The sequence below is a fragment of the Lissotriton vulgaris genome, chromosome 12 (genome assembly GCF_964263255.1).
Source record: "Lissotriton vulgaris chromosome 12, aLisVul1.2, whole genome shotgun sequence".
In the NCBI taxonomy this organism is placed as follows: Eukaryota; Metazoa; Chordata; class Amphibia; order Caudata; family Salamandridae; genus Lissotriton; species Lissotriton vulgaris.
In genome coordinates, this window is record NC_141700.1 from 22,013,291 (window position 1) to 22,301,648 (window position 288,358).

Genomic DNA, 288,358 nt, shown 5'->3' on the forward strand with positions numbered 1-288,358 from the left:
AGACACCGCTTGCAGGGCTTCAGACACCGCTTGCAGAGCTTCAGACACCGCTTGCAGTGCTTCAGACACCGCTTGCAGTGCTCCAGACACCGCTTGCAGTACTCCAGACACACCGCTTGCAGTGCTCCGGACACCGCTTGCAGTGCTCCAGACACCGCTTGCAGTGCTCCAGACACCACTTGCAGTGCTCCAGACACCGTTTGCAGTGCTCCAGACACCACTTGCAGTGCTCCAGACACCGCTTGCAGTGCTCCAGACACCGCTTGCAGTGCTCCAGACTCCGCTTGCAGTGCTCCAGACACCGCTTGCAGTGCTCCAGACACCGCTTGCAGTGTTCCAGACACCGCTTGCAGTGCGCCAGACTCCGCTTGCAGTGCTTCAGACACTGCTTGCAGTGCTCCAGACACCGCTTGCAGTGCTCCAGACACCGCTTGCAGTGCTCCAGACTCCGCTTGCAGTGCTCCAGACACCGCTTGCAGTGCTCCAGACACCGCTTGCAGTGTTCCAGACACCGCTTGCAGTGCGCCAGACTCCGCTTGCAGTGCTTCAGACACTGCTTGCAGTGCTCCAGACACCGCTTGCAGTGCTCCAGACACCGCTTGCAGTGCTTCAGACACCGCTTGCAGTGCTTCAGACACCGCTTGCAGTGCTCCAGACACCGCTTGCAGTGCTCCAGCACCGCTTGCAGTGCTTCAGACACCGCTTGCAGTGCTCCAGACACCGCTTGCAGTGCTCCAGCACCGCTTGCAGTGCTCCAGACACCGCTTGCAGTGCTCCAGCACCGCTTGCAGTGCTTCAGACACCGCTTGCAGTGCTCCAGACACCGCTTGCAGTGCTCCAGACACCGCTTGCAGTGCTTCAGACACCGCTTACAGTGCTTCAGACACCGCTTACAGTGCTTCAGACACCGCTTGCAGTGCTCCAGACACCGCTTGCAGTGCTCCAGCACCGCTTGCAGTGCTTCAGACACCGCTTGCAGTGTTCCAGACACCGCTTGCAGTGCTCCAGACACTGTTTGCAGTGCTCCAGACACCACTTGCAGTGCTCCAGACACCGCTTGCAGTGCTCCAGACACCGCTTGCAGTGCTCCAGACTCCGCTTGCAGTGCTCCAGACACCGCTTGCAGTGCTCCAGACACCGCTTGCAGTGTTCCAGACACCGCTTGCAGTGCGCCAGACTCCGCTTGCAGTGCTTCAGACACTGCTTGCAGTGCTCCAGACACCGCTTGCAGTGCTCCAGACACCGCTTGCAGTGCTCCAGACTCCGCTTGCAGTGCTCCAGACACCGCTTGCAGTGCTCCAGACACCGCTTGCAGTGTTCCAGACACCGCTTGCAGTGCGCCAGACTCCGCTTGCAGTGCTTCAGACACTGCTTGCAGTGCTCCAGACACCGCTTGCAGTGCTCCAGACACCGCTTGCAGTGCTTCAGACACCGCTTACAGTGCTTCAGACACCGCTTGCAGTGCTCCAGACACCGCTTGCAGTGCTCCAGCACCGCTTGCAGTGCTTCAGACACCGCTTGCAGTGCTCCAGACACCGCTTGCAGTGCTCCAGCACCGCTTGCAGTGCTCCAGACACCGCTTGCAGTGCTCCAGCACCGCTTGCAGTGCTTCAGACACCGCTTGCAGTGCTCCAGACACCGCTTGCAGTGCTTCAGACACCGCTTACAGTGCTTCAGACACCGCTTACAGTGCTTCAGACACCGCTTGCAGTGCTCCAGACACCGCTTGCAGTGCTCCAGCACCGCTTGCAGTGCTTCAGACACCGCTTGCAGTGCGCCAGACTCCGCTTGCAGTGCTTCAGACACTGCTTGCAGTGCTTCAGACACCGCTTGCAGTGCTCCAGACACCGCTTGCAGTGCTCCAGCACCGCTTGCAGTGCTTCAGACACCGCTTGCAGTGTTCCAGACACCGCTTGCAGTGCGCCAGACACCGCTTGCAGTGCTCCAGACACCGCTTGCAGTGCTCCAGCACCGCTTGCAGTGCTTCAGACACCGCTTGCAGTGCGCCAGACTCCGCTTGCAGTGCTTCAGACACTGCTTGCAGTGCTTCAGACACCGCTTGCAGTGCTCCAGACACCGCTTGCAGTGCTCCAGACACCGCTTGCAGTGCTCCAGCACCGCTTGCAGTGCTTCAGACACCGCTTGCAGTGCGCCAGACTCCGCTTGCAGTGCTTCAGACACTGCTTGCAGTGCTTCAGACACCGCTTGCAGTGCTCCAGACACCGCTTGCAGTGCTCCAGCACCGCTTGCAGTGCTTCAGACACCGCTTGCAGTGTTCCAGCACCGCTTGCAGTGCTTCAGACACCGCTTGCAGTGCTCACAGACCCGCTTGCAGTGCTTCAGACACCGCTTGCAGTGCTCCAGACACCGCTTGCAGTGCTCACAGACCCGCTTGCAGTGCTCCAGACACCGCTTGCAGTGCTTCAGACATCGCTTGCAGTGCTCCAGACACCGCTTGCAGTGCTGCTGACTGCGGAGGGCTCTCCCAGGCTTGGGTGCGGTACCGGCGGCTGCCGTCTGTGCACTGGGCAGCTGTCCACGGATTTACCTCCCTCAGGCAGGGCGTGGCTCGGGCTGCTGCACATGGAAGTACATATTGATTAAAAAGTATCTGTTTATATGATGAAAGCGGCGTCAGTGCGCAGTCTGCGCAGGTGTGTGCCCCGTCATCAATGACGCGCACAGCCCACCTGCTGGGGACGTGTTATGGCAGTGCAGTCTCCCGGAGCCATCCATGGGGCCGATGGCTTTTCCTAAGCTCTCGTTGAGTAGAGTTTTATCACGGCCAAGAGTCCGATTTGTGTACCGTAAAGTGGGTGCGTTTTGTTATTTTATTTTAATAGCTTGCTGTACCGCGAACGTAGTTCCATGGTTTTCCATCGCTTTACACGAGCACCTGAATTTTGTTATTATTTTTTAATGACTTAAGAATATTGAACAGTTTGCCGAGAATCACAGGATGTCGAGGAGAGGCTGGGGTTCGATCCAGATTTCCTAAATTTAAAGTCGACAGCTTTTGACTCAAGGCTATATCTCTCCATCGGCTACAAACGACGGTTGCATACAAATGAATGACGCTGTTGCGGCAGCGGCAAAGCACCCCAAAAGAACTGTTTTTGGATTCCTTTAAACATGTATGCTGGTGTGAAGCTGGCAGCCCAGCAGCCGAGCCTTCCCGGCGGACCCCGCGCGCGCGCCGAGCTCTTCCCCCATGCGTTTCCTCTTCGGAGGAGCGGTGCCAGGGATCGCCTGCCTCTGCTAATGCTATAATTGAATGACCAGCCTGTAAGCCGATATCGCAGCCATTTGGTGACACAACATTGGTTGCCAGTGGAGAGGGAGAGAGTTGTTTGTGTACTTACCAGAGACGAACAGGCCCATGGCGACAGTGGGTTGTTGCCTAGGTTACCTGCCAGGCTAGTACCTTGATACCTCACAAGTGGTGGGTAAGCGCTATATACCTACAAACCCTTCTTTCAACTCAATTTATGCCCCCTGCTGGAATGGTCTGGTGAGGATGGGGGGTGCTTGAGATGGTTGTTTCCTTGACAGCCAGCCTCACCGTAATGCCCGCACCATGTGGAGAGGGCAGGCGCGTAAGGCAGACTCCCGCAGCCCCTGCGGCTCAGCATCCCCAATCCTTGGGGGGGAGGGGTACTCCTTTGGGGGCCCCAATTCAGCTCAAGACAATTCATATCTGTGAGATGTGAGGCATTCAGGGGCCCGGGGCCTTCATCACATTTTCCCGTGGGGTCCCACCATTTTGCAGTACTCCACTGGGAGAGGGTATGTTTAAAACCTGTTGACCTGGGAAGCAGTGAGACCTGTTATTTTTTAGATATTGCAGAGGGTGGCTACTGGACCAGTGCCCTAGTGCTCGGCCCTGGACAGGGGCCATCTACACTAGAGTTGGAACAGGAAGGGAAACGCCGCAAGGCCTCTCTTCTGGGGTCAGAGCCCTGAATGAGAAGTGATGCAGGGCCGCTCAGCCATAAGTTAGTGCTGGAATGGGAGGTGGTGGAGGGCCTGCAAGAAATTTAGAGCTGCTGAGAGAGGCGCGCGGCAACGCAAGATGGCCGCCACCTGAGAAGCTCCTCTGCATCGAGCTGTGCTTGAACGAGAAGGGACAGTTTCCAGGGGCTGAAATTCCTCCCAGACGTTGGATTCCGGTGCCGGAACCTGTTTGGATAATGCTGTGAAAATCTCAGAGGATGGCACGGTCTGGATATTAATTTATTTAGACTTGTTTTCCTCTCGATTTTCCCAGTGGCTGCCATTTTAAATGCTTCTCCTCAGGCGCTGTGCATTCTCTAGCATGATGTTGCCTTTCCATCAACTATCTTCAACACTGCCTCACATTTTTATGACTTTGTGAAGCCTTTACCTGATGTGCGCAGGAAGGCTGTTTTCAGCATTTATCTTACCTTTTTCTCTTCTTTCTGACACCGAGGAACTCTGCTTTGTCTCACATAGCGCTGTGTGACTTGTGGGTCTTCACACCACCTCTAGCCCTTTTTACATGGTGACAGTTACAACTCTTACCCTGCAGTACATTTTAACACCTTCCCTCATTTTTAGGGCTCGCCTGCTGATGCGCTTCTGCGCATCGCTGGCGAAGCTCTAATGTGGCTTATCCAGTGTTTAACCACCACTGGCGATTCCACTGGCGATTTCTTGAAGTGCATGTGCTTTTTAGGTCATTGCGCAAGCGCAAGCCCTAAAAAGCGCGTGCACAATGCCACCAGCCGCCTGCCTGCCTCGCATTACCACATCAAAGGCAGCCCAGCCTCCCTCTCACAAGATTCTCAGCGTGTGCTTCTCCTCCCCTAATTTATTCACTTCACTTCCCGGTGCGAAAGCTTGTTTAACATCGCAGCAGCCTCAGCACTAAAAATAGCTGCCATGCTATTCTTTTGTAACTTGGTAATTAATCTTGTTTACATTTCTGTATTACGATGCTTCAAACATAGAGTAAAAAACTCCGCCACAACTCTGACATACTACAAACTTTCACCTCTAACTCATCTGCCTATGTACACGCGTAAAGAACTTGCATGCACGAGGTCGCAATGCGATGGTTTACACAGCATAAAATAATTAATTATTGTGTTTTCATTATCAACACTGTGTTTTCAACGGATATTGTTTTCCTAGAGAGCGTGCTGCGTTCTGCGCACTGATTTTGTTCCGTTTCTTGGATTATGTTGTTAAAAACGCCATGGTTTCACAATGTTTTCGCGGGAAATACCGATAGGAATCAGAGTAATCGTGCGTCTTTTTGGTGTACACAAACTTTCACCTCTAACTCACCTGCCTATGTACAAGCGTAAAGAACTTGCATGCACGAGGTCGCAATGCGATGGTTTACACAGCATAAAATAATTAAATATTGTGTTTTCATTATCAACACTGTACACCAGTGCCCCCATTGGAAGTTGCTCACATTTCGTTAACATGTGTTTACAGTGAATTGTGAAACTCATTGGAAGCTATGGCACACATCTCCCGCGCTAATCTGGCATCACATACCAGAGAAGGCCTTGCTTCATTTAATTACACTGCGGTTTCGGCCGAATATGTGATGCAATGTGAGGCCCGGCACTAGCAGAAACGGTAGGCTGGTCACCCATGCCACAGCCCTTCCTGGCTTCTGTCGTATGTGTGTGAAACCTTTGTGTGTGTGTGTGCGTGTGCATGTTTTCTGCATATGTTTGAGCTTCTGGTGTGTGTTTGCGTGCATGCTACCTTATGTGTTTACGCACCCGCCTGTGTGTATGTGTGTGCGTGTGTCTGTGTACATATTTGTATGCATTTGCTTGTAGCTGCTGGCACTAAAAGCTTGCGGGCAGGCAGCAGCAGTGACAGACATGATGAGGAGCAGAGCTCGTTGACAAGCCTGCGGTCCGCCAAGCCCTTTCAGGCTGCTTCAAACACGGTTTTGTAAATGCTATCTTTCGCACCATCTGGCAGCCTGTTCCTGCATACATCTGATAGCTCTTGCTTGTTTATTTTTTTTTTTATTAAGGAATTTCTTGCCAATCAGTCTGGCGATGCGATGCCCCGACTCATTCTGCTGCCCTCTGGAGGTGTTCAGTTTTTTTAAAACACGTTGTGAGAGATACTATTCTTTGCTACTTTATAGTTAATGCAGCAGGTCATCACAATTCTTCAGTCTTGTTTACATCAGCTGCTTCGCACAATTCTGTCAATAAACACCTCTCACCGCCATAGAAGGCGAGGGACTCTGGCAGCTGCTGTCTCGTCTTGGAGGTGCACATACAGACTTTCGTTTTATGCTATTACGTGCATTAGGGCACAGTTATTATGTCTTGGATCAGGTTTCCTTTCATCTGTTGACATGGTGGCCAAGCTTTTGTTCCACGGCTGTGTTGCAACTCGTTGTGCTCGGTCCACTCTCCCTGCTCTGGGTCCAATTACCTTCTAAACCTTCCTGCCTTCTGTCGTGTGTGTGTGAAACTTTTGTGTGCGTGTGCATGTTTTCTGCATATGTTTGAGCTTCTGGTGTGTGTTTGCGTGCATGTTACCTTATGTGTTTACGCACCCGCCTGTGATTTCAGCATGTATGATTTTGTAAACATAGGTTCAGTGAGTTAATTTTAGGTGCCGCTCGTAGCTCTACTAGCAAACTCGGAATTTGTGCTCATTGCTGCCTTGCCTGCTGTCCCCTGAAGCGAGGGAGTAGGATCGCTTTGTGACCACGTGTGAGGCTGCTGTTACAGGGGCCGGGACTGCGAGACCCAGGAAGCAGCGCAGGATCACCGGAGCGCACCTGGAGTCTCTTCCCGCCCCTGCTTCGCCCTGATTGGCTGACTGCATTGCTAACTGCTCGCAGCCCCCGCTTCGCGGGAGCCGCTCGTAGCTCTACTAGCAAACTCGGAATTTGTGCTCATTGCTGCCTTGCCTGCTGTCCCCTGAAGCGAGGGAGTAGGATCGCTTTGTGACCACGTGTGAGGCTGCTGTTACAGGGGCCGGGACTGCGAGACCCAGGAAGCAGCGCAGGATCACCGGAGCGCACCTGGAGTCTCTTCCCGCCCCTGCTTCGCCCTGATTGGCTGACTGCATTGCTAACTGCTCGCGGCCCCCGCTTCGCGGGGGCCGCTCGTAGCTCTACTAGCAAACTCGGAATTTGTGCTCATTGCTGCCTTGCCTGCTGTCCCCTGAAGCGAGGGAGTAGGATCGCTTTGTGACCACGTGTGAGGCTGCTGTTACAGGGGCCGGGACTGCGAGACCCAGGAAGCAGCGCAGGATCACCGGAGCGCACCTGGAGTCTCTTCCCGCCCCTGCTTCGCCCTGATTGGCTGACTGCATTGCTAACTGCTCGCGGCCCCCGCTTCGCGGGGGCCGCTCGTAGCTCTACTAGCAAACTCGGAATTTGTGCTCATTGCTGCCTTGCCTGCTGTCCCCTGAAGCGAGGGAGTAGGATCGCTTTGTGACCACGTGTGAGGCTGCTGTTACAGGGGCTGGGACTGCGAGACCCAGGAAGCAGCGCAGGATCACCGGAGCGCACCTGGAGTCTCTTCCCGCCCCTGCTTCACCCTGATTGGCTGACTGCATTGCTAACTGCTCGCGGCCCCCGCTTCGCGGGTGCCGCTCGTAGCTCTACTAGCAAACTCGGAATTTGTGCTCATTGCTGCCTTGCCTGCTGTCCCCTGAAGCGAGGGAGTAGGATCGCTTTGTGACCACGTGTGAGGCTGCTGTTACAGGGGCCGGGACTGCGAGACCCAGGAAGCAGCGCAGGATCACCGGAGCGCACCTGGAGTCTCTTCCCGCCCCTGCTTCGCCCCGATTGGCTGACTGCATTGCTAACTGCTCGCGGCCCCCGCTTCGTGGGTGCCGCTCGTAGCTCTACTAGCAAACTCGGAATTTGTGCTCATTGCTGCCTTGCCTGCTGTCCCCTGAAGCGAGGGAGTAGGATCGCTTTGTGACCACGTGTGAGGCTGCTGTTACAGGGGCCGGGACTGCGAGACCCAGGAAGCAGCGCAGGATCACCGGAGCGCACCTGGAGTCTCTTCCCGCCCCTGCTTCGCCCTGATTGGCTGACTGCATTGCTAACTGCTCGCGGCCCCCGCTTCGCGGGGGCCGCTCGTAGCTCTACTAGCAAACTCGGAATTTGTGCTCATTGCTGCCTTGCCTGCTGTCCCCTAAAGCGAGGGAGTAGAATCGCTTTGTGACCACGTGTGAGGCTGCTGTTACAGGGGCCGGGACTGCGAGACCCAGGAAGCAGCGCAGGATCACCGGAGCGCACCTGGAGTCTCTTCCCGCCCCCTGCTCCGCCTATAACAACGCTCCCCTGACGCTTAGCGGGACGCGTGCAGGACGCCGGGCTAAGCCCGGGCAAAGGGCGGGCCGTCTGTGGCCGTCCGGGGACGACCGAGGACGGGACGGGCAACCCCATTTTCATCTCATTTTGGAGTACAGATCTACAGGCTGACTTGGTAAAAGATTCGACCGAATGCTCTATCCAGCTGAGACAGTTTACTAATCTATACTTATCCTTAGGAGTTGAGCTAAACTGAGGAACCCGTTCATTTTTATCCCTCAAATCTCACCGATGACCAATTTGGATAAAAATACACATCTCTCAAATCTGATACAGAGTTAACACAAAATCTAGCTAGAATCAGTAGTAATCACTAATACCATCAATTGACCTCTAACCTCCTTATGATGGCCTTAAAAAAGCTACGCTCACAAACAATCTATATGAAGCGCATGGGTACTGACGCAGCTGTCAGAAAATCTGCTGACAAATCGATGAAACCTGGACAAATCTCCTGTACTCCGGCAATAACTAAATATTTTTCCGCCCTCTCTGCGAAAAATCACTCATTTCTTCTTACATCAGAAGAAGAAAAAAAGACACATCTTTCAATTAATAAATCTGAACATCAGTTGCTGTCTCATTCTGAACTAAGCAACTATAACCAAGGATCATCAAACATAGAAAACAAACTGGCAAAGAACTCCCTCTCGGAAGAGTATCATAATTCATTCTTAGAGATGTCTCAAATAACACCCATAAAACACCAGGATAACGATCTAGCTTTGGAGGTCTCTGCAAGTAATATCACGAAGATGGAAGAAGTAAAATTAGTAACTCCGCTAAAACAAAACCAGCCACTCACCAGTTCCCCAGAAAAATCACCCAAACTGTATATTAATCAAACTAATCTCACTGACCCTCACTTTTCTAATTTAACTCCGATAGTCACTGTTTTACCCCTGTCAAAAGCACTTTTTTCCCTACAGGACATTCTGGAATCAGTTCTCACCCACCTTGGTCAAATTCTAGCTAATTCCGATGACACCCTGGATGTCCAAATAGGTATTCTCAAATTCTTGGTGGAAGAAAAAAAGAAAAAGATCTTTCTAAAGATACATCTAACAAACCTGAAACAGCCAACCTATTACAATCTGAAAATGGCTACAAAAAAGGAAGTAGGTCTCCAAAAACGCTAGATGCAAGTACACAAACAACAGATGTGATAATAAATGAGACCAAATCTAAGGAAATAAGAAAAAAGGAAAAAACTCCTATAACCTACTCTCTCAAGAAATTGTTCAGAGAAGAAAATGAAAACATCACCGAAAAAAACATCAAACACTATCCCATTTTTTCCAACAAAGAAATCGATATAGACCCAAGTCTGATAGCTGTTGACAATAAAGTAGATTTAACGAGAGTTATCAATGTACAGGAATCAAAACAGATGGGAAAGACCATAAATAACAAAGATCAAGAAGAAAATATGGGAAAGAAAAAGAGAAGAAAACCACTGAGAAGAATTCAGAAGAAAAAAGGGAATAAACTTAAATTTCAAAAACATACTACCTCAAACTTAGTGAACTCCCCAGCAACTCAATTAACACCATTGGCGAAACCTCTGAACCCAAAAGCAGAAGAATACTGTCCGACCTTAATAAAAAGACTAACAGGGCAAAAAACCAAGGATTCAAATGAATTACAAGAACTTACAACACGGCAGAGGGATGAAAAACTATCAAAACACTTAATAATAGAAGAACTCTTTTCCACCGACAATATGCCGCTCAATCGTGGTAGAATAATTAATCTATTACAAGAAATACCATCCCTTAACTCTCTGACAAGTAAAGAAATTGACCTAGTACGCTTTCCGAAAAAAGAAAATGACAAATTAGTACAAGTGTCATTCTTTTCCCCAGTTCTCCCTGGAATACTTATAAGAGAGAAGGAAATTCTACACAAGAATGGCTACGATGTAATTTCAATACTAGAACTCAAAACTAATTCACAAAATAAAGCTGTAACTAGACAAACCCATACTACTAATAATAATTTCAGTTCAGAATGGGGAGAATCTGCATCAAACAACATGAGAAAAGATATACTAAAAATACAAGTAAGGTGTGGCGAAAGGTCAGTATGGACCCGGGACACTAATCTAAACGATAAAGAGAACACTCTAAAATCTTGGGCATGGCTATCAGAAGCCTTGAACAGTAAAAAAATGGATAAACCACAACAACATCAGGTTTAGCAAAGGTTTGAAGCTTTCGTCATGGAATCTGGCCGGGAAAACCACCAACAAAATGAAAGATGCAACTAAAGATTATCCAGACATTCTTGCCCTGCAGGAAACATGGTCAACTGCTCCCTTCACACAAAAAGGATATTATGTCTATGAAACCTCAGCAAAAAAATCTAAAAGGGGTCATGCGAAAGGAGGTATGGCAATCCTGCTGAAAGAAGATCATTCTTGGTCACAAGAAATAATTGATACATATTCAAATAATCTGCAATGTATCAAAGTACTATTTAAAACACAACCATCAGATATTCACAAGAAAACACTACTTTTTAATATTTACGCTCCACCAAGTAAAAAATATGACCCATTATTTGACCACCTATTAGAGACCATTACTAACATTCTTGAAGATCAACATCATCTGCCATACATCATTATGGGCGACTTAAACGCTAAAATTTCAAATAGTGAAATAAAGAAATGGTCTTTATTATTTAAGGAGGAATCTCTGGAAATATCACTCCCGCAATTTCCAAAAGGAGCTAAATCAGATAAAAGAGGAAAATCATTATTATCATTCCTTCCTAGTATAAATGGGGTAATACTAAATGGAAATACCAATGGAGATAAGCCAGCATCATATACCAGGCAGGGAAATGGAATTCCCTCCATTCTTGATTACTTCATATGTGGGAATGAAGAAAAGGAACAAATCACCCAACTGTCCATTAAATTTAATAAGGAAAGTGATCATGCACTCCTACATTTAACAACACTCTGGACGGCTCAAACTACTTTCCAGAACGAGCCAATATTCTATAAACCCAAAATGGAAGTAAACACAGTCCAGCGTCGGATTTACTGGGGTGCGGAAAATTTGGAATATCTGAATGTACTAATATCACAAACTCAACTGTTAACTGCTATTTACTCAGATGACCCCATAAAGAACTATGAAATTATAATGTATGAACTAAAACATGCCATACAAAGTAAATTAAAACAGGACAGACCAACACAAAGAAAATGCGTCAGCAAGAACAAACATTGTAATCAGCCAACTATAAAAAAACTCAATAGGTTGATTCGAGCCCAGTACTTGAGTTACTCTTTAGTAAATAAATTGGAAATAAACAGACTAAAGAATCAAATATGAAGACAAAGGGCTAAACAGGAAAAATTGAAACAGGATTTTAATTGGATTGACATCCAACTAGCAGCCAAGCAATGCAATCAGCGTAAATATTGGTCTTTGATAGCGAAAATGACAGGAACTAAAAAGAAGTTAGAAGCAATCCCTGTCTCAGAGGAAGACTGGGGTATATTCCTAGGTGATCTATACAAATCTAATCTGAACATAAGGGTGAGTAAGGACATTGAACGAGATATGGAAACTAAAGATACTAAACTCACCAGGAACACGGCATTGTCCATTGCCATGAACATCAAAAGGGCAAGAAGTACGGGCGCATCCGGCCCTGATCAGATTCCTATCAAGGTTTATCAAACTGACCAAAAAGCATGGGGCCAGATGCTCTCGCCACTATTTAATTATATATTTGACTCAGGGAATATTCCAAACTCCTGGAAAGGAAGCATAATAATTCCAATATATAAAAAAGGAAAAAGGAGTACTGCTGGAAACTACAGACAAATAGCTCTAATGGACGCTGGCGGTAAGATCTTTGCTGCAGAAATACTGGACCGGCTGAAATCATGGGCATTTATGCTGGGACTAATTCCCATGTTTCAGGCTGGGTTTCGACCGAATCATTCAGTTACGGACAATATAGCTATTTTTCAAACTATTTTAGACAAATACGTAACGGGAAAATCTCAACCAATATACGCAGCGTTTATAGATTACACTACTGCCTTTGACAGGGTGGATAGACCGACTCTATGGATAAAACTGAGAAAGATGGGTATCCCGGAGCCTCTATTACAACTAATTGTGAACCTGCATAGTAACACCTGGTGCCGAGTTCAAATGGGGAGTGATAGCGGCTTGTCAAAGATAATACGAACATCCAATGGCTTAAAACAAGGGTGTCTTTTGGCCCCGCTTTTATTCTCTCTATATTTAAGTGACCTGCCGTCGCATCTGCAGCAAGGGCTATGTATTCCACCGAAGATTGCCACTCAGCGCATTCATGCTTTGCTGTATGCGGACGATATAGTCATGTTCGATCTAACACCTTTTGGACTTCAAAGTCTTCTAGATATCTTATACAACTACTCTAAAGATCACTTTTTAATTCCAAATATAAGTAAAACTAAAGTAGTTGCATTTTCAAAAAAGAAAAAAGATGTGAAGTACCAATGGAAACTGGGAGGAGAGACGTTGGAACAGACAAAGGAATATACCTATCTTGGAAGAATTTTTTCGCATAATATGAGTAACAGCAAACAAATTAACCACTTAAAAAGGAAAAGTGATCTACATGCTGGGGCCATGTCACGCCTGTACACAGCCACTGGAAGTAGGCATTTTTCAGCACTAATAAAAGTCTATAGAGCTAAGATACCCCCGGTTCTATCGTACGCCTCTGAATATATACCCCTGAAACAATGGAGTTATATGGACTTAAATGAAGGTAAAATACTAAAAAAACTACTGAAAGTTTCCAACTCGACACCTGTACAGGCACTAAGACTGGAATGTACGATAACAAGTGCATATGCAACAGCAGTAGCAAGCCTTATTAGGTGGGCCTATAACCTTCTCCACTCAAAAGAGGGTACCCTACGACATTTGTTAAAAGTCGAGACTTTTAATAAGGACTCCACTTATTTTATTTTCTCTAAAAATATGAGAGAGGCTTTTCGTTTAGCAAAAATTAGTGTAGAAATGCTGTCATCATGGACACCTGTACAACTCAAACTTTTTCTAAAAAACTTATCTCCCAAATTGAGTTATGAGCTTGATCACTCCCACTGTACCAATCTATCTATGTACAAGACTTATGCTGACTCCCAAGAATATAAGCAAAAACAGCCGTATTTGGAATATACTCTCACCCACGGTGCAAGGCGCACGATCATGATGTTGCACTTGGGTATACTTCCCGTATTATCTTTTACCTCTTCTTGGAGACAAAACAGTTCCTTGCAATGTAATCTGTGTCAGGGGGGTAAACAGAATTTGGAGCATCTGTTCTTTATATGCCCAGATAAAAATGTTGTCAATGCTAGGTTATCATGCTTAGAGCCCATATATCGGTCTTGCAGGATTGTCAATGCAAATGATTTTATTTCAGTATGCGTTAAGCCACCTAATGAATATGTCTGCTATAGAATTTTTAAATTTACGAAAATTTCATTGAAAATGTATTAATTTGTATGTATAAACAAATGTATTCTCTTTTAATAATTTTGTGGTCCTCGTAAGAGTACCGAAACAAAATAAAAAACTTTGAACTTTGAGTTAATTTTAGTAACTTTATTTTATGCAGTGGCCTTGTGCAAGCAAATACTTTTTTCTTAAGTGTCTGCGATGTGGAAAACTGTGTTTTTTTTATTTGGCAGGATTTTTTTTTTAGCTGAATGCAACCACAGCATCACTCAGCACAACCACAGCATCACTTGTTTAAATATGTTCTGTCAATGTTTCAAGCTTTATTACAAATGACACAAAAAAATTTAAATAATGCTATAGGTGTCACATTTGCAAATTCTATAAATATTGCCATTTACAATAACAAAATTAATACTCAAAAAATTATTAGATTTACAAGACCAATAGCTCCAACTCTTCTAATGCGAGCCCTATTGCATTTCCAATGCTTGTTTTTCTTCTGTCACTCTTCATATATCGTTTTTGCTGCAGTCTCCCCCCTCTACATTAACTTTGCATTATCAACCACTTCAAGGCTGCTCATCATTTACATTTTTTTAACCTCTACTTTATGATGGATCTTCCACATAAATCTCAGGGGACCCCACATGGAGGGCGTAAGGATACAAATTCTGGAACAGGCAAACGCCTCAAAAGGGACACACCTTCTCCCTCCAAATCACCTCTTCCCCTCACATTGGAGGACATCATGGAGAAATTGTGCCTTATCAGGCCTTTCATGACTGATACTCCAGCCACCCTTTAACGTATCGAGGACAAATGGTCGGGTCTTGACTCCAGACTTTCCGATGTTGAGCAGAAGGTCAGCGATGCCCAAGATGTCGTAGCCAGAGTTGATAGCCTTACAAAAGAAGTAAATGAACTTAAAAAGATCACGGAGGATTTGGAAATATCGTAATAGGTGCAATAATTTGTGTATTTATGGTATTCCTGAGAATTCCTAAGGCTCCAACATGATTGCTTTCTTGAAAACCCAAGTTCATCAAATCGTTGGCCTTCCAAAACCTATGGATTCCAATATTTAAGGAGGTCATAGACTGGGGCCCCTGAGTGCGTCCTCCTCTTCCAAACCAAGAGGCATAATTGTTTATTTTCTCCTCTATTCAGACCTCATGGCTATTCTCAACGCTGTTAAACAACACAAGCAATTGCTTTGGTCTGGCCACAGAATTTTTTTCAGTCAGGTTGTCTCCAAATCAACTGCCAATTAACGGAAGGAGCTCCTCGACCTCAGACCTGCCTTGCGATCTATGAATGTGCGTTATGGAGTAATTCATCCTTGTTTTTTTAAAGTCACCTACAAAGACAGAACTGTGAGCTTTGAAGACCCAGCTGATCTGTAAATGTATTTATTCTCACAAAGGAGAACTAATGGAACTCAGCAAACCATGACTGTTTGTCACAATTTTCCTGATGTGTTTTTCCGAATGTCTGGTCAGTTGTGGTAATTGTTTAATATATGTATCCTTTTTTGTTTGTTTATTTTCTCTCTTTTTCCTAGGTTCATCCTTCCCTTTGTGACTGAAGATGTTCCTCACCCTTGTTTCTCCCATGTCTTGTTTCGTATGTGCAGTTCCACCTTGTGGCCGCGTCTTATCCAAGTATATGGTGAGGTCCTGTTATTTTATTTCATGTTGTCCTTTTTCACTGAATGCGTCTCCTATCCTTTATTTCATATCCCAAATTCTTGCTGGGTCCCATTTTTTTCTTTTTTTAACCTCATTCTTCTTGGTGTTTCTATTTTGTGTGGCTGTCTTGCCTTTCGCCGCCCCCTCTCTCACTTCAATGTCCTTTCCCATGATTGGTCTCATGGCTAAAGCCTACAGGCTTTTTGTCATCTTCTTCTTTATATCTACGTTGGGGGAGTTCTACCCTCCTCCCTTTTTTCTTGTCTTTGTTTCTTTTCTATCTTTCTTTCTCTTTCTCTGTTTTTTGGGTCCTCACATATTATTCCTCTCTTTGGACTTTTACTTCCCTTTTATTTCACACTTCATCCTTGTGTTTCTTTTTGTCTTTTACTATTTTTCTTTTCTTCCTATTAATATTCATTAGTCTTTTCTCTCCAAGCTCCCTTCTTTGCTGCTGTATGACCTTTTGGCTCCCTTATTCTTTCCCTTTTTTCCACCTTTTTGATCTTTTTCTCATACTCCTTTTCTGCCCATTGATCTTCCGCTTGCTCCCACTCATTCCTCTTCCCCAATCTCCTTTCCTTTTCAAGTATCTATCTTCCTATACCTTTTTGTCATGAAAGGACTTCGTGTTATAACCTTTAATGTTGAGGGACTGCGTAATCCTGTCAACAAGCAGCGGGCGTTATCTTACCTTGCCAGACTGAACTGCCAAGTTGCGCTGTTGCAAGAAACACACCTTAAATTACAAGACTTACCATCACTACGTAAACAGTGGGTGGGCGAAATCTTTTGTTCACCTGCTGTTAATAACAAGAATGGTGTGATAATTGTATTTCATAAATCTTTGAATGTTTTATTGTTAAATGAGTTTACTGATACTAATGGTAGATAGTTATATTTAGATGTTAATAATCACCAGCTTTCTTTTTGTAATGTTTATGGTCCTACTGGCATAGACCTATCTTTTTGGAATGATCTCTCCACTTTCCTTTCCTCAGATTCGGAAGAGCACTCGATTATGGGTGGGGATTGTAGTCAACCTATGGACCCCTTTCTTGATCGGAAATCCCTGACCAGATACACTCATAATAAGATGCAGAAAGGGTTTCTCAAAACCATTAATAATAGAGGGTTGATAGACATATGGCGTACCTCCCATCCTGATGTTCTAGAATTTTCGTTTTTTTCTCCCGTCCACAAATCACACTCACGGATTGACTATATTTTCCTCACTCAACCTGCTTCACAATTTGTGAACAAAGTCGTAATTGGATCCATCCTTATTTCCGACCATGCTCCGGTTATTCTGAACATGGACCACCCTTCACCCCCCCTTCTTCCAGACGATGGCGCTTTAATAACGCCCTTATTTTAGACTCACAATTTTCTGAACAGTTTACCTCGTTTGCTCAGGAGTTTTTTCATCATAATCTTTCTTCCGTTTCTCATTTCCACTCTGTCTGGAATGCCTTTAAAGCTTCTGCTAGGGGCTTTATCATAGATTTTTCATCTCGGAAAAAAAAAAAAAAGCCCTCTCCCATTCAATATTACTTCTACAACAAATCAAAACTTTAGAACATAAATATTTCACTACTAATTGCCCAGATACACTGTCCCTACTTATTAAAGCCAAAATGCAATATAACAAATTATCTTGGGATTCGGCCACCAATGTTCTTCTCAAATTTAATGCTAAAATGTATGGTGGTCGTAATAAAGCAGGTAGATCTCTTGCAAACTATCTCAAAATTAAGAAACAAAAATCAAAAATTGTGGACATTAAAGATGAATTAGGGAATCTCCAACTTTCAGACTCTAACATACTTGAATGCTTCACTAAATATTACTTCTCCCTTTACACCCCGGAAAATGATCCTTCTTCAGACCTCATTGATTCCTTCTTTCAAAACATTCCTAACTCAACTGATAACACCCCCGATCTCTCATCTCTTGATACCCCCATTTCGGTTAAGGAACTTATCGAGGCAATGGCCTCATTATCTAAAGATAAAACACCTGGGCTCGGACGGCTTTACCGTTCGATTTTTTTTACATTTTAAAACTATCTTGACTCCACATCTCATGTCATTGATTGACTCTTTTCTGCTTACTGGTGAGTCACAGGGTTCCTTTACGCAGGCGATGCTTTGTTTAATACCCAAGAAAAACAAAGACCCCTCTCTGACGCACAAGTTACTTACCTTCAGTAACAATATATCTGTAAGAAACAGTAGTTAGTTTTAGATTCCTTACCTTAGAACATCCCCAGGTGTCAGACTGGATCCGGAAAGTTTTGCGTAGCAGTACCCCAGCGCGTCGGTAGTCGTCGTCTGCGGCTCTGCGTCCGTCGTCGACGTCGTGGTCGCCGGGATGACGTCGTCGGAATACTTAGACGCTGCAGTTCTTGTACATAGCTTTCCGCGCCAGGAACGCAGAGCCATGACAAAGACCGACACTGGTGCCGTGAAACTAGGGCCCTGAAAGGGATGCCCTTAACCCTAGATATCTGTTTGCAGAACAGGGAGGATGGGTGGGGCGGTAAGGAATTTAACACTAACTACTGTTTCTTACAGATATATCGTTACAGAAGGTAAGTAACTTGTGCATCTGAAAGAAACAGGTTAGTGTTTGATTCCTTACCTTAGAATAGATACCCCAGCAATACCAACCCTGGTGGTGGGTCTGCGAACCAAGATCACACCAGAAAGTCCTGGAGAACGGAACGGCCGAAAAAGCCATCTCTCCGGACTTGGCTGTCCAGGCAGTAGTGTCTAGCAAACGTGTGCTGCGAGGCCCACTTAGCTGCCTGACAGATGTCCTGCAAGGGTACTCCCTGATCCAGGCCAGTAGTAGCCGCCGTGGCCAGAGTGGAATGGGCCCTCAGCCCAACAAGGGGCTCCTTTCTAGCCAAGGAGTAACAGACGTTGATGCACAACAGGACCCACCGAGAGATGGTCCATTTGTGCACCGCCCGTCCCTTCTTAGCGCCCACGTAACCAACAAAGAGCTGGTCGTCCACCCGGAACTGGCGTGTGCGATCAAGGTAGAAGGAGAGCGCACATTTTGGGTCCAGACGGTGGAGCCTCTCTTCCTCTTTTCAAGGATGCGGAGGCGGAAAAAAGGTGGGCAAGGTGATGGACTGCCCGATGTGAAATGCCGTAACCACCTTGGGCAGGAAAGAAGGAAGCGTTCTTAAAACAACTTTGTCCGGATGGACAGAAAGGAAAGGAGGCTTAGAAGATAGAGCCTGGAGCTCACTCACTCTCCCGGCGGCAACCAGGAATGCAGTCTTAAGAGTCAGAAAACGAAGACGGCAATTGTGAAGTGGCTCGAAGGGAGTGCACATCAGATAGGTTAGAACACGTTTCAAGTCCCACTGAGGAATCACGAAAGGAACAGGAGGAAACATGTGTGTGATGCCGTTCAACAATCTATTTACAGCAGGGGACTTGAAAAGAGAAGGCTGATCAGGAAGCCTCATGACGGCAGAAATGGCAGAGAGGTACCCCTTAAGAGTGCCCAGAGCAGAGCCCTGCTGGGCAAGAGAGAGAAGGAAGAGGAGAACCTCGGAAGGAGGGCATAAAGAGGATCCACTGCCTTTGCGGTGCACCATGCCACAAATTTGTTCCACCTGGAGGAGTATATCGATTTTGTGGAGGGACGCCTGGCTGCCAAAATCACATCACAGACTTCAGGAGGCAAGTCAAATGGCCTCAATTGCCGCCGCTCAATCTCCACGCATGGAGGTGGAGGCTGGACAGGTTCGGGTGGAGGACCGTCCCCTGCTGTTGCGACAGAAGGTCCTCCTGAAGAGACAGACAAATCGGGGGATCGACTGACAAGCTGAGTAGCACGGGATACCAGTATGTTCGTGCCCAGTCCGGAGCAACAAGGATGACTTAGGCCCGTTCGCACTTGATCTTCTTCAGCACTCTGGGCAGAAGTGGTATAGGCGGAAAGGCGTACACTATACTGCAGTTCCACTCGCGATGAAAAGCGTCTCCGAGCGAGTGCCGCCTTGGAAATTGCAACGCGCAGAACTGATGACATTGCGCGTTCCCTTCAGTGGTGAATAGATCTAACCAAGGCTCTCCCCACTGCTTGAAGAAGCCTTGCGCCATGTGTGATCCATCATGCACCGGCGGCTGAGTTTTTCCGCGCTGGCGTTTAGGGTACCTGCTAGGTGTTGAACCACCAAGGAAATGCCTTGATTTTCCAGCCATGTCCAGAGGCGCAGAGCCTCCTGACAAAGGGTCCACGACTCCACCTTGTTTCTTGCAGTACCACATGGCGGTGGTGTTGTCCGTGAACACCTGCACTACACTTCCCCGGACAGAGGGAAGGAATGCCTTCAGTGCAAGCCGGATCGCCCGCAGCTCCAGAAGGTTGATGTGGAGCCGGGTCTCCGCCGGAGACCAGAGGCCTCTGATCTCCCTCTCCCCCATGTGGCCCCCCATCCCAGGGGGGACGCATCCATCACCACTACGTTCTCCGGTTGGGGTAGGGAGAGAGATCTGCCGCTGACCCAATCGGGATTCTTGACCCACCACTGCAACTGTCTTGCAGTGCCCTCCGAGATCCGGACGTGGTCGGACAGATTGCTCTGGTGCTGTGCCCACTGAAACTTCAGGTCCCACTGCAGAGCCCACATCCGCCACCTGGCGTGATGCACCAGAAGGATGCCATCAGCCCCGGGAGCCGCAGCGTCATTCTGACTGAGACTAGGGATAAAGGCTGAAAGATTGGAATCAGAGCCTGAATATCCCGAACCCGCTGTTCGGGGGGATAAACCAGAAACTGCACTGAGTCCAGAACCGCTCAGATGAAGAGATGCTTCTGAGAGGGGCACATGTGTGACTTCGGCATGTTGATGGAGAACCCCAGCGAGTGCAGGAGGTAGGCCGTAGTCTGGAGGTGGCAGACGACTGTCTGGGGCGAGCCCGCCTTCAACAACCAATCGTCGAGATAGAGGAAGACTGAAACCCCTAATCTGCGCAGATGAGCTGAGACCACTGCCATCACTTTAGTGAACACCCGTGGGGCACTGGTAAGGGCAAAGGAGAGCACGGTAAAATGAAAGTGCTCGTGGCCTACCGTGAACCGCAGGTAACGCCGGTGGGCCGGCAGGACGGTGATGTGGAAATACACGTCCTGCAAGTCCAACGCTACCATCCAGTCTTCTGTGTCCAGGGCAGCTAGGACCTGAGCCAAAGTCAGCATCTTGAACTTCTCCTTCGGGAGGAAGCGTTGACGCTCCTTAGATCCAAGATAGGGCGTAGGCCCCCTTTGCCCTTCTTGGGTACCAGAAAGTAGTGGGAATAGCAACCACTTCCTACTTCTGGCCCAGGAACGCACTCGATGGCCCCCTTGGCTAAGAGGGCTGTAACTTCCTCTTGCAGAAGTTGCAAGTGATCTCCCGACATGCGGTGGTACTGCGGTGGCATGGCTGGAGGGGTCGTCTCGAAGGGGAGGGAGTAGCCCTTTCGGACGATTTGCAGCGCCCACCTGTCTGATGTGATAGAGTGCCAGTGTAGGAGGTGATGATGAACCCTGCCCTCACTGTCGTCGAATGGGCCTGAAAACTCAGACTAGGAGGATTTTGAGGCAGATGCTGCGGGATCGGTTTGGACTGACCTTGCCGGTGTCCCCCGGCACCGCCACGGTGGTTACCACGTCCGCGACCGTGTGAGGTTTGTTCTGCGGCCTGTGGCTAGCTGGATGTGTGGGGGTGCCCCCTCCTTGGCCATGAAAAGGACGAAAGGCGGTACTCTGCTGGTGTTGGCCGAGGCCCAAGGACTTGGCCGTAGCCCTGGAGTCCTTGAAATTCTCCAACGCGCTGTCCGCCTTGTGGCCAAAGAGGCGACGGCCATCAAAGAGCATGTCCATAAAAGAGGCTTGGACATCGCCTGAAAAGTTGGTGGACCTCAGCCAGGCGGGGCGGCGAACTGCCACCGTCGTTGCAATCACCCTGCCTAGCGAGTCCGTGGTATGCAGTCGACATCGAATAGAATATTGTGCTGAGTCCCTTCCCTCCACAAACGCTTGGGTAAGCTTAGCCTGGACCTCCGCCGGGCACTGCGGCAGAACTTCCGCAACCCGATCCCACAAAGAGTGGGAATAACGGCCCAAAAGGCAGGTGGTGTTGACAGACCGCAACCCCAAACTCAGTGAGGAGAACAGCTTCTTACCAAACTGGTCGTACCTTTTGGATTCCCGATCCGGAGGGGCGGCCTGGAACGCGATCTGGGAAGTGGAGGCCTGGATCACCAGGCTCTCGAAGGGTGGGGTGGACAGACAAACTGGGGTCGCCCGGAGTCGGGCGGTGGCGTCGGGCCACGTTCTGATCTACAGGGAGGCCTGTAGAGGGCTTGGACCAGGTACCCAACAGACCGTCAGTGAGGGCTTTGTTGAACGGAAGGAGAGGCTCCAAGGAGCTTGCCTGTGGTTTGAGCACCTTAGTGAGAAGGTTAGTCCACACGGCCGCGACTGAGAGCTCAAGAGCCAAGGCCTTGGCTGCCCTAGTCAACACCACGCTGTAAGCAGCCCCCTCCTCCGTAGCCACGGTAGGAGGGGAGACAAAACCAGTGTTGGGCGAAGTGTCCAGACCACTGGCCTCCCTCAGTTTGTCTGCCCAGTCATGGCTCAACTGGCACTGCAGTGCCAGAGGGTCCTCAGACCCCTCCCAATCCCCCTCATCATCCATCTCCTGAAGTTCAGGAAGAAATGATGGAGCCGGGTCGTCGGTGAAGGGTTCACAGATCGGCGTCAAAAACGGCACCGGGCAGCGCCGGTCCGATGCCGGATCTGGATTCGGGTGGGGAACGGGGACGACGCCGCCCACGGATGGCGCCGGGGGCGACACCCTTGATGACGACGTCGGCGGAGGGGTCGTAAGGTCGACTGGCGTCGTCACGGATCCAGGCCTGGATCCTGAGGAACCCTGCGGCGTCGGGATCGAAGTCGTCGACGGTGCTGGGGCCGAAGCACCCGACGGCACCGGGGGCAAAGCCGCAGGCCCAATTGGGCTCCCAGATGGCCCCGCGGGGCCCGAAGGCACCTCGGCGGGACCCGACGGAGGGAAGCGCAACCTCATGGCCATGAGGATGGCGCTGATCTCCTCTGGTGTCACGTTCAGCCCAGGGACGGGTGGGTATGGAGCCGGACGTGGTGCTTGCGGCTCCGGGGGAGCCGCGCTGGTGGTTTCGCCCAAACCCCCGGCCGCGTCGCGCGAGCGTCGGGGGGAGTCAGAAGAGCGATGTTGCTTCTTCAACTTCTTGTGCCTCGACTTACCTGAGGACTTGGAGCCCGACGAGTGGTGTAGACTCGCCGAGCTGTGATGACTGCCGGATCTCGAGGCGCTTACGGGATCGCTCCCGCCTAGCCTTCGATGTCAAGGCCTGGCAGTCGGGGCACGACTTGTCATCGTGGTCGGCCCGAGGCAATAAAGGCACCAACGGTGGGGGTCGGTAACCGACATCAGTGTGTTACAGTCATTGGAGGGTTTGAACCCGGGCATCCCTATCAGCACCGGAGTCGGGAATCGACTCGAGAAGATCAAAAATAGATTAAAAAAGTTAGTCAAAAAGTGACTAGGAGTACTGCTCTTCCCAGATCTACGCTTGCTGGTGCGGAAAAAAGAGGAACTGACGTCAGCGCGCTAGGGCGGCGTCTAAGTACTCCGGCGACATCATCCCGGCGACCACGACGCTGACGACGGCCGCAGAGCCGCAGACGACACCTACCGACGCGCAGGGGTACTGCTACGCAAAACTTTCCGGATCCAGTGTGAGGCCTGGGGATATTCTAAGGTAAGGAATCTAACACTAACCTGTTTCTTTCAGATTGTAAAATATATGCAAAACTTCTCGCCCTTCCCCAATTCAGTTAATATATATCAATCCGGTTTCGTGAAAGGTCGGCCCATCACAGACAATTCACATACTTTTCTGCATATCATTACATTTGGCCTCGAAGTCTGATTCTCCCATTGCAGCCATCACCTTAGATGCTGAAAAGGCTTTTGATAGGGTGTAACGGGGTGGGCTTGCAGACTCACCCCGATAACTGTGCTATCACTCCCTCACACTCTAGTCATTCGCAGCAGGCGGACTACCGAGGGACCGAATACGAGGTGGACACTCACATGGACGAAGAGTGTGTATGGCCCTTTAATGAAAGATCCGAGGACGAGTGGGCGGGCTTACAGGACGACGTGCCGACGTCAAATATGACAGAGCCGGAAGACACTGTGTGTTTGTACACCCGGAGGGAGAAGAGCGCGGAAAGTCGGAAGGAAGAAGAAAACACACGGAGAACTACGGAGCCGAAGCCCTGCAGATCTGAGGAAGGAGGAGAGGCCCTGGAGACGGAGGAAAAGCCTGGAAGCCACCGTTACCACGAGCCGCCCAGCCACTCACCGGGGGAGGTGTGTGGCTACTCCAGGTGCGTGATAAGATCAGGGGTTGGGTGGGACAAAAGGGCGGAGCCAGTGCAACCTAGTGGTATCCCCTTGTCCCGGTTCCCTGTTCCTGAGCACTCCAGGTCCCCGCACTTGCACTTTACATAGAGAACAAGTTACGGGTGGTTGTGCCTTCTCACTCCCTTCCCCTATCTCGATTACATGTGAGACATCGATCTCACCTAGTACTTTCTTTCCTTTCGTTTTGGGTCCAGAGTCTGGAAAGCAAAGACGGACGCAGAGGACCGCAAGCCCGGACGGAGCCCGGACGGCTATCGGAGGATTGATGACAAGCACCGGCATCCGAGGCCCTCACGGAGTCGATCACCTTGAAGACCCATCCCTGTCAGAAAGACTTGTTCCGATTTACTTTTGGCCGCAATAAAGCCTACAGTTACCAAAACCCGCCTGTTGCCCTTCACTCCTGTACCGCTTCCACCCGAACGCGCTACAGTGGTGGAGAATGCCGGCATAGGAGCCATCTGTACAACGAAGATGGAAACAGTCATTGAGCAATTGGCAAAGGGACAGGAACGGTTAGAGTGGGTTGCTGAACAACAGTTGAGTTCGGCACAGGCAGACCGGGACTTACTAAAAGAAGCTTTAGCAGCCAGAGCCCAACAACCGTGGGTGGATACTACCCCCCTGGGGAGCTGTGGAGAACGCACCATACCACATGGTTCAGCCGCGATATCCCTTCAGAAATATCAACTGGGGGAGGACCCGATCTCCTTTCTACTAAACTTTGAACGCGCTGCCCGAGCGTGTGGATGGCCCATAGCCAAGTGGCCATTCTTTCTAGCCCCTCTACTGGTGGGCGAAGCCCAAGTGGCATACCAGGTAGCGAATCCCACGGGCGTCACGCCCTATGCTGAGTCAAAAGGATAATTCTGGACCATTTAGGACTGGATGCTGAAGCCTATAGACTGAGGTTTCGTAAAAAAAGAGGGGCCCCCGGAGAGAACCCCAAAACGCTTTTTGTACGTCTAAAAATGGTCGCTGATAAATGGTTAACTCCCTCCAGTAGCACTAAGGAAGAAATAATGGACCACATCTACTTGGAGCAATACCTAGAGGCCCTCCCCTACCCCACGCAAAGATGGCTCCATCAGCACCATAATTTAACGACCACCCAGGCCATTGACATGGCCGCTACTTTCTCCCGGGCACAACCGCGAACCCCGGGGTGGGACACCGAAAAGACCAATAAACCTGCACCCAAACCGGAGAAAAGGCCAGTACGTCCCTTGGATCTCCCTAGGCCCCGTCCCTGGAGACCCGAGAATCCCGGAGCTGCTGGACCGCAGTGTTTCGACTGCGGCAACTGGGGACAAATCGCTCGACACTGTCCCAAACGACGATCCCAAGAAGAACCCATGGAGGTGGTATACTTCCCCAAGTCTGTCCTCTTCTCGGCTGAGATGGGGGGCTCCTACAGAGTAAGTGTTGGGGTAAACGGGAACAGTGTTCTGGCATTACTAGACTCAGGGTGTAGGCAGTCTGTTATACTGAGCAAACATGTAGCCCTGTCCCCATACTTACCAAAGCAAATGGTCAACATAAGATGTGTGCATGGTGATGTGCGCCCTTATCCCCTGGCGACCTTGCCAATCCAGCTTGGGAGAGGAGAGACCCAAACGGTGAGGGTGGGGGTCTTATCTACACTACCCGAAGAACTAATTATTAGAACAGATAATCCTAGGTTCTTGTCTATGTTCAAAAAAAGTGTAGAACAGACAGGGGGTCGAACACCCATGCCAGTCCTTCCCCGAGGCCCATGCTCTGCCATGCTGTCACCAGATCCATGGGTGTTAGATAGAAGTTTTTGCTTTTCCCAGGCCAACGGCTGTACACTTCTCAATGCCTGGGAACAAGCCCATCAAGGACAAGGCTTTAACCCAGATCGATATCCCAGGTTCTTGATTCAACAGGATCTCCTGTACCGACAAGGAAGACCTGAAGAGGAAGCCCAGCTGTTGGCTCCCGTATCCTTCCATAACCAAGTATTGTTTTTTGCTCATAGCCACCTAATAGCTAGTCATATTGGAGCAGAAAAAAACACACAGAACATCCTCCGACATTTCTACTGGCCGGGTATATACAAAGACACGGCAGTGTATTGTAAGGAATGCAGTGTGTGTCAGAGGAAGAATATGACCAAACCCCCAGCAGTCCCCTTACAACCTCTACCCATCATCGGGAAACCCTTCGAGAGAGTGGGGATGGACCTCATTGGACCACTACCCAAGACCCCGAAAGGATATCAACATGTTTTAGTCGTGGTGGATTACGCCACCTGTTTTCCGGAGGCCTTTCCCTTAACATCGGCCACCTCCAAACAAGTAGCGGACAGGATGATCGAATTGTTCAGCAGGGTGGGGTTCCCAAAGGAAATCCTCACCGTCCAAGGAACCCCCTTTGTCTCCAAACTCATGACAGAGGTGTGTAAAAACCTGGACATTCATCAAATACGCACCGCAGTATACCATCCACAGACGGATGGTCTCGTGGAGCGCTATAACCGCACTTTAAAAACGACCCTCCGCAAGATGTTGGAGGTCAGTGGGTCTGAATGGGATCAGATTTTACCCCTATACCTATATGTCATTAGGGGACAACGACAAAGCAGCTTAGGTGTCTCATCCTATGAATTACTATACGGTAGACAGCCACGCTCCCTGATGGAGATGACCAAAGACGCTTGGGAAAACGAAGTCCCCGAAGAGACGGCTCATACCCTGGATTACGCACAGAATCTGAAATCCCGGCTGGGTAAGCTCCGAGACCTGGCCTATACCCATCTTGAAGTAAACCAGAAGAGACAGAAGTCCTCCTATGACAAAGGCAAGAAGTGGAGACATCTGGAAATAAACGACTGGGCATTGGTCCTTCTCCCCTCATCGACCCAGAAGTTCAAGGCTGAATGGGTAGGACCACATAAAGTTATTGAGACTATCGGACGAACGAGCTATCGACTACGGATAGGCCCCACCAAAACACAAGTATACCATATTAATCTACTGAAAAAATGGTTGGGTCCCCTTCCTACTGGAGTACATGTCGCCTCTCCCGTTATAGCCACGTCAACCCGAGAGCAGTTAGTGGTCAACGACGAGTTGACACACCAGCAGAAGCAGGATCTACAGGACCTGTTACTACGACATGACAACCTATTTTCCAACATCCCTGGAAGAACAACTTTTGCGGAACATTGTATTGATACCGTCCCTGGAAAGATTGTCAAACTCCGGCCTTATCGGGTACCAGCCTCCCGACGGATGGCCATCAAGAAAAAAGTAGAGGACATGATGGAGTTGGGCGTTATCCGACCCTCTAAGAGCAATTGGTCCAGCCCCATTGTCATGATCCCTAAACCGCATGGATCAAGACGCTTTTGCATGGATTTCAGGGCGCTAAACGACATTTCGACGTTCAACGCATATCCCATACCGCGAGTGGACGAGTTAATCGAGCGTCTAGGGGACGCCCAATACATTACCACGCTGGACCTCACAAAGGGGTACTGGCAGGTGCCCCTCAGAGAGGAAGACAGGAGAAAGACCGCGTTTAGCACCAGCGAAGGACATTATGAGTTCACTGTCCTTCCTTTTGGACTACATGGGGCCCCTGCCACCTTCCAGCGACTTATGAACACGGTGTTGAAGGACGTGTTGACTTTTGCCTCAGCGTACTTGGACGACATAGTCATCCACAGTCCTACTTGGTCGGATCACATCTGTCACCTTCAAGAGGTGTTCGGCGCCCTGGAAAAAGCCGTTTTAAAGATCAATTCAAAAAAATCGAAGGTGGCCTATCAGAAGGTGAAATATCTGGGATACGTACTAGGGCATGGGCTGATAGAACCCCAGATAGAAAAAATAAGAGCTATAGCAGACACCCCATTTCCAGTAACTAGAAAAGATGTCAGAGCGTTCCTGGGGCTAGTAGGATACTATCGGCGTATCATTCCGCACTTCTCACACATAGCCGCCCCTCTCTCTGATGCCTTAAAACTGCCGGGGAAGTCCTCCTCTCCCATAGTGCCGACCGAAGCCAGACAAGCTGCCTTTCAACGCCTAAAACATGTCATCACGTCCACCCCCATCCTTACCTCCCCTGACTTCTCCAAACCCTTCACTCTGCACACAGACGCCTCGGACTATGGCATTGGGGCTGTCCTTTCCCAAGCGGGATCTGACGGGCTAGATCACCTGATCTTATACGTCAGCCGTAAGTTATTCCCCAGGGAACTTAAGTACGCAACAATAGAAAAGGAATGTCTGGCAGTTAAATGGGCCGTGGACAAACTAGCCTACTACCTAGAAGGACACCCGTTTACCCTGTATACTGACCACGCCCTCCTGCTCTGGATGGCTAGGAATAAATCGAATAACGCCAGTCATGCGGTGGTTCCTTTCCTTGCAACCCTTTACGTTCACATTGAAGCATAGGAAGGGTTCCGAGAATGTGGGTGCTGACTTCCTATCGAGACATCCGCTTCCCGAACGTGAGCGTCCTAAAGTGGAGGTGTGTAACGGGGTGGGCTCGCAGACTCACCCCGATAACTGTGCTATCACTCCCTAACACTCTTGTCATTCGCAGCAGGCGGACTACCGAGGGACCGAATACAAGGTGGACACTCACATGGACGAAGAATGTGTATGGCCCTTTAATGAAAGATCCGAGGACGAGTGGGCGGGCTTACAGGACGACGTGCCGACGTCAAATACGACAGAGCCGGAAGACACAGTGTGTTTGTACACCCGGAAGGAGAAGAGCGTGGAAAGTCGGAAGGAAGAAGAAAACACACTGAGAACTACGGAGCCGAAGCCCTGCAGATCGGAGGAAGGAGGAGAGTCCCTGGAGATGGAGGAAAAGCCTGGAGGCCACCGTTACCACAAGCCACCCAGCCACTCACCCGGGGGAGGTGTGTGGCTACTCCAGGTGCGTGATAAGATCAGGGGTTGGGTGGGACGAAAGGGCGGAGCCAGTGCAACCTAGTGGTATCCCCTTGTCCCTGTTCCCGAGCACTCCCGGTCCCCGCACTTGCACTGTACATAGAGAACAAGTCACGGGTGGTTGTGCCTTCTCACTCCCTTCCCCTATTGCGATTACATGTGAGACATCGATCTCACCTAGTGCTTTCTTTCCTTTCGTTTTGGGTCCCGAGTCTGGAAAGCAAAGACGGACGCAGAGGACTGCAAGCCCCGACAGAGCCCGGACGGCTATCGGAGGATTGATGACAAGCACCGGCATCCGAGGCCCTCACGGAGTCGATCACCTTGAAGACCCATCCCTGTCAGAAAGACTTGTTCCGATTTACTTTTGGCCGCAATAAAGCCTACAGTTACCAAAACCCGTCTATTGCCCTTCACTCCTGTACCGCTTCCACCCGAACCCGCTAATTAGGGTTAGTTGGAATTTTATATTTGGCACTTTGAAATGGCATGGCTTCAGTCCCCCTATCATTACATTTTTTAAACTTTTATATTCAGCACCAACTACGTCTGTTTGGGTCAATGGAAGCCAATCTCGATATTTCCCCCTTCTCAGGGGAACTAGACAGGGTTGCCCTCTTTCCCCCCTCCTTTTCATCCTTGCCCATGAACCCATCCTGGAAACTATTAGACGTTCACCACAGTATTCTGGATTTCAATTTCAAAACCTAGATATTAAATTCACTTCTTATGCAGACGATATTCTATTATTTATATCTAACCCCTCTGTATTTTTTACCGGCCTTTTTTCCCTATTACACAACTATTCTTGCGTTTCTGGTTACAAATTGAACGTTGAAAAATCTGAAATCTTACCTCTAAATAAATTCTGTCTATCCTCCATGTTTAATGATTCTGGCTTCAAATGGTCCTCTCACATCAAATGCCTTGGAATTCTATACTGTAACAATATCAAGGAACTCATTAAACTCAATCATACTGACATTCTTAAGAAGCTTGCGGCCCTCATTGAGGGTTGGTCACCACTTTTCCTTTCATGGTGGGGTAGATTAGCTACGATTAGGATGATGCTTCTCCCAATCATTAATTTCTACCTCTCTATGCTCCCTGTCTCCCTTCCCAACACCTTCTTTCGTACTTTTAATAGTACACTGATTAATTTTCTTTGGAAGAAACCTAAACCGGGAAATTCATTAGCTCGCCTTCAACTTTCTAAAGAATTAGGTGGGGTTAATTTTCCTAATCTTAGACGTTATCATTCAGCTTTTACCTTGAAACAAATTTGAACTTTCTTGTCTGACTCCAGCACTTCGTCATGTATGGCATGAAGTGCATTAGAGCAAGCCCAATATTCTCGTTTCTGCTATCCAGGTTACTTTACCTCCGAAGCGCATGTCCTTTCCTACTCTTATTCACTCTAAGGCTCTCGTTGTATCTTTGGTTAGTACAGATCTTTTTATGAAAGACTGCTCCCTAATCACCCCAATCTGGTATTATAAAAACTTTAAGATCAATAATCGCGCCTTATTCTGGAAGGAGTGGATTAACAAGGTTATCATTACTCTGGTCCTCTCTCTCTCTTGATACGTCATTATAGGCAGCGCACAGCTGTGAGAGCTTTTCTCAACCCACACCATGGCAGAAAACCATGGCCTCACCTTCAGTGAAGATGACGTCAGCGAAATACTCGCTGATCCATCATTCCTGGCTGATTTTAACATTTCCCACTCGATTGCCCAGACCACTGACTGGGAAACCATGACCGAGAAGAAACGCAACAGAATAAGGACTATCCTACACGGGGTAATCCTAGCTCAATACCTCAGAACTAACACAGCCCCCAGAGGCCTACTAGTGACCAACGCACCAGGGATCTTTTTGGACGATGCCACCTTCTGCAAAGATTGGGCTCAGATCGTGTGACACTGCACCAGGGACTGGATGATACTCATTATCAAGACAGCCAAACGTCTTTCTGACGCCATTGTGATTGAAATTCAAGCCACTGAGTCGCACTTTAAGACAACCTTAACTTCATACAAAAAGAAACTTGATGACCAAAACAAAGAAATGAACGAATATAAAGAATACCTCACACAAGCCAAAATTACCAAATTTCAGAAAGATCTCAAAAAATTCAACTACACGAGGGTATACCCCTATGCCGATGAGGAATACACCCCACCAACCAAAAATGATGGAACCAGTGACTCCTTGGCTGATGACAGCTCGGCCTCCAGTGACTCGAGCAACGGACCAAACAGGAGACGCAGCAGAGGACGCCGTGGGCAACAATGGCTGCAACCATGGCAGGGACACCAACAGGGACAATTCTATGGAGCCCTCCCCGAATTTCGGCCACATGCAAAACCCATTCTATGGCTACTCACTGATGTACCCACCAGGCCCTAAGCCACTATTCCCAGGCAACCCTAGACTTCCTTTTTTAGGGCAAGGCCGACGGTCACGCGGCAGGAGAAGACAGAACCAATCAAATCAACAGGTACACTGTGCCAACGAGGACAACCCAGTGAGTGCCAACACCCGCCAGAAGGCCAAGGAGGCTCCAGGAACGAGCAAACAATAAGAAAGGAACCACAAGCCTCACTTGTGTTCAACTTATCAAGCACCAACCTCACTACCGCAGAACAGGTGGTACTGGAGAAAGGACTTTCGTTCGTACCCACATCAAGACTTGATAAATTCAAACTTCATGTGGAACTTGCCGAGTTCTTCCGCAAGTTACGACTAAAAGCGTATTTTGAAAAACCCACCATTGACGATCTCATAGTCATTGATAATCCCAACATCATTGGCCTGAGACCCAAGTCCACCTTCACTCCACCCCCATCATCCGTCCCCCCAGAGATCGCGACATTCGAACTAGCAGTGTACGCCGAGATTGAGGAGTTGAATCCAAGCAACTACTTCAACAACCTATCCAAGGAAGACAGAAACACCATACAGCGCCTACAGAATGACCCTGGTCTCGTCATAAAACCGGCGGATAAAGGAGGGGGCATTGTCCTCATGGACAAAAACGACTATAATAATGAATGCAAAAGAGTCCTAAGTGACAATCGCAACTACAAAGTTCTTGAACGGGACCCCACCCCAGAACTCCAGACGACGATATACAACCTTGTAAAGAGAGCAAGTGACCATGAGTACATCTCAAAACAAGAAGCTGAATATCTTTGCCCCAAAAAAATCAAAACCCTATACTTCTATATTGTACCCAAGGTACACAAGTGAGTCACACCACCACCAGGGAGACCCATAGTATCGGGTATCAATTCTCTCCTTGAACCGCTATCACGTTACTGTGACCATTTCCTAAACACCCTTGTCCAACAGACCCCCACTTACATTAAGGACACCAAGCATTTACTCAACATCCTTCACGATGAACCATTTGATGTTAACACCCAACTACTGGTAGGGTTAGGCATAGAGAGCTTATAGACCAGCTTACCACAAGACGCCACTATTCAGGTTCTGAGAAACATCCTCATGCAGACCCCCTGGCCACACCACACACCCAGAGATTTCATCCTGGACTGTGAGACTCTGGCCCTTAAGGACAATTACTTTGAGTATGAGGGTACCTACTACCTGCAAACCAATGGTACTTCCATGGGCAGCGTTTTTGCCCCCAGCGTAACGGGACTATATGTCCACCACTTTGAGGAGACCCACATTAAGTCTGACTCCAACCCATTTACCAACAACATCAAGAAATGGCACCGCTACATCGAGAACATCCTGGTGATCTGGCAAGGCTCTGCCAAGACACTTGATGCCTTCCTCATATGGCTCAACAACAGAGACCCTTACCTGAAATTCACGAGCAAATCCGACCCCACCACTCTCGATTTCCTAGATTTAACCATCACGGCCAACCAAGGGTGCCTCACTACCACCACGTACTACAAGCCCACCTCCAGGAGCTCTCTACTCCGCTACAAGAGTTTTCACCCCAGGCCTCTCAAAGAGAACCTCCCGTACGGCCAATTCCTGAGAATATGCAGGAACTGCAGTAAAGTGTCAGACTACAAAAAACAAGCCTCCGACCTAGCCCAGAAACTTGGGGATCGGGGCTACCCCAAAGCAATCATCGCTAAATCCAATAAAAGATCCAGGAATCAAAATAGAGATGCGCTCCTTGAAACAACAATAAAAGAAACAAAGGTAACAACCAATAACCTGCGTCACCATCTACAACACGACCTCCAACCAGGTAGCGAAAATCATCCAAAAACACTGGAAGATCATCAATTCCGGAAATAGAGAATGAGACAGACCACATTTTGCGTACAAGAGACCCAACAACCTCAAGGACCAACTGGTCTCCACACGTCCCAAAACACAGACCAGAATGAAAGTGAACACTATCCACAACACCTGGGGCTCCCAAAAGTGACAGGTCACCACCCCTGCAATGATTGCAGCGTGTGCCATCTCACTAAGCACACGAAAACTCTGGAACTAGAACCAGGTAAAACCTGGACCAAACGGTCACACACCAACTGTAATTCACGAAATGTAGTTTATATATGCTGACATGTACATGTGGTCTACGCTACATCGGCATGACCACACGTAAAGTACGCACCAGATTGGTCGAACACAGGAGTACTATAAGATGCAAGAAAAATGTGAGCAAACTCACAGACCACTTCCTTCGATTTAACCACACTCCAAATGATCTTCATTGGACAGTCATCGAACATTTACCGGACAGCGGAGAAAACAATGAGAGAATACTCCTGAATAAGGAACAACGTTGGATCTATCTTTACAAAAGGATGGCCTCAATGACGCTATCCCATGGAACTCCCTTAACCCATAACACATTCTTGTGACATCCTTATCCCTCTACACCTGTTACGCCTCGGACAGTGTGCCTTCCAACGGGTCTCCCTAAACCTAAACCCAAAAAGCTAGCACAACCTGTCTTAGTGTCCCTACCCGCTCTTAATAATGCCACCTTGACGAGCTTATCGAACCAATTGCACCATGGCCCAAAGCCCTAGGCCCCTCATGCTGTGTAAATCTCACACTTTATGTCTCTGTGGACTTAAAGCTCATGCACGTGAACCTCATATACTCCCGTTCCTCAGACCATTTAATACTGCACCATATTGGGCATACTCTGACATTAGGGCACGTGGCCCACTGCGCATGCGCGAGAAATCCCGGCGTTTCCAGCCAGACGCATGCGCAGCTCGCACGCCACTCGGCGAGTCCTTTCGACTGTCTCAGTTAGACGCATGCGCAGCTCGCACGCCACTCGGTGAGTCTCTTCTCCATTGCTATCTCCCCACAGGTGCAGGCAATTAACTCACCCATAAAAGCAGACCGCAACCGCCAATCAGGTTCCGGAGTGCAAGGACAGCACACTGGTATCCCGCAGGTCCTGACCAAGACTGTTGTGAGTATGCAGCCCTACCGACACTACGCCCTGGTAAGCGTTTCTTCCCATACAAGTCCCTAACAGCCAGTGGTCCCACGTTTGTATTCCAGGGTCATTCCCTTTGCCGACCCACTTCTGGAAGCATCGCAGGCCAATCATCGGCGTGAGAACCATTGCCCTTAGGCCCACTTCTCCACATAATTTGTGTGAGCTATCCGTTTTCTAGCATCACCAAGACACCTAGAAACCGATTATTATCACTAACAGTACCACCAGTATTGTTACACCTTTGCCGCCTATAGCCTCCACACACAGCACTTACAAAAGGCAATTTTATTGATTCTTTTGACTTGTGCTACATGCTAAAAACTGTCTCTATACATGTTGTGTCCTTGTCATAAATGTTGTCTGTCCAGGTATGCTTGAGGAGGGAATCCCCCCCCCCCTTTAACATCTACAGCACCTTAGTGAGGGCGACACATAGTCTGCGACACTCACTTAATTTTATAATGTTTATATGCACCTACACTTACAAACGTTCCTGAGGAAAGTCAGAATTAACAGAAGGCACTGGCTGAAACATGTCGACCTACACCGGATGTAGGAGGTCGTAATTCGCCACAATTACATCCATCCTGCCTTGTTTTTAACCGCTGACAGGAGCCCATTTATTAAAATTTAATCTAGCCCTCGGGCACTGGGACCCCTGTCAAGACGTTTTAATCTCACTTCTCCTTTCTCACTACACTGCACTCTCAGTAAGATACCTGCTCCGCTGTAATCAGGCGTTGAGGCACATTAGGTGTCACTGGGTGGGCCCGATGATGAAGCATGCCACCAACTAGGTTGGTGAGTGAGGGCTTCATAAAGACACCCAACCGGTGCCACTGCATATGACTTTCTAGAGGTCAATATACAAGTCATAAGTAGCTAGTTCTCTTTTATACATATCATTATTCCCCAACACCTGATGAAGGATGGTTCTTTCATGTCTTTCTCTGAACTTCAATCCTTATATAGTATTTCCTCGCAACATGACTCCCACACCCGCTCAAAAAAATTATCATAGAGCTGTCTGCAAGACACGAGCTGCTTACTATGCCGAGGAGATCAGGCTGAGCTCAAATCCTTCAAAATCTATTTTTAAAATCTTGAAGGACCTTAGTGCAAAAAAGGCGTCGATACAGGCAACGGCCTTTGAAACGCACTGCGAAGAATTGGCTTCCTTCTTCGTAGAGAAAGTACGCACAATCTATAGATTCTTTTTATCTAATCCTCTGCCTACCTTTTTGAGTTCTGAGTCAATCCCTCCCAGCTCTGAGCTTACCACCAAACTTATGGGGATTCCTGAAATCTCTCACGAGGTATTTATTAAACTCTGTGGAAAAATCAAATCTGGCTCTCCTGTCGACCCTCTAAAACCTGCCCAATTTAGGGAAGCATCTGCACTTGTACTTGAACCTCTACGACAGATTATTAACTCCTCTTTTGAATCAGCCGTGATACCAGCAAGATGGAAACAGCCTTGGGTTTCACCCATTATTAAAAAACCTATGTTAGACCCCACCAAACCCGAGAATTTTAGGCCTATATCCTTGCTTCCTTGGCCGGCCAAGGTGACAGAAACCCATGTCAATAGCATTCTTACCAGCTTTCTCCAATCCAATAATATTCTGGATGCCTCACAACATGGCTTCCGAGCCGGTCACAGCACTGAGACCGCACTCCTAAACATGACGGAACACCTGCAGACCATTCTGGACTCGGGTCAAACGGCGGCACTGATCCTGTTGGATCTTAGTGCCGCCTTTGAAATGGTCTCGCATGCGATCCTGCTGCATCAACTGGAAGAAGCGGGGGTTGGAGGACGAGCTCTGGAGTGGTTCAGAGTCTTCCTAACTGGAAGATCCTTTCAGGTTTCCACCCCCGTTCCTTTCCAAAGAACAAATTATTGAGCAGGGAGTCCCTCAGGGCTCGGCACTTAGCCCTACGTTATTCAATCTTTACGTACAGCCACTAGCTGCGGTCGCCAAGCTATGGGAACATTCCATGGTCTCATATGCTGACGACACGCAGCTAGTGGTGGCCCTAACAGAGGACGCCATTCTTAGTGCAACCAGATTTAAGAGCGGCCTTGCGGCCGTGGCTGACTGGATGACGCTTAACTATCTGCAGCTTAATGCTAGCAAGACGGAGGTTTTATTAGTGGGAAAAAATGTGTCTGCTTGGGGAGAAAAATGATGGCTCAATTCCCTGGAGAATCTCCCCGATCCAAAAACAGAAGTAAAAAATCTTGGGGTCTGGATAGACTCCTCCCTCAGCTTCAGCACTCATACCAAGAAAACGGCAGCCACATGTTTTGGGATCCTACGGAATCTCAAACCTATTTTAAAATTCTTTGACCCTCCCATCCACCAGCTCATAGTGCAATCCACTGTTCTCTCCTGCTTAGATTATGCTAGCTCCTTGCTGTTAGGAGCAAGCCAGGCAGAGATTAGAAGAATGCAGCGGGTGCAAAATGCGGCAGCAAGAATCTTGGTAGGCCTCCACCGCTTTCATCCGGTGGCGACTACCTTGAATAAACTCCATTGGTTGCCAGTGGCTAAGCGGATCCAATTCAAGGCTGTTTGCTTATCATTTAAAATATTAAAACTTGAGACTCCACCCATGATCTGTCCATTACTTACCCCTTATGCTCCCCCACAAGCCTTGCGGTCGGAAGGCCAGAACCTGGTAGCTGTTCCGCGTGTGAAAAGCTCGAGGATGGGCGGACGTTCCTTCCGTTTCATGGCTGCTAAATTATGGAACGCCTTGCCGTCCCGGCTACGTGGATTAAACGATCTGCTGACCTTCAGGAAAGTCATCAAGACTTACCTTTTCCCCCTAGATTAGATCCTAGAGTCTGTTATGTTAGGGTCTGCTGTGTTGTATTGGGGCAGTTGCCTTCCTTGTTATTTTAGTAAGCGCCGGGACGCCCCTTAGCTGGGGCAGCTGAGTGCTATATAAACATTAGTAACATAACATAACATAACATAACATAACATGACAATATCATTTCCTCAAGGATGCTCTTACTTGCTATTACCTCCCTACAACCCCTAACCCTGTTGCTGTATCTGAACACTCACCTCCTTCTCCTGATCCTATTGATTTCTCCACACAATTTAAAGCTGCCACCATTTATAAGCTATTATCTCGTTCCCCTGTTGCACAAACCAAATCCTCTATGGAACTAATTTGGGAAAAAGATTTAGGCCTTGTCCTCCCCTTTCGTACATGGGATTTCCTTTGGTCCAAAATTCACACAACTTCACGCTCAGCCAGTACCACTCAGACCTTATATTATTTTTTAACAACAGATTATTTTTTACTCCTAGTTATCTTTACAGATTTAAATGACTAGACTCCCCTAAATGTTGATCCTGTCCTCACGAGCATGGGGACTTTCTTCACATGTTTTTCCACTGTCCCCTTGTTAAAGCCTTTTGGTCCCTTATTTGGTCAAAACTGAATGACATTCTATTAGCTAACATTCCTTCACATATTGAGCATGTTTTCTTGGTAATATCTCCCCTGCTTTGGCAAATTATACAAATGAAGGTAATTTCATCAATTTATTTCTTGCCATTACACTTCAGATTATCACTACCAATTTGAAAGATACCTCAAAAATTTCGTACCAAGCATGGTGGAATTTGTTATGTCACCAGTACAGAATGGACAGAGCCTATGCCACCTCCACCTCTTTACTGATTAAAAGAGACCTATTATGGTTACCTTTAATTAATTTTTTATCTAGGAAGTTAGATTAACTCATATTGTTAAATATAATCTTATTTTTATTGTTCATTATATTTTAAACATTGCCATTACTATGTTTACTGATTTTACCATTTTTAGGACTCTTCTCTTTCCTCTTTCTTTCATTTCCCTCTTCTTTTCTTCCCTTTCCTTTTCTTTTCTTTCTCTTTCCTCATCTCATCTTAAAATCTCGTAAAATGCATCTGTACTTGGTATAGTTTTGATACTATAATGATTTTGCCTGTTATTGCTCTAAATATTTTGTTCTACTTTATCATTGCTCTGTCAGCTTCAGGCTTTGTACTGATGCTTTACATTGTTTATAATATCAATAAAGCATTCTAAACTTAAAAAAAGAAATTTAGAGCTGGAACGGAAAAGGGTGAACGACCTCTCAGCTGGGAATTAGAGCTGGAATGGGAGGCAGAGCAGGGCCTCTCAGCTGGAGGTTAGATCTGGAATGGGAGGCAGAGCAGGGCCTCTCAGCTGGGAGTTAGAGCTGGAATGGGAGGCAGAGCAGGGCCTCTCAGCTGGGAGTTAGAGCTGGAATGGGAGGCAGAGCAGGGCCTCTCAGCTGGGAGTTAGAGCTGGAATGGGAGGCAGAGCACGGCCTCTCAGCTGGGAGTTAGAGCTGGAATGGGAGGCAGAGCAGGGCCTCTCAGCAGGAGGTTAGATCTGGAATGGGGGAGGGGGTTGTTGCAGGGCTTTTCATATGGGAGTTGGAGCTGGAATGGGAGGCAGTGTAGAGTTTGCAGTTTGAGATGGACCTGTAGGGGCTGCAGGCCTCTCAGCTGGGAGCTAGAGCTGAAACGGGAGGGGGATCAAAGCCTCTTAGCTGTGAAGGGGTGCACCGCAGGACCTCTCAGTTTGAAGTTAGAGCTGGAATGGGAGGTGTTGCTGGGCCTCTCAGCTGGATGTTAGAGCTAGAATTGGAGGGCGCGAAAGGCCTCTCAGCTGTGAGGGGGTGCAGGGCCTTTCAGCTGGGAGTTAGAGATGGAATCGGAGGTTTGCCTGGCCTCTCATCTGGGTGTTAGAGCTGGACTGGAAGGCGGGACAGGGTGGGACTGCAGCAGACGGGTTCTTATGGCAGAGCTCATTTCCTTCGGGTGTCAGCCTAGAGTAAATCATGTCTTCAAGTGGGGCGGGTCCTGGCAGGTCTCAGGCGCAGCAATAATAAACAAGCATTTGCAATCCAATAGGTCTTGCATTTGCGAGAGATTAGGCTATTGGCAATTGTAAATGACAATGCCTTTTATTTATAATTTAAAAACCATCACATAAAAAAAAGGCATTGCCATTTACAATGCCAATAGCTCAAACTCCCACAACTGCGAGACCTATTGCATTGCAAATGCTTGTTTCATTTATCTTTAAGCACTCCATCGAGTGCTCATGTTTTCACTCTTTCCGTCCCTTCCCACCCTCCCTTTGCTCATGTTTGCAAACATTTTTCCCACAATGTTTTTATTAAGATAACATCAAACCTCTGACCGCACATTCAAAGGTGGAACTAGTAAAGCAGGAGACACAGCACCGGTGACCTGGCTGTTATCTCACCGCTGGTAGACGCCTCTTGAATTTATGTGTGAAAAAAAGGTGACTGTAAATTAGTACCATCGAAAGGAGGTCATGCTAATTTATAGGCAATTAACTCTGCAGGTTCTCTGCGCTTCGAAGCCAGCATCGCTGGGACTCGCCCAGAAGATTAAACGTGGCCTTTCTCAACCATGAGAGACATCCAGCCTTCAAGCGGGAACACAACTGTCTTTCAACCAGTGGGGACACGACTGCCCCCCCTTATGCAATATGACATTTAAAATATTGTGAAATGCAATGGTGTGGTTATAACAATCTTTGTCTGTAACACTGACTACAAGTACACAGACATATTTTTGCTTTGCTCCTTTTACCATTCTGTTCGTTGTTTTGTCTGAATGTTGTGGGTCACGGCTGTGCCCACTTGTTATTAATGCACTCATTCTGTTTTATTAAGAGAATTGTTAAATAAATTCCTTATCCGGCTGGACAAAAGACATAACACTTATCAGGTGTGTGATTATCAGTTTAGTATACCATTGTGTCCACGAGTAGGGACCACTGTTTTTTGAAACATGATACTGCCCAAGGTCCCTATGGCATACCTTCTGGGTTCCCTTGTCTTTCTTAAACATGCTCTTTGCTGTTCGGCTTCTTGTTGGCCGGGCACTTAAACCCAGGATGTGCTGTTTTTCGGTCTCAGCTCGACAGCACATGCGCTGTCTCTGCGAGACATGGGGACAGATCTATAAGGAAGTGCAACAGCGCGGCAACGCAAGCCCTTTGGCTGCGCCATGCTGCGGCACCTGCGAAGCACGGGAACGCAACATATTTACAATAATATGTCTCATTTCTGTGCCTTTCCCTAAGCAGGCGCACAAACTGCAGCCATGCGCCGGCGCAGGCACCCGTGCACCATGGTGCAAAGATGCCTGCGTCATGGGAAGATTGTTTTTGTGCAGGAAGGGGCACCTTCCCGCACAAAAACAATCACTACATGCATTTTACTCTTTCAATGCATGCTGTAGAATGCAGCACATTTTGAAAGAGGATAAAGAGATGAAAACATTTTTTCCTCAATGCGCAGCATTGACACGCATTTCCAGATTTACGATTCCTCGTAAATCTGTAAATGTGTCTCGTTCCCTGGGTGTTGCATGGGAACACTCACAACAACAATCATGGAACGGCCCTACCACGCAAAGTGCTGTGTGTGACGGGGCCACATTTACAAGGAGAGGAAAAGTCACGCAGGGTGGCTTTTCCTCTCCTTACAAATATGGAGAAGTGAAATGTGCCTCCAGCAGGTCACAAAAAGTGACGCACTGGTGGTGCAAGGAGCTTATAAATCTGCCCCATGCTGTTTACAATCACTGGCCTACAGCACGCGTCTTCGCTAGACAGCGCATGCACTGCCTCTTGCCCCCCGAGTTCACTGTATTGTCCTGCTCCTCCTGGCGCACAAAACAGCACTACGACGTGGTCGGCACTGGCCAAGTCATATCCCTTTTTTCTGTGACTTTCAGCCATGTAAAACAGCAGATGTGCTGCTGTGTAACATGGCTAAAAGACAATCGCAATGACAATGCCAATATCACAGGCACCGCCGAGACCTTTTGGCTTTGCCAGTGCTTGTTTAACAACCTAATAGACAACTGGTTAAGCCCCTCCAGCCTATTCTTGCTCTTTGTCTCAAATACTTTCTGGTGACGTGCAGCTCTAATGACAGGGCCACCATGAGGGCTCGGCAGGGAGTGGGTCACATACCAGCAGGTGGGACTCGGAAGGAATGCAATAAGTGGTAGATGAGAGCACAAGAGAGCCAGGGGAAGTAATACCGGTTCTGCTGTCATGTCACGAGAAAATGATTCCATTGCTGCTGCTGATCATGGCTATAGCAAGCCAGCCCAGTGAAACCTCGCAACATGGCAGAGGCAATAAGAAATGTTCCTCTAAACTCAACACTGGCACTGTGGTTTTGCATCTCATGTACCCCAGAGTACTTCAGTGACACTTTGCTACACCACCCCTCAGATGTAAACACCTCTGTGGCCCCACGGTCACTGTGGGGCCTTTTTTGGCTTCCTTTCTTGCCCCCTTATTTAGGTAGGGTGCTCAAACAAGGAACATTCTGAAGGAGAAACATGAAACATAAAACACATGTTAATGTGCAAAGCAATCTGTGCCCTACTCTCAAAGTGTCTCATTTACAAGGAACTGACGCATCTGCATAGATGCGTCCGTTTCCTTGTGCCAGTCCCGAATGTCCTTGCGCCACTGTGGATGCGCTCTATTTACAATACAGTGAACCATGGCGCAAAGATTAACAGATGCGTCAGAAATTCTGATGAACCAGTTGGCACAAAAGTGATGCATTGCTGGAGTTTCTCATGAAAGTGACACAACTGCAGCAATGCTCCACAACAGAGAGGTGAGTCCCGTTCAAATAGCCCTGCGTTATTCCTTACGCCTGGTCTTAGCAGGTGTAGGGATTTTGACGCACTGAAGGCGTAGAGTGACGCAGTGAAATGTTGTAAACCTCAGTGTCCGTTCTACATGGCTTTTTGTGTGGGAACACCCACCCTTCATACATTACACCTGACGCAGGTATAATGTGGCACAGGGCTTTACAACGTGACGCATCGCCCTAGATGTGTCACGTTGTAAATGGCCGCAACGTGGCACATGGTTTACGCCGCCGCTGCATACCAAAAAGTGACTCAACGGCAGCGCAAAATTGTTGCAAGGGGCTTGTAAATCTTCCCCTAAAAGTGGCAAACTCTAAGAATACTGCATAAACTGAAACACGAAGCATAAAAACATACTTTACATTTCAAAAGCGATTGCTATGTCCGACATTGTAAAAGTGCCAAACAGCTGTAATTTTTTTGTTTCAACATAATTATTGACTTTGAAATTCAGCTCCACATGCAGATAGTCCCAGACATTTTAAAAGCCCGGCTGCACTCACCATGGTAGCAGAGGATGCTAATGTTGTTGTCCATCTTGTCCATGTGGTCTAGCTTCATAAATAGCATTGATTGGGCGAGCAAAGAAGACTAGCCCGCGGGCTTTTATTTGTAGGGAAAGAGCAGAAGCAGGCAGCAGGAAGCTCCTGACTCGTTCCAACACCTGGCAGGAAAACAACAACAGGGAGGGTTCAAAGCAATTTCCGGGGCTGGGGAGGGCTGAAACCAACATAACGTGGGCTGCTACAATGGAAAAATGAAATGTATAAGTAAAGGAAACAGACCTTGTATCACGTAATCCAGTTCTCATGCAATGCGCTCCTGTGACCTCGGCCTGATTTTGTGCGCTTCATAAAATAAATTGTGAGGAGGAGGATGGGAGAGGGGTGGGATGGGAGGAGATGGTTGTATGACGTTTTAACGCATGCTTTTACAACGCATGCCATTACGACGCAACTTTTACAACGCAAGTCGTTACAACGACTTGCGTTGGGGGGCGCTGGATAGTAAATAGTTTAATTTACTATTCCAACTCCAGTCCCCGTGGATAGTAGGGAAGGTGTTGGATAGTAATTAAACGATTCTCTATCCTAGAGCGCCCTCCAGCGCAATTCGTTGTAATGACTTGCGTTGTAAAAGTTGCATCGTAATGGTAGTGCGTTGTGAAAGTTGCGTTGTAAAGGATGTTTCCCGAGGAGATGGACTGCAAAATGCTGCACTCTTATGGAGTGCTACACTAGAAGATAAAATAAAAAATACCTCTACAAGCATGCAGCCGGTGAAAGAACACTGGCCGAGACAGGAAGCTGTACTTGGTCCATGCTCCGTGGAACGGACAAATACAGAAAGTGAAAGTGAAATCAGGAGGCCCTAAGCAATGAGCAGCAAGGAAATAGGAGTGACCCTGGAGCCAACCAAAGGTAAGTAATGGATTGGTTCTAAGCCCCTTTGAAGTCTTTTTGTTTTACAAGAGACTACCAAGCGTCAGCACATGCGTATATAGGACCATCATAGGACCATCATACCCATTGTCACTGGAGCAGTGTGCGTTGATAATGCATCTGGGGTGCTCAGATATACCTTCAACCAAGTAGGAAACTTTAAATACCAGGGCCAGCCACAACTATCCTAGCACTTTGGTAGCTGGCCTGCAAATCCCTAAATATTGCTTTGTGTTTTTGCAAAACATGTCTTTACACTGTATGATTGCCGATGGAATAGTAAAAATGACTTAATTTTGCGGAGTGCTTGATGTTGTGATTTTACATTGTTGTAATACTTTTAACATGTCTTTCTGATACTCAATTTAATCAGGTCTTTGAAAGTCAACATATTACTCTTTTTTGCCACAGATTATTCCAATCGTCTGAGTGATTCCTATAATTCATTTACGTTCTGTTGTTCGGTATAAACCAGGTCTTGGATGTGTTTCATACTGCACACGGGTCCAATGGAACTACATTTCCCAGTGGTCTCTGGTGCCCCCAATCTTGGCAGAGTCAGCACAGGCGATATATCAACAACGCACCCACAACCCCTTTTGTTGTTTGATGAAATCTTTTGTCCCTTGGTGCTGGAACAGTTTACAGAGTGGGGGCGCTGCTAGTAGTTGTAATGTTGTGTAATAATGACTCTTGGGCAGTGGTTGTTGCACTATGCTTGTTTATTTAGCATCTACGTAACTTCGTCCGAGGAGCGCCGGTCGGCGCTCTGCTCTCTAGATTGCCAGGTGCGCTAATAATGCGCGCGCACCCCGGCGCCAACATGGCCGCCCTACGTTACGTCAACATGACGTAAAACAACTAGAACGCTACATATCTCCCCCTTTTATCAAACCCAAGATCAGTCACTTACAGTTCGCCGTCTAGTTCAAAGTCTTGAAATCGGGCAGGCCTTACAATTTGTCTTCCACTCCTGGTCACCTTACCACTGTTCTCTCGAGCCCCTTGACCCTGCGTTTCCGTATCTTCTGCTCCTCCGCTCATCGCTCCCTCATCGTTCATATTTCCTCCCGGCACGTCCATCTCCGCTCTCGGAGTCTCGCTCCCTTCTTCACCTTCTTGCACTTCCACTGCACTTGCTCCGTCCCCTTGCTCACTTCCGCTGAACCTATCTTCCACATTCACGTCATCCATGTCTTCACCTTCCGAGGACCGCCGTCCCCATCTCAATATCTTGTTGCACCTGGCCATGCGGTCCTGCGACCACACGTTCCCATCGCTGAGCAGAGCCGCTCGATCGTATACTTCCTTGACCTGCATCGGCTTGCTATACTTGCTGTCTCCTTTCCTTTGTAAGGTGGCTAGCCTTACTCTTACCCACTCTCCTCTTTCTAGGTGAGTGTCCTTCGCATTCCTTCGTTTGTTGTAGTTATTGGTGTAGATGGCTTGTGCTCTTTCCAGATTGGCCCTTACTACGGCAGGAGACCACTCACTGGTCACCACCTTCTCCTTCCAGATCCTGTTGTCATGCGTGAAGGGTTCACGTCCCCTCAGTATTTGGAACGGGCTGTACCCCGTGCCTGTGGGGGTTATTCTGTAGGCCCACACCATGTTCTCCAGCGCTCTCTTCCAGTCTTTATTGTTAGAGATGGCCGCTTGTATGGCTCCCATCACTACTCTGTTAAATCGTTCAACTAGGCCGTTTCCCGCTGGATGGTAAATGGCCGTGTGCTTTGTGGAGATGCCATTTCTCTCCATGAATTGTTTCCATCTTTCCGACGTGAACTGTGGCCCATTGTCACTTAAGATGGACTTGGGAATTCCTTCTCTGGTGAACGTTTCGGATAGAAACTCTAAGATATTCTCAGTGTCCATGGATTCGCTCACTTTTATCTCTGGCCATTTGGAGTAACGGTCTATGAGGACACATACATATCTCTGTGTGCTCTGATCATCAAGCACCGGTCCTAAAATGTCTATAGACAACTCTTCCCATGGATTTAAAGGACTGTCGAACTTTCCAAGAGCTGGGCGTAGTGGCCTCAATGTTTTGTCGGCCCCTTGGCATTGGGGACACTCTCTGACATGCCTCTCTGCTCTAACGTCCATACCTGGCCACCAGTAATTTTGTTTCGATCTGGCCTTGAGTTTCCCTATGCCAAGATGGCCTTCGTGTAATAAGTCCAGCAATTTGTTGATGAGATTCCTTGGGGGAATCACCTTGTCTCCCCTGTAGATGAATATACCCTTGTCTCCAACTGACAGTTCCTCTTTTACTTCGTAAAAGGGTTTGAGGTTCGTCTTCACCTTTCTCTTATCTGGCCAACCTTGTATGATGTGCGCCCTTACATCCTTGATGTCGGTATCTTCTTCATACGCTTCAGTCCATTCTTGTATGCTAATTATCTTCTCTTGGTCTTCTATGAGAGCCACCATCTCCCCTCTGTCTGCTGGGTCTTCTTCTCCAGGCTCCATGGCCGCTGCTCGACTCAAGTAGTCCGCCACTCGATTCTTGTTCCCGGGGATGTACTCTACATCATACCTGAATTCCAACAGTTTTAAGGACATTTTAGATAACCTGGGTGTGGCGCTGGCGTGTCCACATGGTGTTAGTACTTTCACTAGCGGCTTGTGGTCCGTCTTGAGCAGGAATCGGGTACCCCATAAGAATTGCCGGAACCTCGTCGTGGCCCACACCACCGCTAGCATCTCCTTTTTGATGACGCTGTACTTGCCTTCGGTCTCCGTCAATGCCCTGGAGGCGAAGCTGATTGTCTCCATGTCCCCTCTGCCTCGGTCTTGCATAAGTACCGCGCCTAGCCCCTTGTCGCTGGCGTCGGTGATGAGCACGGTGGTGCCTTGTGGGTCGTACCCCTTGAGCGGTATAGCTCCCGAGATCTCCTTTTTGATAACTTCAAATTCTGCTTGGGCTTCCGGTGTCCACTGAAACGCCGTGCTCTCTCTGGTCAGTAACCTCATGTTGTAGGTCTTGGAAGCGAAGTGTACCACAAACTTGCTATAGTACTCCGCCATTCCCAGGAACGACCTGACTTCTTCCTTGTTCTTGGGGGGCGGTGCTTCAGCGATGGCCTTCACGTTCTCTGCCTTTGGTGTGATCCCCTGTTGTCCAATTTCATGGCCTAAGTATGTCACCGATTGCAGACCCAACCGACATTTCGACCATTCTGCCGTGAGACCTTTGACTTCCAGTGTTTGTAGTACTTTATCTAGCTTCCGGTCGTGATCTCTCCTGTCTCTCCCCATCACCAGAATATCATCCTGGAAATACTGGACGTCTTCACAGTCTCTGAATAGTTGGTGCATCATTTTCTGAAAGACTGCTGCCGCCGAGGCCAGCCCGAACGGCATGCGGCAGAATCGGTAGCACCCAAACGGGGTAATGAACGACGTTAGACTTTTGCTGTCCGGGTGCAGTGCTATCTGGTGGTAGGCCGATGTAAGGTCAATGGTGGAGTACCACTTAACTCCTCTGGTTTTGGCCAACATCTCCTCTATCCGGGGAAGGGGAAATTTCTCCACCACTATGTTTTTATTAAGTTCTCTCAGGTCCACACAGAGCCTGACCTTTCCGTTGGGTTTCATTACGACCACCAAGGGCGCCAGCCATTCGGCGCATGTGATTGGCTCTATGATGCCCTTCCTTTCCAGATCTTGGAGTTCCGTCTGGACCGCTTCCCTCACTGCGATGGGCACGGTTCTCACCTTGTGTGCCACTGGAATGGCTCCTTCCTTAAGCACTATCTTATGTTGAAATTTCTCCATTTTTCCTACAGTACCCCCGAACACCTTCGGGTAGTTCTTCTTCCATCTGTTCATGTCCGGCCATTCCTCCTGTTCTGTGAGGAGAATTTGTTCCTTCCCTCCTGGGTCGAGTTTTATGCCAAGATCGCCCTGGTCTAGCCATCCTAGGACGGAGGGTCCTTTCTCTGCGACATATAGTTTGCACCACGCTGATCGGCCTCTGAACTCAAACAATAGGTGTCGGAAGCCTAACATGGGAATGCGATCCCCGTTGTAGGTGACTGGCCGTATGTCTAGTTTCTCCAGTTCTGGGCCCAACTTGGGTTGGAACTCTTCTTCCCACACTGCTCTCTGCACGATGGTAAAAGGAGATCCAGTGTCTGCCACTACCGTGATGGTGATGCCGCCCATGGACATGTCTAGGACTGGTTTGGTTGATCTCTTGCCGTCCACGCTCAACACTTGGTCGTATATGCATAAGACAGTGACCACTTCTTCCTCCGTGACTTCCTCAAGGTCTTCTTCGCTTTGGTCAACGCATTTCACCATTCCCTTCTGCTGTTTCTTTCGACATACCTTCTCGTAGTGACCTACGATGCCGCAGTGTAGGCATTTGGCCCGGAATGCCGGACATCTTCTGTCATGGGCTTCATGGGACCAGCTTCCGCACCTGTAGCACATTTTCTTGTTCTCACTGCTCGCCTGTTTCCCTTGCCATCTGCTGGTTCCTTTGGTTACTGGTTGCCTGTTTCTTTGGTCTTTGCGGTGATCTTCTTCCTGTATCCTGTTCACCATGGTTGGGGTGGCCACCTCTTTCTTGGTTGCATTTGCGCACCTCTTTGCGAGTTCTGCCCTCTTCACTATGACCAACACTTCTTTGAGTGTGGTGTCACCGCTCGCCCACAGTTTGTCTTGTACATTTGCGCTCGTGGTGTGCATGACCACCTGGTCTTTTATGAATTCATCTTCCCACAGAGCGTACTTACACGTGGCTGCCAGTTTTCTCAATGCTGCTACGTACTCTTCGATGGTTTCTCCCGCCTTTTGTTTCCTTTGCTGGAAGTTATATCTATCCACTGACACGCAGATGGTGGGGCGATACCGTTCATCTAGGTCCTCCACTGCATGTGCATACACATCGTCGTCTGTGTCTTCTCTCTTCTTCGGTACTAGACTCTTGTATATTCTTAGTCCTTCTGGTCCTAGATTTAGTAGCAGGATGCGTTTCTTCCTCTGAGGAGTGAATTTTTCTTCATTTTCGTCTTCTAGAACCCCTATGAAATTGTCTATGTACTCCTTCCAGTCCTCCCACTTCATCAGAGGCTCTCCGGGTTTCGGTAGGAATTGTACAGGTGCGATCGCATACCCCGTCGGGGTACTCATCTTCACTTCCTTGGCGCCTGTCCCGTCGGTGGTTTTTCCTGGGGGGCTGCCTGGGGTACTGTTGTTGTACCCTGTGTGCTTGTTCCTCTGGGGGCTCTTGTTGCTAGACCCCACTTCCTCCTCTTTGGTAGCCAGCGCAGCGCTCCCTGTGCGTGGGTATGCAGGAAGGTGGCACGTGTGCTCTTGGCTACGCTGTGGTCGTGCTGCCTCTCTGGCCTATTTGCCGCCTCTGTGCTGTGCTGTGGCACTGCCACGCTCCTCGGGTTCCACAATACCTCAGTTCGTCCAGTATGACTGTCTGTGACGTTTCCCCGACCGTGCTGATCCAGGTAGACCTTCCTGTTGTCTGGATGGACCAGGAGACCTTGTGCCTGAGTCCTCCTGTGCCTTGTGGGAGCCACGTGGAGTGCTACTCCCTGCTGTGCTCCTGGCGTCGGTCTGGTCGTCTCTCCCGACCTCGTCGCCACTGTAATGTTGTGTAATAATGACTCTTGGGCAGTGGTTGTTGCACTATGCTTGTTTATTTAGCATCTACGTAACTTCGTCCGAGGAGCGCCGGCCGGCGCTCTGCTCTCTAGATTGCCAGGCGCGCTAATAATGCGCGCGCACCCCGGCGCCAACATGGCCGCCCTACGTTACGTCAACATGACGTAAAACAACTAGAACGCTACAGTAGTGTCACATCATTGATGTCACAAGTATTGTGAAAACTCGAAGCGTCATACAAACAACAAGTGAAGCAAACAAGCTCCGCCCATTAGGAAGGAGAGGGGTACGGATTTAGTATGTAGCTAGGGGGTTCATTTTGGAGCACAGCATCTTTGTGTCCACCACACTTCAAATAAAAACAATTTGCCTCATTTGTGCTTTCCTTCATGCTGATATATTTTGAGGTATTGGTACAGTTCAATTACAAGTATTTACATTTTGTTGTGTTAAAAGAAATATAACATTCTATAACCTTTCCTTTCACATTCCCTGCACCCCAGAAAGATTGTCACATGGTTCACATTACAAAATGATCTCACTTTGCAGTCAGAGAAAGGAAACTGAACACCCATATCCATGAAAAAAGCAGCCACATGCCAGAAGACATTGCCTGACATTTTACCTCGGTCCTTCCTCACACATCAAAAATGACAAAAGGGAAACAAAAATGAGAGGTCTCTGTTGTTCATTCACCTTCTGAACTCCATCGTGGTTATTTTGGGGGTGCGGCAGCAGTTCAAACACCCCTACTTCCAGTGCCTAGTGAGTATTTCTGTTCTTTGCGTCCGGGTGTCTACAAAGGGTTCATGAGTTCCTGTTATGTCTTCTCTGACTCCTTTGGGTTAATTTTGGCTTGGCATTGGGCGGATCTGTTCACTTCCTGGGGGTTAATTATTTTACATTTAATGTATTCCAACATTGCCCTTCTCCTGGTCTTGGGGACGAAATATACTGATCTGTGAGTTCCAAAGTTGTTTTGTGACTTTGGAATTCTTCAGTTTTTTTGTTTTGAATACATTTACCTAGAGGCTTATTATTTTTTTAATAGTTTTTTCTCCCTCGATTATTTTTTCGGTTTTGAGCCTCGACTTCGGATTCTTGGATGGAACTGTCACTGCTTCCAGGGGCTGGGATAAGAGCCTTCTAGACTCACACTACCCGCCTCCCTTTCTTGACGTTGCTTTTAACCTGTAGCTCCATGGCTTCCCCATCCAGGGGCGGCTTTAGGCTCAGGGCAGACCCTTGGCAGGGAGCGTAGGTAGGGTGCCCCCAGAGGAACGCAGGCGCGGAGGCCAGTGAAGAGGGGGGGGGTCAGGGTGTTTGGAAGTGCAACAGAGCCGGAGGCCGCCAAATCCCTGCCAGGGGCCACCACGCAAATATGTATGCATCGTCAGAGGATTATTATATTAAGGATATATATTGGCGTGGCGGCCCCTGGGGTTTGGCGGCCCTGTGCAGGTGCACAGCCAGGGCTCGAGTCGGTGTACCACGCGAGTGGACGGCGTCCCCCCACTTATTTTACAGGGGGACGTCATCCCCCCTGCCAAACAGCTGAACTTCACTCTTTGCCCTCTCTGGGATGAGAAGCTCAGCACCTTTCGTGACGTCACTTTCTGTTGTGACGTCACTTACGGTGACAGCGTCCCCCTACTTCTTTTTTTACGACTTGAGCCCTGTGCACAGCTTAACATGCCTAAGGCCGCCCCTGCCCCATCACTGTCCGTGTCATTCTTCAAACAGATGAGGGGTTGATGTAGCCCTTGGAAGCTGCTACTCCACCCATGAGGGTGGCAGGGGACGTTTTATCCGCCACCTTGAGGGACAAAAAGCAGCCCATTTTTAAGGTCGCCCCCTAGCGCCGGTCTCTGAGCATTGAACGTTTGATGCACCCCCGCCAGCCTCTTAAGTAGCCATGCACCAACATTTTTGTTTTTCTGTTTCTGAAAAACAAAGAAACAAGAGCCCCTCTACCCTGGTGGATGTTTCTCTCAGTGAGTGGGTACCATTTTGTTTTCTGTTTGTGACTGCAAGGTATTACCTGGCGTTGATGGACAGAAAAAAAAACAGCAGACCGTCTGCTCTAAACAGGGTGGGAGGTGAGGAGGCCTTGTTATAACAGCCCCTACTGTGCCTGCCATGTGTCACACTGCACAGTACTGTCCTATCGCGATATGCCACACTGCAGTTCTTTACCTAGCACAGGTGACACCTCAGAACTGTATCCACCATGTTATGCCACATCACAGTGCTGTGCCTACTATGGTAGTGCACACCGCCAGCCAAGGAGTGTCCCTGCCCTAGTACAGAACAGCACGGTTCTGTCCTGGCACACTGCACCTTTGGGCCTGCTTTCCAAAGACCAGGGCTGGGCTGGTACCCAGATGAGGGCCCTGGCTCTACACTTGAGCTGTGCCATGCAGTCCCCTTGAGGGGTAGGAATGCCTGCACGTGCTACCCTTCCTTCTGCCAGGCGCCCTCCATCCCAGCACTACATCTCAGCCATGAAAGGTGCCATATTTTCCCTTATCCCTACCAAGCTCCTACAGCTGAGTCGGCGCTTCCTGTTTTGCCTCTGCGTGACTGTATTCATGCCTGTATCTGCTCTCTGCGCACCAGCCACCACTTCCATGCCGTCACTTCCTGTTTGTGGAGGGCTGGGCGGGAGCAAGGAGAAATGAACTAAACTGGAAATGGCCAGTTAGGACACCACCTTCCTGACGGCATCCGCTGATAGGATGTTGGACAAACCTCTCTCTTTGCCTCCCTCCCTCCTTCCCTCTCCCCCTCCCTCCCTCCCTCCTTCTGTCTCCTTTTCTCCCTCTCTTCTACTCAATGACCCCTGGGCTGTAGAGCTCCGATATTGGGGCTGCGGGTGGGGCTGAGAGCTTCAAGATAAAAGGACGGTTTCACGAATGGCTTTGTTACGCTGGGCACGTGTCAGGGGCGTCGTGACCCCCCCCCCCCCACCCCCCGCTCTAGCAGCTTGAGCCAGGGTGGGGAGCTCCCCTAGCAATGCTCACAGCCCTCTTTCTTCGCCAGGGACACTGGTCTCCAAGCAGAGGCTGTGGGGAGGATGGCAGCATGGACAGATGGATGAATGAAAGGATGGATGGATAGATTCACAAAAGGGTGGCTAGAGGATGGATGGGAGAAGGAAGAAAGGATTAAGAAGGATAAATGGATGAATGAACAGAAAGAAAGAAGGGAAGTTAGATGGAAAAAAGGATGGCTGAAGGAAAGAATAATGGAGCAAGAAGGAAGTGAGGCTGGCGAAAGAAGGGTGGATGGATCGAGAAGAATTAGGAGATTGGAATGTTGAGAGCTCCATTGCAGACAGTGGGGTAGCTCCGAGCTTATAATGGCCGGCAGAAGCCCGGAGCATCAACATTCCAGTGATAGTCTTCATATTTCTCTCTTTTTAATGTAGACCATTCTACCCTTAGTGGGTGCAAGTTTCCGATCGCCTTACATCCCTTATGCCTGAGGCTATACCTGTTAGAGAACCTCACCCTTGGTATAGACCCTCGCCTGCGGCTCGGGCCTATGTCTCGGATTCAGGGCCTTTAACAACCGTATAGCCCTCGGCAGCGGGCTATAAGGCTATATTGAATTATGAAAAGATGGGTGTAAATAAGGAAGGAAAAGACAGGTGAGAAGAAAAAAAGAGGAAAAATACAGCAGGCTGGAGAGAAATAAAGAAAAAAAAGGGAAAAGCATGAAAGAAGGATGGAGAGAGAGAGAAGGAAGGACCTTCAGGGAGAACCAGCTGCCCAAGGAGAACTGTGCTCGCTTGCCCAGTCAAATCTGGGAGATGGTTGAAAGTAGGGCCCATTTTATGTTTCTGGCTACTCCCTTTCACCTATGTATCAAGGGAATCTGCAGGGTGAGCAGACAATGGCTGTGGCCTACCCAACTAAGAATGAATGGGTGAATGACTATTACTAAATGCGTATTCGTCAGCTGCTGCAGATTGTAACATATTCTACTGTGGCTGTTTTACAAACATATGTGTTCAGTGGTAGGCTGAAATGATGGTTTCTGGCTGCCATGTTGTCCTTTTCTTAGCAAAGAATAAATAAAAGACCCAAACATCAAACCTTAGGGACAGCTTAACCCGCCAGCGACTGCTCCTGTGAACTGGTGATGCAGATTGAAGCGCCCCAGCCTCCTAACTAGAGCAGCCATTCCCTGGTTTTGAGGTAGGAGTGGGCAGAGACTGGGTGTTATTCAGGTGGATAAACCTTATGCATAACATGGCTCTGCCCACACTTCAGATTGGGCTGTTGAATGGCTTTCCACATCACCATCATCTCATAGGGGACGAATCGATGCACAATCAGCTGGTCCTTATAGAAGCATGCGTCAAAAGTGTCAACGTTGGGCAGGGTGATGCCATATGTCCGGACGCCCACGTGGGAGTCTGGCTGGAGCCCGGCTTCCTGCAAGCACAAGCCCAGATAGGCATCGTCAATGGGAATAAGGGGGATTTTCTTGGATGCCTTGAAGATGGCATGAGACGTAAACCCAGACATCAGGATGCCTCCGCCACCGCAGTATGCTGGAAACGAGTCGTTGGCAATGATCTCCTCTGGTACATAATACTTGCTCCACGAATCCCGGACGAGCGGCATGCCAATGTTCAGCATTCCAACAAAGAGGTGAGGGTCCTGTCTCCTGGACTTCTTCACTCCCAAGAGGTACTGGACCACGTTAGAAGTATGGACGAATACATCGTCATCACCGTTGAAGACAAACTGGGCACCAGGGCAGTTGTCTTGCATCCACTCATAGAACAGGACCTGCTTGGCCGTTAGGTTGTAGAAGGTGTCGTAGAGGTTCCACTGGAGGATGTCGCTGTAGTCGCTGCTCTCTGCCTTCAGGAGATTGTTCATCTTCTCCCTTTCATGGTCTCTGGTGGAGACCCCAAGGATGAAGAGTCGTTTCACTTGAACTCCATGGTACTCTGTCTCCGTCCCCCATGTTTTGCGGATAATTTCTCGCCTCTCAAAATTATCTGGAGCTGACTTGACCACCAACAGCAAGAAGATGTTTGCAGATGCCTCGGCCCCCCCACATTTGAAGGGGGTGTCCAGAGTCCTATTAAATCTCTTGCAATGACGGTAGCGAAAGAAGTTCTGCATATTCAGAGGGAAGTGTTGGAAGCGAGTGGCGTTTACTCCGCGAACTTTTGCCTTGCACGTGGGTACTGCAAGGACAGGAGGCGGCCGGCGGACATGTTGTATTGAGGCGATGGGCAAACTGGCTATCACAGCGGAGTCTTCGTACAAGCTGTAAACAATGATTACTGTGCAGACCACAGTCAGGGCAACTGTTAAACCTCTGGGGCAGCTTCTCCTCATCTTCAGTCTTTCCAAAAGAACCTGCAAAACACAAAGGCATGCATCAGGTATGTGTCTGAGGAGTATAGTCCGTTACAGACAGGGCCTCCAAAATTCCATAATTATCTGCCTTAGACGTTAGAAAAACAACTTGTACTGAGTTTTGCAGTCTCGTAGCTCTAAAAGGCCGCCAATATAGCATTGCTTATTAGTGAACCAGTGCCCTGGAGATGATTAACACAATTCACTCCAGTTCGGCTTAGAGGGTAAAAAACAATGGCTAACAAGCACTGGCAAAGCCAATAGGTCTGACAGCCCCCCTCACCCTTTTGTCTACGTCAGTGCTTGTTTTGTTGTGTCATGGTTTTTGCCAAACATTACTGTTGAGGAAGGTGCTGGGTCCTCATCAATCTAAAAAAATGTCTTAAGCAAAAATGTTTTTGGGTCTCAAAAAGCACACCGCCATGGTAGTCCTTGGCACTGAAGGGAACTAACTTTTTTACTGATGTGTTCTCTGTGAAATGGCACAATGGGGCACTCACGGTGAGGTGAACCGATGGCTGAAGCAGGCTGATCCACTGCCGCATGCTGTGAGCTGCAGTGGGTGGAGGGCAAATGTGATGCTACAATAACAGATTGCTGACTTAAAGCCCCTATAAGTATATTTTAGATGCAATTTAAGTAAAATTAAAAGGTGTTGGCTAACACCAGACCTAAACAAGCATTTGCAATGCAACAGGTCTTGCATTAATTACGTTTGAGCTATTGGCATTGCTAAATATTGCAACACCAATTGCAACAAAAGTCTATAAATTGTAGGCCAAAAAAAAGTGTATTCATTTTTGTAGCAATGGTGGCATGGTGCGCTTTAGATGAATATGTTTAAAAGTAAAGTGCGCCATACTGCGATTGATATAATAGTTAATTGTGGATGCGTTAACAATTGATGTGTGCACTAATGGCTGGTGGTGTGTGTGTCTGTAGAAATTGTGCACTGATGGCTGGTGGTGTGTGTGTATGGTGGAAGTGTGCACTGCTGGCTGGTGGTGTGGGTGCCTGGTGGTGTGTGCACTGACGGCTGGTGGTGTGTGTGCCTGGTGGAAGCTTGCACTGACGGCTGGTGGTGTGTGTGTGCCTGGTGAAAGCGTGCACTGACGGCTGGTGGTGTGTGTACCTGATGAAAGCGGGCACTGACGATTGGTGGTGTGTGTGTGCCTGGTGAAAGTGTGCACTGACGGCTGGTAGTGTGTGCCTGGTGAAAGCGTGCACTGACGGCTGGTGGTGTGTGCCTGGTGAAAGCGTGCACTGATGGCTGGTGGTGTTTGTGCCCGATGAAAGCATGCACTGACGGCTGGTGGTGTTTGTGCCCTGTGTAAGCGTGCACTGATGGATGGTGGTGTCTGTGCCCAGTGAAAGCGCGCACTGACGACTAATGGTGTCTGTGTCTGGTGAAAGTGTGCACTGACGGTGTGGTTGTGTGTGTGTGGTTGTAGTTGTGTGTGTGGTTGTGTGTGTGGTTGTGGTTTTGTGTGTGTGTGTGGGTGTGTGTGTGTGGTTGTGTGTGTCGTTGTCTGTGTGTGGTTGTGTCTGTGTGTGGTTGTGTGTGTGGTTGTGTGTGTGGTTGTGTGTGGTTGTCTGTGTTTGGTTGTGTGTGTGTGGTTGTGTGTGGTTGTGTGTGTGGTTGTGTGTGTGTGTGTGGTTGTGTGTGTGTGGTTGTGTGTGTGGTTGTGTGTGTGGTTGTCTGTGTGTGGTTGCGTGTGTGTGTGTGGTTGTGTGTGTGGTTGTGTGTGTGGTTGTGTGTGGTTGTCTGTGTGTGGTTGTGTGTGGTTGTGTGTGTGTGGTTGTGTGTGGTTGTGTGTGTGTGTGTGTGGTTGTGTGTGTGGTTATTTGTTCGACTGTTTTAAAATAAGATGCAGGTATGTTTGCCGAAAAAGTTTAGCATTTGAAGATGCAGACAAACGTATTCAAACAAAAAGTTTTGAAGCAACTGGTTTATTTTAATTTTAAAATAAATATTGACTAGTCAACGTACATTTAGTGAAATCGCCAGTAAAACACACGTACACCCATTCAGTTTGGCTCAATGTGGTCTTCTGCCACAAAAAAAACCCTCTATTAACTTTCCAGATGTGCACGCCATCAAAACAGTTTTCAAGAGGGCCGCTGTGGGGTAAATTTAGTATTCGTCATGCTTTGGTGCATTCTTAGACATGTAAGAAGGGAGACAGGAAGCACGGCCAGATAGCGTTTAATTAAAAACAAATGACTAAGAGGGCGTGCAGTGTCGCAGAGTGCCCTCAAAGAAGGGAGAACCAGGCCCTTAATTGCCAGTAATTATTTGGAAGCAGCAGATCGAGAAACTGATTTGCATGTCTCTGCCTTGCAGGGGACCTAGACTATCTACTTTGGAAATGTAAACAGGCCTTTGAGCACCATAGGTGAAGAAAAACAAAGGAAAGCACACAAGACCGTGAGAGAGGGGTCAGGGCCCCTCGCCCCAAGAGATGAAAAACAACACTGCTTTAATTTACCCCTATTCCTTTATATAAAAAATGTTGCTCGTTAATTCTAAAGAAATTAGGAGGGGAGAGAAACACTGTTTCGGTATATAGGTGGCATACAGTGAATAAAGTTTCCAATGCGTGGGGAATATAGGAATTAATCCAACTTCATACATCCATTCTTAACCTTTTCAACGAGGAGGTGACACGTGTTATCACCACTTATCTATACAACCAAGTTCACTGTAAAACGACTTCCTAATTCTTCTTAAGGTTGCATAAACCAACATTTAAGAGGAGACATAAAAAAGGTATCATTTGCGTCAAAAAGTGATGGAAGTAGTAGCGAGTCATGGACATTCCCAGGGGGAGGTGGGTGGGATAATGGCTTAGGGTTCTTAGTTCTACAAAGTATATATCATTGCCAATTCCCATGCTGTTATATACCATAGAGATATATAGAAGACGAACATTTACTAGCTAAAGCATCACCTGAATGTGCAAAAACAAAACAAAATGGTTTGGGAAAAAGCAGTGTAAGTAACCCATTCAAATTTTGGCACTGCAACCACTTCTACGATGGTGAGCATAATTGAACTATTTTGTTAACTTTTACCAAAAGAGAGCATGAGAATGACAAGCGTTTTCCTTGAGAGAAAACAGTCTGCGCGCAAGGGTATTATAAGATATTTACACAATTTCTAATAACTAAAACAACATTCAAAATATAGTTACCAACACGGACTGCAAAAATCGAACAACGAAAGAAAAACTTGCGACTCCCTATAATGAAGGTGGTATGCAATTAAAAAATGCTTCGGATGGCAAATGGTGAGCACTTTCGCTGCCGCTTTGATGTTCTCAGTGGCCGCGCGGCTCACTGAGAACATCAAAGCGGCCGCGAAAGTGCTCCCAAAGGCTGCAGGCTGACAAATGATGCGCGCACCCTGCGCCATGCACTGTACCCGATCCGCCTGCAGACTTTGGGAGCACTTTTGAAAGTCCCTTACTTAATATCTTGCCAAAGCTAACGCGATGGCTTAGGCGAGACCTAAAAAAAATAGGATAATTCATTATTGGGGTCTCCCTAGATTATAACGCCTACTTCTGGATGGCAATGGATCACTTCATCAAGCTCAGCTTATATGGTGCCATTTCCTGGGACTTTTTGAGGCACTTGAGGTATCTAGGCACTTTTCCAGGGTGGAGACAGTACAGAGGAGCTAAGACAGTGTATGATCAGAAGAAGAGACGTTTAGGTGCATCATCTTCTCCAGTCTGTAAAAGAGTGGAAAAGGCGGATATGGGTGCAAACTTTCTGGGTTGTAAACAGAATGGAGTAGCTGAGCGTATTTTAGGAGGGGGATAGATCCAGTACCGGAGATCATGAGAGAAGACTTGTTGGGGTGTCCGGTGTGGAAGGATAGAGGTGACATAAAGGTATATTCATTTCAGAAATGGTATTACATATGTTCCACTTGAAGTGATTATGGGAAGGCACCAAAAGCCCTTATAAAACTCAGAAAGACATTGTCGAGGGCTAGGAATGTAACCATAGATCAAGAGACGGAACAATATCTACTGCGGCATTGCAACAGGAATAGAAATGGCCAGATTTCGTTGGAACCGTATAGCCAGGGCTTTAAGTGGGCCGGGTCTGATCACCAGCAGTTTTTTAAAGGAGGGCTTGAAACGGGTCTCTATTGGGCTCTGTTTTGTACCCTGGCACAGGCGGTCTGGACTGCAGTGACAGCAGGCACATCATGCTCGCTGCTCACTCTGCTCACTTCTCACTAGTGGGGAAGTTACAGCATGACGTCATGTCAGGGGAGCGTTGTGGGGGAAGGGAAGTCCTTTGCTCTCTGGATTGCCCTTCTCTTTTTGAAACTCATGAGCAGCAACATTGTCGTGGTGTCATCAGGGCTTTAACATTATATGTATATACAAGCCATAGTTGCTGCTTATTTATCTTAAGCAACTAACAACCATTGACAAAGCCAATAGTCATTTCTTGGTGTAGGTGTGATGTTACTTGTATCATATATCTGGATGCAATGACATAAATAGTGAAATACAAGTCGGGCTGCATACTATGCTAAGCACAGATTTTTAGCTTATGTTTTTAAGCCATGCCCTTAATTATATTGATTCAGAAAAGGGGGTGGTGATGGACAGAGTGGATGTACCATGTTACAACGCATACCGTTACAACTACCTACCATTACAACGCGACCATTACAACGCATACCATTACAACGCATAGCGCTTTGAGGTGCTGGATAGTGGTAAGTATAATTTACTATTCTAACTCCAGTCCCCGTGGACCCTAGGGAAGGTGTTGGATAGTAAATTATACTTATTCCCTATCCTAGAGCGCCCCCCAGCGCAATGCGTTGTAATGGTATGCGTTGTAAAAGTCGCGTTGTAATGGTAGTGCGTTGTAACAAATGCGTTGTAACAGGTGTATACCGACAGAGTATCTGAATTAAACAGAACACTCGTACCCAGTCAACAGATCAGGGCTTGATCCATCACCGTTTTTTAGCTCACTGCACCATCCCAGCTCAGAACCTGGCTACATGCAAATTAGTCTGTCCCTGGCCCAGTGCATCATGGGAACAGGGCAGACCAAACTACCAAGCCAATTCTTATACTGGAAAGGAAACAAGCTTCCGGGGACCGGTTTCTGGCATTACAGCCGTCTTCGGCCCGGCTTGCTTGAATCCTGATGGTGCAGTGAGCAAGGGACTCACATCTGAGTATACCCTTCCACGCTTATGGTGGACAAAACGATTCAGAAAAGGGGGTGGTGATGGACAGAGTATCTGAATTAAACAGAACACTCGTACCCAGTCAACAGATCAGGGCTTGAACCATCACTGTTTTTTAGCTCACTGCACCATCCCAGCTCAGAACCTGGCTACATGCAAATTAGTCTGTCCCTGGCCCAGTGCATCATGGGAACAGGGCAGTGAGATAAATAACGGTGATGGATCAAGCCCTGATCTTTGGACTGGGTAAGAGTGGTCTGCTTAATTCAGACACTCTGTTCATCACCACCCCCTTTTCTGAATCGTTTTTGGCCACTATAGGTGTGGCAGGGTATACTCAGACATGAGTCCCTTTCTCACTGCACCATCAGGATTCAAGCAAGCCGGGCCGAAGACGGCTGAAATGCCAGAAACCGGTCCCCGGTAGCTTGTCTCCTTTCTGGTGAAGAATTGGCTTGGTAGTTTAGTCTGCCCTGTTCCCATGATGCACTGGGCCAGGGACAGACTGATTTGCATATAGCCAGGTTCTGAGCTGGGATGGTGCAGTGAGATATATAACGGTGATGGATCAAGCCCTGATCTTTGGACTGGGTAAGAGTGGTCTGCTTAATTCAGACACTCTGTTCATCACCACTGTAGGAGAGTAGGGTCTGCAATCCCATGATCACCCAGATTTTTTGCTTTTGTTTCACTGGTTTACGACTTTCTCTGGCTGTGGGCCGCCAATCAGACCCACAGCCTGGCTGTTCTCTTTCTAAATTACGACATGTACCCTAGGTGCATTTACCAATTGGTACTGGGCCACCTTATCAGACCCTGTAACTCAGGGCATAGGTGTACCCAGGGCCGCCAGGGGCTGCAGCATGTATTGTGCCACCCCTGGCTGGCCTCCTAAATTTGACACAACTGGCTGCATGACAGCTGGGGGCAAAGTCGTGTAATCACCCTTTGCTTTAGGTATAGTAGCCCTATATCTAACCGTACAATGGACACCCGAGTTCCTATCAGTCACTCCTATGGCAGGCCTTGACAATCCTGAAGGCAGAGTGCGTGGACTCGTGTGAACTGGGTTCTGGCCCGAGCCGAGCCCGGTTGCAGCTTGCGGAACCAAGACCCAATGGCTGTTCCATGATAACGCGTACCATATCAGTAACTTCGGTACCGCGTTATCCAGACATGTCGAGTAAGGTGTCATACGAATCGGGACGCTGCCCCCTCACCAATCCTGGCGACGAGGTTGGCATTCCGCCCTTCTAGAGGGACGCGACATGTACGTAACTGTGAACCCCGGTTAAAGTTAACTAAAGCCTCAGCTCCACAAAATGGATGCTGCCACCACAGACACGAGTCTGACCTCCTGCTGCTGGGAGTCCTTCCAGCGAGGAGCGCTTGGACAAAGGGTTTCCTGTCGAGGGCGGTGTTCGCACCGTCCCAGACAGGGTTTGTGTATTCTGGGTAGGTAGGGCTTTTGCGAGAAGGTGACTGCGGAGTGGCACCCCGGCGCTCACTACGCATCTGCCGGTCAGAACCAGTTCCAGGGGCGCCAGCCCTGGCCTGGGGAAAGTCCGGCAGGGGAGAGGGGTGTAACTACCCCCCTTTCTGGTCCCACCCTTAGGGCAGGACCTAGTCATGTACCCACCCCTTTCTTTAGAATAAAGGCGGGAGCGGGGACCCTTCCAAATTAGATCATCTTTGAATCAAGAACTACTTTCTACGAAAGGACATTCAAGACTCTTCTCAAGATTTCTCCCTTGTGACTAAGGAGTAGTCACCCTGCATCAGCGGGCACCATCTAAGAACTCTGCGGTTTGCTGTAAGTCCTTCCTCAGGAATCCGACGGCCCAGCTCGACGAGAACCGGCTTCCCTGGCACCTCTGACCTCTACCCACGTCATCAGCTCAGCTGTGATCTGTGGGTGCGACGAGACCTCGAGGGACCGGTCATCATCAAAACCTGCACGCATTCTTAACCAGCACGACCATCGAAGTAATTCTCTGGTGAGTGCTCTGGGGTCCGAGAAGCCCCGACCCTGAGCCGCTCCAGCACCGAAGTGCAGTCTCCCAGCATCTCCACGATCTGCGTGGGGCCCTTCTGCTCGCTGCTCAACCCGTTGTCCGGTCACTAGCCGCTGGCTTGTGCCCTCCTGTGACGACATCCGACAACCAACGCTGCTGGTCTGGTTGCTCCAGACTGGCCTTTGCTCCCATCTTTGCGGGAAGCACCCCGGACCCTCCTGGTCCTCTCAAGACGCCATTTTAGGCCCACCACGTGGCCCTGAAATCTGCCAAGGCTTGTTGCCCCAATCCTGGGCCCAGCGACGCCGACAGCATCATCCTTCGTGGGACAGCTCGCACCTCCATCCTGGTCGCCGACAACGCCTCCTGGTCCGTGAGACTGCAGAGCCTAGCGTCGCCCACTCACCTAGTCGAGGTGACGGCCAACCGGTGCCCTCCTGGTACCCTCTGACTACTGGCTAGTAGTACAAACTTGGTCCCCTCTGCTTTCAGGTGTCCACGATCTCTGATCCAGGCTTGGATCTCTACGAACTATTCATCACTGGTCGCCGGCCAGCAACTCCTTTTCTTCCGGCTCCTGGCTCGTCAGCGAAGACCCCGACGCCTGTAAGACTTGTGCAGCCGCAGCCCTCGTGGCTAGGTAACTCGGCATTTCGGTGCCCGCATAGCCTCTTTACTCTAGGGTCCTGAGTCCCTCGCTTCCGACTTGCCTTATCGGGTCCGCCCGAGACCTCTAAACTTTCCGTGTCCTCGGACACTTGTTTTAATTGTGCACTTGAAGTATTTTCCTAAGAGATTTGGTTTGTGCTTAGTACCCTGTTCTCATAAAGAGTACAGGGCTGTTGTGAATCTTAATAAATATCCTGTTTATTTTCATAACACTTGTGTGGTGTCCTTTCACTTGGTGTTCAAGGGGTATATGTGGTATAACAGCTGGCTTAACACGCCCTCTCGAGTCTTTAGCCTTAGACTGCTCGTATCCACGCTACTAGGATAGCTGGTCTATAGGTTGACTTACAACCAATCACCATAAGGGTCGTTTGGAACGATACATAGCGGTCGCTAGAATAGCAAACGTTGCATATCGGGCCAACTTCTCACAACCACCCCCTTTTCTGAATCCTTAATTATATTGGCCACGCCCCTTTGAGAGCCCCCAGCCCCTTAGATTTTTCATCTCACTTAAAGCCCTGCCTATAGCTCTCCGCAGTAGACTTCCATGCCACCTTCTAGAAGGCACTGGGAATCACAACAGGAAGGGCCCCCTAGACATAACATGTTGGTAACTGGAGGAAATTGAAGACTATAATGTTGACATTTTGGCACTGAAGCTTGGAGGTCGTTCCCTAGAGCTGTTGGATTAGTGCTCTAGTTTACATTTTGTCAGGGCAGACATACAACTCTGCTGCACGGAACATTTTAACATGAGCTTATGGAAAATTACCAGGGGAAGATGGGGTCTCGAATTGTGCCCAGGTGCAAAGGTCAGCCGGAAGAGTGTTAAAGAGCAACAAAAAAATGATTAGTGTTTGCAAAATCTTTGAAGTTAGTCTGATACAGAGGAAGGCAATTAGTCAACTGTTTTCCTCTGCACTGGACTTCTATTAAGACTCAGCTCGAGATCTGGCAGCCTCGGGGAGTGTGAAGGGGGCTTTGTACCTTCTTAGGTAATCTGCTGTCCTCTGACACATCAGACCGCCTTTTAGCAGTGGCATCTCCTTCAACAGGAACCAGAAGACAAACAAGCATTGGAAATGCAATAGGCCTCGCAATAGGAAAGTTAGAGCTATTGGTGTTAAAAAAATATATATTTTTTTATTTATGTGTTGTTTTTTCTAAATAGCTAAATTATTAGCTTTCTTCTTTACAAAGCCAATAGTTATAACTTTTGTAAATGTTACACCTCTTGCATTTGTAATGCAACATGTTTTGTATTTACGTGACTTATATGTATTGTTATAAAAAAAAACAATGGCTTTAACATTTTTTAATAATTAATACGTAAATAAAATGGATTTTATTTTATATTGCTAACAGCCTAAACTTTATTAAATATATTTAGTGAATATTATGTTTTGTGTATTTTATTGTGACGAAAATCCAAGAACAGAAGTGAAATTTTAAGATTTAGTTTGACATTTTGAATAAATTTTGAAACATTGAGAAAACATATTTGAACTAGTGATGCTGTGTTGGCGCTGAGTGATGCTGTGGCGCTGAGTGATGCTGTGGCGTTGAGTGACGTTGTGGCGCTGAGTGATGCTGTGGCGCTGAGTGACAATGTGACGCTGAGTGATGCTGTTGCGCTGAATGATGCTGTGGCGCTGTGTGATGCTGTGGCGCTGAGTGACGTTGTGACGCTGAGTGTTGATGTGGTATTGAGTGGTGCTGTGGTATTTAATTGTTTTGTTGCGTTGACTGTTGCTGTGGCGTTGCGTGGTGCTGAGTGATGCTGTGTCGTTTTTTTGTGGCATTGAGTGATGCTGTGCTATTGAGTGTTGCTGTAGCATAGAGTGATGCTGTTGTATTAAGTGATGCTGTGGCATTGAGTGATGTTGTAGCAGTGAGTAATGCTGTGGCATTGTGTGGTGCAGTGTCATTTAGTGTTGCTGTGGCATTTAGAGGTGCTGTGGCATTGAGTGGTGCCGTGGCGTTAGGGTGTTGTGTTTGAGGGTGGAGGTGGAGGATGTAGTTGTTGGGGGGGGGGAGTTGAGGAAATGAGTGTTTGCGTTGTTTAGGATGTGTGAGGGTGAGTGTGCTAGAGCGTTTTTAGTGTGTGAGGGTGAGTGAGGATGTGTGAGGGTGAGGGTGAGTGTATATGGTGAGTGAGGGTGTGTGAGGATGAGGTACTGAGGGTGTGAGGGTGTGAAGGTGTGAAGGTGAGAGGGTGTGAATGTGAGTGACGGTGTGTGAGGGAGTTTGTGGGTGTGAGGGTAGGTGAGTGTGAGTGTTTGAGTGAGGATTTGAGGAAATGAGTGTTTGTGTTGTTTAGGATGTGTGAGTGCGCTAGAGGCTTTTTAGTGTGTGAGGGTGAGTGAGGATGTGTGAGCGTGAGTGAGAATGGGTGAGGGTGTAAGGCTGAGGTGTTATGAGGATGTGAGGGTGAGGTGTTGAGTGTTTGACGGTGTGTGAGTGATTGATGGTGTGTGAGGGTGAGTGGTGTGTGAGGGTGATGGTGTGAGAGTGTGATGGGGTGTTAGGCCGATGGGGTGATGGTGAGTGATGTTTTGTGTTTACGTGACTTAGATGTATTGATATTTTAAATAACAATGGATTGTAACCTTTTTAAATAATGAATACTTAAATAAAAGTGATTGTAATTTATAATGGCAATAGCTTACATTTTTGTAAATAACTTTAGTGAAGATTATGTTCAGTGTATTTTATTGTGACGAAAATCCAAGAACAGAAGTGAAATATTAACATCTTTTTTTACATTTGTAATAAATCTTGAAACATTGAGAGAACATATTTGAACCAGTGACCTGTGGTGATGCTGAGTGATGCTGTGGTTGCACTGAGTGATGCTGTGGTTGCGCTGAGTGATGCTGTGGTTGCGCTGAGTGATGCTGGCGTTGCGCTGAGTGATGCTGTGGTTGCGCTGAGTGATGCTGTTGTTGGGCTGAGTGATGCTGTGGTGGTGCTGAGTGGTGCTGTGGTGGTGCTGTTTGATGCTGTGGTGGTGCTGAGTGATGCTGTGGTGGTGCTGAGTGATGCTCTGATGGTGTTGAGTGATGCTGTGGTGGTGCTGAGTGATGCTGTGGTGGTGCTGAGTGATGCTGTGCCGTTGAGTGATGCAGTGGCATTGAGTGATGCTGTGGTGTGGAGTAATGCTGTGGCGTTGAGTGATGCTGTGGCTTTGGTTGGTTCTGTGTCGCTGAGTGATGCTGTGGCATTGTTTTTTTATGGCGTTGATGGATGCTGTGCACTGAGTGGTGCTGTGGCGTTGAGTGGTGCAGTGGCGTTGTGGGGTGCTGTGGCATTTTGTGGTTCTGTTACGTTGAGTGTTTCTGTGGTGTTGAGTGGTGCTGTGGTGTTGAGTGACGCTGTGGCATTGAGTGAGGTGTGTGAGGGTGATGGCGTGTGAGGGTGATGGGGTGTGAGGGTGATGGGGTGATGGTGAGTGATGGTGTGTGAGGGTAATTGGGTGAGGGTAAGTGAGTGTGTGTGAGGGTTATTGTGTGAGTGGTTGATGGTGTGTGAGGGTGAGTGGTGTGTGAGGGTGATGGGGTGTGAGGGTGATGGGGTGTGAGGGTGATGGGGTGATGGTGAGTGATGGTGTGTGAGGGTAATTGTGTGAGTGTGAGTGAGGGTGTGAGGGTGAGTGAGTGGGGGTGACTGTAAGTGTGTTGTAAGTGTGTGTGTTGTTGTGTTGTTGTGAGCTTGTGTGTGTGTGGCTGTGTGAGTTTGTATGTGTGTGCGTTTTGAGTCCGGATTTTGGCATAGTCTTTGAATTAGTCCCTTTTCCCTTTTTTTCTGTGTGTAAAAATGGCAGACGCTACCCTGTGCCATAACGCTACCTGTATTTTTTAGGTTAGCGTTCTAGTTTATTTTCCTGATTTACTTTGCATTTTGATTGACGTGTATTCTGTCCAATCAAATTGCAACGTTTTCCTATGTAGCGTTGCAATTGTGTCACGTTAATTGGGAAACGTCCAGATCTTCACGAACCGGCGTATGTGTAAGGCGCGTCGAGCTTCCCGCGTCGTGCTTCCGGCGTTGTAGCTGCGTCGTTTGACAGGTAAGTTGTCAATTAAAACATTTTTTTGTGTTGTTTACCTAGTGTTTCTCTCCTATATATATATTTAGTAAGTTTTGTAATGTTTAGTAATGTATTTTAAAGAATTTTGTTTGCGATCATACTTGGCTTGTGTATGTACCTATTGTACTTTTATGGAATCTTTCTAATTTTCCGTATTTAATGTTTTTTTGCTTACTTTTATGTAATGTATGTCACAAAGAAAAAGTTTTTGGATGTACTTTTCCCAAATGTTGCCATATTTGTTTAGTTGACAATGTGTTATTTAGACGGTACTTTCTTTTATTCTTCCTTGTGTTTTTGTGTTGCTTAAATTGTATTTATGTTTTTATTTTTTTTGTTATTCGTATACTTTGTGATTTTCGACCACCTTTAAATATTAGTACTTATTGTAATGGTAGGTAGAAGCTATATTTGCTGTATAGTTTGAAACCTACATGTTTTGATGCGTATGAGCAGCAATTTCTTATCTATGTTTTTTTAAGTACTATAAAATTTTAAAGCAATACTTATGGAGTGTAAGCTTATACTTTTCAAAGCATGTATTTTTTTTATCAAAAATAAATGTTATGTTTTCAATACCATTTCAATGACTATAAAGTAGTATGTATGTTAATTACTGGCAAAGTATACGTATGAAGCCACCTTTATTAATTGTTTTGATTTTTTTGGTTAGTTTGAGTGGAATACTTTATTGTAGTTCTGGAAGAATTGCAATTAGTCTGTGAAGTCTCGTGCTCTTGTGATTACGCACTTTCTTTGTTTTGTGGATTATTCCCGCCATTGTTTAATAGTTTATTTATTTTCCCTTACTTTAGTAACTGCTTTATGTTGTGAATTCGTGTCCTTTAGATGGCTTTGTCCCTTTTTAAATTGTTGTATTACTCGCTGTGTATTCATATGTTTCCCTATTTTGTTTGCATTTATTGTTTTTTTTTAAAAAAGTTTTATTTTACAATCCCTTTCTGCATTTTGATGTATTAATTGCTGCACTATCCTCGCGATGCATTAAGTTTTCATTTTTGAATACCTACAAGTGTGTAATCCGATGTTTAGTTATTGAAATAAATGTTGCCTAACGCTATTTACGTGTGGAGTTGGAGGGTAGATTAGTAGTTTGAGGGTGGAGTTGTAGTTGAAGGGTGGAGTTGTAGGGTGGTATTGTAGTTGTAGGGTGGAGTTGTAGGGTGGACTTGGACGGTGTGAGTGTGAGGGTGAGTGGATGTGAGGGTCAGGGGGTGTGAGGGTGTGTGATGGTCTGTGAGGGTGATCGAGGGTGATGGTGTGAGTATGAGTGAGGGTTGTGGGGATGAGGGTGTGTGAGGATGAGGGGGTGAGGGTAAGGAGGTGTGAGAGTGTGTGATGATATGTGTGGGTGAGTGAGGGTGAGAGTTTGAGGGTGAGTGTGTGACTGTGGGTGAGGGTGAGGGTGTGTGAGGATGAGGGTGTGTGAGGGGGTGTGAGGGTGAGGGGGTTAGGGGGTGATGTTGAGTGATGGTGTGTGAGGGTGAGTGGGTGAGGGTGAGTGAGGTTGTGTGAGGGTGTTGAGGTTGGGAGTGAGGGTGAGGGTGTGTTGGTGATTGATGGTGTGTGAGGGTGTGAGTGTTATTGAGGGTGTGAGGGTGTGTGAGGTTGTGAGAGTGTGTGAGGGTGTGAGGGAGGGTGAGGATGAGTGAGGGTGTGTGAGGCTGAGGGTGAGGGTGGGTGAGGGTGTGAGTGGGTGTGAGTGTGAGTTGTTGTGATGATGCCTTTAAGTGATCATTTTTCTCCGTGAATATTGTACACTTCAAATGTATTAATGTTGTGAAGCGTTGTTTCAGAAACTAATAGAGATCTATGTAATGTTGATTGATGCTGTTGTTAGCGCTGAGTCAAAAAACAAACACATCAGTAACTTTTTTTATATTATGCATGTAAAAAGTTATCATTTTTTTGTAAGGTACACATCAATTCGCACTGCAAAGCTTTGCTTGCATTAACATAGATGCGCAGTCATTTTGTCTGTGTTTGCTCATTAGAGACAATGTTTACCTCCTTTTAAATTTTTGACCACAGATGCGTATTAATTGTGGCAAAGTATACGTATGAAGCCACCTTTATTAATTGTTTTGTTATTTTTGGGTAGTTTGAGCGGAATACTTTATTGTACTTCTGGACGAATTGCAATTAGGCTGTGAAGTCTCGTGCTCTTGTGATTACGCACTTTCTTTGTTTTGTGGATTATTCCCGCCATTGTTTAATGGTTTATTTATTTCTCCTTACTTTAGTAACTGCTTTATGTTGTGAATTCGTGTCCTTTAGATGGCTATGTCCCCTTTTAAATTGTTGTATTACTCGCTGTGTATTCAGATGTTTCCCTATTTTGTTTTCATTTATTGTTTTTGTAAAAAAATGTTATATTTTACAATCCCTTTCTGCATTTTGATGTATTAATTGGTGCACTGTCCTCGCAATGCATTAAGTTTTCATTTTTGAATACCTATAAGTGTGCAATCCGATGTTTAGTTATTGAAATAAATGTTGCGTAACGCTATTTACGTGTGGAGTTGGAGGGTGGATTAGTAGTTGGGTGGAGTAGTAGTTGGAGGGTGGAGTTGTAGGGTGGTGTTGTAGGGTGGAGTTGGAGGGTGGACTTGGACGGTGTGAGCGTGAGGGTGAGTTGATGTGAGGGTCAGGGGGTGTGAGGGTGTGTGATGGTGTGTGAGGGTGAGTGAGGGTGACGGTGTGAGTATGAGTGAGGGTGTGAGGGTTGTGAGGGTGAGGGTGAGGGGATGAGGGTGTGTGAAGATGAGGGGGTGAGGGTAATGGGGTGTGAGAGTGTGATGATAGGTGTGGGTGAGTGAGGGTGATAGTTTGAGGGTGAGTGAGGGTGAGTGTTGTAAGGGTGTGAGGGTGTGAAGGTGAGTGAGGGTGTGCGAGTTTGAAGGTTGAGTGTGTGACTGTGGGTGAGTGTGAGGGTGTGTGAGGGTGTGTGAGGGTGAGGGTGTGTGAGGGTGAGGGGGTGAGGGGTGATGAGTGATGGTGGGTGAGTGGGCGAGGGTGTGAGGGTGAGTGAGGGTGTGTGAGGGTGAGGGTGTTGAGGTTGTTGGTGAGGGTGTGTTGGTGAGTGATGGTGCGTGAGGGTGTGAGTGTGATTGAGGGTGTGAGGTTGTGTGAGGTTGTGAGAGGGTGTGAGGGTGTGAGGGAGGGTGAGGATGAGTGAGGGTGTGTGAGGCTGAGGGTGAGGGTGTGAGTGGGTGTGAGTGTGAGTTGTTGTGATGATGCCTATAAGTGATCATTTTTTCTCCGTGAATATTGTACACTTCAAATGTATTAATGTTGTGAAGTGTTGTTTCAGAAGCTAATAGAGATCTATGTAATGTTGATTGATGCTGTGGTTAGCGCTGAGTCAAAAAACAAACACATCAGTAACTTTTTTTATATTATGCATGTAAAAAGTTATCATTTTTTTGGTAAGGTACACATCAATTCGCACTGCAAAAGCTTCGCTTGCATTAACATAGATGCGCAGTCATTTTGTCTGTGTTTGCTCATTAGAGACAATGTTTACCTCCTTTTAAATTTTCGACCACAGATGCGTATTAATTGTCGCAAAGTATACGTATGAAGCCACCTTTATTAATTGTTTTTTTTTGGGTAGTTTGAGCGGAATACTTTATAGTACTTCTGGAAGAATTGCAATTAGGTCTGTGAGACGGTGTGAGTATGAGTGAGGGTGTGAGGGTTGTGAGGGTGTGTGAAGATGAGGGGGTGAGGGTAATGGGGTGTGAGTGTGTGATGATAGGTGTGGGTGAGTGAGGGTGAGAGTTTGAGGGTGAGTGAGGGTGAGTGTTGTGAGGGTGTGAGGGTGTGAAGGTGAGTGAGGGTGTGCGAGTTTGAAGGTTGAGTGTGTGACTGTGGGTGAGGGTGTGTGAGGGGTGTGAGGGTGAGGTGGTGACGGGGTGATGTTGAGTGATGGTGTGTGAGGGTGAGTGGGTGAGGGAGTTTGAAGGTTGAGTGTGTGACTGTGGGTGAGGGTGAGGGTGTGTGAGGGTGAGGGGGTGTGAGGGTGAGGGGGTGAAGGGGTGATGTTGAGTGATGGTGTGTGAGGGTGAGTGGGTGAGGGTGAGTGAGGGTGTGTGAGGGTAAGGGTGTTGAGGTTGTGGGTGAGGGTGTGTTGGTGAGTGATGGTGTGTGAGGGTGTGAGTGTGATTGAGGGTGTGAGGGTGTGAGTGTGATTGAGGGTGTGAGGGTGTGTGAGGTTGTGAGAGTGTGTGAGGGCGGCTGGGGAGGGGGAGGAGAAATACGAGCCTGGTTGTGTGCGGGGAGAGAGAGGGAAGGTGCTGGCGGCTGGGGGGTGGGGAACAGATGGCGAAGGCTGGCGATTTTTAAAAAAAAAATAGTCTGTTTCACTGGTAAAAAAATGAGTTGTGTAGGCTGAGGCGGCGGCGCTTGGAGTCGTGGAGTTTTGCAAGTTGCAGCCCGTTCCTTTCTGCTGCTACTCGGTTTGTACCGAGTGTCGAGGCTGCATAGTTAAGAGCAGGGCTTCAAACTGCGCCTGCAAAGGGAAGCCGCATTCAAAGCCCCCTCAGTCCCCCACCCCATCAAGGCACACGAAACAGATAGAGGGCTGCCAATGTGTGTTAGTTATTACAAATTCTTTTAAGAACATGAGGCTTCCAACATCTTTTAGTATTCAATGCGAAGATCTCAAATGCGGGTTTAAGCCAAGAGACGGCCGTGAAACTGCAGGGAGATAGAGGGGAGGTGCTGGCGGCTGGGGAGGGGGAGGAGAAATGCGAGCCTGGCTGTGTGCAGGGAGACAGAGGGGAGGTGCTGGCGGCTGGGGAGGGGGAGGAGAAATGCGAGCTTGTCTATGTGCGGGGAGAGAGAGGGGAGGTGCTGGCGGCTGGGGGCTGGGGAACAGATGGCGAAGGCTGGCGATTTTTTTTTACAAAATAGTCGGTTTCACTGGGAAAAAAATTAGTTGTGCAGGCTGAGGCGGTGGCGCTTGGAGTCGTGGAGTGTTGCAAGTTGCAGCCCGTTCCTTTCTGCTAAATGAGTTGTGCAGGCTGAGGCAGTGGTTTTAGTATTCAAAGCGAAGATCTCAAATGCGGGTTTAAGACGAGACACGGCTGTGAAAGTGCAGGGAGAGAGAGGGGAGGTGCTGGCGGCTGGGGAGGGGGAGGAGAAATGCGAGCCTGGCTGTGTGCAGGGAGAGAGAGGGGAGGTGCTGGCGGCTGGGGGTGGGGATAGCCGTGGGAGGGAGCCTTGTCGCTTTCATGTGCACGCGCTTTTAATGTCAATGTGCTTGCGCATTGAGCTTAAATTTGACGGGCACTGCAAGGAATTGCCATAGTTTCGCAAGTTGGTTAAAGTCTGTTTAAGCCCCTATAGTCTCGCAAGCTCAATGCACATGCGCATTGACAGGCGAGATCTAAAAAGGAGACCTATGTCAAGTAGAAAAGAGGACGTATCTTGGGTATTAGTCCAGACACATATTTTAGTGTCATTTCCTGACACACTAGCTGAGTGTTGGTCATACAAAAGTATTGGTATCATAATTCGTAGAAGGAAGTTTTCCGTTTATTGGCAGGGAATCATGTCAAGTAACATTCTTTGCTATTTTCCATCTGGTATAGGATTGTGGTAAAGCAAGCAAAAGTCCTTCTTCAGTCTTCGGCACATTGATGGAGAACCCCAGCTGGTGCAAGAGGTCTGTCGTCATCTTGAGGTGGCTGACGACTGTCTGGGGCGAGCCCGCCTTCAACAACCAGTCGTCGAGGTAGGGGAAGACTGAAACCCCTAACCTCCGCAGATGAGCTGCGACCACCGCCATCACTTTCGTGAACACCTGTGGGGCGCTGGTAAGGCCAAAGGGGAGCCCGGTGAACTGAAAGTGCTCGCGGCCTACCGTGAACCGCAGGTAACACCGGTGGGTGGGCAGGACGGGGATGTGAAAGTAAGCGTCCTGCAAGTCCAACGCCACCATCCAGTCTTGCGGGTCTAGGGCAGCCAAGACCTGAGCCAAAGTCAACATCTTTGGGAGTTGGAGGCCTGGATAACCAAGCTCTCTGGGGTGGGGTAGTCCGACAGGAAGCAAGGGTCACCCGGAGCCAGGCGGTAGCGTCTGGCCACGTTCCTGTCCACAGGCTGTCCTGAGGCGGGCTTGAACCAAGTGCCCAGCAGAACTTCAGATAAGGCCTCATTGAATGGCAGCAGAGGCTTGACCGAGCTTGCCTGCGGTTTGAGGACCTCGGTGAGGAGATTAGTCCTCACGGCCGCTGAGGGGAGCGTAAGGTTCAAGGCCTTAGCCGCCCGCATCAACACTACACTGTACACTGCCCCCTCTTCCGTAGCCACGGTAGGAGGGGAGACAAAACCAGTGTCTGAGAGAGGTCCAGGCCACTGGCTTCCCCAAGCTCCACTGTCCAGTCCTCCTGGTCCTGACACTCCCGTGTCAGAGGGTCCTCAGACCCCTCCCAGTCCTCGTCGTCACCCAATTCCTGGTAGCCAGGATCCACAATCGGGGCCTGTTCATTAAAGTGGAATGTACCTACCGCCGTCTCATACGGCTCCCAACGGGGCCGTGTCGACGGCTGAACAGGAGCGACAGAAGGACTGGGGCCGGCGTCGACCGAAGTCGGCGCGAATGGTGACACCCTCGGGGACGGCGCCGGTGAGGTCGTAAGGTCGACCGGCGTCGACCCGGATCCGGATCCGGCCAGGGCCTGCGGCGCCGGGACCGAAGTTGCCGGCGGCGCTGGGGCCGAAGCTGCCGACACCGTCGATGCCGGATCACCCGACTCGCTATGCCTCGGAGCCGGGCCCACTGGGCCCGAAGGCGCAGTGGGGCCGATGGAGTAGAGAGCGACCTCATGGCCATGAGGTACTGCTCGATCTCCCGCGTTGCATCTTGCCCAGGGACCCGCAGGTGTAGGGCAGGATGCAGCGCTTGCGTCTTCGGCGGAGCCGCTTGAGCGGTGCCACCCAAAACCCCAGCCGCGTCGGGCGAGCGTCGGGGGCGGTTGGAGGAGCGATGACGCCGCTCCGACCTCTCATGCCTCTTACCTGAGGAGGAACCAGAGGACCGATGCCGACTTCCGGAGCTGCGAGGGCTCCGACCCCGCGACCGGTCCCTCGACCTCCCCTGGGACCTGGACCTCGAACGGCGCGGGGCCGACTGCCAGAGCTCGAGCCGCTTGAGGGACCGCTCCCGCCTAGCCTTAGACGTCAGGGCTCAACAGTCCGTACAGGCACGGTCGTCGTGGTCGAGGCCTAGACACTGCAGACACCGGCGATGGGGGTCGGTATTCAACATCAGTCGACTACACTTCGAGCAGGGTTTGAACCCGGGCATCCCTACCGGCACCTGAAGAGTCGAAAACGACTAGAAGAGGATCAAAAATGATCAAAACGTTTTAGTCAAAAAGTGACTAAGGGGTAGAGCTTCTCCGGATCTGCGCTAGCTGGCGCGGAAAAAAGAACTGACGTCAGCACGCATGGGCGGCGTCTAAGTACTCCGACGACGGACGCGGAGCCAGAGACGACGCCTAACGACGCGCATATGGTATTGCTACGCAAAAATTTCCGGATCCAGTCTGACGCCTGGGGATATTCTAAGGTAAGGAATCTAATACTAACCTGCTTCTTTCAGATACATTGTTACAGTTGGAAGGGCCCATGGTGTAACCTTGTGACGCATACAATAGGAAGGAGTTTACGATGTAAATTATCTGGCAAATCCAATAGGGAGAGCTTTTATATTGTGAACTCTGCCAGATCCAATAGGAATGGCTGTTACATTGTGAGCTCATTTACAAACACAGTAGGAAGGGGCTTTAGAAAAGGTGTTTTTTGAATGTACTAAACCCATTTAGTGATTCAGTACCATGTTACCGAATTGATAAATTGGTTTAGTGACCTTCTGACCCCAGCAGGCTATCATCCCTGTGATGGCAGCAAACTGTAGTGGCCCACCTCATTAATATTCATGAGATAGGTCCAATAGCGACCCTCTGTGATTCGGTATTTTGCGAACTGACCTATTAGTACAGAGCTTTCCAAACTGTGTGTCCCGAAACAGTACTGTGTAGCCTGCAAAGGGTGGGTGTGTCTCTGGATGACACCGCTATTAATGGGCACTTAGCACATTACTGCTGCTAATTAAGAGGCATTCCTTTGAAAGAGTGTCAGCAAACACTGCCACAGCTGCATGGACTCCCTGGCACTCTGCTCTATGGGGACCGGGAGATTCACAACAAAGCAGTAAATGGTCTTTTAAATACCTGCAAAGTACTGGGGTGCAGCTGTGTGTGTGTCCAGGAAGATGTCTCTGCCCAGGCTCCCACAAAGGCGGGGTGAAGGGACAGAGGGTGGGAGATAGAGAGAGGGAGACAGAGAGAAACAGAGAGGGAGAGAGGGAGAGAGGGAGGGAGACAGAGGGAGACAGAGGGAAACAGAGAGAGGGAGACAGGGAGAGGGAGACAGGGAGAGAGGGAAACAGATAGAGAGAGAGGGAGGGAGACAGAGGGAGGGGAACAGAGGGAGGAGGGCGACAGCGGGAGAGAGACAGAGGGAGCAAGACAGACAGAGAGAGACAGAGGGAGGTATACAGACGGAGACAGACAGAGGGAGGCAGACAGAGGGAGGGAGACCGAGAGAGAGGGAGACAGAGGGAGGGAGACAGTCAGGGGGAGACAGAGGGAAGGAGAGGGAGACAGACACAGGGAGACAGAGTGAGAGACAGAGAATGAGACAGAGGGAGACAGACAGAGGGAGAGGGAGACAGAGGAAGAGGGAGGGAGACAGTCAGGGGGAGACAGAGGGAAGGAGAGGGAGACAGACACAGGGAGACAGAGTGAGAGACAGAGAATGAGACAGAGGGAGACAGACAGAGGGTGACAGACAGAGGGAGACAGACAGAGGGCGGAGGGCAACAGGGAGCAAGACAGACCGCGAGAGACAGAAGGAGGTAGCGACCTGCTGTGATTCGGTATTTTGTGATCTGACCTATTAGTAAAGAGCTTGCCAAACTGTGTGTCCTGACACAGTACTGTGTAGCCTGCAAAGGGTGAGTGTGTCGCTGGATGACACCACTATTAATGTGCACTTATCACATTATTGCTGCTAATTACGAGGCATTCCTTTGAAAGAGAGTCAGCAAACACTGCCACAGCAGGGTGGACTCCCTGACACTCTGCTCTATGGGGGCCGGGAGATTAACAACAAAGCAGTAAATGGTCTTTTAAAGACCTGCGAAGTACTGGGGTGCGGCTGTGTGTGTGTCCAGGAAGATGTCTCTACCCAGGCTCCCACAAAGGCGGGGTGAGAGGACAGAGGGTGACAGACAGAGAGAGACAGACAGAGGGAGATAGAGGGAGGAAGACAGAGGAACTGAGACAGAGGGACGGAAACAGAGGGAGACAGAAAGAGGGAGACAGAGAGAGGGAGACAGAGAGAGGGAGACAGAGAGCGGAAGACAGAGGGAGACAGACAGAGGGAGGAGGGTGACAGGGACCGAGACAGACAGAGAGAGACAGAGGGAGGTAGACAGACAGAGGGAGACAGACAGAGGGAGACAGAGGGAAGGAGACAGAGGGAGAGAGGGAGGGAGACAGAGGGAGAGAGAGGGAGTGAGACAGAGAGAGGGAGACAGTTAGAGAGAGAGAGAGAGAGAGGGAGACAGACAGAGTCAGTGAGAACCCCCCCAAACCCTCTTTGGTGGTTCAGGCTCGCTCGCTACGATCGCTCGCTACACTGCCTTACTGTGTCCCAAAATGATGCATCTCCAAAAAGTGTGTCACCAACATGAAAAGTTTGGAAAGCTGTGTATTAGTACATAGGTCGGTCTAAAAAAACTGAGTGGGGTGTTTGTCTTGGGCCCAGGCGGAACTGCACATCAGACACCTCCCGCACTCCTTACTAGTTGAAATTCTGAACTCAGAGTGCACAAAGTGCGAAACCGATGAATGTGTTGCCGTGTACGGAATTGAACCGGAACCCATTTATCCCATTTCACTTGGGCCGGCTCAGATCAGGGTCAATCACAACAGCTGGATGGTGACCGCGGCTAGATCCCCCTCTTTTCTAGCACTATTATGAGCTATTTAATAAAAACATTGTAACCACACTAGGTAACTGTACCAAATATTCAACTGTACAACCATGTACATGTGTTTAAACTGAGCACTATTTATCTGTATCAACTAGGTATAATGCACCTACTATACAACTGTGCCAACTATGTAACGTTATTTAAACTAACAAGCAACTCAAGCAACTGGGTTACTGTACAAACTGTATAGCTTTACCATGTACCGTGCCGACTGACTGTGCGATCTATGAAATATATATACTATGTTTATCAAGCCTGCATATAACCAGCAATGTAAATACATTTATATGGGTACCACGTGTGTAATTGTGGCAACTAACTACACACACACAACTGAACTGTGTTATAGAACTGTACCAAAAATGCAACTGCGACTTCTTTAAAACTGCGCCAATGGTGCACATTTGCCCAATATGAAAGTAGACGTTGTAATAAAACCAACCATTACACTGGTCCAGCTGTTTCACAGCACTAGACATGTAACTGTACTGTGAAACTGTGCCAACAATGTAACTGTAACACTTACGTTTCTGTAGTATGTTAGTAGTGTTCAAACTATGTAACTGTAACTACTATGTGGCTACACTATGTAACTGTACTAACTATTCAATTGCACAATGTAACTGTTCCAACTATGCAACTTTCTTGACAATTATAATCCACAACCTAAGTATACAAATATAAAACGGTGTTACCAACTATGTAATTAAAATACATAACTGTGCCAAGCACGTGACTCTACTATCTCACTGAGTTAGCTAGGAAACGGTAACATCTTTGCAAATCGAACAGCTGTTGGTAATCTAAGTTGCAGTCCTGTGTCAATGAACCATGTAACAGTAGCACTACTTCAACCCTCCACTTAACTGCATCAGCGTTATAACCGTGCAACGTAACTCCACTGCGTAATTATATCAACTAAGTAACTTTTGTAACAAAGTAAGTAAACTCGTCATCGCAATATCTTACTGTACCAAGTTTGTAACGTTCCAAACAGTGTGACTAAACTACGTAGAACTCAGTTACGCTTGTATACTATGTAAGAGTACAAATTATGAAACATTTTATGGCATCAACTGCACCATGCAATAGTGTTAGGCAAGGGCATTGGAAATATCTGGCAACGCAAAAAACATGCAGCAGGCTGACAAAATGATGCCGCAAGGAAAGGCAAATTATGCAGTACAATGCAGCAAAATCTGTGATGGTAATTACTCTCAGCTATATCTGCTAACAAAATATATCCATCGGTACGATGGTATGAGGGATAAGGTGCCTGCTGGAGAGATCAACGTATAAACAGGTATCACACTGCAGCTCAGCTGGTTTAGGCACTTGGGCCATATTATCAAGAAAGGGCGATACATTATCGCCGCTTTTATCGGCCGGAAACAGCGATAATGGGCTTGATAATATGCCCTTGCGAATTCCTATAGAAGCCCAGGTTAACACCAGAACCTGGGCTTCTATGGGAATTTACAAGGGCATATTATCAAGCCCATTATCGCTTCGGAGATGTGTGAGCAGTTGCTGATAGCTTTTAGTCATCATAACATACCTTGGAGGGATAATGCGCCTGCTGCAACGCGCTGCGCGCGCAGCTTCCATGCTCGAATCCTGCTGATGCCACCCGCGGAACGGCAGTGCCACGTGCTGCGGTTTTAGCAGAACGCGCAGGACACAAGCTCCTATTCTGGTAAATAGGTCACTACATTAATCACCGGCTGCAAACCGCTGCTTGTAAACAGCTACATTCAACTAGTGTGAATCTTTGGAGGGCCAACTGAAGCCTGCATTCTTCTGAGGTTGATAACATGGTTTACATTCAGCTAGGTGCCAATTAGCACTAATGATTACGTGGCAAAACATCTCATTATAAGGCGTGTGCTGCTCCGAAATAGCCGTGGCCGATATACATCTACGCAAACATTTGCATACATAGGGTGCGGTTCATTACACACCATATGCATTAATAAGCATGTATTTAAATAGACGATGCAAACCTGTGTCCTGTCCCGCTGTCTGTCTGGTGCGTCTGCCCTCCACACAGCATCCTCTGTGTTTCTCCCAATCCTTTCATGTGGGCCTAGTTCCTGCCCCCCTCCCCTTCAGAGTCTTGGTAGAAGTAAAAGGGTGCAGTGGTGCAGACATCTGACATTTCAGGAGCCAGCTCCCCACTGCCTGCCCTTCCAGACAGAGCGGCCTGCAGTCTTTCTTCCATTTCTCGAATTATAGATGGATTGGCAGGAACCTATCAGCAGGGTTGGATTGGGATCGAAAATAGGCCTCAGCACCCAAAACAGTCATTTGCAATGCAACAGGTCTTGCATTTACGCGAGTTTGAGCTATCGGCATTGTAAAGGACAATGCCTTTTATTTATGTTTTGGTTTTTGAAGCCTAAATAAAACGCATTGTCTTTTACAATGCCAATAGCTCAAACTCGCGTGAATGCGAGACCTATTGCATTGCAAATGCTTGTTATATACTTTTAAAGCTAAAGCTGAAGGTGTGAGCAGATCATGTAGCCGGCACAAAATATAATGAGGCTGCGATGGATGGGGGTTGAAGTGGCATGTACGTAAGTCTGGTAAGTATTGCACGTAAAAAAAACACCTTTTAGCTAAATGAAAACTTTGAAACCGATTTACGGACACCACCGAGATGTTAAGCTAAAAAAGCAAGTGTTTTCCAAAATGCCTCAAAACGTAGTTGTCATTTAAAAAGCGTACAGACGTATAGCACTGTGATTGTTTTGTGAACTTAACACACGGCAAGATGTTTGAGTGAGAGTCAAAACATGCTATTCAGATACAAGAGAGGCATGGGTCGACATGCTATTCAGATACAAGAGAGGCATGGGTCGACACGCTATTCAGATACAAGAGAGGCATGGGTCGACACGCTATTCAGATACAAGAGAGGCATACAAGAGAGGCATGGGTCGACACGCTATTCAGATACAAGAGAGGCATGGGTCGACATGCTATTCAGATACAAGAGAGGCATGGGTCGACTTGCTATTCAGATACAAGAGAGGCATGGGTCGACATGCTATTCAGATACAAGAGAGGCATGGGTCGACTTGCTATTCAGATACAAGAGAGGCATGGGTCGACACGCTATTCAGATACAAGAGAGGCATGGGTCGACATGCTATTCAGATACAAGAGAGGCATGGGTCGACATGCCATTCAGATACAAGAGAGGCATGGGTCGACATGCCATTCAGATACAAGAGAGGCAACTCGACATGCCATTCAGATACAAGAGAGGCATGGGTTGACACGCTATTCAGATACAAGAGAGGCATGGGTCGACACGCTATTCAGATACAAGAGAGGCATGGGTCGACACGCTATTCAGATACAAGAGAGGCATGGGTCGACACGCTATTCAGATACAAGAGAGGCACGGGTCGACATGCTATTCAGATACAAGAGAGGCATGGGTCGACACGCTATTCAGATACAAGAGAGGCATGGGTCGACACGCTATTCAGATACAAGAGAGGCATGGGTCGACACGCTATTCAGAAATAAGAGAGGCACGGGTCGACATGCCATTCAGATACAAGAGAGGCATGGGTCGACATGCCATTCAGATACAAGAGAGGCATGGGTCCACACGCTATTCAGATACAAGAGAGGCATGGGTCGACATGCTATTCAGATACAAGAGAGGCATGGGTCGACACGCTATTCAGATACAAAAGAGGCATGGGTCGACATGCTATTCAGATACAAGAGAGGCATGGGTCGACACGCTATTCAGAAACAAGAGAGGCACGGGTCGACATGCTATTCAGATACAAGAGAGGCACGGGTCGACATGCCATTCAGATACAAGAGAGGCATGGGTCGACATGCCATTCAGATACAAGAGAGGCATGGGTCGACACGCTATTCAGATACAAGAGAGGCATGGGTCGACATGCTATTCAGATACAAGAGAGGCATGGGTCGACACGCTATTCAGATACAAAAGAGGCATGGGTCGACACGCTATTCAGATACAAGAGAGGCATGGGTAGACACGCTATTCAGAAACAAGAGAGGCACGGGTCGACATGCTATTCAGATACAAGAGAGGCACGGGTCGACATGCCATTCAGATACAAGAGAGGCATGGGTCGACATGCCATTCAGATACAAGAGAGGCACGGGTCGACACGCTATTCAGAAACAAGAGAGGCACGGGTCGACATGCCATTCAGATACAAGAGAGGCACGGGTCGACACGCTATTTAGAAACAAGAGAGGCACGGGTCGACATGCCATTCAGATACAAGAGAGGCATGGGTCGACATGCCATTCAGATACAAGAGAGGCATGGGTCGACACGCTATTCAGATACAAGAGAGGCATGGGTCGACATGCTATTCAGATACAAGAGAGGCATGGTCGACACGCTATTCAGATACAAAAGAGGCATGGGTCGAAACGCTATTCAGATACAAGAGAGGCATGGGTCGACACGCTATTCAGAAACAAGAGAGGACGGGTCGACATGCTATTCAGATACAAGAGAGGCACGGGTCGACATGCCATTCAGATAAAAGAGAGGCATGGGTCGACATGCCATTCAGATACAAGAGAGGCATGGGTCGACATGCCATTCAGATACAAGAGAGGCATGGGTCGACATGCCATTCAGATACAAGAGAGGCATGGGTCGACACGCTAATCAGATGCAAGAGGGGCATGGGTCGACACGCTATTCAGATACAAGAGAGGCATGGGTCGACATGCCATTCAGATACAAGAGAGGCATTGGTCGACATGCCATTCAGATACAAGAGAGGCATGGGTCGACATGCCATTCAGATACAAGAGAGGCATGGGTCGACATGCTATTCAGATACAAGAGAGGCATGGTGTGAGAAGTTGGCCCGATATGCAACGTTCGCTATTCTAGCGACCGCTATGTATCGTTCCAACGACCCTTATGATGTTTGGTTGTAAGTCAACCTTATAGACCAGCTATCCTAGTAGCGTGGATACGAGCAGTCTAAGGCTAAAGACTCGAGAGGGCGCGTTAAGCCAGCTGTTTACCACACATGTACCCCTCGAACCCATCTGTCTGCCTTCTTTCCCAATTCTTGGGGAGAGGTCAGATCCGAGTCGACAAGATGCTGATGCAGCAACTGGTTCTGACAATTGTTTAAAATTTGTTCTCTCATCATCAAATTATACAATCCTTCGTAATCAGTAACCTTACTGCCCAGTAACCAGCCCTCAAAAGCCTTAGTGGCACAATCGACAAAATCAGACCAATCTTGAGACTGCGTTTTCTGGGTATCCCTGAACAGCACCCTGTACTGCTCAGTGGTTAGGCCGAACCCTTCAACGAGTGTATTTTTCAAGACTTGGTAATCGTTCGCATCCTCCACCCTTGTGGTGAGGAGCTTGTCTCTTCCTTTTCCTTCAAAGGAGAGCCACAAGATAGCTGCCCACTGACTCTGGGGAACGCCCTGCACAGTGCAGGCCCTCTCCAAAGCAGTAACCCATTTGTGGATGTCGTCCCCTTGTTTAAAGGGGGGCACTATCTTCCCAAGGTGTTTCGTATCGAAACTCTTTTCCCTATTGCTAGGTACATTGCTGCCACCAGTGGGGACTACCCCACTTAACTGTTGCCCTCTTGCAAAGGCAAGCCTCTCTTTGGCCAGGGCAAGTTCTTCCCTTTCGATCCTTAGATTAGCTGCCCTTTCCTTAGCTTCGTACACTCTCCTCTGAGGGGATGTCATCCCTCTCTGAGACGAGTTGTGAGAGCCATTGGTTTGAAGGGATCTGCCAGAGCCTCTCGACAGAGATCTGGCTCGTCCATTCCCAATGTTAAGCTGACCTGATAGTGGCCCCAGGGGTCCCCCAGTACCGCTATCATGTTTGCTTAAGTTGGACCTGCTTAGTCTGACGACTTCTACCTGTCCCTTATCTGCCTCATCCCCAGAGAGATCCTCATCCTCATCTTCCTCCCCATCTTCGTTCTCAGTTGCGAGGTGGATGAGGTCAGGATCGTCTCGGGTTCCCTCGAGGGGAGGCATGTCTCCTTCTGGATTAGAATGGCTAAGAAGCTTCTCAGCCTTTCTGGCATCATAAGTCTCGAGGAGACCAATCAGAAAGGAGGTGGTGGGGTTAGCCCCTTGCTTAATCTTCCTAGAGGTACATACTTGTCGTAACTCATGGAAGTTAAGCGCAGTATATCTTGAAGGGATGACCTGTGGAGGGTCAACTGACACAAGGGGAGACTCAGAGTTTCCTCCTTTGTCCGACATACTGTTTCTAGTGTGGTGTAAGTGATGCACCTACCTACACTATGTGTTTCCCTACTGTTCCCTTGCTAAGAGTTGCAGCCAAGGTGTGCTAAGCCTTGAGGAGCTACAACAGCTGGTTCAGTAGAACTCAGAGTATTCTAAGCTTTAGTTATATGTACTAACAGTACTTATGCGATCTTTCAACAAGATATTCTTAGGATACGTGTGGTAAAACAACAGCAAGCTCAAATCCCACCGCTGCCACCAATGTGAGAAGTTGGCCCGATATGCAACGTTCGCTATTCTAGCGACCGCTATGTATCGTTCCAACGACCCTTATGGTGTTTGGTTGTAAGTCAACCTTATAGACCAGCTATCCTAGTAGCGTGGATACGAGCAGTCTAAGGCTAAAGACTCGAGAGGGCGCGTTAAGCCAGCTGTTTACCACACATGTACCCCTCGAACACCAAGTGAAAGGACACCACACAAGTGTTATGAAAATAAACAGGATATTTATTAAGAATCACAACAGCCCTGTACTCTTTATGAGGACAGGGTACTAAGCACAAACCAAATCTCTTAGGAAAATACTTCAAGTGCACAATTAAAACAAGTGTCCGAGGACACGGAAAGTTTAAGGTCTCGGGCGGACCCGATAAGGCAAGTCGGAAGCGAGGGACTCGGGACCCTAGAGTAAGGAGGCTATGCAGGCACCGAAATGCCAAGTTACCTAGCCACGCGGGCTGCGGCTGCACAAGTCTTACAGGCGTCGGGGTCTTCGCTGACGAGCCAGGAGCCGGAAGAAAGGAGTTGCTGGCCGGCGACCAGTGCTGAATAGTTCGTAGAGATCCAAGCCTGGATCGGAGATTGATGAAACCTGAAAGCAGAGGGGACCAAGTTCGTACTACTAGCCAGTAGTCAGAGGGTACCAGGAAGGCACCAGTTGGCCGTCACCTCGACCAGGTGAGTGGGCGACGCTAGGCTCTGCAGTCTCACGGACCAGGAGGCGTTGTCGGCGACCACGGTGGAGGTGCGAGCTGTCCCACGAAGGATGATGCTGTCGGCGTCGCTGGGCCCAGGATGGGGCAACAAGCCTTGGCAGATCTCAGGGCCACGTGGTGGGCCTAAGATGGCGTCTTGAGTGGACCAGGAGGGTCCGGGGTGCTTCTCGCAAGGATGGAAGCAAGGGCCAGTCTGGAGCAACCAGACCAGCAGTGATGATTCTCGGATGTCGTCACAGAAGGGCACAAGCCAGCGGCTAGTGACCAGACAACGCGCTGAGCAGCGAGCAGAAGGGCCCCACGCAGATCGTGGAGATGCTGGGAGACTGCACTTCGGTGCTAGAGCGGCTCAGGGTCGGGGCTTCTCGGACCCCAGAGCACTCACCAGGGAATTGCTTCGATGGTCGTGCTGGTTTAAGAGCGTGCAGGTTCTGATGATGGCCGGTCCCTCGAGGTCTCGTCGCACCCACAGATCACAGCTGAGCTGATGACGTGGGTAGAGGTCAGAGGTGCCAGGGAAGCCGGTTCTCGTCGAGCTGGGCCGTCGGATCCTTGAGGAAGGACTTGCAGCAAACCGCAGAGTTCTTAGTTGGTGCCCGCTGATGCAGGGTGACTACTCCTTAGTCACAAGGGAGAAATCTTGAGAAGAGTCTTGAAGTCCTTTCGTAGAAAGTATTCTTGATTCAAAGATGATCTAATTTGGAAGGGTCCCCGCTCCGGCCTTTATCCTAAAGAAAGGGGTGGGTACATGACTAGGTCCTGCCCTAAGGGTGGGACCAGGAAGGGGGTAGTTACGCCCCTCTCCCCTGCCGGACTTTCCCCAGGCCAGGGCTGTCGCCCCTGGAACTGGTTCTAACCGGCAGATGCGTAGTGAGCACCGGGGTGCCACTCCGCAGTCACCTTCTCGCCAAAGCCCTACCTACCCAGAATACACAAACCCTGTCTGGGACGGTGCGAACAGCGCCCTCGACAGGAAACCCTTTGTCCAAGTGCTCCTCGCTGGAAGGACTCCCAGCAGCAGGAGGTCAGACTTGTGTCTGTGGTGGCAGCATCCATTTTGTGGAGCTGAGGCTTTAGTTAACTTTAACCGGGGTTCACAGTTACGTACATGTCGTGTCCCTCTAGAAGGGCGGAATGCTAACCTCGTCGCCAGGGTTGGTGAGAGGGCAGCATCCCGATTCGTATGACACCTTACTCGACATGCCTTGATAACGCGATACCGGAGTTACCGATATGGTACGCGTTATCATGGAACAGCTATTGGGCCTTGACCCCGCAAGCTGCAGCCGGGCTCGGCTCGGGCCTGAACCTAACTCACACGAGCCCACGCACTCTGCCTTCAGGATTGATAAGGCCTGCCATAGGAGTGACTGATAGGGACTCGGGTGTCCAGTGTATGGTTAGATATAGGGCTACTATACCTAAAGCGAAGGGTGGTTACACGTCTTCGCCCCAGCTGTCGTGCAGCCAGTTGTGTCAAATTTGAGAGGCCAGCCAGGGGTGGCATAATACCTGCTGCAGCTCCTGGCGGCCCTGGGTACACCTATGCCCTGCGTTACGGGGTCTGATAAGGTGGCCCAGTACCAATTGGTAAATGCACCTAGGGTACATATCGTAATTTAGAAAGAGAACAGCCAGGCTGTGGGTCTGATTAGCAGGCCCACAGCCAGAGAAAGTCGTAAACCAGTGAAACAAAAGCAAAAAATCTGGGTGATCATAGGATTGCAGACCCTACTCTCCTACATGACCCCCCCCCCAAACGTCGGAACAATAAGCTAACCTTGACCAGGTGAGTCTTCTTGTTCTAAGTGGAAATATCTGGAGAGCCCATCGGCATTGCCATGATCAGTACCAGGTCTATGTTCCACTGTAAAGTCCATCCCCTGTAGGGAAATGGACCACCTTAGCAGTTTGGGGTTTTCACCCTTCATCTGATTTAGCCACAAGAGGGGCTTATGGTCGGTCTGAATCTTGAAGTGAGTGCCAAACAAGTATGGCCTCAGCTTCTTCAGGGCCCAAACCACAGCAAAGGCCTCCCTCTCAATAGCTGACCAATTCTTCTCTCTAGGGGTCAGCCTTCTACTTATAAAAGCAATGGGCTGGTCTTGACCATCAAAATTCAGTTGAGAAAGAACAGCTCCCACACCCAACTCAGAAGCATCTGTTTGGACAATGAATGGTTTGGAGTAGTCCGGACTCTTGAGGATAGGCGCCGTGCACATGGCCTGCTTTAGGTCATCGAATGCTTTTTGACAGCTCGCTGTCCACTGAACCTTTTGTGGCATTTTCTTGCTTGTCAGTTCGTTTAATGGTGTCACGATGGAACCATAGTTCCTGACAAACTTCCGGTAGTATCCAGTCAGGCCCAAGAAAGCTCGAACCTGAGTCTGGGTGGTTGGAGGAGCCCAGTCCCTGATTGACTGTATCTTGCTCTCCAGTGGCTGAACCTGGCCTCCACCTACAAGGTGGCCCAGGTATACAACCTGTGTCTGCCCTATCTGGCACTTGGTGGCCTTGATAGTGAGACCTGCGGCTTGCAGTGCCTCTAACGTCTTCCGCAGGTGGACCAGGTGATCCTCCCAGGTGGAGCTAAAGACAGCGATATCGTCAAGATACGCCGCACAGAAGTCATCCAGCCCAGTAAGGACTTGATTCACCAACCGTTGGAAGGTGGCAGGTGCATTTTTCAGACCAAAGGGCATCACCACGAACTGATAATGCCCACCAGGGGTTGAAAATGCGGTTTTAGGCTTGGCGTCCTCAGCTAACCTGATTTGCCAATACCCCGCTGTCAGGTCAAACGTACTTAGGTAGTTGGCCGAAGCCAATCTATCGATAAGCTCGTCTGCCCTTGGTATTGGGTGGGCGTCAGTCTTAGTGACTGCATTGAGACCCCTGTAGTCTACGCAAAACCTCATCTCTCTCTTACCACCCTGGGTGTGAGGTTTCGGCACTAGAACTACGGGACTAGCCCAAGGGCTATCCGAGGGCTCGATGACTCCCAGCTCCAACATTTTCTGCACTTCACTCTTGATGCAGTCTCTAACGTGATCAGGCTGCCGGTAGATTTTACTCTTCACGGGCAAGCTGTCACCAGTGTCAACCTCATGGGTACACCAATCGGTCTGGCTGGGTGTTAGAGAAAACATATGTCTGAACGACTGAAGAACCTGTTTACAGTCGCTCTGTTGATGTTCGGAGAGGCTGCCACAAAAGACAACACCATCCACCGATCCATCGTCAGGATTCTGAGTGAGCAGGTCGGGGAGAGGGTCACTCTCCTCCTCCTGTCCCTCATCTAGGGCCATGAGCAAACTCATGTCCTTCCTGTCGACATATGCCTTGAGCCTGTTGACATGAAGCACCCTGTGGGGGCTCCGGGGAGTTCCCAGGTCGACCAGGTAGGTGACCTCTCCCTTTTTCTCCAGGATGGTGTAGGGCCCGGACCATTTGTCCTTGAGTGCTGCTGGGGCCACTGGCTCCAACACCCACACCTTCTGTCCGGGCTGGTAAACAGTCAAGACAGCCTTTTGGTCATGCCAAGCTTTTTGGAGTTCTTGGCTGGCCTTAAGGTTTTCAGATGCCTTCTCCATGTATTCAGCCATCCGCGAGCGGAGGCCGAGCACATAGTCCACTATGTTGGTTGCAGGCTTTTTGAGAGGTCTCTCCCATCCTTCCTTCACCAAACACAGGGGTCCTCTTACAGGATGCCCGTACAAAAGTTCAAAAGGGCTGTAGCCAACCCCCTTCTGTGGGACTTCTCTGTAGGCGAACAAGAGGCAGGGGATCAGGACGTCCCATCTACGCCGAAGCTTTTCAGGTAGTCCATGGATCATCCCTTTAAGGGTCCTGTTGAATCTCTCAACAAGCCCATTGCATTGTGGATGATAGGGTGTAGTGAACTTGTAGTTGACACCACATTCCTTCCACATAGCAGTTAAGTAGCTCGACATAAAGTTTGCACCTCTGTCGGAGACGACCTCCTTAGGGAAGCCCACTCTGGAGAATACTCCAACTAGGGCTCTTGCCACAACAGGTGCTGTAGTGGTCCTAAGGGGAATAGCTTCAGGATACCTGGTGGCATGATCCACTACCACCAGTATAAACTTGTGCCCTGATGCTGTAGGTGGTTCCATGGGACCGACGATGTCGATCCCCACCCGTTCAAAGGGTACCCCCACCACAGGCAGTGGTATAAGGGGGGCCTTCGTCGTGCCACCTGACTTACCACTGGCTTGGCAAGTGACACAGGAGCGGCAAAACTCCTTGGTATCTTCGTTCATGTGTGGCCAGTGAAAGTGCGAGACAAGCCTGTCCCACGTTTTCGTCTGGCCCAAGTGACCTGCTAAGGGAATCTCGTGGGCCAAGGTAAGTAGGAAACCACGCTGAGACAAGGGTACAACCAGCCTCCTGGTCATGCCAGGCTTGGGGTCTCTTGACTCAGTGTACAGGAGTCCATCTTCCCAGTATACCTTGTGGGTACCTGTGGCGTTCCCAGCAGCCTCAGCAGCAGCCTGCTGTCTGAGGGGTTCAAGAGAAGGGCAGTCTAACTGGTCCTTCCCCAGGTCTTCCCTTGAGGGTCCCCCTGAACCCAAGAATTCAACTTGATCAAGTTCGAATTCGCTAGGCTCAGTTTCCCGCAATTCCTGTAGGTCAGCCTCCTCTGAGACTTGATCCTCGACCTGGGGCAAGGGGGAAGGCGCAGCCTTAACCCTACTGCTCTTTTTCTTGGGAGGTGTCTGGTCCGTTGTTCCAGGATCCAGCACCTGTTCAGTGGGGCATTTCCTGACCTGTGACCTGGTCACAGCGAACACATGTGCTGGCAAGCCTAACATTTCCATGTGAGTCCGGTGCTCCACTTCTGACCATTGTGACGACTCCAAATCATTGCCCAACAAACAATCCACTGGGAGGTCTGGACTAACTACAACCTTCTTTTGGCCAGTTACCCCTCCCCAGGAGAAAGCTACAATTGCCATACTGTGATTGGTAGTGACATTGCTTGCATTGGTCACCAGGAATTCTGTACCTGGCATGATCTGTCCAGGGTCCACAAAGTTAGGCGTCACCATGGTGACGCTGGCACAAGTGTCCCTATAGGCCTGAGCCATCTTTCCATTTATGAAAGGCGTCTGTCGGTATTTGCCCAAAGAATTGGGGCTTACGTCAGGGGATACGTCTGCGTCCCCTGTACTGACAAGGACAGCCTGAGTGAGTGTGCCAACTAGGTTGTCACGCCCCTCAGAACCCAGGGTTAACCCTACTAAACCCTTGGGAGGCGCACTACCACTGCTGACTGTACTAGGGGGCACAGGTGCCTTAGGGGCTGCAGTGGCAGGAGTCTGCCCTCCTCCTTTCTTGGTGCACTCACTAAACCAGTGAGATTTACTTTTACAGTACTGGCACCATCTTTTGGATTGGCCTTCTTTCTTCTTTTGGGGAGCCTGACCTCCACCCTCTTTGGGTTGTTGGGGACCTGTCGAAGACTTCTGGTCATTTTGTTCCCCCTTAGAATCTTTACCCTTCTGGTCTGCTTTCTTCTGACCACCTTGATTCTGGCCCTGGTTCTGTTTAACTCTCGTACGAACCCATCTGTCTGCCTTCTTTCCCAATTCTTGGGGAGAGGTCAGATCCGAGTCGACAAGATGCTGATGCAGCAACTGGTTCTGACAATTGTTTAAAATTTGTTCTCTCATCATCAAATTATACAATCCTTCGTAATCAGTAACCTTACTGCCCAGTAACCAGCCCTCAAAAGCCTTAGTGGCACAATCGACAAAATCAGACCAATCTTGAGACTGCGTTTTCTGGGTATCCCTGAACAGCACCCTGTACTGCTCAGTGGTTAGGCCGAACCCTTCAACGAGTGTATTTTTCAAGACTTGGTAATCGTTCGCATCCTCCACCCTTGTGGTGAGGAGCTTGTCTCTTCCTTTTCCTTCAAAGGAGAGCCACAAGATAGCTGCCCACTGACTCTGGGGAACGCCCTGCACAGTGCAGGCCCTCTCCAAAGCAGTAACCCATTTGTGGATGTCGTCCCCTTGTTTAAAGGGGGGCACTATCTTCCCAAGGTGTTTCGTATCGAAACTCTTTTCCCTATTGCTAGGTACATTGCTGCCACCAGTGGGGACTACCCCACTTAACTGTTGCCCTCTTGCAAAGGCAAGCCTCTCTTTGGCCAGGGCAAGTTCTTCCCTTTCGATCCTTAGATTAGCTGCCCTTTCCTTAGCTTCGTACACTCTCCTCTGAGGGGATGTCATCCCTCTCTGAGACGAGTTGTGAGAGCCATTGGTTTGAAGGGATCTGCCAGAGCCTCTCGACAGAGATCTGGCTCGTCCATTCCCAATGTTAAGCTGACCTGATAGTGGCCCCAGGGGTCCCCCAGTACCGCTATCATGTTTGCTTAAGTTGGACCTGCTTAGTCTGACGACTTCTACCTGTCCCTTATCTGCCTCATCCCCAGAGAGATCCTCATCCTCATCTTCCTCCCCATCTTCGTTCTCAGTTGCGAGGTGGATGAGGTCAGGATCGTCTCGGGTTCCCTCGAGGGGAGGCATGTCTCCTTCTGGATTAGAATGGCTAAGAAGCTTCTCAGCCTTTCTGGCATCATAAGTCTCGAGGAGACCAATCAGAAAGGAGGTGGTGGGGTTAGCCCCTTGCTTAATCTTCCTAGAGGTACATACTTGTCGTAACTCATGGAAGTTAAGCGCAGTATATCTTGAAGGGATGACCTGTGGAGGGTCAACTGACACAAGGGGAGACTCAGAGTTTCCTCCTTTGTCCGACATACTGTTTCTAGTGTGGTGTAAGTGATGCACCTACCTACACTATGTGTTTCCCTACTGTTCCCTTGCTAAGAGTTGCAGCCAAGGTGTGCTAAGCCTTGAGGAGCTACAACAGCTGGTTCAGTAGAACTCAGAGTATTCTAAGCTTTAGTTATATGTACTAACAGTACTTATGCGATCTTTCAACAAGATATTCTTAGGATACGTGTGGTAAAACAACAGCAAGCTCAAATCCCACCGCTGCCACCAATGTGAGAAGTTGGCCCGATATGCAACGTTCGCTATTCTAGCGACCGCTATGTATCGTTCCAACGACCCTTATGGTGTTTGGTTGTAAGTCAACCTTATAGACCAGCTATCCTAGTAGCGTGGATACGAGCAGTCTAAGGCTAAAGACTCGAGAGGGCGCGTTAAGCCAGCTGTTTACCACACATGTACCCCTCGAACACCAAGTGAAAGGACACCACACAAGTGTTATGAAAATAAACAGGATATTTATTAAGAATCACAACAGCCCTGTACTCTTTATGAGGACAGGGTACTAAGCACAAACCAAATCTCTTAGGAAAATACTTCAAGTGCACAATTAAAACAAGTGTCCGAGGACACGGAAAGTTTAAGGTCTCGGGCGGACCCGATAAGGCAAGTTGGAAGCGAGGGACTCGGGACCCTAGAGTAAGGAGGCTATGCAGGCACCGAAATGCCAAGTTACCTAGCCACGCGGGCTGCGGCTGCACAAGTCTTACAGGCGTCGGGGTCTTCGCTGACGAGCCAGGAGCCGGAAGAAAGGAGTTGCTGGCCGGCGACCAGTGCTGAATAGTTCGTAGAGATCCAAGCCTGGATCGGAGATTGATGAAACCTGAAAGCAGAGGGGACCAAGTTCGTACTACTAGCCAGTAGTCAGAGGGTACCAGGAAGGCACCAGTTGGCCGTCACCTCGACCAGGTGAGTGGGCGACGCTAGGCTCTGCAGTCTCACGGACCAGGAGGCGTTGTCGGCGACCACGGTGGAGGTGCGAGCTGTCCCACGAAGGATGATGCTGTCGGCGTCGCTGGGCCCAGGATGGGGCAACAAGCCTTGGCAGATCTCAGGGCCACGTGGTGGGCCTAAGATGGCGTCTTGAGTGGACCAGGAGGGTCCGGGGTGCTTCTCGCAAGGATGGAAGCAAGGGCCAGTCTGGAGCAACCAGACCAGCAGTGATGATTCTCGGATGTCGTCACAGAAGGGCACAAGCCAGCGGCTAGTGACCAGACAACGCGCTGAGCAGCGAGCAGAAGGGCCCCACGCAGATCGTGGAGATGCTGGGAGACTGCACTTCGGTGCTAGAGCGGCTCAGGGTCGGGGCTTCTCGGACCCCAGAGCACTCACCAGGGAATTGCTTCGATGGTCGTGCTGGTTTAAGAGCGTGCAGGTTCTGATGATGGCCGGTCCCTCGAGGTCTCGTCGCACCCACAGATCACAGCTGAGCTGATGACGTGGGTAGAGGTCAGAGGTGCCAGGGAAGCCGGTTCTCGTCGAGCTGGGCCGTCGGATCCTTGAGGAAGGACTTGCAGCAAACCGCAGAGTTCTTAGTTGGTGCCCGCTGATGCAGGGTGACTACTCCTTAGTCACAAGGGAGAAATCTTGAGAAGAGTCTTGAAGTCCTTTCGTAGAAAGTATTCTTGATTCAAAGATGATCTAAGTTGGAAGGGTCCCCGCTCCGGCCTTTATCCTAAAGAAAGGGGTGGGTACATGACTAGGTCCTGCCCTAAGGGTGGGACCAGGAAGGGGGTAGTTACGCCCCTCTCCCCTGCCGGACTTTCCCCAGGCCAGGGCTGTCGCCCCTGGAACTGGTTCTAACCGGCAGATGCGTAGTGAGCACCGGGGTGCCACTCCGCAGTCACCTTCTCGCCAAAGCCCTACCTACCCAGAATACACAAACCCTGTCTGGGACGGTGCGAACAGCGCCCTCGACAGGAAACCCTTTGTCCAAGTGCTCCTCGCTGGAAGGACTCCCAGCAGCAGGAGGTCAGACTTGTGTCTGTGGTGGCAGCATCCATTTTGTGGAGCTGAGGCTTTAGTTAACTTTAACCGGGGTTCACAGTTACGTACATGTCGTGTCCCTCTAGAAGGGCGGAAGGCTAACCTCGTCGCCAGGGTTGGTGAGAGGGCAGCATCCCGATTCGTATGACACCTTACTCGACATGCCTTGATAACGCGATACCGGAGTTACCGATATGGTACGCGTTATCATGGAACAGCTATTGGGCCTTGACCCCGCAAGCTGCAGCCGGGCTCGGCTCGGGCCTGAACCTAACTCACACGAGCCCACGCACTCTGCCTTCAGGATTGATAAGGCCTGCCATAGGAGTGACTGATAGGGACTCGGGTGTCCAGTGTATGGTTAGATATAGGGCTACTATACCTAAAGCGAAGGGTGGTTACACGTCTTCGCCCCAGCTGTCGTGCAGCCAGTTGTGTCAAATTTGAGAGGCCAGCCAGGGGTGGCATAATACCTGCTGCAGCTCCTGGCGGCCCTGGGTACACCTATGCCCTGCGTTACGGGGTCTGATAAGGTGGCCCAGTACCAATTGGTAAATGCACCTAGGGTACATATCGTAATTTAGAAAGAGAACAGCCAGGCTGTGGGTCTGATTAGCAGGCCCACAGCCAGAGAAAGTCGTAAACCAGTGAAACAAAAGCAAAAAATCTGGGTGATCATAGGATTGCAGACCCTACTCTCCTACACATGGGTCGACATGCTATTCAGATACAAGAGAGGCATGGGTCGACACGCTATTCAGATACAAGAGCGGCATGGGTCGACATGCTATTCAGATACAAGAGAGGCATGGGTCGACACGCTATTCAGATACAAGAGAGGCATGGGTCGACACGCTATTCAGATACAAGAGAGGCACGGGTCGACACGCTATTCAGAAACAAGAGAGGCACGGGTCGACACGCTATTCAGATACAAGAGAGGCACGGGTCGACATGCCATTCAGATACAAGAGAGGCATGGGTCGACATGCCATTCAGATACAAGAGAGGCACGGGTCCACATGCCATTCAGATACAAGAGAGGCATGGGTCGACATGCTATTCAGATACAAGAGAGGCATGGGTCGACACGCTATTCAAATACAAGAGAGGCATGGGTCGACATGCCATTCAGATACAAGAGAGGCATGGGTCGACATGCCATTCAGATACAAGAGAGGCATGGGTCGACATGCTATTCAGATACAAGAGAGGCATGGGTCGACACGCTATTCAGATACAAGAGAGGCATGGGTCGACACGCTATTCAGAAACAAGAGAGGCACGGGTCGACATGCTATTCAGATACAAGAGAGGCACGGGTCCACATGCCATTCAGATACAAGAGAGGCATGGGTCGACATGCTATTCAGATACAAGAGAGGCATGGGTCGACACGCTATTCAGATACAAGAGAGGCATGGGTCGACACGCTATTCAGATACAAGAGAGGCATGGGTCGACACGCTATTCAGAAACAAGAGAGGCACGGGTCGACATGCTATTCAGATACAAGAGAGGCACGGGTCGACATGCCATTCAGATACAAGAGAGTCATGGGTCGACATGCCATTCAGATACAAGAGAGGCATGGGTCGACATGCCATTCAGATACAAGAGAGGCATGGGTCGACACGCTATTCAGATGCAAGAGAGGCATGGGTCGACACGCTATTCAAATACAAGAGAGGCATGGGTCGACATGCCATTCAGATACAAGAGAGGCATGGGTCGACATGCCATTCAGATACAAGAGAGGCATGGGTCGACATGCTATTCAGATACAAGAGAGGCATGGGTCGACATGCTATTCAGATACAAGAGAGGCATGGGTCGACACGCTATTCAGATACAAGAGAGGCATGGGTCGACATGCTATTCAGATACAAGAGAGGCATGGGTCGACACGCTATTCAGATACAAGAGAGGCATGGGTCGACATGCCATTCAGATACAAGAGAGGCATGGGTCGACACGCTATTCGGAAACAAGAGAGGCATGGGTCGACATGCTATTCAGATACAAGAGAGGCACGGGTCGACATGCTATTCAGATACAAGAGAGGCTTGGGTCGACATGCTATTCAGAAACAAGAGAGGCACGGGTCGACATGCCATTCAGGTACAAGAGAGGCATGGGTCGACACGCTATTCAGATACAAGAGAGGCATGGGTCGACACGCTATACAGATACAAGAGAGGCATGGGTTGACATGCCATTCAGATACAAGAGAGGCATGGGTCGGCATGCCATTCAGATACAAGAGAGGCATGGGTCGACATGCTATTCAGAAACAAGAGAGGCATGGGTCGACATGCCATTCAGATACAAGAGAGGCATGGGTCGACGCGCTATTCAGATACAAGAGAGGCATGGGTCGACACGCTATTCAGATACAAGAGAGGCATGGGTCGACATGCTATTCAGATACAAGAGAGGCATGGGTCGACACGCTATTCAGATACAAAAGAGGCATGGGTCGACACGCTATCCAGATACAAGAGAGGCATGGGTCGACATGCTATTCAGAAACAAGAGAGGCACGGGTCGACACGCTATTCAGATACAAGAGAGGCATGGGTCGACATGCCATTCAGATACAAGAGAGGCACGGGTCGACATGCTATTCAGATACAAGAGAGGCACGGGTCGACATGATATTCAGATACAAGAGAGGCATGGGTCGACATGCTATTCACATACAAGAGAGGCACGGGTTGACATGCTATTCAGATACAAGAGAGGCATGGGTCGACACGCTATTCAGATACAAGAGAGGCATGGGTCGGTCGTCTTTATCGCTATCAAAAGGAAAACATCCTGTTTATTCACAGTCTTGTGAAGGCCTGGTGCATTCTCAAACAATAAGAAATTTCTTACAGGCAGGTTCTTATGCCACGGAGGTGTGACAAGCTGATACAGTACATATGAAGGGGGTTTTAAAATAAAAAAGCAACTGGATTGGGGGTGACACCCCTGTTCAGACACCTCATTGTGGTCTGCAGCCAGGACAGGTGACGGGGGCTTTTAAGTATTGGGAAAAGGATCAGACGGAAACACAAAAGGACAGAAGCCAGGATCCACCTATCCACCAATTAGAAGTCTGCTGTCCTGCCTTCTGATTGGTGGGTTCCGTCTCAGCCTTGAAAGTCTGGGACGGGCTGGGCTTAAAACTCGTTTAGTTCTTAACAGAACAGATCATATTTCAAGCTAAATCGACCTGAGTGAGAGCTTTACACGAGCACCAGTTACATAACACAGGGACGCATTCATATTGTGAACAAGGAAAGGTGAAGCGATTTTCCTGGAATCACAGGGTGCTGAGCTGGCGCCGGGACTCCAGTCTGATTGCCTTGTTCCAAAGTCAGCAGCTCTGTAATGACCCATCCTCTCCCAGCCAATAACACTGAGGGCTTCTAGGCACTGAGTCCCACTTGTTTGGTAAAATAATGAATTAAATACACACACGTGTCAGAAGTGGACCGCGCTTGTGTGATTACATAATTAATGAAATACACGAGCGCAGCTGAATCGTACGGCGCTGCTGAGATTAAATAATTAATTAAATACACGTGCTGCAGAGATGAAATAATTAAATAAATACACAAACGCGGCCGAAACAGACTGCGCTTGTGCGATTAAATAATATAACAACGAGGGGTGGGGGGCTGAAGCAGGAGAGGCTGTCCTAGCGAGTGAAGTAGTGTGTGCTCGCTGGTTAGAGGCGGCAGACCCGAGAGCAGAGGACGGCCCGGGACCAGGGTTCGAATCCCGGCGCGGCAGGTTTCTGGACCAGGGTCAGGGGACTCGATAATTCTCTCGCCTCGGTGCCCACTCTGATCAGCGATCACTCTCGGCAACTCTGGGCATTAGCTTGCCTCATCTTCACTAACGGCCCCACCAGACCGCCGGGGATGCCTGGTCTCACCCTGGAGATACCCATTAAGGGACCATCTCTCAGGGAAGCCAGGAAGGGTTTCGCAGCGGTCGAAGCGCCTTGGGACCCTCCAGGTAAGTAGTGCGCTATATAAATGCCTGTACATTTACATTTACATTTACATTCCTAGCGGCCAATACAAGCGTGTGGACGGTGCTGCAAATAAAAATACAAGTGCTTACTTTCCTTTAAAGGAAAGAGTGTAAATCTGCCCATAAAAGGGGCCAAAGGCGGACAGGGTAGTAACCAGGAGGGACTAAAAAGCCTCCTGGACAATCAGTACACCCCGTTTAGCATAATTGGTGACGTCAAATGATGCACACCAATGAAAATTACGTCCGGAACCGAAAGCGAACTTCGCAAACCATATCGATTCCAAAAAGTCCTCGCATGGTGAGAGCAGCGCATGCGCTGCTAACGCCCGGCGAGACCTAAAAAGTGGCTCGCATTTGCGGATTGCGCCTTTATTCGCAAACACTGCTTCAGTGTTTTAGGTATTGTGAAAGAAGGAGGGGTTCTCTAAAAGATTAAAAGATGCCTGTTTTCGTAACTTTTTTTTTTTTACAGAGTTTTATATAGCGCAAACTAGACCCGAATCGGGTATCAGAGCGCTTTACATAGCACCAGTTACATTACATTATGACACACATTCATTTTTGTTAAGCTTGGGGAGATTAAGTGATTTGCCCAGAATCACAGGATGTTCAGCGTCATTGCTGAGACTCAAACCCAGTTCCCCAGATTCAAGGTCGACCACCCTAGCCGTTAGGCCAACTCCTGAAAATAATTCAAATGCTGTGAGGCCTCTTTGTGCATGGATTTTATTTATGTTTTAGTTTTAAATATAAATAAAAAGCATTTTAATTTACCATGCCAGAAGCTTTAACTCTTGCAAATGCAAGACCTATTGCATTCCAAATGATTGAAGGCATCGCTGAGTTGCCCACTTCTATCTCCCATGGCCCCTGAAGAGCTCCCATTTTGCTCTGAGTTAAGTAAACAAGCCGGTGGTCACAATTGTGCACAAGAGACCCTCCTGCCCTGCTTCAGTTAGAGAAACTCATTAAAGAAAATAGGGGCATATTATCAAGGAGGGCGATAAGAGATTATCGCCACTTTCGCTGCCGTTTTCAGCCGCTAAGCGGTGATAATTCTATCGCCCTATTAGCAAGCTGTCGCTAACAGCAGTTAGCGACAGCTTGTAGGCGATAGAGAGCGGTTTGGGGCCCGCTTTGCATGTCAGCGATATTTATCGCTAATGACATGCAAAGTGGGCGTACCCAACCTGTTAGCGACTAAAAACAGTGGCTAACATCGCTATAGCCTATTATCAACGCAGGCGTAGCGATGGAAATATTTACGCTAAGCGCGAATATCTCCAAAAGCTAACGCCTGCTCAGACCAGTTCTTAGCCATTATAACCAATGGGAGGTGGATATTATGGCTAAGACCCTATTGGCGTTAATGCGTGAATATCGCTGTATTCTCAGCGATATTCACGCATTTCGCCGCTATCGCCGGATATTTTATCGCTTTAGATGCTTGGCGAAAAAAAAAAAACTCGCTAAGCCCATTTAGCGATAAATATTGCTAGTTGTTGGTAATATGCCCCATAGTGTTTAGAGAAGACATTTTGTGTAACAACCAAAGTAAAAAGGCTAGTCCTCATGGGAGGTTGTAAATGAAGACAGGTTGGTACTAAGGAGGGACTAACAAGCCTAATAACGAATCAGAAGCCAACATTTACGAAGGACAATGACCCAAGCCAATGACAAATTTGGCCGGAGAGTGAGCAGGGCTTCAAGAACATACTCCGTTGCCTCGTAGAGCAGCGCACGCATTGGCCAGGCTCGACCTAAAAACAACCCACAGCTGCTACTCAGATACCAGCCGCCTTACCAATCCGACCCTGCCTATCAGCTTCCCTGTCACAGATCCCAGCCTACCCTGCACCCATCTCTCACTTCCTCGCTCCAGAGCCCCAAAACCACCACTCCTCACCCCCTTACCAAAAGAAAGTTCAGCAGAGCCTTATCCTGACTCCTACACCCCGTGCACAACATCACACCTTAGTTTCCCTCATGACACCCCATGGATGGTGATCAATAACCATTATCCCCTACACCTTCACACCAACCACTCCTTCTCCGCGACCAGGGATCTCGGCCTCTTTGTTCCTTGAAGACGACAGCATTGACAAAGTCAATAGGTCTTGCCTATGAAACCTATTGGCTTTGCCCATGATATTTAACCATGCGATGCAGCATAGTTAATATTTTGTTTTAAAGTAAAAAATAGTGGCCGGATGCCCTTGCTGCATCGTTTTGTAGGCATGTGTCAACATGCATGCTGACAAAATGAGGCAAGAATTCTTTTTCCTTTTCTATATACCGATACGAGATGGACTGCTGACCACAAAGTTACTAAATAGCACTACGGCAAGCCCACCGCGTCATTTTGTAGGAGCGCACAAAATGCAGCAAGACAGTTTTTTGTTTACCAACCCGAGATGGATGGGTAAATAAAAAGGTTATAGCAAAAGAGATTTGTTTTTAATTATTGTGCAAAAACACTTGAACAAAAAAGAACAGTTTTCTGGTGGGTGGAAGATGGGGGCCAAAGCAGCGCGGAGGATGGGTGGGTGGGGGTCAACGGGCACTTGCAAGGAAGGACAACCTGGAGCACAGGAGGGGGAAGGACACCACCAGAAAGGACAAAGTGGAACACTGGGGGCACGGAGAGAAGCACTTCAGGACGACAGCTAGAAAATATATGCGCTCTCTTGGCAGGGGCGGCTGGTGACATTTGAAAGTGGTGAGGCGTAAACTAATTTGCATATTGCACCGCAGCGATCGAGCGCAGTGAGCGAGCCCTAACCACCTTGCATCCATCCATACATCATTCATGCATCCACCCATCCATCCACCCACCCACCCTGCATACATCATTCATTCATGCATCCACCCATCCATCCATCAATCATCCGCCCATCATGCATGCATGCATCCATACATCATTCATGCATCCACTCATCCATCCATCCACCCAACCATCCTGCATCCATACATCATTCATTCATGCACCCATCCATCCATCCATCCATCATGCATCCACCCATCATGCATGCATCCATCCATACATCATTCATGCACCCACCCATCCATCCATCATGCATCCACCCATCATGCATGCATCCATGCATCCATCCATACATCATTCATGCATCCATCCATCCACCCATCCATCATGCATCCACCCATCATGCATGCATCCACCCATCCATCCTGCATCCATACATCATTCATTCATGCATCCACCCATCCACCCACCCATCCATCCTGCATCCATCATTCATGCATCCATCCACCCATCATGCATGCATCCATCCATGCACCCATCCACCCACCCATCCACCGAAAAATCATTAATGCACCCACCCTGCATCCATCCATCATTCATGTATTTACACATTTCTGCAGCAGATGCTTTAACACACTGAACTATCGCAAGTCATTTGTGCAAGCTAAACACCGAAAAACACACTCTTACCTTGCTGCCGGTCCCGCACACGTCACAGGCTCACAGCGCCCCTGGCCAATCCTGGCGCCAGGGGCACAGGTACCCTCTCGCCCGCAGCACGCCCATTAGGGCTCCTGATGGGCATGCGCAACGCCGCCAAAACACAAGTGCGCATGCGTGGGCACGGGTAAAAATTCACCCTCCGTCCCCACGCATGCGTACTTGTGTTGCCGTCTGTACATTATCATGTCAATGAATCAACATGACGCCCGCCCGGCGGTCTGACGTCATGTTGATTCATTGACATGATTGTCATGAGGGAGCTGCGGGTGGCGTTGGGCGGGGGGGCTACGCCCTCACGCCCCAATGGACGAACCGCGCCTGTCTCTTGGACTCCTTACAAAGAACAAATAAAAGTGTTCCCGAAAATTGAACACTCATGGAAGAATGGAAGGAGCCAATCAGAGAAGTGGTAAACAGGCTATGCTCCCTGGGAGGGACAAAGGTATGCTTGAAGGACTAAAACAATAAAGCCAGCAAATAGAAAGGAAACACATGTGAGTGACAAAACTCATAGTCAATGGTAAGCAATGGGAGGAATGCTTTCCTAGGTAAGCTTTCAGCATGTACTAAATATGTCTTTGCAACCAGACAGCTGAACTGTCTGATAGGATTTGACCTACAAATTCGGACGCTTGCCTGCAAATGGTGAAAATCAAAACCTACCACCCGCAGCCATTCTCTTTTTCAGGGTCCTCTGCCCGACTTTACACTTCCACCCGCAGCCATTCTCTTATCAGGGTCCTCTGCCCGACTCTACACTTCCACCTGCAGCCATTCTCTTATCAGGGTCCTCTCCTCGACTCTAACTCACCAGGTCCTCCCATGTCCCTAACCTTCTCCTTCATAGTATATTTGTCCTATAAAATCACTATCAGATCATAGCCGCCTAGACTCGCTCTTGGTAGGATCACACATCAGACTCCCCACCTCTTACTCCCTCTGACATCATCAAACTAACTCCTGTCCCTCTGGCATCTCCAGCTGAAGGCCCTCCAGCACCCATGGACTCTTCCAGCCATTAACCCTCTAGGCGTCTCATTGCACACCCTCACCCGTCTGACATCACTTGTTCACCGTTCTTTGACTTACCGTAGTCTCCTGCTATGGTTCAAATCAGCTCCTGTCCTATCCTTTCTCAAGAAACACAATCCTGATCCCTCCAGACCTCCAAACCATGGTCCTATTTCACAATCGCCTGCTCTGAAGCACCTCATAACATTTCTTACTTCCTGTAACCAAACTCCTTCCCCTCAGGCTTAAGAACACTACACTCCATTGAAACCGTTCTTCGATAATGTCCAACTTCATTACATTACATTTTATTTTATTTATTTTATTTATATAATTTATAAAGCGCCTGAATCACCCTAAATGGGGTATCCCCCGCTAGGGACAACTGTTGGTATGAAGAGCATAGTTAAAAAAGTAATGTTTTGATTTTTTTCCTAAAACCTAAGTAATTTGTAGTGAGATGAATCTCACAAAGTAGTTGATTCCACAGTTTGGGAGCCAGGTAGGAGAAGATTTACCTCCCAATCTGGCTTGTTTTATGCGAGGGATGAGAAGCAGGCCTTTCCCTTCAGAACGAAGGGAGCGAGGGGGTACATATTTCACTAGCTTATCAGCTAGGTAGGCAGGACCCATCTGGTTTATACCTTTGAAAACAATACAACAGATTTTGACATGTATTCTTTTGCGAACAGGCAGCCAGTGGAGTTTGTGCAACAGGGGACATGAGGGGGCAATGTATGGAGCACTGGTTACTAGATGGGCAGCTGTATTCTGAACCACCTGAAGACATTGCAAAGTGGAATCCTTAGCGGAGATCAGCAAAGCATTGCTGAAGTCCAAGCGACCAGGTGCCAAAGCATGAACCAAGGTTTTACGTGTAGATACGGGTAAGAAATGAAAAACCTTGCGAAGGAGGCTTAGGGCATGAAAGCAGGCTCTTTTTGTGGCAGCTATCTGTTCATCCATGTTGAGATCTTTATCAATTAACACCCGTAGGTTTTTAACAACTGTCTTGGGCAGAGGTGCTGACCCTAAATCCTCAGGCCACCAACTAGGTGGCCAGCTGGTTATCGCATCCTTGAAGAGTATTATTTCTGTCTTCCCAGAGTTCACCTACAAGAAGTTACTGCTCATCCATGATGTTATGGTTCTCATGCCTTCCTTAAACAAACTTTGAATGTCGGTGGTATGATTCTTGTAAGATAAAATAAGTTGTGTGTTTTCCGCGTAGGAGATCGGGATAAACCCGATCTTCCTAAGCAATGCTGAGAAGGGAGCGACAAACACATTAAACAAGGAAGGGCTCAGACAAGACCCCTGCGGTACCCCTCTGGTGGCTGCGGTGGTCTTGGAAGTGAAAGGTCCCAGATTCACGGTTTGGGTTCTGTCTTTAAGGAAATCCTGAAGCCAGTCCAGGGCAGAATCCTGGATACCCATAGAGCGCAGTCTATCCAGCAGGATTTGATGAGAGAGCTTATGAAAATATCACTAGTACAAGTCCTTCTTCACCTCCTGGCGGCATTGAGCTAGACCTGGGTGAAATTCCAATTATTCTAGCAAAATCTGAGAATTTTGTATATAACAAAAATTGTGAAATTTCCTAGAAATGTTCCTTTTTTTTACTGAAGAGAGTGGTTCAAGCAAAACACATCTCACTCCAGAGACATTTTCTGCTCGATCCAGTGGCTACATAGTTTCTGGCGTGACCTTATGGCAGGCCATGTTTCATCTAATGTCAAGTCATTTTGCTTCATTTTCCAGAAATTTCTAAAACAAAACACATATGTGATTTTACTCACCCCTATGTTTAACCTCATTATTCTCCTTAATGGACATTATTTGATAGACCAAATGTGCTCTAAGTGGTGTTCCTAAAAGCTCAGATCTTGGTCTCCTGTTCTACTTTCTTAACACTGCATATTTACTAGATATTACCTCACCATGTGGCTTCTCCTATCACCTGTATGCTGCTTATACAGAAATTCTGTTCTTCTCTACACTCAGCCATGACTTCCAATCCAAAGCCTCTGACTGCCTCACAGACATTTGCCACTGGATGACTGGCCCATGTGGGACTTGTTGGCCATCCTGTACACTGTACCGCTCCATCCCTTTCAAAAACATACTTCCAATTTTCCTTAACATACCCCAAGTCAAGACTACATCAGTGGACTATCTTCAACAACAAAGCACCAACCTGGGCTTTAAACTCTCTTAATGTCCTCCCGCAATTACCCATCTCAAAGGCGCACTCCCAGGCTTTACTCGGCTATCCTAAATCATCTAGTTATCCTTACACCTTTCTGTAATGCAAGTCCATTATTTTGAATTACCCAGATCATACCTTTAGTCAGTGCTTAATTTGTAAAAAACATACATTTTTGTCAGGAGGCCACTGCAGCTGGTACCACACATTGCCCTGCTAAGCTGCCAATAATTGTAACAACACAACTACTAACCCTGGTGCTGAGTCCCAGAAACCACCAGCTCAAATTGAGCACTGCCTTTAGTATCCATGTAGAGTTGACAGACATTTCACCTCCTCTGTTCCAGCTTTCGAAACTGCTTGCAAGACTTACCTACTCATTCTTGAAGGTGGTCCCAACTGACTTATACTTAGACTCTCTTGAACTCCTGTGACCCTCATTGCCACTTGAATAGAAGTAACTACCTAGGGGTCTATTCACTAGCTGCATTTAGTAGTAATTTTTGTAGTTCCACAAATACAACTACAAAGGTACCACAAAAGGCTATTCACAAACTTATGTGTGGAGTCTCTGCACATGTGAGAGGGAACTGTTATGACTAAAAGGAAGTGGGTGGCTTAGAGATGAGTTAAGAGGGGATTAGGGAGGGTTAGGATGGACATGCACCCAACCACAAAAGAGTAAGCCCAGATCCAAAATGGTAGTAAATTACTCCGGCTCAGGGCTGGAGTAAGTCCAGAACCACCCACAGTCACTCACAGGTACTTCAACACCCCCCATAGAAAATAATGGAGTTAGTAACTTCAAATTAAACCCCATAGGCAATCATGTTAAATTACATTATTTAACATAGTAAAAAATATAAATAGATATAATTTTATGTTACTTTCTACAAATATGAATACATAATATTGAATATTCAACTATGATATTTTATTAACCTATTTGAATTGTTATTAAAATATAATTCAATTGCTTCTAATTAATTCTGTACTTCACTTTTATTGATTACTAATACATAATAAAACGTGTTTTTGTTTTACTTTAGGTTAGAATGTATTTTTTCATTTAAACTGCAGCAAACTAATTTTAATTTAATTGAATGAATTTATATTTATTGAAGATTTTATTGAAAAATAAGTTGATAGTGCCAAGCTGGAATGACAAACTTCATATGTTCTTGGCGAAGAAGCGGACTGACATGACATGCAAGGTGAGCTAAGTTATTAGGGTGACTGTGGGGTAGCTTCTGTCGGCAGATGGCTGAGAGTTGCACTTTGCCCCCACACACTGCGGCGAGAGAAGGCCCAGCTCCTCGGTAGCCTTGGCATCTCTGACGTGTGGCAGATTCAGATGAGTGGACTAAGACACTCTGGGGAAACTGCCTGGTCATCCAACGTTCTGAGATCCTCTCTCCCTGCCCCTATCTTTACTTAAAATGCCCAGCTCTCAATTGGCTCAACCTCTTCGGTCCTTTCTCCTACACCCTCATCTTTTGTATGAAATGGTACTTCATGCTTCACCTTTCACAAGGATGGTTGACCGGCGGGAGCCAGCTGTAACTTCTTGTTGCTGTTCGCTGGATATCCAGGTATGGCAAGAGTCAATCGCAGGTCCCAGCTCGTGTGTTGTAACTATCCACTGTAATCCAGAAAGCACTCCGCCTCACCACTCATGCTGAGACTTATCCATTAACAACTTACTGTAGGAACCGGTGGAGCGAACTACTAGAGTTCCCTGTGACGTTTGTAATGACATTCAAGCCCTCTTGATCTCTTATCACCAGTTTAATTCAATCCTTAGCTTTCTTCAATTCATCATTGGTATATCCCTCCCTTTGGAATTGTTTGATCTTTTCGTCCTCTCTTCTTTATCACTTCAGCTGGCAGATTTGTAGTATTGTAAATTCAGCAAAAAGGGCTAATTTGATTGAAACTCTCTGTGCTGAGTAATCGATAAACGTGATGCAAATGCACACAGTTCTTCTGTCCTTCCCTTCTATATCGCCAACAGATAAGTTATAAACATCTACCACTCTTTGTTCTTCTTCGCCTATTGCTGATGTGTTAATGTATTCAAAATAATGCGTGTAAATATTCTGAGATACAAATGACTCTCTTTAGCCATTCCAATCATTTGTAGATCAAATGTGCATGTGAAATTGAAAGAATTATTATATAAGATCAATTGTGAAAATGTTGTTACCAGTTCCACCAGTGTCTGAATTTGTGGAAGTTCAGACTTTATTTAATAGGCTCTTTTGAACCGTCAGAAGAGGTATTGAGCCTTACCGGCTAGTGACATCATACATAAATAGTATCTCATTGGACATTAAGGGGTCGATTCCGATTCGGGAAAAACCACTCCGAATAGCCGTTCGGAGCGTTTTTCCTGTACGAATCGTACCCTGCAATGTCCCCCGTACGTACGATGTAGTACGATTCCCTCCCAATGCAGCTCCCTGTACGAATCGTACCAGGAACCGTACGACTCGTATTCCCGTACGAATCGCCGCCGGAATACACAGCAAGAGACGTTTGTATGTTTCGACGCAGGTTTTCCCGACCCAGCAAGTACGATCCATGTCGGGTACGCACCGTACGACCCTTTTTCTACGGGAGCTGAAAACTGCCGGAAAAGCAGAGTTCGCCTCAAAACAGGTACGGAACGGTCCTCCCGGGTACGGTGTGTACACCCTATGATCGCAGGGGTACAGTGCATACCCCTGCGATCATGGGGTGTTCGCACCGTACCCCACGATCATGGGGTGTACGCACCGTACCCCATGTTTGCTGGGTGTATGGCGTGTACACCCTGCGATCGCAGGGGTACGGGCGTACACCCCATGATCGCGGGGGTACGCACCGTACCCCTGCGATCATGGGGTGTACACACCATATGGTGGGTATGTGATTGTGTGCTTTTCCGTACAAATCGTCCTTACCTGACGTGGACCGTACGAATCGCGTCCTCATCCCCCGGTCCAGATCGTACTCGTCGGGTCGAACAGCATGTTTACGGATCGTACGGTTCACTGTGCGGATCCGTGTCGTACGGTTTCAGCATTGCAATTTGTACGGTTCACGGCGATTCGGACGGATTGACGGGAAACGTATCGTACTACGCAATTCGGACGGACGTGTACGATTCGTGCGGTGAGCGCTCTAGATACGATTCGGATGGGCGCTTTTTTCCCCGAATCGGAATCAACCCCTAAATGTATTTCTTACCAGCAGTATAATAGTTCAGTTGTCCACAAAAATAACAAATTTCCCCCATGGTCAAATCTTAGTTTCTTTTATGGCATTGCTCTCAACAATTCTACAAATAGCCTTCAATTTAGTCCAGGGACACCAGTGTGTTTCTTCTCATTAATTATATTTTATTGCTTTTTTTTGGAGATAAGTTTATCAAAGTGTTATTAAAACAATTTTTTCTTTTTTTGAATCTTTTTTGAGGTTGAACATCAATTCATCAACATAGATATTAATACAATTCATATAAATAAGTGCAAAGATTAATACTGAAATTATAGCAGTCTATACAGTGTATACTCTGTGATTTTAGCAAATTAAATAAAAGACTAACAATTACCCTGTCTCACACACCAACTTTCATTCACACCACTCATTCATCCAGTGTCCCAGTCATACACGTTCTGAAACAATTTCTAAGGTTGAGGTAACCCGGATTGTCAGTGTTTTTGTTACACGCCAGGTCTGTTACACGCCAGGTCTACGCGCGTTTCGGTGGCATGTTTACGGATCGTACGGTTCACTGTGCGGATCTGTGTCGTACGGTTTCAGCCTTGCAATTCGTACGGTTCGCGGCGATTCGGACGGATTGACGGGAAACGTATCGTACTACGCAATTCGGACGGACGTGTACGATTCGTACGGTGAGCGCTCTAGATACGATTCGGATGGGCGCTTTTTTCCCCGAATCGGAATCGACCCCTAAATGTCTTTCTTACCAGCAGTTTAATAGTTCAGTTGTCTCCTTGAGTATGGTAGGCATAGAACCCACATTTACATTTTTTTTTTAATGATCAAGGTATTTACATAGATTCTCGAGTAACGAATCTTTTGCTGAAGTAATCAACCTCAAGGGTGGATCTATTTGGCTTAGTAAATATCAAAACCTTTTGCAATACTTTGATCATTTTTGTGTCGTTTATCATAAATGAAATATGGAAGACTAGGTGGCATATTATCAAGAACAGGAGATAAAATTATCGCGGCTTTATCGACAGGAAACTGCTGCTAAAACGGCGATAATGGGCTTCATAATATGCCCTTGTGAATTCCCATAGAAGCCCAGGTTAACACCAGAACCTGGGCTGCTATGGGAATTCCCAAGGACATATTATCAAGCCTATTATCGCCGTTTTAGCAGTAGTTTCCTGCCGCTAAAGCGGCGATAATTATATCGCAGGTCTTGATAAAATGCCCCTAGGTTCTCCTGTTGTTCTGGTTAATTGTTTGTGTTTGTAAATTCGGATTGGTGTCACTTCCACCCACTTCTGATTGTACTAGGGGGTCGTTCCATTAAAAAATTATTTCTTTTCTGGCAGGACTGAGTACCTCATACACCCACTGGTTCCCTATCCCTTTCTGTTTCTTTAAAACACTAAACTCAGCTAGAAACAAACAGTGCTGGTGTTTGGAATTCCTTATTGAATGAGATTTGGAGAGAACTATAGCAGTAAAAAAACCTACTCTCCCTCAAATATTTAATTGGGTAAAACTCCCATAATATATACATATAACATTATAGAAAGCCAAGATCCTTAGAATCAAACATTATTTATTTTTTATTTCATCCTTAATAAAGTGAGTAAAAGATAATAGTTGAATCGAACAATCATAATATGTCAAATTACATTACTTTAGTTTTCAAATATGCAGTACATGACTTAATATATACAAATGACCCCACCCGAACATCACTCATGCTAAAATGACATATGCATATGAATCAGTCACACCTTATTCAATCTCATACACAAAACAGCAGAGATTTGGAGAGAGCCATTCTGCAATTCTCTTTTGGTTTGTGGACTTTCTTGTGAGGGGAAAACTGTGAAAAGGCGTTTTTATGAGAGATACCCCCAGATTCATCATGCCCATGTTTTGGGAGTCCTTAATAGCGAATTTTAAGGATTCGCTATTAAAGACTCGTAAACGGGATGCATGTAGAAATCGCAATATTTTATGCGATTTCTACTGCTTCCTTATTTGCGATGCGCTAATTGCTAATCGTAGCGAATCGCAAATAAGGAAGCAATTTCAAGGGTGCCAGGGTGTCCAAAGGACACCCTGTAGCACCCCTGAAATGGTAATGTACACTGGTGTTGCGCACATACATGTCCAAAGGACATGTGTGTGTGTAACATACAACTTAGAAAAATGCACTAAAGTGCATTTTTCTAAGTTTTTGCTATTTACCACGTAGTTAGACTTCGCGGTAAAAAACGTCCCCAGATTGCGAATTCGCAATTTTAAAATGGTTCATGAATTGCATTTAAGGAATCTCAAATTGAGATTCCTTAAATGCAATTAATCGCAATTTAGCAATTTCTAAAATTGCGATTTTTGCATTTGGGATGATGAATCCCAAATGCAAAAATAGCGCTCGCAAAGGGCCAGATTCTCAGAATCTGGCCCTTTGCGAGCCGATTTCGGTTTGATGAATCTGGCTGTAAGTGTCTGATATGGGGTCTGCTGAGTGTCCCGTTGTCTGTCAGAGTGGTAGAGGACATAACGTCTGCCACCCTTACTTACTAACTCCAGCCAAATTTTGAAATCAGAGCCGGCCTAGTGGTAATCTCTTTGTTTTTATAGAAACAGCCGTAATGGGGGTTCCTCTATGGTATCAAAATTCTGTAGTATTGCCACCTTTGTTGTTGACGTCCAACTAGCAAAGTTTTTGTTTTTCAAAAACAAACTTCCAAAGCAGGAGCTTGCCTTTAAACACCAAATAACTAATAACTCGCACACCCAAGGAGTTTTTTCTATATGTGTGGGGGTCATTATTTAAGTTTTTCTGTTTGTCGCAGCCAAATAATCCCTGGTGGTGACACACAGAAAACATGCATTGGCATAGCTAATAGGTCTCGCCCTTTGGATCTTATGAGTTTGTAGCCATGCAATTATATTATAACACATAATAAATACACTAATATACAGACACGTAAGCAATTGTTGGCAATGTTGCCCCCTCTGATTTGAAACTCGGGAGCAGCAACATTGTCGTGGTGTCACCAGGGCTTTCAGTGGAAGCTTTTTCAATATTGTATAATAGCCATAGCTGCTGCTTATCTATCTTATGCAACTAACAACCACTGACAAAGCCAATAGTTCTGGCTTGTTGTAGGTAGGATGTTACTTGTTGTGTCATATATCTGGATGACAGAAACAGCAAAATACAAGTCGGGCGGCACACTACACAAAGCACAGATTTTTAGCTTACTGGTTTTTAAGCCACGCCCTTATTTACATTGGCTACGCCCCTTTGAGACACCCCCCCAGTTTTTTCATCCCACTTAAAGCCCAGTGTAGGATTAATCCCGCCTTTTCAACTGGAAGGTAGTTAGCAGTTGTCTTGTTAGAGGGATAAAGAAACGCTAATTCGGCTGAAACCTGTTGTGACTGTGACCTCTTTGATTCCGTCGCAGTTTTTACAGTCGATGCCTGTCACAAGAAGTCGAGCGGGTTTACAACGAAGCGCGAAGACAGTCGGGACCGATTAGGATCCCCGGATAAAGATGGTTTTTGGAAAGGATGGAGATAAAGGCAGTAAAAATAAACATAAATCGTCTATTCTGAAGTTACGTCCAGAGAGAAGGACAATGCCTTTAGTCTCAATCACAGACCCTTCATCAACACATGCAGAACATTTACAAGAGAAGTCCATAAAAGGCTGAGTGCCGCATCTTCAAGTTACTATCAGCTTGACCTGTCAGTCGATGAAAGGCAGCTGCTGTCTCAACCTGGCAGCCATTAGACATACTGTAGCCCTGGATCCAAGGCCTGAACAATTCGTCAAAACCCTCGCCTTCAAAGTACGTTAAGCGCATGGCAGTTATTAGCGTAAATCAATTGTGAAGCTGCGTATTTGAACTGGCCTGCGTGTACGCGCTTAGAGAGACGTAATCTGGTCCTAAAAGTTTCTAATCCGTCCAAGTTTAGACCAGTGGTAAAATATCTTCAAGGGCGTTCCAGTTTTTTTTTTAAATGAGGAAATAGGGTTTATTTTCTTGCTGTTTCAGCATACAGACCAGGAGACAAAATGTTATATTAAGCCAGGGTTTAAGTGGGATAGAAAAACTGGAGGGGGTGGGGGGGTCTCTCAAAGGGACCTGGTCGTGGCAGTTAAGGGCATTGCTTAAAACACATAAACAACAAGAAAGAGTGAAATAAAAAATGAACACAGTGGGCATAAAGTAAACCAGGGAAAGTGAAAGCGACCACACAGCCGAGACACGAGAACTAGCGAAAGTGAAAGCGACCGTGTGGCCACGCTAATTGGAAACAGATGGCCCCTGCGAGTCACTGCTCGTTCCCGCAAGGTGGATGCCGCCACAAGCACGAGTGCTTGAAAAGTGCAGACCGATTCCAAAAGGTCATCTCCTAGAGCAGCGGATGCGTGCAGCACTAGGCTCGACCTACAAAGGACATTAGAATGTCAGCTCTAAATAGGGTATGAGGTGCGATGCCCTTACTCTGACAGACAGCACTTTGTCAGGCCGTCAGAGCCAACTTTCTGTCTACAGAGTAAACAGGCGCACAGCCGACGGAAAACTGATGTTCCACCCAACTTGAAATAGCATGGGAAGACCGAAGTTTTACAGTATGGAGTACTTTGTCATGGATGTGACGGAACACCTTGTCCGTCAAACTGTAACTCAGGCCCCAAATTCTTAAAGTGAAAGTGGGTGACATTAGCTAGAGACAGTGTAGTCGTAAAAGTAGAGATCGAAGAAATCTGGTAGCTTTTGTTTATTTTTTAATAATTTTAAATCAATTATTAGATCAATTTGGTTAGGCAAATATGAACAACTTTTTGTAATACTTTGATCATTTTTGTGCGGTTTATCATGGTTCTCCTGTTTTTCTGACATTTTTGTGTGTATGTAAATTTGGATTGGTGTCACTTCCGTCCATTTCTGATTGGTTTGGGGATGGGGGGGGGGGGGGGGGGGGGCGTTCCATTAAAAGAAAAAGAAAATTCTGTCAGGACTGAGCCCACTTGTTCCACATCTTGGTTTGTTCTTTAAAACACGAAACTCAGCTAGAAACAGCTAGATGTTTTGTGACCTTCCAGTTTTGAGGTAGGGTTTTAGCTGTATCAGATAGTAGTGACTTCGAATTTCACCTTTGCAATGAGTGGGGCTGGTGCAGGGTGCCACTTTCTTCCCACCAGGTTCTGCATTCTTCAAATTACTATATGTCCTCACATCTAATGTCAGGCGCCCTAACTTCACTCATAGGTCATGCATCTCGAGCAGAAGTCACTTCAAGGTTTTTTTCTTGTTAAAAAAATGTAACTATACTTGAAGGACTGAATATTTTCTGAACCAGGATTCCAAAAATGAAAGGTGATTGTCCTTGCGTAGGCTTAGCCTTCCTCTGAAAGGGAGTGTCCATGTTCTTGTGCATCGGGTTTACTCGTATGCATGAATGGAGAGGTCCTTGTGAAACACTCTTTAACACAAGTGACGGACATTTCAATCAGACTGTCAAGCTCCGAGACCAACCTACGACCATTCCTTTAATCATCTAGAGCACACTACTTAGTGCCCCTGCGTAACTCGCAGGTCGCAGCATACCCCGTTCTGCATCGGAGGAGGAGGATCCCTATGATGAAGCATGCCACCAACAGCAACCCTAGTGGGTGAGGGTTATATAAAAAAACAAGAGCTTTCTCTCTATCCAGTAGAGGGTTAGCACACCGAGTATGGGTGGGTTCTTTTGTCTTTGGAGGTATACATTAGTAGGATGACAAGTCCCTCTCGTTTATTCCTCTTATCTCCACCTTTCATTTGAAGAGAGCACATTTCAACCAGACTGCCAAGCTCTGAGACCAACCTAGGTTTGAGACCAATCTAAGAGCACCCTTGAAAAAAGTTTTCTAACCCTGGACTAATCCACTATATATCTTATTTTGTGTTTGAGGAAGAAGGACTGTTAAGGTGTGTGGGTCAAAGTCTCAAAGTGTGTTAAGGTTGGACATCTTTGCTCAGTTTTTTACAGCAAAGTCAGCAACATATTAAAAATTGTTTGTGAATTGAGGGACTGGTTTAGAGTTTGGCTGATGAGATACTTCATCCCACCGGTGGCGCCATATTACAAATGTTATAGGATGCAATGCAGCAGATGGGACATCTGTCATGTTTGTGATGGGGTATCAATCTCCCAAACTCTAAATCAGGCCCTGTTTCTATTTTTGGACACTTTTTTGTTTAAAGATTTGTTTGTTTAGTCAAATATGTGACAAATTTGGGGAAAAAATGTGGGTATGGAAATGGCTAAATAAAGGGTAATAAAGTGATTTTTTGGGGAGATGAATCCTATTGGTATTTCAGTGGAAATGGTAATTAGGAAACGTTTTTGAGAAAATTGTTTTGTGCTCCGAAGGGCTCATAACTTTTTTAAATGCAAAATAATGCCTCTCATGCCAAGTGTTCATCCCACAGACCCTCGGTATGTTGGGTCTGGCGGTCAGTGAATTATTAATTGATGAGCAACAACCACAACATAAATCTAACTACAACTGGTAATCATGTCTTTGCTGCTTTTTCAGTCCAAAGCTAGCAAAGAATGAGAAACTCAATCAATCAATCAGAGTACTTGTAGAGCGCGCTACTTACCCGTGAGGGCCCCAAGGCGCTGGAGGGAGGGGGGGGGGGTGTGCCGCTACAGCTCGAAGAGCCAGGTCTTGAGGAGTCTTCTGAAGGTGAGTAGGTCTTGGGTCTGCCGTATGTGGGTAGGGAAGGTGTTCCAGGTCTTGGCGGCGAGGTAGGAGAAGGATCTTCCACCGGAGGTCGTTCATTGGATGCGGGGGACAGTGGCGAGGGCAAGGCTGGCGGAGTGGAGCTGGCGGGGGGGGTGTGGAAGCTGAGTCTGCTGTTCAGGTAGGCTGGTCCGGTGTTGTGGAGTGCTTTGTGTGCGTGGGTGAGGAGCTTGAAGGTGATCCTCTTGTCGAAGGGGAGCCAGTGTAGGTCTCTCAGGTGGGGGGTGATGTGGCTCCGGCGGGGGATGTTGACGATCAGTCGGGCGGAGGCGTTTTGGATGCGTTGTAGTCGTTGTAGGTGTTTGGCTGGGTTTCCTGGGCAGAGTGCGTTTCCATAGTCCAGTCTGCTGCTGACGAGGGCCTGTGTCACCGTTCTTCTTGTTTCGGTCGGGACCCACCTGTAGATCCTGCGGAGCATGCGGAGGGTGTTGTAGCAGGAGGAGGAGACAGTGTTGACCTGCTTAGACATGGAGAGGGAGAAGTCGAGGATGAATGCTAGATTGCGTGCGTGGTCGGTGGGTGTTGGTGCTGTTCCCAGTGTGGTCGGCCACCAGGAGCCGTCCCAGGCTGAGCGGGTGGATCCGAGGATGAGGACTTCCGTCTTGTCCGAGTTCAGTTTCAGACAGCTGCTCCTCATCGAGTTGGCAACGGGCTTCATTCCTTCGTGGAGGCTGGTTTTGGCAGTGTGTGGGTCCTTGGTGAGGGAGAGGATGAGCTGGGTGTTGTCGGCATAGGAGATAAAGTTGAGGTCGTGATGGTGGGCCACTAGTGGAGGGGGGCCATGTAGACGTTGAACAGCGTCGGGCTGAGCCCTGGGGGACGCCGCAGATGATGTCGGTGGCTTTGGATCAGAAGGGTGGGAGTCGGACGCTCTGGGATCTGCCGGTGAGGAAGGACGTGGTCTAGTCAAGGGCCTTCTCTTGGATTCCGGCTTCTAGAAGGCGTGTCTTTAGAGTGCGATGGCAGACCGTGACGAAGGCGGCTGACAGGTCCAGGAGGATGAGGGCTGATGTTTCGCCGTTGTCTAGTTGGCACCTGATGTCGTCTGTGGTGGCGATGAGGGCTGTCTCTGTGCTGTAGTTTCATCTGAATCCGGACTGGGACGGGTCCAAGATGTTGTTGTCTTCCAGGTGGCGGGTCAGTTGCATGTTGATGATTTTCTTGATGAATTTAGCCGGGAATGGGAGCAGGGAGATGGGCCGGAAGTTCTTGAGTTCCTTGGGGTCTGCTTTGGGCTTCTTGTGGAGGGCGTTGATTTTGGCATGCTTCCAGCTTTCCGGGAATGTTGCTGTTTCGAAGGAGATGTTGATGACCTTCTGTAGTTGGGGTGCGATGGCTGCGTCTGCTTTATTGAATACGTGATGTGGGCACGGGTCCGACGGAGATCCTGAGTGGATGGACTTCATGACCTTGCGTGTCTCGTTGTCATTGACGTTGGACCAGGAGGTCAGGCAGTTGGCGCTGGTGGTGTTCATAGGGGAGATGGAGTCTAGCGTAGTCGGGCGGTGGTGGTGTTGAAGCTGTCGTGAATGTCAGCGATCTTGCGGTGGAGGAAGATGGCCAGTGAGTTGCACAGTTCTTGTGAGGGTGGGATGTCGTTGGCGCTGGGGTTGGAGAGTTCCTTTACGATGCTGAAGAGCTCCTTGCTGTCGTGTGCATTGTTATCCAAGCGGTCTTTGAAGGAGGATCTCTTGGCTAATCTGATGAGGTGGTGATGTCTGCGGGTAGCGTCCTTGTGGGCTGCGTGGTTGTCTGGTGTGCATTCGTGGAGCCATGTCTTCTCCAGCTTTCGGCAGTTTGGAGGCCTGGAGCTCGTTAGTGAACCATGTGGCTCTCTTGCTGGTGTGGCTGTTGGAGGGTTTCTTGAGCGGGGCGAGGGTGTTGGCGCAGTTGTCGATCCACTGTCTGAGGTTGAGGGTTGCAGCGTCAGAGTTGTTGGGGTCCGTGGGTGGGTTCTTGGCGAGGGAGGTGAGTAGCTGATCTTCGGTGACTTTGGTCCAGCAGCGGCGAGGCAGCTGTTGGGTGCGATGGTGCGTGGTTGCTTTCTTGAAGGTGAAGTGGATGCAGCGGTGGTCGGTCCAGTGGAGTTTGGTGGTGTGATTGAAGGCGACGTGGGAGCCTGTGGAGAAGATGGGATCAAGCGTGAGGCTGGTGGTGTGGGTGGGTGTGGTGACAAGTTGTCTGAGGCCGAGGTTGGCGAGGTTGTCGATCAGGGTGGCGGAGTTGGTGTCGTTGTTGTTCTCGAGGTGGAAGTTCAGGTCCCCAAGAAGGATGTAGTCTGTGGAGGCGAGTGCGTGGGTGCTGGCGAGGTCGGCGATGGAGTCGCTGAACTGAGCCCGGGGTCCGGGGGGTCTGTAGATGAGTGTTCCCCTGAGGGTGGTGTTGGGGTCGGTGTGTATCCGGAAGTGCAAGTGTTCGGCGGTCTTGAGGGTGTCTTCTGCATGGGTGGTGACTTTGAGGGTTGACTTGTGGATGATGGCAATTCCTCCTCTGATTCTGTTGGCATGATCCCTGCGGCTGATCTTGTAGCCGCCCAAGATGGATATGGTGATCTCGGGCACCGAGGAGTTGTTCCACCAGGTCTCGGTCAGGAAGGCCACGTCTGGGGCAGAGGTGTCGAGCAGATCCCAAAGCTCGACAGCGTGTTTGCGCGCGGAGCGGGTGTTGAGGAGTATGCAGCGCAGGTGGTTGGTTCCGGTCTTTGGAGGTTTGGTGGTTCTGTCGCAGGTGAAGCTGCAGGTGTGGCAGGAGAAGGGTTTGTGGGTCCATTTCGGGGCGGCCTGGAACCAGGTGTGGTTTTGGCCGGCGTTGAGTGTGTGGAGGCTGCTGGCGACGTAGTGGAGTCTGATGTTGTGGCATTCGTAGGGTCCATGGGTTCTGGCGGTGGGCGCGGTCCAGGCGCGGACAGGTGCAGACGGGCTTGCCTTAGGCGCACCCGCTGCAAGCGTCCGCTGAGCGGCCACTTCTCGGCCTGCATATGAAGAGGCCTGGGAGGGCGGTGCAGCTGGGAGGCGGGAGCGGGGAGGCCAATGGGTGTGCTGAGGGGCGGGGCCGCAGGGAGGCAGCGGCAGGAAGGCCGGTTAGGGAGCGGTGGGGGGCGTGGGGGAAGACGGCGGCAGAAGGGGCACGAGGAATGGGCAAACGCAAGCGGGTCAGCAGGTGACGAGTGGCGGTGTGGGGGCGACCTGCCTGCAAGCAAAATTCGACATTGAACAACAAAACGTGATCATTGCATAGAAGTTTTCAAGAATTTGGGACCCAGTTAAAAAATCAGGGTATAGCATAAAAAAACTGCATCGAAAATCATCTTCATACACATTAGAAGGGAGACAGAATGTCTTTCGTTCAGAAACGTTGGAGTATGTTGAGGAATGTACTGCTAGTAAGGTCAAGAGCATTGTAGTTTTGGCCTTTAGCTTTCTCATTTCGTATCCGTAACTCTGCTACTTAAGTGAGTGAGGGGATTTGTATAGTACTAGAACGCAAACTGAATGACTTCTAGGCATTTTAAGTCTGAACATGTTTTCAGTTTTTTTAACGATACTCTACAAGTTGGTTCAACCAAGTTTTAAGAGTTGATGAATTTAGGGCCTGATTTCGGTCTCACCAGACGGGTTAATCCATCACAACGGTGATGGTATCCTGCCTGCTGGAATGTAAATCCCTTAGGGTATAATGTGATTTATACTTCGGCGGATGGGTTATCTGTCGCCGCTGTGATGGAGTAACCTGTTCGCCAAGATCTAAATCAGGCGCCCTGTCTGAAAATAGCATTGGGCACTTACTGAGAGGGCACTCAACCAAAAACACAGCACAGCCCCCTTTCAACCGCACCCATGGTCCACATACTTTATTCAGAGATGGGCAAGCTGACATATTCTGCCATCGGAGACCCTGCTGGTTCTGCAGGTGGAAACCTTCTACCAATGGCCTCACAGACATCTGACCATCAGTCTAAGTAGCTCAGACACTCCACCCAATTTAGGGATAATGGTCTGCCATACGTTTTGTTCTGGTTTAGGGCCACCAGAGAAAGGTAGGGGGTCCAGAACAGAAAAAAAGTGATCCCCACCTTTCAGGAGAAAACTCATAGGGTGTCAAGGGCGATTCGTTTTTTTGTTTTTCAAAAACTCCAGCTTTGGGTTTTGAAAAGCAAAGAAGTTTCCTGGAGAGCTGCACGAACATGGAGGCTGCTCAGCCGATCGGCCATAGCGCCTTTGAAGGCAGAGAGATCTCCTCAGGCCTTGCTGCTGTCCACCAGGGCGGTGGACTACACCATTATACTCCCCTGGCAGATTGGAAGACAGACAGCCAGACCCTAAATGACCCCTGTTAGTTGTTTCATAAAGCACAATCAAGGTCTACACAAGAAAAGTGAATAAAATAGAGTTATTAAAACATCAAGAGTTGTATCAACAAAGTTTACAAAAGCATGGAAGGACCAGAGATTCGCAGTAGAGGTCACACATTTTTCGGCCACTCCGGAAGCCCAATTAGGATTGAGATGTTCTGGCACAGAGTGGTCAGAGCCTAGCTCATATCTTTCCCACTTTAGGTAAAGCACTTGTATTAGGCAGTGCCTAATTTGAGCCGGTGTTTTCCAGTGCTCTCCACCGGTACTCAATTGTCAACACTAGCACTTATGACAGCTACCACATAGTGGTGCTGTTTGTGTAATTTAGAAATGAGTAGAACAGACGGTGAATAATGTACTATGCATTAAAACAACTAATATCTGACGCCCAAGCCATTCTTATGGCTTTTGGGGGCCTCAAACTGTTTGAATTGTCACACTTGTGGCAGTGTGATGGTTGATAGTTGTGCTGGTACTGTCATTGTCAATGCTGGCAGGGGCAATGGCCGGAGCAAGCTGAAGTGGCCTCCTGACGAGCGCCCTAGCTCTTATCTTTTTACAATTTAACCACTAGTATTAGGTAATCAGTCCACTCCACAGATATCCTCTGAGCATCTATGATTTCCCACATCTGGGCGATTATATATTTGGGAGGCCAACGATTTGAACAGTTTGGTGTAAATCTATTCACAAGAAGGCTCTGATCGTGATAAACACCCTTACAGGTTAGGTTTTAGAAAGGAGCTCTTTTGTGGTCCACCTCTTCATTATTTTTGCTTACTGTAAGCCTGAGATGTAGTTCATTTGATAAACCTTACTTGGTGAGCATGTCTCTTATATTTAATCCTCAGGGGCTTCTCAGCGTACATATGCAGATTTTGAGGCGCCAGTAATTATTAGAGTCCTGTCAAAGTAGTTCATACTAGTAGGAAAGAACAACATTGCTACATGAAGTCCCTGTCTGTACTGGAACTAACTATGAAGAAATAAAAAAATTATGGACTGCAATGACGCCAAGAGTAATTGCTAGCGAATCAGGGCAATTTAAGCCTTCTGACCTTCACTTTTTGGTTTTTCTCTGTCTGACACCTCGAGGCACAGACTCTCTTACTGAGTGTGAGCCTAACCTACAGGAGCACAGTCCCACTTCTTGGGACAGAGCCCCACGTGTTGTAAGTCTCAATTCTTGGAGCAGAGCCCACGTATTGAATGGTTTCAGCGCTCTGTCCATCATCTCCTTGTGTTTGCTTTATTCGCCCTAAGTTGGCAGAGTATATCCAAACCTGGGTCCCTGCTCACTGTGCCACTGGATTCAAGCTATCCTGGCTGATGAGGGGTCCTAGGATGCTTGTTTCTGGTCCAGGGAAGACCTGGCTTGGTAGTTCAGGTTGGACTGTTCCCATGAAGAAAAGGGTCAAGACTGATTTGCATATGGCTGGGTCTGAACAGGGGTAGCAAAGTGAGCTAAAGAACAATGATGGATTCAACCCGCCCTCTGCCTGCCTCCCTCTGTCTGTCTCCCTCTATCTGTCTCCCTCCCTGGCTCTCTGTCTCCGTCCCTCTGTCTCTGTCTCTCTGTCTCCCTCTCTGTCTCCCTCTCTCTGTCTCCCTCTCTCTGTTTCCCCCTCTCTGTCTCCCTCTCTCTCTGTCTCCCTCTCTCTCTGTCTTCCTCTCTCTCTGTCTTCCTCTCTCTCTGTCTTCCTCCCTCTATCTCCCTCTGTCTCCCTTCCTCTGCCTATCTCCCTCTGTCTGTCACCCTCTGTCTGTCACCCTATGTCACCCTCTGTCACCTCACCCCAGCTTACAGGGCACACACACAGCCGCACCTCACACACACAGCCGCACCTGAGTACTTCGCAGGTCTTTGAAAGACCATTTACTTGTTAATGGTGCTTTGTTGTGAATCGCCAGCCCCCAGTGCAGAGTGTCTCAGAGTCCGCGCTGCTGCGGCAGACTCTGAGACACACTTTCAAAGAAAAGCCTCTTAGTTAGCGTCAGTTATGCGCTAAGTGCCCTTAATACCAGTGTCATCCTGTGACACACCCACCATTTGCAGGCGACACAGTACTGTGTCGGGACACACAGTTTGGAAAGCTCTGGTAAAGGGTCACACATGAGCGCTCTTAACCTGTCACACCTTGACGGACTGAGGCCACGAGCTCCAATTACAGCCGGTGACAGCAGAGCTCCGCTGAGCTTCTTTCAGCAGCATCCCATCTCTCGGCTTGTCTTTTCTTACATCCATGCTATGTTTATAAATGCTTGCCTTGTTTTTTAAATGTGGGTTTGTGTATTGCCTCAGACACTCACTGCTTTGCAATGACAGGTGGGCAGGCGTGAACGTGTGGGTTATTTATGGGAAATACCATATTTGTACACGCGTAATGAAAATATAGGGGCCTATTTATGAGCCCCTGAGTTACTTTTGCGCCACCATTGCGTCACTTTTTGTGACACGGCGGCGTAAATAATGCAGCACCTTGCGCCATATTTACGAAGTGACCCATTTGGGTAGATGCATCACGGCATAAACCCCTGCGCTATCTTATACTTGCGCCAGTTGTAAGGCATGCAGGGCGGGCCTTCCCTCGCGTCAAAGCCTCATAGAAGTGCGCATTGAAGTCTAGAAGACGCCATTGCATCAAAGCCTCACGCCAGCCTCGTGGCAGGCGTACGGGTGCTCACGCCGGCCTCGTGGCAGGCGTACGGGTGACCCAAGCCCTTTCACATGGGGCTCGCCCCAGGTAAAATTACACATTACTGCAGTTATGTCTGTTTTCAGACACACCCCAGCAATGAGTCACTTTTGCGCCTACCGATACGTCAGTCATACTGACTTATCTGTAAGTCCTTGCGATATGATGCGCCATACTGTACATAGGGCGTATCTATGGTTTAGCAAGAAGTGTGCACTGAGAAGAGCAGCATCGCTGTTTGGTTGCAGCGATGTAAAACTTCTCATAAATAAGGGCCATACATTGGTCAATGTATATCTCAGCTATAACTTCAATGCAAGACTTTCTCAGGACTCCTTACCATAGAGGAACAGCTTTATAGTTACATGTAGGTGGGCATGACCATTTGGTTTATATATATAAAAGAGTACAATATAAATATATTATATTTAGATGCACATAAAAAAGTGCATTGCTGAGCGTAGATGTCGACTATAACTTCAATGCGGGAAACAACCTTTACATAGCAGTCATTACATCACAACATCCTTTACATCACGTCATTACAACGCAGCCATTACATTGCATGTCACTACAATGCATGTCATTACAATGCATGTCACTACAACACAGGCATTACATTGCAAGTCTTTACAACGCTTACCATTACAACGTATAGTACCCTTTACACTATCCGACACTTACCCTACTGTTGCACTCACTGGAGTTAGAATAGTAATTGTTACCCCTATACTATCCAACATTTACCTTAAATGCAATGTAATGGTATGCTTTGTAATGGTATGCGTTGTAAAGGTATAATGCGATGTAATGGAATGCGTTGTGAGGTAGTTTCTGAAAATGCGTTGTAATGGCATGCCATGTAAAAGAATGCGTTGTAAAGGATGTTGCGATGTAAAAACTGTGTTAAGACATGCATTGTAAATGTGTGCGTTGTAACATCATACATTTCTTCAATGCAAGGCATGAGAAGGCTTTGACAGGCCTCCCTGTAATGGAGTGAGAACACTGATTATGCTAATTAGGCCGCGGCCTAACTTCGACAAATTTTTCCCCTCTTTCGACTTTCATGGATAGGCAGCCTGGATGTCTGACTCTGCTTAGGCAGTGCTGGACAAACACTCTTCACAAATGAGTGGTCTGTCCATTGTCCTGCGGTCATTCCCAGGTCTCTTCCATGGGAGTTTGGGAATCAAGCATGTGACCCATGCCTGGCGTCTTGCTGCTAGGAAGCAGCTCCTGTGTCCAGTACCAGCCGCTACTAACCACCGGTGGTGGGGTGGGGGAGCTGAGTGGTGAATGAAAAAATAATGTAAAAAAACTCACTTTTCTGAATGTCGCCGGGTGCTGCCGCCTCTACTCCGTTTCCTTGCCGCAAGAGTAAGCTCCCAGCCTCCCAGAAGTCCCTGTCCAAATACAACGATGCCTTAAGCAGCGTTGAGATTGGTCTGAGTGCTGTGGTTTGGCGCTCAGACAGGGGCTTGGAGGCTTTGCATGTTCTTCACCAGGCTCTGTAATGCAGCCGGATGGGGAAGATGCGAAGTGCGCATGACTGCTTGACCAGCGCACTTTACACTCGTCCCCTGCACCGGTTAGTCCTGCCCACCTGCCCTGTACCTGAGCAGGAAGAAAAACGATAATATAGTTAGTTATTATCGTTTTTGTTTTTACACTGCTCACAGAGCAGTGGGGCGACGCTCCTCCACCTTAGCAGAGGAGCCGCCACTCCCTGTGTCCCGCTCATACGAGCGGCATTCTCTGCACAGTCAGATCACAGGCTGTGATGGGCACAGGGTAAACATTTTGGAGCACCTTCTCACACAAGAAGGCTATCGACCTTGGAAGGTTGAAGGCCCGGGTGGATCTGCCGGGATTCAAACATGTGATTTACAAGCTGCACACAAATCTCTAAGGGAGACACATAAGCTAGGGGTGTGCAAAATTTGCATAATTTACTTTTTTGTAATTACGTGAAATTATGGTAAAATTTCATGAAATTACCCATAAGTACGCAAAATGTAAATCTGCCATTTTGCACTATATTTTAGTGTGAAATCAATTTTTGGCACCAGGGCGTACTTAAACAAAGCACTGTGAATAACAGCCACTCACATTCTGTTGTTTGTGAGCGTTTTCTGTCCATTTTTACCATGAACGGTGCAAATTTTTTACTGCGAATGTGCATAATTATGCAAAGTGGCGTATTGGCTTCATTTCAGGAATTTTGTGTAACAAGAGTAAAATGAAATTTGCAGAATTATGCGAATAACACTGGTGTAACTTGGATTTCTCCCAGCCCTAGTATAGGCCCACTGGCTTACACCGACTGTTCACACAAAAAAGAGTGTGCTTAGAAAGAGGTGGAATACATGCACACCTTTTGTTAGATTTTTTATTTGTGTCGTTTTCAAGTACGTCCAGTTGATTAGGGTTGGCTGACTGGTTCTGCAAGGCACCCCTGCCCCCCTGAGGGTGAATGACAGGTGCGCTGCTCACCAGTTTCCGTGAACAATTAACATTCTTATTGCGCTCGTGTCAAGGCCGCGTGACGTCGATGCCTACAGCTCCGGGCGTCGACTCCTGTCCATCCCACGCAGCTTCTGTTTGTCACACAGCTCTGCTTGGCTGTTCTTAACATTTTGACTTCTGTGGACCCCCACTGAATCATTCCTGGAAGCCAGGGACCCAGCCCAAGCTGAACCCAGTGCTTTAAATGGGCCGGTACTCACCGGTACTGAGTACCGGCACTTCTCAGATTTATCACTCTGAGTACCGGCACTTTTTCTTCTGCTGAGTAGAGTACCGGTACTCACGAAAAGTAATGCTCATTGCCTGTGCTGGTGAGCCGGAGTGGAAGGTGTGTCTGGCAGCCGAGGCGCCGCTTCTGCAGCCCCGATCTGAGCCCCAGCTGAGCTATTCAGCCGGGCCCATTAGAATGATTTCCGAGTGCTCAACATCACGCTGTGTTTGACAGAGCAGGGTCCGTTCAGGCCCTCTGCTGTCAGTCACAGCCACTCTATCCTGCGCATTTGTGCCAACAAGTGTCAGATGACGGAGATTTCCGAGCGAGTGGTCAAAAAGAGACTGATACGAGTCACAACTTTCATGGAGATCCTGATGAGGCAATAAACGTTGTATCAATAGTGTAAATGTTAAACAAGAGCCAGAGGTGCCTCACAGAGAAACGGTTCTTATGCAGAACAATTTTGATTGCATTAAATATTGAGACAATTCCTGAACGTTTGCGAAGATTCTAAATATGACACAGACATTCGTGTAAGCTGCAAAAAGGTTTTACACACACATAGAAATAATGAGACATTAGCCCAATGTTATGAATGACTCATAAGTGAAAGTCACTGATCAATGCACAGGTTATGTAGCTGAAAGGTTTTCAATTCTTAACGCCTTCACTTCTGCAGCAAGCACTTTCGAAAACTCCCAAGAATGGCAGACAGCAGAACGGAAATGAAATGTTAAAAAATACAACAGGATTGGTATTTTTGACTCTGAGTGGAGAACCTGTGCCTGTAGAAGCTAGTTTACTGCACTCCTGTGCGGCATCACTTGCAAGCATTGACATGGGCTGTGATCTGGAGGCCCTGGACGGGGTGCAAACACACCGCATTGCAGACCCCACTTCCTCCGTCACTCACAGGGGTCCATCTCTTGCATGATAGATGGATGAGTGAAAGCAAGGATTGCTGGGTGAAAGAGGGTGGATGATTGGATAAAAGGGCGGATAAGTAAAATATTGGATGGATGAATGAAAGGAAGGGTAGATGAATGAAAGGGAGGGAGGTTGGATGAGTGAAAGGAGGGATTGAGTGAAAGGGTGGATGGAATGAAAGGGCAGATGCAATAAAGGAGTGAAAGGGTTGATGGACAGATAAGTGAAAGTATTGATGAATGAGCGAAAGGGTGATAAAGAGATGGATGAGTGAAAGGATGAATGGATAGGTTTTGAGTTGGATGGATGGATAGGTTTGGATATGAAGGGTGGACAGACGGAATGGTGAAAAACTGAATGATGGATGAAAGACAGAATAGACGACAGAATGTAAAGGGTAAATGGTTGACATCAGCAGGTACATGGAGGGATGAAAGGATGAATGGATAGATCTATGGAAGAGACAAGAGATATCTTCTGAGGAGGGTCATGATGACTTGCTTCATTTGCTTGGAGCCATAAGAGCTTTGGTGCGACGTGGGAGTATTTTCAGTTTCTTCCTACTCATGTGCTGAAAAATATATGGTTTTGTGCCAAATAACAGCAATTAACAGTATGGCATTAAGAAGGTGCAACTATTGCGAAAAAAGGAAATGTTAACATATCGCATTTCTCTTTCATTTTGTGTAATGAGTTAACTTGCTTTGTTTATATACACACATTTTTCATGTGTTTTGGTGTGTGCTGCAACTAATATGGAAGTCATGAAGTATCATCGTGTTTTGCCTTTAGCCCCGCCCCTCACTACACCCCTAGCTCATTTTAATGAGTACCTGCACTTATTTTTTCCCATTTAAAGCACTGGCTGAACCTCAAAACAATGGGCAAGAATACATATGCCCCTTTCTCTTTTTTGCCCCTGATGCATTCCGCCGTTTTGTCAGCGCCTATCAGCGCTGGGATTGTCGCCCCACTCGTCCTCACTGGATTCAGTTTGCTGTACTTGCTCGTCTTCTACAAATTAAGCAAGGGACATCAACATAATGTTATCATATCAGTTCAGATTCTTTCACATTTAGCGAACGTTAGCACATTTCCAAATTTACATTTTTATTTTTTATGTATATACACCATATTATTCTGTCAATATGATGTCATTTTCTAACTTGTCGCCGACCCCCTGAGTGGGTGTTGCGGACCCCCCAGGAGGCCGCAGACCCCTGGAGGGGCCGCCATCTTGCTGTTGTTTTACAAGCTGGCCTCAGGCTGGAAACATATGGAGGAAAGCAGCACGATTCTTCGGAAACATCAAAAACATAAGAATTGTTAAGCAGCGCTTGGGAGCTGCATATATGATTGCAGAAGGGTTATCAGAGCAAGCAGAGGGGGGAGTGACATCTGACAAAGGATCCGACAATCGTGCGCCCAATCTCTTTCATCTCCCAGCTCCTGGCTGTTCCACAACAGCAAAACCGAAACAAATGGCTGGTAACTTTGGCAACACTAAGTCCCCAGGTTAAGAACTGCTGCATTAGAACGCCAAAACGGGCACCGACACGCAAGAAGAGGAATCTAATAATAAACTATGAAGTGAAATGTTAGGTATTTAGATGAAGCAAAATTGTTGAAAACAAAAAGGTACGCAGTGCAAACGTGCTCTCGACAGTACATTTCAATGCTAAGGAAAATAATCCGTTTTTCTATGCATAGAAAGTAAATCATTCCCCCGTAGCAAACGGCATATACGTGTCGGTCTGTTTGCAAGGCTGCGCGAGTGCGCGGGGCTTCTGCAGGTACAGAGGAGTTACATGCTCATGAACCGCTCCCACCTCTTTTTGACCTTGAGTTCCCGATAGACTGCCAGCGACAGAGCCTCTCTCTCCTCCAGCGTCCTCTCACTGCACTAGTCACAGAGTAGGCTGAGTGCGCCTCTGCTCCTATCCAAAGAGTACACCTGGGTGTGACTAATTACAATTTACAGCATTGGTGTGACCTGAGTGTTGAGATCATGAGTAGCCGCGCCTCAAATGATTGTGCTTTTACTGAGGATTAAATCTGGTCCAACAGACATAGTTTGACTAAGGTGGGGCTCTCTGTCTCTTTATCATAAATGCATTATTTAAAGGTCTGAAGAAGGGCAATTGTAGGTTATGCTGTATACTGACTTGATTTATGGGCCCTGCCTGAAGAAAGCTCTGGTGTGACTATAGATTTTAAGATTAGAAAGACCTAGGAGGAAGCTTCACCGAAACATGTTCAATGATGGAGAGAGACATGGTTCAGATTCTTGGGTCTCGCCTGCGTGAGCACGCACGAGCGCATGGGCGCTTGCAGGCGAGACTCTTGTGTGCACTGCCCACTGCTTACTATTCATTGGCATCATTGTCACTCTTCTTTGCTGCCCTCTCATTGGCCAGTGCTTGCCATGCGTCCTTTCCTTTTCTTTCTGCGGTGCACGGACCAAGTACACATTTGATTAGTGTCTCTCTTCTGGGCATCTGCTGCTCGTGCTGTGATTCAGGTACAATTTCTGAGCTATGACGCGATAAGCACTGTCTGCATCATACCACTTTTTTTTAACCTATTCCCACCCCTTCCCCATTTATTCCCACCTATTACTTGCCCCCGTCCTTGTTTCTTATCACTCTCGTCCCTGTTACTTCTTTCCCCTACAGACAGAAGGAAAACAAGCATTTACAATGCAACGGTCTCGCCTTTGCAAAAGTTAGAGCTATTGGCATGGTAAATGTCAAACTTTTTATTTATGTGTTGGTTTTGAAAACAGATAAATAAATGGCGTTGTCATTTACAATGCCAATAGCTTAATCTCTTGCAAAATGCGAGACCTATTGCATTGCATTTAGCTGCCTGTGCAACAAAAGTGTGAGGTGCAGGACGAGATACAACAGGATGCATGCATATTCCTCTAACAAGAAAAGCAATAGCAATCAATCATAGCATTTGTATGGCGCACTACTCACCCGGAAGGGTCTCAAGGCGCTGGGGGGAAGGGGGTCTGCTATTGCTCGAACAGCTAGGTCTTGAGTAGTCTTCTGAAGGCGAGATGGTCCTGAATCAGCCGAAGGTGGATGGGGAGGGAGTTCCATGTCTTGGCCGCCAGGTACGAGAAGGATGTGCCTCCGGCGGTGGCTCTTCGGATGCGTGGTACGGTGGCGAGGGCGAGGCTAGTAGAGCATAGCTGGCGGGTGGGCATGTAGAAGGTCAGGCGGTCATTGAGGTACTTAGGGCCCAGGTCGTGGAGAGACTTGTGTGCGTGGGTGAGGAGCCTGAACGTGATCCTCTTGCTGACGGGGAGCCAGTGCAGGTCCCTCAGGTGGCCGGAGATGTGGTTGCGTCGGGGTATGTCCAGGATGAGTCGGGCGGAGGCGTTCTGGATGCGTTGGAGTCTTTTCTGTAGCTTGGCTGTGGTTCCGGCGTAGAGGGTGTTTCCGTAATCCAGTCTGCTGGTGACGAGTGCCTGGGTGACCGTCTTCCTGGGTTCGGTCGGGATCCAGCGGAAGAGCTTGCGGAGCATGCAAAGGGTGTTGAAGCACGATGAGGAGACAGCGTTGACTTGTCTGGACATCGAGACGGAGGAGTCCAGGATGAAGCCCAGGTTGTGTGCATGGTCTGTGGACTTGGGAGTGGTGCCCAGGGCGGGGGGCCACCAGGAGTCGTCCCAGGCAGAGGGCGAAGATCCCAGGATGAGGACTTCTGTCTTGTCTGAGTTAAGTTTCAGGCGGCTGTTCTTCATCCATTCGGCGACATCTTTCATCCCTTCGTGTAGGTTGGTTCTGGCGGTGTCGGGGTCTCTGGTGAGGGAGAGGATCAGCTGTGTGTCGTCGGCGTAGGAGATGATGTTGAGGTTGTGCTGGCGTGCGATGGCTGCAAGAGGTCTCATGTAGATGTTGAAGAGGGTGGGGCTGAGTGATGATCCTTGCGGGACGCCGCAGATGACTTCGGTGGCCTCGGATCGGAACGGGGCGAGGCGGACTCTCTGTGTTCTTCCGGCGAGGAAATAGGTGATCCATTCCAGTGCCTTCTCCTGGACACCGATGTTGCTTAGGCGTTGAGCTAGGGTGCGGTGGCAGACAGTGTCGAACGCTGCAGAGAGGTCCAGGAGGATGAGTGCCGCTGTTTCCCCGTTGTCGAGCAGTGCTCGGATGTCGTCGGTGGCTGCGATGAGGGCGGTCTCGGTGCTGTGGTTGCCTCTGAAGCCGGACTGCGAGGGGTCGAGGGATCCGTTCGTCTCGAGGAAGGCGGCAAGCTGTCTGTTGACGGTCTTCTCGATGACTTTGGCAGGAAAAGGGAGGAGCGAGATGGGGCGGAAGTTCTTGAGGTCGGTGGAGTCCGCTGTTGGTTTCTTTAGAAGGGTGCTGAGTTCGGCATGCTTCCAGCTCTCTGGGAAGGTGGCGGTGTTGAAGGAGGTGTTGATGATGTCCCGGAGTTGGGGTGCGATGGTGGATTCGGCCTTGTTGAAGACGTGGTGGGGGCAGGGGTCCGTTGGAGATCCGGAGCTGATGGTGCTCATTGTGCGGGCTGTGTCTTCGGTGGTCACGGTGATAACGGTGCAGAGGGTGGTGGTGGGGGGCGTTGGTTTGACGGTGGGGTGCGTGGATGGTGTGTCGAAGCTGTTGTGGATATCGGCGATCTTGCGGTGGAAGAACGAGGCGAGAGAGTCGCAGAGATCCTGTGAAGGAGTGATGTCGTTGTTGCCGGTGCTGGGGTTGGAGAACCCCTTGACCATGTTGAAGAGTTCCTTGCTGTTGTGGGTGTTGTTGTCCAGTCATTCCTTTAGTAATTTCTTCTTGGTGGTGCGGATGAGCTGGTGGTGCTTGCGGGTGGCGTGTTTGAGGGCGGTCATGTTCTCTGTGGTCTGGTCGTGGAGCCAGGCTTTCTCGAGGGTGCAGCAGTTCTTCTTGGAGTCCTTGAGTTCGTCGGTGAACCAGGAGGCCTTCTTGCTTCTGGGTCTGCTGGGAGGGTTCTTTAGTGGCGCGAGGTCATCGGCGCAGGCGGTCAGCCACTGCGTGAAGTTGCGGGCTGCTTCGTTGGGGTCCGTTGTGCTGGCGGGTGGGTTCTGGCTGAGGGAGGTGGTGAGCTGCTCAGTGGTGATCTTGCTCCAGCTCCTGTGAGGGACCTGTTGCGGGTGGTGGTGGGTCGTTGTGCTGGGATTTGACTTCACTAAGTGTGAGAGGGAAGAGGAAGAGGTGTGGGGATGCTCCACGAAGTAGGGTGGAGGGGGTAATTGCGCAGTTATCCGTTTCTGGACCTCTGGGATATATGCCATTCTAAAGGAGGCCCAGATGCTTAAATGTGACCACTATGCGCTCTCTTAGAGACATTCTAGATACGCAAACAGTTGTATTCTTTGGTTTGTAAAATCTGCACTTTGACCAGAGTTAGTAGAGTTGTAGAGAGTATTAGATAGTAGAGAGTGATTGGTTGAGTCTGAGTAGAGTAGAGAGTACTATAAAGTGAGTAGTAGAGAGTAAGTAGTAGAGTGAGTAATAGTGAGTAGTAGAGAGTGAGTAGTAGAGAGTGCGTAGTAGAGGAGTAGAGAGTGTGTAATAGAGTAGTTTAGTGAGTACTAGAGAGTAATAGAGTGCTTAATACAGGGTGAGTAGTAGTGAGTAGTAGAGTTGTAGAGAGTACTAGAGTGAGTAGTAGTGAGTGTAGTGAGTAGTAAAGAGTGAGTAGAGAGTAGTAGAGTGAGTAGGGAGTCTGTCAGACACATGGAATGCCAGACACACAGACCAGGACTTCCAGACACACGTGTAGCCAAACATAGACTGTCATATATACAGACAGACAAACATGGACTGCCAGATATACAGACAAACATGGACTGCCAGATATACCTACACCCAGACCTGGATTGTCAGAAACACAGACATGGATTATCAGACACCTAGACTGGAGTGTCAGACAAACACCCAGGCAGACATGGACTGTCTGGCACCCAGACCTGGACTGCCAGACACACAGACAACCAGGCATAAACTGTCCCACATCCAGACCTGGACTGCCAGACACACAGCCAGACATAGACTGTCAGACACCTAGACGTGGACAGCCAGACACACACCACCCAGGCAGCTGACATGTATTATCAGACACATAGACCTGGACAGTTAGACACGCTCAGAGCCGGACCTGGACTGTCAGACACACGTACACCCACACACCCACGCGCTCACCCGATGCAAATGGTGCTGATCCCATGCGCGTGACGCTTGACAGACCCTAATGAGAAACACTAATTGTTTTATAAGGTCAGCGCGCGGCTCGCGAGCATCTGCTAATCAAGAGAGAGTTTAGCAGAGAGGCGCAAACTTGCATTGCCTCATTAGGGCCGACAGGCCGCCGAGCCCGCGCCGGCCGCACGCTTTGTGCGGTAATTTGCGGGACGGAGGGAGCGGGGAAGGCCGGGAAAGAGGACAAGAAAGGGAGGAAAGCGCCAGGCCCTGGGGGAGGCTGCGGAGTGGTTAGCGCGCAGAGAGGGCCCTGATTGGAAGCGCTGGGCATTATCAACCCAGGATTCCCTGCCCGGGACGAGCGCCACTTGAGAGCGTAAAGGGCCATTAGAAGAAACACTTTTAATTGGAGGCGCGCGCTGTGGGCCCAGGTGAGGCGAGGAGGCCTCGCTCCTTGCGCCCTGAACACGGGATTCCTGACTTTATTTTCAGGAGCCTTTTAAAAAGTGGGTGGGAGACCCCACGACCTCCGGACCGTGGGGCTGGAACAGCGGGCAGAGTGGGGTGCTACACTGCAGCGATCAGTGTTACATCACTGAAGGCATGGGGTTATTAAACACCCAGTGCGACACAATTAGGTAAGCGCTATATAAATACAATGAGAAAGCGCAGGTGTCCCCGTGAGCCACGCCCATTCACAGGAGAGAGCTACGGGTGACGTATGCAGCCGAGCTGCACTTTGCAGCGCAGGGTCACAAACATATCATCACCAAAGCAAAGGTAAGCGCTATATAAATACAATTAGAAAGCGCAGGTGTCCCCGTGAGCCACGCCCATTCCACAGGAGAGAGCTACGGGTGACGTATGCAGCCGAGCTGCACTTTGCAGCGCAGGGTCACAAACATATCATCACCAAAGCAAAGGTAAGCGCTATATAAATACAATTAGAAAGCGCAGGTGTCCCCGTGAGCCACGCCCATTCCACAGGAGAGAGCTACGGGTGACGTATGCAGCCGAGCTGCACTTTGCAGCGCAGGGTCACAAACATATCATCACCAAAGCAGAGGTAAGCGCTATATAAATACAATTAGAAAGCGCAGGTGTCCCCGTGACGTATGCAGCCGAGCTGCACTTTGCAGCGCAGGGTCACAAACATATCACCACCAAAGCAAAGGTAAGCGCTATATAAATACAATTAGAAAGCGCAGGTGTCCCCGTGAGCCACGCCCATTCCACAGGAGAGAGCTACGGGTGACGTATGCAGCCGAGCTGCACTTTGCAGCGCAGGGTCACAAACATATCATCACCAAAGCAGAGGTAAGCGCTATATAAATACAATTAGAAAGCGCAGGTGTCCCCGTGACGTATGCAGCCGAGCTGCACTTTGCAGCGCAGGGTCACAAACATATCATCACCAAAGCAAAGGTAAGCGCTATATAAATACAATTAGAAAGCGCAGGTGTCCCCGTGAGCCACGCCCATTCCACAGGAGAGAGCTACGGGTGACGTATGCAGCCGAGCTGCACTTTGCAGCGCAGGGTCACAAACATATCATCACCAAAGCAAAGGTAAGCGCTATATAAATACAATTAGAAAGCGCAGGTGTCCCCGTGAGCCACGCCCATTCCACAGGAGAGAGCTACGGGTGACGTATGCAGCCGAGCTGCACTTTGCAGCGCAGGGTCACAAACATATCATCACCAAAGCAAAGGTAAGCGCTATATAAATACAATTAGAAAGCGCAGGTGTCCCCGTGAGCCACGCCCATTCACAGGAGAGAGCTACGGGTGACGTATGAGCCGTGCTGCACTTTGAAGCGCAGGTTCACAAACATATCCCCAAAGCAAAGGTAAGCGCTATATAAATACAATTAGAAAGCGCAAGTGGCTTGCAGGGCCACAAACATATCATCACCAAAGCAAAGGTAAGCGCTATAAAAATACAAATAGAAAGCGTAAGTGTCCCCGTGAGCCACGCGCATTCCACGGGAGAGAGCTACGGGTGACGTATGCAGCCGTGCTGCACTTTGGCAGCAGCCTCGGCAAAGGAGCAGAGGGCGAGCAGGCGGCACATCTTATTTTAATTTACCTTCCCTTTGCAACGCCCTCCCTCTTGCAAAATTGGGTTTCTAGTGTTTCCTTAATGGAACATGAGTTTGGTGTATTCGCGCTCGAGCCACCCAGTATAAACCGCCGGTTCTTTGTCAACATGTTTCATGTCAGCATTTTTAAATCTGTTTGTGTGAACCAGATTGAGAATAACTTTCGGTCATAAGAGTACGTATGTATTCCTAATTAGCGTCACAAACAACACAGCGCTATCTGTGCAGAGTGTGTTGTCTATTTCTCTACACACTAGAGGTAGAGCCACAAGGCATTCTAAACACACCTTCGAGATCCTGCTGCGTGTTAGCGTGTTAAAGGTAGACTATCATGACACCCCGTTGCAACTTCTTTAAAACAAGCATTTGCAATGCAATAGGTCTCGCATTAGGAAAGTTTGAGCTATTGGTATTGTAAATGACACATTTTTTATTTATGTGTTGGTTTTGAAAGTCGCAAAATTAATAACTTTGTCATTTACAATGCCAATATTTTTAACTTTCGCAAATATGACACCTATAGCATTTGTAATGCAACATGTGTAGTATTTGCGTGACTTAGATATATTGATATTACAAATAGCAATGGTTTTTAATTTTTTAAAATAATTAGGGGCAGATTTATGAGGCCGTTGCGCCTCTTTGCGCCGTAATTGCGTCACTTTATTTGACGCAACTGCGGCGCAAACAATGCGCCCTATTTACAAAGTGACGCATCTAGGAGATGCGTCACGTTGTAAAGCACTGCGCCATAAGGAGGCGTTCCTGCGCAGGGGGGGGGGCGTTCCTGCGCAGGAACACCTCCTGAAAGTGGCTGAGTGAAATCTATGAGATTTCACTCAGTCACTTTCAGGGCAATGCTGCGTCAAAACCCTGCGCCTGCTTGAAGCAGGCGCAGGTCTTGATGCAGCATTGTGCACATGGTGTACCCCCGAGCCTTGCTGGAGCTGCGTCGCGCTTGCAATGCAACTCCTGCAATGCGCCACATTTCCGGCACAGATGCGTCACGCATCTGTGCCGTTTTTGCACCATGGTGCGCCGCATTATAAATGCGGCGCACCATGGGTGGCGGAGCTGTGGCTCACTGTGGCGCACGTTAACTGGCGCATCCCTCGGGATGCGCCAGTTAACATAAATCTGCCCCTTAATACTTAAATAAAAGTAGAGTGAGGGTGATAGATAGAGTGAGGGCGATAGAGTGAGTGAGGGCGATAGATAGATAGAGTGAGTGAGGGCGATAGAGTGAGTGAGGGCGATAGAGTGAGTGAGGGCGATAGATAGAGTGAGGGCGATAGAGTGAGTGAGGGCGATAGATAGAGTGAGTGAGGGCGATAGATAGAGTGAGTGAGGGCGATAGATAGAGTGAGGGCAGAGACCTTTGACCTATTTAAGGTCAAGTTCCCGTGGCCTCAACCTCTTTTCCCTCTGCCGCACCAGCCGGCTGATCTCGCGCCATGCGCTTCCCTCCCCTCCTTAGAGCCCCTTTTAAACTGGTCCCTTTCGACTGGATAGCGGAGGCGGAGGTCGGAAGATTCCGAGTGCGGCGGCGAGACATCACAGCCGAGTCCGGGGAAGAGGCGACAAAGATGAGCGCGTCGACGACGTACAAGGTAAGGGTCTGCTCCGGTGGTCTGCGGCTGCCGGCGGGGCTCCGGGGTGTGCAGGCTCCTTCAAGGGCGACGTGGGTGGCGCTTCGAGGGTACTGGGTGTGGGGAGAATTAGCGGCAAGCGTGTCCACGAGCACTTGGATAGCGTGTAGGAGAAGCAGCAGATAGGCGCGAGGACAAGTCAGGCTGGGAACACGTGGCAGGCTGTAAATCAGGAGCCGTGGTGAAGCGTCAGAGCGCGCGGTCGTTAGCACGCCACAGTGTGAATCATCACGCCGGGGGTTTCTGCAGCATCAGTGTCTGGAGGCTAATTAGCGTCAGCAACTCCACGAGTTAGACAGGGGAAATCGCCCAAGATGGCCCAGGCCAAGAGAAAACAACAACACCACTTTGTAGCAAAAAAGGCCACTTTTATTAAATAAGATCAGGCAATTAAATTTCATTTTCCATAACTCAAAATAAAACCTTTATAACTTTTTCCCAAACCATATAATTTAGAAAATCATGCCAAAACCAACAATTTCATTTTTGAACATATTTCCTTAAATGTTTATAACCAAAACCTTTATATATTTCATCATATTAATTCACCCAAAATTTCATAAAACATTTCACTTTCTTTCTTTTCATGAAGGACGATCAATGTCCGCTCTAGACAATGACCTCCCCCTTTTTCGCCTCAGAGTCATGGAATAGTACAATTGCCTGTCCTATCGTGGCAATCTATCGGAAAGTTAGCTTTCTCCATCTTATACATAGGTATGCATATATGTATACATTTTTCATATTATTATTATTATTTATGTATTTAGTTAGTATTTATTTATTTAATTATTTATTTTTTTTTTTTTTTTACAGGGTGGGTGGGTGGGCCTCACGAAAAGGCTTCTCAGCTCTCTTCACTACGCACTGGAAAATTCCCCTCGTTTGTCCGATGACGTCACCCCCCTCGCGCTGCTTCCCAACCCTCCAATCTGCGCCTCCGGCCTGTCCCACCGGGCGAAAATCCCCGGGGGGAGAAACGCTAACGCTTTCACTCCCCCCGAGGACCCCATAGTGCAACAACGGCACCCAAGAAAGTGAGCCATAAAAGGAAGGACAAACACCCAGAAATTGCCCAGTTACGTAAATTAGTACTGGCTAAACTAGGCAATGACCGGGATGAGAGCAGCGAAGAAAGCGAATCTTCCCAAGAGGAGCAGGCGCAGGGAGGCATGGGAGACCGTCCACGCAGGGAGGGGGTGCCGCCCAGAGCTGCCTTCCCCCCATTGATAAAGAAGCCTAGGGTACAACGCAAAGGGAAAGGGGGGGCTAAGCAAAAGAGAAGCTGAGCCGCTCAGGGTTCAGGAGAAGAAGACGCGGGATCAGTAGGTCCCGTTCTCCCTCCAGCGCAGGATGTGGCAGCCCCCCCACCCACACCTGCTTTACCACAGTCAGGGGCGGAGAGTGTAGGTTCCCCCCTGGGGACAGGACAAGTGAGAGCTCCGGTACCAGTGGATCCTGTAGGATCAGTCCAGGCAGAGATCAGGGAAGCGTTGAGGGCGTTAGCACCTACAACGGGGCGACCGCGATAGTTGACTCACCGCCCCCCCCCCCCCCCTGTAACAACCTGCGGTTTTAGCGGGGGTGCACAGGACCCTACGGCTGGCTTGTTGGCGTCAGTAGCTTCCCTGGTGGGGCAGGTGGCGTCCCCGGAAGTGAACACTAAAACCAGTGCCTCAGCAGCGGCCCCTTGGGCCCCTGAACAGTCAGCTGAGCAGGGCGCACTCAATGAAATTCAGAAACAGTTGACTCTCTTGGTAGAGACGCGTAGTGCGAACTCCAGCATGGCGTCAGGAGCGAATACCCCACGCCAGCGGTAGCTACAATACCTGTAGGAGGTAAGGCGTGGGAGGCGGGGGTAATTGCAGGGGGGGGTTCACGGGACCGTGTTGTCCCAGCCAGGAATGTTAGCCACTAATGTTACCTTAGAGATGAGGGAAAAAATCTGGAAGGGGGCTTATGTGGATATATTTGCGCTAATCAGACCCGAGAGAAGGGACTTTGAGTACAAGGAGAAGGAAGGGAAAGATGGCTCCTTCAGGGATAGGAAGCAGAGAGTGGAGGAATCTTTGACAAATTGGCTGTTTGGCTTTCATGTGTTTACAACGGTGTTGTTGGGGAAGAAACCTGAGTTGGCAATATCATTGGTGTTTTACACAAATAAGATTGTGAAGGCGCATGCAACGCATGGGGGGACAGCATGGTTAGACTATGATAGGGAATTCCGGTGGGCTAAAGAGGAGAACCCTAACATCGGGTGGGACCAGGAGGAAATTAATGCATGGTTGGAGAATGTTAACGGCAGGGAGCATCACACAAAGGAGCCCTTTCGGACCTCTCAAATGGGCCCAGGTGAATAGAAGGGATCATGCTGGGCATTTAATAAAAAAGTGTGCACTTGGCCCGCGGGGCAGTGCAGGTTTAGACACGTGTGCTCATTTTGTGGCCACTCCACCCACCCTGAGTTCAAATGTAATAAGAAATCCAAGGAGCGAGGGGGGGCGGGAGGCAGAGACATCAAGCCAGCGCAGCCATAAGCTGCCCACGCCAGTGGACATTGGGAAACTGATTTATTGGCTCAATCAGTATCCAGACAGGGCAGCGGCCAAGGTACTCTATGAAGGTTTTTCTGTTGGATTTCGCATTCCCGCCCAGGGCGTCCCTCCTGTTGATCAGTGCAACAATCTCCTTTCATCTAGAATGCACACCTCAGTTGTGGCCCACAAGGTAGAGAAAGAACGGGCTTTGGGCCGGGTTGCCGGCCCTTTCCCAGCCCCACCACTGGTGGGCTATGTGTGTTCCCCCCTAGGAGTGGTACCTAAGAAAGAACCCGGGCAGTTCAGAATGATACATAACCTCTCAGCACCCAAGGGGGCGTCAGTTAACGAATCCATTGATCCTTCGTTGTGTTCAGTCACTTACTCCTCTTTTGATGCCGCTGTGCAGGTTAGTGACTAACAGGTACATGCATCATTGTTGCCGTTTGCGATTCCTTAATTGCGAAAATTAAGGAATCGCAATTAAGGAATCGCAAACGACAATGCATCAAAAAATCGCAATTTCTACAGCGATTCCTTATTTTTCCTTAATTGCGATTCACAATTTGCGAATCGCAATTAAGGAATCCCTTCCCATTGATTCCTATGGGCCAAAAGGCCCATAGGAATGAATGGGAAGACAATCTCAATTTGCGATTCGCAATTAGCGAATCACAAATTGAGATTGCGATTTCAAGGGTGCAGGGGTGTCCAAAGGACACCCTGTTGCACCCCTGAAATCAATCTATGCACATATGTTGTGCACCCACATGCCCTAAGGGCATGTGTGTGCACAACATGACAGTTTGAAAAATGCACAAAATTGCATTTTTCTGATTTTTCGCAAATTACCATGAGGTCCTACCTCATGGTAATTTTTTCCTCCTAATTGCGAAATCGCAATTTTTTTAAGTGTCATGCATTGCATTTAAGGAATCGCAAATTGCGATTCCTTAACTGCAATCGCATTATCCGAAATCGCAAAAAATTGCGATTTCTTGTAATTTTTTGTTGATGCATCCCAAATAGTTATTTACGAATCGCAAATGGCCGAATGTTGCGATTCGCACCGTTTGCGATTCCTAAATCCTTTGATGCATGTACCTGTTAGGGCCTGGAGCGATGTTAGCTAAAACGGATATTGAGTCAGCCTTTCGTCTGTTACCTGTGCACCCTGAGGATTACCACCTTTTGGGTTTTCAGCTGCGCCTCCAATTCTACTATGACAGGGGCATGCCTATGGGATGTGCAGTTTCTTGCAAATATTTTGAGACCTTCAGTTCCATGCTGCAATGGGTGTTTTCTCACAGGACAGGTTGTAAAGAGGTGGTGCACTATTTAGACGATTTCATGGTAATGGGCCCTGCGGCTTCTGAGGCGTGCGCCCGGGCCCTTGGCGATCTGGTGACAATGTTCCAGGAGTTTGGAGCGCCCTTTGCACCAAATAAGACAGTGGGCCCAGATACATGCATGTCTTTCTATACATTGAAATTGACACAGTAGCAGGGGCGTGCAGGCTGCCACTGGACAAGGTGCAGGCTTTTTCCCAAGCGATTGACTCAGCCCTTGCACCAGTTGCAAGTACTAATAGATCAGCTCAACTTTGCCCTGAGAATCATCCCCATAGGGCGCCAATTTTCTAGGTCTATAGCCAGGGCGATGGTGGGCCTAACTTACAAGCACCACCGTGTGCGCCTGAGGGCAGAGGTGAAGGATGACCTCAGGGTTTGGCGCAGCTTTCTGAGTGATTTCAACGGAAAGGTAGTGTGGCCTGCGCCTCAAGTGTCCAGCACAGAGCTCGGCCTGTTTACTGACTCGGCCGGCAGCATTGGCTTTGGCGCGATTTTGGGGCCCTCCTGGTGTGGGGTGGAATGGCCAGCAGAGTGACATGAGACGGGCTTGACTAGGAACATAGCCTTCCTGGAACTCTTTCCTTTTGTAGTGGCAGTATCAGTGTAGGCGGACCGATTCAGGGACAGGTCTGTGGTATTCTGGTCTGACAACATGGCGGTAGTGGAGGCAATCAACAGGCAGGGGGCTACTTGCAAACATGTGTTGAGATTGTTGAAGCACTTGGTGCTGGCTTGCTTGAGACTGAACTTAACCTTCAAGGCAGCACATATTCCAGGGGTTGATAATCATGCTGCTGATGCTTCGTCTCGTTCTAAGTTGCAGGATTTCCGGAGGTTCCACCCGCAGGCAGAGAAGCGGATGACAGGGTTCCCTACATCACTGTGGACAATTGGAGCCCCGTGCTAGCGGGGCTGGTAGGTGCTTCTCTGAGCGATCGCACCAAGAGATCGTACCAAAAGCAGTTTAATTCCTACAGGTTATTCATGCAGGAGGCTGGGATAGCTCAGTTGTTTTCACCTGAGGCAATTCATGGGTCCTTGCAGGCACTAAGGGATCAGGGCAGGGCTGTTTCCTATGCTAAGGCACACGTGACGGCAATAAGCTTCTTCGCAACGCTGGCAGGGGAGCGTGACCCGGGATCCTCCTTTGTGGTCAGGAAGGCTCTGGCAGGGTGGGCCAAATTTGAGGGACCTAGGCGGGACCGCAGGAGGCCGTTAGACATTTCAACCATGGCTAACATCTTGGAGTCCCTGCCCACTATCTGTAGTTCACCTTTTGAGTGTGCATTGTTGGGGGCAGCGTTTACATTGGTCTTCAATGGTGCCTTCCGACTGGGTGAAGTAGTAGGGGCCTCCAGATCTGATCATGGGGGCGGCTTACAATTCAGGGATACAATCTTATTCCCGGGAGGCCTGGAGGTGATTCTGAGAAGATCCGAAACTGACCAAGGGGGAAAAGGGGCCAACATTCGACTAAGTCCTGCGCCCGGGGAGACGGCCTGCCCAGTAGCCCGAATGCGTGCGTACCTGGCCCTGCGCCCAGCTAGGGGGGGGGGGGGGCAGGCCTTGTTCATTCATGAGAATGGGGACTGCTTGTCACAATATCAATTTAAAGCAGTCTTTAGGCTGGCCCTAGAAGGGCTTGGGTTAGGGGCATCTGGGTACTCTTCACATTCGTTTAGGATTGGGGCAGCCACTTTAGCGGCGGGGGCAGGCTTCCAGAACAGCGCTGTAAATAGGGTTGGGCGCTGGTCGTCTGACTGTTTCAGGAGATATGTGAGGCCCGAATTGCTAAGACTGAATATTGATAACTCGATGCGGATTGTGCTTGACTTTTCCATTTCTCTCCTCTTCATTAGTATGCCCGTGAAGGTGGTGTGGGTATTGGGGCACTCGTTCGTGCGTCACGCTACAGTGCGGTTACAGCAGCGGCAAGTGGTGAAGCCGGCAGGCTTGAGTGGGACGGAATTCCTGTGGCGAGGCGTCGGGGGCATGTGAATTCGGCACCTAAGGCGGATCGTGGAGGAGATAAGGGAGCAGGAGGGGCATAGATCTCCAAATTGGATTATCATTCACATGGGTGGAACGACATGGTTGACCCCGGACGCCTGGCAGTCAAAGAAGCATTGCTGACAGAATTGGCTTGGTTAGGGCAAATCTTTCCGTTGGCCAGGATTGCTTGGTCTGGCATGATACCACGCAGAACATGGGGCCCTGGAGTGCGGGCTAGATCCTTGATTGTGTCAGTGAGGCGGCTCAATGGGGAGATGGCAAAGTTGCGCTCAGTGAAGGGCCGCTTGTGTCATTTCCCGCACAGGATGATCTCAGGAGACGCTATGTATCACCATGATGGAGTGCATTTATCGGACTTGGGCACGGATACTTGGATCAAGGGACTTTGGTCTTTTGTGCAAAACGCAGGTGGGGAGGGTGTCAGACCTGAGGGCCTGGGCCACCCTTGTGGCGGTAAAGAGACCTGCGAACAGTGACATTGACTAACACAATGGACGGGTGTCCGCCTTGCGTACTCCCTAGGCCAGCACTGAGGGGGGAGACGGTAAGCTCTCCTCTGGGAAAAAGTGACCACCGGCTGCGGAGGCTAGGGCGACAGATTACGAGCCTCCTGGGTTCCTGGGCAGCCTGGTGGTCGGGGGGTGGGCCCTGGAAATGGCAGACAAGGATCAGAGGTTGGGGCCCACCACTCAAGGGCGCAGGTGCGGTGCACCTTGCGTGGGATGCTCAGTTTGAGGGATGCGAGCCAGAGGGCCCCCTTGGTGCTGGGGAGATAGGAATTTTACAATCATGAAAGTCAATATTAAAAGTGTGTTGTGGATATTAATTATAAAGATAAAACAATGTCTCCTTTTTCTGATCCATGTAATGCCTGGTGCATACAATATAAATTGTCCTTACACCTATACCTTTTGGGATATTGTTTTATCTTTATACCTAGCACCCTAATCCCGATTGGTTTATGGGTCACACTCCTATTTTTCTTAGTGGATATTAATTATGCATGTGATTTGCTTTTGTCATGTTTATGAATTGTTGAGATTAAACATGGCCGTTTTTAACCCACTCAAATCTCTCTTGGTGATTTAAATGTGGGGATGCATGACAGGTTAGGGTGAGGCGGGGACTATACTGGGGGTCCGGGTTCTAATAGATAGAGTGAGGGCGTTATATAGATAGAGTGAGGGCGTTATATAGATAGATAGATAGAGTGAGGGCGTTAGATAGATACATAGATAGATAGATAGATAGATAGATAGATAGATAGATAGATAGATAGAGTGAGGGCAATAGATAGAGCGAGGACGATAGATGTAGTTTTAACCCATTTTGAGAGATGGAAAATGATTTATTTTTAAATATTAAAAAAATGGAAGATGAACCTTCTTTTGAGTGTTTCTCGATGCTTCCACTCATGACTGCCAGGCCAATAGCTGTGTAAACTGATGGAGAAGGGCGTTAATGAGTGAACTCCATTTGAGCGATGCATTATCTGGCATTATCCTAGTACTAAAATCCACCAGGCATCCAAATCTGAGTGCATATTTATTGATTAAATAAATGTGGAAAGATACTAGTCATAGCTTCATCTAACAAAAAAAGCCAATATAAATATGGACCAGTGGAGCCTAATGGTTTAGTGGACTAATGCGTCCACTGGGGGGCCTGTGTTCAAATACCGACAGGTCCACTCACCTTTCATGCTTCTGAGGTCGATAAAATGTGTACCATTGATTTGGGTAACAAACATCTGTTATTTAGCGCAAAGATACCCTTAGGTGAACATGCGCTCTACAAATACACATTATGATTAATACTGAAAGGGAGTGAAAAATAAATATATAGATTCATGCAGCTAATAATATCAATATCTAAGAAAAGATAACACCATAAAAATGAGAGTCCCAATTATAATCCATGGGATAGAGACAGGCTGGAGGAAATTTTTACCAGCAAGGTAACATTTGCAGCAGACTTCTATCCCCCACAATGACCCGGGATTGCTTTCCAGGGTCACCCTCAGAGAATCTAGTAAATTCCTAACTTGCACTCCACCACAGAATCAAACAATACAGAATGAGATCGATTCTGTTGTCTCTGGAGTAAGAAAACATTAACCATCTTCTGCGAACCAACGAAGTGTGAGAAAACACTAACTGCAGAATGTCCCAGGCGTGTTTCAAGGCCAAAAACCTTCAGATTGTAGTAACGACAACATTCCCAAGGATAGTAGCATGAGACAGAACCGAAAAAACCCCAGCTCCGATAGAAATGTTAAGAAGCGAGGAGAGCAGATGCCACCGATACAGCGTAAGCGCTCCTCTTTGGCCCTCATGCCTATGGACTAGTAATTAATAGGGCATGCCAGGAACCAGACGGCAAACCAGGTGTTTATCACCCTATTGAGCGGCACCGCTCAGAGAGCACGAAACGAGCCCACGCGCTATGAGCACCCGGTTAGCATCTGAACATGGAACGTGCCGTGCCCTGGAGGGCATCACGACCGTTCCTGTTTGAGCAAAGGCTTCCACATCAAAGAGCAGGTGTCAAGGGGGCACCATGACGAAGAGGAGGAGAGTGTGAGTGGGGACCCCAGTCGGCGATGCGCACTGACCCGTGGATGTCATATAGTGCAGCATGCGTGTGCTCTCGGGTGACTGAAATCTAAGGGGCGGTGTGTGTTCCACCAGTGATGGGGCCCTAAGGGGACAAAAGCGTGTGTTCTCGGGTGACTCAGATGTAAAGGGTGATAGATGCCCAGAAAAGTGGCACAGAGTGAATGAGAAATGCTTAAAATGCAGCAAAGAATGAGTGAGAAAGAATGAGAAAAGCACAGAAAAGGGACTGAGAGAAAATGAGAAAAGCACAAAAAAGCGGCAAGGAGTGAATGCTAGGGAATAAGAGACGCACAAAAAACAGCAAAGAAAGGTTGAGAAATACTCAAAAAAGAAGCAGAGAATAAAAGAGAAACGAAAGAGAATGAAAGAGAAAAATGCATAAAAAAGCTAGTCTAACAGAGGGCAGAAGGGCAGAAAAACGGGAAAAAACAAGTCTAATAGGGGCAGAAATGCACAAAAAACGGGCAGAAAAAACGCAGCCGCGCAATGAAAGTAAATAAACGCTGCCGCGAAATGAAAGCCTTTGATGCAGCAGGGGGCGGAGCGGTTCCCTTTGAAGTGAAGCTGCTGGCAGCACCACGCTGGGGAAGCAACAGATGGCTGGCTTTGATGTGGTGATGCGAGGCAGGCAGGCGGATAGAAGCGCGTGCACGGGACACATGCACTTCTGCAAACCTGCATTTTTGAGAGCTTAGTTTAGCTCTTAGTTTCGCCCCAATAGTCTTGTCCTATTCATTCCTTGCGGAATGGAATAGGACGAGACCTAAAAAAGGGCAGGAGCAAAGCAAGTTGACTGCCTCAACATCTACCCTCTAAGTTTAGCTGAAGTACAGATTTTGCAACATCTTAGTTACAAATCGCAAACTGGATACAGCCTGGCCGATCAGTGTTCACCCCTCTTCCAATGATCAGTGTCATGACTTCTTCACTTGCCTTTGTCTATGTCCCTGGGGTCACGAATCTACTTTCATGTACCATGGTTTACCTTCCTCTGGTAAAGTGTGTGCGCCTCTGTGGTCTTCTGCCTGTCGTTCGGCTGCCTGCTTTATTATGCCGCGGTCCGGTGCCTGTGTTCCGCTGCTACATTTATGCCTGTGTTCACATGCCTTTGTTAGCTTCTGTTCTCCATCTTACGCTTATGTAAGTTTGTTCACATGCCTAGTGTCTGAAGTTTTCGCTTGCATACCTTTTTTCCGCAGTGATTAGTGTAACCGGTTGCTATGACAACAATAAATCAGACTCCCTCTTTGGCAGTATGAGAATGACCAATCAGGTACCCGAAGATTAGAAAACGTGGGCCACCACTTATTTGAAGGATGTCAATGAATCAGCCCTTTGGAGTCGCATGTGAGGAGACTTGTGGTCACATTAATACATTGGTACATGCACTGGCCGTGGAGCCACAGTTCATTGCTTTACACCGGGCTGTAACAACAAAGAAAGGTACGCCGTTCCCTGAGAAGTTGTGCTCTAAGAGAATAAACTAAGGGAAGGAACCCAGGTAACAATCTAAGAGAGGAAAATGAAAGGGGAGTGGGGGGATCCTCCCTTTCGGGACTAAAACCCTCACACCCCCAGCAAGCTAGGTGTCATGCTTCATCATATGGGTTTTTGCTCCTCGTCAAGCTGCAATGCATGACGGGCACCCAGATGGGGCTCTTTGTCGGAGATATTTTGTCCCTGCCAGTTGGTGCATGCGGGTATGAGGGCCTAGTGTGAAAGGGTGTAGGTGTGTGAGTGATGGTGGTGCAAAATTGCAAAATTAAAAAAGGTTAGATAACCCACAAGGTTTTTTTATTAACGTGGTTGTCTACCTTAATAAAAACAAAGTGGAGAGCTATCATTCCTGGTTAGAGGATCCAGGGGGGGTGTGCTCTACCAAGTGGTCAATTAGTGATTGGTCGACATGTTTCATGCAGTAGTTCATAGGGATACAGCGCAATTCTTCAGGACCTAGAAGCTAATATAAAAGCACTATCTACACAGAGTGGACGGCGGAACAATTACCTACTCCACTTGAGGTCAGATGGTAGGCTGTGGGTCCTACCACTTCTTAGTGAAAGCCTAATGTCTGTTGTGTGCCGCTTCAATGGTCTCCTCCAGTCGCAAAATTATAATACAATCATTGTGGTCAAGTCTCGTCGTGTGTTGCATCAGTCAACCTACCCGGACGAGCAGCTGAGTGGAGGAGCCGGGCTGTGCCATCAGCAAACACATACTCAAATAATTCAGTGGCTTCTACTATGTAGGTACGTACCGCATGTGCTAAATAACTCCAGCTCTGCTCTGTCGTACGATTTGATAAAATCAGAAAAAGAATCTTCGTGGAAAATGTCATTTGTAGCAGACAACAAATTACTTAAGTGCTCCATAGTTTTGATGGACAGGTGGAAGAAAGGAAATAATGCATCCAACATTGAGCAATTCCGCATTTGGAAAACATGCTTTTATTACTAGAGCATACAAATAAGGCGTTAGAATATTTTAAAGGGTGCCCATCAAAGACTCGGGCAGGGAATTAGAATTTAAAGCCGTATTTCATCTCAACAGAAAGGCTCAGCACAATATATTTCTCTCCAGTCTGGTGCTGTTACCCACCATATTCACCACCAGCAGGAAGCACATGATGCCGAACTGCTGTTGGAAGCTGCACTTACAACCCGTTTTAGAACTGGCCTGACAGCACGGCTGTCACTAGACATTGGAGAAATGAAAGCGAGCCTAGCAGGGGCAGAAAAAATGCGGCCCGAAATGAAAGTAAATAAACGCGGCCGGGAAATGAAAGCCTTTGATGCAGCAGGGGGCAGAGCGGATCCCTTTGAAGTGAAGCTGCTGGTGGCACCACGCTGGGGAAGCAACAGATGGCTGGCTTTGATGTGGTGATGCAAGGCAGGCAGGCAGGCAGGCGGATAGAAGCGTGTGCACGGGACACATGCACTTCTGGAAATCCGCATTTTTGAGAGCTTGGTTTAGCTCAGGGGTCTCCAAACTGGTCCTGGAGGGCCGGATCCATGCCAGATTTTTTGGATATCCCCATTGAGATACATGTAGTAATTTTAAAAATCTGGCATGGATCCGGCCCTCCAGGACCGGTTTGGAGACCCCTGGTTTAGCTCTTAGTTTCGCCCCAATAGTCTCGTCCTATTCATTCCTTGCGGAATGGAATAGGACAAGACCTAAAAAAATGAAGATGGACGCCTTCCTACCGAGACAGCAATGTTCTATAACCCCCTGAGCGCTGCTGTGCAAACCCAGAGCCGAGCTTAAACTTCAGAATGTAGAGTAAACTTCGCCTTAAGATACTCGCAGGGGCTAAAAGAGAAAGAAGAACGTCACTAGGACCTCTTCTCCAATGGCTGGCCACCCTTTAGGAGGCCAGTCAATGGAGAAGAGGGGTGGGGCTTAACCCTCGCTAGTGAAGTACACGCTAAAACACGGGTACTCATAGTACGGCCCGCGGGCCGGTGGCGGCCCGGCAAGCCTTCCGTGGCGGCCCGCGGACCATGAGGCATCCTAGCCTGTTTTGAAAGACTGTCTGCAAACACTCTGCTGCTCTGTGGGGGTCCGCCGATTCAATCGAGCGAGGCCAGAGTGGAGCTGCTGGGGCGCTAAGAGGAGGAGAATTCACATGTAAAGGGTCTTTTTGAAGACCTGTGAAATGCTGTTAAGTGCTCGGGTGGGGGCTGTGTGTCTGTGCGCGCTGGGGAAGCTGTCTCAGCCCGTGACAGAGACAGAGGGAGAGGGAGGGAAAGGGAGACCGAGAAATGGAGACAGAGAAGGGAGGAGGGCGACCGTGGGAGATGGAGTGAGCGAAGGGTATCCTAACCACGGAGAGGCCTGCGTCCTAGCTGCATTGCTCTCTCCTCCATAATACATAACAGAACATGGGACTGATGCAGTCCTCTGCAGTGCAGCCACAGTCTCAGAGGCCTACACCTCAAGACACATTAGAAAAATAAGGATGCCAAATAGAGGTGGATATTTAAAAATAATGTCACATGTACGAGTAAAACCTAAAAGTTATTTCCCCCAAAATATAGTGTATCAATGTATTAGTCCTCTTGCTGCAGAAGGCAGGGTTATTAATTTATTTCTACTGTCATCACCAGTCATGCTCACACACAATCCCCACACTTCATATTTTTTCATATTGCCTGTTAACACAGTTTTCCCTTTTCTTCCTTGCGTTGTTAATAAAAGGTGATCTATTCGTGGACTTCAGAGCGACGATATTAGGCCCAGTGACCCGTAGTCCACAGCACGTGTTAGCAGGGAGAGCTTAACTCACTGAGCTACACAGCTAAGCAATGACAATGTGGACTGCCTTTTCGAATTATTCTCTTCATACCTACCCTAGGGAGAATGAAGGAAAGCAGCAGTAAGAGGTAAAATGTAGTCTCAACAACGTGACCTAACCGAATCATCTAACCAAATCATTATAATGCACAGATAAAGCTATAGAAATAAGTTGGGCAGTCCAGCAATAAAGGACATTAACAGAGGAAACACCAAACTCAGTGTGTTATTGCTTTAGAAATGCTGCTTTGATCAGAAAAACAAAACAATCACTGATGGTGGTGGGCCTTCAAGATAATATGCTCAAACCACGCCATTCAATGTCACCAAAGATCAAGAGGTGGCTATGTTATGTTCATTTAAGCTGTAGGGCACTTGCATCACCCCAGAAGGGGTATCTCAGTGCCAGAGTGAACATGGACAAGGCAGAGTTAATATGACCTGTTAAGTGCTGTGAAGTGCTCGGGTGGGGCTGTGTGTCTGTGCGCGCTGGGGAAGCTGTCTCAGCCTGTGACACACAGGCAGGGTGAGATGACAGAGGGTGACAGAGGGAGGTAGAGGGACAGAGACAGAGGGAGTGAGGGAAGGGGAGTGAGGGAAGGGGAGTGAGGGAGGGGAGTGAGGGAAGGGGAGTGAGGGAAGGGGAGGGAAGGGAGTGAGGGAAGGGGAGTGAGGGAAGGGGAGTGAGGGGGAGTGAGGGAAGGGGAGTGAGGGAAGGGGAGTGAGGGGGGAGTGAGGGAAGGGGAGTGCGGGAAGGGGAGGGAGTGAGGGAAGGGAAGGGAGTGAGGGAAGGGGAGGGAGTGAGGGAAGGGAAGGGCGTGAGGGAATGGGAGTGAGGGAGGAAAGGGAGTGAGGGAAGGGGAGGGAGGGAAGGGGAGTGAGGGAAGGGGAGTGAGGGAGGGAAGGGCAGTGAGGGAGGGGGTGAGGGAAGGGGAGTGAGGGAAGGGAGTGAGGGAAGGGAAGGGAGTGAGGGAAGGGGAGTGATGGAAGGGGAGTGAGGGAAGGGGAGTGAGGGAGGGGAGGGATGGAAGGGGAGTGAGGGAAGGGGAGTGAGGGAGGGGAGGAAGGGAAGGGGAGTGAGGGAAGGGGAGTGAGGGAGGGGAGTGAGGGAAGGGGAGTGAGGGCGGGGAGGGAGGGAAGGGGAGTGAGGGAAGGGGAGTGAGGGAAGGGAAGGGAGTGAGGGAAGGGGAGGGAGTGAGGGAAGGGGAGTGAGGGAGGGAAGGGAAGTGAGGGAGGGGAGTGAGGGAAGGGGAGGGAGGGAAAGGGAGGGAGGAAGGGAAGTGAGTGAGGGAAGGGAGTGAGGGGAGGGAGTGAGGGAAGGGGAGGGAGGGAAGGGGAGGGAGGGGAGGGGAGGGAGTAAGGGAAGGGAGGGAAGGGGAGGGAGGGAAGGGGAGGGAGTGAGGGAAGGGAAGGGAGTGAGGGAAAGGAGTGAGGGAAGGGAAGTGAGGGAGGGAAGGGAGTGAGGGAAGGGGAGTGAGGGAAGGGGAGTGAGGGAAGGGGAGTGAGGGAAGGGGAGTGAGGGAAGGGGAGTAAGGGAAGGGGAGTGAGGGGAGGGGAGTGAGGGAAGGGGGGTGAGAGAAGTGGAGTGAGGGAAGGGGAGTGAGGGAGGGGAGTGAGGGAAGTGGAGTGAGGGAGGGGAGTGAGGGAGGGGAGTGGGGGAAGGGGAGGAAGTGAGGGAAGGGAAGGGAAGGGAAGTGAGGGAAGGGGAGAGAGGGAAGGGAGTGTGGGAAGGGAGTGAGGGGAGAGACTGAGGGGAGGGAGTGAGGGGAGGGAGTGAGGGGAGGGGAGGGGAGTGAGGGGAGGGGAGGGAGGGAAGGGGAGTGGGGGAAGGGGAGGGAGTGAGGGAAGGGGAGTGAGGGAAGGGGAGTGAGGGAGGGAAGGGGAGTGAGGGAAGGGAGTGAGTTAAGGGGAGGGAGGGAAGGGGAGGGAGGGAAGGGGAGTGAGGGAGGGAGAGAGGGGAGGGAGTGAGGGTGAGGGAAGGGGAGTGAGAGAGAATAGGGGGAAGGGGAGTGAGGGTGAGGGAGAGGGAGATAGAGGGCGGTAGAGGAAAGGAGAGAGGGAGAGGGAGTGATACAGTCAGAGTGAGTGAGACAGAGGGAGACCGGGGAGGGAGAGAGGGAGATAGAGGGATAGAGGGAGGGAGGCAGAGAGAGAGAGAGAGAGAGAGAGATAGATAGAGGGAGGGAGAGGGGAGAGAGAGAGAGGTGTGTATGCCGGGTCTGGTAGCTCAGTGGACGAAGGCGTCTGCTGCAGAGACCTGTGTTCAACCTCATGGTCACAGTTATTTTTGTTGCTCTAGCTCCGCCCCCTCCCCCACGGACCCCGCCCCCACCGGTACGGCCCTCGGACACAAACCACACTGTAAATTTGGCCCCCGAGAGAAAGTTTGTGAGTACCCATGCTCTAAAACATAAAATCTCAGGAGCTCGACTGTACATGTGCGCAGTATGCCACGCAAGACCTAAAAAATGCTATGAAGCGGACAGAGCTGGCTCGTGTTTTCTAATGATCCTCTAATCCATCCCTAACCGCTTCCTTGTTACCCACTTGATTGCCAAAGCTAGTAGCCCACCCATAGCTGAGACCTATCACCTTTGGCAATGCTTGTTTTTTTAGGCACAGTTCCATGTTCAGCCACTAGAGGCCCTGCAAAACTTTGATGACTTTGAGATAAACATTCTATTTTATAGCCATGGGAAGTAATCTCCTCTGCTTGTTTACCAACAATTGTGGTCGGAGGCATCCTTTGGTATTTACGATTATAGGGCTAAATATTCCATATATTTCCATGCAACCTTGTTTAGCTTCGCATCCAAAGTTACTTTGTAGCAAAGATCATATTTCCCCTCTGGAAGGCAAGTGGAAAATTGGCTTGTGTGGGAGGATGATAGTCTGGAAAATAGAGGCTTTTGAGGAGCATTGGAAACTCTGTTTCTGTATTCAAAAGTATTTCTCTTTGTAGAAGGTGGGCAGAGGCTGTTTTCAGAAATTGCAATGCAACCCAAGAATTCTGAGTTGCCTTGTTTCAGCAGTGACATACTGTTATCCTGCCTGCTTTTCGTGGGAGGTTTTTTTTTCCGGCTGTATTTTCTGCGGGTTGCTGACTGCCAGTTGTGGTTTTATTCGTCCAAAAATGGTCTATATCCAGTCCCAGTGTCAGAATATTCCCTGTATTTGTGCACATGTGTGTACCCTGTCCAACAATTGTCTTTTTCCTGTTCCACTGTCAGTAGTTGGTCTATGTTCTGTCTCACTGTAAATATATTCCCTGTATTTGTTCCCAGCGTCAGTTTATTCCTTGTGTATGTGTACATGTGTGTACCCTGTCCAACAGTTGTCTATTTCCTGCCACACTGTCAGTATATGGTCTATTTCCTGTCCCAGCATCAGTATGTTCCCTGTATCTGTGTACGTGTGTGTACCCTGTCCAGCAATGGTCTATTTCTTGTCCCGGCGTCAGTATATTCCCTGTATCTGTGTAAGTGTCTGTTCCTTGTCCAGCAATGATCTTTTTCCTGTCCCGGCGCCACTATATTCCTTGTATCTGTGCACTTGTGTGTACCCTGTCCAGCAATGGTCTATTTCCCATCCCAGCATCAGTATATTCCCTGTATCTATGTACATATGTGTACCCTATCCTGCAATCGTCTATTTCCTGTCCTGGCGTCTGTATATTCCCAGTATCTGTGTACATGTCTGTTCCCTCTCCAGCAATAGTCTATTTCCTGTCCCAGTGTTAGTAAATGGTCCAGTTTCTGTCCCAGTGTTAGTATATTCCCTGTATTTGTGTACATGTGTACCCTGTCCAGCAATGGTCTATTTCCTGTCCTAGTGTCAGTATATGGTCTATTTCTGGTCCCAGTGTCAGTATGTTGCTTGTATCTAGTAAAACGTTCTGATACCTCTGGGTCTAGCCAGCGCTATAAAAAACTTTTCAAATTAATAAATCTGTGTACATGTGTGTACCCTATCCAGCAATGATTTATTTACTCTCCTAGTGTCAGTATATGGTCTATTTCCTGTCCTGTGTGTTTACTGTTTACCCTGTCCAGCAATGGTCTATTTACTGTCCCACTGTCAGTGTATTCCCTGTATTTTTAGGTCTCGCCTGGCGTTGTTCTCGCCATGCGAGGGCTTCTTGGAATCAATACGGTTTCAGAAGTCGTGTCGCTGCTTTGCCTGTATTTTTGATTCGTGCGCGTCATTTTGCGTCATGGAATATGCAAAACAGTGTAATGATTGCACCGGAGGCAATCATTACACTGATGGTTGCCACCCTGTCCACTTTTGGCCCCGCCCACCGGGATTGGATCTTTTACTTGCGGAGGGACACAGCCCCCTTCAATTACTCAGTAAGCACCATATTTGACCCCTAAAAGAATTCACTTTGAAATGCATGTTTCACTTTCTCATTGATTTGCAGCTGGCTGGCCGCTTTCACCATTCTTGTTTGATTATATAATTAAGTTGGAGTGCGGTCCGGTAGGCTGACTTTAGCGGCCGCGCTTGGTTTATTTATTTAATTGTTTGGGGAGCGCGGTCCACTGACTTTAGCGGCCGCGCTTGGTTTACTTATTTAATATTTTTAGGAGCGCGGTCCACTGACTTTAGCGGCCGCGCTTGGTTTATTTATTTAATTTTTTTGGAAGAATGGTTCACTGACTTTAGCGGCCGCGCTTGGTTTATTTATTTAATTGTTTTTGGGAGCGCGGTCCACTGACTTTAGCGGCCGCGCTTGGTTTATTTATTTAATTTTTTTGGGAGCGCGGTCCACTGACTTTAGCGGCCGCGCTTAGTTTATTTATTTTTTTTTTTTTAGGCTGGAGACCCAGTTTCTTTTTATGCTTTTACATATATACCAAGCCCTGTAATTTATTTTACACACTTACGGTGCCATGCCCGGTAATTTGCTTTTTTTCCCTCTTTCCTGACATTTTCACAAGGTCGTGTGATCTGTTTCACTCACTCCGTTTGTGATACAGGAAGGAACCCTTTTTGTTATTGTTTTTAAGCTTTAGAAAAGTTTTTACTGCATACTGTGATACGTTTGCACACTCATGATGACAATATATTGTTTTCTTTGGGTATACAACGGTTAGCACGCATTTTTTACAACGCGGTGCTGTTACCACGCTACTTTTACCACGCAAGTCGTTACAACGACTTGCGCTGGATGGCGCTCCAGGATAATAAATAGTTTAATTTACTATCCAACTCCTTCCCTAGAGTCCACGGGGACTGGAGTTGGAATAATAAATTAATAAATTTACTATCCAGCGCCCCTCCACGCAAGTCGCTGTAACGACTTGCGTGGTAAAAGTAGCGTTGTAACGGTACGCGTTGTAAAAGTACGCGTGGTACCGTCATACATCCTTTTCTTTGTTTTTTTAGCGTTTTTCGGAAGTTGTTACCGGAATGTCACTAAACTCTGCTAACAAGGAAACTTTCTAAACAGAAGTTAGGCCTAATTGTAGCTGAGGTATGCGTTCTGTGATTGGAAAAAGGCGTATACAGTCAATAGTTACCCTCAATGAATGCTTGAATTTCCTACCTGCTCATCTACTTTACCAAGCTACGCGACCCTGGACTTGTCACTACATCATCTTTTTCTGGCTCGGTTTCCATTCTGCTGATGTCAGGAAAGTTTAGAACTAGGTTGTACCCGCACTTGCCCCCGCCCCCTCCAGTCTGTGGGTAGCAGTTACAATTGTGCCTCGGACGCTTAACGTGCAAGCTACTTGCCGGGTCGTCACACCAGGTATGCCTGGCGGCCTGAAGCAAGACCCAGGAGGAGAAGGCGCTAGTTGTAGCTCTTGTAACACCGCAGGAAAACAGGTTGGCACCGGTCGCTTTCTGAGTTTAGGGAATGTTTGATTAAGGCCAAAAAGGCCCTGCTGGCGGGAGCCTGCCGTGAGGCGCGCGCACCTCTGCGGGTCTCTGTGTGGTTCCCCCGCACTTGGGTGTTAAAGGGTGGCAGTCAACCCGTAAAAACAAAAGCCCTTTGTCTTTGCTGATATTTACATGCTCTGTTTTAATGATAATTTGTGGCTCGCTCGGTCCCTTCCTTATCGCATTTGCATAATTGCTTTTGCCTGGAGGCGCGAGCTTCGGCACACGGCCCTTGTGTTGACGCACTGACGTGAGGGAGCTGCTGCTGGAGCCTCGACAGGAAGAGGAGTTATGCAATTTGACTTTTAGCAGACAGCCAGCGGGGGGTGGGGGGGGTCACACACGTGATGACCTATACCGCTTCTTCCTGTTTGGCATCAAACGTTTGGAGGGCAGGACCCAAGAAGTGAGCGTGACATCCCTACGTGCTTTCGGGTGTAGATGACCCATTAATGGTGCTTTTTGGAGCAACTATTGAATGCGCCATCTTGCTATGGTCAGGACGAGCTGCTAGTGCTTTCACACTTGGGTCCATGTGTGGGGGGGGGGCATTTTGGGCTAAACACGTATGCCAGCACTTGCTGTGCAGCAGCTTTACGTGGATTTTGCTCTGAGAGGTGCATAATAATTGGTCGTGCTTAAGGGTAGGATGGGGCCGTTACCCATGTTGAAACTGGATTTGATCATTATCGCAAAGACTTTCTAGGGATCCGGCCCTGTGGAGTTGCCAGTACGAATCAAAGTCTATTTATTACCCAGGCAACCGAATACCCCCACCTCTGTTTTTTTTTCATTCAATTACTGTGCCACTCTGGACACAGCAGCTCTTATTTAGTTTGGTGTTCAAGCTTCACTAAGCATTGGCCTTTAACCCTATCCATGCTGATGACGGAACCGCTCCGTCATCAGCCGCGGTGGCGCTGTGCTGATGACGGAGCGGTTCCGTCATGGCCCGGCCGCTGCGGCGCTGATTTCGCGCCTGCGCAGCGCGTTCTATTGAGCGGGTGGGGCCATGACGGAACCGCTCCATCATGAGCACAGCTCAACCGCGGCTGGTGACGGAGCGGTTCCATCACCAGCATGCGCCCGCCGCGCGGCCGCCCCGCCCCCTTAGCACTGCGGCAGAATAGCCGCCGCAGGGAAGGGGTTAACATGATGTTCAGAGGTTACTTTCTCATGCAGTGCTCAGATTGTAAGCAATATAATAATCACTGTACGTTCCTTTAAGAAATGAACAGTTTGGGAATACTGTAGATACCAGCCAGAGTCACTCAAAGAAGTTTGATTTAATAACATGTGATGAACATCGCCCTGCCCACCCAATCTTCTTCCGTCCCAAAGACCAACCAGTTAGCAGGAGCCCGAACAAACTAACTGCCGAGGCCCCATGGGAGAGGTCTGGCACCTCGCTGACACCAGGCAGACCCAGCAGCATATGGGACAGGAGTGAGGATGGCAGATATATTCTCTTTGACCTTACTTTTCACCACCCCAGCTCTCTGTCTCGTGTTTGCTGTGCTCACAATACATGTTTACTCTCCTACCATGTCTTTTTTAACGTTTCCCTACCAACTCTCTGCAGTTTCCTCCTTCCTGTGGGTGTTTTCATACCATCTCGCATGAGTGTGCTTAGAAATGTAATTCTTAACAGTAGGCACAATTATGCATGCCAACCATTGTGCAAATTGAGACATGATTTGTGCAATTTTTCTCTCAGGGCATTTTATTAATATTGCGGGACTGAAATAGACTATGTTCAGCCTTTATCCTACAGTTCCTTGCCAGGGTTTGTCCACAAATCCTTCGCAGTGGTTCTTACCGGTCGGCTATCGTAACGCTTTTATCAAGTCCGCACAGCTTTCTTTAACAATTACATTAATGCGCGATCAATTTGTGCATTTATATTCCGATGTGCACTGCTTACTAAAGGAAGCACATTTGATATATGTTCTGGGCAGGGAGTCACGTTTGATATATGTTCTGGCAAGATCCGCTTATTGTTGACGCTTATGTATTTATGTAGTTATACATGTATACATTTCCTTAATTGTGGGTTTGTTTCCACAGCTTTGTACCTCTGCGATGCATTTACATTGTTTCTCCTGTTGCCAAAGAAAGCTTGTACTTCAATGACAACTTATTAGCCATTTTAATTCTTTACTTCTCTATGACATAACTTACAAACATTGCAAAGCCAATACATCTACTTAAACACTTATAAGGTCCTAAAGGTGAGATCTATTGGCTATGCCAATGCTTGCTCGATGTAGGTTTGTAAGTGTGTATTCCCTGCCCATCAATGGTCCATTTACTGTCCTAGTGTCAGCATATATCCTGTATTTATGTACATATGTTCCTTGTGCCAAAGTTAATATATTTTCTGGGCTGTGCAGGTGTTTCCACGTTCCAGTGTCAGTGGTTTTTTTTAACTCTTTTTATTAACATTGCTCATATCAGTCAAAACCACAGTACAATGTTCAAATGGCAACAGGTTAACAGTGTACCACCCAAAGTAGGACCAGCCTGACCCACCCTCAAAACATTCACGTTGAAAGGCCCCCCCCTGGTCCTCTCCCCATCTCCCTGAATTTCCTCCAAGGTCCCCAGATCTTCCTCCATTTTTTATCACATCCTCTACTTTTGTAGATGGTTTCCTCCGCTCTCTGACGCCAGTCGAGAATCCGCACCCATTGATCCCACTGCGGAGGAGCCTGCGCCCCCAGGCCCTGGCAATATTCCTTTTTGCGACACCAGCTGCCAACACCAGCCAGAGTTCCCCACATCTAGTCCAGTCAGTGGCCCCCTTGATCATTAGTAGTAGCAACCTGGGTTCCCTTGGTACCGGAGAGCCCACCACCTCAGCCATCGTATCCATGACCCTGGCCCAGAAGGGCACTATCTCAGGGCACTCCCACAAAATATGATAGAAGGAGCCCTTCCCTTGGCATCCCCTCACGCATAGGCTGACTGACACCTACCCCATGTATACAAGTGGGTGCGCGGGTAGTACACACGGTGTAAGATTTTGAGCTGTACCAGCCGGATTCGGACGCAAATCGCAATTTCTCTAGGGTTCTGCAGGGCGTCCTGCCAATCTTCGTCTTCCAATCCACCTAAGTCCTGCTCCCACTGCGCTCTCAACGACCCTAGAGTGTCGGGTATATTATTTATGAGCTTACGATAGATCGTTGAAGTAGGCTTCTCAGAGATGGGATCAAGGAGAAGGCGATCCTCCATGGGGGAGTACTCAGGGATGGAGCTGCCTCCTCTAATGTGGGTGCGCAGGGCGTGTGTGAGGCGCAGGTAGTGATACCTCTGCGAGCCGTGCATGTCTTATTCTTTTTTCAAATATTCAAATGAGCGGGGGGCATCCCCCTTCCACACGGCTCCCAGATATTCAATGCCTATGAGCCTCCAACCCCTGAAGCCCACCAAGCGGGACACCTCTGCCAACTGCTCGCCCAGCCACAGGGGGGTCCTACCAGTCAAGGAATCTGACCACCCCAGAAATTTGTTTGCCTCCCTCCAGCACTGTACCACCACCCCTGTATGTGAGGGCCAGTCTGCACGCGGCCTGCGGGCATTTAACAACGGTTCACAGTTCCCTCCCGGCATCACCAGCCAGTCCACCCTATATGCCGGCTCCGATCTGTCTTAGTATACCCAGTCATTGACCACCTACAGCTGGGAGGCCCAATAGTAGAGCTGCACGTCCGGGAGGGCCAGCCCCCATCGTACACCCCCCACGTAAGCTTGTGAAGCGCTATCCGGGGGCTGCCACCACCGCCTGTGAAATCCGTTTAAAGACCCCTTGCTGAATTGGATACGTCGTATTTTGCAAGATATACAGGAGGCGAGGCCGCGCAAGCATCTTGAACTTCGCTGCACGCCCGCAAAGGAGAGAGGCAGCGTACGCCAGTGACCCACATCCGTTGTCAGGGGTTTTAACTGGGGCTCCAGGTTCCTCGAGAGGAACTCCACCCTATTGCTGGTGATGTACACCCCTCGATACTTGAAACCGTCCGCTGCAACCACCGCAGGGCACCTGGTCGGTATCCGCGGAGGAGGACCAGAGAGCGGGAAGATTACTGATTTCCACCAGTTTATTCTGTACCCTGAGTAGCTCAGTGTCAGTGTTTTTAAAGTGTCAGTTTCAAATTGTGACCTGTCCCATTGCTGGTATATTCTTTGGACTGGGTAAGAGTGGTCTGCTTAATTCAGACACTCTGTTCATCACCACCCCCTTTTCTGAATTGTTTTTGGCAACTATAGGTGTGGCAGGGTATACTCAGACATGAGTCCCTTTCTCACTGCACCATCAGGATTCAAGCAAGCCGGGCCGACGACGGCTGAAATGCCAGAAACCGGTCCCCGGTAGCTTGTCTCCTTTCTGGTGAAGAATTGGCTTGGTAGTTTAGTCTGCCCTGTTCCCATGATGCACTGGGCCAGGGACAGACTGATTTGCATATAGCCAGGTTCTGAACTGGGATGGTGCAGTGAGATAAATAACGGTGATGGATCAAGCCCTGATCTTTGGACTGGGTAAGAGCGGTCTGCTTAATTCAGACACTCTGTTCATCACCACCCCCTTTTCTGAATCGTTTTTGGCCACTATAGGTGTGGCAGGGTATACTCAGACATGAGTCCCTTTCTCACTGCACCATCAGGATTCAAGCAAGCCGGGCCGACGACGGCTGAAATGCCAGAAACCGGTCCCCGGTAGCTTGTCTCCTTTCTGGTGAAGAATTGGCTTGGTAGTTTAGTCTGCCCTGTTCCCATGATGCACTGGGCCAGGGACAGACTGATTTGCATATAGCCAGGTTCTGAACTGGGATGGTGCAGTGAGATAAATAACGGTGATGGATCAAGCCCTGATCTTTGGACTGGGTAAGAGCGGTCTGCTTAATTCAGACACTCTGTTCATCACCACCCCCTTTTGTAAATCGATTTTGGCCACTATAGGTGTGGCAGGGTATACTCAGACATGAGTTCCTTTCTCACTGCACCATCAGGATTCAAGCAAGCTGGATTGTATTGTATTGCATTGTATTATATTTTATTGCATTTTTTATTTGATTGTATTGTGTTGCATTGTGTTATATTGCACTGTGTTATAATGTATTCCAGTGTATTGTATCACACTGTATTATATTGTATTGTAATGCCTTGTATTGTGTTGCACTGAACTGTGTTGCATTGTATTGCACTGCATTATATTGTATTGTATTGAATTGTATTTTATTGCATTGCTTTATATTGTATTGATTTGTAGTATATTGTATTGTATAGTATTGCATTCATTGTATTGTACTGTATTGCATTGTATAGTATTGCACTGTATTGTATTGTATCACATTGTATTCTATTTTATGCCATTTTTAACTGGATTATATTGCATTGTATTGTGTTGCATTGTATTACATTGTATTGTAATGCCTTGTATTGTGTTGCATTGTATTGTATTTCACTGTATTAAATTGTATTGTAATGCCTTGTATTGTGGTGCACTGTATAGTGTTGCATTGTTTTGTTGCACTGCATTATATTGTATTGTATTGAATTGCATTATTTTGTATTGTATTGAATTGCATTTTATCGTATTGCATTCGATAGTATTGTACAGAATTGTATTGCATTGTATTGCATTGTATTGCATTGCACTGTACTGTATTGCATTACATTGTATTGTACTGCATTGCATTGCACTATAATGCATTGCATTGTATTGTACTGTAATGTAATATACTGCATTGCACTGTACTGTATTGCATTACATTGTATTGTACTGCATTGCATTGCACTATAATGCATTGCATTGTATTGTACTGTAATGTAATATACTGCATTGCACTGTACTGTATTGTACTGCATTGCATTGCATTGTATTGCATTGCATTGTATTGTATTACATTTGATTGTCTTGTATTATATTTTATTTTATTGTATTGCATTCATTTTATTGTACTCTATTCCATTGCGTTGTATAGTATTGCACTGTATTGTATTGTCTCACATTGTATTATATTTTATTGGATTTTTCTATTGGATTGTATTCCATTGTATTGTGTTGCATTGTACTGTAGTGCTATATTGCACTGTTATAATGTATTCCAGTGTACTGTATTGCACTGTATTATTGTATTGTGATGCCTTGTATTTTACTGCATCGTATTGTATTGCCTTGTATTGTATTGCATTGTATTGTATTATATTGCACTGCATTATATTGTATTGTATTGAATTGCATTTTATCGTAATGCACTGGGTTGTATTGTATTGTACTGGATAGTATTGTATTGTATCGTATTATATTTTATTTTATTGTATTGTATTGCATTGTATTGTATTGTGTTGTATTACACTGGATTGCATTGGATTGCCAGTCCTTCCTGTAATGTCAAAAGGTCAGCAAAGGACATCAAGGTAGAGATCCGGATAAATGTTGACAACCCCAAGTACCAGAAAGCTCTGGGTCTGGGAAAGTCAGGTCTCCGGACGGTTGAAGGATTACAGGGCACACACAGTAGAAGCTCTTAGAGTGTGTCCTCGCAGTCCAGGAATAATCTAATTCCCTGGATGAAAAGCACCAGTAAGGGCAGTCCCCATGGAAGCCCAGCCTGCCTGAGTGACAGTCATGGCACACTCTCTAGCCACTATCTCTGCACACTCATCCAAAAACTGCTCTGATGTTCTCGTAACATGTTCTTTGTTACTAAAAGCCCCCAAAGTCACCTCCAAATTAAAAGCCAGACCCAAAATGGGGGGATGGTTTAACCCCCAACTACTCTTGTTAAAGAAAAACTGCAAAACAATAAAACATAGATTGGAGGAAAAACTATGACTCACAACTTAAGACCGTGTACAAGTCTGCCATTAGACTCTACTACAACAGCATCAAAGAAATGCAGGCAAAATTATTTGAGGAGAAAATCAGCCAGGCACAGAATTACTCAAAGGAACTGTTTGCAGTAGTCAAGGCTTTGACCTCCCAAGCCCAGGATTCCCACCCAACAGAGACCTCGGAGGAGAGGTGCAATGACTTAGCCACCTACTTCCTCTCAATTTATTTATTTTATTTTTTAGAGTTTTCTATAGTGCGAACAAGATCCAGAGTAGGGTATCAGAGCACTTTACGAAATAAAACAGAGTAAGTATAAAACATTTCGCAAAAGCAGAGCAGAGAAAAAAAATCACATTTTTTTTAACAAGGTTCGGCAGGTAGCAGAAGCGATAATAGCGATGATTTATTTGGGGTAGTAGGAACAATTTTGGGTGTGAGTAAATCCTAGAGGCAAGGGTGTCATTAAAGGGAGTGTTGAAACCAGTTTGAAGTAGTAGACTGTTTAGTGCCTTGCAAGTCAGTGAAATAACTGTTGTGATAGTAGGGCCCCATACAGTGAGGCATGTGCGGCATTAAGGGAGGAATTTGCTCACCAGGAATGATTTTGCTTCCCTTTTGAATAGTGGTGTAGAAGAGATTTTTCTGATGCAAGGAGGTAGCAAGTTCCATATTCTTGGTGCCGCTCCAGAGAATGCTCTGTCAGAAGTTTTCTTCTTGCTGAAGCAAGAGGGTTTCAGGAGAAGATTGTCAGAGTTCATAGAGTGTCTGTTACCTCCAGATAAAGCAAGTTTCTGGGATAGGTACTGGGGGATATTGTGTGGTGCTGAGCTTTATGAGTGATGCAGGCCATCTTTAGGTGGGTTCTAGCTTTATAGTGTAGCCAGTTGAGCGCCTTCAGGTGTGGCGATATGTGGTCAAATGTTCTAGATCCTGTAAGGAGTCTTGCTGATGCGTTGAGACAGGCTTTTAAAGGTGTTGTTGAGATTTTGGGAAGCCCCAAGAGGGTAGTACATCCATACTCCAACCTCGAGATGACTAAAGCCTGAACTGCAGTTTTGAGGTCCGGGTTCTCAATGAATTGTTTCATTTTTCTGAGATAGCTGAGGGGAAAGTGGACATTTGCAGCGAAAAGGTTGATGTGTGTTTGCACGTTAAGGTTCTTATTCAGTGTAACTACAAGCGATTTGGTGGAGTCCCCCAGAATCGGCGTGTAATTTAGAGCAGTGATCATCTTGGGCCATTCCTTTATCTCCAGAGAGTTTTTAGGGGGGGTTAAGAGAAATTCTGTTTTTTGTGAGTTTAGCTTGAGGAAATTGTTGGTTAGCCAGTGGACGGTCTTTTCGAGAGCTTGATTCATCATCTTTATCTCTTCAATGGAAGTGATCTTGATGTAATGTCTAATGCCGTCCGCATACATGTGGTAGGAGATATTCACCTGCTGTAGTAGTTTGGTTAATGGTGTGATATAAAAGTTGAATAGCATGGGGTATAGGGTGGAGCCTTGTGGTACTCCTAGTAAGTTGGGTGAGGAGGGAAGGAGATTTTTTTTCAGAAAGGATTTGAACGACTGCTACAGCTTCTTTATGGCGGGCGGGGAAACAACTACAAGGTGGGAAGAGGATCAGGCGATAACTCCCCCCCGCCCCTAAAAACTATCACCAATCTCCCTTTAGTGGAGGCTGAGGAAGTAGAATCTCTGATGGGCAAAGTGAGGTCTGGCTCACCACTAAACCCAGCCCGGTGCATATCCTCAAAACAGTTACACCTGCCGTCCTTCCCACGCTAGTTCAGATCATGAACCAGTCTCTGGAGATGGGCGTGGTTCTAGTGGCATGGAAGCATGCCATAATTAAACCCCTGCTTCAAAAATCCAATGCAGATCTAGCGCAGCTAGGGAATTACTGCCCCTTTTCGATGCTGCCATTTGTCTGTAAGCTACTGGAAAACAGGTTAACAGATCATTGGTTGAGTTCTTGGAAAAACCACTGTCTTCACTCCACCCAGTTGGGATTCCGCGCACAGCACAGCACTGAGGGGCATATTACCAACGATTAGCGATATTTATCGCTAACTAGGCTTAGCAACGATTTTTTTATCGCTAAGCATCGCCGGAAATTATCGCTGAGATAACGTGCTATTAGCTACGTTTATCTCCAAAGCGATAATGTTTCCGGCGATAGCGTGAATATCGCTGAGAATACAGCGATATTCACGCATTAGCGACTAAATGTTCTTAGCCATGTTATCCACCTCCCATTGGATAACATGGCTAAGAACTGGTCTGGGCAGGTGTTATTTTTTGGCGATATTCACGCTTAGCGCGAATATTGCAATCGCTAAGCCTGCCTTGCTAATAGGCGTTAGCGACGTTAGCGACTGATTTTAGTCGCTAACGGGTTGGGAACGCCCACTGTGCATGTCATTAGCGATAATTATCGCTAACATGCAAAGCGGGCCCCAAACCACTAACTATCGCCTCAAAGCTGTCGCTAACATCAGTTAGCGACAGCTTGCTAATTGGGCGATAGTATTATCGCCGCTTAGTGGCCGACAACGGCCGCTAAAGCGGCAAAAATAGCATATCCCCAGCATTGATAATATGCCCCTGAGTTTGCTCTGTTGACTGTGGTGGAGGAACTCAGAATGTCATTAGATCGGGGACGCTCAGCAGCTTTACTACTTTTGGACCTGAGTTCAGCCTTCGACACGGTGGACCACCATATTCTGAGAAGCAGACTCTTGGCCATCGGTATACAAGGCTCCATGCTACAGTGGCTGACCGCGTTCTTGGAGGGAAGAACTTTCCAAGTTATGGAAAACACCCTCTCTAATGCGAGGTCCCTAACGTGCTGGGTGGCACAGGTTTCCTTGCTGAGTCCCACACTGTTCAATATTTATATGGAGCCATTATCTCAGATTGTCCAAGATTTCAACATCTCTATGACATCCTAAGCTGACGATACGCAGCTGGTGATTTCTTTAGACAGTAGAACTAACGGGGACTCTGACAGATTATCGCTGTGTATGGAGAAAGTCATGGAATGGATGATCAACAGCTGCTTAAAACTAAACAGGGACAAAACGGAGTTAATGATCCTCAGGAATAAGACAATTCCTAGGCCATCTATAAGTTGGCCTAATTGCCTCGGCATCCCACCCATGCCTAAAGAATCCATCAAGAACCTGGGCTTCTGGCTCGAAAAGGACCTATCAATGACAACTCAAGCCCAGAAAGTAGTAGGCACCTGTTTCGGACTACTCGGAATTCTCCGAAAAATCCTATATCGGATTCCCACACAGCTTAGAAAGACTTTAGTCCATTCTATGGTCACATCACCTCTGGACTATGGAAACTCACTATTCCTAAGGGCACCGAAATACATAACCAACATTAAGGCATTAAGGCTGCTGTGTAAGGCCCTAGCTCAGGAGTCAGCCAAAAAGCACCTCAAAGAACTTCATTGGCTCCCGGTGGAGGCTAGAATCAAATTCAAGGCGCTGGTTATAACGCACAGAGCATTACACAAACAGGAGGCCTAGAAACATTAGAAATTGGTGTCCCCCCATATGTTCCAAATAGGATTCTGAGATCAAGCTCTGAAGGACTTTTAAAAACAACAGGTGTCAGGAAAGCGAGGTAGGGTGGCAGATCTTCTTCCACCTAACACCCAAACTCAGGAACTCTTTACCACGTGAATCACGGATCATGAACAAAGAATTAGAATTTCGAAAGTCAGTAAAAACGTGGCTGTTCAAGCAGTACTTCTAACTTCCGTCCAGTCTCAGCTTGCATCCTTTCTCTTAGCACTGGTAAGCCCCAGGGCAGCTCTGCGCTCTACACATCCTAAATAATTATAATATTAGTATCTACATAGTTTCTTTTAAAAAAAGCTCTAATAAAAAAAATGTAACTTGTGGCACAAGAATTGTGGTTGGGCTTGGTCTGAGTGGCAATGCGAAGATGTTGGCTTATTGTGTCGAAGCGTCCTGCACCCTTTTTGAGTAAGGACGAATGCGGATCACTGAAAGAATATCGATGACACAAATATAGACTTACCAAAATATCGAGTAAAAAATATCCAATGCAAAAATATCGAATCCCTTATCTCCAAACAGGTAAGTACAAAAAAATTGAATCAAAAATATCGTTGTAAAAAATATAGTTAGTCAAAATATCGATTTTTTTTTAATGTCTTAAAAGTAATTGAAAATTATTGAAATAATAAATATAATTAACTTAAACATACTTAAATAACCTTAAAAGTAATAAATAATTAATGTAACTTAAAAAATGTAAAAAAAAATTAATACATATATATATATATAAACATAATATTAATAAAAAAGATACAATATTTTTACTGTAGGATAGTGGGAAGGTTCAATTTACTATTACCACTCCAGTGAGTACAACAGTAGAGAAAACATTGGATAGCGTAGCAGTAAAAATTACTATTCCCACTCCAGTGAGTGCAACAGTAGGGAAAGCGTTGGATAGCGGGAGGGTAAAAATTACTATTCCCACTCCAGAGAGTGCAACAATAGGGAAAGCGTTGGATAGCGTAGGGGTAAAAATTACTATTCCCACTCCAGTGAGTGCAACAGTAGGGAAATCATTGGATAGCGTAGGGGTAAAAATTACTATTCCCACTCCAGTGAGTGCAACAGTAGGGAAATCGTTGGATAGCGTAGGGGTAAAAATTACTATTCCCACTCCAGAGAGTGCAACAGTAGGGAAAGCGTTGGATAGCGGGAGGGTAAAAACTACTATTCCCACTCCAGAGAGTGCAACAGTAGGAAAAGCGTTGGATAGCGTAGGGGTAAAAATTACTATTCCCACTCCAGTGAGTGCAACAATAGGGAAAGCGTTGGATAGCGGGAGGGTAAAAATTACTATTCCCACTCCAGAGAGTGCAACAGTAGGGAAAGCATTGGATAGCGTAGTAGTAAAAATTACTATTCCCACTCCAGAGAGTTCAACAGTAGGGAAAGTGTTGGATAGCGTAAGAGTAAAAACTTACTATTCCCACTCCAGTGAGTGCAACAGTAGGGAAAACATTGGATAGCGTAGGAGTAAAAATTACTATTCCCACTCCAGAGAGTGCAACAGTAGGGAAAGTGTTGGATAGCGTAGGAGTAAAAATTACTATTCCCACTCCAGAGAATGCAACAGTAGGGAAAGTGTTGGATAGCGTAGGAGTACAAATTACTATTACCACGCCAGTGAGTACAACAGAAGGGAAAGCATTGGATAGCATAGGGGTAAAAATTACTATTCCCACTCCAGTGAGTGCAACAGTAGGGAAAGCGTTGGATAGCGTAGGGGTAAAAATTACTATTTCCACTCCAGAGAGTGCAACAGTAGGGAAAGTAAATACTTCATGTATGAATAAAAATAAATTAAATATTAATACCAATTACAAATTAATTAAAAGTAATTAACAATGTTATATGATATAATAATTAATTAATTAAAAATACAAATAAAACTAATTATTAAAAATAATTAGCTATTAATACAAATTATTTACCAATTAACAATTAATTAATTAACACTTAAAAAATAATAAAAATTAAAACATAAAAAACCCAATAAATAAATTAAAAAATGTAATTAATTACAATTAAATTACCTCCCACCCTATTCCCCTATAAACCCACAACCCGCAACAGAAAATAAATTAATAAAATTAGCATAATTATCAATTAATCAATATTAATTACCAATGATATTTTAATTAATTACCAATGAAAAATTTAATTAACAATTCATTCAAAATAAATACCAATAAATAAATTAAAATATTTAATTAATTATAATTAAATTACTTCCCACCCCATTCCCCTATCAACCCACAACCCACTACAGAAAATAAATTATTAAAATTAACATAATTATCAATTAATCAATTAATTAAAATTAATTACAAATTATATTTTAATTAATTACCAATTAAAAATGTAATTAACAATTAATTCAACATAAATACCAATAAATACATTAAAATATTTAATTAATTATAATTAAATTACTTCCTACCCTATTCCCCTATAAACCCACAACCAGCTACAGAAAATAAATTAATAACATTAACATAATTATCAATTAATCAATTAATTAAAATTAATTACCAATTATATTTTAATTAATTACCAATTAATTCAAAATAAATACCAATAAATAAATTTAAATATTTTATTAATTATAATTAAATTACTTCCCACCCTAATCCCCTATAAACCCACAACCCGCTACAGAATTATATTACGCAAAAATTAAATACCATAATATTAATTAATTAAAATACGTTATAAAATAAATATACACTTTTCACACATATACTAACATAAAAAACACTTTAAAAAATTGGATATTATTAAAAAATTGATATTAACTTACTTACCTCAAATTCGATATTTTTGTTGTCTATATTCTGTCCATTCAATATTTTTGTTGTCTATATTCTGTCCATTCAATATTTTTGTTGTCTATATTCTGTCCATTCGATATTTTGTCCATTCTATACTTTGAATTTGATATTACTGCTATTCTATTCGATATTTTTGTAGTCTATATTCTGTCCATTCGATATTGTGTCCATTCTATATTTTTAATTCGATATTAATGCAAATTGATATTTTAAACTCAATATTTTGACTGTATACCGCCGAATGCAACTACTGTGAGCTTACCAGGTAATACAGAGGGCCCGGAGCTTCACCTTCTTGTCTATATAATGAAACTCAGAACCCTGCGGTGCTGACTCTTGTGACTAGGCCTGCATTCTTGGAAATTAAAGTTCAAACAGAATAATTAGGAGTCAAGGAAATTAAGGGCCAAATGTAGGTAATCTCTGTTTACCGATTCTTACACACTGAATTTTACCGATTCGGTATTTCAGAATCGGTAAATTGTATGTAGGTAAAAATATGGTACATTTTACCGATTCGGTACTATTCGGTATTACTGAATCGGTATTTACCGATTCGGTAATTCCCATTCATTCCTATGGGCCTGGAGGCCCATAGGAATGAATGGGAAGCCATTCACTATTACTGATTTGGTAAATACCGAATCGGTAATAGGGGGAACATATTCAAGGATGGCAGGGTGTCACATTGACACCCTGTTGTACCCCTGAATCTTGCATGTGTGCACATGTGGCGCACATACATGCCCTAAGGGCATATATGTCTGCCACATGGCACTGAAAAAAAGCATAAAATTGCTTTTTCAAAGGTATTCGGTATTTACCACCAACTTATAGTTGGTGGTAAATAACGAATCCTTAAGGCTAAAATGCACTCACTTGAGTGCTACCTACATAGGCTTTAAGGAATCGGTAATTTACTGATTCCTTAAAATAAGGAATCAGTATTTTACCGATTCCTTAAAATAACGAACCAGTAAATTACCGATTCCTTATTTGCAGCCTCCTACATCTCAAATCCCTAAATACCGGTCGGTAACAGTGAAATTTACAGAATTTCACCGTTACCGACCGATATTGCCCCACCTACATATGGACCAATGACTCTTCTTTGAATGCTGGAGAAGACAAATAAAACCCAGAACATGGCTGCCCTTCAGGTCTGTTCTCCTCTAATACCGTTTCCCTGAAGTCCGTTGTCAAAATATCTATCTCAGACCAAAGTAGATGAGCATCCGAGAAGGCTGGCGGATGAAAGGGCATCAGGAAAAAAAATAGCCTCCCTCTGCGGTGAATCCTCCACCCGTGTGGATCCATCTCCACCCATCAGGAAGGCCGTGGATGAGCCCCTCCTTTCGGCAGTCTGATCTCTCTTCCATTCACCCCAAGCTACTCCAACCCCTCCATGTCTCCTCAATGCCTGCCACCTGCAGGATTGTGGGACATTGCACAGGTGTTGGCTTTGCATCTGTGAGGTGTGTACTGTATGTCGGAAAAGGCTGCACAAGTGTCTACAACTCCTTCTGTAATACTAAAGTACGCCGTGGCACCCTTTTCACCCACCCTACAATTTGATAGCCGGCTGTCAGACAGCCTGGTTTACAGGGAAATCACACCTTTTGCCCACTAATAAACATGTTTGCCTGTTCTGCCAGGAGACCTTCTAAACATTTAACAAGGTGTCACATGGGCAACGCCAATATTGATTTATTTTCTGGCCTTTACCTGTTCCTCCATAAAAAATATATATATTGCTCCTTGCAAATGTGTTATAGCAGCAGATGGCATGAGCTGTGGTGCCCAAGTTTCAAGGCAGAGCCCATTTCAAAAAAAGCTTCTGTCATAGATGGTTTGCAGTGAAGTTTTGCTTACTTAAAACTGAATTGGGTGGACACTATAGAGTCTTGTGACTTTCATCACGTGACGTTGACATGCTTTGTCATTGAAAACTTTTTAACACATGTTTAAAGAGAAATACCAGAATTAATGGCATTTGTGCTGTGAAATGTTGATGTATTAAAGTCTTGTTTTAAAGCGCTTTGCAAAAAAGCTTAAAATCTCCCTGGGAAAGCCCATTTACATGAGCTCTGTTCACGATTTCTATTGTTTTGTCTTAGATGTGGTGCTGATTCTGAACACCCCTGTGAACAGTGTCCGGAAGAAACCTGGGGCCATAGTATCAATAAAGGGAGATGCATTATCGCTGCTTTCATCGGCAGGAAACAGCCGCTAAAGCGGCGATAATGGGCTTGGTAATATGCCCTTGTGAATTCCCATAGCAGCCCAGGTTAACACCAGAACCTGGGCTTCTATGGGAATTCACAAGGGCCTATTATCAAGCCCATCGCCACTTTAGCGGCAGTTTCCTGCCGATAAAAGCGGCAATAATGTATCGCCCTTTCTTGATAATATGGCCCCTGGTTTTCACCCAAGCAACACCAGACACGTGCGATTTTCAGCAATTGTTACCACAATAAGTCATTGGCTTGTTAACCTACCAGCCACCGTCATGATCCTGATCCAATAAATCAATCCCACCTGCTTCAATAAACCACTGAACAAACAAAAACAAGCAATACTTTGCCAAGAACACACCTGAAAAAGATCCCATGACCTTGTGACTGACTTCACTCAACTCAAAAAACAACAAAGAAAGCCAGTCCTATTAGCCTTACAGTCGCTCCCAGGGGTGGGGTGTGATGAGCGCTCTGACTAGGTGTCGTTTTGTAAGGCAAGGAGCAGTACACTATTGCTAACTTGAAGGCACGCCAGCTGGCATGTGCCCAGCATTTACATTCTGCCAGGTAATGGTGGTCTGGGTGTAGTTACACCTTCAACTGGACTTGCTTTTCCTGCCCAGCATCCGACGTGCCACCAGACAAGAGTCACCAGGATATATCCGGTGATCCAGGCCGGGATATTTAGTGACCTCAACACTTGCGCAAGTTACTTTTAAAAAAAAATTTTTATTAGGGTTTTTTACATGTCTTGCGCAAGTTAAGATGCCATTGGCAGGAGGGTAGTCCCAGGAGGTACTACAGTGATTTTAATTTGCTACCAAGAGCAGAAGCTGGCACACACAACTTGTTGTCTAGGAGACGAGGAGTTCGATGCCAGGCCTCTCCCCCATCTCCAACGCAGTCTTAAGCATACATAGTATGGATCTGTGATCACTGGTAACCAAGAGGTCTAAGAAAATGGGCATGGCAGGTCGGCCCTTATGCCTACAGCCTTTCCTCTTTCCCTAAACTGCCTCTCAGCCCCAGCCCTCCAAGTGCATTCTGGTAGCTGCAGTCCTCAATAGTGTTTATACTCACAATAAACCAAGTGTTGGCCCTACAGTGTTGGCCCGGCAGGCACTGGATATCCTTGGATAAGTGCTTCATGCTCCTTGTCAGTCATCTGCAAGGAGCATCCATTAGGGGTGCTCGGGGCACGCTTGTGATTGACTGGACTTTGGGCCAGATGTACATAGGTTTGAGTTTGCGATTACCTAACAGTACATTTTTGCAGTTCACTAATAGGTAATCTCAAACAGTAATGTACTAATGTGTCTTTTTGACACATTTTGTTGTTCCCAGGGGGTTGCAAATAGACCTGCCTCATTAATATTCATGAGGTAGGTCTTGATTTGCGACACATTGGGAATCGCTAAAATCACAGGGATGGTAACCTGGTCAGCAGACCACAATGTCTGTAATTGCTTTTAAATAACGTAATGTTTTTTTATTTAAATGCTGATTATTTTTTTAAAGGAAAACGGGAGGCATTTCAAAAATAGAAAGTTTCTTTTCATTTTTTAAGGTTAGGCAGTGGTCCGTGGGAGAATTACCTCCTCTTAAAAACGTTTTTGCAACATTCACAAGGGAAAGGGATCCCTTGGGGAACCCTTCTCGGTTGCATATGGGTTACCACCTACTTGAAGTAGGCAGTAAAATACTAATGCTTTGTGACCACATTTCGGAAGGGAAGCCTTTAACATGCCCCATCCTAATACCGAAATGCAAACCCATTTTGTTATTCTGTATAGATTACTGGATCGCAAAATAGGCATTTGTACATTAAAAAAATGTTTTTTCCGTCACAAATGGCCCGATTCCTCGATCCGGCCATTTGAGAGCTCAAAAAAGCTATGTCCATCTGGCCCTATGCTCTTTCATTACAGAGAGCAAGGACAGCCAGTTTAATGAAGATGTAATGAGCGAGGAAAGTGGGTTTAAGGATTACTGAAGCTGGGTCGAAGGTACTGCAGCTCGGATGAGTTCGATTTGTACTTTACCCATGTCCGGTTAGGGACATGGAGAGGTTGCCGCAGGCGAGGGTGTGAAACTAATAACTGAGATATGAAAGGTGCAGGGAGTGTAGAGGGAAGTTTCGTGGCTTTGCTCATGGAGTACACTTTCTTGGAATTGCCAAATGCTTTTCATAATTACAGGTTCTCGGAGGACACCTCGCACTGCTGTGATGCACACCCCATTTGTAGCAGATACCTGGCACCCTCCCTGCCCAGTAATTAGTTAATTTTTCATCAATGTCACATTGTTAGAGTGCACCTCATGGGGGGGGGGGGGGGGCAGCAGTCTTTCCTTGCTCCACTCTCATTTCTTCACCTCATATTTGCATCTGTTTGAGATCTTGCCCCCTCCTGACCCCCAGACCCAACTGAAGGAGTAAGGCTGGGTCAGGGAGGTGTATGGGAGGCAGCAGCAGCTTTAAAGCCGGGGTGCTGGGAACATCAGCTATTCAAAGTTGTTTATTTATGTACTTTTTATGCCTGAAACAGGGCACAGTTATAAAAGTTCCCAGTTCAAACAGACATTTAGGGCCTGATTTCCTTCCCCACATTCGCAAGGCTAGGATGGGAGGTCGTTCCTTCAGATTTTTAGCAAGTAAGCACTGGAATAAACTTCCACTTGACCTACGCATGGAACCCTCTGAAACTAGATTCAGATTGAAACTGAAAACCCATCTTTTTCCACGTGAATAAAGCTTTCAGGTTCCTTTGACCTAGGCCATTCGCTTCCGTACCTCTGTCTCTCGGGGAGCAGTAATTTTAGCGCAGGGACACACTGTCTTGAGTGTAACCAGGCGCTCTAAAAATGGTTTTATTATTATTATTATCATTATTTAGATCTCGGTGGAGAGGTTACTCCATCACAGCGGTGACGGATATTCTGTCCGCAGAAATGATAACTCCCATAGGATATAATGGGACTTATAGTTCAGCGGACGTGATATCCATCACCGTTGTGACAGAGTAACCCGTCCGCTGGGATCTGAATCAGGCCCTCAGTTTCGACACAGATCACATACCAAGGGTGCAGGTGCATGAAGCTGGGGCCTGGTCTACAGTTTGGCGGACGGGTAACTGCATCACAAATATGTCGGCTGTCACCTCCGGCACTTGTAAAGCTGCCAGTGGGACACGCACCAAATTATTGACAGAGTAACTTGTCACCAAACTCTAAATGAGGTCCTATGTCACAGGTTCTGCCCGTTTGCACAATCTCGGGACTTTGTTTCCTTTTTAGATGCAGTTTACATCATTCATGTGACCGCAAATGTGTGAGAAGGTGATGGTAAAATATGGTATATGACGCTACACAATAAACCCCTCACTTCTCATAAACCTTGATAGAGAGAATAATAAAAAGAGCTTGAAAGTCGACTTCAGAACAGGAAGGACTTGGAGCAGTTTTCAAACCGAGGCTGTTCTTGAGACGTTCCAAACAATTCTTCAATGACCTAGAGTGGTTACTAAAGAGAAGCTAGTGAAGGGATTGGCTTTCGAGATAGTTTGAACAATGGACTTTGATCCTGAGTGAGAAAAAAAGGAGAAAAGAAAGAGAACGAGAAAGACGGATAAACAGCGACAAAGGGCGGACGTTGGGATGAGAAAGAACCTGCGAGAGTGAGAGGGAGGGTCGGGCGTGTCTGGCAATTATTGAAAGAGCCGTGAGCTGAAATGAAGACTGCACAGCCTTGGTATCTGGCAAACCTGACATTTGTCAGCACGGCTGCCGGCTTCTGAGAAAACTTTTGGGCACAGGCACTTAGTATTTTACAAATTTAGCACAAGACAACTGCCCAGTTTCCAGTTACTGTACTAGAGGAGCAACACAAAGACGCACAAAGGAGATGTTTACACGAAATGAACGTGTGGCCCTGGACCGGTAGCGGTGCTTGCTGCCTCCCTACTACGCGCTTCGACTCCAGAAGTCTGCGTTATTCTTTCAGGGATCTCTGGATGTTTTCTGGGCTTGGGTTGTGGGAAAAGGTTTTACAATTGGGAGGAGAGTTAGGATACACCCTCTGGAATCTTCCTAGTAGGGAGGACCACGCGGGCACCCACCTAGTCGTACCCAACAAGTGTGAGAGATCGAAGCATGGCTGCCTTGTCAAGTGCTGTGTGGAAGCCAGTGGTGTACCACAGAATGATGGGGCCTCCCTGCAGAATGTAAGTAGGGGTCCCTGAGTCCCACCTATATTACAGATATTCATTGACCTTGGCTTGAATGGAGCCCACCTGAATGGTTGAGGGCCCCCTGAAGGGGTGGCGACCCCCTGCACAGCAGGGACTGCATGGCTTGTGTTACGCCCCTGGTGGAAGCCGCAGGCTCTTGGAGGGGTGACTTAGGGAAGGCCAATTTTAGTGACACTGGGAGGAAGGGAGAGAAAAGGCGGGGTAGGTCTGCCTCAAAAGGATGAAGGTCAGAGAGACATTACAGAGTCAGAGCGGTGGTCGGTCTGTAAGATGCAACAAGCACAGGCTAAAGAAGCCGGGATTCGAACCCGGACCCCATGTGGCGGAGTTACCAGCTGTGGCCAGTGGGACACATCATATCGTGAGTCAGCTTGCTGACTTGGGGTTCCACAAGGGCCTCGAGCTGAGCCCCCGCCTCACATCCGGATGGAGCCTGGCTCCCACCTCTGCACTTGTTACATTTCTTCTGCTTGTTGGTGCTGGTTGTGCATGCACTTTAAAGTTGCCTTCACTTTTTAGTTACAAAAACACCCTTTGGGATGTAGTTGAAAGCTTGGTGGGCCTCAGGCCAGTATATTATAGATTTTTGCGCTGCTAATACGACACCCCTCACAGCAAAGTCCTTCTTTTTCTCAGACCACGGCTCTGCTCTTATTTCAAACTCCTTCAGCAAACATGAAGTGGGATTTTTTTAAATGTCAACTTGTTTTATCCCTCAATCAATATTAAGGCCTCCAATATATCCATGTGAATATATGGAGGTAAAGAGAACTCGTTTTACAAACCTTTTTGTGAGCAACATTTCAACTGCAAACCTTCTTGCCTGGAGCACACGTCACTAAAGCAGGAAGACAAGCCAGGAATGTTCCAAGAAACTTCGAGTCCTTGAACAAAGGCCTATGACAACTTGTACTTTTTGCTCTTTTTATTTTAAAAATTGTGCTCGAAAATGCCATAATTTCAGCCATTTTCTTTTCAAGATCTGCATGGGGAACCTTCCCTGAACTCAACAGTGCTGTGTCCTGTGAAGAAGGGTGGGGCTGCAGCCACTGGTCAAACCAGGAGGGGGCAGTGGTGAGATGGCAGGTGCATGGTTGGAAAGGGAAGGGCTGGGAGGTGGATGGAGGGGCTCAGGCGGGCTTTGCATCTCTGCTGGGGAGTGAGGTACGGGCAGCTCCCTCACCCCATGAATGCGGCAGAGAGAGGCGGCCTCGGCCTTCGTTCCCGCTGTGGGATGACGCAGTCGAAAGCGAGCTGACATGTCAGTGTCACGGCGCAATAATTATCTCCATGAGGGCCCTGAGTAAAACTGAAGACGCGACACCATCTGCCTCTGGTGATCTCTTGCTCCAGACCCGGCAATTACCCATCCCGTCCCTGTCTGACGGCACCGCCCACAGCCTCCCTCTCGAACCCTCCGCAGGTGCAGCTTTCGACGACACAGCATGATCTGTGCCCAGGGTCGGAGCAGGGCAGGAGTAGGCCGGGGCAACCCATTAAAAGAGACCCCATGAGTAAATCACTCAGCTAAAAAATGTGCAGCCCTCATTTGAACCAGGGCAGGTTTCCACTTGTACAGGCAGATGTGTACGTGCTTTGCAAGGTGCGTGTATGTGTGCGTGCTGCAGCCAATGCTTGTGATATTATCAGGAAAATCAACAGCAAAAACCAGCCTAGCAGGACAAGAACAGGCCCACAAGCAGCCAGAAACCCGACCCGCACACGACCGTTGGGCACTGACCTATAGCCCAGTCCAAGCCGAGAACGGGTGTTTCCGGTCACTGGGAACGGCCAAAAGAAGCCAAGACCAGGCCATGCACCAGCTCCAAGGGGCGCGGTTACAAACACTCGCCTTCATGACTTTTATTTATTTCAAGCCATTTTATACAGCGCAACCTGTACCCAAAGGTGCCAGAGCGCTTTACAATAGAACCAAGTAAGTTACAAAAGGTACACATGATGGGATTAAACACTAACAAGTTAAATATACAATCAGGATTATAAAAATTAAAGAATGGGATTTACACACTAACAGGTTACATATACAATCAGGATTATAAAAATTAAAGAATGGAATTTACACATTAACAGGTTACATATACAATCAGGATTATATAAATTAAAGAATGGAATTTACACACTAACAGGTTACATATACAATCAGGATTATACAAATTAAAGAATGGCATTTACACACTAACAAGTTCCATATACAATCAGGATTATATAAATTAAAGAATGGAATTTACACACTAACAGGTTACATATACAATCAGGATTATAAAAATTAAAGAATGGCATTTACACACTAACAGGTTACATATACAATCAGGATTATGAAAATGAAAGGTGGCGACATTAGATTAATACAGGTACAGAATACATATTTACAAAGTGGAGCTCATGTGAATGCCGGGTGGCTGTGGGGGTCATGAAATGAGTTGAATTATTCCTGGAAGTGTCTTTGGAAGAGAAGAGTTTTAAGATCTCTTTTGAAAATCCAGATCGAGGCGGTGGTTCGAATGATTGGAGGTAGCGAGTTCCAAATTCTAGCTGCGTTGCCTGAGAAGGATTCAGCCATGAATCTTTGTCTTATTAAAGCACAAGGTTTGAACAATAAGTTTTCCGCATTGCGTGAAGGCCTAGAGCTGCCTCAGATTTTGAGTTTATTTGCCAGATGGCGAGGGGTGGAAGTCTGCAAGGCTTTATGGGTGATACAGGCATTCTTGTAAATTGACCTTGCTTCTATCGGAAGCCAGCGAAGAGGCAACAGTAAGGGTGTGATGTGATCATTTCTTTTGGCCCCATATATGAAACGAAGCGTTGAATGGAGGATGGATTTTAGAGGGGAAAGGTGGGTTTTGGGGAGACCATCAAGGAAAGAGTTTTAGTAGTCCAATCTGTGAAGAACCAATGATTGGACCAAAGTTTTTAGGTCTTGCTCAGGAAAGAAACGCTGAACTCCCCAGCTAAGGTGCAGCTGGTAACGTGCATTCTTGCAATGGCACTGATATGGGAATGTAGGTCGAGCCTTTTATCTAAGATGAAGCCTAGTGATTTGGCACTGTCAATAATGATAGGTTTGTATTTAAGTATGTTCAGATTGGCCATTAATGATTAAACAGGATGAGGAGAGAGTGAGGTAGAGAGAAGAAGGAATGCAGTTTTGGAAGGATTCGGAATTAGGTGACGAGCTGACATCGAAACTTGGATGGAGCTGAGAGGGTGTTGAGGATTAAAATGTCATGTGCAGAAGACACCTTTAGGTAGATTTGGGTGTCATCAGCATAGAGGTGATAATGGATCCCAGATTTTTTTAGGAGATTTTCCAGCGGTTCTATGTAAAGAAGGAACGCCTTGTCCTAAAGCCATTGATGTAGAGAGACAATTAGCTATTTTGTTCATCTGGGGTCTTCCCGAGAGGAATGATTCGGACCATTTGAACCCTGCGCCTTCAAAACCCATTCTTAAATTTAAAGTGTTTAGAAGAGTGCTGCGATTAACAGTGTCGAAGGCTGCGAATAGGTCAAGAAAGATCAGGAGAAATGATTCACCAGAGTCAAGTACTCACAAGGCATTGTCGATCACTTGTAGCAGGGTTGTTTCAGTGCTGCACCCTTGAGTGAAACCAGATTGGAATTCGTCAAGAAGGTTGTTGTCCTTGATATGTTGGGAAAGTTGCTTAGCTACACAACTTACAGTAATTTTAGCAAGAAAAGGGAGGTTGGTGATAGGGCGGAAATTGTTAAGATCATTCACACCAGCAGAGGGTTTCTTAACCACATCGCTGCTGTGCATTTTCCCCTCCTGTGCTGATCCTTAGTGAGCCCCATTGTTCATGACGAGCTGAGCTCGTCATCAGCACAGCTCCACTGTGCCTCATGACGAGCTGAGCTCGTCATGAGCATGGAAGGGGTTAAGAAGGGGGGTAACCTGTCCCGAGCCTTGGTTGAGGTAGAGGTTTACCAGACTGGTCCAGTAGGAGAGCGTGTGGGTGTGGAATTCAATGGCAGTGTCACGAGAGATGGGGCCGACAGAATGGTTAGAAGGTTTTATTTATAGAATGCTTTTGAGGAGGGCATCTTCAGTGATGATTTCAAAGTTCTGCCATGGGACAGTGGATATGAGGTCCTTAGGTGGTGTTGGATGAGTGACCCGATCCACGATCATGTTCACTTTTTGATCGAAGAATTGTTCAAATTCTGCTGCTTTTTTGGGAGCGTCATCAAATTTGATGGTTGAGGGTGACATGTTGGTACTTTTGATTAGATCAAATAACTTTTTCAGTCTGTTCTAGGCGAAGTCGAGGAAGTCGAGGAGAGTTCTGAAGTGCATCGCTTTTTCACAGAAGATCTGTGTGTGGTAGCACGATCTTGCGTAGGTAGCGGAGACTGGAGAGATTAATGGTGGAAGGAGATTGTCTCCATTGTTTCTCCAGGTACCTCAAGTTCTTTATTTCGTCATAGAAGGATTTATTGAACAATGGTGCAGAAGGAGTGGGCCATTTCTTTTTACTTTTTAGTGGAGCAACATTTTTAATTATAACTGAAAGTCTGGTGAGACATTGCGTGGTAAGACTGGGAGTGACCTCATAAGCTGTGTTGCACAAAATGCCATGATCGATGTTTATGGTGTTACGGAACCAGGTAGTAGTCCTTTTGGGTTGGCCAGGGGTTACATAATGAGATGAGAAGGGTATGAGGAAGTGGTCAGACCAATCTACTGGTATAGGAACTACAGCAGTTAGCAGCATTTCTACTTTGGAGATAACCAGGTCATGAATGGAGCCCTTAGAGAGTGTCGGTTTTGTGCTTTGTTGAACAAAATATTCTCCTAAGAGAAATGTGGCAAGCCTGTTGGCAGCTGAATCTTACAGAGTGCCCCAGTGCACATTAAATTCTCAAAGAAGAATCTGTCTGTCACTTTGTGAGTAGTGGTCACTGGTAAAGTCGGTGAATTCCTCCATCAAGGCAGAGCAGTCACCAGGCGGGTGATAAATGGCATGAAACCTGCAAGAGGATTTGTGCTGTGATTGAAGCTCTAAAGAAAGGCATTCGAAGGAGAGGAAAGAGCTGCTTGGAAAAGCCTTGAATTGAAGGGAGTTTCTGAAGATAACTGCCACGCATCCCCCAACTTTATCCTCTGTCATTTCTGATAATGGAACAGTCGGTGGGGAGCAGAAGATCGAAAGAAGTATGCAAGACATTGAACCTTTCTCTACCCCTTGCCGCCCCCATCCCCACACATACACACACTACCCAGCACCACCGGCTTTTACACAAAGATCTGCTCTCAAGTGCAATTTACTCCTGTGTACATTAGGCTCCGAGCATTTTCTGGTTTGCAGACCACCTCTAGGTGCAGGGACTTGTTCCAAAAGTTCTCTAGCAAAATGTAGGCAGGTGAGTACTCCGGTGCCCCACCTACTCTACCTTCTCAATGCGCTGCGATGTCACAGGCTGCGGGTGGAAATGTTGTGCAACAAAAAGTTATTCCTTTTACAGGTTACACTGGAACCCGGCTTCACACACGTGGGTGCAGGCATGCTATAAAGGCTTCATGTAGTGTATTGTCAGGCGTGAGCCGTGTACTCACGGCTAGCTTCTGGAGCTGCACAAGTTTACAGTATGAAAAGCAAAGTAGAAAATAAATTAACACACAGAAACTACCACATTTGGATGAGACCTGATATGATGGGGCAGCCTGAGACCTCAGGTCTGTGAGCTATTCACGCCTGAGATGAGACACCCTGAGACCTTTGGTCTGGGAACTACTCACGCCTGAGACGTGACACCCTGAGACCTCTGGTCTGTGAGCTACTCACACCTGAGATGACACACCCCAGAGATATCTGGTCTGTGAGCTACTCACACCTGAGATGAGACACCCTGAGATCTCTGGTCTGGGAACTACTCAAGCCTGAGACGAGGCACCCTAAGACCGCTGGTCTGAGAGCTGCTCACGTCTGAGATGAGACACCCAGAGACCTCTGGTCTGTGAGCTACTCAGACCTGAGATGACACACCCCAGAGATATCTGGTCTGTGAGCTACTCCCGCCTGAGACGAGACATCCTGAGACGACTGGTCTGTGCGCTATTCACACCTGAGACGAGACACCCTGAGATCTCAAGTGTGTGAGCTACTCTCGCCTGAAACAAGACAACCTGAGATCTCCGGTCTGTGAGCTACTCACGTCTGAGACGAGGCACCCTAAGACCGCCGGTCTGAGAGCTGCTCACGTCTGAGACGAGACAGCTTGAGACCTCTGGTCTGTGAGCTATCCAAGTCTGAGATGAGATGCCCTGAGATCCCTGGTCTGTGAGCTATTCACACGTGATATGAGACACCCTGAGATCTCTGGTCTGGGAACTACTCTCACCTGAGACGAGACACCCTGGGATCTCCGGTCTTGGAGCGACTCAGTCTGAGACGAGACACCCTGAGACCTCTGGTCTGTGAGCTACTCACGTCTGAGATGAGACACCCTAAGACCGCTGGTCTGAGAGCTGCTCACGTCTGGGACACCCTGAGACCTCTGGTCCGTGAGCTACTAACATCTGAGACGAGACGCCCTAAGACCGCTGGTCTGAGAGCAGCTCACATCTGAGACACCCTGAGACCTCTGGTCCGTGAGCTACTAACATCTGAGACGAGACGCCCTAAGACCGCTGGTCTGAGAGCAGCTCACATCTGACACACCCTGAGATATCTGGTCTGTGAGCTACTCACACCTGGGACCTCTGATCTGTGAGCTGCTCACGTCTGAGACGAGAAACCCTGAGACCTCTGGTCTGTGAGCTGCTCACGTCTGAGACGAGACACCCTGGGAACTCTGGGCTGTGAGCTACATGTGACATCTGGAGGTATCTGGTCTCAGAGCTACTCACATCTGAAATAGGCCGGCTCCCCACTCACATCTGTAATGAGGCAGCTTGAGGAGTGTCTGGTCTGTGAGGTACTCACATCTGAGATGATGCAGCATGAGAGATGTCTGGTTTGTGAACTACTCACACTTTAAATGAGACAGCCGGAGAGGTGTCTGGCCTGTGAGTTACTCACACCTAAGATGAGGCAGCTTGAGGAGTGTCCGGTCGGTGAGCTACTCGCATCTGAGATAAGGCAGCATGAGAGATGTGTGGTCTGTGAGCTACTCACACTTTAAATGAGACATCCTGAGAGGTGTCTGGTCTGTGAGTTATTCACTTCTTAAATGAGGCAAGTTGAGATCTGTGTGGTATGTGACCTACTCACATCTGAGATGAGGCAGACTGAGAGGTGTATGGTCGGTGACCTACTCACATCTGAGATGAGGCAGCATGAGTGGTGTGTGGTCTGTCAGCTACTCACATCTGAGATGAGTCAGTTTGAGAGGTGTGTAGTCTGCGAGGCACTCTCATCTGATATGAGGCAGATTGAGAGGTGTGTGGTCTGTGAGCTACTCACACCTGAGATGAGGCAGATTGAGAGGTGTGTGGTCTGTGAGCTACTCACACCTGAGATGAGGCAGCGTGAGATCTCTGGTCTTGCTGTCAGTCAGTACCGTCGGCGAGGTGTGTGGTCTGTGAGCTACTCACACCTGAGATGAGGCAGCGTGAGATCTCTGGTCTTGCTGTCAGTCAGTACCGTCGGCGAGGGTTCAGTCTGTCAGTACCTTTCTCTGTGCCCCTCCTCTCTGTCAGTACCTCCTGTCTCTGTGCCCCTCCTCTCTGTCAATACCTGTCTCTGTGTACCTTCTCTCTGTCAGTACCTGTCTCTGTGCCCCTCCTCTCTGTCAGTACCTGTCTTGATGTACCACCTGCCTGTACATGCCTCTGTGCCCCTCCTCTCTGTCAGTACCTGTCTCTGTGTCCCTCCTCTCAGTCGGTACCTGTCTCTATGCCCCTCCTCTCTCTCAGTACAAGTCTCTGTGCCCCTCCTCTCTGTCAGTACCTGTCTCTGTGCCCCTCCTCTCTGTCGGTACCTGTCTCTGTGCCCCTCCTTATTTGTCAGTACCTGTCTCTGTGCCCCTCCTCTCTGTCGGTACCTGTATCTGTGCCCATCCTCTCTGTCAGTACAAGTCTCTGTGCCCCTTCTCTCTGTCGGTACCTGTCTCTGTGCCTCTCCTCTCTGTAAGTACCTGTCTCTGTGCCCCTCCTCTCTGTCGGTACTTGTCTCTGTGCTCCTCCTCTCAGTCGGTACCTGTCTCTATGCCCCTCCTCTCTCTCAGTACAAGTCTCTGTGCCCCTCCTCTCTGTCTGTACCTGTCTCTGTGCCCCTCCTATCTGACAGTACCTGTCTCAGTGCCCCTCCTCTCTGTCAGTACTTGTCCCAGTGCCCCTCCTCTCTGTCGGTACCTGTCTCTGTGACCCTCCTCTCTGTCAGGACCTGTCTATGTGCCCCTCCTCTCTGTCAGTACTTGTCTCTGTGCCCCTCCTCTCTGTCGGTGCCTGTCTCTGTGCCCCTCCTCTCTGTCAGTACCTGTCTCTGTGCCCCTCCTCTCTGTAAGTACTTGTCTCTATGCCCCTCCTCTCAGTCAGTACCTGTCTCTGTGCCCCTCCTCTCTGTCAGTACCTGTTTCCGTGCCCCTCCTCTCTGTCAGTACAAGTCTCTATGCCCCTCCTCTCTGTCGGTACCTGTCTCTGTGCCCATCCTCTCTGTCGGTACCTGTTTCTGGGCCCCTCCTCTCTATCAGTACCTGTCTATGTGCCCCTCCTCTCTGTCAATACAAGTCTCTGCGCCGCTCCTCTCTGTCGGTACCCGTCTCTGTGCCCCTCCTCTCTGTCAGTCCTTGTCTCTGTATCCCTCCTCTCAGTCGGTACCTGTCTCAGTGCCTCTCCTCTCTGTCAGTACCTGTCTCTGTGCCCCTCGTCTCTGTCAGTACCTGTCTCTGTGCCCCTCCTCTCTGTCAGTACCTGTCTCTGTGCCCCTCCTCTCTGTCAGTACTTGTCTCTGTATCCCTCCTCTCAGTCGGTACCTGTCTTAGTGCCCCTCCTCTCTGTCGGTACCTGTCTCTGTGCCCCTCCTCTCTGTCGGTACTTGTCTCTTTATCCCTCCTCTCAGTCGTGTCATATGGATACTTCATTACATATATTGCGTTAAGTTAGCATGAGTGTATTACATGTTTAAACAGCCGGTTTGCCTTCGGCTTCAGTTTTGCACACGACACATACTTGTTGTTGTAGCTTTCACCCTAGAAGCGATGAGGTGGTTTATTTGAGAATAATATGTTATTTCCATGCTATCAGCTTTGCCTGGTACACTTGGTACAACTGTCTGCACACTGAGAGCTGCACACTCTAAGATTAACCTAACACAAGGTTGCTGGGAGGCCTGATCCTCGCACCACATTAGACATAACACAAATAATGTTGATGCCAACATTTTGGGCTCTACGCGGGCTTAAGATAGAGTTACACGGAATGAACGTAGACACTTGGTGCTGCGCATGAAGAGAGCTGGTAGCTGTTGATGTGAACTGCTCCTACTGACATTGAGAGGTATGGGGCCGCCCTGCTAAAGCCCGAATGAGACCTTCTTAGATATAAAATAATATGCTAGATAGGGTGCGCGAAATATAGGTGATATAGATTTCTATAGGTTTTGCATTATAACATGCTAGCACCTTTTGCTTACTATGGATTAGTGACTATGCTGCTGACTCTGATTTTTATAATCTGCATTTTGGTATTATACAAGATACTGCGTTTGAGAACTTTGCATTGAATAATAAATATTTCAAACTTGCACTTGTGTTCTTTGACTCTCAGTTTTGGTTTGAAATGATTATATAACGAAAGAGTGTTCATGTGTTCCACGATTCCTGAGGTATTCTAAAGATCATGTTCTGGTTTGTCTAAGACATGGTTCATTCCATAATGATCCATGAGACACTGTAGCTAGCTAGGTAAGGAGATTTCTGACACTGAGATGAGTTTTGGATCATCCTAACTCACTGAGGTTCTAGATCTCTATGCACAGTTCTGTGGGAGAACGGAAACCCTGCTACATGGCGCCCAACGGTTTGGTTGGCCTTAAAACATGACACTCGAGTAGTATATCATTCATACCTTGACACCTTCATTCCCGTTTCCGGTAAACGGTGGTGTCGGAAAACCTACCTGTTTTTGAAATAGGTCTTTTCAAGCTTGAATTCTACTTTAAACGGTTTCTTTGAATTACTACCCAGTTGTGCTACAAAGGGTTCTTTGTCTTTTTTCACTTCCTGTGCTACCATGGCAGTGGACATTGCGCAGCATAGCCGCGTCGCGGTTCGCGACCACTTGCGGGCATATAATGTCCCTGCGGAAGGTTTGGCTGTGGTTCTAGTGGTGAGTGCGGAACATGCGTACCCGTACGAATTGTTTTATTCCTGGGTGACGTTTCCGGAAGTAAACGCTAATTCGGGCGTCTACCACTCATACACTGCCTCGGCTGTTCCGGCGGCTTATGCTCCGTACAGAGCACTGGAAGTACCTATAGATGTTTGGCAGCACGGAGTTTGGTTTGGTGGCGCCCTACCCCATTCTTTAACGGCTCCGAGGTTAGGTCCGTTGTCCATTGCGGGCACGGCCTGGCCCGCCTTGGGTGGATTTACTCCACATCCTAATCGCGCCACTTGTAATGTGGGTGATCTGCGGCGACTGCATGATGTCGCGGTTGACGTGATTAGAGCGCTTGTTCATTACATTGGTCGTAATATACATGGCGCAGCCCCCGCAGGTGCGCAGCTTCGAGCGGAACAGGCTGGTTTGAAAATCAGTCCTGTCTTGGTGAATTCCGTAATGGGCAGAAAGCCAGAAAATAAGGATGATTTTCCTTACTGGCTTGCCGAGAAATTCGACCAGCTGGAGGCTGTGTTTCCTAATACGACTCCGGGTGAAAAGCACCGGATTCTTACGCTTAGTTTACCGAAGGATTTAGCCCCTGAACTTGCTGACTGTGAAACATGGGGTAAGACTTTTGCAGCGGTTTACTCGAGGTGCTTTGGTACCCCGTCAGTGTCGAACCTGTCTGCGGTCCTAAAACGTGTTCAGGATGATCACGGACCGGAGTCGGCGGTTGAGTTGGGTATGCGCCTGAGCGGTTCATTTGAGACGGTTTGCGGTATTATCCTTGCTAATGTAAAAGGGGATGCAGTGAACTTTCAGGTGGCCAATGGTCTGGCGTTAGTTCCCGATGCCGAGAAACCCCGTCAGCTGGCAAGAATTATTGTGGCGGCTTATAAAACGGTTGGCCGCAATTCTAAGGGTGTAAAGGTTTTTCTTGAAAAGGAAAAGAAGCAGCCCCAGGGACAGTCTTCGGAAACGGGTGGACAACCCAAGTCCAAAAAACAAAATTGGCCTAAAAAACAGAATCAGGGTAAGCAACAACAACAACAGACACAGGTTTCTAGTCCGGCGCCTTCACAACCTGCGCAGTCGGATCGAGTTTATGAATTGCGCGATCGCGCTACGATTAAATCGCCTGACAGATATCAGGCATCTGACCAACGCTCTCCTCGTTCCTTTCAGGACTCATCGGCTCCGTCAACCGGTGGTGGAGGGGGCGGCAGGGGCAGGGGTGGCCAGCAAGGACGTGGCCAGCCCCGCACGCGAAGTGAAGGGGATCAGCGGGACGACTCTACGCCAAAGAGACCGCAGTTTGCCAAGAAGAAAGTCGCTGCCTTAACGGCGCATCGATATGCCCCAGATAGTGAGAACGCGGCTTCGGAATCTGACGTGGGCTCTGACCTTGCTGGACAGCGCGGCGGAGATTACCATAGTGAGAGAGGCCCTCCGTCCACTGTTGAAGGTGACAGCGACTGAGACTTTTATTGTGATTGAAACAGCAGATACACATGTTGCTCCCCCTGAAAGACTTTTTGAAATTGTCCTGTTAATTGAAGGTGACATGCAGCGAACTGTAAAAGGGGTATTTTGGGAGAATCTTTCGGATACGTATGACATTTTGCTTTCGGAGGCTGACTGGCCCCCACCTTTTGTTCTCGCAGCTCCGCGAGGGGAGGAGGTAATCCTCCCCAGTTTCGCGCACACTGTATCGAGAGTGGAAGCGCTGCATTTTGCAGAAGAGTGGGCTCTGGCGCTTGCGCCGGCTGTGTACCGAAATCAGTGTGGCTGGGATAAATTATCCCCTAGCCATGAGATTCCTTTACGGTCACAGCCGCAGCCACAACCCCAGTATCCCATACGGCGTGAAGCTAAAGCTTCGGTCGCGGCTATCCTTGAACAATTGGAGTATCAAGGTGTAATTGAAACGTGTGTGTCACCAATGAATAATCCCCTTTTTACTGTTAACAAGCCGGACGGCTCATATCGTCTGGTTTTGGATTACCGGCATTTGAACTCGCATTGCCGTAACTGTGCAGTACAGAATACTCACGGCTCTGCCCTAGTGAATAGTCTTGAGCGTAAAAGGTTCAAAACCACGCTTGACATTTCCAATGGTTTTTATGCACATAGATTAGATGGTCTAAGTTCCCAATGGACCAGTTTTACGTGCGGCGGCGTACAAAAAAAGTTTAATAGACTCCCAATGGGATATAAAAATAGTCCTGGAGTGTTTTCCGCCCGCATAGTCTCTCTTTTAGAGAGTTTCGATCCAGTTGCATGTTCGTATGTGGATGACATTTATCTCACAGACGACGAACTTTGGGTGCATCTGTGTCGAGTAAACAGCATAATTTGTAACTTTGCAGACATGGGTTACAAGTTTAACTTTGCAGAATCACACATTGCGGAGTATACAGTGTTGTTTCTAGGTTATGAACTTAACCATGAAGGAAAGGGATTGGCTCCTCAGTTCCTGGAGAAGTGCGCGCAGTTGCGCTCTCCGACAACGCTGAAAAAATTACAATCTTTACTGGGTTTTTTAAATTTCGGGAGGACATACATTCCGGAATATGCCCAGCGTATCAAGCCTTTATATGCCTTGGTACAACCATCTTTTTCCAAATCATGCTGGCTGCCTGAGCATTCAGCCATTCTGCAGTCCTTGCAGGCTGATATGCTAGCTTCTGACTACTTACAGACTCGTGATAACCAGACCAACCTGGTGATAAGAATTATCCCTGGGACGGTGGGTTTCACATACCTGACTTTTAATGAAGGGGATACTGTACCTATTGCTTACAAGTCACACTTGTACACTTCGGCTGAACTGCGTTTTTCCACTGTGGAGAAAGTTTTAACGGCTGTGCAGATGGCAATTCTTAAGGAACGTACCCTGTCGCAGGGAAAGCGCATGTTGGTTGTCACCCCGTGTCCAGCCTTGGAGGCGGTCACGAAAGCCAGTGTACCGAATTCTAAAGCTTTGCACCCTCGGTGGATTCAGTGGGCTACATCCTTGACATCTCAGGATGTCACGTTTATTTTTGACGCCGCTTTACGGTCGCAGGAGTATTTACAGTATGAATTTGTTCATCCTGCTCCTTTAGCAATGCGGCCGTTGGAGGATTTCCATTGTATCATTTACACGGATGGTTCGGCGCAGGTTGCGCATGGCTCTAAACACGCCTACGTTTCCGCTTGCGCCATTGTAGTCGGTGCCATGGTGAACGATGAGTTCAAGTCCAGTGTTGTGCACACGCAAACGCTAGGGGACTGCACCGCACAATTGGCAGAGCTTCGTGCTCTTATGCTCGCATTGGAGTACGCTGATCCTTGTGTGACGACTTTAATCGTAAGTGATTCTTACTACTGTGTCCAGACTTACAATGAGAACTTGTTCTTTTGGATTCAGAATGATTTTCGTGATTCCAAGGGTAGCACAATAAAACATAAAATGATCTGGGTCCGAGTGGCGGAACTTAAAGAGAAACTGCCGCTCGTGTTTGTGATTCATACTCTCGGCCACCAGCGCGTGGGGGTCCACGCTGTTGGCAACTCGCTTGCTGATGAAGCAGCGAAGTCGGCGGTATCAAAATACTTAGTTGCAGCAGTCACGAGGTCCAAAAGCAAAATAGATGATGACATCTTGGCGGCTGTTGCTGCCACGGAGAAGGGAGGTAAATATCCTGCGGGGTTCCCTTCGAAGTACACATACCACTTAAGTCCCGATAAGGTTCCTTATGTGAAAATTCCTGAAGTCGGAGAGCGTCTAGTTCCCAACTCGGATCGCAGAGCTTCTCTGATTACAGCGGCTCATGAAGGTGTGGCGTCTGCGCATGCGGGCGTCTCAGCCACTGTATCTCAGCTACAACAGAGGTTCTGGTGGCGGGGACTGTACAAACAGACGCGCGATTATGTCCTTATGTGTGACATTTGTCAGCAGATCAAGCCTTCTACTGCTGCGCGTCCGCCTCAGACACAGTTGTACATCTCTAATAAACCACTTGGTTGTGTTTATTTGGATCACTGCGGTCCTTTTTCTTCTGATACTGCGTATAAATACATCTTAGTAGCAGTTGACTCATGCACACGCTTTGTATGGGTATGGCCGCATCGAAGCGCTGATTCGCGAACTGTCTTTAAGGATTTGCGTGTCTTTGTGGGAATCTTTGCTTGTGGTACTTTCCATTCGGACCAGGGTCCGGCTTTCGCCTCTAAGGCGTATAAGGATGCTATGGTTTCGTTGGGAGTACAGGTGAAGTTTTCAAGCCCCTACAGGCCTGAGGGCAATTCTGTAGTAGAAAGAATGAACCGCGACTTAAAGCAATCTTTGACAGCCCGTGTTATAGGCACTGGTAGAAACTGGCTGACCCACCTCTATGGCGTGCAGCGTGCGCTTAATAATCTCCCTAGAAGGTCTCTGGGTGGGCGGACCCCATACGAAATGCTCTTTGGTATCAAGATGTACGTACCTGACCTTGATGGTGCAGACTGCCAGGCCCAGGCCGCGGCCTTTGACGTAGATGAACATTGCAATGTTTTACAGGATCTACAAAAGACCAGAGACAGTCTTGCAAAGGAACACTTGCCCTCCACGTCGGATGATGCGTTGCAGATCCCGGTAGTTGGCTGGCTACCCCAAGTTGGAGAACTGGTTCGAGAGAAGATCGATAACAAGAAAGAGTTTGGTCCCTCATATCGAGCACCAGTCCGAGTACTTGGAGTGAAGGGCACAAGAACAGTCATTTTACCACCACTTCCAGGTCGTAAAGAAAACAGATTTATTTCTATTGACAATGTCAAGACACACAGGGTGGCCGATTCTTCATAGCATGACACCGGCTGTATCCTGTCCTTCCATGGTGAGGCACTCTGTGCTGGCTATTACATCTGGTGCAGATCAGGAGGTGTCCCTCGAGATGCCTGCCATATCCAGACCTTTATTAAATACTATTCCTGTTACTAACATTGATGAGGTGACCTATGCAGATCCTGCTGATTTATCCATGTCCGATTTACAAGCTCGTTTGGCTAACCAATCCAGATTCTCTTTTGACTCTGATTCGGAACTTTCAAAGAAACCATCGACTATTGCAAAATATGCCACGTTGTTTAAAAAACATTTTTTAATTCCACCTTGGACATACATTTGGCTGATACTATTTTTATTTCATCTTTTTATGTCGATTGGTTTTGTGTTTTATTTTTTCCGACTGATCGATGGCCATTATGTGAAAGAAAGAACAGGAATTCGGTACCTTAATGGAACATTGGCCCCTCTATCCTCCTCACATTCAGTACACAGACTAAAGAGAGACTTACATTCAGTACAGATTACTGCTTGGCCAGTCCTTGATGGGATTGTGTGGGATGCGGTTAGGTTTCAGATACATGGCCCCACAGAAGTTATTAATGTTCCTAATGTGCTTAGAGTAAACATGGGAGATGTGATTAAGCAAAATGTTCGTTCTGATGATTGGGATCTTCAGGCCGTAGAAGCATTGTTCTCTGATTTGAAATATTATGCGGCCTTTGATGCTGAGGATTTGTACTTAGATTCTGTCAATTATGGTGATTTGTTTTGTTATCAACATTATGGGAATCATTTCTTACACAAGACAAGTTCCAGGAGGGTTCCTGTGAATTACACTCAGTGGGAACATTGCCCTACTCCCTTACAGGGGAGCTCAAGTACATTTCTGGGAAAATACTCTTATTTTACAGATTTTAATCAATCGAATCCTGAGTCGTTTTATTTTAAAGTGAACCAGAAATTCATGCCCAAAGTTAGACTTACTGATACAAAATTGCTGTATTCAAAGTCCTTTTTAGAAAGGTTATCTGTGGATGGCTATGAGTTATGGAAGGATGCTATTGACCTTAAATCGGTTTGGGGTACCAAAGATTGGCAGGTACAAGGCACTGAGGCTTTGCATCGTGCATGTCTCATCCCGAATCACATGTTGTTTTTAAATTCTACTGTTTCTCAAACAACATGTTTTGGATTGGCTACATCTAAAAAATTAAATACCCCTACTATCCCTGACTTGGAAGAGTATTCAGGTTGGAGTAATTTCACTACAATATCCATCAGTGGGATACAAGCGCTTTTGCAGAATTCCTCCTTTAATATTTCCCGTTTTGATCCGGAGGGTTGGCTTTTGTGGCAAAGAAGCACTGATGCTTGCCAACGTAGGTTTTTGGGTTTATCTGAAGGTTTTACGCACATCAGGCCAGATCCCAGGTTTGAAACAGATCACACTGTTACCACTTATTCAGTAGGTAAATTGTGTCAGAACTGGTTACAACATTCCACTTTGGCTGCAGTTAAACTGCATCTGTCCCAGTTGAATGAGAATATAGAGCTAAATGATTTTATAAAAGGCCCGACTAGGGGTAGATCTAAACGCTTTCTTTATGCTGTATACAATGAAATTTGGAAATTTTCACAGGTTGAGGCAGCTAAACGCCTGAGAGCGATTGATCAAGCTAATTTGGAAAAAGTGCTAGCAGTAGTAGATAACAGTATTAACATGCTTTCTTCCAGGATTTACACATTGGATAATATTGTTTCTTCTGTTGTTGATATTGTACATGATGAAGTGTCCACGTTATACCATGGTCAAAATCAATTGCGTTCTGTAATGCAGTTTGCCTGGACTCTACAGACAATTAAGGCAGGTCGAGTTCCCTGGAACTCATTGAACGTTTCATCCCTTTTCGCCCCTTTTAATCTTACTGAAAAACAGCGCATGCTTTCAATGCGTGATGCATCATTTTCTATGTTACATATTGAGAAGCTAGAATCCTTGCCTTTCTCTGTTGCTGAAACCACTACTGCCACGTGGCTGATTCATAGTTTGATTACATTACCATTTCCTTTATATAAATTTACTAACTGTATGCGGTATATTGCTATAGGACGATATGAACCACTAGGCAATGCATTCTTACACGAGGCATGGTCATTACCATACACATACAGATGTCTGAAGGATGGAAAAGAAGTGAATCTTAATGGTGAGGATTGCACACAGTCACCTGACCAGTCATTAATATGCAGACACATTCAGTTACACGGTTCTTGTAATCAGGACCGCCCAAATTTAGCATGTGTTTTAAAAGGCACGCCAGTTCCAGCAGTAGTTCCCACGTTTACATTATTAGCTAATGGTAGTTATTTACTTTTAAACAACGAATTATGTTGTGGTTTATTAATTGGTGTGGCTTATGTGGTAACTGTATCAGAGCGTGTGGTGTGCTGCAAGAATGTTCTATACCCACCCACGCATGGGTCTTCAGATGTCTCCATCTGGCCACGGATTCCAACCTTGGAAGCAAAATTCAATGGTTTAAGCAGAATAAGGGCCCTTTTGGCTCAAAAACAAGTGACCCTGAGTTTGGCCCGGGAAACTTATGTCCTTCACATAGCTAACACCCGCACAGAGGTGCAGGCGCTTTTAAATACTGATTTGCCGTTTCATTTCTGTGAACTGGTGCACCGGATTTTTAACGCTTCTTCAACGACTGGGCTTGCACATTTTTTTAAATTAGTAAGCAGTGGCCTCGTGACTACATTTGAAAAAGTTTTTGGAATCATTCCCACGTTTTTCCACACTATTTTTTCGAGTTTGTTTGGTGGACTACCTGTGTTGCTGGCTGTAGCCGCAGGAATTCTGTTGGTGTTTTTCTTCATAAAACATGGATGCCCGTCCTGCGCAAGACGCCGTTCAACGCCTCCTGACACTGTGCCGTAATCGGATGCTCAATTACTATGGAACATTGCCGCTTGCAGCATTAAGCACGGCCTATAGATTGTCATTTCGGTTCACCGACTTCACGTGTGTCCAACCTGTGTTTCACTGCCTGAGCTGCGAGTTCGATTGGGCCATTGATTTGTGCCTATGCTTGAGGACTGCTCCTGACGTCGATTTTGATCAGCTAATGCGTCCCGTGGTGGCTCACGAGCTGATCTGTTCTGGCGAGAGAGTTATGGCCTTGGCAGCGATAAATGGAATTCTGGGCCATTGGGAGATCTCTGCAGCGGCGGATGCCTTTCTGACACACAGCGATTTGGTGAACCCACCGAGTTGTCCTCTGACGTTACAGGAGGATCCGATGCTGGAGGAGCACGTATGTTCTTTCCCATTGCTAAATTGGATTGCTGAACTATTTTCGGATGATGGCAGTGATTTCATGCTGGAGGCTGTGGCAACTTTCTTTGCATATACTTTCCAATAGTGAGATGCCTGGGAGGAATGCTTTGTTGTGAAATATGACTTTCCCCTCGCTGGAATGGAGGGATGAACTATGTTCAGCTGACGGAGAGTACAATCATGTGATGTCACTGGGGATAACGTCAATGTGGCACATGACTTTGGAAATCGGATACGTGCCTTGTTTTTTCTCTTACAAACATTTGAATTGATGAAACCTGGTCCTACGTTTCATATTTTTGAGACCTGATGGATGACTTTTGGTTCAAAAGTTTTGTTTTTATTTTTTAGATTTGAGGCCACTGTAGGCATTCATACATATTCATTCATACATATTTTTAGCTTATTTTAGCTCAAGATTATTGAACTTTGCTTTCAATTGTTGTGTCTGATTTAGTATTGCCTTTTCCCTTTGTGTGACGGTGCTCGGACCAATGGGGGGGTGTCATATGGATACTTCATTACATATATTGCGTTAAGTTAGCATGAGTGTATTACATGTTTAAACAGCCGGTTTGCCTTCGGCTTCAGTTTTGCACACGACACATACTTGTTGTTGTAGCTTTCACCCTAGAAGCGATGAGGTGGTTTATTTGAGAATAATATGTTATTTCCATGCTATCAGCTTTGCCTGGTACACTTGGTACAACTGTCTGCACACTGAGAGCTGCACACTCTAAGATTAACCTAACACAAGGTTGCTGGGAGGCCTGATCCTCGCACCACATTAGACATAACACAAATAATGTTGATGCCAACATTTTGGGCTCTACGCGGGCTTAAGATAGAGTTACACGGAATGAACGTAGACACTTGGTGCTGCGCATGAAGAGAGCTGGTAGCTGTTGATGTGAACTGCTCCTACTGACATTGAGAGGTATGGGGCCGCCCTGCTAAAGCCCGAATGAGACCTTCTTAGATATAAAATAATATGCTAGATAGGGTGCGCAAAATATAGGTGATATAGATTTCTATAGGTTTTGCATTATAACATGCTAGCACCTTTTGCTTACTATGGATTAGTGACTATGCTGCTGACTCTGATTTTTATAATCTGCATTTTGGTATTATACAAGATACTGCGTTTGAGAACTTTGCATTGAATAATAAATATTTCAAACTTGCACTTGTGTTCTTTGACTCTCAGTTTTGGTTTGAAATGATTATATAGCGAAAGAGTGTTCATGTGTTCCACGATTCCTGAGGTATTCTAAAGATCATGTTCTGGTTTGTCTAAGACATGGTTCATTCCATAATGATCCATGAGACACTGTAGCTAGCTAGGTAAGGAGATTTCTGACACTGAGATGAGTTTTGGATCATCCTAACTCACTGAGGTTCTAGATCTCTATGCACAGTTCTGTGGGAGAACGGAAACCCTGCTACAGTCGGTTCCTGTCTCAGTGCCCCTCCTCTCTGTCAGTACCTGTCTCTGTGCCCCTCCTCTCTGTCAGTACCTGTCTCTGTGCCCCTCCTCTCTGTCGGGACCTGTCTCAGTGCCCCTCCTCTCTGTCACTACCTGACTCTGTGCCCCTCCTCTCTGTCAGTACCTGTATCTGTGCCCCTCCTCTCTGTCGGTACCTGTCTCAGTGCCCCTCCTCTCTGTCAGTGCCTGTCTCTGTGCCCCTCCTCTCTGATAGTACCTGTCTCTGCGCCCCTCCTCTCTGTCAGTACCTGTCTCTATGCCACTCCACTCTGTTGGTACCTGTCTCAATGCCCCTCCTCTCTGTCGGTACCTGTCTCAGTGCCCCTCCTCTCTGTCACTACCTGTCTCTGTGCCCCTCCTTTCTGTCAAGTACCTCTCTCTGTGCCCCTCCTCTCTGTCGGTACCTGTCTCAGTGCCCCTCCTCTCAGTCAGTACCTGTCTCTGTACCCCTCCTCTCTGTCAGTACTTGTCTATGTGCCCCTCCTCTCTGTCAGCACCTGTCTCTGTGCCCCTCCTCTCTGTCAGTACAAGTATCTGTGCCCCTCCTCTCTGTCGGTACTAGTCTCTGTATCCCTCCTCTCAGTCGGTACCTGTCTCAGTTCCCCTCCTCTCTGTCAGTACCTGTCTCTGTGCCCCTCCTCTCTGTCAGTACAAGTCTCTATGCCCCTCCTCTCTGACAGTACTTGTCTCTGGGCCCCTCCTCTCTGTCGGTACCTGTCTCTGTGCCCCTCCTCTCTGTCGGGACCTGTCTCAGTGCCCCTCCTCTCTGTCACTACCTGACTCTGTGCCCCTCCTCTCTGTCAGTACCTGTCTCTGTGCCCCTCCTCTCTGTCGGTACCTGTCTCAGTGCCCCTCCTCTCAGTCAGTACCTGTCTCTGTGCCCCTCCTCTCTGATAGTACCTGTCTCTGTGCCCCTCCTCTCTGTCAGTACCTGTCTCTGTGCCACTCCTCTCTGTCGGTACCTGTCTCAATGCCCCTCCTCTCTGTCGGTACCTTTCTCTGTGCCCCTCCTCTCTGTCACTACTTGTCTCTGTGCCCCTCCTTTCTAACAAGTACCTCTCTCTGTTCCCCTCCTCTCAGTCAGTACCTGTCTCTGTACCCCTCCTCTCTGTCAGTACTTGTCTATGTGCCCCTCCTCTCTGTCAGCACCTGTCTCTGTGCCCCTCCTCTCTGTCAGTACCTGTCTCTGTGCTCCTCCTCTCTGTCAGTACTTGTCTCTGTATCCCTTCTCTCAGTCGGTACCTGTCTCTGTGCCCCTCCTCCCTGTCAGTACCTGTCTTTGTGCCCCTCCTCTCTGTCAGTACCTATCTCTGTGCCCCTCCTCTCTGTCAGTACTTGTCTCTGTGCCCCTCCTCTCTTTCGGTACCTGTCTCTGTGCCCCTTCTCTCTGTCAGTACAAGTCTCTGTGCCCCTCCTCTCTGTCGGTACCTGTCTCTGTGCCCCTCCTCTCTGTCAGTACTTGTCTCTGTGTCCCTCCTCTCAGTCGGTACCTGTATCTGTACCCCTCCTCTCTGTCAGTACCTGTCTATGTGCCCCTCCTCTCTGTCAATACATGTCTCTGCACCCCTCCGCTCTGTCGGTACCTGCCTCTGTGCCCTTCCTCTCTGTCAGTACAAGTCTATGTGCCCTTCCTCTCTGTCAGTCCAAGTCTCTGTGCCCCTCCTCTCTTTCGGTACCTGTCTCTGTGCCCCTCCTCTCTGCCAGTACTTGTCTCTGTGCCCCTCCTCTCTGTCGGTACCTGTTTCTGGGCCCCTCCTCTCTATCAGTACCTGTCTATGTGCCCCTCCTCTCTGTCAATACAAGTCTCTGCGCCCCTCCTCTCTGTCAGTACAAGTCTCTGTGCCCCTCCTCTCTGTCAGTACACGTATCTGTGCCCCTCCTCTCTGTCGGTACTTGTCTCTGTATCCCTCCTCTCAGTCGGTACCTGTCTCTGTGCCCCTCCTCTCTGACAGTACTTGTCTCTGGGCCCCTCTTCTCTGTCGGTACCTGTCTCTGTGCCCCTCCTCTCTGTCGGTACCTGCCTCTGTGCCCCTCCTCTCTGTCACTACCTGTCTCTATGCCCCTCCTCTCTGTCGGTACTTGTCTCTGTATCCCTCCTCTCAGTCGGTACCTGTCTCATTGCCCCTCCTCTCTGTCGGTACCTGTCTCTGTATCCCTCCTCTCAGTCGGTACCTGCCTCAGTGCCTCTCCTGTCTGTCAGAACCTGTCTCTGTGCCCCTCCTCTCTGTCAGTACCTGCCTCAGTGCCCCTCCTCTCTGTCAGTGCCTGTCTCAGTGCCCCTCTTCTCTGTGGGTACCTGTCTCTGTACCCCTCCTCTCTGTCAGTACTTGTCTCTGTGCCCCTCCTCTGTCAGCACCTGTCTCTGTGCCCCTCCTCTCTGTCGGTACCTGTCTCTGTGCCCCTCCTCTCTGTCAGTACTTGTCTATGTCCCCCTCCTCTCTGTCAGCACCTGTCTCAGTGTCCTGTCCGTAGTGGCCTCTCGGATGTCATCTCAGCCTTTCCTCGGTCAGGTGTGAGCAGCCCTCCCCTCCGCCATGAGATCTCAGCCTGTCCCTGCCCAGGTGTGAGCAGCCCCCCAGAGATCTCAGCCTGGACCTGCCCAGGTGTGAGCAGCCCCCCTGAAATCTCAGCCTGGACCTGGTCAGGTGTGAGCAGCCCCCCCCCCCACCCCTGAGATCTTAGCCTCTCCCAGGTCAGGTGTGAGCAGCCCCCCACCCATGAGAACTCGGCCTGTCCCTGCACAGATGTGAGCAGCCCCCCGAGATCTCAGCCTGGACCTGGTGTGAGCAGTCCACCCCCCACCAGTGAGATCTCAGCCTGTCCCTGGTCAGGTGTGAGCAGCCCCCCCCCACCCCCCACCTACCCATGAGATCGCAGCCTGTCCCAGATGTGTCTGGGTGCGAGCAGCCCCTCATGATCTCAGCCTGTCCCTGCCCAGGTGTGAGCAGCACCCCCCCACCCAACCCGTGAGATATTAGCCTGTCCCTGGTGGGGTGTGAGTAGCCCCCCCCCCCCCCCCACCCCCACCCAGGAGATCTCAGCCTGTCCCTGATGTAATTGGGTGTGAGCAGCCCCCCATGGTCTCAACCTGGACCTGGTCTGGTGTTAGCAGCACCCCACCCATGAGAACTCGGCCTGTTCCTGCCCAGATGTGAGCTGCCCCCCCCCCCACCCATGATATCAGCCTGGACCTGCCCAGGTGTGAGCAGCCCCCCTGAAATCTCAGCCTGGACCTGGTCAGGTGTGAGCAGCCCCCCCCCCCCCCACCCCTGAGATCTTAGCCTCTCCCAGGTCAGGTGTGAGCAGCCCCCCACCCATGAGAACTCGGCCTGTCCCTGCACAGATGTGAGCAGCCCCCCGAGATCTCAGCCTGGACCTGGTGTGAGCAGTCCACCCCCCACCAGTGAGATCTCAGCCTGTCCCTGGTCAGGTGTGAGCAGCCCCCCCACCCCCCCACCTACCCATGAGATCGCAGCCTGTCCCAGATGTGTCTGGGTGCGAGCAGCCCCTCATGATCTCAGTCTGTCCCTGCCCAGGTGTGAGCAGCACCCCCCCCACCCAACCCGTGAGATATTAGCCTGTCCCTGGCGGGGTGTGAGTAGCCCCCCCCCCCCCCACCTCCACCCAGGAGATCTCAGCCTGTCCCTGGTGTAATTGGGTGTGAGCAGCCCCCCATGGTCTCAACCTGGACCTGGTCTGGTGTTAGCAGCACCCCACCCATGAGAACTCGGCCTGTCCCTGCCCAGATGTGAGCTGCCCCCCCACCCATGATATCAGCCTGGACCTGTTCAGGTGTGAGCAGCCCCCCTCCCCACCCCTGAGATCTTAGCTTGTCCCTGGTAAAGTGTGATCTGCCCCCCCCCTTGAGATTTCAGCCTGACCCTGTTCAAGTGTGAGCAGCCCCTCCACCCAGGAGACCTCAGCCTGTCCCAGATCAGGAGTGTACAGCCCCCCCCCACCTCTGAGATTTCAGCCTGTCCCAGGTCAGGTGTGAGCACCCCCGATGATCTCAGCCTGTCCCAGGTCAGGAGTGAACAGTCCCCCCCCACCTCTGAGATCTCAGCCTGTCCATGGTCAGGTGTGAGCAGCCCCCACACATGAGATCTCAGCCTGTCTCGGGTCAGGCGTGAGCAGCCCCCCCACCCATAAGATCTCAGCCTGTCCCTGGTGAGGTGTGAGCAGCCCCCCTCCCCACCTCTGAGATCTTAGCCTGTCCCAGGTCAAGTGTGATCTGCCCCCCCCTTTGAGATTTCAGCCTGTCCCTGCTCAGTGTGAGCACCCCCCCCCCCCCCACACCCAGGAGACCTCAGCCTGTCCCTGGTCAGGTGTGAGCAGCCCCCCCTCCCCCCCACCCAGGAGACCTCAGCCTGTCCTTGGTCAGGTGTGAGCAGCCCACCCATGAAACCTCAGGTTTTCACATATCAAATGTGAACAGTGCACCTATCCCTGAGATATCAGGCTGTCCCGGGTCAAAGGTGAACAGTGCACCTATCCCTGAGATCTCAGGCTGTCCCAGGTCAAAGGTGAACAGTGCACTTATCCCTGAGATCTCAGGCTGTCCCGGGTCAAAGGTGAACAGGGCACCTATCCCTGATATCTCAGGTGTGCCAAGTCAGAAATTAGCAGCCTCCCTAGCCCTAAGAATGATCTCACGCTGTCCCAGGCTGGGTTTGTGCTTTAGGAGTTCTAAATGCATGCATCCATACACCCCAAGATGAACTGGGTTTGTTTTTCCAGTGACGACAGTACTAAGAACTTGTATGATCACAATCTGTGATTTCTCAATGGTTCGTCCACTATATACAGTACCTCATCTCACAATGCCATCAATGTGATCGGCAGAGTATTGCCCACGTCTCAGCAGAGAGGTCAAGGATGAAATGGGCCCTGGGCTTGGATTACGTCTCTCTATCCAGATTCCTGAGATGTCTTCCTACACTCGTGGGCGGTGTGATCAGAGTATAGTCTCCTTTATCAAGGAAATGCAATGACATAATGTCCAGCACAGGGTAGGACAGGGCTTTAAGTGGGCCGGGTCTGAACACCGGCAGTTTTTTAAAGGAGTTTCTATCAGATTCTGTTTTGTGCCCTGGCACAGTTGGTCTGTGCAGTGACAGCGGACACATCGATGTGCGCTGCCCACACTGCTCACTTCTCACTAGTGGAGAAGTTACGGCATGACCTCATGCCAGGTGAGCGTTGGGGGAGAAGGGAAATCCTTGCATCTTACATCTCCCATGTGTCTGCTTTTTAGGTCTCGTAGAGGCGTGGGATGAGCAGCAAAGCTGCGGACAATGATTAAAAACAAGAAGGAGGTACCCTTTTCAACTGGAAAAGGGAGAGAGTATATAATGCTACAAAAATTAAAGAGCTTCCTTTCCCTGCTTTTTTACAAAGTGAGGCTAAGTGCCTCTTACAATTCTTAATGTGAGATATTTACCATTCTATTTCTTATTTAGGCGGTCTAAAGTAGGTTACCAAAACGGAATTTATTCTGTATTTCAAAACAACATTAATAACAATTAAAACAGGAAAAACTCGGACATTTAGAGTCTATTCGTTATCTATTTTATTTGTTAAAAAGCATGAATTCATTGCATATAACACATCATTACAACCATATCATTTTTCATATAATAAAAATAAATCAATTACAATAAAATACAAAATTGTTTAAAAAGTTCTGTTGACGCGGCGTTTCGGTGTTCAGATGAAGATCGTCACCTTCTTCAGGACTATACTTTCAACTTAAAACATCTTATTAGACCGGGTGTAGAAACTTGTTGGTATACAAGAATCTGAGCGCCGTTGCGAGTGAGGGGGCCCAATTGAATAGCGCACACTGCAAATTGTCACTTCTCTTTTTGAAAACCAGGAGCAGCTGAGCTTTTTGAAACGTAGGAGCAGCAACATTGTCGTGGTCTCACCAGGGCTTTAAGTGGAAGCTTTTTCAATATTATATACAAGCCACAGTTGCTGCTTATTTATCTTATGCAACTATCAACCATTGACAAAACCAATAGTCCTGGCTTGTTGTAGGTATGATGTGACCTGTTGTTTCATATATCTGGATGCAATGACAGAAACAGCAAAATACAAGTCGGGCGGCACACTATGCTAAGCACAGATTTTTAGCTTATGTGTTTTAAGCCACGCCCTTAATTACATTGGCCACGCCCCTTTGAGAGACCCCACCAGTTTTTTTTATCCCACTTAAACTCCACTCCCTTATTTTTTCTTTCTTTTTATCTCTTTTTTCACTCTGTAAATATGTGATATATACTTTTCCAAGCCTAATCGCTGGTAAAATGTAATCCTGAGCAAATCTATCTGTATATATATGTAGATCCTTGTACTCACTACCATTCCTATGTGATTCTTAGAGTTTATCCATTTGTATCTCTTCCTCAAGTGACTTTACAACTTGTACATTTGCAATTTTTCTGTTTGTATCTCTTCCTCGAGTGACTTTACAACTTGTACATTTGCAATTTTTCTGTTTGTATCTCTTCCTCGAGTGACTTTACAACTTGTACATTTGCAATTTTTCTGTTTGTATCTCTTCCTCGAGTGACTTTACAACTTGTACATTTACAATTTTTCTGTTTGTATCTCTTCCTTGTGTGACTTTACAACTTATACATTTGCAATTTTTCTGTTTGTATCTCTTCCTCGAGTGACTTTACAACTTGTACATTTGCAATTTTTTCTGTTTGTATCTTTTATGTAACTCATGTAATCCTAAATCCTTCTGTATCGCAACTGGTTCTTCTGTAAAGCGCTCTGACACCTTCGGGTAATGTTTGCGCTATATAAAATCGCATTAAATAAAAAAATGAAAAGCCCTGGGGTAGGGTGATATTTCCTGTTCTTCCTCTGACTTATAGGCGATGTGGTGGGTAAGTCCGTGTCATGACGGTCATACTGTGCGATAGTAAGGGAGTACCGCGTGGACAACTTGCCCCACTGCCAAGGGTTCACCTACCCAGCACCAAACTCCCATGCATCTCACCTGAGTTTCCATCGAACCCCCGCCCACACCGGCGCCCAGAGGCGCTGCCCTCTTTAGTTGGCGCTCTTGGCAAGACTATCCCTGTATTCACCCAAAGATGAACTTTCGACCTGGAGATTTACAGAGAGCGACGGTGAATGAGCTCGGTGGGTTGTGCACCTGCGGCAGAGCTCGAGTGGAACGGAACCCACGGGTCCTATAACAACTTAGACTTTCATCCTTCGGAGGGGCATGCAATCTATACAATTGGTGTGCTTTCTACATCACAATTACGACACAAAGAGACACTGTTTGCATGCGCTCTTTCGTTGCGCAGAGGTCCGCGGGGTTCAGAATGCCCAAGTGGTGCCCGCAGTCGGCATTTCACGCACCTGACCATGAACATCACTTTGATTCAAGCATCAGAGGTAGGAACGGGTCGGATTTGGACACTCTGCACGTTTCACTTGTTTTACTGTCCGTCCGTCGGTCTGTCTGTCTGTGTTTTGTTGTTGTTTTTAGTTGTGCATTTGTCTTTATTTATGGGACTCTCCCTCTACGCGTGTGTCCCTGCCCATCCACAGTTATGGGGGTGAGTTTCTATACATCTTTCATCCGCGTCAGCCCCTCTCTTAATCCGCAAAGCTCCTTCCTCAGCCAGTCTGAGGTCCTCGTGTCCGATCTTTAAAACACGCTCCGAGCACATTCATTACCAGGGTCAAGGGTTAATGAAACCCAGCACAAAATGCAGACATATATGCCACAATTTAGGGTCCCTCTTCTTTAAAGGTTGGAGGACGGTAAACCGCCAACATGTTACGGAAATCAATTACAAGAGGCACGGGCGACAACGCACGTATGTGACATACATGTGCCGCCTTCAAACTCGAAAGAAGGCGTCCAATCCTAACTTCAGAGCCATTCTCGGCGAGTATGTAACATGCATCTATCATGTGTCCCGTCTCACTGTCCCCCCACGCTGCCAGCATCGCGGGTTGTCCGGTCCAGGCTGCGGGGGCTCCCCGCACAGCCCCTGTCCCTCGAGTGAATTGAACCGAGAGACACCCCCTGTCTGGGGGCCGAAGCGCCGACACGACCCGGCATCAGGACCACGGCGCCACGCCTGGAAAAATACCTGCTATTTTACTAAAAACGTACAACACAAAAGGGGTTTGTGAAAAGATTTTAGGGGTGTCAATAACATTGATCCTGCGGACAATAACATGTAAAAAGAAAGCTGTATTAATGTAGGTGTTTTCTAAAGCGCTGCTCCCTGCCTTTTAACTTCGGAGCGCTGAGAATTGCAGCAGATAAGAAGTGCGAGAAAGAAGCAGGTGAGTGCAGAATCCAGTGTGTGGACACAGGGTCGGACCGGGCACCGAAATAACCCCCCCCCCCCCCACCCCCCTTTGGTGAATTAGAAAGCTGTTAAATGGGCCCATGTTTGAATTCGGGCAGATTTGAACGTGTACAGACAGGCTGTTTAAATGTTTTACAAGGTATGGAGAAGTGCATGGATTTCAGCTTGCTGCAGGCAATGCTTGTTTTCATATCAGGGATATCAACACTAAAAACCAGCCCAACAGGCCCACAAGCCCCCCACACTGACCTGTCAGCCCAGCCGGCCAGGCTGCCTGCCCCACAACCCGGTCTGAGCCTGGGTCACCGGGCGCACGGATCCCGCATTATTCAATCCAAACCCTTGGAATCAGCTTCAACCAACGGTCTCATGAAATCTCAGTTTTAAGACAGATGTGTTGGACTTACCAGATGTGGGTCTAATCGCAGAGTGCTGTGTGTCCCAGTCTGGTCCTGGCCTCTGGCTGCCGCTTGCTCAGGTGAGTTCCTGCTCCCAGTGCGTGCAGTGCTGCTGCTTCCAACAGACTGTCCCGGCTTGGCTGAGATTCAGGTGAAGTATGTTCCTGCCTCAACCCAGCCCTGGCCTCCAGCTGTCACTTGCGCAGGTGTGCTCCAGCTTCCAGTGACCAGTGGATGCTGTGTGCACTGCTGCTGCTTCCACTGCACCAGGCTCTCCCAGGCTTGGGCGAGGGTCAGGTGGGGGATGCTGTTGCCTCAGCCTTAGCCCTGGTCTCTGGCTGTCTCTTGCTCAGGTGTGCCTCTTCTTGCAGTGCTCCACACACTGCCTGCAGTGCTGCTGGCTGTACCGGGCTCTCCCAGGCTTGGGCGAGGGTCAGGTGGGGGATGCTGTTGCCTCAGCTCTGGTCCTGGTCTCTGGCTGTCTCTTGCTCAGGTGTGCCTCTTCTTGCAGTGCTCCACACACTGCCTGCAGTGCTGCTGGCTGTACCGGGCTCTCCCAGGCTTGGGCGAGGGTCAGGTGGGGGATGCTGTTGCCTCAGCTCTGGTCTGTCTGTCTCTTGCTCAGGTGTGCTTCTTCTTGCAGTGCTCCACACACTGCCTGCAGTGCTGCTGGCTGTACCGGGCTCTCCCAGGCTTGGGCGAGGGTCAGGTGGGGGATGCTGTTGCCTCAGCTCTGGTCTGTCTGTCTCTTGCTCAGGTGTGCTTCTTCTTGCAGTGCTCACAGACACTGCTTGCAGTGCTGCTGGCTGCACCGGGCTCTCCCAGGCTTGGGCGAGGGTCAGGTGGGGGATGCTGTTGCCTCAGCTCTGGTCCTGGTCTCTGTCTGTCTCTTGCTCAGGTGTGCTTCTTCTTGCAGTGCTCCAGACACGGCTTGCAGTGCTCCAGACACGGCTTGCAGTGCTCCAGACACCGCTTGCAGTGCTCCAGACACCGCTTGCAGTGCTCCAGACACCGCTTGCAGTGCTCCGGACACCGCTTGCAGTGCTCCAGACACTGCTTGCAGTGCTCCGGACACCGCTTGCAGTGCTCCAGACACCGCTTGCAGTGCTCCAGACACCGCTTGCAGTGTTCCAGACACTGCTTGCAGTGCTCCAGACACCGCTTGCAGTGCTTCAGACACCGCTTGCAGTGCTCCAGACACCGCTTGCAGTGCTTCAGACACCGCTTGCAGTGCTTCAGACACCGCTTGCAGTGCTCTAGACACTGCTTGCAGTGCTCCAGACACCGCTTGCAGTGCTCCAGACACCGCTTGCAGTGCTCCAGACACCGCTTGCAGTGCTTCAGACACCGCTTGCAATGCTCCAGACACCGCTTGCAGTGCTTCAGACACCGCTTGCAGTGCTCCAGACACCGCTTGCCATGCTTCAGACACCGCTTACAGTGCTTCAGACACCGCTTGCAGTGCTCTAGACACCGCTTGCAGTGCTCCAGACACCGCTTGCAGTGCTTCAGACACCGCTTGCAGTGCTCCAGACCCCGCTTGCAGTGCTCCAGACACCGCTTGCAGTGCTTCAGACACCGCTTGCAGTGCTTCAGACACCGCTTGCCGTGCTTCAGACACCGCTTACAGTGCTCCAGACACCGCTTGCAGTGCTCCAGACACCGCTTGCAGTGCTCCAGACACCGCTTGCAGTGCTTCAGACACCGCTTGCAGTGTTCCAGACACCGCTTGCAGTGCTCCAGACACTGCTTGCAGTGCTCCAGACACCGCTTGCAGTGCTCCAGACACCGCTTGCAGTGTTCCAGACACCGCTTGCAGTGCTTCAGACACCGCTTGCAGTGTTCCAGACACCACTTGCAGTGCTGCTGACTGCGGAGGGCTCTCCCAGACTTGGGTGCGGTACCGGCGGCTGCCGTCTGTGCACTGGGCAGCTGTCCACGGATTTACCTCCCACAGGCAGGGCGTGGCTCGGGCTGCTGCACATGGATGTACATATTGATTAAAAAGTATCTGTTTATATGATGAAAGTTGTCGTCAGTGCGCAGTCTGCGCAGGTGTGTGCCCCGTCATCAATGACGCGCACAGCCCACCTGCTGGGGCCGTTTCATGGCAGTGCAGTCTCCCGGAGCTGCCTGGGTTCCATTGTCCTCTTATGCCACGATTGCCTCTACGTTGATGCCTATCTTGGGGGCATTTTCACGGTGTGCCGTGTAATGTCAATATGATTTCCAGTTTCTTTTTAAAGATGTATTCTTGCTTGTGTGTTCTCTTTGTGGTGCACGAACAGCCACGTTTGAGCGCTCTGACGCGAAGACAGGCCGTACAATGACCTTTTAAATATCCGGCGGCATCAACGAACCTCCGCACAGTGACCTTTCACCCCGAGGGGGCACGGGGTCCGCTCAAGGGTCGATGCAAAGATAAGGTCCAGTGTCATCCTATTATATTGCATCATCTTAACCTTGTTTCTGAATAAAGCAATTCAACGTTCACTGCCGTTATTTGCGCGAGGCGAGCCTGAGAAATCCTGGAGGCTTGGGGGGAGGGGGGGGGGGGGGGTTGTAGGGCAAGCAGTGGGAACGCCGCATCCATGGGGCCGATGGCTTTCGCTAAGCTCTCGTTGAGTAGAGTTTTATCACGGCCAAGACACCCTGCCTGCGAGGTCTCCACTGACCCCAGAGAGAGCCCCACCACCCCTCGTGCAAGAGCCGGCACCACGGAGACGTGAGGAGGGAACCGAGCGGGGCCGAGGGGCTTCTTACATTCACTCCCTTGGGAATAGTAACTGCATTTCGGCAGTTCTATGTACCCTTCAACTAGTGACCAAAGCACAGTAGCTAGTAGCGCTTTATACCCATGAATGGGTCCCCAAAGCGCATTAGCAAACGGGTAGTAGTGCTTTATATCCATGAATGGGTCGCCAATGCGCATTAGCGAACAGGTAGTAGCAATTTATACCCATGAATGGGTCGCCAAAGGGCACTAGCGAACGGGTAGTTGCGGTTTATACCCATGAATGGGTCGCCAAAGGGCAGTAGCGAACAGGTAGTAGTGCTTTATATCCATGAATGGGTCGCCAAAGGGCAGTAGCAAACGGGTAGTAGCATTTTATAACCATGAATGGGTCGCCAAAGGGCAGTAGCGAACCGGTAGTAGCGCTTTATACCCATGAATAGGTCGCCAAAGCGCAGTAGCGAACAGATAGTAGCGCATTATACACATGAATGGGTCGCCAAAGCGCAGTAGCAAACGGGTAGTAGCATTTTATAACCATGAGTCACCAAAGGGCAGTAGCGAACCGGTAGTAGCGCTTTATACCCATGAATGGGTCGCCAAAGGGCATTAGCAAAGGGGTAGTAGCGATTTATACCCATGAATGGGTCGCCAAAGCGCAGTAGCGAACGTGTAGTAGCATTTTATAACCATGAATGGGTCGCCAAAGCGCAGTAGCGAACAGGTAGTAGCGCTTTATACCCATAAATGGGTCGCCAAAGCGCAGTAGGAAACAGGTAGTGGCATTATATAACCATGAATGGGTCGACAAAGGGCAGTAGCGAACCGGTAGTAGCGCTTTATACCCATGAATGGGTCGCCAAAGCGCAGTAGCAAACGGGTAGTAGCATTTTATAACCATGAATGGGTCGCCAAAGGGCAGTAGCGAACCAGTAGTAGCGCTTTATACCCATGAATAGGTCGCCAAAGCGCAGTAGCGAACAGATAGTAGCGCTTTATACACATGAATGGGTCGCCAAAGCGCAGTAGCAAACGGGTAGTAGCATTTTAAAACCATGAGTCACCAAAGGGCAGTAGCGAACCGGTAGTAGCGCTTTATACCCATGAATGGGTCGCCAAAGGGCATTAGCAAAGGGGTAGTAGCGATTTATACCCATGAATGGGTCGCCAAAGCGCAGTAGCGAACGTGTAGTAGCATTTTATAACCATGAATGGGTCGCCAAAGCGCAGTAGCGAACAGGTAGTAGCGCTTTATACCCATAAATGGGTCGCCAAAGCGCAGTAGGAAACAGGTAGTGGCATTATATAACCATGAATGGGTCGACTAAGGGCAGTAGCGAACCGGTAGTAGCGCTTTATACCCATGAATGGGTCGCCAACTGGCAATAGCGAACAGGTAGTAGCGGTTTATACCCATGAATGGGTCACCAAAGGGCAGTGGCGAACGGGTAGTAGCGCTTTATATCCATGAATGGGTTGCCAACGCACATTAGCGAACAGGTAGTAGCGATTTATACCCATGAATGGGTCGCCAAAGGGCACTAGCGAATGGGTAGTAGAACTTTATACCCATGAATGGGTCGCCAAAGGGCACTAGCGAACGGATAGTGGCGCTTTATATCCATGAATGGGTAGCCAAACGGCAGTAGCGAATGGGTAGTAGCGTTTTATAACCATGAATGGGTCTCCAAAGGGCACTAGTGAACAGGTAGTAGCGTTTTATACCCATGAATGGGTCACCAAAGCGCAGTAGCGAACGGGTAGTAGCGCTTTATATCCATGAATGGGTCGCCAAAGGGCATTAGCGAACGCGTAGTAGCGTTTTATACCCATGAATGTGTCACCAAAGAGCATTAGCGAATGGGTAGAAGAGCTTTATACCCTGAATGGGTCGCCAAAGGGCATTAGCGAACGGGTAGGAGTGTTTTACAACCATGAATGGGTCGCCAAAGGGCATTAGCGAACGGGTAGTAGCGTTTTATACCCATGAATGGGTCGCCAAAGGGCATTAGCGAACGGGTAATAGCGCTTTATATCCATGAATGGGTCGCTAAAGGGCATTAGCGAACCGGTAGGTGCGTTTTATACCCATGAACGGGTTGCCAAAGAGCATTAGCGAACAGGTAGTAGTGCTTTCTAGCCATGAATGGGTCACCAAAGGGCATTAGCGAACGGGAAGTAGCGTTTGATACCCATGAATGGATCGCCAAAGAGCATTAGCGAACGGGTAGTAGCGCTTTATATCCATGAATGGGTCGCCAAAGGGCATTAGCAAACGTGTAGTAGCATTTTATACCCATGAATGGGTCGCCAAAGGGCATTAGCCAATGGGTAGTAGCGTTTTATACCCATGGATGAGTCTTGCCAAAGGGTATTAGCAAATGAGTAGCATGATACACAGTGAGGGGTGCTTGGTTCGGAAGGTGCCTTCCTTCCTTCCTTCCTTCCTTCCTTCCTTCCTTCCTTCCTTCCTTCCTTCCTTCCTTCCTTCCTTCCTTCCTTCCTTCCTTCCTTCCTTCCTTCCTTCCTTCCTTCCTTCCCCCCTCATAAATACTTTTATTTGATTTGTTAAAATCGTAAAAGGGTGGAACTTACCACCATGTGATAAACATCAACATATTGAATCAGCGTAAAACAGCATAAAACATGTCTCGTGTCCTGGGCGACTTTGCACAGATATACATGATAAGTAATAACAGGGAGAGCGTTTTTAAATATACAAAGATAAAAGGAAACAGGGGTAGCACTTTTATAAGGCGGTGGCCCTCTCATTAAACATGTATTTGCAATGCAATAGGGCTCGCATTAGGAAAGTTTGAGCTATTGGTACTGTAAATGACACATTTTTTATTTATGTGTTGGTTTTGAAAGTAGCGAAATTAATAGCTTTGTAATTAATTTTTTTAGTTATTTATTTTAATTTTAAAAGTTTTATATAGCGCTAGCTTGACTTGTAGGTATCAGAGCGCTTTACATACATACAGTAAACAAGTAAACATTATGTACAAACGAACAACCCTATTAAAAGAAAATTAATATATACACTGTCTTCAAGTTTGTCTTTCCTGTTGCTGAGATAATGCTATGCTGATGCTCAGGTGATGCCGAGTTATACTGACATGGTGCTGAGGTGGTGGTGTGCTTGTGCAGAAGTGGTGCTGAGTGATGCGCTAATGCTGAAGTTGTGCTGAGGTGGTGCAACGCTGATGCTGTGATGGGGCTGCGCTGGTCAAGGCCGGACTGGGAACCAAAACCGGCCCTGGCAAAGGGCCGGCCCCCCTCCCCACTCGGGGGGGTTTGGAGGTGCCGCCGAGCGCTTTGCTAGGGCCGGTTTTCGGCCGATTTTGTTGCAGGGCCGATTTTGCAGCTATGCTGCTAAAACGGCCCTCTAACAAAATCGGCCCCCACCCTTGCGGCGCACCGGGGGATTGCCCGGTGCCTGCTATGGCCAGTCCGGGCCTAGGGCTGGTACTGAGTTGGTGCTTTGCTGGTGGTGCACTGATGGGGAGGTGGTGCTGTGCTGATACGGAGGTGGTGCTGTGGTGGGGAGTGATGCTGAGGAGAATCTCTGCTGGTGCTGAGTGATGCTGTGCTGGTGCTACGCTGATGCAGAGGTGGCAGGGCTGCACTAATGCCAAGGTAGTGCTGTGCTGGTGCTCAGATCATGAACAGTTAAACTGAAGTAGTGCTTAGGTGGTGGTGTGCTTGAGCGGAGGTGGTGCTTATGTGGTGCTGAGTGATACTGAAGTGTTGCTTAATGATGCTGAGGTGGTGCAGAGTGATGGTGAGGTGGTGGTGTTGAGTGATGCTAAGGAGATGCTGGTGCTGAGTGATGCAGTGCTGGTGCTGCATTAATGTTGAGGTTGTGCTGTGTTACTAGTCAGGTGGTGCTGAGGTGGTGTTGTGCTAGTGCTGAGGTAGTGCTGCGCTGGTGCTAAGATGGTGCTGCGCTGGGGCTTAATAATGTTGAGGTGGTGTTGTGCTGATGGTTGTAGTAGTGCTCAGCTGCTGCTGAGTGACGTTCAGGTGGTGCTGCTGAAGTGGTCCTGAGCGACCGTGACTGGTGTTGAAGTGGTGCTGCGCAGATGCAGAAACGGTGCTGAAGTATTGCTGCACTGATGCATTGGTGTTGCGGTGGTGCTCAGGTGGTGCTGTTCTGGTGCTGAGTGATACGGAGGTGGCACTGTGCTGGGGTGGTGCTGCGCTGGGCCTGAGTGATGCTGAGGTGGTGCTGTGTATGTGGTCGTGCCCAGGTGCTGGTGAGTGAAGCTCAGGTGGTGTTGCTGCAGTGGTGATGAGTGACGCTGACTGGTGCTGAAGTGATACGTGCAGATGCCGGGGAGGTGCAGCGATAGTGTTGTACTGATGCGGAGGTGGCGCTGTGTTGATGCTGTGGTGTTAAAATGGTACCGTGATCAGTGATGCTGAGGTGTTGCTGAGTCAAGCTGAGATGGTGGTGCTGTGCTGGTCTGGTGTATGACATTTATTTTCTGAAATTCCGTCTGCTTACAGTGTCTTAAAACCTCTGCTGCGGATAAAGTGCAACACGTTGGCAGTCAAAACAATTACATAAACATACATATAAACCATTCAGGCAATATTTCTTCTAATGGTGGAGGTTGCAAAAAAATGAAATTTCGCGCAGTTTACTCCCGCGATTTGTGGCAGATTTTCTTGCAGCAAATCCTGGGAGCAAATATTTAAGATGTGATTTGCACCCTAAATTGTGAGAGCAGTAGCGTAGCCAGAGTGTCATGGGCCTAGTGCAAGTAATGGGCCACCCTGGTTGCTGTTTGAATTATAAAATACAGCAATAATCAGGGCTCAACAGGCCCCTCAGGGCTCTGGGTCCCGGTGTCACTGCACCTGCTGTACGAATGGAAGTCACGCTGCTGAGAGGGAGGAGGGGAGGGGTTTGGGAGTTTGCATCTGAAACAGAATTAGCATCACAGTTGTAACTAAAAACTTGGACCTGAGAAATGTACAACTGAAACATAAAAGTGCGGTAGGGCGAGGGAATGGACTTTAAAATAAAACTCAGAGCTTGTGTAAAATAGCGTGGTGGGCTAGGCCCCTGCTGTGGTGATCTTGTACAACCTGCAAGTTATCAGTTTGGAGCGCAGCAGACCCTCGCTTCCTTCCGATTATGAGATAGTAATTGTGATTAGTCTGGTGCAATAGTAATCAAGTACAATCAGCATTTGTTATTCCTGTTTTGAGAGCGCAGAGATTCCTGGGATATGTGTTACAGTTTGAAGGAAAAGACAAAAAGTAAAAGGGAAGAAATAAAGATTAGTAGATAGTAAGGGGGAGAAACGGAGATTGTGGGAAGGAAAAGTGGAAGCAAGAGAGCAGGGAGAGAAAAAAGGTGAAAAGAAATAGAGTTAGGCATTGTGAAAAGAAGTAAGAAATGTGAACAAGCCTAAGCCAGCAGCAAATGTACTTATAGGTGCAGCAGTAATAAGAACCAATCAGCGCCCGCGCTGCCCTTGGCCACATTTGAAGGCACAAAAACGAGAAACTCGGAAGCCAAGCCATTGCCTCGTAACATTATCCTCTTTCTATTGGTGATGACGGTTGGGTAACTGACGCAGGGACTGAAACTTCTACTATTGGGATTTCTAGGTCACACACACACGTGTACACAGTCGCCATGTTGGGATGGTATCTACCGGAAGGGCCTGGGTGGCGAGTGAAAGGTAAATATTGAGTTAGTGAACTCTCGCCACTGTGGGTTAGTTACCGACTGACCTCAAGCTGCCTGCGAGTGAGAAAGCTTGTGAAAACCATGTGGGGCTTGTCAGGTTTTGGCGCCCTTGAATGCTGCAGGGATGTCCCAGGGACTGCTATGAAGTGGTAGCAAATTATGTCAACGTGGCTGCAGCCTGGCAAGTACGGTTGTGATGTTGCATGCTACGGTTTTCTGGTGTGTTGTCCCATATCTATCGCATGCTTGGCGCAGACCAAGCACTCTAATCCTGTTTACCTCTCACACTTTAAATAGTAATTTGTATATAGCGTGTGCCTTTTGCTGTGCTTTCATTCTGTTTCAGGAGACCACACGAACACTTTCGCACACATTTGTCAAGCGAGGAGGATACGTGAGGGAAGCAGTGCTGCTGGTATTAATAAATTGCCACACCGGTTCCGCTACTATTAAAGTGGTCTGGGGGGGGCGGCGGGTAGCAAGCATCACCGCGAGTGGGAGGGGAGGGTCGGAAGGAGCCACGTTACCCTCATCTCTTAAGCACCCTTTTATGCACCCCTTGTCATTGCATATACCTGCAGCGCCTGCCACATATCCCAGTTTCCCTTGCACACAGGCCCACCTTTCTTGTTCCTCAACTTGCTGTTTACCCCTGAGTGTCTTAGCCGCACATTCTCTCTGCTCTGGTGTCTCAGGGAGAGGAGGGGGATGATGTTTAAAAGGAGCGAAGGTATTGAGGCATATGAGGTGGAAGGAGGGGCGCATGCGAGATTTGCGTTTGGAATCGTGCCTGTGTGAGCTGTGAGGCGATGGGATGCTTCCTCTGCGAGGTGGGGGCATAGTGCATTAAAAGTGAACAAGCACGCGAAAAGAAAAAAAAAAAGATGCGAGCACAGTGAAGGTGTGTGTGGAATCCTGCCTGTGTGAGCTGTGAGGTAATGGAATGCTTCCTCTGCGAGATGGGGGCATAGTGCATTATAAGTGAACACGCACTCGAAAAAAAAAAAGACGCGAGCACAGTGAAGGTGCGTGTGGAATCGTGCCTGTGTGAGCTGTGAGGCAATGGGATGCTTCCTCTACGAGGTGGGGGCATAGTTCATTAAAAGTGAACACGCACGCGAAAAGAAAGTGAGCACAGTGAAGGTGCGTGTGGAATCGTGCCTGTGTGAGCTGTGAGGCGATGGAATGCTTCCTCTGTGAGGTGGGGGCATAGTGCATTAAAAGTGAACACACGCGAAAAGAAAAAAAGACGCAAGCACAGTGAAGGTGCGTGTGGAATCGTGCCTGTGTGAGCTGTGAGGCGATGGGATGCTTCCTCTGCGAGGTGGGGTCATAGTGCATTAAAGGTGAACACGCACGCGAAAAGAAGAAAAAAAAGATTCGAGCACAGTAAAGGTGCGTGTGGAATCGTGCCTGTGTGAGCTATGAGGCGATGGGATGCCTCCTCTGCGAGGTGGGGGCATAGTGCATTAAAAGTGAACACGCACGTGAAAAGAAAAAAGATGCAAGCACAGTGAAGGTGCGTGTGGAATCGTGCCTGTGTGAGCTGTGAGGCGATGGAATGCTTCCTCTGTGAGGTGGGGGCATAGTGCATTAAAAGTGAACACACGCGAAAAGAAAAAAAGACGCAAGCACAGTGAAGGTGCGTGTGGAATCGTGCCTGTGTGAGCTGTGAGGCGATGGGATGCTTCCTCTGCGAGGTGGGGTCATAGTGCATTAAAGGTGAACACGCACGCGAAAAGAAGAAAAAAAAGATGCGAGCACAGTAAAGGTGCGTGTGGAATCGTGCCTGTGTGAGCTATGAGGCGATGGGATGCCTCCTCTGCGAGGTGGGGGCATAGTGCATTAAAAGTGAACACGCACGTGAAAAGAAAAAAGATGCAAGCACAGTGAAGGTGCGTGTGGAATCGTGCCCGTGTGAGCTGTGAGGCGATGGGATGCTTCCACTGCGAGGTGGGGGCATAGTGCATTAAAAGTGAACAAGCATGCAAAAAGAAAAAAAAAGACACGAGCACAGTGAAGGTGCGTGTGGAATCGTGCTGTGTGAGCCATGCAGTGGTGGTAAACAGAGCTCCGGTGGGGCAGGGCGATACATGTGAGGAGCGTAGAACTGGGGGCGATGTTGGGCACCGGTTGAAGCTGAGCAGCAAAAGAGATGACAAAAAAATGCATGTGCCACTCTAGGTTTTAGTAAGACGTATTGGAAACCATAAAATGGCAGAGGAAAGGCAGCGCTGGGAGGGGGGGGGCTGGGCAACCGTGCCAGCATTCCGATTTACGAGCAGATGGTCCTGTTTATGACCTGCGGAGCGCGTGAAGTGGCTGGTGGCAAATGGAATCAGAGCGACCGCAGTCGCTTTGATGTTTTTGTCTTGTCTTGTCTTGCTTTGTGGGAGGGGTAGGGGGAACGGATTCCTGTGCACGCGCCTGGCTCACATGAACTGTACATGATCCGCAGTTGGGTAGACTTTTCGAAAGCCTTACTATAAATCTCACCCACCATCCCTACGGGATGGAATAGACAAGACCTAAAAATTGGGGCCAGCAAATGACAGTTATAACAAGGAGTGCTGCACACATAAGGGCTTGTATTTGATTGGATGTAACTGTCCCCTCTTGTCTCAAATAAAATGCTTGTAGTGTCTTAAAATAAAGAGAAGAAGAGGGGGGGAGGGTGACTGTAGAGAGAATGAAAGAGGATCTGGGTCCGGCTGCAAGGTGTCCATATGTCCCAGTTCCTCTTTTGCTCCTTCCTTTTTTTCGAGCTCCTGAGCAGCAAATGTCAGGAATTTTATCGTTTTGCAAGAAAGTTGTATTGTTGACCCACTGAAGCATTTTATCACAGCAGCCCTGCAGGTCCTGACTTGTGCTTCTCTTAGGAGTGGCCTCGGGAGGATCTTCCTTTGATTTTGTAAGGCAGGGCAGATACATAATAGATGCAATAACGACTCTACTCCTTTATCACAGAAGCGACAATCCAGAGTTTGCCAGGTCCGTAACCATTTTGGGGCGAGGTCTTTACGCGGAAACCACCCCAACCTCAATAAGCTTAATTTCTTCTTATAATGATCCCTGAAACATTCTTGTAAATAGAATTTTTGTTTCAGTTGTTTATATGTTGGCATCACGATCCAGGCATGACTTTTGCCAGCCACTAATGCTTTGTCTATTAGCAACAATGCTTGTTTGACGGCTTTGTTGGTGGTTTGTTATGTCAAGATATGACATTGGTGAATGCCAAGCTTCTTCCAGATTTTGAGATAGAAGCGCTTGCCTAAGAGACTTGCATGTGGAATTGGTCTGCCTAGCCTGTTTTTTTACCTCTTCCCAACAGAGATGGACAAGCGTGTTATCTTCAGCATCCCCTCATGCGCCAGTAATATTTGGCCAGGACCCCTTGTCTGGCCAGTATCTGATTTGCTAATCGTATTCTAAGCGTATTTGCGCTTGGGAAATATGGTGCGGAATTGAGAAGAGTTTTTTAAATAATCTTGATTGGACAAGCTTTAGCGTTCTAGAGTCCTTGGTGGCCATCATTTCCGAGCCATATGTGATTGAAGGCAGAAGTTCTGCTGCTACAACCTTTAGCAGGTGACCGGTTGACCTTCCGCTTAGTTTTTTTTGTATGGTTTTGAAAGCGAATTGAAGTTGTTTTGATTTTGCATTCCCACGGTCTAAATGATGTTTGTAGTTTAATTGCCAATCTAGTAGGATGCCCACATATTTGTATTCATCCACCTGGGTTAGAATACCAGAATTTATCCTCCAAATACATTTTGGTTGTTTTTTATGAGTGCTGGCGAAACATAGGACATTCGATTTTTTTAGGTTTATTGTTAATTGTGCGTTTGAGATGTACAGCGCAAGTTGTGAGATCAGTCGTCGTAGACGAGTGGAGTTTTAAAGAGGAGCACGATATCATCCACGTATTGCAGACTCGCTATGGGTGTTTGTCCCAATTTCGGTGGGTTAGCCAGGAATGTGCATAGGTCGCTCTCTAGGTCAGCGGTATAGATGTTAAATAGGCTAGGGGCCAGCACACATCCTTGCTTTAGCCCGTTTATTGTTGGAAATTTCTTTGTTAGGCGCCGACCGCCCCTTTTTTTATTTGGACCCAGGTATGCGAATGTAAGTTGATGATTGCTCCCAATAAGTTGGGAGGGGCGCCCTAAACTTTCATTTTAACCCATAGTTTAGATCTTGACACTTTATCAAAGGCAGCTTTGAGGTCTAGAAAGCATGTATATCGGATGTTAGAGTTATCAATTGCTTTCTTAGCTAGGAGAGTTAATGCTGATAAGTTTGTTAGGGTGCCCATGCCGGCCCGGAATCCTGTTTGTGTCATTGGGATCAAGTTTTTGCTTCTGACCCAAGTCTATAGATCTGCCAAAAAGTTGGATGTGTAGATTTTGGCCTCAACGTCTATGAGGGCTATTAACCTGTAGTTGTTGGGGTCTGAGCGAGTCCCCGATTTATGAATCGGTTGAAGGATGCTGCCCCTCCAGGAGTCAGGAACATTCCCGGTCTTAAAGCTGTTACAAACAAGGGGGATAAGAGGCTAGACCAAAACGTAGGATCTTGCCTTAATAGAGCGTTGGGTAGGCCATTTGGTCCGGGAGCCCCGTCTGCTCTTAGGCGATTTATAGTCTTCAGAACCTGCTTTGGAGTTATCTGCTCTGTTTCTCCTTTATGCTCCAGAAAGGCTGGCTTACTTCTTTCTTTGATTTGGAATGACTTTATTGGGGCCAGAGCTGAAGCTTTCACCAGTTCCTTCCTTCCTTTCTTCCTACTGTTTCCATTGAAATATAACACCCTTAACCCCTTCCATGCTGATGACGGCCCCCATCCGTCATGCATTACAGTGCTCGTGTGCTGATGACGGCTGGGGGCCGTCATAAAGCCATTGATTCTTTAAAAGCCTAGCACACGAGGAAAATCGGCCCAGCATGGAAGGGGTTAACCTGTAACTGAATGGCTGGAGTCTGCGAACCGAATACTCCGTTTTACTGACACACGCTTTGCAGTCATTTGCCTGTCAGAGGTGGCTCTCTGCTCCTGGTTAATATGCACAGAATGTGCCATGTCCTGGTTCCTCTTTGGGGAGGTTATGCTGTTCTCCAGCCCTGGGCCTGATGCTTCTGTTTCCGCCTCTCCCTGGGTTGGGAGCCAGCTGCCGCCTCAGCTGCTGTGTGCCCCAGCCCTTTAATTGTGAAGTGGTGACTTTTGCCAATGTGTGCCCTGCATTAGTACAACACGAAATCTGGGTAGCAAAGGAGACTTCCAGCGCCTACACCTTGCCAACCCTTCTGCATGTGCAATGACAAGACGTTTGTTCGGGCCCAATCAATTGAAATGTATTTTAACAAAAATACAGAGCAGCCGCGCACCGGCTACAGAGCAGAATGTCCTCTTCAGAATATCATCCAAGATAAATGTTATGTACTAAGTATCATTTACAAAAATGTCACCCCACTAAAGGTAACATTTGAAAATCTATACCCAGTAGGATGACATCTTAGTGGAAAATATTAAAAACACTGTTTTGGTGTCAGGCAATGTTCTGGCGAGCCATATTTTGACACACGACCCTGGCTATTGCTAAAGGATTTCTAAAGCTGCTGAAATTGAAAACTTTGCATTTCAAAAAGCTCTCAGAGTTGAAATAAATTACAAACACTTACATGTTGCAAGCCATCCGATTTCAAAATTCCATCAGCCCTAATTCATAGGTGCGCACGCGCTCAAACCGACCCAATATCATTCTTTGAAAGGCAGCTTTTTACTACATCTATCACAATAATATTGTAATTTCACAGCTTGGGGGGGGGGCTTCTAATGGATGAGGGAGGCACATTTTTTGAACCTTATTTTCCATTTACAGATTTGCTGCTGAAAGAAACTGTGTGCTGGTGAGCTGATGAGAAGGACCCAGGAAGAAAGGTGAATTTAGGACATCAACTGACATTACAACATCAGTGTGCAAATTGCCAAAACCATTGACAGCGTTGCCAAGTCAAGTCAAGTCAAGTCAAGTCAGAAATTTATATAGCGCGCTACATACCCATAGGGTCTCAAGGCGCTTGAGGAAGGGGAGGAAATTACTTGTCGAATATCCAAGTTTTAAGTTGCTTTCTGAATGCTAGGTGGTTCTGAGTAAGGCGAAGGTGAGTGGGAAGAGAGTTCCAGGTTTTGGCTGCCAGGTAGGAGAAGGATCTACCTCCCATGGTGGTTTTGTTGATGCGAGGAACAGTGGCAAGGGCTTGGTTGGAGGATCGTAGCTGACGGGACGGGGTGTAGAAGGACAGTCGTGTGTTGAGGCATTCTGGTCCAAGTTCGTAAAGTGCTTTGTATGCGTGGGTTAAGAGGCGGAAGGTAATCCTCTTATTTACGGGGAGCCAGTGGAGGTTTTTCAGGTGACCAGAGATGTGTTCTTTACGCGGGATATCAAGTATGAGCCTGGCTGAGGCGTTCTGGATGCGTTGGAGTTTTTTCTGGAGTTTTGCGGTGGAGCCGGCGTATAGGGTGTTTCCGTAGTCCAGGCGACTCGTAACCAGTGCGTGAGTGACCGTTTTTCTAGTTTCGGTGGGGATCCAGCGAAATGTTTTTTTGAGCATGCGAAGAATGTTGAAGCAGGATGATGAGACAGCGTTGACTTGTCTGGTTATTGAGAGTGAGGAGTCCAGGATGACGCCCAGGTTCCGTGCGTGGTCCGTCGGGATGGGTGCTTTTCCAAGGGCCTCTGGCCACCAAGAGTCGTCCCAGGCGGAGGGGGAGGTACCTAAGATTAGGACTTCTGTTTTGTCTGAATTCAGTTTCAGACGGCTGTGCTTCATCCACTCGGCTACTTCTTTCATTCCTTCGTGTAAGTTGTTTTTGGCGGTGTTGGGGTTCTTGGTGAGTGAGAGGATCAGTTGGGTGTCGTCAGCGTAGGAGATGATGTTGAGATTGTGTTGGCGAACGATGGCCGCGAGGGGGCTCATGTACACGTTGAAGAGGGTGGGGCTGAGGGACGATCCTTGCGGCACGCCGCAGATGACTTCAGAGGCCTCTGATTTGAATGGAGGGAGCCGGACTCTTTGAGTTCTTCCGGTGAGGAACGAGGTGATCCATTCCAGTGCTTTTCCTTGGATTCCGATGTTACTGAGGCGCTGTAATAGGGTGCTATGGCAGACTGTGTCGAAGGCTGCGGAGAGGTCAAGGAGGATGAGGGCGACTGTTTCTCCATTGTCCAGTAAGGTTCGAATGTCATCTGTTGCTGCGATGAGTGCGGTCTCAGTACTGTGTTTGGCTCGGAATCCGGACTGTGAGGGGTCGAGGGATTTGTTGCTTTCGAGAAAGGCGGCAAGCTGGTTGTTGACAGCTTTCTCGATGACTTTGGCCGGGAAAGGAAGGAGCGAGATGGGGCGGTAGTTTTTGAGTTCGGTGGGGTCAGCTGTGGGTTTTTTCAGAAGGGCGCTGAGTTCTGCGTGTTTCCAGCTCTCCGGGAAGGTGGCGGAGTTGAGGGAGCAGTTGATGACTTCTCGGAGGCGTGGTGCTATGATGGAGTCTGCTTTGTTGAAGATGTGGTGAGGGCATGGGTCAGTTGGGGATCCTGAGTGGATGGAGTTCATCAGGCGGATGGTGTCCTCAGTGGAGATTGGGTTCCAGTCGTTAAGGATGTTCAATGGGGGAGAAGGTCCTGCAGAAGGTTGGGTGGGGAGGTCTTCGGGTCGGTTGTCGAAGCTGTTGTGGATGTCTGCAATTTTGTTGTGGAAGAAGGAGGCTAGGGAGTCGCAGAGGGTTTGAGAGGGGGTGATGTCGTTGGAGTTGGCTGATGGGTTGGTAAATTCTTTGACGATGTTAAATAACTCCTTGCTGTTGTGGGCGTTGTTATCTAGTCGGTCTTTGAAGGCGGCTTTCTTGGCAGACCGGATTAGTTGGTGGTGTATACGGGTGGCGTTTTTGAAGGCGTCTCTGGTGTTGGAGTTTTGGTCTTTTTTCCATGCTTTCTCGAGGGAGCGACAGAGTTTCTTGGAATTCTTAAGATCATCGTTGAACCAGGAGGGCTTCTTGCTGCTTAGTTTGTTTTGATGTTTTTTCAACGGTGCTAGGATGTCGGCGCTTTTGGATAGCCATTGGGTGAAGTTAATGGCTGCTTGGTCGGGGTTTGAGGAGTGGACAGGAGGGATTTGGAGGAGCGATGAGGAGATCTGGTCGATGGTGAGTTTGTTCCAATTTCTACGCAGGGTGGGCTGAGGGTGGTAGTGGATTGTGGGCTTATTGTAGAAAAAGTGAACGCAGCTGTGGTCCGTCCAATGAAGAGCTGTGGTGTGGCTGAATGAGACGTATTTGCTGGAGGTGAAGATAGGGTCGAGTGTGTGACCTGCAATGTGGGTGGGGGAAGTGACAAGTTGTTTGAGTCCGAGGTTTGCGAGGTTGTCCAGAAGGGTGGTGGCGCTGTTGTCATTGCTCTTTTCCAGGTGAAAATTGAGGTCTCCCAATAGGATGTAGTCCTCGGAGGGGAGGGCGTGTGGGGTGATGAAGTCAGCGATGTCGTCATTGTAATCAACATTATTTTATCGCAGAGATAACTTACTATGTCAAGTCAAGTCAAGTCAAATAATTTATATAGCGCGCTACATACCCAGAGGGTCTCAAGGCCCTTGAGGAGGGGTGGGGAATTACTTGTCGAATATCCAGGTTTTAAGTTGCTTTCTGAAGGCTAGGTGGTTTTGAGTAAGGCGGAGGTGAATGGGAAGGGAGTTCCAGGTTTTAGCCGCTAGGTAGGAGAAGGATCTTCCTCCTATGGTGGTTTTGTTGATGCGTGGGACCGCAGTGAGGGCTTGGTTGGAAGAGCGTAGTTGGCGGGAGGGGGTGTAGAAGGAAAGTCGCGTGTTGAGGCATTCGGGTCCAAGTTCATAGAGTGCTTTGTGTGCGTGGGTGAGGAGACGGAATGTTATCCTCTTATTGACAGGGAGCCAGTGGAGGTCTTTCAGGTGACTGGAAATGTGGTTTTTGCGTGGGATGTCTAGTATGAGTCTTGCTGCAGCGTTTTGGATGCGTTGGAGTTTTTTCTGAAGTTTTGCGGTGGTACCGGCGTATAGGGTGTTTCCGTAGTCCAGGCGGCTTGTAACCAATGCGTGGGTGACCATTTTCCTAGTTTCGGTGGGGATCCAGCGAAATGTTTTTTTGAGCATGCGAAGAATGTTGAAGCATGATGATGAAACGGCGTTGACTTGTCTGGTCATCGAGAGGGAGGAGTCCAGGATGACGCCCAGGTTCCGTGCGTGGTCCGTTGGGGTGGGTGCTTTTCCAAGGGCCGCTGGCCACCAAGAGTCGTCCCAGGCGGAGGGGAAAGTACCTAAAATGAGGACTTCTGTTTTGTCTGAATTTAGTTTAAGACGGCTGTGATTCATCCACTCAGCTACTTCTTTCATTCCTTCATGTAGGTTGTTTTTGGCGGTGTTAGGGTCTTTGGTGAGTGAGAGGATCAGTTGAGTGTCATCAGCGTAGGAGATGATGTTGAGGTTATGTTGGCGTGCGATGGTCGCGAGGGGGCTCATGTATACGTTGAAGAGGGTGGGGCTGAGTGAAGATCCTTGTGGCACGCCGCAGATGACTTCAGTGGCTTCTGACTTAAACGGTGGAAGGCGGACTCTCTGAGTTCTTCCTGCCAGGAACGAGGTGATCCAGTCCAGTGCTTTTCCTTAGATTCTGATGTTGTTGAGGCGTTGTATAAGGGTGCTGTGGCAGACTGTGTCGAAGGCTGCGGAGAGGTCGAGGAGGATGAGGGCGACTTTGTCTCCATTGTCCAGTAGTGTTCGAATGTCATCTGTTGCTGCGATGAGTGCGGTCTCAGTACTGTGTTTGGCTCGGAAGCCGGACTGTGAGGAGTCGAGGGATTTGTGGGTTTCGAGGAAGGTGGCGAGCTGGTTGTTGACGGCTTTCTCGATGACTTTGGCCGGGAAAGGTAGGAGCGAGATGGGGCGGTAGTTTTTGAGATCGGTGGGGTCTGCTGTGGGTTTTTTCAGAAGGGCGCTGAGTTCCGCGTGTTTCCAGCTTTCCGGGAAGGTGGCAGAGTTGAGGGAGCAGTTGATGACGTCTCGGAGGTGGGGTGCTATGATGGAGTCAGCTTTGTTGAAGATGTGGTGGGGACATGGGTCTGTGGGGGATCCAGAGTGGATGGAGTTCATCAGGCGAATGGTGTCCTCAGTGGAGATTGGGTTCCAGTGGTAAAGGATGTTCCATGGGGGTTTATGTTCAGAAGTAGGTTGGGTGGGTTGGTTTCCGGATTGGTTGTCGAAGCTGTTGTGGATGTTTGCGATTTTGTCGTGGAAGAATGAAGCTAGGGAGTCGCAAAGGATTTGAGAGGGAGTGATGTCGTTGGAGATGGCGGTGGGGTTGGTAAACTCTTTGACGATGTTGAATAGTTCCTTGCTGTTGTGGGCGTTGTTGTCTAGTCTGTCTTTGAATGCGGATTTCTTGGCAGTCCGGATCAGTTGGTGGTGTAAACGGGTGGCGTTTTTGAAGGCGTCCCTGGTGCTAGTGTTTGGGTCTTTTTTCCAGGCTTTCTCAAGGGAACGACAGAGTTTCTTGGAATTCTTAAGGTCATCGTTGAACCAGGGGGCGTTTTTGCTGCCTAGCTTGATTTTACGTTTTTTCAGGGGTGCTAGGTTGTCGGCACTGTTGGTTAGCCATTGTGTGAGGTTAATGGCTGCTTGGTTAGGGTTCGACGTATAGGCAGGGGGGTTTTGAAGAAGCGATGTGGAGATCTGGTCGATGGTGATTTTGTTCCAGTTTCTTCGCAGAGTAGGTTGAGGGTGGTTATGGATTGTGGTCTTTTTGTAAGTAAAGTGAACGCAGCTGTGGTCCGTCCAATGGAGAGCTGTGGTGTGATTGAATGAGATGTGTTTGATGGAGGTGAAGATAGGGTCGAGTGTATGTCCAGCGTTGTGGGTGGGGGTGTTTACTAGCTGTTTGAGTCCGAGGTTGGCTAGATTGTTCAGAAGGGTGGTGGTGTTGCTGTCGTTGCTCTTTTCCAGGTGGAAATTGAGGTCTCCCAGTAGAATGTAGTCCTCGGAGGGGAGGGCGTGTGGGGTGATGAAGTCAGTGATGTCTTCACTGAATTGTGCACAGGGTCCTGGTGGCCTGTAGAGGAGTGTGCCTCTGAGTGTGGTCTTGGGGTCGGTGTGGATCTGGAAGTGGAGGTGTTCGGCTATAGCAAGGTTGACGTCTGAGTAGGTTGAGATGCGGATGGAGTTCTTGTGGACGATGGCGATGCCTCCTCCTGTTTGGTTGGTGCGGTCTTTTCGGATGATCTTGTAGCCTTCCGGGATGGCTATGGTGATGTCTGGAGCTGACGAGGCATTCATCCAGGTTTCTGTCAGGAAGACGACGTCCGGAGCAATGGTGTCTACTAGATTCCAAACGTCGATGGCGTGTCTGTGGACCGAGCGGGGGTTGAGCAGGATGCAATTTAGGTGGTTAGTGTCGGATCTCTGTTTGGTGTTTGTGGATGTGGTGTGTGTCTTGGTGCAGTCGAACTTGCAGGAGTGGCATGTGAAGGGTCCATGGACGTGTCCTGGTGCGGCATGGTGGCAGTTTGGTGGACGGCCGGGGTTGAGGGCAGTGAGGGTTGCGGCGTCGTATGTTATGCGGGGGAGCTGGGAATTGCGGGGGCCAGGGGCTCTGGCGCTGGGCGCGGACGGGCGTAGACGGGCTTACCTTTGGCGCACCTTCGGCGCGGCCGCAGCGCTTGGACGCTGCGCGTTGGGACATCTGTCATGAATGGATAGTGGAGGGGGGCGGAGCGTGGGCGGGTCAGCTGGGATGCGGGATCTGGGAGGAGGCACGGTCTCACAGAGGTAAACAAAGTCCCAAAATGGCAGCCCGGTCCCTGAAACGAGACTGGGGCACAGCCGGAGTACAACACAAGTCACAAACACTCTCAAGACACTTCTCTTTTCCCCACACAGCAAAGTCCACAGTGCGCAGCAATAACCAAATAAATTAAATCAGGCAAATTAATTCAGGCGCCGAGTGCGCAACCACTGTACTCAATTAAATGTTTAAAGTGGGCAAAAGCGATACCAGGCGCTACGAGCGATCTCTTTCCGTGCAGGCAGGCAGCAGCGCGATGTTCCCTTCTGAGAGGCTCAGGCTGCGGGGAGCACAAGCGTCCGTAGGGAAGCAGAGGGCGAGGGGAGCGACCGTAGAGGAAAGCGTCCACACGGTCACAAATGGCCAGGGGATGGAGCGCCATAGCTGTACTCGTGGGTGGGCGGGTCAGCTGGGAGGCGGGATCTGGGAGGAGGCACGGGCTCACGGAGGTAAACAAAGTCCCAAAATGGCACCCCGTCCCTGAAACGAGACTGGGGCACAGCCGGAGTACAACACAAGTCACAAACACTCTCAAGACACTTCTCTTTTCCCCACACAGCAAAGTCCACAGTGCGCAGCAATAACCAAATAAATTAAATCAGGTAAATTAATTCAGGCGCCGAGTGCGCAACCACTGTACTCAATTAACTGTTTAAAGTGGGCAAAAGCGATACCAGGCGCTGCGAGCAATCTCTTTCCGTGCAGGCAGGCAGCAGCGCGATGTTCCCTTCTGAGAGGCTCAGGCTGCGGGGAGCACACGGTGAAATGCGTGAATATCGCTGGAAATCCAGCGATATTCAGTCATTATCGCTAATAGGGTCTTAACCTGAATATCCACCTCCCATTGGATATACAGGTTAAGAAGTGGTCTGAGCAGGCGTTAGGTTTTGGCGATATTCGCGCTTAGCGCACATTTTTTTATCGCTTCGCCTGCGTTGATAATAGGCAATAGCGATGTTAGCAACTGATTTCAGTCGCTAACAGGTTGGGTACGCCCACTTTGCATGTCATTAGCGATAAATATCGCTGACATGCAAAGCGGGCCCCAAACCGGTCGGTATCGCCTACAAGCCTGCTGGAGACATCGTCCCAGTTACCCTGCCGGCCTGGGGGGTGGGAGCGGAGGAAGGGGCACTATCAACTATACGTGGCCTCCCTGCCCGCGGAGTGTGGGATCGAAGACCTGTGGGAAAACCCTTCCTGCTGTGTCCGGCATTGGCAGCTTGGCGATGCCCCATCGCGCAATAACCACTCCACGCTGTATGTTAGCATAAAAGACCACTTTATTAGGACAAGGTTGACAACAATAATTTAATCCAAACATCAATAACATATAACAATCCCCAAACTCAGATCTTTCATCTATCAGCCATTCACACACGCCAGTTACTCTCTCCCAATTCACTCAGCAACCTCTTCCCTCCTTCCATTCGCTTCCTCACTTATCTTTCCCCGGAGGGCTGAGTATGCCTGTCATAGACTCCCCCACCCCTCCAAAGCACTGCTAGCACCATTCTCAACCTGTTCTAAACTGGCACACTATTCCGGGTAAATACCCGTTCCCACACCTTAAATCATGTAGGGTGGGAGGGTGGTCCAAACTAACCTAGACCCTTCCTTAATAGCGCTGAGGGCAGGAAGAGGCTGGAACTTCCCCTCCTGCCCTCTATAAACCCTAACTGTAACCCCCACCCCTAAACTAACCCCCTAACTACACCTTGTCCCTGGTCTCGCGCGAACACCACGAGGGAAGACTGGTCTGCCGACCCTACTTCCCCCAGGGGCCGCATTGCGGCATCTAGGACCTGAGGGGGCAGTCTGCCCACTTCGACGTGTGGGGCTTCAGCAGTGGGCCTCCTGCAGCCTACCTTCAATGGTGGGCCCCTGGCAGCAGAGATACAGAGGAGGGGCAGCTGCAGCGATGGGACTCAGCGGAGCGATACCAGTGAATTGGGACCGAGGAGGAAATAATGCCCTGACGGTCTGGACCTGGGGACTGCGGCAGGGAGCCTGGGCCTGTGTGCTGCCTGCAAACCTGGATGGTGCAGGGAGATGCCTGCTGTTGCACTGAGTTCAAAACATGAGTTCCTGGGAACAAGCTGTATGCCTTCTTTGTCATAGAGAGAGCACACCGCCCTCTGAAGCCGAAGCCCCCACCTGGAGCTCCACCTCGGCCTGTGATCCTTCGTCTTCTTAACTTTAAGGATCGGGACATGATTTTGCAGGAGGCCCGCTCCCGGCCGGATATGCAGTTCTCCGACTCTAAAGTGCTTATTTTCCCTGACTATAACAAGGCGGTGCAGCAGCATTGATGCTCATTTGCTGAGGTGAAACAAAAGCTATGTGCACTAAATTTGCGCTACATGCTTCTCTTCCCACATCAAAGTTATTTTTCAATACTGTGCTTTGACATTCCGGATCAGGCCTGGGAATGGGTAACGGAATGGGAGCTGTTGTGGTGGCCGTTCCGTGAACTGATCTGCTCCGATGGCCCACTGGGGCGGTCTCAGGCGATGTCCCGCCGGCAGTGGAGGGGAAGCCAGTCCCTCTTTGGGAAGTTCTGTGTTGAGCCGGGGTTTACTGCCGGGGGCCCTTGCTCAGCTCCAGGGGAGACTGTCTCGCCACCACCCTCACCGACAGTGAACTTTGACCTGTCCAATACTCCTATGATTTTCCACTCCGTTGAGGCGGACCTGGGTACTTCTCAGTTTTCCACATAGAAAACAAGTTACTTACCTGTACTCTGTGGTTCTCCAGTATTGATAACTTTCATAGATTCACATGCTTGAATCTTTCCCGTCGTCATGGTAGGAGTCTCACGGTATTAGAAATATAGCAGTATAAAAGAAAAATTTCATGTAAATCAATACAAAGGGATTATACTGTGGTAACCCATCACCATCATTATATTGTCCAAAAGTCAGCTAATGAGATGCCAGCCCTGAGATCACAATCCCCTGCAGAGCCACCATACCTCAGATTTCCAGCACCAGTGTGAGCCAACGATAGTTATCGTGAGGTAAAAGTGGTCTACCTTAAAAACGCATGTGAAAGATATCAATACTGAAGAGAACCACAGTGTACAGGTAAGTAACTTGTTTTTTCTCCAGCATTGAATCTTTCATAGATTCACATGCTTGAATCAGAATAGAAAGCAGTAGCTCACCCCTGAAAAGCGTTTTAAAGCTAAGACCCTTTTTCATTAAGTTCAAAATAGTGCACTTCCAAACTCTACTAGACCTTTTAGACTACGTAGTGGTTTGTGTGTCTCAGAATGTTAAAAATAACAAAGACTACATATCTAAATATCAATTATCATGAAGAAAACAATCATATAATGCATTACTTAATATACCAGTATATTCTTTTAAAATAAAAAGTACCTTAAAGAAAAAGTCTGAGGAGTACAGCCTGTCCCACCACTGAATCTCCTTTTCATGCTGTGTCCAGAAAGTAGTGTAGGGTGAATGTATGGACATTTGACCATGTTGCAGCTCGGCAAATATCTGGGAGCGATATTCCCGCAAATAATGCGGCAGAAGTAGCCATCTTCCTTGTTGAATGTGCTTTATCCTATGAAGTCAGAGACCTACCAGCCTTCTTGTGACAGAAGCAATTGCTGATTATATCCACCTGGAAATACTATTTCTAGATAATGCCAAACCCTTCCTGGTTGTGGCGAAGGTGATTAACAGTGGATTTGATTTTCTAAAAGACTTTGTTCTCTCAATATAAAATCGTAAGCATCCTCTGACATCCAACATGTGAAGGGATCTTTTCGCTATAGAAGTTGGATCTTTGAAGTATGTAGGTAGGACAATAGGCTTGTTTAGGTGGAATGACGTCGGAACATTTGGAATGAATTTTAGATTTGTTCTCAGCACTACTTTGCCTTTCTTGACCTGCATAAAAGTTTCAGATATTGAAAAAGCTTCTATCTTACTGACGTTTCTGGCTGATGTCAGAGCCAGAAGTAGAGCTACTTTCCATGACACAAACTTCAAATCAGCTTTATGAATGGGTTCGAAAGGTGGCTTCATCCTCTGTGCAAGGACTGTGTTATGCTGCCAATGCACTGCTGGGCATTTTATTGGAGGGAAAACCCTAAAAAGACCCTTCATAAACTCTTTTATTACTCTGTCAGACCAGAGAGAAGGTTGCCCCGGCTTTCTGCGATATCTTGAGATCGCTGCAAAATGTACCTTCAGAGATGAATGGGCTAATCCTGCTTTGGTTAATTACAGTAAATACGGTAGGATTTGATCTGGAGTTGAAAGCAGGGATTGGAATTTGTGGTCATGAGGTTCCAAGTTGATAAATTTACCAAGCTTATTTGAGGATGCACTACTTGTCCCTTGTTCATCGATATTAGATTGTGCACCGGCGGAAATTGAACATGAGGGAATACAGACATTTGTAGAAGCTCCGTGAACCAGAACTGTCTCGGCCATGCCAGAGCTATGAGTTTCAGGTGACACGCTTCCAATTTCATTTTCCTCAGCACCTTAATAATAAGAGGCAATGTGGGAAATGCATAAGCAAACATTCCCGTCCATTATAGCAGAAGAGCATTCCCCCATGAGCCTTTTTGAGGGAATCTGCTCGCAAACCTTTTGCATTTCTTGTTGTTTCGAGTGGCAAAAAGATCCAACCATGGAGTTCCCCATAGGTGGTATATCTAGAGAGGCTGATGTTGGTCTAACTCCCATTCGTGGCACAGGCTTGCTGATCTGCTTAATGAATCTGTCCACGTGTCGTTGATTCCTGGGACATGCTGAACCTGTAGAGTGATATTGTGTTTTAGAAGCCACTGCCAGACTTCTTGCGCTTGTGCTTATAAAGTTTTTCGCCCTTGTTCCCCCTTGCTTTAGAAAATAAAACATAGTGGTCGTGTTGTCCGTTCTCACAAGGACTGGCGAATTGTGAATTCTGGGGAGAAAAGCCTGTAGACCTAAAAACACTGCTTTTCTTTCCAACCAATTGATATGCATCCTTGCTTCCTGCAAGTTTCAGTGACCTTGTATTTCCTGGTCCTGCAGATGTGCTCCCCATCCCTGAAAGGATGCATTTTTGTCATTATGTAACTGGGAGGGTGAGGTCCGAAAAGTAGGCCTGCAGAAAGATTTTTCTTATCCCCCACCTTGACACAGCTTTCTTTATTAGTGGATTGACAAGGACTAGATCTTTAAAAGATCCTTGAGCCTGAACCCATTTTAGGTCGAGAAGTTCCTGAAGTGGCCTCATGTGAAGTCAACAGTTTGGAATTAATGGAATGCAGGATGAGAGCATTCCCAGCATGGACTTGTACATCCTCACTGAAACTGTAGTAGCAAGCTTCAGCCGGGCCTACTAGTGCAAGGGATTCACCCTTCTCTGCTCAGAGTCCTAGACCAATAGTAAGAAGTTGGCACAGAAACTGGAATAGAAAAGACAGAGTTTATTAAACCTCATGAGGTGGAACTACATTCACACAACACCCTTCGGTATAGTATGAGGTAGCAAACTGACTAGAAGGAGCTTGGTCCTTTATACCCACACAGGGGCTGAAATGAAGGCGGTACAAGGCACAGAGTATTGGTTTCAGACACATATAAGGTCATACAGATAGTGTGCTAGCAACAAGTGGGAAGGGCTGACAGTTAGCTAATTTTGGTGGGCACGTTTTGACAGTTACAAGTTGGAGACAGCTGTATGCTCTTCTGAGCATGTGCAAAGTAGAGGAGACTAAACATATCTTGTCTCTAGGCAGATTTTAAGAGCAGTTGACAGAAAGGTAGGACAGAGCACATGGCATACAAAATGGCCGACAGAAATACAAAATGGATTCCTAAAAAACAGGCAAGATAGTCTCGAAATACCGAATGTCTTCTGCTAATGCTTAACCTAATTATTGCTAAACTACCACAGACGACCCTTTCAGCATTTGCTGAAGACATTTGTCTGTCTAGGGTAATCTAGATGCATCCTGTACATTGATGTTCATCATATCAGTAATTTTATTGCTTAACATTTGCTGTTCTTTTGTAACACTTCTCTTGGCTGGTGTACAAGCAGTAATGCACAAGGAGCAAATCATGGGACTACATTGTATACAAGTACAGCATGTAAATAGTATCACCAGTAGTATACATAGAAAAGTCAGTAGTTTCCAGCCCCAAGTAACAAAGAGTGCCCATATCCAGTTTGAAAATGTCCATGTACCAGTCTCTTGGTGAATGTCTGCAGCAATCTTATGCAGTTTAGAGATTGAGTTATAAACTGAAGGTGAGTGGTCAGGTATAAAGACGCAGCAGCTGCTTCCGATGATGCGGCATGCACCACCACGATCAGCCAAGGTCACATCAAGCACCATCCGATTTTGGAGTGTTACAATTCTTGCAATTTGCAGTTCTTCTGTAATGTTCCCAAATGCCATAGCTGTCTGATTGGTGACAGCTTCCACTACACGAGTCAATCGTCTGATCTTTCTACTATTTAATGCAGCACCCACGAAGAAAAACAAACCCAAATGGAAATCAACATATTGTTGCAGAGCGGTGTCCGTTTGATCAATCTCATCAGTACTTGTTGTCCATTTATATCTATTCCTTGAAATATCATCATACAGTTTCAAGTCATGATGCAGGTGCTAAAAACACAGGGGGTAACAAAAATGATATGTAGCAAACCCCTGACCATCCAACAGGTAATTGGTAATACTCTTTGTTACCACACACAAAATAGGTGTTATGTGACAATATGAAGCTGCTATTATTAACACCCTCAACGTTTAATACAGTAGTACATTCACTTCGTCCTACAGGAATTCTCCCAACACTGCCAATACATAAATCTGCTTTTTGCTCTGGTTACAGAAATCACAAAGGGCCCAATGTTCTTCATATTCCTCACATTTGTGAAGACATATGGTGTCGAAATATTGTCCGGCTGGTATTCATCCCATTCCCATTTAGTCCCTTTAGCTTGAGGATACCCATTTTTATCTTGGTAACATTCTTGATCTAATTGAACAATGATTCCACCTACTGAAGGCTTTCCATAAGCAAATAAAAGGGCATACCAAGCTTGAGATGAACCATTATGAGAAAACGGTAGAGGAATAAAAGGTGTTCTTCCTTTCTTCTGGTGTGCAGGTATCATCCCACACACCCAACAATTGGTAGTATTTGTAGCATTATGGGTATGATGCAACATCTGAATTAATGTGTTATTCAGATAGGACTGTCGATGTTTCTGCTCATGATAAGGAAGAGTGTAGTAGTGATGCTCCAGTGGAGGTGGAGTGGTTGCAACAAAAAGCTGTCGAGCAGGAACTGCTTTCTCAATGAACCAAGTGGTTATTGCCAAAACCACCAGGGCAACAACAAACCCTACAGCACAAATTATTTTCTTATTCATTTCAATTGACAGCGATGTTCGATCTTTCTAAGAACCCGTTGAAAACAATCGTTGGAGCTCTTATCCCTTGGGTAGCCGCTGATTTCTTCACCACGGGCCAAGACGGGTGTCACTACACTAATGCAGGGCTGATCCCCTCCTTGCCTCATTGGCTCTCCGTTTCACAAACCCAGGGCGGTAGCTCAACCAGTCTTGTTCCAAACTGCAGATTCTTTCCTCAGTCTCAAATTATATCGCGCTGTTCCAGAAATCGTGTGGTCCGGGAAGACTTCCGTAGACTCGTCAGATGAGATAGCTTGACCCTTCTCCGTTTCCAGAATCTCTCGATGGCTGATCAGCACAGCAGGTTCCACCAAGGCGGGCGATACACGCTTGCAGTGTGTGGTATGGAGCCAGTTCTTTCTGTTCGTCACTCGAACTGCTGTCCTTGTAGCCAACAGCACCTGCATCGGACCTCGCCACCTCGGCTCCAGGCTGTTCAACCTGTCGAAGGCTTTGATCATCACCTGGACACCGGGACCGAGGTCATGGGTCTCACCTGTAGATCTGTCTGGAAGAGCTTCTCGAACCTGCTGATGAATAGAGGTCAAACTGTCAGTTAATTGTGCCAAATAATCATTCAATAGAACACAAGGTACATCATGTATAGGGTATGGCTGAGGAACTCCCCAAATGTTCATTGGTCTTCCAAATACCACCTTGTAAGGTGTAAGACGTGATCGTGAGTTTGGTACTGATTTCATGGATAACAGTGGCAAAGGCAATGCATCCGGCCACTTTAGGCACGTAGAAGCCACTATTTTCGCCAGCTTCAATTTTAAGGTAGCATTATACCTTTCCACCAATCCTGCTGATTGTGGGTGGAAGACTGCATGGAACTTCTGTTTGATCCCTAATCCTTTCATGACATAATCAACAACTTGTCCAATAAAATGAGGTCCGTTGTCACTCACAAAATTTTAGAAACACCATACCTAGGAAAAAATTCCTTCAGAAGCACCTTTGCTGTGGTAAGAGCAGTATTATCCTTTGTAGGGTATGCCTCTATCGATTAACTGAAGGCACATACCACCACTAGGACATATTTTAGATTATTACAGCGTTCAAGCTGGATGTAATTCATCTGCAAAACTTCAAAAGGTGCGGTTGGTGTAGCAAACCCTCCTGTAGGAGTTTGTGTCCCTTTTCCAGGATTGTACTGCCAACAGATCAAACAGGACTGTACTACTCTCTTAGCTGTGCTGGCAATCTCAGGATGCTCCCAGACTCGTGTAAGTAGTTTCGTTATCGCTAGAGCTCCAACATGTGCCAGCCCATACGCCATTTGAACCATAGGTTGTAAATAGGCTGCAGGTAACTTCCACTTATCCATGTCTTTGTTGAGCCAACAACCCTCATCGTCCAATATTCCTTCTTTGGACCATTGCTCAAGTTCTGCTACAGAGGCAGATGTCTGTACATCTAGTACCTCCTCTCTAACATCATGCCATCGTTCAGCTTGAGATTTCACTACGTACATGGAAGTAGTGCTTCGTTGCATCGCAGTTTCACAAGCTACACGATCTGTAAAGGCATTTCCTTGTCCTATTTTGTCAGTGATCTTCTTGTGTGCGCTAAACTTTACAATCGCTATCTTTTTTGTATATGTCAGTGCAGTCAAAAGGTTATGTACTAGTTCTCCATGCATTATCTGCATCCCGTGGGAAGTAAGAAAGCCTCTTTCCTTCCAAAGTAGGCCAAAATCATGGGCCACTCCAAAAGCATAGCGACTGTCCATGTAAATGTTCACACATAAGTCAGTACTAAGTTCACACGCTCGTGTCGATGCTATTAGTTCATCTGCTTGAGCCGACTTCTGAGGTATGCGAGCTGTTTCCACTACTGTCTCAAGCGTGGTGATTGCATATGCGGCTGAGGTCCTGCCATCTGGTTACTTCAAACAAGACCCATGAACCCACAGTTCCCCATCTACATCTGGAAGGGGCGTATCTTGCAAATCGATCAACCCTTTGTCTGTTCCTCAGTAAGGAATATACAATCATGAGGTTCCTTTGACTGGGACTGAGTCACAGGATATGGCAACAAAGTGGCTGGGTTTAGTGTAGCATACCTCTTCAATGTAATATGAAGTGCTAACAGTGTCAATTCATATCCTGTCAAGCGAGCACTAGTTAAATGTTGTGTTCTAGTCTGATTCAAAAGGCCATCTTCTGCATGGGGTACTAGCACCAACAGTTTGTGTGACAAAACTATCCCTTCACTCTGACGTACAGACACAGCTGTCGCTGCAACTGAACGAAAACATCCAGGCAACGCACGAGCAACAGGATTAAGAACTACAGAAAAATATGCACAGGGGCGCTGCTTGTCACTGTGTGTCTGTACTAAAACTGACAATGCACATCCATCTTTCTCGTGTACATAGAGTGTAAAAACTTTAGTGTAATCTTAAGTGCCTAACACTGGTGCAGAGCAAAGAGCTTGTCTTAACTGACGAAAAGCATTTTGGCATTCTTCTGTCCATGGAAGAGGGATCGGAGTGTTCTTAGTCAAAAGCGCTAGCAGAGGTTTAACAATGTGTGAAAAGCCCAATATCCATTGCCTACAAAATGAAATCAAACCAATAAATGCACGGACATCTTTCTGTGTGGAAGGTACTGGAGTGTCTAAAATTGCTTGAATGCGATCTGATGTCAATGCACATCCCTCCTTAGACAGAAGATGACCTAAATAGGTCACCTTCGGTCTACAATATTGCAATTTCTTCTGTGATACTTTATGGTTGTGTGTAGCAAGGAAAGAAAGTAAAGACAGAGTACATTTTTCACACTGCTCAGGTGTATCGGCTGCCAACAATATGTCATCGACATATTGTATGAGAGCCACTCCTTCAGACAAAGTAAAGGAATCGAGTTGTCTTTTCAATGCTTGACTATAGATACTCGGACTCTCAGTGTACCCTTGAGGAACTCTAAAAAATCTGTATGATCTGTTATTTAAAGTGAAACCGAACAAATATCGGCTATCAGGATGAATAGGAATCAAGAAGAAGGCGTTCTTCAAAACCACTACTGAAAATGTAGTTGCTGTTGGAGGGACCAGGGTAAGCAATGTAGTTATGTAAGACACCACAGGGTACTGTGGTACTACAATCTTGTTGACTTCTCTCAAATCAATGATAAATCTATAAATCTTAGTGTCAGTATCTTTTTTCAAAATGGGGAGAATCAGGTCTTGCACAATGTGTGTAAGTGCTTCTTCTCCTTCTCGAGAAAATTTTATACTGAGGCAATCTCGGCAATATAGCACCCTCCTTGACACTAAAATGCACTTGTGGAATAACCATTTGTCCTACATAGGCATCTGAAGTAGCCCACAAATTACTAGGAAGTGAAGCTAGGGCAATGTCCACTTTAACAATACAAGATCTCTCATCATGGGGTGGTTGTCATTTAAAATAACCCGTACTCCTTCCGGAGAACATCGTATTGTGGCCCTGAAATATTTGAGCATGTCAAGACCCAAAATATTGTCTGGTGTATTTGGAGAAAGCAAAAATGGACATGGAGCAGTAAACTTATCATCATGGAGTGCAAGTGGTTGTGACAATGGGCTAAGGGTGGATGTTCCATCGAAACCTATCGATGTAATAGTTAAGCCAGACAGGGAGCCCTTGGATCAAGTGTTTAGACAAGGCGCTACGAGTAGCTCCTGTATCAACCAGAAACTGATCAGTAGAACCCAAAACATGTGCTGTAACATAGGTTCCCTTCTGATCTACTGGAACTTCAACTGATTCCTTACCCCATCCTAGGCAATCCTATGCATAAGCAGAATCTTGCAAATTAGACGGTTCATAGTCGGACATTTGATATTGATTACCTCTGTCAAAAGTATTAGCCCCCTCTTGTCCACGTGTATTAGTGTCAAACCTAGCACAATCATTTGTGTTTCCTCTAGGCCCTGAATATCCTGCCCGATTTCACATTTGTCCCCGACCACGTGAACCCTGCTGAGCACTTAGCGCTGGACAATTAGAAATCCAATGTCCGAATTGTCTACAATACGCACACTGATCAACAGACAAATCTACACGAGGATAGGGAGGAAAAGACGAACCATAAGATCCACGTCCACCTCTATAATTAACTCTGGAAGGTGGGCCATAAGCTTGAGCCATCATAACCTTTGCTTTGAACTCTTTAGATTTTTTATCCTCCTTACTTTTCACTTCTAATTCTTGTCGTTCATAATACTGAGCCATAGTTAGGAGAGAAGCCAGAGAGGAGGTAGTCCATGAACTTTCGCTGGCCTTTAGGCGACAAGCTATTTCTGGCAAAATGTTTGTGACATATTTATTGACAAACAGATGCCTAACCGTGTCATCTTTCAATGACTGGCCACTACAATCGTGGAATGCTTCTTAAAGCGTGTGAAAAAATCTGAAACTGATTCATCTCGTTTTTGCTTGCAAGACGCTAACATAGTCCAATCTATCTTTTAAGGGGGAATAATTGTCTTTAATTTAACCAAGATAGCTGCTGGAAGATCTAAAATTTGCGGACACAGTTTTTGTGCAGGTTCTCTATCTTTATCTGATTGTTCTATATCTGACCACAATGTTCCAAATACCGCACGATCATCAACTTTACGCACAGTTCTCCACATATCAGGCGGTAATATTAATCCAAAAAACAAATCAATGTCAGACAAAGTCATAGTACAAGAGCTAATGGCATCCTCAATTTCTTCATTAAAAGCTGTCGGATTCTTTTGTGGATCAGGCAATACATTTTTAAAAACCATGACATCTGCTCTATTCCAAGGAGTGTAATCCAATTATAAATAAAAAACCCTATTGCGTCAATAGAAGTCTTATCATCAATTGTACCTGTTCCTTTAGGAGGAACATATAAAGGCGTGGCTTCCCGCATGGGTTTCACATTTAGAACATTTTTATCTGTGTCGGGCGTCGGAGCTCGTGCCATGTTGATTCGAGATGTTTGTGCAGCTGCATCTGTTACCTTTTTCTCCTCCCGCAAACGGACTGCTTCATCACGTAGTTTAAGCAAGCGTCTGATTGTGTCAGCCACCTGGGAGAAAACAAAAGAACCTTCACGTAATTGCTTACAATCAGCTGCTATAACATCTGGCTCTACTTCCACCGAATATTTCCTAAATCGCTCAAGAACCTCTCCAGCAAATATCTCGGTGAAATATTTTTGTTCCCTTTCCGACCAATTCTTAATAGTATCTAGAAGTTCAGAAGCAATGATAGTACTACGATCGGCTTTCCGCGCCCCGGATCTAAACTCAGAAGAACGGTAGTTAACATCAAGCGAGTGTCTTAGGCTTTATCCTGATCTGTAGGAGAGTCCTCATCTGACTCATCAGGAGCAGAGGGAAGAGTATATGGAGGTGGACAACGATCTAATAAGAAAGAATCATCTTGGGGTTTATTAAGAATAGGATAGAGAGGCCTACGAATAGCATACTGGCCATTTACCTGTAACTGACGCTCCCTATCTTCCCTTTCTTTAGTTTCTCTCATCAATTTATTTTTCATTTCTAAAGCTTTCGCATGCACACTTTTACGCTGTTCTTTTTCAATCAAAGCCAGTTCACGCTTCATTCGCTCACGCACTTCTTTCTCCCACTTTCACACACAGTCAAAGATATCTTGCCTAGCCTTTCGCTTGAACATCCGTTGCTCCACATACTGAATCTTTTGCAAATCAAATGACCCGTGCATAGGTCAACGCAACTCAGGATCTTTGTGGGTGTATTTATTCCACAATGTGCTGCACATTATGGACGAAATACCATATTTAATATATATATCCCTATTAGGCGTCCCATCCGGGGGGCTGGTTGTGCTTCATCAAGTCTCAAATTGGAACCATTACAAAAGCAACACATCTTACGAAGTGTGCTGGAAACAGGCATGCCGAAAATAGTGCAAAATATGCAGTATTATAAAAAAGTAGCACTTAAAGTACTCTTCGTACGTTGCGTCGTTCAAATATTCTTAGGACTAGAGAAAAATCTCCTCATTACCTTCCTATATGTATTGCAACATGTATATAATTTTCATATTCATAGGACTAACTCAATATTTGGCCAATACATATCAAAAATGCCACAGTAAGTATTTCTAAAACTACCTTACCAATCCAAGGCTTCAAACTTACAGCAAGTGGCGCAAAACAGCTCTTACCAATCAAATGGTGTCCAGGTTCCTACTGCCAAGTTCTCAAAATCGACCAAATGGTCACTGCACGGCGAATAAAACAGAAGAGATCTCAGTTGAGGACTGGCACCACCTGGATGGTCAGATCAGAAAGAAAGGTAAAACGCCGTGGATGCCAAGACTCGGGTCTCCTCCGGTAGTGATCACGTCCAAAGCGAGATTCCAATCCTTCGTCTCGACCAGTCCTTCGGGCATCCGAGTCGCCGATGAGCCCCACGTTGGAAGCGCCAATTTGTAGTAGCAAGCTTCTGCCAGGCATACTAGTGCAAGGGATTCGCCCTTCTCTGCTCAGAGTCCTTAGACCAATAGTAAGAAGTTGGCACAGAAACTGGAATAGAAAAGACAGAGTTTATTAAACCTCAGGAGGTGGAACTACATTCACACAACACCCTTCGGTATAGTATGAGGTAGCACACTGACTAGAAGGAGCTTGGTCCTTTTATACCCACACAGGGACTGAAATGAAGGCGGTACAAAGCACAGAGTATTGGTTTCAGACACATATAAGATCATACAGAGAGCTAGCAACAAGTGGGAAGGGTTGACAGTTAGCTAATTTTGGTGGGCACATCTTGACAGTTGCAGGTTAGAGACAGCTGTATGCTCTTCTGAGCATGTGCAAAGTAGAGGAGACTAAACATATCTTGTCTCTAGGCAGATTTCAAGAGCAGTTGACAGAAAGGTAGGACAGAGCACATGGCATACAAAATGGCCGACAGAAATACAAAATGGATTCCGTAAAACAGGCAAGATAGTCTCGAAATACCGAATGTCTTCTTCTAATGCTTAACCTAATTATTGCTAAACTACTACAAAACTGACTCTCTTTTTTGAATTCGAGAATTCAGCTTTAACATTTTCTGAATGCGATCTTCTGACAGATACACCTTTGCTTCTCTTGTGTTCAACACTGCCCCTAAAAACTGTAGAGGCGGTGACGATATCAGAGAGGATTTTTCCACATTTATTTTTAGACCTAGGGTCACGAATACCCTGCGGCAAGCTTTTAATGAGTTCTGAGCAGGGCACCAGAGGTAAAAAAAGAAGTAGGGGGACACTGTCACCGGAAGTGACGTCACAACAGGAAGTGACGTAACGAAAGGTGCCGAGCTCCTCGTCCCAGAGAGGCCAAAGAGTGAATTCCAGCTGTTTGGCAGGGGGGACGGCGTCCCCCCGGTAAAATAAGTGGGGGGACGCCGTCCACCCGCGTGGTACCCCGACTCGAGCCCTGGTTCTGAGTGCAATGATACGTCGGACCTTTTATCTTCTAGATAAAGGTAGACCTGGTGTCCTTGTAGTCTCAAATATGCTGCCACTGGCGCCATGCACTTCGTGAATACTCTTGGTGCGGAACGAAGACCAAAGGGCACACTTTAAATTGGTAGTGGCCCCGCCACCTCGAATCTCATTTACCGTTTGTGTTTGACATGTATTGGAACATGGAAGTACGCATCTAATAGATCTAAAGATGTCATATAATATCCTCTGTTCAGCATTAGAAGACTCTTGCAGCGATAACATTCTGAAGAGTTGCTTTCTGATATACTTATTTAAACCTCTTAGATCCATCACCTGCCTCCATTTGGTACTTTGTTTTTTCTTTATTAGGAAAAAAATGTGAGTGGAATCCTTTCCCTCGATGATTTAGAGGAACCTCCTCTATTGACCCTTTTATAAGGAGATTCAAAATCTCTTTCTTTAGTAAGTGTAGGTGTTAATGTTTCTTGGGAATGGGAGGTCGGGCCGGTGGTTTTTGAATGAATTCTAGGGTGTGACCATGATGTATAATGCCCAACACCCATTTGTCTTATGTTATTGACAGCCGTTGGTAAAACTGTTTAGAGGTAGTGGTTCTGATGGGGTTTGTTTTCTGACAAGATGTTTGGCGCCCTGAGAATGTCACTGTTGCCTACCACTGTCCTGTGATTTTCCTCTTGCTGGTGTCTTTCTTCTATTTGCCTGTTGATGGTAAGGCGCATTGGTCAATCGAAACTGTTGTTAATTAGGATATTGTCAATACCCTTGTTGTTGGTAGGAGTGGTACCTGTGTGATTGAAACAACTGCATTTATTGGTAATGGCCTCTTGCTCCTCTTCCACGAAAGGACTGAAGCCGTTGTTGTTGAAGGATCCCTAAAGCACGTGCTGTGTCTGTATCAGTCGTAATTCCATGAAGAGCATCATCACGTGTTTACCAAAAAGATTTTCACCATTGAATGGCATATCAATAATTTTTGCTTGAATTTCCAGACGGAAAGAGGTGGCTTTGAGCCAGCCCTGTCTGCGAAGAGCGACCGCCCCTACCATCTGCCTAAAAGCCACTGATGAAATGTCCATGGCTATGTCAATCATTTCAGAGGCTGCCCTAGGCCTATCTTGAAGAATTTGTGTCGCCTCTTCCTTTTTATCCTCAGGAAAATGAGAGCTAAATCAGACCACATTTGTCTGTCATACCAGCTTACTATGGCTAAAGTATTTGATGCTTTGATAGACGCAGCTGCCATAACCGCAAATCCTTTACCTGTGCTATCTAGTTTTCTACCTTCCTTGTCTGGAGGAGCGGAACATGTAGCAGCCGGGTTTCTAGAGCGTCTCTGTGCTGCTTGCATAACCACTGATTCCGGTCTGGGATGACCTATCAGACATGCCGGAGACGATTCTGGGGCTATATGTTTCTTCTCCATTCTCAGGACTGATGGCGAAACAAGCGCTGGATTTCTCATAATTTTTAGGCCTTACTCCCATATAAATAACTCACCAATGGGATGGTCCGAATTGACTTTCAAGCCGAATCATTGAAATCGTAGAAGAAACAGTCTGCCTGTTTCACTGGAAGAGAAAGATCAAACCTTTTTGAGGCTCGCTCCATTAACTCATGGAATCCTCCAATATCCTCCAGTGGAGAATTTGCTGGTGAAGGTGAAGGAGATGACGGAGCGATATACGGATCCCATTTGTCACCCACAGGCACTTCCTTGTGAGTCAACTCTCTTTCTTCCGGTTGATCTTCAACATCGCTCTCTATATAGTCATCCCTGATTGCTATCACTGTTGGGGGACACGTCTTCTGTGAGGCTTGTGGTGGTGCTGCCTTCTCAGCGGAGGGTGCACTCTGCATCTTACTTGGGGTGTTAGGTAAAGGAGCATTTGCTTCCGGAAAACGTTTATAATAGTCCTTAATCATGAGCCTCAGATCTGTGACCAATAAAATTGGCACTGACATAGTATCTTCTCTGGGCATTGGAGGATTATCCTCCTCTTCCTCGTACTCATAAGTGTCCAGAAAAGATTTGTACCTCTGTGATCTTAATGGAGAACGATCTTTAAAAGAGAAATCCTCTTGTAAATATTCAGTTTTATCATGATAGTCTTGGTATTTCACCTTGAGCTGAGAGGGACTATACACAGGTCCAAAAGAATCTTCCTCCTCTGATTCCAGCATTTCCAACAGATGCGATGGTGGAAGCGGCGAGACTTTGCTACAGGATGCCAATCTTCCTGAATCAAATATGACTGAGGACCTTTTTCTTTCCGTCGACAAGCCCGTCAACGGTGGAAATCTTTGTAGTGAGATAGTCTTCGACGAGCTTTGTATATTTTGCGACTTGAATACCACTGTCGACAAGGAAGTCTTTGACGATGGTTGTCGTCGAGATCATCGATGGAGCTGTCGTCGACGATGCCGTCGTCGTGACAGCCGTCGACGAGGCTGTCGTCAGGGTCAAAGCTCCTTTAATCGACGACACTGTCGTCGTCGTAGTAACCGTTGTTGACATCGTCACTCTCATCGACGAGGCTGCCGTCGACTGGGTCTTTTTCTCCACAGATTTCTTATGAGGAGTGTGAGGCACTGATGAAGAAGACTTTTCAGGAACACCTACAGGAGGCAGTATTACTGGCACCTTGTCCTTAGTTTTACTGACCTTTTGTTTTTTAGAGTCAGTTTTTGAAACAGCAGGCTCTAGTTTCCTCTTTGGAGTAGAGTGAGCCTCTTCATCCTCTGAACCAGACTCTTTTCTGGATTTCTTCTTCTGTAGCCACAGAAGCAAATGTGCCTCTCTATCTTTGAGAGTGTTGCAAGAGAAAGTCCTGCAATGCTTACAATCCTTAGGAACATGCTTTGGATATAAGCAATATAAACAATCTTTGTGGGGGTCCTCAGAGAACAATCTAGCCTTCCCACAAGATCTGCAGGGTCTAAATAACCTCTTCTTAGAACCCTCAGACATCTTCCAAAATGAATAAAGTAACAATAACTCTTTTCCAGAGAAATACTGAGATGAATAGCAAGGTCAAAAGTTCACCACAGAGAGAAAAACTGAGCAAAGCTCAGGAAGACTCCTTTTCACACGATGTGTGGTTAGAAATCTGAGGCAAGGTGGCTCTGCAGGTGAGTGTGATCTCAGGGCTGGCACCTCTTGGCTGACTTTTGGACCATATAATGATGGTGATGGGTTACCAAAGAATAATTCCTTTGTATTTGTTTACATGGAATTTTTCTTTTATACTGCTATATTTCTAATACCGTGAGACTCCCACCATGATGACGGGGAAGATTCAATTATGTGAATCTATGAAAGATTCAACGCTGGAGAACCCTGACTCTTCCGCCATCACATTACTTCATCCTTGCTCTCTCCGGTTATAAGATGGTAACTGAATGAAGCCGGGTAAGGCGGTGGCCAGTTTTGCCTTCCCCCCACAGGACTGGCAGTTTATGGGGTTCATCAGTGGCTGTCAGTGCTCATTCTGTTGTGTACCCTCTAAGGACTGTACTTATCAATGCTGTTGCATGTTGTCAGGCATATTATCCTTTAACATGGGCACCTAAATGCCACATACGTTCCCCCAGAGTTAGCTTGTTGTGGGTATTTGTTTTGGGCAACAGATGCTTCCTGGGGTGAAGTGTGGGGTGGGAGATGTTGCGGGGTAGCTGTTTCAATTGGCCCCTCTGGCCTTGTTCACTGTTTTCAATGTGTTTTTTCCTTTGCAGGTTGTTAATGGCAGGCACAAACACAATTATTTTTAAACCTGTATGGCTTCATACTGTATGCCCTCAGGTTGTCACATTAGTTTCTGCTCTTCGGCATGGACCACCTACTGTTCTCTGCGCATGCCATGCCCCCGACAAATTAATGGTTCTCTCCTGGAACTTTAACGGCCTGCTGGACCAGATTAAGCGTTCAGCAGTCCTAGGGTATATTAGGCGGCATAAGCCGGTGGCCGTTCTCTTACCGGAGACTCACTTATTGGGTAGGCGCTCTTCTTTCTTAAGCCATTTTGGATACAGCAGGATTTACCATACTGGCTTTGTCCGTGGCTTGAGAGGGGTTGCTGTCCTGATACACAAGTCCTTCCCCTTGGCAAATACTGGGCAGCACATGGACTCAAAAGGGTGCTACATGGGTGTCGAAGGCTGCATGGAGGCTTGGCAAGAGAACTTTGTATCATGCTACGTACCTCTGCCCCTGTTGCAAAACTCTCCAAACTGCAGTCCTTTCTTTTGACTCTCCCTCAAGGGGTATCGGTGGTTGGAGGTGACTTCAATACAGTCCCCAACGCTGAGTTTGATGTTTCCACCGCCTCATACCCTGGCAGATGCACTTAGTCGGTCTGTCTCTCTTCTTGGACTGATTCTGTTGGCCTCTGTGATGGGTGGTGCTCTTGGCATCCTACTCTGCACGATTACACTCACCGCTCAGCGGCGCATGCCACAAATTCCTGCATAGACCTGCTGTGGCTGTAGGCGGCGGTCCTCCTTTCGGTGCAATTTGTGCGCATTCTCCCACATGGAATTTCCGATCATGGTCCACATGTGTTGTCTTGGGGGCTCCAGCCGGATGTCCTGCACCCGCTTGGAGATTTAGTGCTTGGCATTTACAATGTACTGAGTGTGCTGCTTTGTGGAGGAGGAACTAGGGTTGTTTTTTTAACTTAATTTAGGCTTAGTTTCTTCAGCAGCGATGCTGTGGGCAGCCCGTAACCCTTTGTTGTGAGGCCACCTTAGGGGGTACGTCCTCCAAGCCGAGGTGCGCCTGTTGCCGGTGACCGAGCTTGAAGATCAATACTTCACCTGGAGGGTTCTCTGCATTCCTGTAACACTGATGACGCTCATCATCGTTTGGCCATAGCTCACACGGAACTGCAGCAGGTCTCCCTTGAGGAGGCCAAGCAATGCTGGTTGGCTTCCCTGCAGAATGTAAACGCATCCATTGACAAATCGGACAAATTACTATACTGGTTGGCTAGGAAGCTGGGTTTCTGTTGCAGTAACCCCCCCCCACACTTTTTGCCAGATTTCTGACTTTGACTTGATTTGCCCTGGGTCCCTGCCAATCAGGTTCCCCGTGCCTGTGTTCTTTCCCAAAACCGTACCTTTTGTACCCCCAATTGGCACCTCTCTGGCCACATGTAAATCCCTTGTAAAAGGTACCATGGGTACCAAAGGCACTGTGACCAGGTTAAGGCCTCTAAGGGCTGCAGCACATATTGTGCCTCCCTTAGAGGTCCTGTATCTTAACACACACACACACTGCCATTGCAGTCTGCGTGTTTTGATGCACAAAAAAGAGAAGAGTCGACATGGCACACATTCCTGTGTGCCATGCCTGCAACCCACTGCCTACTTACGGCGAGAGGAGTTGGACCAATTTTGGCCGATCTATGCGAAAGAAGCAAACTCGGGCAGTCTAGCTGTGCATTGAGATGATGATTAGCTTTGAATCCGACAGATTTTCTTTAAAATCGACAAACTACTGTTTGAAGCGTAATTCCGTGCTCATAATCAGGATAAAACATCCAGATAACTGAGGAATACATTCCTTCATATCCTCAGATTTCTACAATCTTGAATCTACGGGATCCTCAAACCTGAAATAGATAACCATTATATGGTATCGTGGACAAATCATGAAGGCCTAAGGTCCCTGTTCGAACCGCCAAGAGATGGCTTATATTATTAGTGAGAATTGATTTTTAATCCTGAAGAAGGTGTTGGCTTTAAAAATAAGTGCCAAACCGAAACGCGTCGATGCAATCCTGAGTTGTGACACATTAAGTCGTTGGAATCAACTACTCCAATAACGATATTAATATATGATTTGTAGTTTGATTATGTTCTTTGGCTAATGTACTCCCCTCATTTTAATTGGAACTATTTTCCTTGTTTTTGTCCCACTGTGTGAGGAAGAATTATGTGTATAATTGTACTTTTATTGATATATTATTGCATATTATGTTTTTTAATATATTGAAATAAACTGTACACTTTTTATGAACTTATTATTATCATTATCATTTTTGCTCCGTATTTGCTGCTCAATTTAATGTTGTATGGAATAATGTGGATATAAGTGTTGGCTATTTGTAAGTTCGCCCAAAGGGGAAAACTTTCTTTGACAATCTGCCTTTTGGTACCCTACCCCTTTAGATTTTGAGTCCCTCTCTTTTGTTAGAGTTACCTGTAAACAAAGCAGTTGCACCCAACTGCTTTTCAATTGTATTTCAACTGCAATATACCTGCAAAATATTCTTTCACTTACTGCACCAGGCCTGGCTTGGTTCTAAAAATAAAATAACAAAATCATATTTTTATACAAACACATTGTTCTGAATTCATTCTTTTAGGGTGTGACATCATTCCTTGCCATAGTGTGTACAATAAATGCTTAACACTATGCTTTGATAAAGACTTTCTGCTTGCTCACACTACCTTAAAAAGGTATTATCTACTTTTACCTCTGCCTACCTTTGGGGTTCCACTGGACTCTGTGCACACAGTACCTTACTTGGGTATAGTATATACAGAGCCAGGTTCCTACATTGGTGCCCCTTGGCATCTCCGATAGGGTCATCCTGGTGATTCGGGACTCATTGGGATGCCTCCTGGAGGAATCACCTGCTATAGCCGAGACCTTTGCTGATTTCTATCAGGGTTTGCATTTACTACACCCACAGCCACCCAGAGAAGTATCGAATCCGCTTCTGAATGACATACTGCTGCCGTCTATACCGAGCGCCTTAGCCCAGGAACTAGATCAAGACCTACAGCTTCAGGAGGTGCATTGTGCTGTGATATCACTGCAATCCGGGAAGACAGCCAACCCGACAGGTATCCAGTTAAGTATTATAAGTGCTTCCAGGAAATTCTATGCCCCCATCTTTTGAATCTCTATACAGCCGCTATGAGGTGTGGGTCCTTTCCACCAAATCTAGACTGTGCCACAATCATAGTCCTACCAAAGGAGGGCCTTCCTCAGGAACGATGTTCGACTTACCATCCGATCTTCCTCATTAACAATGATATTAAGATTTTAGCATAAGTTCTAGCGACGCGGCTGGCGCAGGCCTTACCACACCTGATTCATCCAGATCAATGCAGATTCATGCTGGGTCACAGTACGAGTAGCTGTGTCAGAAGGGCCAATGACACTTTCTTTTGTTCGCAAGACATTGAGGGCTCAATGGCTCTCCAGTTATTCGACATTGCTAAGGCCCTTGACACCGTATTATGGGATTTTCTGGACGTAGTCCTACGGCGGGCTGGATTGGGGGCAGTGTTCCGCCACATGGTGCGGCTTCAACACCCCAGCCGCTCGGGTCTGCGTAAACGGTGTCTTTTCTTCCTTATTTCCCATTGAACCCGGCACACGCCAGAGCTGTCCGCTTCTCAACTGCTAGTAGCCCTGGTGATTGAACCTCTGGAACAACTTATCCGCTGCAATGCGCAAATCTGGAGTTGGCATTGGGAGAGTGGCTTTGAGGACCGCATGCCGTTATACGCAGATTATATTTTTTTGCTTTTGAAGGATAAGCAGTGTTCTGGTCCCCAATGCCTGTCACTCCTTTGGTTATACGGCGAGGCATCAAGCATCCGAATTAACAAATTCAAGTCCTGCCTAGTGGAGGTGAGGGGAGATGCCCAGGGTCAGATCTGGTTCCTCAACATTCCCATCTGGCACAATTCATTTAAATATTTAGGCATTTACATGTCTACCCTCCTAGACCTGGCTTGGAAACTTAACTTTCGTTGGCTGGCCCACATGTTCGCGTGTGACCTGTACCACTAGGTGGCTCTTCCATTGAATCCTATGGGGCTTACCACCCTCTTTAAGATGGTGTGTCTACTGCACTCCTTATATGTCCTAAGTAACTACCCGTATCCCATCCCTCGCAAATGGTTTCACTCTCTGAATTTCAGAATCACCAAGTTTGTGTGCGTGGGTGGTAGGCATAGAGTGGCATTCCAGACACTTCGCAACTCCCCCTTAGATGAGGGTCTAGGTTTATCGGACATATACCTTTATTATCTTGCAGCCGACTTGGTACGATAAATGAATGGTTCACGGGTGGGTGGGACAAACCATCCTATCGGTTGGAGATGCATTCGCTGAGCTTGGATGGTCTGCTCGATTTCATGTATGGGGCTTGTCTGCCCGCCACACTGACCTCCTATACGCAGGTGTCTCTTATCCACTAGAAACCGTCTGACTCATCGGCTGGGACCGACGAATCACTAAAATTACCCCTTTTTGGTAAGGAACATGGCTGTGTCAGCTCTCAACTCTGGAGGGCTTTAGACAGGATTGGGATCTCCTACCTGGGAGATGGCTATAGAGGGGCCACCTCGAGACGTTTCAGGATCTGAAGTCCTGGTACTCCCTTTATAACTCTCAGCTTTTTCGTTATCTTCAACTTTGCCCCGCCCTGAACCCCACTCTCTCCCAGGCACATGACTACCTGAATATAGTCTGCTCGAGGCAACGATTTCCTTTGGGAGTCTGGGTAAGAGCCATCTCAAAGATTTATCAATCGCTGGTCATCCATGCCCCTGAATGCCTTGAATGCACTAAGCAGGGATTGGAGGTTTGGGTGGGGGACCTGGATGATGATAAATGGAGGGCGGCCTGTATGGCACCCTGGGAGCTGGCAATTTCAGTGCATCTGCATATGGTTCAATTCAATTAGCTACACGCAACATACTTCACCCCCCCCCCCCCCCCCCAGCGTTTGCAGCGCTCATCTACCAATGCTCTAGTCGCGGGCGCAACATGTGCGCTCCGGCCGCAGATTTCTTCCATATGTCCAGTGTTGAGGCCCTACTGGGAGATAGTAGGTCGAATGCTTTCTTCTGTCTTGGCCGCACTGAGGAACTCACCGCCGTAATGTACTGGTGGAGGACTTTGGGGACCCACGGCAGAGTGGGCCTGCTTGGGGTGGCCTGTTTGGTCACCAAGAGGGTTTTAGCTTGTGTCTGGAAACAGCGGGCACCACTGACCACCGGTTGCTGGTGTAAGGGGGTGGACTGGTGTGCGCATCAGGAAAAGCCAGTTTTTGTGGATCATGGCTGTCCTCAGAAGCATTACGGAATATGGGGGAAATTGTGTAATCATTATGGACTGTCAATGTGATTTCGATGCTGTGCTACTATACTGATGTCGGTTCCTGCAATGTTACTGCTCACACGCAGTTTTCGCTTTGGGATACTATGTGTCTTGCTGCAAAACTTGCAATAAAATTGATTATAAAAAAAGCTGTATTTATCTTGCCACATTTGCTGCACTTCAAAGACAAAGGTCAAATGTCAGGCTCTGTCTTTTGACAAATTGCTGCTGTTTTCACATGGGGTGGTGTATACAAACACCTCTCACTTTGAGCCCAGAGAAAGAAAAGAAAAGAGAATGATGTGACAATCTGTTTTGTAACACAGAAAAATGTATATACCTGTAAATGGACTGTACAGATTCAACAGTTAGAAAAAGCAAAAATTCAAGCACATTTGTTTGTAATTCTGAAATGTGCTGGAAACAAAGATTTTAACATGACCAAAACAAATCAAGATACTTCACTTGGTGATAAACAAATGATAACTATTCATTGAAACTCGATTTCCACACATTATCATGTGCGTATATAGTTGTATCAGTAAAACTGCATGTCTATGCAAATTTAGTGGCCATTTCAATGGAAAAGGAACTGTCTGTAAATGACAGTGCGCTACCACATCATGCTTGAGTTACATTAAAGAAATCGCTCGCCTCATGTCCATTAAAGCCAGGTGGGTCGCAAACGTTTGTTGTTCTAAAAAGTGAGTTGTGTTTCTACAAAATTTGGGACCCACTCACCTATGAGACAAAGTAATCAGAGAGTAAATTACAAGGCTATTGTACATCACCAAGAGTTCTGGGATAATTTAGACTCTGGTGTAAAGTCTGTGAATTAACCGGAGCTGATGGCACCAGACTACCATATTTAAGGAAAGACGTTTTTTGTCGATAGCGAGTCGGCCCACACAGCAGTTGCAATTTGGGTGAGATGATAGGGCTGGAAGGGGCACTGTGTCATGGTGGCAATCTTCACAACTTATTGGCATGTATAAAGAAACCTCCAAAGCACGGAATTGTTTGGGAAATTGTAAAAGTCAGTTTTGTGGATTTATATTAAGGCTCCCTGTTTTCCGTTTTTACTGGTTTTTACAGATAAACACAGACTGAAAAGCATTTCTTTTCCTGTCTGTATTTACTTTTAAATGTGGATAAAAACGGAAATTGGGTTGTTTTTTGAGTGATTAAAAATACTCTCTAAGCAACAAAACAAAAGCCAGTACTGCAACTTCTATTTAAAGACCAACTTGAGTTTCTACGCGCAAAGAAACTAAGTGCGAGTTTGGACTATTTGTCAGAATAACTCGCACTTAGTTTAACTCTTTGCGCGTAGAAACTCAAGTTGGTCTTTAAATAGAAGTTGCAGTACTGACTTTTGTTTTGTTGCTTAGTGATAAAGAGGCTTGGCCTTACTATGGGAAGCCTACACCCAGTGTTGTTTTTTTCATCAAAATACTCTCTGGCATGACTGCCAGGCCAATCAATAGCTGTGTGGATTGATGGGTAAGTGGTTAAAAAAGAAAGGAATTGTTGTAAAGAAGCCTAAACAGCAGTAGATATGCACATGGTTGATACTAAAATTTGCATATTTTCATATAAGTGCATTGATTTATCTTCTGGGCTGTTCAATATCACTGAAACTTGGCAGGCATTCAATCATGAGTACATATAGATCAATTAAATAAATGTGGAAATATACCAATTTCACCTTTATTTTTTCACAAAACCCAAAATAAATATGGATAAATACAGATAAAATGAGCAAAAAAGAAATATGGATAAATACAGACGGAAATGTCAAAAAATAAATACCATAAAACCGGGAGCCCTAATTAAAATGTGTGGTTTGCCACTGATAGACGCCTGCACTTTGCGATGGAAAAGCATACTGCCACCAATGTCTTCTTATCATCAGGTGTGAAAGTTCCAGGAAAACGAAGCCGGACAACTAATCATATCTGTGATTGTTTGCGTGGCAGCTGGCGTCCTCGACAGCCTGGGGCTGATGTCGGCTAGAGACGTCTCAGGTCCACTGTAATAAGGAAACTACTGGCGGCTTTTCATCCAGGGGCTGCAAGCTCTCATACATATCAAGTCCTTATTGATGACATAACTAGACTGTGTTTAGATAGTGTGACACAGCCTTTGTGAGGAATTGGGTTTTTAGTTGAGGTTTCTGAGTGCACACCTCAGATAACAACCGCAGCCCTTGTCAGGATGAGTGTGGAGGAGTGTGGCTCAATGGTTAGAGCGGCAGACCCTGATGCAGAGTTCTGGCCAGGGACCAGGGTTCGATTCCCACCTCAGCGGGGTCTCGGGCTCAGTTTCCTTGGACCTGTTAATTCTCGCCTTGGTGCCTATTCTAATCACGGGCCCCACGCTGCAACTCTGGGCAAAGCTTGCTTAGCCTCCACACCGACCCCAACAGTGCTAAGGATGCCTGGCTTCACCCTGGGGGTGCCCAGGAGTGGACACTTCACAGGGAAAGTCAGGAGGGGTTCCATGAAGGTTTGAGTATCAGCGTCAGGAAGCTGCATAGGCGACACCGCAAGGTGACCGTCTGGTGACAGTGCGCTCTATAAGTACCATGACATTTACATTTACATTTAGGATGACCCACTAAAGCCACTAAATAAACCTGGGCTCAACCTCCTGGTACCTAAGACCCAGAGCACACGGGCTTCACATAGAGGCAGTATGCCAAGTGTTCATGCAGCTCTAAAGCAGTAATGAAGTCGAAATGCAAAATAAACATCTCAAAATTAATTTGAAAAAAAGAGTCACATTTAATAAACACATTGACACCAAAAATGCAAAAAATCCATTAGGTGGAACCGGATATATAAATTTAAAAATGTTTAAATACAAATAGCATCAGGAAGCACAAAGTGCCAATGATAGCGAGTGGTCGTGGTAGAACAGGACCCAGGCACGATTCGATGCGGACTGCCACGGAGCGTGTGTCAGATACACAAACTAGGTTTGTCCCGGTCAAAGATTTTACCTTCTGACTTTAGTGCTTTACGGCCCAATCCACCACAGAAGTACACTACTAAAGCCACCCAGGAGGAAGGGGAGGCAATTAGAGAGTCATAGGGGGCTAAATGCTCCCTGTAGGCAAAACATAAACATTTATCATCTACAAGTCATGCAGATGTTGTAGGGGAGAATAGGGTCAGAAGAAGGTGTCTGTTTAATTAACTTCAGCCATTTAATGAGAAGTAACTTACAAAGAAACGCTGAACTGGCTTGGGAGCGATTTGCGACCCATGACGAAATGGCCATTTATATTGTGAGGAAAGGGAAATTAATGTTTTTCTACTGAAAATTGAGCTCACAGGGGTTATTTTAACTACAATAAACAAATGAGAAAAAGAGAGTTAAGGAAGTAAAATCACATCAAAACATTGGTGCAAAATCAAGGATTTATTAATATTGTGCTAAGACTACATTGAGCAGCAGTGGACTGGAGAGATTGTATATTATTGTGCAACATCCATTCCTGAGTAGCACAAATAACAAAAAACACATAAGTAGAACTGTGCATGCATCTTCAAACAAGACAGCATGTCCAACAAACCTAAGCAGGAGCAAAATAACCCATGCTAGCCTTGCCATCATCACCGCATCCTGGCTATGTGCTCAATAGTGGGGTGCTTTCTGGGACTTGTAGTCCCGTCTTTACAATGGGATGCGTTAAACTACAAGTTTCAGGGCCCAATTCACAAAGGGATTTGCGACTCAAACAATTAGTATCTATCCTCTATCATGACCATGTTATTGGTATTCCATGCTCTCCCTGGTAGGCGTGCAGGTGTTTCTTATACTTTATTCCATGGAATTTTTAATCATGCACATGCCATGGTCAGACCACCCAGGCCAGGCAGTACCACAAATGATCTACTAAGGCATACAGTTAAACGACTGGAAGTTGATCTTCACAGCCTGAGCACAAGTCTATTGGAGAGCATGGAATACCGATAACATGTTCATGATAGAGGATAGATACTAATTGTTTGTTTTTGCCTTCTCTTCATGTGTGTTATTGTCCTTTTCCTTTGCAGGTGTAACTGGTTCCACTAAATCCGAGGCAACCTTGAAAAGGAGTCTTTTTTCCTTGCACTTTTTACACTCTTTTTCACTCACACGCCCTCTGGTCAGGGTGGGCCTTAGCGCGCCCATACCACCGAGGTTTAGTTCATTTTTGGTCCTGACGAATGCCAGGTAAATTTACACCACAATTGGCAGAAACATGTTGACCTGACCTCACCTAAAAGGAAGTAGCCAAACTATTTATTTGGCCCGCTTCCGACATTTTGTTTTTAATATGACTCATTAATCACCAAATTTAATTCTTTTAGTGATACAATCTAGACATTTTTAATTCTGAAAAACACTTCCACAACTTCACTTGTCACTTTACAAAAAACCAGCTCTGAAGTAAATCTGGCGTTGAAGCACACTGGGGAGGCACTCGGCCTCTCCCAGTGGGGCCCAATGATGAGGCATGTCACCGACCGGGTCGGTGAGTGAGGGCCTTCTATATAAATCTAAAAAAGATTTATATCCCTATTCCTATGCTCTCTCTGTTGTAATTACAATAATTACACTCTTTTGCAGTTTAAACTATATTGCTGGGGACTAAGAGTGTAGTCGCTACATTTTCCCTCCCTCGCCCTTTGATGCTTGATAATTAGCAGCGTACAGCTGTGCGAGTACAATTGAGCCAGAGAAATACTTTTTATTCTGTCCTTTCTCTTGTTTTTGGAAAAGTACCTTTCCTGTTTTCACAAAACACCTTTGCCCTCACACCATGGCAAACCTTGGGCTTACATACTCAGAATCAGAGGTCGACGCTATTTTCGGTGACCCCTCCCTGTTTGCTGACCCGGCCATCTCACAGGCCATTGCCCATACTACTGAATGGGATCAATTAACTGAACAAAAGCGTGATAGGTTCCGGACTAATTTTCGTGGGACCATACTAAAAGAATACCTCCGCACCAACACTGCGCCTAGAGATCTCCTGATGACTAATGCTCTCCGAATCTTCATAAATGACGCAACTTTCCGTAGAGAATGGGCCATGATAGCATGGCATTGCACACGCGACGGGCTAGTGCTGATAATAAAAACTGCACTACGCCTATCAGAAGCCTGATGGTTGAAATTCAACAAACCGAAACACACTACAAAACCACACTGACAGGATACAAAAAAAACTGGAAGAAATTAATAAAGAATTAACAGAATACAAAGACAATTTGATGCAGTCCAAAGTGATAAAATTTCAGAAAGATTTAAAGAAATTTGAATTCAATAAAGTCCATCCATATGCTGACCCGAGCTCCACACTACCTAGCAGGAATGCCAATAATTCTGATCATTCAGATGGCAATTCGTCAAATAGCAGTGGGTCAAGCGAAGGAAGCTACAGACAAAGACGACGAAGAGGTACCAGGGGCAGATCTGGATATAACAACCAAAACCCAAGGTGGCCCCCTTTCCCTACACCAGGAGGTGGCCCCCAACCACTACATTTTCAACATCCACCGTTTCCACTGATGGGCTGGAATCCAGCATATATGCAACCCCATCACTTCCAAAACCAATATCAGCCGCCTTTTTTAGAGAGAGGCCGGAAAGGAAGAGGGAAAAGAAAAGGAGCCAACCAAGTATCCTGGGAAACAGAGGACTCAGTGGGCAACCATACACACAGCAAGACACCGCTACTAGGCACCAGTGAACAGGGAGTTTAGTAACCAACCTTTCAGACAAAGAACTGACCCCTGTAGAAATACAAGTCCTTGAAAAGGGTCTTGGTTTCGTCCCAACAGCCAAACCAGACACATTTAAATTGCACTGTGAGCTATCAGACTTCTTCAGAAAATTGAAACTAAAGGCTTTTTTTGAAGGCAAAGATGACACCACCTCAGATAGTCAGAAAGGCGATACTGGCTTAAGACTTAAATCAGGCTTCACAGCCCCACCCTACACAGTGCCTGCGGCAATAACAGCCTTTGAGCAGGCCATTTTCTTAGATATGGAAACCTGCCAGGAACCCTCCACCTTCAAAAATGTCAGGTCACTAGAATGCAAAGCCCTGCAAGATCTCCAAAACAACAACATTACACTGAAGCCAGCCGACAAAGGAGGGGACATAGTCATCCAAAATACAAAAGACTATGAGAAAATCTGCCTAAACCTTCTGAATGACAGAAAGAACTACACCCCTCTGATGAAAGACCCAACACCTGAGCTCAAGGCACGCATTGACAACCTGGTCAAATGAGCTGAAGACAAGGGATATATCTCTAAACACGAAGCCGAATTCCTGACTGCAGGGGATAGTGTGATACCATAACATGAGTGTTCAAATCCCCCTTTACCAGTAGTTATGAAATACCAATAGACACTAACCTTAGAATTATACCTCCTTGATTAATACAACATGTACTTGTCATGTAACACTTCTCCGAGTAACGGAATTGCATTTAATAAAGTTTTGCAATTGCCTTCGGAAGTTTCAGACAGGGTCAGCGTTCTAGTGTCTATATTTCATGAGCGCTCGTCCTCACCACTACACGCTCAGCGATTGGCTGGGGAGACGCATGTTTACGCTTCTACGTGGATAGCCACGCCCACCACCGAGACCAAGCGGCGCGTACTCTACCGCACTCCGCCCTTATATACAGCATCCCCTCTGGTACTGGCTATCTCTGTGGTCCGGTTCCAGAGGGTTTGAGACAGGTGGCGAGCGGGTGCCTGGTGACGCGGGCGTGAGTGGTTTTCTTCCACCATCAGCTAAGTACCTTGTTCTAATCGCTTCATTTCTCTATTTACGCAAAGGCATTTCCTCTGTTTTTCCTCCGTAGGGTGTGCCAATTTCACCACCACCCCCCTCCCGTGACCCATGGTGTGAGACTTTCTCACCCTACAATTGGTAATTACTAATTCAGCGAATGTGCATGTGGTGTTTTTATTGTCACAGCTTTTGGCTCACTGGCTATTTCCGGTCCATTGATCGATAGTCCACCACTAAGAGTACCTCTAAACGCCCTAGTAGGCGTGCAGGTGTTTCTTATACTTTATTCCATGGAATTTTTAATCATGCACATGCCATGGTCAGACCACCCAGGCCAGGCAGAACCACAAATTATCTACTAAGGCATACAGTTAAACGACTGGAAGTTGATCTTCACGGCCTGAGCACAAATCTATTGGAGAGCATGGGATACCGATCACATGCTCTTGATAGAGGATAGATAGTAATTGTTTGTTTTTGTCTTCTCTTCAAGTGTGTTATTGTCCTTTTCCTTTGCAGGTGCAACTTGTTCCTCTAAATTTGAGGCAACCTTGAAAAGGAGTCTTTTTTCCTTGCACTTTTTACACTCTTTTTCACTCACACGCCCTCTGGTCAGGGTGGGCCTTAGCGCACCCATACCGCCAAGGTTTAGTTCATTTTTTGTCCTGACGAATGCCAGGTAAATTTACACCACAATTGGCAGAAACATGTTGACCTGACCTCACCTAAAAGGAAGTAGCCAAACAATTTATTTGGCCCCCTTCCGACATTTTGCTCTTAATATGCCTCATTAATCAACTAATTAAATTATTTTAGTGATACAATGTAGACATTTTTAATTCTAAAAAAAACTTCCACAACTTCACTTGTCACTTCACAGAAAACCAGCTCTGCAGTAAATCTGGCGTTGAAGCACACTGGGGAGGCACTCGGCCTCTCCCAGTGGGGCCCAATGATGAAGCATGTCACCGACCTGGTCGGTCAGTGAGGGCCTTCTATATAAATCTAAAAAGATTGATATCCCTATTCCTATGCTCTCTCTGTTGTAATTACAGTAATTACACTCTTTTGCTGTTTGTCAACAAACAGAACAATGCGCTCGGACTGTTCCAGTGAGACACAAGTGTGCGCCCATGACAGCTTCCTGTGAGAAGAGGCAGAGATCAGCAGATCCAGGACGCTGCATACAGCCAGGTGGGCAGTCGAGTCTCTTCTGGTTCCCTGGTAGAGGAAGAGACACAACATTTCTGGGCTCTTTTGTATATCCATGTGCCTGTTGCTAGTTTATTGCCAGCGTTCACATGGCAGGTGCGGGCTGTTAGTCTGTGGCTTTCATCACCTGCTGCACAGCGCACCCCGGGGAAATGCATTTTGAGTCACTAGAACATCCCCTAATTCAAATATTTGCCCAAAAATGACTGCCGGTAGCATCTGCCATAAAAGAAAAGCAGGAATAAGGCAGACCCCACAGGATATAGCGGCATGGATTAGCAAATTTAGCGGCACAAAAATGGAAATTTAGCGGCACAAATATGGAAATTTAGTGGCAATTTTGCGGCATTTTATTTGGCCATTTTTCCTACAACAAACACAGATATCTTCGTTTTTTTAGTTACTTAACAACATGAAGCTATGTATGTATACTAATGTAAGCATTCCTCCATAGAAACACTCTTGATTGTGGGTTTAAGAAATTCCCTTTTCCTACAGCTTGAGGCCCGCATAAGGCTCGAGTGCCCCCTTCTACATGGGCATGCCATCAATATTTATATATAGGTACACACCCTCATGTGCCCGCGCTCGTCAAACCGGGCGCCTTGGAGTACAGTACTCGAGGTGCTACAAAGCAAAAATACTTTATGGCCGCGACACGTCGCACATCTTTACAGGCGCACGGATGGGCTCGGGTGTCATAACTTTCCTTCCGGTCCGTTTCCGATGAAATTCGGAGTTTTCTGTGTTTTGGCTTGCCTGGAAACATGGAGCCACGTTTGCCCTCGCAGTTTCTCGTGAGCAGTGCACCCGAGCATCACGCGGGCTCTGGCCTCTCTAGGGCAGAGGCCAAGACTCGCCTCCAGGGTGGGCACACTCTGCCCATTCTCACACCCGGAGCGCACGGCCCAGGATATGCTGCCAGGCTCCGCGCAAAGCAACGCCCCAGACCAGATGTGCGGAGAGCGTGGGGCCAGCCTTTATGGAATGGATTAATAAGAGTTCACAATACTTAATCTTCTTTTTTTGTACCAAGATGCTCATTTCGCACTCCTGCTGTTCCCAGGCTCTGAAAATAACCACCCCTATTACGGAATGTTTACTAACATTGCACGGGTGAAAGGCCGAGTCTGTGAGTTACTCCTCCCCCCTTTCAGAGTATAAATAACACCCATCTCAAGAGATGTGCTGAGCAGAGGGACATTCACTAAATTGGAAATCGCCCTTTCTTTCGACCCTCGGCTCCAGGGGAGAGGGCGGGGCCTCATCCCAGTCACCGGGAGGGTCTCCAGCGGGGAGCCAGACGCGGGATGGGCACTTCAAAGCCCGTCGCAGTGAGCTGCTAATGCCCCATTAAGCCTTGAAAGTTATTCTTTCGTGCTTCTGTGTCCTTCCCGCCCGCCCCAATAAACAACGTAAGTCAGACCCCCTCAGGATATAGGAGGCTTTTGTAAAAATGCCGCGATTCCTACAAAAGTGCCGATTTCGCGGGCACTTCTGTAAAAATCGTCGCATTTTTACTAAAGTGCCGATTTCGCGGCAAATCGCGAAATCGTGAAATCGCGTTATCCTGGAGGGTCTGACAAGGGGGCTTAGGGTTTCAGATCTGCGCTCTACCACAAGTGACCCACATGCTAATGTGAGATCATTACAGGTGGTGGAAAACTCCTTCATGAAATATCTTTTAACTGTTCCAGAAAGCGTATCTACATATGTTTGCCATACTGAACTTGGAGAACCATATTTAGAAGATACAATAAAGGTTGCTCCAGTTCTGTTATGGCATAGGGCCTGGACCACCGAAGAATGTAAATTAAACCGCTCCATCTTGAACGATGTGATGAGGCTAGACAACAGTGGTAGGTTTGGTTGGTTAAGTTATGTAAGGAAGTTTCTCACTGATCTAGGTCTGGAAAATCCTTTTACTGAACCTCTATCTATGTGTGACATTTCCAGAAGAGCTCTCAAGGAAAAGTACATGAGTCATTTAGAAAAGTGTAGAACAACCAACGAGATGGTGAAACAAACGGTGGTTGCTCATCAGTTGACAATAATCACATTAAAAATGCAGCCATATCTAAAATTGCAAATGAGCGATTATGAGAGATTTTTCTAACTCGTTTTAGATTAAACCTAATATTCAGGTCGCTTAGCTTTTCCAACATGAATGATTGCACACAAATTTTACCTAAATGCCCGTGTGACGAAATTTCTGAACAATCAGACATCCATATCCCTTTCTTTTGTAAATTGTATTCGATTCCAAGACGAAGATGGATTGTTCCGTTGTTGAAGACTATGGAAATTAATTTTTGTCATCCTGCCTTTTTGGCTGTTCAAAGTTTGAATAATATTTTAACTGTCGCATCTATTTCAACATTTTTTAAAAATATTTTTAGATCAAGAAAGTCTATTATATCCTGATTGGCGATGAAGTATTTGTATTTTATGATGAGATTTTGTAAATTGTGATTTTATTGTACTTTTATGGTTGTTCTATTTTAATAACCGAATAAAGATTTGATGATGGCACACCATGTGATCTGACACACGGTGTGATCTTAGGCACAAAAGGAGATTTGTCTTGACTATGAAGTGGGAGTCGCTGTAGCTGTTTGTTGAGAAGGAGAACAATGGCCTGCGACCAGGGCTTTAAGTGGGATGAAATAACTGGGGGGGTCTCTCAAAGGGGCGTGACCAATGTTATTAAGGGCGTGACTTAAAAACACGCAAGCTAAAAATCTGTTCTTAGCATAATGTGCTGCCGGCTTGTATTTTGCTGTTTCTGTCATTGCATCCAGATATATGATACAACAAGCAACATCATACCTACAACAAGCCAGGACTATTGGCTTTGTCACTGGTTGTTAGTTGCATAAGATAAATACCCAGACCGCCCTCCTCGCTGCCACCGACGACAAACGCATGCTACTCGATCAGGGCCACACTGTGGCCCTCATCCTACTAGACCTCTCCGCAGCCTTCAACGCCATCTCCCACTACACTCTTGCCGCCAAACTCCACGACGCTGGCATATGGGGAACCGCCCTCGACGAGATCCGCTCCTTCCTCACCGGCAGAACCCAAAGGACCAGACTCCCACCCTTCCTCTCCGAACCCACAGAGATCAACTGCGGAGTACCCAAGAATCATCGCTCAGCCCCGCACTCTTCAATATCTACATGGCCCCCCTCGCCGCCATCGTTAGACAGCATGGGCTCAGCATAGTTTCCTATGCCAACAACACCCAGCTCATCCTCTCCCTCACAAAGAACCCTGAAGACACCAGACTCAGCTTCCAGGAAGGAATGAAAGACTTTGCAGCCTGGATGAACAACAGCCTTAAGCTCAACTTGGAGAAGACCGAGGTCCTCAAATCGCTCGGTCTACAAATCGCTCCACGACATCGGACCCAAATACCTCAACGAAAGAGTCTCCTTCCACGTACTCAAAAGTTACCTCCGCTCCGCTGACCTCATCCTAGCAGAGACCCCACTAATCCGCAGAACCAGAGCAGGCAGAAGAGCCTTCCCCTACGTCACAGCAAAGACCTGGAACGAGCTCCCAGTCGACATCAGACGCTCACCCACTCTGCATACTTTCAGGAAGAGCCTCAAGACCTGCCTCTTTGACTGATCCAGAGCTGCACCCTCCTCACAGTGCATTGAGACCCTCACGGGTTAGTAGCGTGCTTCATAAACCCCCTTATTGATTGATTGATAAATAAGCAGCAACAATGGCTTGTATATAATATAAAAGCTTCCGCTTAAAGCCCTGGTGTCACCACTATAATGTTGCTGCTTCTGAGTTTCAAAAAGGAAAGGAAATCCAGAGAGAAAATTACTCTCTTTAAAGGATTTCCCTTCCCCTACAACGCTCACCTCGCATGACCTCATGGTGTAACTTCTCCTTTACTGAAAAGTGAGCAGTGTGAGCAGTGCTGTCACTGCAGTCCGATAAAAAACAGACTGCCTGTGCCAGGGCACAAAACAGAGCCCGATAGAGACCCATTTCAAGGCCCCCTTTAAAAAACTGCCGGTGCTCAGCACCGGTGAGACCCGGCCCACTTAAAACCATACCTGTGACGCTTCCAATTTGTGAAAACCGTGGTGCCTAATATTGCTTTAAAAGACAACATGGAGGGACACATACAGAAAGAGGAAGACACCACCAAATAAGAAGTAAGCAATGGGAGTGACAAGAAAACCAACCAATGGAAAGCTGTGGGCGGGCTCCAGCCCACTGCACGCTTTTGGCATAGTCCACAGGAGGTCTTTTGACAACAGGCAGCTGGAAGCGGTCTGTAGGCGAGACCAAGCAAGTGTAGAGGAAAAGAAAACCGTTTAATAAATAACCCTGCTGGGAAATCACTCAGTAAAGACGCAGATAGCCGGAGATAGCAGAGTAGGAAGTATAAAGTTTAATGTAGACCATTGCAAACCACTTAGAATACGAGGCGGTGCGCGTGGCTCTGACCTCGGGTCATTAAACACGGAAAGTCCCGAATGTTACCCGCAGGATAGGAAAGTAATAAAATGAGTGTGAACAGAAATAAAGTGACACAGGGAAAGGCTGATAAGAGCTATAGACATAAAAGCTTTGATAGGGCTGTAAGGTGGATAGACTCTCGGAAAGTGCATCGCTCGGTATGAAAAAACCGCACAGATTATTATTAGTTATTTTTAACTTTCTATAAACCAAAATTCAACCCGAAAATATGTACATGCACAATTACATATAAAGCAGTAGGGAATATGAAAGTCCCTCTTTAGGTCTCGCACCTGCGATACAGGGCGAAAGCCCTGTCGCAGCGTGAGGCCTATAGCTGTCGGCTCTGCTTACAAGGAGCCAAAAGGGAGACAAGAGATGGGCACGCACAGCCTGCCGGAATCGATCAGGTCGCGTGCGCGTTCACCATCTCCTGTTTTCCTTGTGAGCCTCATGCACTTCTCGCATACACACACAGCCACATCCCCCCTGCTTTCGTTACGCACAGACAGGAGCGCACGCACAAAGAGACACACTCACGCACACACACAAGAGCACATACACGCACGTACACACACACACCACTCCTGCTGGCACCATACACGTGCACATCTCCTGTCTGTGCCCGCCGCACGTAAGTGAACCTGTGTGGCCAGCGTGTAATTAAATCTACAATCCCCAGCTCTCCTTGCACCCCCTCCAGTGTCAGCCAGCCATGCTCCATCTGCCAACAGCTACTCTCTCCTTGCATTCCTTGCCGTCGTTCCGCCATGCTTCAGCGTGATGCCCTGCAGCGTGTCCCCAGAGCTCACAGGGTGCTCGGTGTACCTCTCAGCCCAGGCGCTGGCCGTGCTGCCTTAGGAGCGGGCTAGGCTCAAGCAGAGTTCAGCCTCCGATTCAGACTCGAGGCCTCAGCGCAGATAGACGGCGTGTCTTCTCCAGCGATCCTCAGTGTGCGCCGGGACAGCCAATGTGTATGCTCACAGCATCTCGTGCGCTCCTACCGCGCTTTCAGTTTCGCGCACTGAGAGAATGCCCCCGCTGCACTCCCGACGACTCCGTGGGCTGAATATTTTTCTTTCTTCGCTTTTGTGTACATAGTCAAACAAAGTCCTTCGTGTGCTGGTAGCTGCTTTGAAATGGGAAGACACACAACGGAAAGAATCATGAATTACATATTCAATTCAGGTAGTCCAATTGATATGAATTATTACATGATTATTCCATTTCTGCAAATGCCAGGCTTGGATTTAGACTCCAAGAACATTACAGACATTGGTAATGGTTTGTTGTAACTATGGCGCCTTCTTCCTGTGAGCCGGAAAAGCTGAATTCAACATTCATTAAATGTATGCGTGAGTTCTGCATGTACTAAAGCACACAGACGTCAGCACTAGACGTCAGCCTAGCCTTTCCTTCTACCATCAACCAGCGTTAAATCCCTGAAAAGGCACCCTCGCCTCTGAAGCAGACACGTACCCACACTTTATTATAGATTCAAGCAATACATCCTACTTGAGTGGCCTGTTTTTTTTTTATTTTGCATTGGGAAGATTTTTCTTAACATCCGCTTAACAGTAACGCGCTTTTAACCCCTAATATGTAAAATTTTAATGCTTCTCGTCCTCTCCCTCAAGCCCCCGCGTTACTTTGCCGTTTGCCCAGTAATGTCTCCCTTGTTGGTCTGATGTTCCCACCACCTTCCATAATGATGCTTCCGCTCCCTGTGTCTTAAAGACATGCTTTTGCTCGGTTTCTTTTCTTTTTAGTTACAAATTCAACTCGGATTAGAAGGTAAAAAGAAAAAAAGCGCCTCTAACATATTCTAGGTACGCATGCGTGGTGTGGGCATCAAATGCTTTTTTGTGTTTAACTTTAGTCACCCGTGGTGGATGCTGTGCAACTTGTTATTGTTAGTCTTTCACAGACGCAGTTCACATGTTAGACATTCAGAAATGGGATGCACATTCATGGTGAGAGACTTACACTGATGGTGCTACACATAAGTGCACATTCATGGTGAGAGACTTACAATGATGGTGCTACACATAAGTGCACATTCATGGGATAGACTTGTCATAGACGGAGCTGCACATTTAAGGTGAGTGCATGCTCATGGTGATAAACTTTCACAGATGGTGCTGCACAAGTGCACATTCATGGTGAGAGACTTACACTGATGGTGTTACACATAAGTGCACATTCATGGGATAGACTTGTCACAGATGGAGCTGCACATTTAAGGTGAGTGCATGCTCATGGTGATAAACTTTCACAGATGGTGCTGCACAAGTGCACATTCATGGTGAGAGACTTACAATGATGGTGCTACACATAAGTGCACATTCATGGGATAGACTTGTCATAGACGGAGCTGCACATTTGAGGTGAATGCATGTTCATGGTGATAAACCTTCACAGATGGTGCTGCATGAGTGCACATTCATGGTGAGAGACTTACACTGATGGTGCTACACATAAGTGCACATTCATGGTGAGAGACTTACACTGATGGTGTTACACATAAGTGCACATTCATGGGATAGACGTGTCACAGACGGAGCTGCACATTTAAGGTGAGTGCATGCTCATGGTGATAAACTTTCACAGATGGTGCTGCACAAGTGCACATTCATGGTGAGAGACTTACAATTATGGTGCTACACATAAGTGCACATTCATGGGATAGACTTGTCATAGACGGAGCTGCACATTTGAGGTGAATGCATGTTCATGGTGATAAACCTTCACAGATGGTGCTGCATGAGTGCACATTCATGGTGAGAGACTTACACTGATGGTGCTACACATAAGTGCACATTCATGGTGAGAGACTTACACTGATGGTGCTACACATAAGTGCACATTCATGGTGAGAGACTTACACTGATGGTGTTACACATAAGTGCACATTCATGGGATAGACTTGTCACAGACGGAGCTGCACATTTAAGGCGAGTGCATGCTCATGGTGATAAACTTTCACAGATGGTGCTGCATGAGTGCACATGCATGGTGAGAGACTTACACTGATGGTGCTACACATAAGTGCACATTCATGGTGATAGACGTTCTCAGACGGAGCTGCACATTTAAGGGGAGTGCATGTTCATGGTGAAAAACCTTCACAGATGGTGCTGCACGAGGGCACATTCATGGTGAGAGACTTACACTGATGGTGCTCCACATAAGTGCACATTCATGGGATAGACTTACACTGATGGTGCTACACATAAGTGCACATTCATGGTGAGAGACTTACACTGATGGTGTTACACATAAGTGCACATTCATGGTGATAGACGTTCTCAGACGGAGCTGCACATTTGAGGTGAGTGCATGTTCATGGTGATAAACTTTCACAGATGGTGTTGCACGAGATTTGAGCTATTGGCGTTGCATTATTATTTGCAACGCCAATAGCTCAAACTTATTGCATTGCAAATGCTTTCCCTTTTTTGGCAGGGAAAAAACTGTCTTTTGTCACTTTAGTACCGTTTGGACAAAAAGGAAGAAATACTGGGCTGCACACCAAGCACAGATTCAAATGTGAAATTTCACAGCAAAAGCCGCCTGCCCTTACCAGCTTTCCCCTGGGCTGCTCAAGGCTCACAGAAGGTGGGGGCACCTAATGGAGATGGCTTTCTTGGATTCCTTTACCAAATGGAGCTGTGCTAGGAGGGAGCGGAGGAGGAAAGCCTGGTCAGGTTACTCTGGGCCCATGCCCAATCAGTTAACCTGAAACTGGTGTTCAGAGGGGCGCGGACGGTGCTGCCCAGCTCGCACTCTCCTTGGTTGCAAACTGGCCCAATACAGACTTTTCAGTTCCTGCTCCATGCTGCAGGCAAAGCCCAATTTAAAGCCTCAAAGATGCTATCACAAGCTTTAAAATCCTTCTCTTACCACTCCGAATTCCAGTGTTTTAGCTGCCCTCGAGTACAGGAGTACAGTGGCAGGGGTAATGTAGGCACAGCTTAAAGTATTTCGTATTTCTGTTTTGGAAGTAGGGGAAGGTGGCACAATGGTTTGTACAATTACCTGTGTAATTGGCATCTTACTGGCAGTCCAGTAACCAGGCCGCCACTCGTCTTCAAACAGGAGTTCTGCTCATGTCAACGGTATCCACGCTGTATAATACTGGGTATATGGGGAATTGAATTGAAATTGGGTCCCAGTATTTCCCTCCACCAAAGATGTGCTTGGCTTACACCATTAAAGAACATTTGGTGGAAAAAAATACCTGCCTGTTTTTAAGTTGTCTGTGTTTAGCAGATTCAAAGGCACTACTAGTGTCGTGCAGCATGTGACGTGAGCCACAAAATTGCTGACCACATGGAACACCTTGGCCCACGTGTGGGGAAAGGAACACAACAATATCATTCCACCATGAACTTCTGTGTCCACCGCGAACAATCCCCGGAGATCCAGCACAAGGTGTTCTCCGGCGCCTCAAGGACCCGACAGCCTTTTGTTGCTTGGCACTTGCAGGCATTGGAAACAAGCATCTACGGTCAGATAAGACACGTGTAGCCGAACTGTGGATTAGGGGGCAGTTGCATTCAGTAAAATAAAGATGATGGATCCTCGTTGTAATGTTCAAGTAGTATATTTAATCTTGGGATTAGATGGTCAGGTACAGGGTAGGGTGTTAAAATATCGATAACAAAAATATAGCTGACATAAATATCGTTGCAAAAATATCGTTTACAAAAATATCGACACCCTATACTTAAACAGGTAAGTACATAAATATCGACTCCAAAATATCGTTGTAATTAATATAGATGTAAAAAATATCGACTTTTTAAAATAATTAAAATTACATTAAATAATAAATAAATATAAGTACTATTAACAAAATACATTACATTACTTTTATTTTATAACTATTTCAAACAAATTTACTACACTTTTTAATTATAAACTTAATAAATGTGGACATATAAATTAATTTTACACATTACTTTATATAACAACAATAATACATATATATAATTAAAATACCCCTTTACCCAAAAACCCAAAACTGACCCTGAACCCTAAAAATACCCCTTTACCCAAAAACATTTTCACTAAAAAAATCCTGTACACACACCTAAAATTAATTAAAAAATTAACATAATTAATGACATAATTATTATTCAATTAACTAATTAAAATTAATTAACTATTATTTATTACACTATTTATATTTATTTAAAACATTAATTAATCTATTATTTCATTATATTTAAAAACCCCTTTACCCAAAAACTGAAAACTGACCCTGAACCCAAAAAATACCCCTTTACCCAAAAACCTAAAAACTGACCCTGAACCCTAAACATACTCCTTTACCCAAAAACTAAAAACTGACCCTGAACCCTAAAAATACCCCTTTACCCAAAAACTGAAAACTGACCCTGAACCCTAAAAATACCCCTTTACCCAAAAACTGAAAACTGACCCTGAACCCTAAAAATACCCCTTTACCCAAAAACTGAAAACTGACCCTGAACCCTAAAAATACCCCTTTACCCAAAAACTGAAAACTGACCCTGAACCCTAAAAATACCCCTTTACCCAAAAACTGAAAACTGACCCTGAACCCTAAAAATACCCCTTTACCCAAAAACTGAAAACTGACCCTGAACCCTAAAAATACCCCTTTACCCAAAAACATTTTCACTAAAAAAATCCTGTACACACACCTAAAAATAATTAAAAAATTAACATAATTAATTACATATTTATTATTCAATTAACTAATTGAAATTAATTAACTATTATTTATTACACTATTTATATTCATTTAAAACATTAATTAATGTATTATTTCATTATATTTAAATTACTTCCCACCCTACTCCCCTATAAACCCACAACCCGCTACGGAACTATTAATACTAAATTCAACTGAAAATACATTATTAAATAATAATATACTACTAAAAATACTACTTTGACTAAAAATAATCATTAAAAACACTACATTACTTATAATTATTTAAAAAACGATATTATTGTAAACTATGTTTTTGTAAACGATATTTATTACAACTATATTAATGTTAACGATATTACTTACCTGTCTGTCGATATTTTGGTCAGACGATATTTTTGTCATCGATATTTCTTCCTGTAGATATTTTTGCGGCGATATTTATGTTAGGCGATATTTTTGCGGCGATATTCCTGCTCTGTACCCAGGTACAGCATTAAAGTAGAAATGTAGTCAGGTAAGAAATCCCACCGGGAGCAGATAACCTCCTGCTCAGCCTCCAGGTAACTGATAAATCCCTTGAACAGCAACAGGTAGAATCATGGATGACATCACAGAGACATGACATAGACAAGCAGACACTAACACTAAGGAGGGACAAAGAGGGAGGAAGAGCAGGATGTAACAGGGGCCTAGGTCAAAAATATCTTGTTTCTTTCAGATCAGATGTAAGTTCAGGACAGAATACTAGTCCTAGTCAGCCAACCCTAGAGTTCTGCTACCTTTTGTATGTCAATTTGCTTGATAAGATTAAGAGGTGCTTTTTGTGAAGGCATTGGTGGGCTAAACAGGTGTGTTTGAATATAACCATCTGAGAAACTATCTGGCCGAAGAAGGTGTTATTGTTCACAAGGGGGGCATTGATGCCCATGGAATGCCACAGGCAGTCCCCGACCTTTCTGTACAAACCCATCAACCCCGCTCCGATTTCCTCCAGCCCTTTAATGCTTGCATCTTTACCTCTCCTGCTCGCTTAAGGCTAGCTACTTGCATTGCAGCACTGCTCCATCCAGCGACATGCTTGCATTTTTTTAAAAAGCATGTTTTATATTTCCCTCCTACTTATCCCCTAATGTCCCCTCTATTGGTGCCTCTTTTGCATCTCCCTTGATTCCTAAAATATAAAGCATTGTGTAAAACACCAAGTAAAATGACGTCGAGAGGTGTATTTTCAGATTACTGCTTGTGCAATTCTGCAGTATTTCGGGGTGTGTTTCCTGAAGCCACCTGAGGCTGTGAAATTCCCGTTCCTCTTGTTCAACGTGATCTGCAGCCAACAAGGAATGCAGGTAGCAGCACCGGAGTGGAACACCTCAGAAACAAGCATTTACAATGCAATAGGTCTCGCATTACTGATCCCATTAACTACCGTCCCATCGCCAGACTACCGCTACCTGCCAAATTAATAGAAACAACCATGAACACTCAGCTCAGCGCATTTTTAGGGGCCACACAAGCCCTAGATCCTTCGCAACATGGCTTCAGAGCAGGTCGTAGTACCGAATCTGCCTTAATTAAATCGTCTGAGGAGATCAGAAAAGTGATGGACGACGGGGGTAGAGCAGCCCTGATCCTGCTGGATCGGTCGGCGGCCTTCGACACGGTCCACCACACGATCTTGGTGGACCGTTTGGAGGCCTGCGGGATACAAGGGAAGGCCCTTAAGATCCTGAAAGCTTTCCTTACTAACAGGATCCATGTGGTGGCACTGGGGGAGTTCGAGTCTAAACCATTCGTGCTGCCCTGCGGGGTTCCCCAGGGATCCTCCCTAAGTCCCATCCTTTTCAATATTTATGTTTCCTCTTTGGCCACAGTCATTCGATCGTATGGGTTTGAGCTTACATCCAATGCGGATGAAACGCAGATTGTGGTATCACTGCAGCTAGGGAGAGAGGAAGGCACAGCCAGTAAATTCCAAGAGTGTATGTCAGCAGTTAGCAACTGGATGGCCAGGAACTGCTTAAAGTTAAACTCGGCCAAAACCGAAGTCTTACTTTTTGGCTCCAGGGATAACTTTTGCAGCCCAAGCTGGTGGCCTGAAGGGACGGGTGTACCCCCCCCCCCCACTCCAGTCACCAAGGTCAAGAACCTAGGGGTTCTGATTGATGATCAGCTCACCTTCAGGCCTCGAATCAATGCAATGACATCTTCCATTCATTTCACACTGAAAATAATCCGGAAGATCCTTCCTTCTTTACCTGATGAGTGTAAGAAAACAGTGGTGACCGCCCTGGTTTTATCTCGCCTTGATTACTGCAACAGGCTTTTTCCTAATGCCCAACAGGGGCTTCTTAACAAACTACAGGCCTTTCAAAACGCAGCAGCTCGTCTCCTTACAGGCGTTCCAAAGTTTGCATCCATTTCCCAGGAATTGGTGAAGCTGCACTGGCTCCCAGTGTGGGAACGGATCTCATTTAAAACCATGTGTATATGTTTTCAAGGCCCTTCATTGTCTTGTCCTATCGTTTCTGACACAGCACTTTCATTGGTACCTACCGGGCAGATATCTTAGGTCAACCAACCTGGGGCTGATTGTGACCCCCTCGGATAAGAAAAGCATGCTGGGGTGGCAGAAGCTTTGTCTTGGGGGCAGCCAGGCCTTGGAATGCTCTCCCTTTGGCTCTCAGACAGATTACAAATTTGATGACCTTCCGCAAAACTCTGAAAACCTTAAGTTTCAGGCCAGGCGAGGGGAGCTTTCATTGTAGCGCCAGGACCCTGTTCAGGTAAAAGTGCGCTCTATAAACGTTATAAATAAATAAATAAATAAATAAATAAGTAAAATTAATAAAGTTTGAGCTAATGGCATTGTAAATGACAATGCCTTTTATTCATTTGCATCGGAGCGTTAGCAAGCACTTTGTACTTATAGTCCATGCTTATGAGAAGCAAGGCTGTCAGTCTCTTTTGCTGCCAGCCTTGCTCATCGGTAGCATGGACTATACGCTCAAAGTGCGTGTTTATGCACCGATTGCAGGTTTTAAACAAATGAATAAAAGGCATTGTCATTTACAATGCCAAGAGCTCAAACTTCGATAATGCGAGACCTATCGCATTGCAAATGCTTGTTTCCTTGGATGATGAGGCATTGCTAGTGTTTTTTTATGTTTAGAATCCGATACTAAAAGAAAAAAGAAGTTTATAAGCCCCTCTTCTTACCTGCCCATAAGCTGTTCTTCAAACTCCGAGATTCTTGGAACTGAAAAACATTGATACAAGAAAGGGGGCTCTGCGGCTGGGCGGATGGACCCCGGTGTAGAGTTGGACGGACAGGTGTAACCAGAAGGACAGGATATATGTTGCGTGTGTGATGGAGTACATGTCCACCAAACTCTGAATCAGGCTGCTTGAGTCTGATATCCTTTCTGTAAATACTCGTCCAATGTAGCTTTGGGGAGGCCTCCTTTATTTGCATTGATTAAAGACAGTTTTGGAAGGTGCTCCTAACGTTTTTATGAGGCAGAGGACATGAAGCCTGTTTAAGGGGATTCACAAAAGGATTTTGCTTACTCTTACTCCTGGCCCTACTTCATACTCTTACCCTACATACTGTAGGACGCTGGCTCTGTATCTACTGTACCAAAGTAAGGTATAGTGTACACAGAGTCCGGGGATTACCCAGAGGTATAGCAGAGACTATATTAGGTAAGTCCTTTCAGCTCTCTTTGTGGTGGTGTGGGCCAGCAGGTAGGCTTATACAGAAGCTGAGTTAAGCATTTATTGTATTCACTCAATCAAGACTGGTACACACACTCGGAGACAGAATCTAGACCAGTTAGGTAAGTATAAAAAAGATATACTTATGTTTTATTTTAGAACCAAGCAGGACTTGGCATAGGTGAGTGAATTGTACTTTCAATTGTAAAACTTTACAAGGAAATGCAATTGGAAATGGATTTGCAATCTTTACAGGTTTGTATCTGCTTTTAAAACCGTTTCCATTACATGGAATTTATTTTTGATTACTTTTGCATTACTTTTGGATTACATTGACTACTCGGGGTGATATGCCTAGATATCACTCCGTGGATCCTACAATTCAAATCTTTTTCACGTTTCAAATACAGTTACTTTCCTTCCATACAAAAACAGTTCAACACTTAGAGAACATTTTAGGAACAAAAACTGGTACACAGGTTCCTTGACATCTTCATGCACAAAATCAATCAATTCAGGCAATTTCCTATTTCTATGTGTGCTGTATTTGTATAGTTCCTAACAATCTGTAGGGTCTGTACATTGTTTGGACAACAAAAACTAAGGGCTTTGTGTTAAGACTGAATCCGGTCACTCCCGCAGGATATGTTGGCCTAGAGACCAGCAAGCTCACAGCGCCACCGTAAGCCCCCCTAACCATACCATGGAATCAATGGTTTTCTGGAAACCAATGAAAAAGACAACCCAACCCATCAGGGATCGTGGAAACAGTACAGAACCTTTCTTTCAGTCACTCGTGCTCACTTATTCTCAGAGAAATATACAGAGAATACACAGTGGGATGTTTTTATTAATATTTATTGAACCAACGTTGTTCTTGCATAAAATACGTGCGTTGCAATGATTAGTAGACAGATGCAGATAAAAGTGATCACAAGCACCAAAAGTGTAAATAGTAGATATAGTTCTACCATGGTGCTGAAACAAGGTATATATTATAGGGAAGAGGTGTGGCGCTGAGGCCAGGGCGACTGACACCGGACGCTGGGGCTCATGGTTCTATCCCCGGCTCCGGCGGCAGGGGTCTGCCCAGCACCATGTGTCTATGGGCAATAGTTCGCTTAATCTTCGCAATGGCCCCCAGTGCTGGGATGCCTCCAGGTAGGAATGCGCTGCTTTACAAATACTGGATTTACATTGAACACTGGGCAAAGCACTAGTCAAGTCAAGTCATAAAATTTGTATAGCGCACTACATACCCAGAGGGTTTCAAGGCGCTTAGGAAGGGGAGGAGGATTATTTGTCAAATATCCACGTTTTAAGCTGCTTTCTGAACGCTAGGTGATTCTGGGTGAGGCGAAGGTAAGCGGGGAGTGAGTTCCATGTTTTGGCAGCCAGGTATGAAAAGGATCTGCCTCCCATGGTGGCCTTGTTGATGCGAGGTACAGTGGCGAAGGCTTGGCTGGAAGAGCGAAGTTGGCGGGAGGGGGTGTAGAAGGACAGTCGAGAGTTGAGGCAATTTGGTCCGATGTCGTAGAGTGATTTGTGTGCGTGGGTAAGCAGTCAGAAAGTGATCCTCTTATTGACGGGTAGCCAGTGGAGGTCTTTAAGGTGACCAGAGATGTGTTCGTTGCGTGGGATGTCTAATATGAGCCTGGCTGAGGCGTTTTGGATTCGTTGTAGTTTCTTCTGGAGTTTAGCGGTGGTACCTGCGTAGAGGGTGTTTCCGTAGTCCAGTCGGCTCGTGACTAGAGCGTGGGTGACTGTTTTCCTTGTTTCGGAGGGGATCCAGCGAAATGTTTTTCTGAGCATGCGAAGAATGTTAAAGCAGGAAGAGGATACGGCGCTGACTTGTCTGTTCATTGAGAGTGAAGAATCCAGGATGACGCCGAGGTTCCGTGCGTGGTCTGTCGGGATGGGTGCTTTTCCGAGGGCTTCCGGCCACCAGGAGTCGTCCCATGCAGAGGGGGATGTACCTAAGATGAGGACTTCTGTTTTGTCTGAGTTCAGTTTCAGACGGCTTTGTTTCATCCATTCGGCGACTTCTTTCATTCCTTCGTGTAGGTTAGTTTTGGCGGTGCTGGGGTCCTTGGTGAGAGAAAGGATCAGTTGAGTGTCATCCGCGTAGGAGATGATGTTGAGGTTGTGTTGGCGGGCAATGGCCGCGAGGGGGCTCATGTATACGTTGAAGAGGGTGGGACTGAGTGAGGATCCTTGAGGTACGCCGCAGATGATTTCAGAGGCCTCGGACTTGAATGGTGGGAGGCGGACTCTCTGGGTTCTTCCGGTGAGGAACGAGGTGATCCATTCCAGTGCTTTTCCTTGGATTCCGATGTTTCTGAGGCGTTGTAAAAGGGTGCTGTGGCAGACTGTGTCGAAGGCTGCAGAGAGGTCGAGGAGGATGAGGGCGACTGTGTCTCCATTGTCCAGTAGAGTTCGAATGTCGTCTGTTGCTGCGATGAGGGCGGTCTCAGTGCTGTGTTTGGCTCGGAAGCCAGATTGTGAGGGGTCAAGTGATTTGTTGGCTTCGAGGAAGGCGGCGAGCTGGTTGTTGACAGCTTTCTCGATGACTTTGGCCGGGAATGGAAGAAGCGAGATGGGGCGGTAGTTTTTGAGTTCGGTGGGGTCTGCTGTTGGTTTTTTCAGAAGGGCGGTGAGTTCAGCGTGTTTCCAGTCTTCTGGGAAGGTAGCGGAGTTGAAGGAGCAGTTGATGACGTCTCGGAGGTGCAGAGCTATGACGGAGTCTGCTTTGTTGAAGATGTGGTGAGGGCATGGGTCTGTGGGGGATCCAGAGTGGATGGAATTCATCAGGCGGATGGTGTCCTCAGTGGAGATTGGGTTCCAGGCGTTAAGGGTGTTTACGGGGGGAAGATGGTCAGCAGATGGTAGGGTGGGTTGGCTTCCGGGTTGGTTGTCAAAGCTGTTGTGGATGTCAGCAATCTTGTTGTGGAAAAAAGAGGCTAGGGAGTCGCAGATGGTTTGAGAGGGGGTGATGTCGTTGGAGTTGGCCGAGGGGTTGGAAAATTCCTTGACGATGTTGAAAAGTTCCTTGCTGTTGTGGGCGTTGTTGTCAAGTCGAACCTTGAATGCTGTTTTCTTGGCTTTTCGGATCAGTTGGTGGTGAGTACGGGTGGCGCTTTTGAAGGCGTCCTTGTTGCTGGTGGATGGGTCTTTTTTCCAGGCCTTTTCAAGGGAGCGGCACAGTTTCTTGGACTTCTTGAGATCATCGTTGAACCATGAGGCCTTCTTGTTGCCAAGTTTGTGTTGACGTTTTTTCAGTGGTGCTAAGGTGTCGGCGGTGTTGGATAACCAAAGGGTGAGGTTGGAGGCGGCTTCGTTGGCGTTAGAAGAGAGGGCTGGGGAGGTTCGAAGGAGCGATGTGGAGATCTGATCCGTGGTGATTTTGTTCCAGTTTCTTTGTAGAGTTGGTTGGAGGTGGATGATGGGTTTCGGCTTGTTGTAGGTGAAGTGAACGCAGCTGTGGTCAGTCCAGAGGAGATCCGTAGTGTGGCTGAAGGAGACATGGTTGCTGGAGGTGAAGATGGGGTCGAGTGTGTGACCTGCGATGTGGGTGGGGGAAGTGACCAGTTGTTTAAGTCCGAGGTTGGCGAGGTTGTCTAAGAGGGTGGCGGTGTTGCGGTCGTTGATCTTTTCAAGGTGGAAGTTGAGGTCTCCCAGGAGGATGTAGTCTTTGGAGGGGAGCGCGTGTGGGGTGATGAAGTCCGTGATGTCTTCACTGAATTTTGCGCGGGGTCCTGGTGGTCTGTAGAGGAGGGTGCCTCTAAGAGTTGTCTTGGGGTCGATGTGGATCTGGAAGTGAAGGTGTTCGGAGTTAGCGAGGTTGGCGTCGGAGCTGGTAGAGATGCGGATGGATTTCTTATGGACGATAGCGATTCCTCCTCCTGTATGGTCGGTGCGGTCCTTGCATGTGATCTTATAGTCATCAGGGATAGCGATGGCGATGTCAGGGGCGGAGGAAGCGTTCATCCATGTTTCCGTTAGGAAGGCGACGTCAGGAGAGATGGTGTCTAGTAGGTTCCAAAGGTCAATGGCGTGCCTGTGGACCGAGCGGGTGTTGAGAAGGATGCATTGTAGGTGGTTGGGGTCGGGAATCTGTGGTGTGGTCGTAGCGAAGATGTTGTCGGTGCCGCTAAATTTGCAGGAGAAGCAGGAGAACGGTCCATGGGTGCGTCCAGGAGCGGCTTGGACGCAGTTGGGGGCGCGACCGGGGTTAAGGGCTAGGAGGGTGGCGGCATCGTAGGTAATGCGGGAGGTCTGGGCAGCACGAGGGGCGGGGGGTCTGGCGCTGGGCACGGTCCAGGCGCGGACGGGCGTAGACGGGCTTACCTTTGGCGCACCTTCGGCGCGGGTTGGGCGCGGTCGCTGCGCGTAAACGCTGCACGCGGGAACTCCTGTCATATATGGATGGTGGAGGGGGAGGGGCGAGGGCGTCTCAGCTGGGAGGCGGGGCGGGTCACGAAGGAGGACAACAACAGCTAAAATGGCTGCGGAGGGGACAGCGGAGCGGAGCGCTTGGGGCGAAATGCGCTGGTGCAATGGAAATGCTTTTAAACAGTGACAAATGCGCGTTACAAGAGAAATGTTACAAAGCGGCAAGCAGGCGCCTTACAAATGAAGTTTTAACAAAGCGGAAGCGGGCGCCTTACAAGTAAAATGTTTACAAAGCGGCCAGCAGGCGCGTTACCAATTAAATTCTAACAAAGCGGCAAGCAGGCGCGATATCAATGAAATCTTAGCAAAAGCGGCAGGCAGGGCACGCTGCAGGTCGTCAATTAGGGTAAGAGCACACAACGATACCGCAGTTCGCCAGGGAGGCAAGGGAGCGACCACTCTGCTGGGGAGCGAAGCGAGTCACAGCGCGTTGAGGACACGGAGCGCTGTATCAAGGTAGTGGGAGGGCGTCTCAGCTGGGAGGCGGGGCGGGTCACGAAGGAGGACAACAACAGCTAAAATGGCTGCGGAGGGGACAGCGGAGCGGAGCGCTTGGGGCGAAATGCGCTGGTGCAATGGAAATGCTTTTAAACAGTGACAAATGCGCGTTACAAGAGAAATGTTACAAAGCGGCAAGCAGGCGCCTTACAAATGAAGTTTTAACAAAGCGGAAGCGGGCGCCTTACAAGTAAAATGTTTACAAAGCGGCAAGCAGGCGCGTTACCAATTAAATTCTAACAAAGCGGCAAGCAGGCGCGATATCAATGAAATCTTAGCAAAAGCGGCAGGCAGGGCACGCTGCAGGTCGTCAATTAGGGTAAGAGCACACAACGATACCGCAGTTCGCCAGGGAGGCAAGGGAGCGACCACTCTGCTGGGGAGCGACACTACGCTACGCTCGCATAGTTTGCGCTACTTCGCACTACGTGAACTGCACGTAGCACAGTGCAAGCACGCGTAGCGTAGTGCAGCAGTCCTTTTTTGCTTGCACGCAGTCCTCAATGTCAAGTTGGCGACCGCGAGCAAGCAAAATAACATCCCGGCGAGACTTTTTCCTCGTTCGCGATCAGCAACATCAAGTTGCCGATCGCGAGCTTGGAAAATAAACCTCCCGGCGAGATTCTCAACGCGGGTAGGTCAGATTTCTCATTGCGAGTGGTCGCATATGCTCGCGACCGCTCGCGATGAGAAGCTACCAGTCCGCGTTGAGCAAGCTACCGTTCGAGTTAAAATCTACTTGAGCGGCAGTAAAAGACAGCTCGCACTGTGCAAGATGCCGTTTTCAATGATTGCACAGTGCGGACAGGCATCTGGTACTGTGCAATCATCGCAAACAGGGTACTACACAGTTTGCGTAGTGCTACTCGTAGCTCGCGTAGTGCGAAGTGCACTTCACGTAGCTACACGTAGAGCTACACCCAGGGTTAGTATATATATAAAACAAGGCAGTAATCTAGCATACTCCCATGATGCGAACCCTACTCTACGTGTACCTAGAGTGTGTGTAGGTGTAAAGCCAAGAATCCCCTCAAAGTACGAACCAACCCCATTACCTGATGGGACAGAGTGAAGGACACCATCTTGGTCACGAACTGGACACCCCTCATGAGATGTCAGGCTGCTGCATGGTGATTTCTCAGCATTCAAGGACCACAGTGTCAGCCGAAGTGTCTCCTGCTAATCTATCGTGATGCTCATCTTTTATAATAGAAAGCAGACTTGCCTGTGCCTATAGATTAGTGATGTTATGGATATGTAGATAGCCCTTTCGCCCTGTGGATGAAGATAGTGATGACATTTGAACATACTGTGAAACGAGACCTTGTGCATGATGTTGTGTGAAGCTAAATGTGTAAACAAGTTTAGTTTCAGGGAAAGCAAGTATGTGCAAATGGTCACTGCTGAAAATGGTGTATGAGAGGACTATGTAAGTAATAAGCTGCTTCGCTACATGGGTCTTACTCGGGAATATAACACTATAGAATGCAGCACACAGAGAAAAAGGAAAAAACAAGGATAAATCAAAACATTTCTCCTCGTTGCGCCTCCCTAGCCCTCCCCCTGGGGTGGCGTTAGATTCTGACGTATTCCCAGTTTTACAATTTTTCGTAAATCTGGGAATGCTACAGACTTTTTGGGTGTTGCGTGGGCACACCCAAAGTAATACCCATAGAATGGAAACATCCATTTCAACGCAGTTATTACAACGCACTACCTTTACAACGCAACTGCCTTTACATCGCATGCCATTACAACACATGCCATTACAATGCATGCAATTACAACGCATGTAATTACAACGCATGTCATTACAACTCATACCATTACAACGCATACCATTACAACCCATGCCATTAAAACGCATTATAAGGTTAGTAATGGAGATTTTTTAGTTTTAGGGTCGGTATGGGTTTTGGGGTATATAGGAATAGTAATTTTTACCCCTACACTATCCAACGCTTTCCCTACTGTTACACTCACTGGAGTGGGTATAGCAATTTTTACCCCTACACTATCCCACACTTACCCTACTCTTGCACTCACTGGAGTGTGAATAGTAATTTTCACCCCTACTCTATTCAACACTTTCCCTACTGTTGCACTCATTGGAGTGGGAATAGTAATTTTTACCTTACTGTTGCCCTAAAAGTATTATGTGTTGTAATGGTATGCGTTGTAATGGTATGTGTTGTATTGGAATGCGTTGTATTGGTAGTTAAAAAAATGTGTTGTAATGTGTGCGTTGTAAATTCATGCAATGTAATGGTAGTTGCGATGTAAAAACTGTGTTGTAAAAGCATGCGTTGTAATTGTTTGCGTTGTGACGTCATATATTCCCATGAAACATCCCTTTCACGCTGTGTTCTGCATGAAAGGGGCACATATTTACAAGGCCATGAAAAGCAGCGTAAAGTATCTTTACATGGCTTTATAAATATGCCTGGGCACATTGCCCCATCGGATCTTCAAAAAAGTGACGTTCCAGTGGCGCAAAAGTGCTCATAAATGAGGCCCCTAATGTCTAAGAATGGATTTAGACACTGTAGGAGTACAGTACTCTTTTATTTTTTGCAGAGTTTTATATAGCGCGAACTAGACCCGAACCGAATCAGGTATCAGAGCGCTTTACATATCAGCAGTTACGTTACATGAGAACACACATTCATTTTAGGCACGGGGAGATTAAGTGATTTGCCCAGAATCACAACTGTACCCTCACCTGGGGGCTAGGACGACCTGCTAGAGGGGTAACTTGTCTAGACCCCAGGCAGTGAGGTCCAGGCATGGCACACAGTGATGTGTGCCATGTCAATGCTTCACTTTTCTCTGCACCAAAACACAGCCTACAATGGCAGGGTGTGGGTGGTACAGTGCAGGTCCCCTAAGGGTGGCACAGCAGGTGTTGCAGCCCTCAAAGGCCTTCCCTGGTCACAGGGCCCTGGGTACCCATGGAGCCTTTTACAATTGTCTCACCTGTGGCCAGAGATGTGGAGATTGGGGCCACAAAGGTACAGCTTTGGAAAGGAACACAGGCCCTGGGGACCTGACTGGCAGGGATTCAGGCACACCAAGTCAAAGTGCATCAGAAATCTGTCAAAAAGAGGGGGGTAACTATACAAAAATGGGCACTTTCCTACACTTACTCCTCCTATTACTTGAATTCTTACTCGTATCCCTACACTTGCCTAGTCCTACTATTGCTCTTACTTCTACTCTTAATTCTACTTACTTAGGGCCGGATTTAGATCTTGGTGGATCTGGCCCTGCAGTTACATTTGTGTCGGTAAGTCCAGCTGCCTCCTTGGCAGTATAATGCTCAATTTAGATGCTGGTGGGACTTGGACGATAGTCCGTCCGAGTCCCGCCGTGTCTGCCAGAATTTTCCTCCTATGTTAACGGTGTCATAGGCAAAGCGGATCACTGAAATAATATCGAGGGTCAAAATATCGACTTGCAAAAATATCGTGGACAAAATATCGACAGTCAAAATATCGAGTTTGTATCTACAAACAGGTAAGTACAAAAATATTGAGTACAAAATATCGTTTACAATAATATAGTTGTAAAAAATATCGACTTTATTAAAAACAGTGTTAAATTAAATTAATATGAAAATTTAATTACTAAAATATACTTAAAAATACTTACATTAACTTATAATAATAAAATAATAAATGTAAATATTAAAAAAAATGTTTACAATCTTATTTGTTAAAACATATATATATAGTAACATACTATAATTAAATAAGATACTATTATATTACCGTACGATACCAGAAGTGTAAAAAATACTATTCCCACTCCAAGGAGTGCAAGCGTAGGGAAAGCGTTGGATAGCGTAGGGGTTAAAATTACTATTCCCACTCCAGTGGGTGCAACAGTAGGGAAAACTGACCCTGAACCCTAAAAATACCCCTTTACCCAAAAACCCAAAACTGACCCTGAACCCTAAAAATACCCCTTTACCCAAAAACTGAAAACTGAAAACTGACCCTGAACCCTAAAAATACCCCTTTACCCAAAAACTGAAAACTGACCCTGAACCCTAAAATAAACCCTTTACCCAAAAACTGAAAACTGACCCTGAACCCTAAAAATACCCCTTTACCCAAAATCTGAAAACTGACCCTGAACCCTAAAAATACCCCTTTACCCAAAAACTGAAAACTGACCCTGAACCCCAAAAATACCCCTTTACCCAAAAACTGAAAACTGACCCTGAACCCTAAAAATACCCCTTTACCCAAAAACTAAAAACTGACCCTGAACCCTAAAATTAATTAATATTATTTAATTACCAATTAATTATTAATTAACACTAACAATAAAGTAAATATACTAGCACATTAGCTATAATTAATTTAATTTAATAATTAATATTTATTTTCCGAATAATTAATTTACAATGACTAAAAATTACATATATAAATAAATTACTCTAATTAATGTAATTAACTAATTAATATTATTTAATTACCAATTAATTACTAATTAAAAATATGTAAAAAAATTATATTAATTAATTAACTAATTAATATTAATTAATTACCAATTAATTATTAATTAAAAATATTTACAAACATATATTAATTAATTAATTATTATTAAATTACTCCCCACCCTTATCCCCTATTAACCCAACATCCCGCTCCTAAACATTAACTACAATTTATATTACTATTAATAATTTTTTTTTTTTTTTAACCTTTTTTATACATATTATTGAAATTTTTTACTTTGACTATTTATATATATTTTGTCGATATTTTTGTACTCGATATTTTTTTAACATTATTTTTATCGATATTTTGACCAACGATATTTTTGTAATCGATATTTTTAACTCGATATTTTGTCCATTCGATATTTTGGAGTCGATATTTTGTCTGTGCACCAGGCAAAGCGGCTGTCAGAGGGAGTCCAGACAATATTTTGCTGGGCCAATCATGATGTGCCTTTCCGTCAGCGAAACTGTGGTGAGTAAACCTTCACACCTGAGCTGGTACTATCGTACAAGTTACTTACCTTCGGTAACGATGTATCTGGTAGAGACAATTCTAGCCGCAGATTCCTTAACGTAGAATATTCCCCAGGCATGAGACTGGGCCCGGAAAACTTTCTTGCCACAGCATCCCACGAGGGAGGAAGGAGGGTCTACGAAAGGACCCACCAGCCTGGACTCAACACAGGGCCCCGAGGGGATGAGTCAACCGGACAGGGAACAGAGCCCTGTCCCTCCTCCCCTCCCCCCTCCCCCCGGCGAAAAAGAACCTCCTCATACAGAAGACCACCAGTTCCAGAGGGGATACGGGAAGACGAGCAAGAGGTGGCCCATCCCCCCCAGCAAGAGGAAACAAGGACAAGGCGAAGGGAGGCCAGAGCACCTAGAGCCCAGTCAAAGTACCAAGGATCTCCACCAGAAGTCCCAGAGGCATAGGCAACGCAGAGGAGCACCAAGAAAGAAGAGATACCCAGAGACTCTAAGGAGAAGAGGTAGAACCAAGGCACCCCCCCCCCACCCCACCGGGAACACACCCTGTGAAGAGGGCATCCAAGCCGGTCACGCCGGAAGGCAACAGACAAGACCAAATGGCACCTCAGCAAAAAGGCAAATGGGAGAAGAACAAACCAAAGGCACAATGGTGCAGAAGAACAACAGGCCTGCACTGGCAAGCACCGCCAGAAGCCAGCACCACAGAACGGTGCACCTGAGACAAGCCAGGCGCCAGCCGAATTTAGAGGCCAGGAGGGCCAAGAAGGACCCGGCCACCCACCACGGGAGGGGCCTCCACACACGAGCCCAGAGAGAAGTGGAACCAGGCAGAGTCACAAAGCAAAAATGCAGACAGCAGGCCAGCCCAGGCTAGCGATACAGCGATCCAGAAGAAGGACAGACCGTGGCGCAATGCAAGCCACTCCAAAGCCAATACAAAGAGGATCGCACCTGCGACATACTGTAACGCAACGGAGAGCAGAAGCCCGAAGGACGACCACTTTCCTACGTACTAGCTACCAATACCCCACATAGGGCATGTTACATTCCAAAACATGGGAACCGTCTTCAGAATATATTTGCAGCAGAGGAGCAACAAAAAGACCTGCGGAGGAACTGCAGATGGCTTACCAAGCAGCCAACAAGAACACACAGATGACCTAATCTCAGGGCCAACGCAGCTTACCAATCAGCGAAAAGCACAATCAAAAAGGGGCCGGACCAGCAACCAACAATGCGAAAGTCCTAACAAAAGGACCGGAAAGCATAACAACCACACAGACACACACACACACAACTGGGGCTACCGCCACAAAGCCCCAGAAGATAGTGGAAGAACACCTCCCAAATAACACAACAACTCACCAGTCACTGAGGGGGAGAAGGCGGAGGAGGAGGAGGACGACAAAGCCCCGTCAGAAACCTCTGAATGGCATAGTCCGCAGGAGTGTGCCATCAAAAGGAAGGTCCACCAGCCGTTCCCTAACGTTCTCCGGGAACACACTATCCCGTAGCCAGGCATGCTGGCGAAGGGCCACAGAAGAAGCCATGGTATGACCAAGCACCTCCGAAATCCCCAAAGCGGAGTGAAGAATTAATGACGCTAGCTCCCGGCCATCCAATACATGATGCCGCAGATCAACACAGGCACCTTCCTGAGAAACGGCAGACAGAAGGGACTCAGCTGAGTCCCACAAGCAAGAAGTGGCCCTAGCCAAGAAACACAGAGTGTAAAGGGCCCGCAAGGCCACGCTGATGGAAGCGAAGATATTACGCCCCCAGGAATCCAATCAGCGGGCCTCATGTGAAGGGGGACCAACACCAATGGCAGAGAAGAAAGGCAGTCTGCAAAAGAGGGCCTCTGGTAGAGGGATCGAGGGAAAGACAGACGGGATCATGCGCTGCATGAAGGTGTTGGGGCAACAAGTCCCCCATGGTGGGCCGCCCCTAAGCCCCCAAAAGCGAAGTGTGGAGCGAAGCCTCAAAGGGAAGAAGCCGCTCCCGACCACCAGAACCCTGATGGAGGACCTCCAGAAGATGATCCGTGGGGAAATGGGCAGCTGGATCACCCGTGCGCAAGATTCCCGCCGCTGTGGAATCAGTCCGAGCGAAGGCAGCACCCGCCTGCGTAGGCCCCACGGTGGGGAAAGCAGCTCCTCTGTGGGAGATGGCTGCAAGCTAAGGAGGCCGTCCCCCAGACCCACCGGAGGAAGGAAAGGCCAAGTCCAAAAGGGGGGGAAAGGGACCGAGGAATGGGGAACCTTAGACTCCTCCAACGAAGACTGTGGTCACGGTGACGGCGAGGAGGCGTCCTTAGATGACGCCGGGGAAAAAGCCACAACGCGGCGACCCATCTCCGGAGAAGATGACACCATCAACCGCCGAACTTCTGGAGAGGAGGGGGGTCCAAGGACGAATCAACAACCTGACGCCGGCCTGGCTCTGTAGAGTCTGCGACCGGGGCCAGGTTGACATCGACCGGCCCCGAAGAGGACCCCGGAACGACCTACGCCACAATGTGCGGCGCAGGGAACCGCGGTTAGGCTGGAGCGGCTAAGAAACGGTGCCGAAAAAGCATCAACCCGACCCCACCGAGGCAGCCACCTTTGAGAAGGTACGAGGGGGGCTCAAGGACAGGCCCCAACCACTAGCCGGTCCCTGCGGCGCCGCCAGGGCCAGCAACCGCCGGTGCCTGAGTGGCGCCACCTCGGACAAGGCCGCCGCCTGCCCAGAGGACCGAGGGGGACTCAGGAACATGCCCTAAGCCCTGGCAACCTCACACATCACCACAGGGACCCCCCCCCGCAGGGTCTGCAGCGAGGCAGAGGCACCGTGGTCCAAAGGAGGGAACCCGGAAGGGTCGCACCCCGACGGCACCACATCCTCCAAACCTGGACCCGAACCTGTCGGCGCCGAGGCCGGAGTCGCCGGTAACGCCACAGAAGGACCCGCACGCGGCAAGGGATCCGCGGTTGTCCCAGGAGGAGACGGAGGAGAAGGAGGAGCCAACAAGGCCTGCAAGGCCACCGCATAGACCTCTATCTGGGCTCTGGTCGCCCCCACACCGGGAAACGTCGGAGAGGGTGGCGATGTGCTAGGCCTGACCACCCGCGGAGAGCCCCACCCCCAACAGGCCGGGGACCGGCCCTCGGGGACAAACTATGACACTTACCAACAGGTGAGTGATGCTCTTGCGGACTGGGAGAAGGACGGTGTCGGAGACGCAGGCGGCGGTTCTTGAAGCCGTCTGCGTGGGCCGGACGCGGTGATATGCCGACCTGGACATGCGTGCTGAAAGGAGTTTCATCCGGCGCTCCCGCAGGGCCTTCGGTTTCATTTGCTGACACACCTCACAGTCTGGGGAGTCGTGGTGCTCTCCCAAACACCGCATGCAGATGGAGTGAGGATCCGTCACCGACATCTGGCGTGCACAAGATTAACACGTTTTGAAGCCCGAAGGCATTCGCACAGTGTTCTCAAGAAAAACACTCATGGCGAAAAAGGGAGGCCTAAAACAGGCCAGGAGACAATATTCGGTTCCACGTTGCAAGTGAAAAAGAAGAAAACTGACGTCAGTGCGCCGTTAAGTCCGCGGAGGACGTCGGGCGGAGTCGCGTGACACCGCTCCCCAGCACGCAGGGATGCTGGGCAAGAAAGTTTTCTGAGTCCAGTCTCATGCCTGGGGAATATTCAACATTCAGGAATCTGTAGCTAGTAGTCTCTATCAGATAAAGGGATATAAGGTAGAAACTTCCTTTATTTCATTTTTACACTTCAGTTTCCATCATGAACCCGATTGTCCAAGTCCTTACCTTGCTGCTGCTACTTGACCATGAAGCAAATCAACTCCGTCATCACAGGAATTGAAGGGAAGCTCCTTTTTACTTGTTTTCTTATGAATTTTCTATTTACATTTGTCCTGGACTCGTGCATTTTTAAATTGCTTTTACAAGCATGCTTTTTCAAATGTGTAATGCATATGTATTTATTTTTTCACTTAATAAGTTCAAATGAACACACCTGTATTAACACTTGCAAAAATCAATCGTAAAATGTAAAATATTTAATGATATTTGAGATAATTATCTAATGTACTTTTTTTTACAATAAAAATAATTGAGAAAAAGGAGTAAGGGTAGGAGGGGTGGTAGAGGAGAGGCTTTTGGTGGTAGAGGTAGCTGGAGTGGGTGGTGTGCATATGATAGTATGTTTGGCAGTTGCATGTGGGTCTGGTGTTTGTTGTGTAGGTTTTGATGTGTGTTTTTTGGCTGTTTGTTAATCTGGTGAGTGTGTGTTTGCTTTTGGTTGGTGATCTTTTGAGTGTAGGTGTGCTTTTGTGTAAGTGTGTTGGTTTTGATGAGTGTTTTGTGGTGGTTGGTGTGGTTGTGGGTCAATAGTGTGTAGGTTGTTTGTGCTTCTTTGTGTGTTTGTGTTTATGTGTGTGTGTGATTGTGCTGCTTGTGTCTGTTGGAAAGGATGCCTAAAAAACGTGAGTGTGCTTGGGATTGGGGTGGGAGTTTGGATCTGGGTTGAGGAAGGGACCTGAGTTGGGGCAGAAAGTTGGGGTGGAGGGAGAGGCTGGGATGAGTAAGGAGGCTTCTATACAATATGTTAAAAAGAGGTGCAAACCCCATTAGCAACAGCTAATTTAAAAGCAAAAACTACATGTACGTTTAGCGGCTCATTCAAAAGTATTACTTACCAGGCTCCATCCCACCAGGGATTTCTGTCAGGCCTCCAGGATGTAGGATCTGCAAGACCTTCTCCTCCCATGGATATAGTGGTCAGGAGGGGCTCGGAGAACCGCCATCAGTCCTCTGGGCCTCACGGTGGCACTTGGAAGTATGCAGGTGACAACAATTAACAAAATCACAACAGGTGTCTGATGCTAGCATCCATCCAAAAGCTACACGAAAAGTACAATGTTGAACATGTCCTGTGAACAGTGGCAGCTCCTCCGCTAATGCGCAGGACCGTCGCCCCACTGCTTTTAAGCAGTTTGATGTAAGGAAAAATAAACTGATAATTACTTGCTGTTATTATCATTTTATTGTTTCCAGCTGCTTTGCGGGTGGGTGTGCTCTGCTCTCAGGGCAGGGGAGGAGTGGTTTGCCCCCAGCAAGTGCACATAAATGCTTGGTCAGTCCCCTCTGAGGACGGCCAAACATGCATGTGCACTTTGCATGTTCTCCATGGAGAACATGCCCAAGACCCCAGTCTCCGTCTCAGCAACAAACCAAGGCGTTCAGACCTATCACAACAGTGCATTGTAGCTTTGTTGATTGTACAGGGGAGCCTGGGTATGCTTCCTGGTTGCTGTTCACGCCCAAGTCGGATGGAGGAGAGACAGAGCAGAGACAGGCAACGCGGCGATAAGGTAAATTAAAAAAAAAAAAAATTACATCCTCCCCACCCCCCCTGCCCTGCCAGCCACGATCCGTACCGGCGGCCACTGCCCGTGAAGGACTCTCTCCGTCACAAATCTGCTGCTACGACTACACCAGCCCAACTGTGAAATCTGAATAGGCTTGGCCAATCTCGCCGCTCAGACAGCAATTAAGTAATGTTAGCCAGCAGAGGTGTCTGCTGCGTTGAAGGAGGTGAGCCGTTTACGCATTGGAAAACAGCCTGTAAATGCGTAACTGAGAATGAGACAGCCACATCTAAATACGGCAGGTGGAAATCCGTCAGCCGCACGGGGTACTTGTAAAAGCCACCACAGCAGGGGCGTACCAAACGCCCCCGTAGCTCCACTCTCTAGAGTAAATGAAGGGGCCCCGGGCCCCCTCAGCTCTTCAGTGAGAGCTGTGAGAGAGACTTGCACTGAAGCCTCTCTCCCTCTAAAGCAGGTGCAGGCTGTCTGCAGCCTGCCATGAGCCCCTCCCCTGACTGAAGAGAAACAAAGTATCAACTGACATTGTTTCTCTTCAGTCAGAGCACCAAGAGGGTGGGGGTGGGGGCCCCAGAGAGCAGGAGGCAGGACAGAGCACTGCTCAGGACCCTAACAAGGGTGGGAGTGGGGGCCCCAGAGAGAGCATTCTCCAGGGCAAAGCTCATATGAGAAGGGATGAGGCAGCAAAGGGTTCCCTCAGTTAAGCACTCTTGTTAGAACGCACCATGTGGGCGTCCGCAGGGGGGGGGGCCGAGAAGGGTGCAAAGCAGAGGGGAGAAGGGTGCAATGGGGAGGGGAAAAGGGTGCAAGGCAGAGAGGAAAAGGGTGCAAGGAAGAGAGGAGATAAGTGCAAGACGGAGGGAAAAAGGGTGATAGGCGGAGGGGAAGAGGGTGCAAGGCAGAGGGAGAAGGGTGCAATGTAGAGAGGAGAAGGGTGCAAGGCAGAGGGCAGAAGAGTGCAAGGGGGAGGGGAGAAGGGTGCAAGGTAGCGAGGAGAAGGGTGCAAGGCGGAGGGGAGAAGGGTGCAAGGCGGAGGGGAGAAGGGTGCAAGGCGGAGGGGAGAAGGGTGCAAGGCGGAGGGGAGAAGGTTGCAAGGCAGAGGGGAGAAGGGTGCAATGTAGAGAGGAGAAGGGTGCAAGGCAGAAGGGAGAAGAATGCAAGGGGGAGGGGGAGGGGAGAAGGGTGCAAGGTAGGGAGGAGAAGGGTGCAAGGCATAGGGGAGAAGGGTGCAAGGGGGAGGGGAGAAGGGTACAAGGTGGAGGGGAGAAGGGTGCAAGGCGGAGGGGAGAAGGGTGCAAGGCGTAGGGGAGAAGGGTGCAAAGCAGAGAGGAAGGGGAACAACCTTTACAACGCAACTTTTACAACGCACTACGTTTACAACGAAACTTTTACACCGCAATATCCATTATAACGCATGCCATTACAACGCAACCATTACAACGCATGTCACTACAACGCATACCACTACAACGCATGTCATTACAATGCAGTCATTACAACGCATACCATTACAACGCATGCCATTGCAACGCATAGTTACACTATCCCCCTGGAGTTAGAATAGTAATTTATACCACTACACTATCCAACACTTACCCTACTGTTGCACCCCCCTGGAGTTAGAATAGTAATTTTTACCCCTACACTATCCAATACTTACCAAACAGGTATGCGTTGTAATGGTATGCGTTGTAAAGGTAGTATGCGTTGTAATGGAATGCGATGTAAAGGTAGTTTTAAAAGATGTGTTGTAAAGGTGTGCGTTGTAATGGAATGCGTTGTAAAGGATGTTGCGGTGTAAATAATGCGTTGTAAAGGTATGCGTTGTAAAAGTATGCGTTGTAACGTCATACATCCGAGAGGAGAAGGGTACAAGGCGGAGGGGAGAAGGGTGCAAGGCGGAGGGGAGAAGGGTGCAAGGCAGAGAGGAGAAGTGTTCAAGGCAAAGAGGAGAAGGCTGCAAGGCAGCGAGGAGAAGGGTGCAAGGCAGAGAGGAGAAGGGTGCAAGGCAGAGGGGAGAAGGGTGCAAGGTAGAGAGGAGAAGGGTGTAAGGCAGAGGGGAGAAGAGTGCAAGGGGGAGGGGGGAAGGGTGCAAGGCAGAGGGGAGAAGGGTGCAAGGCAGAGAGGAGAAGGGTGCAAGGCGGAGGGGAGAAGGGTGCAAGGCAGAGGGGAGAAGGGTGCAAGGCAGAGAGGAGATGGATGCAAGGCAGAGGGGAGAAGGGTGCAAGGCGGAGAGGAGAAGGGTGTAAGGCGGAGGAGGAGAAGGTTGCAAGGTAGAGAGGAGAAGGGTGCAAGGCAGAGAGTTGATGGGTGCAAGGCAGAGGGAAGAAGGGTGCACAGTAGAGAGGAGAAGGGTGCAAGGCAGAGGGGAGAAAGGCGCAAGGGGGAGGGGATAAGGGTACAAGGCGGAGGGGAGAATGGTGCAAGGGGGAGGGGAGAAGGGTGCAAGGTAGAGAGGAGAAGGGTGCAAGGCAGAGAGGAGAAGGGTGCAAGGCAGAGGGGAGAAGGGTGCAAGGCAGAGAGGAGAAGGGTGCAAGGCAGAGGGGAGAAGGGTGCAAGGCAGAGGGGAGAAGGGTGCAAGGTAGAGAGGAGATTGGTGCAAGGCAGAGAGGAGATGGGTGCAAGGCAGAGGGGAAAAGAGTGCAAGGGGGGAGAAGGGTACAAGATAGAGGGGAGAAGAGTGCAAGGCAGGAGAATGGTGCAAGGTAGAGAGGAGATGGGTGCAAGGAAGAGAGGAGATGGGTGCAAGGCAGAGGGGAGAAGAGTACAAGGGGGAGGGGAGAAGGGTGCAAGGCAGAGGGGAGAAGGGTGCAAGGTAGAGGAGAGAAGGGTGCAAGGCAGAGAGGAGAATGGTGCAAAGCAGAGGGGAGAAGGGTGCAAGGCAGAGAGGAGAAAGGTGCAAGGCAGAGGGGATAAGGGTGCAAGGCAGAGAGGAGAAGGCTGCAAGGCAGCGAGGAGAAGGGTGCAAGGCAGAGAGGAGAAGGGTGCAAGGCAGAGGGGAGAAGGGTGCAAGGTAGAGAGGAGAATGGTGCAAGGCAGAGAGGAGAAGGGTGCAAGGCGGAGGGGAGAAGTGTGCAAGGCTGAGGGGAGAAGGGTGCAAGGCAGAGAGGAGATGGGTGCAAGGCAGAGGGGAGAAGTGTGCAAGGCGGAGAGGAGAAGGGTGCAAGGCGGAGGGGGAGAAGGTTGCAAGGTAGAGAGGAGAAGGGTGCAAGGCAGAGAGGAGAAGGGAGCAAGGCAGAGAGTTGATGGGTGCAAGGCAGAGGGAAGTAGGGTGCACGGTAGAGAGGAGAAGGGTGCAAGGCAGAGGGCAGAAGGGCGCAAGGGGGAGGGGAGAAGGGTACAAGGCGGAGGGGAGAATGGTGCAAGGCGGAGGGGAGAAGGGTGCAAGGTAGAGAGGAGAAGGGTGCAAGGCAGAGAGGAGAAGGGTGCACGGCAGAGGGGAGAAGGGTGCAAGGCAGAGAGGAGAAGGGTGCAAGGCAGAGGGGAGATGGGTGCAAGGCAGAGGGGAGAAGGGTGAAAGGTAAAAAGGAGAAGGGTGCAAGGTAGAGAGGAGAAGGGTGCATGCAGAGAGTAGAAGGGTGCATGGCAGAGAGGAGAAGGGTGCAAGGTAGAGAGGAGATTGGTGCAAGGCAGAGAGGAGATGGGTGCAAGGCAGAGGGGAAAAGAGTGCAAGGGGGGAGAAGGGTACAAGATAGAGGGGAGAAGGGTGCAAGGCAGGAGAATGGTGCAAGGTAGAGAGGAGATGGGTGCAAGGAAGAGAGGAGATGGGTGCAAGGCAGAGGGGGGAAGAGTGCAAGGGGGAGGGGAGAAGGGTGCAAGGCAGAGGGGAGAAGGGTGCAAGGTAGAGGAGAGAAGGGTCCAAGGCAGAGAGGAGAATGGTGCAAAGCGGAGGGGAGAAGGGTGCAAGGCAGAGAGGAGAAAGGTGCAAGGCAGAGGGGAGAAGGATGCAAGGCAGAGGGGAGAAGGGTGCAAGGCAGAGGGGAGAATGGTGCAAGGTAGAAAAGGGTGCAAGGCGAGGGGGAGAAGGGAGTGAGGGGGAGAAGGGTGCAAGGGGGAGGGGGAGAAGGGTACAAGGGGAGGGGGAGAAGGGTGCAAGGGGGAGGGCGAGAAGGGTACAAGGGGAGGGGGAGAAGGGTGCAAGGGGGAGGGCGAGAAGGGTGCAAGGCAGAGGGGAGAAGGGTGCAAGGTATAGAAGGGTGCAAGGCGGAGGGGGAGAAGGGTGCAAGGCAGAGGGGGGAAGGGTGCAAGGTAGAGAAGGGTGCAAGGCGGAGGGGGAGAAGGGTGCAAGGTAGAGGAGAGAAGGGTGCAAGGCAGAGAGGAGAAGGGTGCAAAGCAGAGGGGAGAAGGGTGCAAGGCAGAGAGGAGAAAGGTGCAAGGCAGAGGGGATAAGGATGCAAGGCAGAGGGGAGAAGGGTGCAAGGCAGAGGGGAGAATGGTGCAAGGTAGAAAAGGGTGCAAGGCGAGGGGGAGAAGGGAGTGAGGGGGAGAAGGGTGCAAGGGGGAGGGGGAGAAGGGTACAAGGGGAGGGGGAGAAGGGTGCAAGGGGGAGGGCGAGAAGGGTGCAAGGCAGAGGGGACAAGGGTGCAAGGGGGATGGTGATGAAGTTAAAAATGTGCCCCGGCCCCCTCCCCGCCCCCCCGGAAACATTTTTGGGGATGCCCATGGCAACGCACACTACTTTGTGGGAGAGAGTGGAGAGAGAGTGGAGTTAGAGAGAGAGTAGAGGGAGAGAGTGGAGGGACAGAGTGGAGAGAGAGTGGAGAGAGTGAGAGAGAGCCAGTGGAAAGAGAGACAGTGGAGAGACAGTGGAGAGAGAGAGAGAGTGGAGAGAGAGAGTGGATAGATTTGAGAGAGAGAGTGGAGAGAGAGAGAGTGGAGAGAGAGTAGAGACTGACTGACTCAGAGACTGAATACTGACTGACCGAGAGACTGACTGGCTGAGAAACTGACAGAGAGACAGAGACTGATTGAATCACTGAAAGAGAGATAGATAGACTGACAGAGAGAGAGAGAGACTGACAGACTGACAGACTGACTGACTGACTGAGAGACTGACTGACTGAGAGAGACTGAATGACAGAGAGAGAGAGACTGACTGACTGAGAGAGAGAGGCTGACTCACTGAGAGAGAGAGAGAGAGAGAGAGAGACAGAGAGAGAGAGAGAGAGAGAGAGAGAGAGAGAGAGAGAGAGATAGAGACTGTGATGGAATTGGGGTCAAAGTGTGCATGAAGCTCTGCAATGCCTCTTAAGATTGCTATTGTCTTCTAATAAAAATGTATTATAACAAAAATTCTCTTTGTAGTTACATCTGCTTTTGTAATACTGCATTGTCGCATTGTCTAAATTTTTTAAACGAGGAGCAGTGAATGCACTTTTGTCAAAACTGAACGAAGAGTGGGTCCGATGTTGCATATCAT

The 288,358-nt window shown here is 47.7% G+C and overlaps 1 protein-coding gene across 2 annotated transcripts; it reads right to left on the reverse strand.

Moving 5' to 3' along the window:
- Window positions 1–49,605: 49,605 nt before the first annotated feature.
- Window positions 49,606–201,661, reverse strand: LOC147673094 (N-acetyllactosaminide beta-1,3-N-acetylglucosaminyltransferase 3-like). 2 transcript variants are annotated; one of them, XM_086946794.1, is made up of 2 exons: window positions 201,356–201,661; window positions 49,606–54,615 (listed from the first exon to the last, which is right to left on the reverse strand). In XM_086946794.1, the coding sequence occupies exon 2, from the start codon at window positions 54,592–54,594 to the stop codon at window positions 53,458–53,460; it is 1,137 nt and encodes a 378-aa protein (XP_086802920.1). In that variant the 5' UTR covers window positions 54,595–54,615; window positions 201,356–201,661; the 3' UTR covers window positions 49,606–53,457. The 2 variants fall into 2 exon arrangements, with proteins under 2 accessions (XP_086802920.1, XP_086802921.1); XM_086946795.1 differs by lacking the exon at window positions 201,356–201,661 and adding an exon at window positions 126,075–126,122.
- Window positions 201,662–288,358: the final 86,697 nt, after the last annotated feature.

Coding starts and splice junctions, on each gene's coding strand:
- LOC147673094 (XM_086946794.1), bottom strand. CDS start 54,594: ATGAGGAGAAGCTGCCCCAGAGGTTTAACAGTTGCCCTGACTGTGGTC.